The following is a 247,918-nucleotide window of genomic DNA, read 5'->3' on the forward strand; positions in this document are numbered from 1 at the left end:
AACTTTCCGCTATTTTTGCATCGAACTAATGATAGTAACATCGGCTATTTACAATGGAACGTTTCCCAAAATTGAATATTCGTTGTGGAATTTGTGTTATTTGAAATAAAAGTAAACGGTACTTCCTTCTAAAATAAATCTTTATCTATAAATAAGTGGAGAACTATTCATGTTAGCCTATTCTATTTGTTTGTCCTCAATTCCTTTTGAAAATGCAAAAAGTGAAAACTAGAAATGAAGTCGTGCGACACCACATTATTATATATATCCTGTGATATATGCTAACTTGACAAGGCAATATACTACTGAAATGAATATTTTACTACACATGTGAGTTGAATTAAAGGGAAAATGTTGAAAAGTTTACTAAAGAATAACAACGGTTTAAATGTTTAAATGAGAAAACGATGAGTTCCATACAAGTTATACAAGGTATATTCTCACCTCTTTAAATTCTAAGTGAACCATACTCATCTAAACGGTTTCTACAAATAGAAACACGTGCTTCTGATATTTTGAGAATGATATTGACATTTTTTTAAAACAAAAAATGTTCCATTTTAGAGCTCTCTACACAATGTTATATCTAATGACAACATAACTTCAAATGAACAAAAAAATCTTTGTTTAGGCAGGAGTCGCTATTCGTTTCACTTTTTCACTTTGTTTCGTATTTGTATCTGAAAAAATAAGAAAAGAAAAAGAAAGAAAACGTTTATGACATATGCGAAGAGTTAACCTACTTTCTGTATATGTACAGATAAAATGAAACACAGATTGGGAAAAATGGTAAATCACAGCTGTTGCATTCAAATAGAAATCTTAATATTGATCTGGTTTTAAAAAAGCTTTGTTGAAATTTCACAGTGCCATTTGTATCAGTTTTTAGACTAGGTTTCATGTTATCATGAGCACACCATTTCTTGTGTTCTTATTAGAGAGGACATTGGAAAAGATACGTTAAATGAACCCGGTTAGTCCAAACGTCATCTCACGCAAGTTTGACGGAATACAACACACACTTCACATACACCTTCACGCACTCTTTCAGTCGCACACCCGCTGAAACTCCCGCACACACACAAACACACCCTTACACACACGAGGGCAAATACATATGCATATTTCATACTGTTTGTCAACAGGAATGTCAATATATATATGTGAAATCTATGAAGTAATAAAGATAGTACGGATAAGTGAATGGTCAAATTTCCGAGATAATCTGTCACTTCATTAAGACATAAAATATTACATAAGTAACATTCTCATACATAAAACAGGTGTGCAACGTTATAAACTATAGTCGAGAACGGTAGTGCATTTATATATATATATATGAAAAGAATAAAATCAACACGACACATGTATTCCGCTATATATATATATATCGACGGCATGGTCCAGTGTTGGATCCTATTAAACAAATGTTCGTTTATATTACTGGAATAGATAAAGTTTGCTAACGTTTTCGAGTCTGTATATATGTTGTCTTTTGGCTGTCCGCACATAAACATTTTCCAGAATCCAGAAAATAGAATCTGTATTAGCTGAACACATTATACAGGTTATCTCCTAATGGTATAGAGAGAAGAACTGGAATATTTTGTGACTGTTAATTTGTTTATGTTTACATCTATTTTATGAATACGATAATTTTGACATTCTCATTGACCCAAGTTAGTTTGTTAATCCGACAAACTGTTGAAAATGCTTTTGTTCATAATCGTAGACTATGCCAGTTCTAACCGCTTAAGGAAATTGTCGTTGAGAAGGCCATGTGATTGTTTTTAACACAGTGCCATTAAAGATTTAAATTTCATAATAAGACAACTCTCAGGAAAGTAACATTTAAAGAAAATGATATGATAGGATGGATTTGCTCAACTGAATTCATTCCGTGACGACAGATGACACCATATCGTAAGTATACATGATTATATATGAAGCCTTTTACGATGTGATCATACATAGAACTGTGTCTTTACGATGTGATCATACAGAGACCTGTGTCTTTACGATGTGATCATACATAGAACTGTGTCTTTACGATGTGATCATACAGAGAACTGTGTCTTTACGATGTGATCATACAGAGAACTGTGTCTTCAGGATGTGATCATACAGAGACCTGTGTCTTTAAGATGTGATCATACATAGAACTGTGTCTTTATGATGTGATCACACAGAGAACTGTGTCTTTACAATTCTATCCTACATAGGACAGTCTTTACGATGTGATAATAGAGAACTGTGTCTTTACGATGTGATAATACAGAGAACTGTGTCTTTATGATGTGATCATACATAGAACTGTGTCTTTACGATGTGATCATACAGAGAACTGTGTCTTTACGATGTGATAATACAGAGAACTGTGTCTTCAGGATGTGATAATACAGAGACCTGTGTCTTTACGATGTGATAATACAGAGAACTGTGTCTTCAGGATGTGATCATACAGAGACCTGTGTCTTTACGATGTGATCATACATAGAACTGTGTCTTTACGATGTGATCATACACATAACTGTGTCTTTACGATGTCATCATACAGAGAACTGTGTCTTCAGGATGTGATCATACAGAGACCTGTGTCTTTAAGATGTGATCATACAGAGAGCTGTGTCTTTACGATGTGATCACACAGAGAACTGTGTCTTTATGATGTGATCACACAGAGAACTGTGTCTTTACAATTCTATCCTACATATGACAGTCTTTCCGATGTGATCATACAGAGAATTGTGTCTTTAAGATATGATCATACAGAGAGCTGTGTCTTTATGATATGATCATACATAGAATTGTGTCTTTACGATGTGATCATACACAGAACTGTGTCTTTACGTTGTGATCATACAGAGAACTGTGTCTTTACGATGTGATCATACAGAGAACTGTGTCTTTATGATGTGATCATACAGAGACCTGTGTCTTTACGATGTGATCACACAGAGAACTGTATCTTTATGATGTGATCACAAAGAGAATTGTGTCTTTACAATTCTATCCTACACAGGACAGTCTTTTCGATGTGATCATACAAATAACTGTGTCTTTACGATGTGATCATACAAAAAACTGTGTCTTTGCATTTCTATCATACACAGGACAGTCTTTACGATGTGATCATACAGATAACTGTGTCTTTATGATGTGATCATACAAAGAACTGTGTCTTTGCATTTCTATCATACACAGGACAGTCTTTAAGATGTGATCATACAAAGACATGTGTCTTTACGATGTTATCATACACAGAACTGTGTCTTTACGATGTGATCATACATAGAACTGTGTCTTTACGCTATGATCATACATAGAACCGTATCTTTACGATGTGATATACATAGACCTGTGTCTTTACGATGTGATCATACAGAGAACTGTGTCTTTATGATGTGATCATACAGAGAACTGTGTCTTTATGATGTGATCACACAGAGAACTGTGCGTGTCTTTACAATTCTATCCTACACAGGACAGTCTTTACGATGTGATCATACACAGAACTGTGTCTTTACGAGGTGATCATACATAGAACTGTGTCTTTACGATATGATCATACATAGAACTGTGTCTTTACGATATGATCATACAGAGAAGTGTCTTTATGATATGATCATACAGAGAGCTGTGTCTTTACGATTCGATCATACATAGAACTGTGTCTTTACGAGGTGATCATACATAGAACTGTGTCTTTACGAGGTGATCATACATAGAACTGTGTCTTTACGACTGTGTCTTTACGATGTGATCATACATAGAACTGTGTCTTTACGATGTGATCATACATAGAACTGTGTCTTTACGAGGTGATCATACACAGAACTGTGTCTTTACGAGGTGATCATACATAGAACTGTGTCTTTACGAGGTGATCATACATAGAACTGTGTCTTTACGATGTGATCACATATAGAACTGTGTCTTTACGAGGTGATCATACATAGAACTGTGTCTTTACGAGGTGATCATACATAGAACTGTGTCTTTACGAGGTGATCATACATAGAACTGTGTCTTTACGATGTGATCATACAGAGAACTGTGTCTTTACGATGTGATCATACAGAGACCTGTGTCTTTGCAATTCTATCCTACACAGGACAGTCTTTAAGATGTGATCATACAGATAACTGTGTTTTTACGATGTGATCATACAAAGACATGTGTCTTTACGATGTTATCATACATAGTACTGTGCCTTTACGATGTGATCATACATAGAACTGTGTCTTAACGATGTGAACTGTGTCTTTACGAGGTGATCATACATAGAACTGTGTCTTTGCGGTGTGATCAAACAGAGACCTGTTTCTTAGAATAGAAGATTTAGCAGTCTATTTCACTGTAAGTTTGAAGCTGCAAAGTTACTTCCAATTTGTCATTTGTCAATCATTTCTGTTTATGAGTTTTGACACTAAAAAGTAAGTCTTATTATGCAGAGGAACAGTTTTTGTAGATTCCAAGTACATTCTGTAAGTCATTTGTGTCAAGTTGAACTGATGTTAGTGTCGAAGACTAAAAAGTAATCAAACCCAGGTGTGATACATGTGTATTTTGTAAAGTGATACAAAGGGTACCTGTATATGTTTTTTTTACATTTATCTGTGATTATAGATTTATACTCAGTTAACACTGAATTTTTATGTTTCTAAGTGAATTCATTAAATTTAATTTCAATGATTATAAGATATATCTTTCTTTTCTTTTGAAAAAAAAGTTCACTAAGAACTGATACAGACTTGATCAAAAAGATGTTTAACATTTTGTTTTGTTTGTTTATAATGCAATGGATGATATTACATCTGTGCAGAGACGTATATATCACATATACGTCTCTGATCTGTGGGTCTATCTAAAATACAGTTATCAGAAAAGAAACCAAGCTACTTCTATGACCATGCGTCAGAGGTTTGATATTTATAGCTTTACATTCTCAAAGCTCTGTCATAAGAAATAAAACGCCAGTCTTTTCATTGACTTTTAAATCGCTTTCAGAAATAATGCCACGGAGTCTTGATACGTGTTTGCAGATATTTTTGAACGAAATCTATCATTACTTAACGTGACATAATTCCGTACCGCTAAAGGTGAAGTTGTGAAGATGTGATATTTTGATGATTGTTTACGGTATGAGGTAGTTTACATTTACGAGTGCATGCTCTACATAAAATCTGCATTTTCTTAAAATTCATGTTAACTTAAGGACTGGCGGAAGTGTTCACTACTCCTGTAACTTGACGCACAGTTATCCAACTAACCATGGTAATATTTCCCAGAGAAGTGCAAACATGCAACAGAACTATTTTTAGTCTTATTGGCGGGTGAATTTAACTTAAATTGAACACGTACATGATACGTCATAGTAACAGTCAGAATCAGCAGTAGAACACTTTTTCGTAACGTTAGCCTATTGGGCTATTATTGATCTAGAATACACTCTGGCATTTAATCCTTTCAATGCCACGGCAAATTTCGAAGGTGCCAACGTTTTGAATTGATGACTGCGGTTATGACGTCACGCTACCGATTACGTTTTATTTACAGTGAGAGGAAGATATGTCTTGTAAAACCGTTGTCAAGGGACATTTTCTCCACATGATATGGCAACATTGGCACAATTATGGTTACCTACATTACATTGAAAAGGCAGATTGAATATGACAAAGAAAATACTTTCTTAAATGTCTTCATAACTTTTTTACTATCTTAATAGTGTCCACACATGCTTTTCTTCTCTCTTCCATTTTACAATGATTTGAGTGCATCAGCATTTAGAATATCGCTGAAAACGGTAACGGAGTTTGTCTAACGTTTTCAATCCTTCAGTCTCGGTCACATATGCTTATGGCTGGTGCTCAAACGACTAACCACTTACTCATGCCGGGGATAATAAATATTATCATGCAATGGATTTATACATAAACTATTATAAATAGGTTTTGATATGAATTTTGTCCGGCATAACAAAACATCAACACTTTGATATTTGTACCTGTAGTGGTCGCTGTGCGAGGTGGAACCTCTTGTTGTTTACAAAATGTTAAAAAATGAAAATCAGTGGAATTTTTTATTCTTTGAGAACATTTGTTTCAATATTATACAATTGTTGTTTATTTCAAAAGCCACATACTGCCATGAACCCCTGAAATTCTTGCACAGTTAATCTTTTTTTCATTTCATTGCTCTGGAATATTTAATATTTGTTCTGAGGACTAGCACTGCGCATATGAAGTAACGACATCTCCATGTCATTTTCCAACACCTTGCAGGAAAAATCCTATTTCAAAGTGATAGAATCACGTATTTCATACTGGTGTATACAAGTCATGATTAAGGATTTATATGAACATGACTTTCTTAGTATTATATACCGACATAATAACATTTTCAATCTGACCTGTTCGTTTGGCGCACAATTTCCCGCATCAGGCTGGTGTTGCACAAATGCAGAAAATATTGTACTTGAATCTTATGCAACAAATTTATGACGTGATGACATGATCATGGTATCATATATCATATGTGACGTCATAATTCACATGATTTAGACAACGTCATCGAGATATGACCTCATAAATTATAATCTCAAGAATGAATGATGACAACAAATAAAACTTTATGTTGTCGTAGTTATGGAATCGTGATATGAAAAAATTACTGCTACTTGTCCAGACCTGAAGCAAGATACAAAATACACGGCTTGTACACTGACCTAATTGTTCGACCCCAATCGAGTATAAGACAAAGTTTTTATGTATGCTAATATTTTCATCATCCTTCCTATTACAGAATCTCACTGTTAAAACAACGGGTAAACATTCCATTTGTGCTAAAAATGGCGAGGCAATAGAACCGTTTGTAAAATAGGTAATTGTTGTATAAATCCAACGAGAAACGTGAAACCCCGTATAGTGTGGTATCACTTTGCAAATTTTGACGTTGTTTCACGGTGTCAATTTTATGAAAAGGCGCAACGATAATGATGTCATTAATTATCTGCAATGACGTAATTTATGAGTATATGACGTCAAAACTTATTTCAATATATAAGTAAGATATCCCTTTTGAATCAGACATATCTAAAATCAGAAAATAACATGTTGATTTAAGCATGGCCAAGCCAGGAAAACCTGAGAACGTGCTTTTTCGTGAATACGGCTTGAGCAAGAGAACAAAATGGGTGGGTACAAAACTTGAATTCTGAGCAAAAAACCTTGAATCTGAGCATGAGAACGGCTCCGTGAATGTGAATACTAGCCCAGATGTTCCGGAGGAGTAAGCGTCTACTGCATCATCGACGATACAACCAAGCCAATCTCAATCAGGTAACAATAACGACTTCTTGCAAAACCATCGAAAATAGGAACAGGCCCTTAAATACCGAATCAACTGCGACATAAGTGGAGGATATAGAGAAATTGCCAAAAATTGATTGAAATCATCACATCATACAGCTTGGCCAAGTGACCATAATATACTGAAATTTCATCATGATGATGATGATGATGATGATCATCATCATCATCATCATCATCACATGTTTATATGTCTACGGCACTTCAGTCCCATACGAGCGCGGGGAAATTATATGCCAGTGATTGGACTTCGCCCACGAATCGGAGTCTGACAATTGGTTTCTTTCTGATTTCATCGACAGATTACTATGCTACCTTTAAGGTGCTCTTCATTTCTCATTATTTCAAGTACATAAGAACAGGCCTGAAGTGAGGGTTAACGCATTTTTTATATACAGCACAGCCCCTCTCCACTGTATACCCCAAGATCGCAAAACATATTGTTTTTGTGGTGTCTGTTTGTTAAATGTTTGTCTGTTTGTCTTTGGTTAACTTAAACTTTGTCCAAAGCCATTGCACCATAAAAGGTCGGGCTTTTATACTTGGCATCCGCGTTCCTTGTGACAAGACCTTCCTGGTGGTACCAAAATGTTTCACCATGTGGTATTAACCGTGACCTTTGAACTACATTTGAAAGTTTGAAAAAAAAACACATTACCACAATGAAGACAAAAGTATTTCACAAAGTGTGCATGAAATTAGCACATACCTTACACATAATTAGAATTATGTTGCAGCCGGGGGGAGGGGGCATAGTGTTTCATAAACGCCTATTTTGTTTTTGTTTTGTTTTGTTGTCTTTTCAGGGGGTTGGTTGTTTTTTGTTTTGTTTTTTTTTTCAATTTAGAATTTGAAACAGCGACTGCAAGTTACCTTTCCAATCAGTTTCAAAACTAAACATGGATAAGAAAGCATCAACGTAAACCTTCATTAGGACCTAAATAATTTGTCGAAATTAAAGACATTCTTTTGTTGACTAAAAACTGAACCTCTAACACTAGGAACCATGGAAAACCTCCACATTGGAACAAAAAGTCCACCTCAGTCGATCCAAGATAAACAAAACATGTATGTATTTATGTCGCTCCTTCTGTAATCTTCAAAAGGAGCGTATCAGCCTGTAATTGGTCAGTTTTTTTCTCTCCTCGAACCAATCAAATTACTTCGATTGTGCCTTCAATTTTGCCATGACATGTTCCAGGGGTGCAGGGTGTAGAGAGCGAAAGTGATTTTAACCCCAGGAGTATCTAAGATGTGTGTTGGTACTTAAATAAATTAATAGCAAATTTTCACCAACACCTTTTTAAATGATGATTATAATAATAATAATATATACCACCTCTTTTTTTTTTTTTATAAAATTGATTTTTTTTTTGCAAGGGGAATAATAAATGGTCATGCTGTTGTTTCGTTTCGTTCAATACTAACATTCTTGAAAAGCATCTCAATATATCTTATATTGCAATGAATCCGAACGAATGGGCATAAGTTACCATAACAAAGAAAGACCCTTCCCACGATCAATAATGACCTCAAATTCGCTCACCTGAAATGATCGACATGTATATCGGACATGTAATTGCACTTCCGTTTCTGATGGCATCACTAAATCTCAGAGAACCTTGAGTTAACTTAGAGTGACCCAGAAGTACACTTGTATCACATAAATCATTATTTGAACGGGAACAGCATTATGATGACCAAAAAACTGTGTTGATATTCACGTTTTATAAAGGGTTATATCATAGTTTTATTGCTTAATCCTTCTTTCTCAAATAAGCCATGTTTATGACACAGACTATTTCAATACAGTTGATTTTTCATCACCCTGCCTACAACAAATTTTAAAATCATAATTTTTCAATATAAGGCATACATGTTTAGACTTCATTAGTAAAAAAATCAAGAAGGCTTGGTCAATTATTCATGATCGATTTTAATTTACATGACAGACAACAAAACATTGGCATCCGAGGATCAAAAGGTTATTTCATCATACCTGAGAGGATGTTTGAGCTTCAGAAATGTGTATTAGATAACAATGCACACATTTGCCTATGAAATTTTATGATGAATGACTTAAATCACAATTTTGTATTCTTTGTGACTTCTTACAGCAACCAAAATTAGCTGGGTGCGAGGTCACGCAGGTCAATTGTTCTGTGATACGGCTCGACATACGGCCGTTCCGAAATACATAATGGTCAGAAACCGATGTCGAGATAATATGTTTGACGCCAATTAAATATGCTTTAACGAATTGGAAAATGCCAGTGGATATTGGTAACAGGGAGGCCATATTGCGAAAGTCATTTTGACATCACCTGATTGGACAAAAAAGTTTAATAACATTCAATAGTCAATCATAGACGCATATTTATAGTAAATGTATTTAATTTTCAATACATTTTCTGTCCATGTATATCGTTTTGGAATAATTTTATAAAGAAACAAACTCTTTCATATATAAAAGTCTGCGCTTTTTCTTATTCTTTTTTATCTGTGCTCCTTTTGTTTTTATCATTATTTTAACACGTATTGTCTTCTCACTCTCCCAATATCGTGACATTATTCAGGATGGAATATCTCTTAACTGTGTGAAGCGGTGTGTATCTATCGCGTTACAGGCATTGGGTTTTAAACTTGTGTCGTCTGCTGGTCCAGTGCCCTACTTTTTCAGATGCAGTAAACAAAAGCAACATGAGGCCGCACAACATCACAAACTGTGAAACAAAATTAACACATATATCTTTCGATCCACAACTATCAACATTGTTCAATATTCAAAAACAGACGAATAGTTTGGACGGTCGAATAATTTCATATCAATTTATATCAATCTGTATATTAGCCCTGATAACGGTAATAAAATAACCAAGAGGTTAGCACAACCGTCAAAATATCTTTAATTGTATATTCACTTCACTTGAGGTACATCTATAAGTTTGGGTGTAACCCTAAACAGATTTTGGTCTGATCAGATCATGTCAATGTTTAGATTTTGGGTATTAAACACAGGAAAACTCCAGTGTTTGCCATTGTTTGTTATTTTCTGTTTACACAGCAGGTGCCCGTGACGTCACCAGTGGAGGCGCTTTACCCCTTTAAATAACAAAGACTACGTGCGCTACACAAATAAAGAAAATTATTAATTTATGTATATTCAATATATTTCAATTTCACACAATCTTTTGGTTTGACAATACGTGATTATTGATTCAAAATAAAGGAAATTGTCGTCCGGCACGCTGTTTCGTTTTTTCTAACGGGACAGATGTTTGTGCGTAGGAATATATTTGTGTTTACGGTTGTGATTGGGTGGCAGAGTGTTGTCTTTCGTGCTGTTAATTTTCACCGATTTTTCTGTTGAGAAAGAGAACGTTAGCGGTGAAAAAAGGTAAGAAATAAAATATTGTATTGCAGCAATGGTGAATGACATGGTCATTTTGAGCTGTTAATATGTGCTTTTTGCACCGGCATTTGTTGGTGCGCTGAGCATGTTGTTTTTTGGGGTCGGGAAAGTCCACGGAGAGTAAACAATTTGCATAGCAAATGAGGTAAGCGATGAGGCAGTTTTTTATCCTCTCGTAGTGATGTTCCAAGAAAAAATACATGTAAGCGAAATTTACAATTGTTGTCATGTTAAATATTTTTGAACTTGCAGTGTCATGACATTTGCTTACTATGTCACTATCGCATGTACATTCTTCCTAACCATGCCGATAAAAGCCACGCTTTTTCGTGTAGCTTTGTGTTCACACAGTGAATGGGACACTGAATTTTTCTGAATGGAATCAACAATGAATTAAGCTCTTTGTCTTGTAGTTACTGTAATGGTACCATGTTGATGCTGACATTTGGCGTTGTGCCGACTGTCACTGACCGCAGAAATTATATATTGTGTTGTACTTTGAAGTCGTGTAAGGTCATAATAGTGTGGCCGAACGTGTACTCGGCCACCGTGACCTTAATCGTAATTCGACCCCGTTAAATTTACAGTCTACTTTGCGACATTACACTTTCTCAAACTGTCATTTTCACGCAAGATGATGACATCAATGTTATACAAACATCGGGTGTTAAAATGAGTATCACGAATCACCATTTATTTATTAACCTGATATTAACCAAAACATTAAATATTGACAAAAGTGACATATTATGGACAATTGAATGATTAATTCTCTACACTGAAAATTATTTTCCCTTCTAATAAAACATGTATAAATGAATAAAAAAATACTTATTATTTTTTTAATCCAGGTAATCAATTAAATATTAATTACACAAACAGTTGTCAAAGCATTGTTACTGTGAATGTGACAAAAAATGCAAAATTCATATGATATTTATTAATTTTAAGTAACTTTTTTTTTCAAAATAAAACATATCTTTATGTTATATATTTCATTTTGATAAGCATATGCTATATTGCTTTATAATTCAAATCATTGTGAAATGTTCCAGCTAGTAGTTTAATGTTAAAATTGTGACTAATCACTACTGTGATTGAAGACTGTAATTAGGGAATAATGCTTTATTGACTCTGATCAAATCTTAATAATTTAAATAAATGAATTTGTTAAAAAGAGAAAAGTGTGTTAATCATTCTGGTTTTGCATATGGTTTTACCTTAGTTGTTTAAACTTTGAACACATCATGAATGAATAAATTTTCTCTAAATAAAATTGTATTTCCTGAAACAGAAAATAACAATTGGATACTTTTATGGTTAATTATTGTAATATCTCTAGATCTTTTGATATGTATGACATGCCAATCAGTGTAAATTAATATGATAATGTGGTTGTATTCATATTAGATAACTAATTTTGTTAAGAACATGCATATAGGACATACATATTTATCCATCATTGACATATCTCTTGTCAGCATTGCCTGAATTCACATCTATGATTTAAAAAACGACACCTTTAACACAGATATGTAACCATTTAAAGATAAGTCAAATGCAGTTGCATCATTGAGATTATTTGCTAATAGATTTTTTAAAAAATAAATCACTCAATTTTTCTTACCGTGACGAGAGCTGAATTATGAATTAGATTAATTGAATTATTGATTTCTTTGATTATTAGCTACAAGCCACATGATGCTTTCAAGGAGCTATATACATGTATATTGTCAGTCATATACTCTGTGTATTATAGGTGAATCTGTAATATACAGTTTCTGTAATGCACAGCACATCAAAAGTTTTGTGTGCACATCATCCACACTCACTCTTTTATACAGTATCAATCTCACAACTGTATGATAGGATTGCACATTCTTGTGCAGTTTAGTAAAAATGGTTGGCATATATTATAGATAGAAAATTAAAAGGGAAACTTGCATAGTTATGGCTAAAGGGTGATCACAGGTGTATTTAAATTTATTAGTAATTATAAAATTTGTTTGAAAATAACACTGAACCCAGCATAATTTAGTCTCTCTATTGTATTGTTTCACACTTCAGTGAAAGGTGAGCCGTTTGTCTTTTGCAAAAAAGTTATCTGTGTGTGGGTATATACGTAACAGGTCCGATTCTGTATTGGTTAGGTCTCCAATGTAACAAACACAAAGCTAAAAACTTACTTGAGTATATATGTTTTTGTTTACAAAATACTAGAAAAATGAGAGTCATATAGAAGTAATGAAAACAAAATTTATGAGATTTTAGATGATTCATCGCTGAAACAAAAAGAGTTGTTTATTTTAATGTTTACATGTTCAGTATAATGTATATGTAATGAGTGTCAGTACACTAAGGCTGGTCACATGTAGCAGTTTGTAAACAAAATACTTAAAAATTATGAGTGTACATAACTATTCAGTCTACATCTGATCTATCATATATATGTCCAACCTATAGATTTATGGCTTAATTAGGAAATGTACTTAGTGTTCTCTGATGTATTTTGAAAATGAAGAAACCCTATTCGGTTAGGGGTTCCTTAATTTTTATTAACCATGATAGAATTGTACACCTGTGTGATATAACCTGCACATAGATGTACAATAGCTTATTTTATCCAGTTTTCCTATTATTTTACATCATGCATGCATTGTGTGTACATCGTGCAGACATTGTTTGCACATCGTGTATCATTGTGCGATCCTACAGCTGTACCCTCAGTGTTGTAGGTGAATTCTGAATATACCCTGTGCTGAAGGTGAATTCTGAATATACCCTGTGTGTTGTAGGCAAATCTGTAATATATCATTTCTGTTGAAAATGAATTGTGAATATACCTTGTGCTGAAGGTGAACTGTGAATATACCCTGTGTGTTGTAGGCGAATCTGTAATATATCATTTCTGTTGAAGATGAATTGTGAATATACCTTGTGCTGAAGGTGAATTGTGAATATACCCTGTGTGTTGTAGGCGAATCTGTAATATATCATTTCTGTTGTAGATGAATTGTGAATATACCTTGTGCTGAAGGTGAATTGTGAACTTTCTCTGTGTGTTGTAGGTGAATCTGTGATATATTGTGTGTTGAGGTTATATGCCCTGTGTGTCGTACCCTGTGTGTCACACCCTGTGTTTGAAGTTATTCATTCTGTGTGTTGACTAGCATATTGATCCATCATAAGATTTCCAGTGAAATCAAATTACTACAATTGAATTGAAACTTTTAAATATTGGATTTATGTTAAAACTTTGGTGCCCTACTAAGTAAGCAATATTGCACTACAATTTTGTCATAATAATAATTGGAGACATTGTTAATTCTCACCCAGTAAGTTCTCCTTGATAACTAATAAACATGATTTAAATTTAACCTATACTGTTGATATAAGATTTTTTATTTCACAATTGCAATCAAACTCTTCAACTTAGCAATGGTTTCTATCAGCTGTTGGCTACATTCATGAAGTCTTATAATATATCATTAACAGAATTCAAGATATTTCATTTTTAGCAGGATGACTCAAGTTTATAAAGAATTTAAAAGTAGTCCCTGGCTTTAAGAGGAAGGTACAATCCACAGGTGTTTGTTTACTTTTTTGGAGAAAACGCCACCACCCAGCGAAGTTTGTTTTACTGCCTTAACTCTTGGTGGCTAGAGATAAGTGGAACGTCCCCACTTGATAAAACACAGACAAAACACAGGCTTTTTCACAGGATAAGACTACATACAAATGGGCTGGATTTAAAGAACAGCAAACAAATGCTGCAATGGTATATATATACTCGGTGGTACCACACAAACACAGCCTTATTTAGCTCTGTTTCTAGGTCCAGTGTAAATTATATGAAAGTGCTTTGTTTACAGGTTTAGTAAACATGCATTGAGCTATTGACCTGAATATACAAGTGCTGGCCTGGCTTTGTTGTGTGTTGGTATTGATTATAAGTATGGATTAGATCCCTAGTAAAAACAGTTATAAATACTGTTTATTCCCAACACATGTGATTGGCTATCATTATAAGGCAGCGATTAGTATTGTTTACCTTACACTCGCACTTCGGGTGTAGAACATTTTGTGCACAAATAAATTGTGTACAATTGGAAAATCAATTGGTTTGATTGTAGATCGATATGTCAAATGTATATATCTGCTATTTTGGTTAAGTAATGTGACCTAGATCATAAAATTCACAATATAATATTAATGTCTGTGGGTTTGTTAGTTATGTTTCTGTATTATCAGATATGACTATTGAGTTCACTAGTGATCATGCCTGAGAGATTTATAGTGCAATCACATTGAAATGTCTCGTCATGAAAAAGGGGCATCTCATTCCGTTTATCATTCTGAAATTCAATGCAAAGAGCATATCAGAACTAATAGATTTTGTTGTGCAGATAATGTTAGGTTGCTTATCCATTTGGGATATGTAATGAAGTTAAGTGTATTTGATGCTTGTATGCCTTCTGGCTTCAGGATTTCCCCCGACTTTCTTAAACTTACATTTTGACAAGTTGAATTGACAAAGGACCTCCATATTGATAGTGTTTTATCGAGTACTCTGTATCTGATTTGAGTCACGGCACTCTTAAAATTCGTGAAATATGAAGTCACCATGGAAAACTTTCTGACAGGCTCTTTGTTGTTCATTAATTTTGCATTTTATAATGATTACTTGACTAAGTTTTACATGGAAAATGTTGTCAAAGACAGAGCAGACATTAACTCTTCTGGACTATGTTGTCATACATATATATTCCTGATATTCTTTCAGAGGTCTTCAAGGTGTAAATCTTCCGTGTTTTCAACAGTTTTGAGTTTGGACTAGGCATGTCAACAAATACATAGATATTTGTGTGGTAGGACTGTGTACAAATAGCAAAATGATGTTGGAATATTTATTTTCATGATTGGTAGATATATATTAACATTGGAAGATTTCTAAAATTCATCAGTTTCTGGTGATAAATTGTCCAATTTTCATTCTGAATAGAAATTTGTTAGCCAAATCATCAAAGTATCATTATAGTACACTTATACAATTCATCATGACACAGCTTTATCGCAAGAGCCTAAGGTCACCTCTATCCAGGTAAGTTTCAAACGTTGTGTGTTTAAAACAACAAACATCAAAACTGTACCTGTAATATTGCTGTGAATTTCACTTTTAGAGTATTATCAATCACTTTAATCAGCATTCATCAGCAAGTGCTTTCTTTTTGACCTTATTGATAGTAATTATAAAACACTGATCACATGTAAATAAATATCATATGGCATCTTCCTGCAGACAATGTTATATATCTTGCCACTTCGACAATGAGTACATTGTGAATAGTATATTGACAAGTTGGGAAGGAAATTCTTTGCCTATTTCAATAAAAAGTGTTATTTGATCAATCATTCAGTATTAGTTTTCATGCACATTTAGTTCCATTTCTTATTTTTCAGGGCCTAATAGCATAGGTCACCATTATACCAGATGTAGATTTCACACTGGTTTCATGTATACAGGAATTGTAAAAAAAATAATGTTCTGAAGTACATGTACTAAATCAATTAAATTTAAAAACTCATTTACATGTTTTGATAACAATTCCAATTTTCCAAGTTTTGAAATATTAGAGGATATATTGTGACTTAACATCTTATCAATTCCTGTAATATATTTTTGTGTTATTTTTGCATTTAGGAAGTTTATAAGCCATGCAAATAGGCCCAGAAATTTATTTTATATAAAGCAGCTGATCTTTTACTTTGTATGTATAAATTAGTTATGCACTGCGACCATCATATTACAAAATTGAGCAATTGTAGGTATTGTTCTCTTCTGTATTGGTTAAATGTTATCGGTACTGTAGTGTTACAACTACCTTCTGAAAATTGTGTACCATATGGATTTGACATGAAAATGAATATTCAAATTTGAATCAGATCAACAATTAAATGGTAATTTCTATTGAATTTGAATCCCAATAAGATCCTGTTGACAACCTAAATTTTTAAGAAAGCCATAGATATTGTTAGATTTGTTGTAAGTTTACAGTTCTAGTTACAGTCATGAATAAGTTGATATTAAGATGAAACAAAATGTCCAGAAATATTTAGCTTACATTTCGGCCCATAATAGAAATTATCATTTATTACTCTGCTGATGAAATTTGTTCAAGAAATATTATGGTTTTTTAGGGGTTACATGCTGCACTGGTATATAAGCTACACAGCTGATTTTTAACTATCTTTTCGATTTGATCCACATATTAGCCGCACAGGAATAAAAGCCACATCCTTTGTTCTGAATTGGTTGTAACTTACATTGACCAAAGTTCGTTAATATAACAGACAATAGGAGGCAATTTATCAAGATTGTCAGTGAAACATTTAATCAAGTTTGCAAATGAATTAATATACAGATAATCGGTTATTTTATTGATGTAGTTCAAAAACTGTAAAGAAGCAAATATCAGACTTGTTCGGCTTGGTTGCCTTCACAGATTGTCTACGCACAAATATAGGGCCCGATGTTACATACAGTTGGTGTAACATACAACAGAGGGCAATTTATCAAGGTCATCAGTGAAACATTTGATAAAATTTGCAAATGAATTAAACACAAATAATCTGTTATTTTATTAATGCAGTTCAAAAAACATTAAATAGCAAATATCAAATTTGTTTGGCTTATGTGCCTTCACATATTATCTACACTAAGATATAGGGCCTAACGTTATGTACAATTTATTAATAATCTCTCCAGAGGCGTTTGTACTGTTAAATATTAATGAGTACCCTTGCAAGCAGACCAATTTCTTATAGTCCCCTATTATTTCTTCTTGTAAATTACACGAAGTCATCCATATCATAAACAACCATGGGGGTCATTCTAGAATTTGACCTATAACCCGATGACCTACCGACCCCAGGATGCAGGATGCTATTGTAAACTTCTGCAATGGCTTTGAAGTAACCGCGAAAGTCCAGAAGATATTGTTGTGATTCATATTAAAAGGTTTGGTTAATTAAATCCACGAAAAATGTTATTTTTATTTCAATCTTCAAATCATTTTGTATTTGATTGCTAATGACGGTTCTAGATGATCTGTTTCAGTAACAAATATGTTACAGGCAGGTACTGGTAAAAAAAGCTCAGTACCTTCTCTTTTCCAACAATGTTAGCAGTTTTACACAGGGAGAAACTTATGACAGGTGCTGCGTAGTCGCAGATGGCACAGTAATGACAGATAATGGAATGACAGACCAGTGGTCTCTTTATGTTGTAGGAGTACACCATCCACATATAAGCTGCAGCGGTAAAAAAGTGTGGCTTATAATCCAGAAAATATGGTATGTCAAGTTACTGTGACTTTGCTCATTAGGATCAGGTAAAACCTGACAAACTTGTGATTAGAAAGTTGAATGTACATGTAGGTGATAATCCCGATATGACCTGGTAGGGCATTGGCTTAGTAAGTTAACTAGTTCAAGCCCAAGTGATGTCTAAAAAGAGTGCTGTTGTGTACTCCATCTTGATTCTTTTACATTTAAATATACCCTCATGAGGAAAGCCATTGAGGGTATATACAGATCTGTAGGTGTGTACGTTTGTTCGTATATTTCCTCAGAAGTGTCTCTGCCCTATAAATGCCTTTTCTTCTCTGATTGTCGTGATACGTTACTTAAGTATTCACAAACATCACCTCTTTTATGATCGAAAACTAAGTCACCAATACTATGAAAAGAAATTGACAGAATTTTTGAAGTCACAGCTCTACTTACTGAATTTCTTACAGATTGTCATATACTTCACACAAATGTTCACCAACATCCCCTCATGAAAGAGTTTGTGTTTCAATCTTCTGTTAAAATCTAGATCACTACTATGAATAACTGTTACCTATAATAGAAATTGACAGATTTTATGTCAACTTTACAAAAAGTTTTATTATTTTCATGGACAGACCAGCTCATGAAACAAGCAAAATCACCCCATGTTTCCTTTCAGGGTAATTCGTACAACTTTTGGACATAAGTATATTCTGTGGTGCCTTGTTTGCAGGCACACTGAATGGAGTGAAAAATATTTAACTGAAATTTGACACTTTGTCTGCTATCTATTGTCAGTTTTGTGCATGGCTTCAGCTTTGTGTGCAAGTTATTTGCCAAGCTGTGAATTAATTATCACTATTGGTGCTTGTTTGCCACAGGTCTTTATCTATATCTGACTCAATGACGTCGCAAATCTTAAAATAATTTATTGTCAGGTCACTGCTTAATGATTCTTTAAACATTCTGACTTTAATAAAGCTCCACACCTGAATTTTATGATGAGTTCAATCATCTTTAGACAAACTTGAGGACTAATTAATTCCAAGTGAATTTTGATACTGATAACGTCAAATATCTCTCCACCAAATTACTTACTGATACATGGTCAGATGTCTTTCCACCACGTGAGGTCTAGCATCTCACTAACAATTTTTTGACAAGGTCAAACATCTCTCCACTAAATTACTTACTGATACATGGTCAAATGTCTTTCCAATCAAATGAGGTCTGGTATCTTCCTAACAATTTTTTGACAAGGTCAAATGTCTCTCTACTTGATTACTAGTGAGGTCTATCATTTCTCAACCAAATTACAAGGTCAAATGACTCTCCACCAAATTACCTACAAGGTTGAATGTCTTCCCACTAAATTACTGACAAGGTCAAATGTCTCTCCACCAAATTACTTACAAGGTCAAGTGTCTCTCCACCAAATTACTTACAAGGTCAAATGTCTCTCCACCAAATTACTTACAAGGTCAAATGTCTCCCCACCAAATTACTGACAAGGTCAAATATCTCTCCACCAAATTACTGACAAGGTCAAATGTCTCTCCACCAAATTACTGACAAGGTCAAATGACTCTCTACCAAATTACTTACAAGGTCAAATGTCTCTCTAGCAATTTACTGATGATGTCAAGTACCTCGCCAACACAGTACTTACAGAGCCAACAAATTCCTGACAAGGTCAAATGCCCGTCTTTCAAATTACTGATGAGAGGAAAATACTAAATACTTACTAAGTAAAACATTTTTTTGTTAATTAAGAAAATCAAATGTCTCTGAATAGTAGTGTACTGACAAAGTAAAATATCTTTCTGTCATTATTGACTGCATATCTTCACCGAATCACTTAATGTGCAAGGACAAACATCTCCTCCAAACCTCTAACAAGGACAAATAACTACTAAATTTATTGTCAAGGTCATGTGATTTGCTGACAATGTCAGATATTTTAATCACAAAGATTGGTCTTAAATTAGACTTTTTATAGGTAAGTACCTTCAATCTACTTTCTATATTATTGCTGAATCTGTAGTTCATCGAAGGTCTTTTGAATTTTTGCCCATCTTTTTTCACAGCCTTGTTTCATCCAGATGTGACAACATACAGATTCTGAATATAAACATTAGAAAGAAAATTGATGTGGTGAAACAGGCTGCATTTAGTGTAAGGATTGATCTGGGATATTTGTGATGTACAAAACAACAAAATTATCAAATACTGAAGTGGTTGTTTACTGTAACTGAGATATCAATGACAACCTCCGTGGATTTAAGCCTGTAACATATCTCATAAAAAGCACATAAAAACCTGAAACCTTGCAGCTTGCTCAGAGTCCAGACACATGTGGTATAATATTGTTTGATAGCCTAGATGTTTACTCAGCCATTATTTACCATTACAAGGTAAATATGGATTGAGGTTAGAAAAACAGCTAAACAAAATCCTGAAACCTGGATTTATGATGTGAATTTTTACATAAATAAGCCCCTCACTGAAGCATGTAGTATGTGCCGTCATTCTGGAGGCTGGTATACAGCACAAGTTTATGTCCCACATTATAGAAATTAGTCCAATTAAAAATATCAAAACCACATGTTTTTCAGTATGAACTTGAAACCTTGTTTTTGTTGTGAACTTTGCTATATTAAATTAAGATACATGTCTTCAATAATGCTGATTTCCTCCCATAATCAGATTATCTTTCTACTGATATATTTTAATAATTTTGGTTATGCAAATTTTGTTTGAAAAATAGATTCATTCTACATTTTTATTTCAGGTCATGCTTAATGAAGTTTGTGCATGGTAAATATGGGTTACTGTAATTTGCTTTGAATTATTGTTGAGAGTAGAATATACCAGGGTATTGTTATTGACAATAAACATGACAGGCAACAAATACACTGTATGCTGCGATCCTAAATTGGTGCGTAAACTTTGTATCCTTGGAAAATAGTAATCTTGCTGTGATATAGATTAAGTACTATATCTCTTGTCACATGGCTGACGAGATGTGGGAGAGTGGACTAATGATTTCTTTACATGTGACTTGGAATACAGACCTTAGAAGGAATTAAAAACATGTGGCTGTAATAACTGGTGCAGTAGAATTTTAGGTTTTCAGGGTAAGGATTGTGGCAGGTTTTTGGTCCTAAATCAGGTCCATTTTCTCAGGTGAATGAGACATCAAAAAAACTATAGAAAGTTGAACACAATATAATCTGTTTTATTTTCATCAGTATCCTAAAATAGTTCAAAATAGTGGCTCAGGTATTACCGTATTATTTTGACTCCAGGAAAATTATTTCCATTTTCATTCAGCTTTTCAAGGACAGCATAATGACTGATATTATTGGTAATAGTGTTGTTTTTCTTTATGTACAATATTTATCCACCACTTCTCATGTTCCACAGTTAACATACGCTTTGCATTTGCATTCAAAATTTATGTGGGTTAATTCATTAAAAACTTTTTTTTAGAAGTTTTTTAAAAGAAAATTACCATTACTTGTCACAAACCATATACAAGTTTTTATTACAAGGATGTTTTTTTTAAAGAAAATTACCAATACTTGTCACAAATCATATGCAAGTTTTTGTTACAAGGATGTTTCAAAAACTGGCTGCAGGTTGAAGAGATACAACATAGAACACCATGTTTGAGTACAGATTGATAATGGTTAATAAAAAGTATGTCTTTTTAACAAACCCCCCCCCCCCACCCTCCTCAAAAAAATGAAAGCAAAAAAATAAAAAACCAAAAACAGAAGGAAAAAGCTGTAGAATGCCATTGGTTTCTAGTTTGGTTTCTGTTACACAAAGGGAGACAAATCTGTGATGACTATAAATACTTGAGTGTGAAGTAGTGACCTGAGACATTGTCTTTGACTGTTGACATGTGATATTGATGTATCTTTATAAGTTGAGATTATTATTGTGGAAAAGGTTGTAATTTTACATGTATTAATTCTGAATGTGTCGTATCTGGTCATTATAATATGGTCGAATCACAGTTCCTACAATGTTTGTAGCATGTTGTTGTTGATCATTAATTATTACATACAAAAATAACATTGTCAAAGTAGCAACAGTGAATGGAATTTTCAATATATATTCAAGCTGAAGGCCTTACCATGTGTATGATTTCTAAATTATAGGATTTGTATATGGAATAAATATACAGGTTATTGTGTATCGGTTTACAACACACATACACATACAGTATTATGCCTTATCAAGATAGCTCTACTAATAAACTCTTTGTGGACTTAAACTAATCAACAAAATGTAAAAGATAAGATTTAGGGACAAAGAAATATTTGTATAGCTGTATAAGATCTACTAAATAGATGATTTGATTGGGTGAAGATGGGCTCTGGTCTGACTAATTGTTTATGTGTCTGGTAGGAGTCCAATTATAAGATTTTTATAACTGGAATGAATATTTGAACAAAGTCTTTCTGTGTGTTTAGAAAACTTCAAATTTAAAACTAAAACGAATGGTATTTACAATATATTTTAGCAAAATATAAAAGATGATGATAACTAACACTTAGCAATAATCTTAAGTTTGATTTATGAAATTTTGCTTTAAAAAAAATTATATGAAAAAATTTCTATTTTGTTTGAAGAAGGAGAGGGGGTTGCCAGTAACTGCATTAGCTCTTTCATGAAAACATTGGACTTTGAAACCTCCAGCAATTAGCTAAGATTTGTGCAGGTTTCCTGATCCTAATCGAGGTGGTTTGTATGTTACAAAAAGCTGAGGTTAAGGAGCAATAATTCTGTGATGTCTTAGGGCAAGATACTTTACCCCAACAACTTTGGAAAGGATGTGATGGGCCTCCTGCACTTGGTTCAGTATGACAGTCACCAGTTATCACAATGACTTGTTGCCGCAAAATTACCCTGACTGATGAGTGGGAGATAAATCTAGAATACAAACAAATAAGTTCACCAGATATCCATTTTCTGCCTTGTGTCAGACTGGATGGCTTTGTTGAGTTGGTGGGATGTTAACTGTTTCAACACCCTGTTTTATGATACCACTTAAGAGATCGTAAGAGTGTCTTATAACAGTGACATAACAGAGTATTTAAAAAAATCTCTGAGGTGTGTTCAGTATAACAAGGTATGTCAATAATAACCAGGGTGTACCTGGTATAACAAGGTGTTTCATTAATTCCTGAATTATGTTTGGTATAACATAGTGTTTAAATAATTCCTTGGATGTACTCTTTGCTCTGAAGGGAACATTAGGTACATAGACTGGTCAATAATGGCCAACAGAAATGAAACTATGCGTGATTACCAGGAGAGGATGGGGAGGGGAGAGGGTTATCAAAAGAGGTGAATATTATTTGTAGGAAAGGAAGATAATTAGTTCTTAATTAAAAAAGTTTTCAGACATGTCATATTTTTCTTGGAAAACAATAACATTTTTACCCCACCATCATCTGATGATGGATGGATCTTTCTCACTTTTCATGTGTTTCTCCCCTTCGGTCCCTAGCTTTGCTCTTTTGATTTTGGGAGTGACAAAAAGAGAAAATGGCTAATGTGGCCATAATGGATTTTTACAATAAAAATTTGAATTTGTTATCGCTTCCTTGAAAAGTTATGAGTGGATCTTTTTCAGATTTGCATGGTACATTCAAGTAGGTTTTCCTTTTCCACAGTAAGATTCCCTTTCCCTATTATTTGTGCCCTGTTGATATTAGGACTAATCAGAAAACTGAGTATTTCCTTTCTAATTTTTTTTCTGTTTCTGTATTCCCCCCTCTCCCGTCCCACCCCCCCAACCCCCCACCCCTCAATCTCTTATCTTAAAACTATGTCTTGTCAATACACAGGGAGTATTGATGTGGTCAAGCTGTTTGATTGTACTTCTTGGTGTCTGGTCTAAACAATCAACAGATCTGTTCATTATGGCTAGTGGTCATCCTTATGACTGATTACATAACCTAGTCTGGTCAGTGTTGACCTCGGGCACTACAGATGGGTCCACACCAACAGACAATGTGCATCATCACTTTTATGGGGACAAATGTGCCAGTGGGTCATTCAGACATCAATCATGCTAGTTTGTATGTCTGCTTATGTTTATTGGTCTCAAGATGACGGTAAATATCACATTTACTGTGAGAACCATTTTTTCCCTGCATTTTCGTCCATTCATCAGATCTGGTGTCACAGAAGGAGTGCAGATCTCAGGTCTGGTCAAACAGTCACAGCTTGTCTAGCTTGTTTGCTGTCAGAGAGAGATGGCTTACTCTTGGTCATTGTATAAAGCTATCTCACTCTTTAACAGAAAATTTTCTGAATTTATTGTCAGTTAATTAAACCATCAAAAAGTTAATTGTAACTTATTCTTGATCATAGAGTGGTTTGAGGCCTTACAACATTGATACTATATAATAATTCACTTGGATGTTTTTTTCACCTGTTGAACAATTGTAAATAAATCAAAGTGATTTATCATCCTATACATTATACCAAAAAAGCAATTTCCTAATAAAAAATTTTGCATTCAAAAGTTGACATACTTTTTTTCAATTTTTGCAGTGGTTTGATTTAGTCTGACAATGCTGTGTGTAAAATAGGAAAGTACAGGTACATAGATGTATTTCCATTTAATTTGGTCACTTAATTGTGGAGGTTTCTTAGATAGGATATTTGTTTGGAATAAGAATTAAGTTTTAATGATTTATTTGGTAATTTCTTAACAAGGAGTGGTGAGAAGTTTAGAGACTTATCGCCTAATTATACCTTCTTTGTATGGAGTGTTGAAAAGTTAAGATATTATCTAGTTACTTTGTATGGAGTGTTGAAAAGTTAAGAGATTTATCAGGTTGTTATAACTTCCTTGTATGGAATGTTTGGGAAGTTTAGAGATTTATTTAGTTACTTTGTATGGAATGTTTGGGAAGTTTAGAGATTTATTTAGTTACTTTGTATGGAGTGTTGAAAAGTTTAGATATTATCTAGTTACTTTGTATGGAGTGTTGAAAAGTTAAGAGATTTATCAGGTTGTTATAACTTCCTTGTATGGAATGTTTGGGAAGTTTAGAGATTTATTTAGTTACTTTGTATGGAGTGTTGGAAAGTTTAGATATTATTTAATTACTTTGTATGGAGTGTTGGAAAGTTAAGAGATTTATCAGGTTGTTAAAACTTCCTTGTATGGAATGTTTGGGAAGTTTAGAGATTTATTTAGTTACTTTGTATGGAGTGTTAAGAAGTTTAGAGATTTATTTAATTACTTTGTATGGAGTGTTGAAAAGTTAAGAGATTTATCAGGTTGTTATAACTTCCTTGTATGGAATGTTTGGTAAGTTTAGAGATTTATTTAGTTACTTTGTATGGAGTGTTAAGAAGTTTAGAGATTTATTTAATTACTTTGTATGGAGTGTTTAGAAGTTTAAGAGATTTATCAGGTTGTTATAACTTCCTTGTATGGAATGTTTGGTAAGTTTAGAGATTTATTTAATTACTTTGTATGGAGTGTTAAGAAGTTTAGAGATTTATTTAGAAACTTTGTATGAAACGTTGGAAAGTTAAGAGATTTATCGCCTAATTATACTGTCTTTGTATGTAGTGTTGAGAATTTAAGAGATTTATCAGCTAATCATACCTTCTTATAATGTTGGGTCAAGTTAAGAGATTTGTCTGGTTATTTCTTCATATGGAGCTTTAAGATATTGAGAGATCTGTCTGGGTTATTTCTTTGTATAGAGCTTTAAGATATTGAGAGATCTGTCTGGGTTATTTCTTTGTATAGAGCTTTAAGATATTGAGAGATCTGTCTGGGTTATTTCTTTGTATAGATTTAAGATATTGAGAGATCTGTCTGGGTTATTTCTTTGTATAGAGCTTTAAGATATTGAGAGATCCGTCTGGGTTATTTCTTTGTATAGAGCTTTAAGATATTGAGAGATCTGTCTGGGTTATTTCTTTGTATAGAGCTTTAAGATATTGAGAGATCTGTCTGGGTTATTTCTTTGTATAGAGCTTTAAGATATTGAGAGATCCGTCTGGGTTATTTCTTTGTATAGAGCTTTAAGATATTGAGAGATCCGTCTGGGTTATTTCTTTGTATAGAGCTTTAAGATATTGAGAGATCTGTCTGGGTTAAGATATTGAGAGATCTGTCTGGGTTATTTCTTTGTATAGAGCTTTAAGATATTGAGAGATCTGTCTGGGTTATTTCTTTGTATAGAGCTTTAAGATATTGAGAGATCTGTCTGGGTTATTTCTTTGTATAGAGCTTTAAGATATTGAGAGATCTGTCTGGGTTATTTCTTTGTATAGAGCTTTAAGATATTGAGAGATCTGTCTGGGTTATTTCTTTGTATAGAGCTTTAAGATATTGAGAGATCTGTCTGGGTTATTTCTTTGTATAGAGCTTTAAGATATTGAGAGATCTGTCTGGGTTATTTCTTTGTATAGAGCTTTAAGATATTGAGAGATCTGTCTGGGTTATTTCTTTGTATAGAGCTTTAAGATATTGAGAGATCTGTCTGGGTTATTTCTTTGTATAGAGCTTTAAGATATTGAGAGATCTGTCTGGGTTATTTCTTTGTATAGAGCTTTAAGATATTGAGAGATCTGTCTGGGTTATTTCTTTGTATAGAGCTTTAAGATATTGAGAGATCTGTCTGGGTTATTTCTTTGTATAGAGCTTTAAGATATTGAGAGATCCGTCTGGGTTATTTCTTTGTATAGAGCTTTAAGATATTGAGAGATCTGTCTGGGTTATTTCTTTGTATAGAGCTTTAAGATATTGAGAGATCCGTCTGGGTTATTTCTTTGTATAGAGCTTTAAGATATTGAGAGATCCGTCTGGGTTACATCTTTGCATAGAGTGTAATGGGTAATTCTATGGTTGTTTCTTCGTGTGTTTTGATGTCAAGTTATAGATATTTTCAAGTGTGAGGAAGTGTGCTCACAGTGCAGTAGGGCAGGGTGTCATTCATCACAAGGCACCAGCACTATTTATAAAGCTCTTCAAGTGCTCAGGATGCTGCTGTAATTAACGTAAACTTCTACAATGAAATACTTCAGATTATCAAGTTAAATATTTTCTAGTCCAACTGCAAAAAAAGTTCTTTATCTGCTCTAAATAGCTTTATACAGTGCATGAATCAGCATTTGAAATCATTCATTGATGAAGATATTCAAATTTTATAACCAGAGTAGGAGATACTTTGAATTTGAAGATCTATGTTAATTATTGCTGGAGTGTGTTTTTAGTTTAATAATCTGATACAATATACATAATTATTTTGCTTATATATTCTAGTTTAAAGGATAAGTCATATTTATTGGATCCTATTTTATCACAAGTTATAGAACATTAAACTCGTAGACCTTGAGCAACTTTTTACTCACTCCCCTTAATAGTTTATTGAGCAAATATATGTACCTGACTCTCTTTGTGGGCGTTATATGAGGTGAATCACCTGTTCATGTAAAAAAATATCACTAGCAACTCTTGAACATCCTCTTAAGAAGAAGATAGGAGATTGGAACATTTTGTTGTCCAAGTTTAAGAAAGACTTTTCAACCTTTTTGTAATATGCGAATTTAATGGTCTGTGTTTAGGAAATGATAACTGACTTGGATATTTGTATGAATATGTCATATTTTATTATTGAGAATGATTATGTATAATATGTTGAGTAAGTAATAGCTACCTATTTAGATGGAAGTACGATTATTATCAAAACTACATTTTATTCTACCTGGGTATATCTAATATTCAAACACTAAGAATTTCAGTCACGGTAGCTCAGGTTTACTGCTGTTAAATCGTAAGTATCTAACTACAGAACATAGACAATATCATTATTTACATGCAAGTCTTTGGTCCTGTACTTGTAGAATTTTGTTAGCACTTGTAGAATTTTTGGAATTGTTGGTCCCATTGATTTAGCAGTTAAGTTGAAAAGGACTCATAAAAATAAATTGTATATTGATCACTATTATCATCACAAACAGAGGAAACATAAAGTTAGAAGTTTGGATTCACTAATTTCAATATTAACTGGTGCAATAGATATTTTAATGAAGTATATAGATTTACATGTGTGCTCAGTTGTTGTAGATCTTGACTGTGTTAATATGATATCCTATTCACTGGGACGCAAAAATACAAATTCATTAACCTAAATTTACAAATCTTCAAATCTTAAGACCAAAATTCCAAATTGCTGACCTCAATAAGATTGCATAATCATGACCTAAATGTTCAAATGACTGACCTAAATTTTCAAAGAGTTGACCTTAATTTATGAATTGCTGACCTAGATTTTTCAAATGATTTACCTAACTTTACATGTACCTGTTCAGCAATTACCAATTGCTTACCTAAATTCACAACTGCATTACATAAATATCCAACAAATAACTAACCTGAATTTCAATGGATTGAACTTGGTATACATTATCTCTGACCTAAACAAAAAATGGACCTGAAATTACAAATTGATGGCTTAATTTTCATATGATTGAATTAATTGAATTGTAGAAGTTGAGAGTAAGGGTCGTTTGACTAGCTAGTGGGAATTTCCCTAAAGTTGAACAGTAGAATGTCCGGCTAGAGACTGAAGGGTTGCTAGTTCAAACCTGCACGACTCCATCCTACTGCAGATCTATTACGGTGATCAGGATTCGAATGCAGGTCACCAGTATGATAATCCACTGGCTCTACCTACTGGGTCAAAGAAGAATGCTCTATCAGCTGAGTGATTGAGACTGTATTTAACACTATGTAAAAACCACACCAAAACACTCCTTTAACAGTGTAATATAAATGACTACCCTGAATTTTCCAGATGATGGACTTAATTTCACTAACATATCTTCCTGCATGTTCCTGACCTAATTTTTGCAAATGACCTAAATTCTGTTGAGCTTGCAATCAGTTGATGTACCTTGTTATAATAACCAAAGTGCACAGGTAACTTATATATTAGCAGACACAATTTCCTTTGTATGTTTACAATTGTACTGGCCGCGTTGTACACCAGGTACATTTGAATGAAATATTCACAGGTAATTAACATCAGTCATCTCAAACATTGATATTGATTTCAACTGTATTTGAAAAGTAATATTTCTTTCCCATAATATTTTGTGTGATAAATGTGTGTCATGTACCTTAGATGTGAATTTATGTACTGTAACCTGTTTGTTTGTATCCAATGCTAACAAAATATTGATGTTTCTGTTGGTGTGTTGAACAGAATATATATCCGATAGTTTCAACCTGTTGTGGGAATAATTTATGCTATGCACATCAAGATTTTCTCAGGAAAAGTTCTTTTCCTCTCTTATTAGCTGTAGGGTTTTGTATGTTGTATCAGAATACTAGATTAAAGATTAAGAATTGGCTTCAAATCAGCATATTATTTGTAAACATCTGTTGTTATTGGACCATTATGAATAACCTTAAATCAATATGGATACACAGTGGTGCAAAAACGGTAAAACATGGTCAGAAGAAGGATAATAAAAGTCACTGTCAAAAGAGTTATGAGAGGTATTTAATCATATAAAACAATATACGTGTTAATTAAGCAGTGTAAATTCATTATACTTGAAATGAGCATTCAGTGATTAAACACCTATTGATACTTACAAGATGTACAGAATGATATTATCTGCCTTGGCATTACATAGAACACTTGTCATTTGATAAAACAAAGGTTCTCATGACTGAAATCAATAAAATTCGTGTCAACACATACAGCACTAATATAATCACAAGGACCTGTAATAATGTTTCTGGGGTATGACCTTGTCTTGCATGTGACTGAGTGAGCTTGTTCTTAAGTTGATCCCTCCTGGTTAATAATTGTGCATTATCCATTTTAAAGCTGAACGTAAAAACAAGATGGCAGACAGGTGGCCTTCTCAGATTTTGATAATCATAGATCATTTTGGATTTTAACATATGTAGGTTACCTTCTATCTCAAGTGGTGCATGCCCTTTTGATTTTTGGGACTGATCAGAAAAGGAAAAGATTTTGACCATGAAGTAATTTTGTTGCTATTTCTGAGAAGTACTGGGTGGATATTTCTGAAATTTTGTTGTCAGTTTCCCATGGTCCCTAGTTGTGCACTTTTGATTTTAGGACTGATCAGAAAAATTTGGCTGATAGGTGGCCATCTTGGATTTGGACTACGAAAATTTGTTATTACTATTTTGTGAGAAGTGCCTCCATTAGTTCCAAGTTATGCCCTGTTGATTTTAGGATTATTCAGAAAAACTAAATGGCTGATAGGCAGCCATCTTGGATTTTGACTATGAGCGATTGTTTTCCATTTTTCTGTGGCAGTACTGGATGGACCGTTCTTAATTTCACGTGTAGGTTTCCATTGTTTCTTAGATATTCACTTTTGATATTGGGATTGATCTGAAATACAAAATGGCAGATAGGCAGCTGATATGGATTTTTATAATATAAATTTTGTTATCACTCTTTCTTGAGAATTTTTTATTAAGAGCAAAAATGAGAAATGAAGAGAACTGAAGGGAAAGTTTTATTCAAGTTTCCTGTAATTACTGATTGAGTAAAGGAAATAAAGGAGAAAGTTCTGACTTTTTAAGATTTTTATAGCTATTTCTTAGAATTAATTTTGGCAAATTTTACAACCAGAAAAGGGTACATTCCTCAAGCATTATTTGTTTCCCCCTCTTGACATGAACAAATTCTCTATCAAGAGAATATGCTGAAAATATTAGGGAACATTTTCCTGGAAATATAGCTACTTAGGATATATTGATTGCTCATGATTCAAATCATGCAATCATGAAAAATAAAAGTTAATCTACTTTCAACATTTACATATTATATTAACGTGATATCAATGTATATCATATATTTTAACTCTGTCCTTCTTTATGAGTTCTGACTAAAAGGGCTGTCTGAAATTTCTCCATTTTTGAAATTAGGTAAAAAATGCCCCTTTTTTCCACAATGAGAAGTATTAAATCCCAAATTCTAGATAAACCCATGATTAAAGAAATTTTTAGATTTCATTTAACTGATAGCAAAATCAGAGTAAAGAAGAGAAAAGTTCTATTTCTTACAAAAAAAACAAAGATCTAACAGTGGTAGACACCAAGATCTTTGTCTATTTTATTCCTACATACTAGCACCAATGGTTGAAATGTGTGTAAGCTTATGATTTCTGTAGATGTAAGAATATAAGTAGAATCTGAAAACTACCACACAAGACGTTCAGAAAGACTTTTTATCATAAGATGTTAGAATATTAGTGGATTCTAAAAAAAAAACCACCCAAAAATACCACAAATCATTGAGGAAGTCTGTTTATCACAAGCATGGTATTAATATGGAATATTTAAATTTGCTGATATTTTTGATAAGCCTTTCTACGTCATTCCTTTTACCCGATAATTAAATCGGACACGTTTACTAAACTGTCTTCGTCATGACATTATAAATCCCCAACACTTCCCACTTATTTCCGTGATTTATTGTACACCCATCGGTGCATTTACCAATTTTGTCCTAGTGTCTATTGAACAAAACTTATGTTAAAGATGTCTCGTGCTAACATTAACAGATTTAATTATGTTTACACTATAGCATCACATCGTCATGGTCTACACCAGATTAGATTTTGGTGAGCATCACTTAAAGGGCAAGGATCATTCTTGACCATTTATGATAGAAATAGTAGATGTATAAGAGACTACATTTTTGAACCCCCGGGACAGATTTTGCTCATTTGCACTGTAGCAACATACATTAAATTCTACACTGAGGAAGATTTTGAATACCTATTCTTCAAATTAGCATCATCTTGGACATTTTAGATGTGATTGACCATGTCTGTGGTTATTTTCTGTAGAGATGAATGCTGGAACAAGCTCAGGTACAAAAATGGAATAAATATTCTTCCTTCTCAAAAATCAGTGTTCTAAAAGTAATTCAGTTAGTCAGATTTATATCCATATTTACTGCAGGCGTCAGTTTTAAAACGACAGCAAGTCGTGTTACGTCTTTGCTTAAAAAAATCAATGGGATTGATGCGTGACTGTCATTATAGGATTAAGCTAATACTTGTATAGAATTTTAATTGTATCCAATATCTTTAAATGAAATAAGGCCATTATTGTGCGAGTGAACATTGCACAGAGTATCTCTGACCCTAAACATATGGATATAGCAGAAGATCCAGTCTGATACCTGGATTTGTCCCTATGATCATATCACCTGGAGGGACTTGTATCAGTGGTCATTGTTATGTGTTGATGAAATGATAAGATTCTAGGACTTAGTGTATACACATATGCCCATAAATAGCCTTGAGCTCTACATCTGTATTTAGGGTGTGGAACTTTTGTGACCATAGTCAAATCCAGAGGATTACATTGAAAATCCAAGAACTTGTGTTCCTGTTGGTTCAATGTTTATTGTTGCTGATGTTTTTGGTTAAGCTTACTCACTATTTGTGTCTGGTAGTTTGAGGTTTTTTTTTTCATTTTGGAATGGAGTCATATTTTCGTGGAGTTGGAATCCTGTCATTTTTGTCTTATTTTGATATTAAAGTTGACAAATACAGAATCAATTTCAGATGGGAATGAGACCTTATGTCTGCACCTTGGTAAAATACTAACTGTGTCGTGCTAATTTGGCTCAGGAGGATGCCTCTTTTGCTTTGGTATCTACTTAGGTAACTTGTAAAGCATTGATAAGCTTAAGGTCAGGGGTTCAATTCCAAAGGAGGCAGTGAAAAACTTCTGTTACATTTGCTCTTTTAGGTCGTTATTTAGGCCCCAAAGAATCCAAAAAGCATTGATATGTATGTCTATATACTAAGATATCAGCCTTCAGCAGATTTCTGCAAATTATTCTGGTGTAGAAGAATCATTTAAGTAGAATTTACCCAATTTGGGCCTGGCTAGTAGAGTTCCAGTTTATCACACTGGAGACCCAGTTTCAATTCCTTTATGCCTTTTCATTCACATTTGAGCTTGGAGAAATCTCGTGTGTTGTGGTATTAAGAGTGTTTGGTTTTGATTATGGAAATTTCTTTAGGAAAAAGAGGAAAAGATAATCCTGACAGAGCATCCTGAAAACCTGTATCCGAAGCAGAGTCTCTGGCAAGAAAATAAAAATCACGCTCCGTCAATAGTGTGTTAGCAACCATATACAAATGTATGTAAATGTACAAACTGTACCTAAAGATACTCCTTTCACTCTCACCAAGCTACATGTTATGTTATAAGAATATTTAGTTTGATGAAAAGTTGTTTGAAAAAACTAGGTTCACTTTTGTGATAAAACTTGTCAAATGTGTAGACATATATTTGAGTAAAATGATACATATTACTCATCATTAAATTTACAACACTTGTTAATGTATAATTTGAAAAGCTAGAAATACCAGGTGTGTTTGTCACAGATGGTTGTTTATCCTGCTGGGTTTGAATATCATACCAGGCATATAGTTATGGTTACATTTTGGTTAAATATCTTTATTTTGCACTAGCATCAGCACCTTTACAGATGATTATGTCTATATCTAGGTTGCTGCCATTTATGGATAGCATCTTAATTACATCAGCCTATATTAGTAAGTGGCCGCGACATCGCAATAGCGCTGTCAGTTGAAGTGTCGACCTGAATGACCTCAGGTGAAGATCTTTAGGTGCATCAGGTTCGTGTGCTGCTCCCTACCAATGACAGTTTGTGTTTCATAGGAAGCTGAAAAACGGACGAGTTTTTGCTAACCAGGATCTATCCATGAATAACACATTTTACCCTTATTGCTGTGGACAGCATGCAATGGGATCTGTATGTTGTTCAATGGTTCAATGGGGTGACCGCCAGCTACTTCAACAAGTTTCAAATAAAATTACCCTGTAATAAACCAAGCAAAGAAACAAGTCTTATGTTTGTCAACAAAATGTGAAGCAATAAACAATGTTTTTCTTGTTTAAGGAGGGTCAGGTAACACACTCGTCTTTCACATAAAGGCATCATCTTTCACATCTAGGCATTGGAGGTTCGATTCCCACAACAGTTTTGGGTATGGGGTCACATGCCTCACCATGTGGTTTTTCCACAGATACCCCAGTTTTCTTCCATAGTAGAACCCTGGGCACTTTCATCCAGGCCATCCAGAGGGATTAATAAAAGCTTTAAACTTGTGTGGCAATTATTATGAGATAAATATAGTTTATATATAAACTTCGTTTCCATACTCCATACAGTGCTTTTCACTCAAAACAGAACCAAAACAAATTACAGATTGAGGATATCATTTCTCTGGTTTTCTTTAAGCATATTGTAATAGAGTAGAAAAATATGTTTGCTGTGATTTACTTCTTGGGAATCTGTTATAAATGGGATAACAACTTGTTGAATGAGGATACGAGGTGTTAGCTGGCGTAGAACTGGTTAATGTCATCTCGTTGTTATGTTATGTAACCTCGGTGATATCTCTAATACACTCTTAATGAACCACTAAATTGATAAATACAAAGTTAACACCAAAATAACGTTTGTTTCCAAGTTTTTCTATGGTATAAAACAGAAGGTAGCTTCTTTTTGGCACATATTGAAATATTTTATATAAATCAAGAGGAATGCCCTTGCTAATTTGAATCCTGTGGCATTCATTGCCTTGGAATACAGTTTATTCTTTGATAAAATTTTACCAGTGTTACAGCCAGGATGTTAGTATTTAGAACAATTTATTCAGTTAGATGACCGCTTATATGAATGAAAAACAGACATGTCTGTTTTATATACTATGTTATCTACATCTTAGGTCTGATCAGGTACACAATACAACATATAGCGGTCTGTACACACAAACATGTTTACCTTGGTAAATATTTGTTATAAGAGTACAAACATTATAAGAGTACAAATTTGTCTTATTGTTTGTGTGGATATGATGCTAAGTTATATTAACAACTCTCATTAAAAGTTAATTGCCATGTTTTTGGGGAAAAATGTCTTGATGTTTAACTTTGGACCAAGAAAAACACACAAGTAATTATTTCACAATTGTAGATATGAAACAGTGATTTATGAGACAGACATTTGAGTCAGGTGGGTTCATGTATGTTTTAAATGTGGGACAAATAAACTACAAATTGAGAAAATACTCACTACACAAATGTAACAGGTACATTATCTCATAGAAATAGGTTTCCTCACAGAAAAAAAACCTGTTTCAGGAAAATACCTCACATTTAGCTTAAAACTTGACTTATGAAAACTACTGTTATGTTAATCATTATATGTATCTTTTTTATGCTACAGTTGTGAATTTGTTTAAACAATTTTTGTGTTGGATTTTTCTTGAGAAGTAGTCTTTTTGGTTACAGTCATATATCAGTGATTGGCCAATCAGGTTGCTGGTAAAAAAGTAATAACTTGTTGGTTATAAATGTCAGTTCATGAATGAATGTTTCTGTAAAATGTATCCTGATGTTTTACAAGGAAGACAACAGGTGCTTGTTCTATATATTCCTGGTGGTAATTAATCAATACTTAAGTTAGGGAGAATTCTATCTGATACATGCTTTAGACCTGTTTGTTTGGATACGTGATCAGTTCTCCAATCTGACAGGATATAGGTGAGAATCCTGACCCCTCAAATTTATTGGTAGCTCTGGAGATTTTAGTTCCAGATGGAGCTCTGTGACTGGGGAAGATCCTGAACATACTTACCATGATAAAAACATTGTATAGGAGGCTCTTCATTAATACTGGGTCTGACAGCCACGGTTTAATTCAACACAGATCTAGGTTTTTAATGTACTGGTCTAAATCTGATACATGTATAGGATATGCTATATCTATATATTCCCAGGTGACCTCTGACCTTTTGTCCAATCTGACCAATGATAACCTGAGGCTGTCAAACCTCTGAAGTTTTGATTATTCCCTTTCCATGCAGCATTTATTTATATGTCAGTCAGAAATTAGCAGCTGATTGACAAGCCCTAGTGCAGTAGTGGGCTGTCGGCTGATCAACAGTAGTAGTACACTAGGTCTTTAGGCCAAGTGTGAAGGACTATCATACTGTGTATACACCTGTACACCATCACACCTGTAACAGACACAGTGGCCTCCCATTACATTTGCTGAGACAGAGGGGGATAGACAAGTGAACTTTCTTAACTCTGTGATAGAAAATTAATAATCTGTATATTTGATATCAACTACAAAAAAAAAGGTTATCAGAATTATTTTAAGTTGTTTGAACATGTTTACTTAGATTTTAAATATACTGGAGCTGAAGACATTGGAACCAGAGTTAGATACTATGTGGATGGTGAACGCAAATACAGGCATCGACAGGTGATAACCATTTCAGAGTGATCACGTGTACACCGATGCTGTGATTCTGGACATCGCACTTCGCTGACAAACCGTGAAATGGAGAAAGTGTATGAACACTTATATAATTAGAATGTCAACCAAGTTTTGTTTAAATGCAGGTCATTGTATATGGGTCTGAGGATGGAGAGCGTGTCTCTAAATAACAGATCTTGAGTACTCATTGTGAACACTCCTCCCATTTACGGAGGTGTTTTTTGTGTTTCCTTCCTGTCTACTGTATTTAAGTGTATGATAGACATTCTCAGGGAATTTTCTGACATTTGATTCATTATTGAGGAGATATACGGACACTGAAAGTTCACATTCATCATCAAGTGGATTACCTTAACTTCAGGAAAATTTTTACTTCATAATGACATTACCTTTAAACAGTTTTGAATTTTGACTTTAAAGTTCAGTCTTTGGTTGATTTTTGTTATCATTTCTCTGTGGTATTGGACTTGATTGTGACCATGAGTCTTAAGTTGGATACCCCTCACTATGCTAATGGTGACGTGCCTCCATTTTATGGCACAAACCCACCGCCACCTCTTCTGCATGTGTCTCGGGACCAGTTCTATCATCATCTTGCTTACCTAGAGGATGAACTTTGGCACAATAATTCTAATGCAGCTTTGCCACACAAAAAACGTAACAAGCACATAACTTCTCCACCAGTGGCCGAGACACAGGAACATGTTTCTCCACCATTATTCCAAAAAGAGGACAGGACCCACCCGTCTCTTGCTACACCTCCAGAACGGGACAGTGACAGTTCCAGTACTCGAAAACGGCATGAAAAACACCTGGCTCGCCAAGCCAGCTATAGCGAACTACCACATGAAACATATTCCAAGTCTGCAGGAATGATGAGGATCTGGGAACGGAGTCAGTCCCAACCAAGTAGTAGAAGGACAAGCCCCCTTGAGGGCCAGGAGAGCCACACAGATTACCGGGATGTGAACTCAATGGTGACCAAACACAGATCACCCCACTCCCCTCAGGTGAGAATTTTGTTCATCAAATCTACCCCCAAATAATGCCACTTGTTCTGTACTCACATATAATTCTGTATGTGAAACACTGTTTATCTTACCTAATGTTGGGGTGTTGGGATTTTGCTATTTGCAATTGTTTTCGAGTTTATTTTGACAGAAAGTCTCCTATCTTGATGCTTTTCTCTGTTCATGCTCAGTGCAGTCCTTTTTGATAAACTTTCTTTTCTTGTTGATGGCAGTATGGTGTTTTGATTGAATGGGATAAATGATAATTGTTTAAATACCATCTAGGATTTTGGTCATATTGATCCGTCTCTTTCGTTGTGTAAATATCTCACTTGGTAGCATCTATGGTAAAGAGAACATTGTTTAGGATACAATCTTGAGCAGGCCAGCTTGAGAAAGGAGGGGTATAATATTCCCAGTATTTTGACATCCTCAGGAAGACTTATTTATTTGACAAAACAATGAATTCAACTTAAGTTCTAACGGGAAATAAGATACAACAGACTCAATCTAATGATTAAGTTGTCAAATTTGTTTACGTCTTGTGATTTAATTTTATCTGAGTCATCTCAGTTAAGTCATTTTGATAAAAGAAAAAATACAGGAAAGTATTACTAGTATGATGTTAAATGAAATTAGAAATAGCATGTGTATTTTATTATTTGGCATATTCATCAAATGTTTCATTGATGGTGTTTTTACGCTAGGATTGGTCTTACTTGTATTTTATAGTGTGCTGTAATGCTTTAATATATATTTCAGTTTTAAAGTTATAAAGATATGACTGAAGAAAAAGAAAAATTTCTAAATATTAAATTGATAGTGAATATGATAAATATTGGCTTAAAAAAATCAATAAAAAAAGAATTAACAAAAATTAATGTATATTAAATATGATGAGAAAAAAAAATCTCTTTCATGTACTTGAATATTCTGTCTTGAAGGCATATTGATACTTTTCACCTGTCTAAATTGATAGAAAACAATATGATTATAGTCATAAGGATTGATATCATTGAGAACTGTCAGTGTCTGTCCCCACTGGCATTTAGTACGTAGCCTATTCGTGTCTTCAGGGTTTGCACTCACTCACATTTTGTTGTTTAAAACACTTAATTTTAAAGTGATCTTCAACTCAATTTCAGTGAATGATTTACCTTGAAAAAAAATATCGCAGAAAAAATTTTACATGTAATTGAACAATCTGTGTTGTAGTTAATTACTTGAAGTCCTCATGGAGCACTTACAGCATATGATATGACATAACAGTGGCGATTTAAATGTATTTAATGTACATTTAAACTTTAAAGGTCAGAAACATTTAAATTACTACAGTTCAGAAATTTAAATGTTTTAAATTTGTTAGAATCGTGTCAGACTACAAAGGAGTACATTAATCTCTTTTTTGTAAAAATATTTTTAGAAGAAACCAAATTGCCCTTAAAAAACACATCAGAATACTGTGAATTAAACCCCACTTTATTATTCTGTGGATCAATATTTATTTTTCAAATGTCTCTGCTGTCTGTAATTACAAGGGAAATGGGATACTTTTGTGAGTGTAATATGCTATTATTGGGACAAGGATCCAAGGAAACCTTGTATCTACATGTTGAGATGGAATGTGATTTTTTTAGATAAGGAAAATTGTTAACCATGATTGCCAGAAAAAATACACCTTTTCCGCGCTCATTATTTCACTTGATGCAAATAAATTATCTAAGATTTCGGCAAATTCTAAAATTTCAGGTAAAATTTCTTTACTGATAAATGAAAAGGCAGGAATAGACAATTAGTAATAAAAAAATTCTTGATGTCTTCAGACATTTTGATAAAGTATAAGAGCAAAATGTATGAAATTATGAATCATGTGCAGATATATATGTAATTCTGCTAAGGTCTGCAAAATACTTGACAGACAGCGTTGTTGTTTTATATGGAGTTAGGTACACAGATAACAAAGCCACGTGTAAGTAGAACATTTACATTTTTGCATCATATATTATATCAATTATACATCTGATAACAAACAACTCTGGACATGCAGAACTTCAAACTAATAAAACATTCTGATGATACAGATCACAATCTTTATCACTCAACATCTTGATATCATTCATAAATAGTCATATCAGTTGGCTGTGTATTAGAGGCCGTATAATTACTGTTTACTTAAGTAATTATGCTTGCTTAGTTTATTTAAACAATAACCAATTAGCTATGATAAACACATGCAGGCAGCAACGATCATTTATCATTAAACACATGTAGTCATACACCTAAGTTTTTGTATACATATAAAGGTAGTTTCAAGATCAACAGATAGAATTTCTATTATCTCCTATATTTATTCGCCAATAAAGCTTGTCCCTGCTTTGTGTAGATACACATGTATGGGGTAGCCAGAATTGTTGTGGAATTAGATATTATCTATATGATAGCCTGCAATTTTTATTATTAATATTGATATCATAATATGAGTAGTGCAAAAGAGGGTATTGATAAGAATGTGTTTGAGAGGAACCTATCACAGCCACAATCTGCAACTATCTGGGTATTGTAAGGTCGCATAAACATAAACAATGCCCTATACATACAAATAGCTCTACCCCACAGAGTCGAGGAGAGCTGCCTGACAATCCGATGTCCTTTTAGTATCAGATATACCATATTATTTGATGTATATATATGTACAATGTGATGAGATAGGCTAACCGGTAATTTATCCTACTGTAAAGATACACAAGTCATTTTGTTCCATAGTAAAACAATTAACACCTGGCAAATCTGGTATTTATTGGAATTTTATTACAATTGGAGAGCAAGACATTCTCATTTATGGTTTTTACTCTATGTGATCATCAAATAGGTTATTCTTGAATGCAACAGTAATTAGAAATAGAAAAATTATCTTGCATGCATATCTGTAGATCATTTTTAACAAACATATCAACTAAAGCCTTAATTTAAGAATGTCCCTAAATTGGTTTATCACATCTGCTTACAGCCAATTGTCCCCTAAATTTCTAAATAAAATTTTCCACCTGAATAATTTCTCTTCTCTTCATTTAGGATATATCAACTTTTTTTTAAGATACCAAATGTTTGCCAGACTTGTAAATGTTATATTGTGGTGATAAGTTACTTGAAAAGTCGTGGTAGTCATGGAAGCACAATCATTACATTGCAACTGTTTTCAGCGATTCTATCCGGTTGATCTGGAATTGTACATATACCTTTCCATCAAGGAATGATCGCTTAATGAAGTGTTAGGGTCAGTATCTGTCAATGATTTGGTGATGGTTGTGAAAACTTTTATTGTTGGAATCTTATATGACAAAATGATCAAAACCTTTGTAGTCAGTAGTTCAAAGGTATGGAGATCTTGGTTGTCTTATTCATAATACTTCAAATATTTACAAGCAACCTTTAGACATTTCAATAAAAAAAATGGACTTATTTTTAATATTTCATTGAAGGTGTTTATTAGAGGATGCTTGTATTTGCATTTTGAATTGCACAATCATTTCATTAACACGAATAAATTATTACGTTGACTGCACCAATAGAAAAAGAAAACCGACCACCAATGGTGATGTGTAACATGTTTATCATTTTTTCCACCTCTTACACCTGTATGATACAGCTTTTAAAAATTCCTTTAAGGTCTTTTTGAAAATGTGATGTTGACTGTTTGTTATAGTTATGAAATACTAGCTACAAAACTTCAGAAATGAGGACATTTGTAGTATTGATTTAAAAACAGGTGTCACAATTTTTTTTATTGCACTATGAAAAATCTCATTATGTTATGATTGCTTATATTAGGAAAGGCATATTTTGTTGGTAATATTATTATATTTATATGTTGATTTCATGTGAGTGCTAAAATTCGCCTGAAAAGAAGGGATGCACGGTTAGTGGATAAACAAGATAACACTTCCTGTCATTAGGCTCTGTTTTCTTGTTTGTGTTTGCTGAAAACATTCTGAGGATATTTATGATGTTATCGCTATCGTTTATCAGACATGGTAGAAGTTCACTTTAAAGAAACTGAGCTAAAAGTGACATTATGTACTAGAGTGATACAACTCGGCATTAAATTATTTCAGTGTTATAACCATGTTTATACCGAGAGAACCTCTCAAGCACATCAGATCAAATTCTGTCGTCTTAGATTTCTTGTATACCTGTCCTCTCACCTGAGGAGAAAGACCTGAATCACAAAAAGCATCATAGGAAATGTTTATCTCCTGATCAACACAAAAATCTTTGCAGGCATCATGAAATGTTTATCAATTATATCTGTACGGGTTGTAATTTTGCTTTAATACATACAGCTGTGATCATATTTTCAAATACTTGAAAACTGTTTAAGTTTAAAGCTTATAATTTAAAGCCTGTAAAAATTATGAAGTTTTTCTTTTCTTATCATGTGATGTAAGTTATCTGTAGTATGAAATAAGAGCTTAAAAAATCTGTAACATATGAAGCAGTTTTCATTAATATGTATTATATGTAAGTGGACTTGGCTAGTTAACTGAATAGCAGAACCTGTCGTATGTAAAAATCCCTTAACGATAACAAATTTGTTTCTCAAGTACCATCGTGAGACACACAAATTATGGAATGCTGACTTGATTTTCAATGGCCACATGCACTTTGTATAGCTCTAATGACGGTACCTACAGGTTCAGAGTATATAGTCACAGTGCATCCAGTGGGTCGTAACAAAAGAAACTGATACACTAGTGTCAACCTCTACTTGTGTTTGAGGAAATAGGCAGTTAAAGTTCATCCCAGGCCACCTCATTTGGTCAAAGACTTCTACTTCAAACATACAAACTAAATAACACATAAGTAGTTAGAGTTAGGCCAAGTAAATACACCCTTATTAACTTTGTCACTTAAGACCTCATTATTATTTAGATCAACAAAGAAAATACTGACGGGGTATCAGAATCATAATTCAAACATGATTTCAATGAAAGTATGGGTAAATATGAACAAAAGAATGGTTTACAAAGAAGCTCATGGAAAAGTATAAAGAAAAAAGAACAGGTGTTCTGAAAGATTAAGTGTTTTCAGCTTCATCAAAAACACTTGCATTGTAAATATTGGTATTTCAAAGTACAAGTTAAACAATTTCATACTCAGAATTCTGTTTTATTTTCCCTATTTCATATTTGTGTGTAAAATTATAATTCAATGGGGTTCATCAAAACCAATGATCAAATCTGGATATAGTTATAAAACAGTTATAGTTCCTTATATATCCTTGTTTCCTGTTGTCATTGGAAAATATGCCACCACTGTTAGCAAAAAAAAGTCATGGTAATTCATCACATTATCTGCATTACCTTTTTCTCAAATTTTCACCATTTATCACACAAAACGTTGCATTTTCTAATATTCTTAACATAATATTCATTTTATACAAATTTTTTGCAACATTCAAACTACAAACAAATTTGCTGGAAAAGAAATTTGCGCTAATTTGTTATGTAATTCGAAACCTGTCTTGCAATTTGTAATTAATCAATTATAAATTCACAGGTATATGTATGAAATTATACACAGAAATTGTGATTAAACCACTCTTTTTTTTTAACCATGCATTCCTCATAATACAATTTATTATAATTTATTTTAATAGGAAAACTAATATAATACAGCTACATAATGATAACCTGTATAACTAAATTCTGACTTAACTACTAAAATAAAATATTCCATATTTGGCAATTATTTACCGCTACTATATTTGGTGAGAAGAATTTATTAGATTGTTCAGTGGCAGCGTATGAATTAAATTTTGTTAATCTATAAATAATCTTTCTCTATACTTGTTATGTTAAATCATCAGTGTATATCTGTGTCGAAAGGGTATCTTAATTATAAAGTGACTAATACAGATATAATACACATTATGAATAAGCATGCATGCAAATGACCTGATGTATTTGATACATACTGATTCAGTGATGTGTTTGATAGATACTGTGACATGTTTGATAGATACTGGTTCAGTAATGTGTTTGATAAATACTGGTTCAGTAATGTGTTTGATAAATACTGGTTCAGTGATGTGTTTGATAGATACTGATTCAGTAATGTGTTTGATAGATACTGGTTCAGTGATGCGTTTGATAAATACTGGTTCAGTGATGTGTTTGATAGATACTGGTTCAGTGATGTGTTTGAAAGATACTGGTTCAGTGATGTGTTTGATAGATACTGGTTCAGTGATGTGTTTGATAGATACTGGTTCAGTGACGTGTTTGATACATACTGGTTCAGTGATGCGTTTGATAAATACTGGTTCAGTGATGTGTTTGATAGATACTGGTTCAGTGATGTGTTTGAAAGATACTGGTTCAGTGATGTGTTTGATAGATACTGGTTCAGTGATGTGTTTGATAGATACTGGTTCAGTGACGTGTTTGATACATACTGGTTCAGTGATGTGTTTGATAAATACTGGTTCAGTGATGTGTTTGATAGATACTGGTTCAGTGATGTGTTTGATAGATACTGGTTCAGTGACGTGTTTGATAAATACTTGTTCAGTGACGTGTTTGATAGATACTGGTTCAGTGATGTGTTTGATAAATACTGGTTCAGTGACGTGTTTGATAGATACTGGTTCAGTGATGTGTTTGAAAGATACTGGTTCAGTGATGTGTTTGATAGATACTGGTTCAGTGATGTGTTTGAAAGATACTGGTTCAGTGATGTGTTTGATAGATACTGACTCAGTGATGTGTTTGATAGATACTGGTTCAGTGATGTGTTTGATAGATACTGGTTCAGTGATGTGTTTGATAGATACTGACTCAGTGATGTGTTTGATAGATACTGACTCAGTGATGTGTTTGATAGATACTGACTCAGTGATGTGTTTGAAAGATACTCGTTCAGTGATGTGTTTGATAGATACTGACTCAGTGATGTGTTTGATAGATACTGACTCAGTGATGTGTTTGATAGATACTGGTTCAGTGATGTGTTTGATAGATACTGACTCAGTGATGTATCTGAAGTTAAAAGTTATTGGTGTTACTGAAGATTAGGCTTGTAATGTTCAGTGTGTGTATATAAGCGAGCCAGTATTAGAACATCTGGTTTATACAGGATGTTAACTGTTTATAGTGTTTGTGTTTCTATGTAAGACATCTCCATTTCCTGCTGAATATTTATATATTTTATTTCTAACTTGAAAAACTAGCTCTGCTGATAATTTCATTTTAATATCATGTAGTTATTTAGACTTAGTTTGGAAAACAGAAAGAGTTATATATGAGTGATAAACATGATTTATTAAATGTAGTATTTGGAACATTTTAAAACATGAAATTAATGTGTGTACTCTTAGCAGAGTGTTTTGAAGAATTCCATTTAATTTTCATGATAATGGGTAGGGTTTGCTGCACAGGAAGTGGAGAAATGATGACAGTATTTGTTGGTGTCATCAAGTTGATTAATTCATAGCATCATTAATTTCTCAAACTCGAAGCCGTCCTGTATATTTGTTATAAAAGCCCATCATCTGACAAGATACAATTAAGTTTGTGAAATAGACATACAGGAATAAGAGTTTGCCTTTTTCAGTACATACAAATTAACATGACATAGCATAATCATTAATTTATGAATGATGTAACAGGGAACAATGATACCAAGTGTTGACTGTATGATGATTCACATTAATTCAGGTATATCATAATTATAGAATAAGTTAACCTGTTGATTGACAGGCAGACCCTACACACCAGTCTTTGTATTTCTTACCAATTTACCTTATGACGCGTGAGTGTTTGATGGAGAAAAGAGTTGATGAATTTGAAATGTCCCTGACGTGCAGTATCATGTGATACCCCTCCCTCGTGAGTCAGGACCTTTGGTGGGCTAGCTGCCGTGCTATGTAAGTTTATTAGTGTTTATTTGTTTTTACCTTTAAGGTTTAAAAGTACATCAGCTGTCTGTAACTAGTCTACACCTGAGACACAGATACATCTGAAATGATCCCTCTCCGCCTTCTTAGCCGGTGATGGATAGATTCAATTTAGTTATAATTACACGTCCATCAGTACCAACAGTAGTAGAAATTAATTAATTGTGAATGTTTTTAAGTGCTATGAATCATTTTCTTTTGTTTTAAATTTGATTGTATTGTTTAAGTTTGGTTTCCATCCAAGCGAGTTAAGTGTGTACTACCGGCGACAATGTTTTACAGGGAGGTCGGGACCTACTGTATTTGTGAAGTACACGTTTAATGATAGGCGTTATTTCTGTGGTTTAGAACCTGAATTGCGGGGGCGGGATTTAAGGTTGTTTCTGCACTTGGTGATATAAAGATCTACCACTTAAGGCAATACAAAATTTAAACATACTCTTTTATGTTAACTTTTAAACAGGTTAATTGAAGTATGCATTTTTTGTCTACATATATTGATCCATCTGATACTGTCATTATATAATATTATATAAAATTCAAATATAAGTCAAAAAGATGGTGTGATATATAATCATACAGGTTGTACAAGATGGCAAATAGAACTGTTACTGACAAAAAAATCCATTTCTGCACTCAATAGCATCATATGCTGTAGTAGTCAAACAGCTGTGGAAAAAAAGAATATGGAATTGTATTGACTATAATGTGCAGACCTTAATAGAGTAAGGACCTGAGAAATAATAAACTTCTACAGGAGTTGTTTGCCTGTAGCAGATGTGTCTTTACTGTAACTTGTCCCAGTGAAAGCACCAGAGGTGCTGGTCTTGTTGTTTTGTAAAGATGTTGAACAGCATGTACCAGCAAGATTTGCCGACAGAATCACAAATTTGCCGGAAACACTACAACATTTACATTTGTCTCACCTGTCCTGTTTTAATCACCTAATTAATTGGGCACCTGTCAGAGATTGACAGACAAAATGATCAAAGCATACAGCCTTGTTTTACCTAGTCATGTCACACAGAAAACCCCTACACACAATTTCTGGTCCCATACAAAGCTTTTTTGTACATTTCCTGGAAATGTTTTGAAAGAAATGAGAATAACATGGAACTGGTCATTTGGTGACTTCTGATCATTGGCTTTAATGGTTTCTATAATTATTTATTTGTGACTGTTGTAAATAAATAAATGCTTGATTTTTCATGTCTGAAAGTTTTTTGCTTTTGTTTTGATTAATTTTGAAAATAAATACGTTGAACTGACTGTTTTGTTGAGATATTTTTAATTACCATAGCTATGCAGAGGGGCTATTAAATCAGATAGAATGATATCAGTACGCTTTGTATCATGTGAACTCTTATGATGGTCATGAGTCCAATCATTTCTAACATTATATATCATAGAAACAGATAACCATTTACACGAACAACATATAACTGTGCGTTATTCTTGCTGAAATCCTTGTTAAAATTTGTATGTTGTATGAAAGGTTCCAAGTAGATTTAGGAGGATTGGAGTGCTACTATATCTTTGTACTCTTTTTCTTAAAATGAATTAGAATTAAGTGTTTGGATATAATTGGGAATAAGAATGTGTATACGACTTGTGAGATAATTATGACTGCTTTAGCATACACTGCACCACTTGATGTAAATACTAGGGACCACATCCTGTACGGCCTTGTGTAGGGTTTCAATTGTAATTCACATCATGAATGAAAATAGTCTGAGCCTCAAGGAGGAGATTCTGATACCTTCCTACAATTGTATGTATATATATGGAATATGTGACCCACTGACACATTTCCCCTGCTACTGTTGAGCCAAGTACAGCCTGTAGAACATTGCCCTTATAACCAGGTACTGCTTACATGTGTTTCATAAAGCAAATATTGGCTTCGGTTTCTTATCAGTTGTCACATCTTGATCTATAATAATTACATTAAATATGGCATTCATTATTTGTTTATTTTATTAATTTTTTTTGTAACAATTTATAGATATCATCAGGTCATTTCAATATGTTACATAGTAAACAAGAAAACTTTAATACATCCAATCGAGGCCAGCTCAGAAACTTATTGCGAGGGTAAATCAGGCGAGTCTGAGGCCAGCTCAGAAAGTAGTAGCTGAGGTAGAAAAGGCGAGAGCTTGAGGCCAGCTTAGTGATAGTAGCTAGGTAGTTAGGGTAGACGAGTCAAGCTCCATGTTACAGTAGCAGAACCTTTCCCCAATCCCAATGCCCCCCCCCCCCCTAAAAAAAAAAAAAGTCCTGTAATAAGCCAATTCCCTGACTTGAATGGTTATGAAATTCTTTGTGCTGGACCAGTTTTACTCTAAAGTGTGGTTACACCACACAGCTACTCCATGCAGTGTAGGGTGGTTTTTTCCTGTGTGTATATATGTACATACATAGGTGTTTTATCTTGTTAACATCTTATCGAGTGTCTGAGATTTGTCGGATCATTGCCTCTTTAAACCTGCTACATACATACACCAGGTATTGGATGTCCCAGTCTTACAGTGTCACACAGACCCTAAATACCCTGTTAGTAAACAATACGACCCAGTTTAAATGTGTGGTGCCTCTTTTTAATTATGATACAAACAATGTCTGGGACCAGCTTTGTTTCCAATACCAAAATCTCGTAAGTCCATCTCTGTACTTTGTCTTGCACAATGACAATATATTGTCTGTGTAATTTTTATATTGAAGTTTAGTTAAAAATCAAGACATTATTTACTTCTATTTCATTCATATTACTGATGTATTTTCAAAATTTTTACCTGTACATCTCTTTTTTAAATGAGGTTTCATTCAACGCAAGTTTTGTGAATTAACCGGGAAGAAGGTAAAAATAATTCTCAATGACTTTTGATGATGTAGATAGAGCTTTTGTCACTGTTGTCAAGACATAATCTTATGTACAATAGATGAGCTTTTCAAATTTAGAACAGAGTTCCTTTCAAATTTAGTTCATTTCTTTTTTTTTTTTATTTAATTAAGAAATTCCTTTTAAAACTTAGTAAATGAGATATTTTTCAAATTATGTACAGAAGTTCCAATGTAGATATATAAATTACATGAATTATTATCTATAAAATAACAAAAAATATTTGAATTAATCATATTCCACGATGAGAACAGGAAACAAACGACTGTAGGAACAATTAAGATATACAGTACATATTGTAACAACATATTTATGACAGCTTTTCAAATAAAGTAATTTGCTGATGCTTCAAGTGAAGTTAATGAGGTCAAATGAATGCTGTTAAAATTTGATTGATTGAAAGCTACATTGTACATGTATATATATTCTCATAAAATTACACAAAAAAGTATTTGTCATTGTGATGTGAACATTATGATGACAATATTTATTTGTACAGAGTTTGCTCTTGTTGTAATGATTGATTATAACGAGGAATGTGATTTAGGTCTATAAAGTTATGCAAAGTATGTTAGTGGCCCAAACACATACATATTGAAGGAAGATAAAGTTTGATTTGTGTGCTGTCAGAGTCTCAAATTCTTCATAAAATTTGAAAGATATTAACAATTATTAAATGGATAAAGTTTTCTGTTATAATCACCTGTTCACAGCCATCAACTATCTAAAGTTGCTAACCTATAGGCTTAACCCACTTATTTCCTGCCTTCAACTATCTAAAGTTGCTAAACTTTAGGCTAAACCCACTTATTTATGGCCATTAACTACCTTAAGTTGCTAACCTTTAGGCTAAACCCACTTATCTACGGCCATTAACTACCTTAAGTTGCTAACCTTTAAGCTAAACCTGCTTATTCACGGCCATCAACTACCTTCAGTTGCTAACCTTTAGGCTAAACCCACTTATTCAGAGTCATCAGCTATCTAAAGTTGCTAACCTTTTGGCTAAACCTCCTTATTCACAGCCATCAACTACCTTCAGTTGCTAACTTTTTGGCTTAACCCACTTATTCATAGTCATCAGCTATCTAAAGTTGCTAACTTACCTTTAGTCTATGACTACCAATTTACAGCCCTTAATTAATTTGCTAACCTTTACACTATAACTGCTACCTTCTAGTCTGTTGATCCAATTGGTGTTATTGTGCTCTATTTAATTTTGGCATTTTAGCCATGACCTGGTCCCTGAACACTGCTGGTTTCCTTATATGGATAGGAGGACCTTAGAAAATGTCCTTATATAGAACAGGTGCCATGTATAATTGGCTTTGTTGCAAGGTTGCAAGGTAACATAATTCTATCTAATGTTAGATGCTGCAACACTGTTTCCTTATATGGATCAGCCACTAAGAAATACTGATTGGCCCTGTTGTATGGCATCATTGATGGAGATAGTTGCTAAGCAACATTTTCTCCCTGATGCCACCTCACTGGACAAATTAATATTTTACTCAGGTGTATTATCTTCAATTTGTAAATTGCCAAAGTTATAACCAACAGTTATTGTATTTCAGCTCTGTGTAATGTTGATGTTTAATTTACCTTGACTATTATGCCTTGTTTGATGATATAAAAATGTACTCGTTTATAATCTTCATTTGATGTTGGTTTCTTTGCCTTGTGTAAACATATATAACTCTGTATGGCATTCAGTGTGCAACTGCTGTTTTTAGGGGTGCATGTTAATACTGTAAACAGTTACCCGTTTGAAACATGGGTGGTGTTCCATCTGAGCATTTATCACATTATAGATTTACCTAGTCAGTTTATCCTCATGTCAGCAGTAGAATTAACCAATTTTTTGTGTCCACAGAGCAATGGCATGATGGAGAAGGGAGGCGACCACGAAGGTGTCATCAACCTGTCCACCGTGAACAAAGAAGGGCCATCCCCGCTTACACAAAATGGCGATACTCACTCCACAGAAAACGGGGAGGTAGAATCTCAGGTATGCCAAATCTTTCACAGAGTTGAGGAAGTATTCAGTAGTAATTCATGGACTTACTGACATGTTTCAGTATCAGTAGCATGATCTACATCACAGTGACTTTTTTAATTCCCAAATTGTTTAACCATGGTGCCTATGATAATTCATGTATCAGACATTGTATTGTTTTTTATTACAATGTCTTACTTAACAAAGAATTATGCTACAGTCATCTTTTCTTAAAATTATCAAAATGCTAGCAGACTGTTGCTTTGATAAAATAGACATTGAAAAAAGTTGAAATACTAACACCGTTATCTTGTTTCTTTAGGGTCAACTTTCACATTCACCTCATACCAAGTCCACAACAGGGAGTGGAGCCGCTAAACGTAAGACAAAATCTAATAGTATGGTGGAACTGGGGGCTGGAATCACTCCCACAGGGCCACACCCCTCTTTGATGATGATGGCTGCTGCCCAACATGGCATGATGCCACAGCAGATGCAACAGCTCCTTCAGCAACAGAATCAGGGTCTATCACCACAGCAACTACAGCAGATCATGCAGCACCAGTCCATGATGCTGCAGCACCAGGTGGGTACAACAATTATAATGGAACCACATGTGGTGAAGCAACACCCCATTTGGGAGAAATACACCTTAGGTAGAGAAATACCACCACATTTGATGAAAAGGAAGCATGTGTGTGGAAGATACGCTTAAGATTAGCAACACTCGTGGGGAAAATACACTGTAGGTAGAGAATAGCACCACATGTGAAAAAACAGCACCACTTGTGGGGAAGATGCATCTAAAGTACATGATAGCACAATTTGTGAGGAAACAGCACTGCATGTATTTAGAAAATGCTCCTTAGGTATATAATCCACCACATGTGTGGACACAACACTGAACTTGAAGAAAATGCACCTTTGGTAGGTAAAAAGCACCTTTTGAGGGGGAAATAAAAATACCATGACAGTAGCTAAATAATTTTGCCAAGTTAAAGATCAGCTACAACAATGGTAAATAGCAGTTATGACAGTTTGTTGCACAAGTGTAGTGTGGTATTGAAATAGTTATTGTTCCATAAACAGCTAATGATTTCTGATGAGGGAGAATAAAATAAAAGAAAATTTTCACCCTTTTTTTTTTTTTTTTTGTTCTTGTTTTTTTATATATTTTTTTCTTTGTTTTTTGTTTTGTTTGTATAATCATGAGTTAAAGTGATCCATTAGCTATGTTGTTGCGTCACTAGTCAGATTCTGTTCTAGCTAATGACAAATATGTATAAAGATCGGAATTACCTAAATGGAAGGGATTTATGAATTTGTGTAGCTTGTATGACTGTTTTTACTGTTTTAATTCATCCAGTTGACAGTGTGTCATGTTTGTTTGACATTTAAAGTAGAAATGAAGTCTGTGATAATTTTCTTGTCTTCTAGGTGAGGATGAACATAAATTATTGGTTTCAAGGTTGTTTGTATTGTGATTCTGTGAAGTTTGGTGGAGAGAAAGAGAGTGATAGAGAGAAGTGAAGAGAGAAGATCGAAAAGCAATAGTGATATCTCACTAACTGCTAACTAAAGTCCACCAATGAAACATTTTAACTTTGATAAAAAATATGTTAAAACAGCATCAAAAATACACTAACAAATTAAGATGATAAGTTATCAAGATGTCAAAACTTTTTCCACCTTTACAACAGCTGTATTGTATACACATACAAGTGTTTTTACATATACTTCTTCATGATGGGCACAAACAATAGAATTTGTTAATGTTTCCTGTATATGTTTAAAAAACAATGTCTAAAATCGGTTGAAATATACCTCTTTTTAAAAACAATGCTGAGATTGATAAGAAGGGTGTAACCTCATTGTATGTGTCTCAGTATTGCCTGTGTAATAATTGTAACAAATCTAATCTAACAGTAAGGAATTGTCATTCTGACCTTGACAGGTAATAAAAGGCAAGCTGTCCTTTGGCCGTAGGCTTGACCGGTCTGTTGGTCAGCAGATCAACCAGACTATCCATCAACACTAACACATGTTACCTGTCATACCTGTCTGTTCCTTCTCACTTCAGCTCTGAGGTGTTGAGTGCCTGTATTGTCACATTCATGTATATATCAAATGCTTTTCATGTTAAATTTGCATAGATCACAGAATTATAAATAGAATTCTAGAAGCTAACATCTGTTCTTCGTTACTGGCTACTACTTTTTGGCCATTATCAGATACCAGATATTTTCATAATATAAATTAATACAAATCACAACTTCTATTATTGCACTTGAGGCTAACATAAAGTCATTGTACTTTACTTTGAATGGGAAGAATTGTTTTGAGGATAAGATTTAGTGATGGATCTTCAAGGAATGTGATAAAGGAAAGGTTTTGAGGAAAAATTCATTCAGGCTTTGTAAGCATGCAGACTAGCTTAAGGACCAAATATTCATTCATTATTTCTGAAATAGAAAGACTGGTGTTTTAGTCATTGTTCCTTAAGGACAGTGTTTGATTTGTGGGTGAAAGTTTCGTTGTTGATCCTAGAGCTGGTGGTGAAAGCTTTGTTTGTAGTTTCTGAAGGAGGTGCATGGATCTTGAGGGTGAAAGCTTTAGTCATTTTTCTTGGAGTAGGATGGTGGGTTTTGAGGGTGAAAGCTTTAGTCATTGTTCCTGGAGTAGGATGGTGGGTTTTGAGGGTGGAAGATTTAGTCATTGCTCCTGGAGTAGGATGGTGGGTTTTGAGGGTGGAAGATTTAGTCATTGTTCCTGGAGTAGGATGGTGGATTTTGAGGGTGAAAGCTTTAGTCTTTGTTCCTGGAGTAGGATGGTGGGTTTTGAGGGTGAAAGCTTTAGTCTTTGTTCCTGGAGTAGGATGGTGGGTTTTGAGGGTGAAAGCTTTAGTCTTTGTTCCTGGAGTAGGATGGTGGGTTTTGAGGGTGAAAGCTTTAGTCTTTGTTCCTGGAGTAGGATGGTGGGTTTTGAGGGTGAAAGCTTTAGTCTTTGTTCCTGGAGTAGGATGGTGGGTTTTGAGGGTGGAAGATTTAGTCTTTGTTCCTGGAGTAGGATGGTGGGTTTTGAGGGTGAAAGCTTTAGTCTTTGTTCCTGGAGTAGGATGGTGGGTTTTGAGGGTGGAAGATTTAGTCTTTGTTCCTGGAGTAGGATGGTGGGTTTTGAGGGTGAAAGCTTTAGTCTTTGTTCCTGGAGTAGGATGGTGGGTTTTGAGGGTGAAAGCTTTAGTCTTTGTTCCTGGAGTAGGATGGTGGGTTTTGAGGGTGAAAGCTTTAGTCATTGTTCCTGGAGTAGGATGGTGGGTTTTGAGGGTGAAAGCTTTAGTCATTGTTCCTGTAGTAGGTGATTGGCTTTATGGATGAAAGCTTTACCTATTTACTTTTCCTGACCTGATGCAAGAAAATTGGTTTTAAGGATGAAATCTTTAGTCTCTGTTCCTGAAGTAGGGGAATAGGTTTTAATAAAACCTTATGGAGGTGTATTACTGCTGTTTCCCATTTGTATTGTAGAGCTTTAGGCTAGAAGTACTGATCACCAGGAAAGGTGTATATATGGGATCAGATACAGGTGTGGAGAGTTTTGTCTTAATGACATAACAGTGCAGATAGAGAAACAATCAGCCTTAACAAGGATAGTCACTACTAACACCAGGGTAGATCAGCCCCTCCAGCTAGACATACTGCCAATTCATCTCAAGGAACAGCCTTGTTGATTGCTGTTTTATTGTTCTTGTTTTCTCCTACTGGTAGACAAATTTGTTATTGGAGTGGTCAGTGATGGTCATTGGTCAGGATTCTTAACATCGTCTCTTCCTTCTTTTCGGGAGAGCTGAGAGCAGGGAAATCAGAATTTATAGCTGGTCATGTTGCTTTAATTATTTACACTCCTGTACGGTTGCAGATTATTTATAGTATTAAGTCTTCACCTTTCAGTTTTTTAAAGTCTAAAATGCAGTGTATGAACTGAATCAATTACTGTAGGATATATTCTTGTGGAACAGGTCCTTTTTTTTCCCAAATTTTACAAACAATTTTTGTTTATTCAATTTCTGATTGTATATTGCATTTATTGATGTCCCTGAAGCATTGTTTCTTTATTGCACAAATACAGTTGTAAGTTGTTTTTAGACGTATTTCATGTATCTGCTGCACTTATAATAGGTCCATATTATACATGGCACCAACAAATATTACAAAATATCTACCATTGTATGGAGCTACTATGGTGTAGCCTTACCATAGCCAGTTGTGTATTACCAGCTCATGAAACGACAACTGCTTTGGAATATTGCAAGTAATGTTAGCAAATTGATGTTGCCTCCTCCTGTAACAAGATAAAAATTGTTTATGGTTTAATATGAGCATTGGGCTGGATTTAGTCAACATTTATGGATAAAGACAAAATTCATCATGAAACTATAACAAACTTCATTGACTTTGACCTTATCCTGCCTACATTCATAATCCTGTGAATGTCAAAGCAATTAATTCACTGTTTAGATATATATACAAAAATCATTGATGGTTTTGATTTAGAATGACTAAAGGTTATGAAGGTGATGTTCCCGTTTTATTAGTTCACCTGGTCCAAAGGACTGATAAGCTGATGCCATTGCTTGCTTCAGTCATCTGCTGTCAACTTTTTCTAAAAATCCCTACTAGTCATGAATGACTTGGTGGATTTTGACCAGATTTGGTCAGCAGCATCCTTGGGGGAGGGGAATAAATTTTGTATAAATGGTGGGTCTTGGGGTAAGATGAGCAGGGCAATTCTTTAAAATGATTCTTTGAAGGAATGTCAGAATTTTGTTCAAATTTTTCTGAATCATCCTTAATTGAAGGAAAATCATTTTGTGTAAACCTTGGGTCTGGCCCCTAGGGGCAGTATAGATGGGGCACACACAATAAGGGAAAAAGAGCAAATTTCAAAAAATCATTTTTTTATAGGAATGCCAGAATTACTTCTCAATTTCGCGTGGATGTGAAGCTGAATCAGTTTTGTATTAATGATGGGGGTCAGCCCTCAGAGGCAGAAAGATGGAACCCAATAGAGGAAAAAAAATCAATTTCTTTTAAGTCTTCCTTCTTTAGAAATTACAGAATTTTGTCCTATTTTGTTCTGAAGCATTTCTGAGTAAACGCAAACTCTGTATGGTTTAAATGAAGGGTCACACCACTTGCAGATTAGCTTGGTCAAGTTGGTGTTTTAGAGAAATATCTGGGAAGCCTGTCTTAAGTAAAATTTAGACCTATTTTGGTCTGAAGCATGATTGGATATAGGGGACTTAATTTGGTATAAATAAAACGACTGACTTCTCAGGTGAAAATTATAAAAATCCTTCCCATCTAGTTAGATAAGCAGTTGTGATCAAATCAAACCAGGTGAGTGATACATGCCCCATAGCCTCTTGTTTTAATTATAGTTTTTCGTTTTTTAGCTAAGCTTTAATTTGCTACAGATTTCTATATGTGGTTGCTCCAATAAATAAACTATTGATTGTTTTGTCTGTTGTCTCTGTGTTCCCTCTACCAAGAGTTGTAGCGATAAACGACCATTAGTATACAGGTGATCATGTATTATAAGGTAGCTATTATGCGACATGCTAAGTTTGCTCTGTTTAAAAAAAAATGTTGTAGGCTAAATGTAACAAGTTTAGGGTTTCAGCTAGTTGTCACTGAACCTTTGTTTTGTTTTTGGTATTTTGCTTTTTGAGTGTTGTACAAATGATGTGAATGCAATTTTCTTGTGTTTTTGAAACTTTCATTTCATCTTATAGCTGTGATAACAACAACAATTGTTAATGAGGAACATTCACACATCCACACATTACTCAGGACTTGTAGAAGCCTGTCAGATCAACTGGTTTAGTTTGTTTTCCAGAGTGCCAACAAGACAAATAGATTCTCAAAAACAGTGTCACTTGGCTGTCAACAGAAGTCTAGGACTTCCTAATGCATAAATTTGGACACATTACAATATTAATGCAATAAAAGTTAGCATACTTGTAAGATGTCAAGAGACTAGGTATTTATCACTGTGCTGATGGACGCATAATTCCAACTGTCTTATTCAGATTTGTTTATTCAATTAGTGCCCAAAATATAAGATAATTAAATAAACTGAGCTTTGAATCTACATACGGCATGTGCACAGCGCTGACAGTAAGCCACCCCATCACTCAAACCAGAACTTCTCAATGCCAGACATGGCCAATATTTTTCTGGAAACCTGCATAATTCTGAATAAACAAAATTGTAATTTTGTGAACAAAAATTTATACAGCAGTCTGTCAGACTGTCCAAATGTATGACACATGTGTTTTTAACATGTGACTTGTGGAACTTTATATTTCCTCCTTTGTTTTTTTTAAATTAAATTTTTGCATAACTATGTGAATAAACAAAATTTATGCCCATGAAGTAACTATTTAATTCCAATTAAAAAATCAACAGTCTCTACCATGCTGCCATCAAGACACTATAATTAATCATTTTGTGACTTTTCGCTACAAAATACAATGTATAACAATTAGATTCTATTTAAGATGCATAATGTTTTGCGGAATATAGGTTTTTAGGTGTAAATTCATTTTTCTGTTTAAGCAAAACATAGTCAAAGATTTGTTTGATACACAGCTCAAAGATGATACAAAGTGCGTACAAAAATTACACTAATGAGTCCTGATTGAGATACCTGGCCTAGTAATGTTATACCAATGAGCCCTGAGTGAGAAACCTCGGGTAGTAGTGTAATACTAATGAGTCTTGAGTGAGATACCTGGCCTGGTTATGTTATACCAATGAGCCCTGAGTGAGATACCTGGCCTGGTTATGTTATACCAATGAGCCCTGAGTGAGAAACCTCGGGTAGTAATGTTACACTAATGAGCCCTAAGTGAGAAACCTCGGGTAGTAGTGTAATACTTATGAGTCCTGAGTGAGATACCTGGCCTAGTATTGTTATACCAATGAGCCCTGAGTGAGATACTTGTCCTAGTAATGTTACACCAATGACCCCTGAGTGAGATACCTGTCCTAGTAATGTTACACCAATGAGCCCTGAGTGAGATACTTGTCCTAGTAATGTTACACCAATGAGCCCTGAGTGAGATACCTGTCCTAGTAATGTTACACCAATGAGCCCTGAGTGAGATACTTGTCCTAGTAATGTTACACCAATGAGCCCTGAGTGAGATACTTGTCCTAGTAATGTTACACCAATGAGCCCTGAGTGAGATACTTGTCCTAGTAATGTTACACCAATGAGCCCTGAGTGAGATACTTGTCCTAGTATTGTTATACCAATGAGCCCTGAGTGAGATACCTGTCCTAGTAATGTTACACCAATGAGCCCTGAGTGAGATACCTGTCCTAGTAATGTTACACCAATGAGCCCTGAGTGAGATACTTGTCCTAGTAATGTTACACCAATGAGCCCTGAGTGAGATACCTGTCCTAGTAATGTTACACCAATGAGCCCTGAGTGAGATACTTGTCCTAGTAATGTTACACCAATGAGCCCTGAGTGAGATACTTGTCCTAGTAATGTTACACCAATGAGCCCTGAGTGAGATACCTGTCCTAGTAATGTTACACCAATGAGTCCTGAGTGAGATATCTGTCCTAGTAATGTTACACCAATGAGTCCTGAGTGAGATATCTGTCCTAGTAATGTTACACCAATGAGTCCTGAGTGAGATATCTGTCCTAGTAATGTTACACAAATGAGTCCTGAGTGAGATACCTGTCCTAGTAATGTTACACCAATGAGTCCTGAGTGAGATACCTGTCCTAGTAATGTTACACCAATGAGCCCTGAGTGAGATACCTGTCCTAGTAATGTTACACAAATTAGTCCTGAGTGAGATACTTGTCCTAGTAATGTTACACCAATGAGTCCTGAGTGAGATACCTGTCCTAGTAATGTTACACTAATGAGCCCTGAGTGAGATACTTGTCCTAGTAATGTTACACCAATGAGCCCTGAGTGAGATACCTCTCCTAGTAATGCTACACCAATGAGCCCTGAGTGAGATACCTGTCCTAGTAATGTTATACCAATGAGTCCTGAGTGAGATATCTGTCCTATTATGAGTTCAGTAATGTTTAGATGCTAAACTGTTTCACAGGTACCTACTATTTTATATTTTTTCTCGCAGCAGCAGCAAAAACTTCAAGACCAGATGCTACAAGAACTAAATGACCAGCTTCAGATGAACATGCTGCAACAGTCGCAGCTGATGCAGCAGCAGCAGCCAGACAAGTCCAAGGTTGGTAAAGGTCAGCTCCAACAGCTGGCTCTTCAGCAGCAGCAGCTAGTCCAGCAGATTCAGCAGATTCAGATCCAACAACGTCAGTACCTTCTTGCCTGTCTTGTCCAGCCCTTCGGCGTTCCTCAAGGTGAGTTATTTCCCTCCCAACCTTGTGGAGGATTATCCCTTTACCTTAATTGCTCATTTCTGTCCTGATAATAATGGAAATTTAAAATTTTTAGTTATAGCTCCCTAAATATGACTAAGGTTAAAAAAAGAAAATACTAAGCAATGTTGGTTAGAAATGACCCAGTTTTTCAGGCCTAATGATGAGTTATTTCCTGGAAAGCTACTCTACTATTTACTCTCTTATTCTTTAAAATACTCTTTAAAAATTCTTTTAAATACACATATCATAGTTATGTTCTCATGTATGCTAAGAAATCATCTTAAATGTCATAGTAAAGAATGTTTTTCACAAGACTTGGTGAACCTGTCTAGGGAGGCCAGTTCTTTATTAAATAGAATTGGTAGAAATAACACCAGACAGACTTTAAAAAAAAAATTCTCGAACATTTCCAGACACACCTTTTCATGAATGACGTCATTATATTAGCACCGAGTGATCCTGTGGTAAAATCATTCTAATTGCCTCCAATTGACATTAGTGATAATGTTTTATTGAGATCAGTCTAATCACCAAGTTTCTTTCATATGAAACAATAAAATGGGTTATGTCTCTTCTGAAACTTTTCTGACGCCAACAATGAGCGTTGGAACAAAAGCCCTTATGAAATATGAATAGGTAACTGTGTGTTTATTGATGCAAAGTGAAGTTTACCTTTATCCGCTAATATTGTGTATACAACTTGCTTACCAGAATCCCCTGGAACATCATAACAAACCATGAAATATTAATTACTGGTTTTTTTTGATGATCATTGCTCTTAAGATTCACAAATGGGAGAAAAGCTTGTTAGCCGTTGTTTGTGTTGATTATACACAATCAAGTGAAAAGGAAAAATACAATGACATTACAAATATTAAGTCTTTGGTACCTGCTAATTGCATCGGAACCAGAGTGTGTCAGGGCCTAGACAAGAAGGTCACTGTTCGAGTATGGCAATGGATTAGCAAGGTTATTAGGTATTCACTAACATTGCTTTGGACTTTTGATGCGTGACGCACTAAATCATTCCATCAAAATTCAAAGACAGAAATTCCCTCCTCATGATCTCTAGTTACTTCCCCTTACAGTTTCCTTTTCCTCTGTCCCTATCTGAACTTCTATTTTCTGTCCCTTTTCATAGCCTCCCACCTGCAATGCTACTCTTCTGTGTCATGTGCAGATATTTTACATTTTCTCTATCCTTCCAAAAGGACTTTACTCACACCTTCATTGTAATTTGTAACCTTTTACCTCTCCCTTAGTTTTGACAGTCCAACACTTTATTACAAGTTGTTTCACAACCAGACTCTAGACTTTCCATTAATTGGTTCCCAGCTCCTTTTCTGTAGTGTTATACACCTTTTGGCTGATTACCCCACCATTGACTTAAGACTGTCCCTTAATTGGTACCCAGTCCCACCTCTATAGTATTAATAACTACCTAGCCCCACATCAGTAATGTTACACACTTATTAGCAGATTTCCCTATCACTAAATGTTTTCATGTGTATTTACCACTGACAATAATATCTCACACAAAATGCTGCATTCATACACATCTACATTCATCAACTATTCATAGTGTTCTTTACTTCAATTATCAGGATTGATCACATGCATTGTCTAGTTATAGTCATGGTTTTGAATAAGAGATAAAGTAAGTGTTTTGTAAGTACTTTTCTGTCTGTCTCCTTTACCATTGATATCTGTCTAGTAACAAACTGTAGAGTACTGTGGATCCAGCCGAATGCAGAGGATTATTTAGTGTAAAAACTATATTACAAGAAAAAGGGGTCCCAACTTATCCAGGATTATTTAGTGTAAAAACTATATTACAAGAAAAAGGGGTCCCAACTTATCCAGGATTATTTAGTGTAAAAACTATATTACAAGAAAAAGGGGTCCCAACTTATCCAGGATTATTTATTGTAAAAACTATATTACAAGAAAAAGGGGTCCCAAATCATCCAGAGAAAAAGGTTACCATGTGATAGTATAGAGGGGACAGGGTCCCCACTAATCTAGAAAGTAACTTTACTATCACATAATGTATAGGGAGTATACAGTGTCCCTACAAACCCTTACAAACCCTTTTAAATTAAAGATTTCAGGAACATGTATTTCAGGGAACTGGCATATTTTGAACGGAACAGAAAATTGAAATTTTGTTCAGTGAGGTTTTGCATCCAGCTGTCAGTTTTTCTAATTTTCTAATGTTGATAGCCACTTCTCCTCAAGGGAGTTGGCCTATTAGGTGGAATAGGGTCTATCTTAACAATCCTCCTTCTGATTAGATCAAGCAATATTAAATGGAGACCAAACAAGTTTAGCAATGCAGACCCTTTGGCCTCGTGTTGCTTTCTCTGTCTTCTTTTCTGATCTTTCAAAAAACTCTGCAATCACTTATATTGCATTAGCACTTAGATCAGTGGACTGCTGTCAAGTGTACGAATATTGGTATAAGTTCTGAAACTCAGCTTGAAGAATGGTAGGGTACAACTTGTGTGGGTTATATAATCTGGCTTTTAAATATGTTTATTTTGGTGCAGTCCCTGTTTGAAATTATCACTTGAACACCAGTGCATCTGATTTTATGCTTGTTTGTTAAAAAAAAGTAATGACAGAGCTAGCATTTGGAAAAATAACCTTCATACAGAATGAGTTGACTATAGCACTTGGTTTTTATGTAATAAAGAAAAAAAATTTAAAATAGTGTTATTGTTATGATGGCTTAGACTAGGCAGGAGGTGTTGTGCGGTACATCTCCCCATCAACTCCTGGCTGGTATTTACATGGGCAACATTTTATACAAAATCAATAATACATCAAGTACAATTTTAAGATAAAACCCTGTGAAAGGAAATATAATGTCAGCAGCTGAATACATAGTATAGTTGATTATTTTTCCAGGTCATCAGCTCTCCTCATCTGGGCTTGTTTATTTCTTCAACAGAGAGCCGGTGCAGGCTAGCTATTTATACCATAGTTTGTTTACGCCATGTTGGGGTGGCCAACCTATTTGTTTACACAGTTGTTAGTCATTCAAGAGCAGTTGTTTACCAGGCTTGTTTACAAAAGCTTGGTTTTCCATACACATTGGCTATTAGCATCTGACAGGGCCTTTCCTGTGTATATCTTGTAAACATTTCAACTTATAAACAAATTCCAGCATTGTTTTCACTCTGGAAACATTTGCACACACTGGTTGTGTGCTCTAGGCCAGCTTGGGCATCCTTGTCTGTCAGGCTGTCGGTAATGATCCCGACCATGGATTATAAAACCTTTGTGCCAAGTGTTAGCAAAAATATACAGCACCCACAAACAGGAAATCTGTAATTTTCTGTTTGTTAACTTTGTGCAGAAGTTATAATTCAATCCAGAGGGCTTTAACACAAACAGATACCAACCTGTGATTAAACACACGTTTGCCAATCGGGGAGGGCAGAGGATACACAAGCCAACCTGATGAGTTTCAACACTGGAGCAGGCAGAGAAGCTAAATTAGTGTGACTTAATTTTTACAGCTGGAGCTATGTAGATATATATATATACATTTTGAAAATAGTGCAGAGTCAGCCCTTTTTGTTTCAATTAGTTGTTCAAATTAGCACATGGTATTGATGGATCAAGAAAGGGATCAAGGTCATTTAGCACAAGGATTAGCTTGACCTACTTATTATCTAGGTCATTGGATCAAAGTGAAGGACAAACTGACATACCCATTGAATTTGTGATGAATGGGTTCAATTGACAGTATTATATTTTAGGTCAAGGTCAAAGTGGACATGTCAATTTTATTGTATCAAGGCCAAGGTCATGTCCATGTCAAGCTTCGAATTCAGTGATCCATTTACGACATTCAAAAGGATTTTGTGCATATAAAGTGCAAAGGTCAAGCAAAGCTTGTGGTTCAAAGTACATCCTAAAGACATTTTGTTACTAGGAATACTCAACAACAGTGGGAACATAAGCCATGTCACTTTTGATGGACAGGAATCTCCTTTTCCCATCCATGTACATGAGTGCAACTAGACCATTTCTCTTACCAGGTATGATGTCACCGGGGGAGATACAGCAGCTATGGAAGGAGGTGGCTAGTCAGTCGGGCTTGGATGACATGAAAAACAATGCTAACGGTGCTGTTCCAACGTCACTGGGCGGTGGATTGCCATCTCTCTCCTTCCCAACCCCACCTACCAGCTGGGCAACCAATGGCATCACAGAAACCTACCTCAACCAAGGTAGGCAAAACTAAATTTTGAACAAGAAATCAGAAGTGATGGCAACTTTTATAGCAACACTCCTGCATGATTTGGTTCCTGGAATTCTTACAAAATCTAGTAACACATACATGATCTGGTTCCTGGAATTCTTACAAAATCTAGTAACACATACATGATCTGGTTCCTGGAATTCTTACAAAATCTAGTAACACATACATGATCTGGTTCCTGGAATTCTTACAAAATCTAGTAACACATACATGATCTGGTTCCATGAATTCTTACAAAATCTAGTAACACATACATGATCTGGTTCCATGAATTCTTACAAAATCTAGTAACACATACATGATCTGGTTCCATGAATTCTTACAAAATCTAGTAACACATACATGATCTGGTTCCATGAATTCTTACAAAATCTAGTAACACATACATGATCTGGTTCCATGAATTCTTACAAAATCTAGTAACACATACATGATCTGGTTCCATGAATTCTTACAAAATCTAGTAACACATACATGATCTGGTTCCATGAATTCTTACAAAATCTAGTAACACATACATGATCTGGTTCCATGAATTCTTTCAAAATCTAGTAACACATACATGATCTGGTTCCTGGAATTCTTACAAAATCTAGTAACACATACATGATCTGGTTCCTGGAATTCTTACAAAATCTAGTAACACATACATGATCTGGTTCCTGGAATTCTTACAAAATCTAGTAACACATACATGATTTGGTTCCTGGAATTCTTACAAAATCTAGTAACACATACATGATCTGGTTCCATGAATTCTTACAAAATCTATGCTGTAATGTGCAAATAAAAGGTCCATTTTTCTAGCTTTTGATGAATGAAATCTGCTGTGTATTTCAGGCAACTCTTCCCTCGGCCATTCCACAGTGCAGGTTAAGCAAGAACAGACAAGTCCTACATCATCTTACCATGCATTATTCCGTCACTGCCTTTGTAAATGGCCTGGTTGTGATACACATTGCGAGGACTATATTAGTTTCCTCAAGTGAGTTACATTACTTCCCATAGATTTCAGATTAATCGCTTTTATTCTTGAAAATGGGACTCTTTTTGAGAAATTAACAATTGGAAATTAGGTTCAGGAAAGGCATGGATTTTTCTTATATGTTTTGTATGTCTGAGAACTGGTTGCTTGTTACATTCTGATCTGATTATTATCTTAGACAATTTTAACCACTTCACTGAATGCCTTCTGAATATTTTGAATGTTTCACTGTTTTGTCAGGACATTCAAATGTTATAACTGTTTACTTCTTGTTCAACTTTCCAACCACCTTCCCTCCATTGAGTTACAGATATAGTGAGCTATAACACATAAAACCAAATATAGACTTGACATAAGCATATCAAATCTGCATGTCAGTAAACAGAAGTATAACTATAGTCATGTTTGCTTGTTCCAGGCATCTGAGTGCTGAGCATACTTTAGATGACCGGAGCACTGCCCAGGCTCGTGTCCAAATGCAGGTTGTCAGCCAACTGGAAATCCAGGTAGGTTCAAGGTGATTGTGTTAGATATGGAATGTCAGTCAAAGCCTAAATTCTTTTTCTTGACCCACAGTGTTAACATAGATTTAATGTCATTATGTAAGGCTCATGGTCATCACTATGCTAGGTGATTACTGCATACAGTGACATTGTAAACTTTGGCATTAACTTGGTTTCTTTTTTTCTTTTTCTTTTTTTAAGTTTTGAAGATTTTACAAAATGTACATAAATATATACAAAGTATTCGTTTTCAAACACACTCTCAATTCAATAAAAATTATTTTTCTTATCATCATCATGCTTTAACCAGTTTTCATAATATTTATAGCATTAGGTCAATCTATGACATATTTAGTGACTGTGCATGAGGCATGATTATGTATTTTGTGTAAATTGGCGACTCATTATTAAGGTCAGTAGGTCAATTTATGACGTAAGTGACTGTCTACTCAGTATTTGGGGCAGTAGGTCAATCCCTGGTGTTAATAATATTGCATGGACTATGTCACCTGTGGAGGCAACTTACCTGTTAGTAAGTCAGGAATCAAGTGTTGCTTTTAAATGTCAAAGCTTACTATGTGTGCTGCAAATGAAAATTGTTCACACTAAGTCAGGAATCAAGCGCAGATTTTTAATGTCACAGCTGACTGTGTGTGCTGCAAATGAAAAATGTTTACAGTTTATTAGGATCTATACTGTAGGGTTGAATTTATTGATATTTCAGGTAGCACTTACACATAAATTTAAAACTTGATCAGCTCTGACAGACTTGGTAAAAACACTGACCATTTTGACTCTACAAGTGAAGTGTTTTCCAGCTAGCTGGTGCAGAGTCTAGTGACCTAAATGACAATCAGTCAAATGTTGTTAATTGCATATACACTGCTAACAACTATATTTATCACTATTGTACCATTATAAGGCAGCTGTGTTAACCTGATAATACTGCCAACTGTGCTCCTATTTGAACACTGATAATTAGGTTACTAATTTTTGACGGAATACTGTTGCAGGTGAACTGGAATTGAATATCATATTGGCATCAGAATAGCCTGGTTGCTATGTACAGTTTATGTAGTAAACTGTTTTCTCTATATCATTCTCTATCATATTTGTCTGGCAATGAAATATGGGCCTTGATAGTTGAAGTAGTTAAAGTGTTTGCCTTGGCAACCATAGTTGAAGATTTGAGGTGCGTGGTTTGACACTCCATACCAGTTGCAGTTTGTGTTTCTCAGAAAGATGAGAAGCTAACTAGTCTGAACTGATGTGGGTGTGTCCTCAGGCAAGATACTTCATCCCAATTACATTGGATGAGTCTCCTGTATGTTGTGAAATAGCCACCAGCTACTATAAGTAGACACTGTATGAAAATGACCCTAGCCATTCATGGGGCAATAAATCCAATTAAACAAACAAATACCCATATATGCTTATAGTACCTGTCCTGTATAATATTTAGCAGAATAGTCATAGTACCTTTCCTGTATAATATTTAGCAGGATAGCCATGGTACCTGTCCTGTATAATATATAGCAGAATAGTCATAGTACCTTTCCTGTATAATATTTAGCAGGATAGCCAGGGTACCTTTCCTGTATAATATTTAACAGAATAGTCATGGTACCGTTCCTGTATAATATGTAACAGGATAGACATGGTACCTGTCCTGTATAATATGTAACAGGATAGTCATGGTACCTGTCCTGTATAATATGTAACAGAATAGTCATGGTACCTTTCCTGTATAATATTTAACAGGATAGTCATGGTACCTGTCCTGTATAATATGTAACAGAATAGTCATGGTACCTTTCCTGTATAATATTTAACAGGATAGTCATGGTGCCTGTCCTGTATAATTAACAGGATTGCCATAGTACTTTACTTGTATAATATTGAACAGGATTAAGATGTTTAAGTAAGTCTCAATTTTTTAAACAAATGACAAAGCTTGTGATATAATAACATTTGTACATTTATGATTTTTATTGTTCAATTTCTTTATTTCACTTTAATTTCAGTAAAGTATATTAGTGTCAATGTAGACACTGTTACAAATATATAGAAGAGATGTTAACCATATTACGTGTTTGATTATAGTTAACACGAGAAAAGGACCTACTACAGGAGATGATGAAACACCTACATATGAAACCTACAGACAGTAAGGCACAGTCTGGGCTGCCTGTGTCATCAGAAACAACACAGGTGCTTGTCTTATCACAGTTCATCTTGGTTTAAAAACCCATTCTAAGGAACACTATTCAAAACAAATTTATAGATAGGCCATGTACATATCTCCAAGGTTATTTGAATGTAAATTAATGAATATGTGAAATAAAGAATTATTTCAGATTGATAAATCATGCCACAAGTCGGATGATATTAATAATTTGTTATCACCAAGACAGACAGCTGTTTGTTTAACAATTTGAATAAATCTTCCGAAAGCCTGGAATTCCGATAACTTTTCCTGTGATATGAATTTATGATAATTTTTCCTGTCAAAGTACAACAAAATTTTAGTTACTGAATGTATTCAAAACAGAACCTAAGGTAGAGTTCACCAGATTATCAGAGTCAATGTTGATGAAGGTCTCACCTTAAAGATCTCATGTTGAAGAGCTATGAGACTTAAATGATTACAATGTTGTATTTCAGAAGTCATTGACCGCACATTCACCTCCTATCACCTCGTCCAATCTGCTCAATCAACTTCCAAGTCCCAGCAGCAAGTCGGTGACTGTGTCCACATCCTCCAGCCCACTAAAGCTGCCGCATCTTCCCTTGTCCATGTCTGTCTCAGCTCCTCCTACCCCAGTTGGCCTGGTTGGTAACCCCATGTCCCTGCCACTATTGATACCTCCTCCCCTTGGTCAGACGCCCATATCGAAACCGTCAACTCCTCTGTCACAGGCAGCATCCCTGCCTACCACACCCACCAGTGCTGGTCCGATGAGGAGGCGAGTATCAGACAAGTGTAACCTGCCCATATCAGCTGAAATCCAAAGAAACAGAGACTTCTACAAAAGTACAGATGTTCGCCCACCGTTCACATATGCCTCGCTGATACGTCAGGTATCTATCACTTCAGCACTGTTGATCATTCTCAGCCTTTCTGTACTATCAAAAGCAAACAATTTCCCTTCAATGAGAATTTATATCAAAATGTCTTATTTTTTGGGGGTTAGTTATTGTTTTCAATCCAATCATTAAAAGATATTAATTTTCATTAGAATAACCTTCTTTTATTTTTGTGCCTTAATCAGGCAGCTACGAAAAATGATGTTAAACGATGCATGTTTCATTCTTCCAGGCCATTATTGAGTCACCACACAAACAGCTTACCCTTAACGAGATCTATCAGTGGTTTCAAAATACATTTGCCTACTTCCGCAGGAATGAAGCTACATGGAAGGTACAAAAATATTTAAAAGTAGAAGCTATTATTACAAAAGTCTGAGATTCAAGGACAAGTAAGATCTCTTGTATGCTTTCCTGATTGAAGATGTTTGAACAGAGAAAAAAATCTCTTGGCAATACCTATTTCCTATCAACATTTTTAATATTATGTGCTTTCACAATCTTACAATCTTTACAAACTAGTCATTAATTTATCAAACATTGAACTCTTTGTATTGTAAGTTAGAGGCTTCCATACTGCAGTATTGTAATTATTTCTTTTATAGAATGCAGTGCGACACAACCTCAGTCTACACAAATGTTTTATGAGAGTGGAGAATGTGAAAGGAGCAGTTTGGACAGTGGATGAAATTGAGTTCTACAAGAGAAGACCTCAGAAGTTGGGAGGGTATGTCATTGTTTGCTTCTCCTATTATTCTGTTATCAAAAGACAGATGTGTTTGTTATCAGCTGTGTTGAGTTTTGGTATTAGATTTCTGATGACACCCATTTTAAGGTAGCTTTGTTATTTGTGTCCTTTTAAAAAATTCCTGAGATTCACACCTTTACATGAATTTATAATCTTATATTAAGCCATCTCCATCTCTTTGGTATATTAAAATATCTTTGTAATTATGTAAATAATAAATAACATTTAATGTTTTGTGAACAAAGTTTTGGATAGTACACATGTAAAACTGCAAAAATAAAGAGTCTCAAAACTCACTAAGTTTACAGTAAGTGTAATTATGGTAAACTATTAGCTGCAATACACTGCTCGACTAGAGAAACTTTTCTTGTAATAACTTGATCAGTTGAGTAAGCCAGAGGTCTTGAGATTTTAATCCTTTGAACATTGAAATAAATGATGAGCTCTGTTTCATTAGTTACAGCTCTGTAATCATACATGGTTTTTGTGTCCGCCTACAATAATCATTTTGGTTTTGATCCTAGCATTAGACAGGGCCATAGTTCCCTAGCTTCCTATCCTTACATCGTATTGATTGGTGCATTACGTATGATATATCTGTATTCACCTGTCAATTTAACTGCTGATTAATTGTTACATTTCGATTTGTTGTGCTTGCTGCTCATATTCTGATCAGCTCTCTACATATCAAATTAGACTGAAATATATATTTTGTATTGATTTAGAATCCTATTAATTCATTTCCGTGTCGGCCTTATTAAAAGTTTATTTATGACCATGATGGGACTATAATATGTAGCTTGTATTCCAGACAGTCGTCCAGAAAGATGGACAGATATACTGTTCAATACCTGTCACTGCTGTACTGATTAGCATTTATAAAACTCTTCCAGCTAAATGTTGTCATTGGTAGAGTAATTATCTTGTGTCCTATATATGGACTATGATGTGACTTTCTGTCAGGTTATGTGAGAGAGCTGTATTATAATTATTGATTAAACAAGTGAGCGACATGCTCTGAATTCATGCGCATCTTTTGTGATTGAATACATGTATATTAATTTTTCTATGAATAAAGCACCTAAAATTGCTTTCCTTTTTTTTGTTTAACAATTCATTACATTTCTTCTAGCAATATATTTATTTAAAAAATTCAGAAAATGTGTCGTCCTGGATATTGTTTTGTAAAAGATTTGTATAGAATTCCTTAGGAAAATTCAGTCATAATAAAAGAAAGTTAATTATCAGAAAACGTAAATGTGAAGTATAGCATTCAAAACTGAAATGAAATTTTAGGGCATTTGTTAGGAAATCTCCAGGAACTGACCTATACTGACCTATTGGAAGTATTTAGCTGAAAACTGTAAATTAATCATCATGATTAAATTTTAGTGATTGAATTATGATATAAGTATTGTAATTTTGTTGAAAACTTTTTAAAACCAACTCTGAAATAGATATATGATTATAAGTCTTTCCCATTGTCACTTTACAGGAATTTATCTAAAAGCCCCTCTATGCAGAATGAACATTCAGTGTTTGGTGATAATCTCAATGCCAGTTTACGGGTAAGTACTAAAAGCATACTGACTGTCTTCATTGTCATTATTTCCAGGTTTTACATTGACGAAGACTTTGCTCTTTCTTCTTAACTCTTTCATTCCTAAAACTTGAATTATGAATTTGTTAAAAGTAAGTGCTAATGGGAAGTCATATGCACTTATGTTTTGTTGTTTTTTGTGTGCAGATTTACATGAGTTGCAAATCCAAGATTAAATGTAATTTGATTGAAAGTACAAGTCAGCATATTTTAGATTTTGAATTTTTGGTTTTGCTTGATTTGAAAGGAAAAAAACAATAGTAACATTTTGTCTGAAGGGTTCAATGAAAAGGCTATTAAACAAAACTATCTTTAAAAATGATCTGATTGATTTTAGTTTCATGTCAATAATACTGAATTGGAAGCCCTGAAGTTTTCCCTTTTGCTGTAAATATTTTAGAGTAAGTTTCATTCTTTTATCCTAATAAGGAAGTTTGTTGTGTGAAAGTTTACAGCAGCTCTCATTATATAATACCTTCTATCTTTTACTTAGGTGGCACTAGAGCAGGCTAACAGCATGATGAATCATCAGATGTGTAATGGTAATGTGTCTGTGGATGGTGTGGAAGACCTCTCCATGAAGTCCAGTCGAAACAGCAGTTCTGACAGTCTAGCTAAGCTAGAACTACCTCCTAGGTATGTGTAGATATCCTCTTACCATCCCCCTCTCCCTGCTCTCACTCTCACCTGTGTTTTCTTGTTCCACTTTCTCTGCTTTACCCATGTCATTTTACAGATTCCACTTCCCCTAATCCTTTTTTCCACTTTTCCACCATGATTTTATCGGTCTTTCCCCAAGTATTTTGTTCTGTCCTTTTGTCATCTGTTCTCTCATTCTCTACCCTATCCCTTGCTTTTTTCTTTTTTCTCACTTTCTTCCTCAAATTTGATTTGTCTGCATTTCAAAAATCAAGATGGCCACTAAGACTGACTTTTGTTAAATGGTCATCACAAACCAAACCATTGAAATTGGTGCTTACTGCTCTTAACTTTTCACGGTGTTCAATACAGATCAGGTATACATTGACTAGTTAGTCCATTGGGTGAGGGTATGGACAGGTTAGTCCATTGGATGAGGGTATGGACAGGATAGTCCACTGGGTGAGATTATGGACAGGTTAGTCCATTGGATGAGGATATGAACAGATTAGCCATTTGGGTGAGGATGTGGATTGGTAGTCCATTTGGTGCATTCTTGGTCCCCATCGACAGTCAAGCTCATTGCTGTACCATCAGTGGATTAAAAAAACAAAACAAAAAAAAGGCCAAACCTGATGTGGACTGAAACTCAGACTGTTCCTTGCTTCACATGTCTAAGTTCTATTGTAACAGACATATATATATATATATAGAAAATACATGGTCAGTGTCTTAAAATATAAGCTGTGTTTTGGTGGTGAGGGTGAAAAAAGGCAAAAGTATAAAGTCACTTTTGTCTTTCTGTCCCAAACATTGATTGAAAAGCTTACCATTAAGATGGAAACAGTTTTTTGTTCAATCTGTGTTTACCTGACCATCACGATATGCTGAATTTTGTCTGATGACAGATGCAAAAAGCATTGCTCTGCACAGAAATATAGTTTTAAATTTCATTGGCTATAACAGCAGTTTTATGAATTTTCATAAATCAACTTGTTCATTACAACATGTAAAAATCACTCATTTCAACTATTTCTGTTTCTAAACGTAATATTGAAGTAAATTTAGAGAGTATTTCCGTCAAATTACTGCACATGCTATAATACAGCTGTTCTCTGTCACTGCCGAATACAGCTGAAATATATGTGGCAGGCGTATTCTGACCTTATATGACCTAGGGTATTATAAGGACATCAAACTGCATGTAAACACTTTAATTTCTGTTAGACGCATTTAATTTATTATATTTGGTGAATGTTCATATTACATAAAGGGGGAGGGGGCATATACTGCAAGCAAGGTTTTGTAGATGAAAATCATTTGTAGTGTTTGATGATCTAACAGTATGAATTTGAATTATCTTTGCCCATTTTTTTTATTTGGTATCATTTCCTTGGAAAGGTTCTTTGCATACCATTTTAATGTAATTAGTCATTACATTCTGTCTACCTGAACAGCAAGTGTTGGTGGAGGGGGGAGGGGGGGGGGGAAGACACACAAAATAATTGAATAATTGTGCTTTAAATCATTGTGTTTATAGTGTACAGGCAAGGCCTGTGCTGACCTGTCAGTGCCTAAGTTACTCATATCATGTTATTGTGAGGAAATGACAAGCTCTTGACATCAAATTTATCGAAAGAACAATGATGCTTTTATCATCAGATAAGTTCAACTCCAAAATAATCAAATTTTTTAATTGAAAGGCATGAAAATTGAAATATGTGCCATGTTGCTATCTGTTTATCAGAACAAACAAATGTCACAGATTTTACATAGAAGTCATTGATATTCAAGGAGTTCAAAAGGAAATATTCTTTCTTTGTTACATGGAAAATTAAACAATGGAAATGTTTGACAGGGATTTAAAATAAAAACAAAGTATTTTCATCTATTAATTCACTATCTAAGAACGCCTGACAAGGGATTTAATTAATAACAAGAATCAAAGGATAGAGAAGTTGATCTGATCTCGTTTGAGGCCAGCTAGCTGTCAATCACTTATTGATGGATGTCAGGCCATGGATAACGGAAGTGGGCATGTCAGTTCATGACACCCTCGTATATACTGCTTACTGATGACTGTATGCAAATTAGAATCAGGTTAGTTTATTATATGTCATACAGATCAAACTGTTCACTTTGTTAAGCGGGTCAGTATTGACATTTGCTAGACAATCATAAGTCTTTTATGTATAAGGAGATGTATCGCAAATAAATAAATTTCACAAGGATCTGTCATAACTTGCATATCATTGGCATGCTCCATGGCATAATAAATAAGGCAGATCATGACTTAACATAGGTCACAGTACCAGTCTATAGATACAGTGATATATAAATACATATATTAGCTGAGGCGACAGTAAAAGATGAGTTGGCAAATCCAGGTATAATAGCAAATACATCCCATAAATATCAGAAAGTATGTTGATAAATGAGGGGGGCTATTTTTACTCATGAAAGTGGCGTGTGTTTGTATAATTAAATTTTTCATAGTTGTTAAGCGGAAACAAGATGTCATCAATATGACTTTGACGTGGTGAGGGCGGTTGTTTAAACAACCTTTTCATTGACCTAAGTATCACAATAATATTAATGTTATGATGTTAAAAACAGATACATGTTTTTTTTACTATCAGTTTTCTATATGTGGTAATGGATATCAGACTTCATAGTAACCTGTCCATTAAAAAACATTTCACATCATCTATCTGGTTTTATTGTTAATGTCAATTACTGAGATATTAAACCATTAACTTAGAAAAAACAAACAAAAATGTTTAGAAAAAGTTACCAATTTTATAAATAAATTAATTATTCAATTTTATATTGATGTGAATTTTTACATCATTTAATTACAATTTATTGATCTTTTAGTTTGCTTAATTGATCTATTTTTCATTATTAAAACTTTTTATATTATTTACTACAATATTCTAGGTTGGTTTGGTAACACGGTATTTCTATGTATGTATAAATATTAAATATTTAATATGGTAAGAACGCTGGCAGTGTCTCATTATCATGTACATAGATATACATGTAGCTACAAAATAGGAAATCATTGTAGACTTGTGAAATATTACATTATGGTAATGATTGAGGAAAAAGTAAGATGAATGACAATGAATGAGATCAACCGTCGCGCGAGGTGGTATTTATTTACACAAATATATGGGCACATCAGTGTTTGTACAGTCTGTTTCCCTCGAGTGCACAATTCGGTGAATCACTTGAGCGTAGATCCCTTAGGGGCCCATAATCATCCCCATATTTTATCGTTTATGTAAAGTCTCAGCTAGTTTTTACTTCAATTTTATTAATGCTCATACAGATTGTTTGTGCAGTTTAAGATTCAAAAAGATCCATTTCCGATAAGAAAGTACGACTTTCATTTTGTATCTGTGATATAAAATTCAGCAAATAAAGGTTAACATGAGAGGGGGCTTGAAGTAGGTGTTGACATTAGTACATGTCATGCTATATATGATAATAAAGAAGTGATTTGAATGTGTTTTAGCAATATTTGTTTTTATATCTAGATGTGATGTAACAATATTATCTTAGCAGAATATTTATTTACCAGCTTATGTTCAATATTTGATGAAATAAGTTGGAATGTTTAAAATGATTTGATGATAAAATTAGACAGTTTGATATATAAAACTTCGAATTATTACTTCAGATTTTATAAATTATTGTCCAGTTGTAATGTCATAAGATGATATGTAAAGTAAATACCAATGCTGATGACTTTGGGATGATGATACAGTCCTCTGTATATTTGCAGATCTACAAGCTTTCTTGTTCAAGTTTAATATATACAATATTATCTACAGAGAATATTCTCTTTTTTAGGGATGAACTCATGGGAATCAAGGCAGAGCCAGAACTGGAATCTGAAACCTTCATAGAAAATGGCCACTCTCCGCTGGACAGAGCGGAGGAAGAAGAGACCCGTGACCTGGAGGAAGGTCTGACTGGTTCAGAGGAAGAATTTGAGGAGGCAGAGGCAGCCATGGAAACAGCATGTGAGGACATGCAAAGGTCACAACAATCAGTGTCTCCTTATGGACAATTATCACCCAATCAGGAGCTTTACCTTCAATCACTGCAGCCCCAGCAATCACAGACGCAGGAAGCAGTGCTCCAACAGGTTGTGGCTACCAGTACCATGGCCTCGTGAGGTTGTTAGTTGAGTTGTAAATGGGGATTACTGTTGTATAAATTAAATTTTGCAGATATTGACGGTTTGTTCTTTTTTTAGACCAATTTTGTTTGAAGATCTGCATTGATTAACTGTTGTAAATAGTTAAATTATGAAAGGCGCATGCAGTGAATGACGAGGTCGTGCTGCGTTGTATTATAGTGTATTATAGTTTTATGTGAACATCAATCAAACAGACTTTTGACAATTTGTTGGAGTGTGAGAAGGATCCATGAGTATATTTATGCTATAGTGCTCACTTGGATTTTCTTATTGTTATCTTTAAAGTTTGAAAAATCGAATCATTAGGGTTTTTTTATCTATATATATACACATTATATATATATTGTTCAATCAGGCCAAAGGTAGAAATCAATTCCAATTTTTAAACAACCAATTATTACATGAAAACTTTCCACAAACAATTACTATTAAAAGCTGTGCATTTGTGCTGTATTTAATTTGCTATAACCTTATCTACCTTCAGACTTTTAAGTGTTACAAACCTCCAAAAGCAATTAAAATTTTTAGAGATATAGAACTTCTACTGTTGTATCTATATTGCTTGTATCCAGATATTATGGTGGATTTTGATAAAGATTTCACTTCTTTCAGCGTAAGGGATAAATAGGTTATTTATTTTTCGAGTCATTTCATCTTGGTATTTTCTGCTCAGTCATAGCCATGACTCTTGTAATATGTTTGGAACAGAATTGAAATCATAGAATTTTGTTTTCTTTTTCAACATGAGTGTGCTGTTTTGGAGTGCAATAATCAATCAAATCTTGTTGCAATATATTTTTTCCTTTGTCGTTTTTTTTTTTCTTTGTGACTTTTCTCTTCTTTCGTGTGTGTATGAAAATCATATACTGAAGAGCTTTATTTCACTGTGCTTTAGTGTTTGTTCTCAGTGAAAATTCATGGAACATTGTTCATATGATTCAATATTGGGAGCTAAAAACATGTCGGAAACAAATTCTTGAAATAATGCAAGCTAATTTGGATTGCAAAAAGAAAAGGAATTGAATTTGAAGCTCTTTAGTTGGTCCAAGATTAAAAATCGTTGATTACAAATGTCAATAAATGGTATGCAGGGTGAAAATCTTGTTTTGTGGTACTGGATATGTGTTGGCATTGGTATCAAGATTCCACAGTAGGAATTCATCTTTGATCAAGTCCAAATTATTGTTTTCTTTCTAAGTCAAGTTATTTCAAAATTTCCATTATTTTTAATGTTAAGTTTTGATTAAGTCTTTATTACCTTGAATGAGTAGTTTAATTAAAAATTCATAATGACATTTTTATGTAATGAACAATATATGATATAAATACATCTGCTTCCTGTTAAACTTTTAATTTTGTTGGGTCTTGTCTTGTCCTGAAGGTTTTTATTTGAATGCTTGAACTGACTAATGTCTGCCTCACCTTTGTTAAAGTAACACATTGTGAAGCAGTTTTCTCGGATCACAGGTAGCTATGCACTGAAGGAACTCATCTTATCACAGTAATAAACAAATTTCATGCTAAATTGTTAATTTTGAGTCATCAGTATAGTTTTTTGTTAATTTTCATTTGTAAGTTATTTTTGATGTGTCAGTGCTGTGCTATATATAAATTGCCTGATTGATAACTTCTTTGGTGATAGATATGCTACGATCAACATTGATGGATTGCCTACTATTAATTCATGTTTATTCTATTTATTTCTCCTAGACATAACTAAAGAATTTGGATTCAATAAGGATTGTTTTGTGGTAACACAAGATGACATGTCAAAAATTTTATATTTTTTGATGTGGAACTTTCATTTGATGCTAACCAGACACCTGAGAATAGGATCATTTGTAACATTACGTGTCATCAACATCGAAGGGGATTTATAATTCATGCTAAATTAATCATTACTTGTCTACTAGTAATACTGAAACAAAATCTCGCTCTATTCTAAATCGTTTGATAACGTCTTCATTTTGCCAGAGTTTGTGTTTTTTTTACCTCTGTCACTGTTCGATTGTTGACCATCAAATTGTGAAGCATTTATATCATTTCTACAAAGATCTGCTTTTTTTGCCCGTGATACAGTAGTCATCAAAATTAATTCTGTGAATATTTTGTACCTCAATTTTTGACAAAAACACAGCAAACATTTTCTAAGTATTTATAACTTGCATGTAGCTATTGTTTCTTAGCTTATACATTTGTATAACCACCAGAAGTTACACATCAGCTGTATACAAATACAAGCTTTTATCAACAGCATCTTTTCAGCGGAAAATCATGAAAAAGTTCTTGTTATACAGTTTTTTATCCATTTGATATTCATTTGCAAATATATCCCAATTTAATGATAAAAGGAGTATGATAAAAGTAATTATCTCTGAAAATAACTATTTTCTTTAGAATTAAAAGTGTTCTGCTTTACAATTTGATAACTGATTATCTTTTTGTATGGTAGTGATTTCTATTCCTTTTAGTTATCAACTCCAAATAGTCACTTATCACTAGAAGATTTGGAGCTGTGTTACACTTGGATGCTTTTATTTAGATGTTATTGCTGACAGCACCTGAGAATTTATACACTTTTATTGTCAGCTTTGTTAATTTTTACAATTTTGTTGTTTGGTCGTTTTTATTTTTCACTGGTTTGGGAACAACTGTTAGCATTATTTTCAGATATATGTTATAAAATTGCCAGTTTACAACTTTTAGTCTATAAAAAAAAAATCATAACTGATATGTGCTATACCGGTTACTTTGAAAAGGAGTCTGTCACTTTCAAATCTCTTGGTAAATATATTGGTTTTATCAAAACGTGCTCCAGGGAATAGGAATCAGTGTATTTCTTAAAATCTCTAAGTATTGTTTTCATAAACAAAAATTCAGGATCTTAGTTCAGTTGTAACTGGTATATACAAAATCCTTGTTTGTCAGATTACTAGCAGTAAATGAGCATATTTCAATACAAGATCAACTGCAGTGTATGAAAACAGTCTCAGAATTTGTATAAAATCAAAACTTATATGGAAATTGATTTTTTTTAGTGTGTCGATAGAGTGAGAAATAGACTCTATATACATGTTGTCACTTATGATTATCTTGTCTACTGATGTGCCACAGAAACTGTTGTGTACAAAGACTCTGTGTTCATAGTTTGGTTTGTTTTGTCCTATGGATGGGGACCTGTGTATATGACGCCTTGTGAAAATGTCCTTAACTTATAGAGCAAAGGAGGTGTGTGTAGGATGGGTATGTCTGTGTCACTATGTTGTGTTCGTTTTATACTATGTCAAATTATTTTGGATCTCAATTTTTTGTTCCGTAGAAGTGCATTGACTATGGATTGATATAGTCCAATATTGGTTGATGTGTGGGATGTATATAGATTGTTCACAGACATTTTTACTGGTAGTCAGGTTGTAAATTTGATTACTAGGTAAAATACTTTTAAGGTAATATATTTCCATGACTTGTATGTATACATGTATATATATCTTATGGATTTCAAAAGTGCTTCGTTCAGTATTTTGAATACAGTTTTTTGGTATTCAGAATGTATTCTATGGATATGCCTTCCTGGCCATTGTTTAAGGGAAAGCTTGTGTATTTACCTGTTTATTTTTTTCTTTTTTTTTCCTGAGAACAAAAGGAGTTTTTCATTTCCTTGAAAATATAACAAGGGAAATAATCTAATTATCATTTGATATAGCTTTACTTATCAGTGCATTTGGCACCCACTTTTATAAGATGGAAATGGAAAAGTACAGTATTCATATAAAGGTAGATGAAGACATTGATATTTATGTGTATTAAGTAAACCAAAGACAACACCTCATTCTCCTGACAACATGTTACCAAACAAAGAGGTATTATATCTGGCCATTACAAATGATTGAATAATTCAAGTCATTTAGATTATAGATCAGGACAGGGCCAACATGTTTACATATAGATCTGACCTAAGCGTGGCATTATGATACCCTATACTTTTGTATTAGATTTTAGCATTATATTTTGAACCTTCTCCTGGCCGTTACTATGGTGGCAGTTAAAACATATAGTGTTTTATTTTTGTTAGATACCTGGAGGAGACAGGATTAAATACAGTACACAACATAACACACTAGTTTGATGATGGATACAGGTTGTGGACAGGGAGTTATCTTCCTGCTGGTGTATCGACTGTAGCTGCCCTCCAAATTGATACTTGACCAGGAGCTGGTATTCTGACGTTCAGCACTGCGTATAGGGCACCTCCCTTTTGTTAGTGATGTTTATTGTTGTGACTAGAACTACAGTTTTTTCAGGAGATTTATATAACCCTATTTGACAATCAAATATTAAAATTACAAAATAAGTGTAGAAGTCACATGGTTATCTACCGGAAGTTGTCAAAACTGCTTAAAGTATTGTTGTTATGATTTTTTATGTCAGTGATGTAATCATGTATCAGCTGTATATATATATACATATATATATATATTGATCTCTGTTCTTCTTTCTTCTAGTGTATTTTGCAGACTAAGTCTAGCCAGATTTTTCTTGGTTCTTGAAATATATCCCTCAGATTTAATAGACTTATTAAGGAGGGAGTATTCATTGTTTAATTCAGTAGTGTTTTTAATCAAGGGAAGACAACTTATTTTGTTCTTGCCTTTACTGAACACTTTTACCAGACTTAGAAAACAGACTAGTACTTTCTGTCATCACCAGGGATGAAACTGCCTCGATGGGCAAGTTTGAACATGTACTGAAATATTTTTGACAACATAATTTTGAAATTTTGATTAGCATGAATAGGGAAACTGCTAAGGAGTCTATAACTTGGTTGGGTGTATATATTTGAGAAACATCACTAGGTTCCCTTTCCTCAGTGGTTAGATAACAGAGCATAACCTGGTTAGGACCCTTTAACTGATTATAAATTAGTAAGGTATTTTATAACTGATTTTCACCTTGAAACCCAAAGGGTTCAGAGCTATGGTGACATGCCTCAATCGCTCTCTGTTTACTGTCTGTCTAGTCACATTGTTTGCCCGCTAATTTATATTGCATCATTTGTGCATAATGTTGACATTTTCTTGAGAAATTGTTTGTTGGTATGTCTCAGGTAAAAAGTGAAAAAAAACAGGTCTTTTTATATAAAAAAAAAAAAGGTGAACTCATCAAAAAAAAGAATGCTGACTTAAGTCTTCACTTCAAACTGCTGAGTTTTAAACTTGTGCGGTTCATGTGTGTTTTGTTTGTAATTTTCCTCCAAATGAGTATTTTTATCATGTTTTTCATAGAAAAGTAAGGATTTTATTTGGCACTTTTGTTTGGTGTTAAGTGTCATCAATTATTTTAAATACAAAAGTCACATAGTAACAATTTTTCATTACAACTTGGTCAGTCGCATGAAGATTAGAATTGATCATGTGTCTGTCATGTGATGATGATATTTCACCATGTGTTGATTGCAGGTGATTCACTGACATGCTTAATCTGTTTTCATTTAGAACTTTGCACAAATGTTGACTTTTTTTGGACCAATAGCAGCAGGTTTCTCATCATTCGATTATCTGTTGTTAAATGATCATCCAATCACATCAAGTTTTACATCACTTCATAGACCGGTGCATTTATATATCATCCCTTTGTCTGACACTGTCTGTATCTATTCTTATGTCATTTTCAAACATGAGTAATCATTTCCAGAGTCAGAAATAAAATTGCAGTATGCTGGAGAAAAAACTTGTTCTGTTTTTATTTGCGAAGATATTTTTAAAGACTCCCATGTTACTAAGTTCATGCAGGCTTATTTCCATATCTCATAAAAGAAGCTGGAATTATGTCTCTGTGGTAAAAAGCTGAGAGGAATTGGCAGCGTTTTAAAAAGACCCGCAGGCATTAGATTTTGAAATATTCCAATACTCTTGAATTTAAAAAACCTATTTTAGCTTGCTTTCAGACAATAAGACAAGACTTAGGACAAGGCCAAGATTATATTGGATAACATTGCTCGAACCCTTTACGTTATATTGTTTGAACATATTTCAAATGCTATTTAGGTTACATGAGACAGAGTCTCAGGGTGACTTGTTTCAATCCCCTTTTGTCCAGCTAAAGGCACACCAAAATTGTAAATGATATGGTCCCCAACCCCCAGAGGCATGAGGGGCGGGGCCAAAGAAGGTTAAATTGAAAATTGATTGAAATTTCAAAGATCTACTTCTTGAATCTCGGGTATAATAGAATCCAGCACTCTTCATGGATGGAAAGCCTTCAAATACTTTATCAAACTTGTAAAATTCATGACCCCAGGGCCTTACATTTCCCCAGGGGAGGGGATAAATTTTACTATTGTTTAAATAGGAAAATCATAGTTATGAACATCATTCGTTTATTTTTCATTGGAATAGTTCAAACCTGATTAGAATTATTAGTTTAAGATGACAGTTTCATGAGATGCACATATTGACATCGACTGAACCTCAGGGGCTCTTGGGTGAGGCCAAATTGGGATAAAATTGACAGACGTTTCAAAAATCTTCTTCTCGGTACCTAGATAATGCAGAACCAAATACTTTTCATGGATGGAATTTTCTTAGGGTGCTTAATAAAAGTGTAAATTTCCTGATCCTAGGGTCTCACATTTCCTCTTGGGGAGGAGAAAGAATATACTATATTTTTATAGGAAAATTACATGTTTGAGCATAATTTATTTTCTTTCAGAAATAGTTCAAATTTGATTAGACTGTTTTTTTGATTAGTATAAGCTGACAGTTTTTTAAGATGCACATATTGACCTCGACTGAACCGTAGGGGCTATTAGGCGGGACCAAAAAAGGGTCAAATTGAATGAAATTTCAAAAATGTTTTATTTTTCCTGTATTGAAGAATTCATATAGGAAAATTCAACTCTGAATTGTATTTTTTTTAATTCAAATTTGGTTAGAAGCCTTAACATAGGACAGCAGCTAATGTTGAATCACATTTTTAAACAAAATCGTTTCTATGACATGTTACAAGAAGGGTTGTGACTCAGGTGACCGTTAAGGTCCTCGGACTTATTGTTTAGATATAAGGTCAAGACTACTCGATACACACGATTGTCAAAATTAAGTATCAAGATGATATAGAATCAATATTATTTTAATATAGTCGGATTTTATAACATTGTCCGTTTGTTGGACAAAGTGAAGGCGGATAATTGAACGAAGGGAGATAAATCTTACAGTCGTCCGCTAAAGCGGAGCGTGCATATTTATCATTTGGAAGTCGACTATTTAGTATTGGCAAATTTTGCACACATATTGCAATAAATCGATGAAATGTTAATACATGTGAACTCATTTTGAAGTGATACTAAATTGTTTTTGGACAGATTAAGATGTAGGAGTTATTTTTACACATCTACGTACTCTGTAAGTATAACCGATGTCTACTATAAACTGAAATCTTTCACAATTTGACCCATCGGGTGTGGGGTTCACCAATAGGTGTGGTCCAAAAATAGACAAGTTAGGGACTGAGTGCAACTTTCTTGGGGAGGGTGTTTATATGTATATACTTTCCAAATATGTTTTAAACAAAAAAACTCTTTCCTGCACCAGTAAAAAGTTCTTACCGTTTATTCTGATAAATTATAAGAACAATTGACCTTCATTCGTCAGAAAAAAACTAGTTCGGATGACAAACTGTGTGTGTGTTGTAGAGTACATGTATTACGTCAACAGAATAATGACCTTTGACTGGCCTTTTACTGGCCCCTGTCACCAAAATACCTATATGTACCAGCAACACGGCAGTCTACCAGTACATTCGACTGCAGCCCAGCTGTACACAAAAACCTGTGAAATGGCAATGTCGAATCCAAAACGACACAATGCTGCAGATTCTATATTTACCGGTAAGTCATGAGAAGTTTAGTTAATCTATAACAATCTTAATTCAGATATAAGTTTTTTGTAAACTTTTTTTATTTCAATTTTGATCGTATCGAGAGAAAAAAAAAACTTCGCAAACTCAGGGACGTTTACTAGAAGAATAGGAGTCCATGTTTCATTGTAGAATTACAACGAAGACATTCGAGTGACTTAACATTAACTATTTTTCTACAAAAGTGAATAACTAACCTTTTTGAAATGAACAGTAGAACCCTGGATAGTTTTTCTAATTGATCGTGAATTAGTGAATAACTAACCTTTTTGAAATGAACAGTAGAACCCTGGATAGTTTTTCTAATTGATCGTGCTAACTTTCGTCACTGAATAAGTCATTGCTGTTAAATTGTGACATTTTGAAAGAGGCGATTTATAACTGAATATATATATATTGTGATTAAAATGATTAGGAATCTTACCACTCTCTGACAGATACACGGGGGAAAATTCTAAACCAATGGCATAAAAAGCCGAGAAATTTCTTGTTATTTTTTGTTATCAATATTATTTTGTTACGAACCCTCACTTCTCACTGTCCGACAAAATAACTCTGATCAGACTAGCCAGTGCTAAGCTCACATTAATTACAGTTAAGAACTAGACGGCACACAGGTAAATAACAATTTCGAGGAGAGGGGATATCGATGATTTCACGTGTTAACGCCCGAGTATATTGAGATTGGTCATATTTTTCTTCCAATATATCAGTTCATCCAAAAATTATATGACCATTAGTCTCAAAATTAAATTTGCACCATAAATGACTAAAGGAGGTGCACATGGACTAAGGAAAGCGTACATGAACTAAAGAAAGTGTACGTGGATTAGAGGAAGCGTGCCTAAGTGTAGTGTATATCGATTAAAGGAAGCGCAGATGGAATAAAGAAAGTGTACACGGACTAAAGGAAGCGAACACGGACAAAGGGAAGCGTACACGAACTAAGGGAAGCGTACACGAACTAAGGGAAGCGTACACGAACTATGGGAAGCGTACACGGACTAACGGAAGCGTACACGAACTAAGGGAAGCGTACACGGACTAAGGGAAGCGTACACGGACTAAGGAAAGCGTACACGGACTAAAGGAAGCGAACATGGACTAAGGGAAGCGTACACGGACTAAAGGAAGCGAACACGGACTAAGGGAAGCGTACACGAACTAAGGGAAGCGTACACGGACTAAGGGAAGCGTACACGAACTAAGGGAAGCGTACACGGACTAAGGGAAGCGTACACGAACTAAGGGAACCGTACATGGACTAAGGGAAGCGTACACGGACTAAGGGAAGCGTACACGGACTAAAGGAAGCGTACACGGACTAAAGGAAGCGTACACGGACTAAGGGAAGCGTACACGGATTAAAGGAAGCGAACACGGACTAAGGGAAGTGTACGTGGACTAAGTGAAGTATACATGGATTAAATGGAGCGTGCATGGCCTAAGTGAAGTGTTCATGGATTAAAGGCAGCATGCATGAACTAAAGAAAGTGTACATTGATTAAAGGTAGCGTACGTGGGCTAAAGAAAGTCTACATGGGTTAAATGGAGCGTGCATGGCCTACGTGAAGTATACATGGATTAAAGGTAGCGTGCATGTACTAAGTTAAATCTAAATGGATAAAAAGGACCTTGTATGCCTAAGTGAAGTATACATGGATTAAAGGAAGCGTATGTGGACTAAAGAAAGTATCGTGGAATAAAGGAAGTGAACACGAACTAAGGGAAGCGTACACGGACTAAAGGAAGCGAACACGGACTACGGGAAGAGTACACGAACTAAAGGAAACGTACACGGACTAAGAAAACGGACTAAGTACACGGACTAAAGGGAAACGTACACGAACTAAAGGAAACGTACACGGACTAAGGGAAGCGTACACGAACTAAGGGAAGCGTACACGGACTAAAGGAAGCGAACACGGACTAAGGGAAGCGTACACGGACTTAGGGAAGGGTACACGGACTAAGGGAAACGTACACGGACTTAGGGAAGGGTACACGGACAAAGGGAAACGTACACGGACTTAGGGAAGGGTACACGGACTTAAGGAAACGTACACGGACCTAGGAAAGGGTACACGGACTTAGGGAAGCGTACACGGACTAAGGGAAGCGAACACGGACTAAGGGAAGCGTACACGGACTAAGGGAAGCATACACGGACTAAAGGAAGCGCAGGTGGAATAAAGGAAGTGTACACGGACTAAAGGAAGCGAACACGGACTAAGGGAAGCGTACACGGACTAATGAAAACGTACACGAACTAAGGGAACCGTACACGGACTAAGGGAAGCGTACACGGACTAAAGGAAGCGAACACGGACTAAGGGAAGCATACACGGACTAAGGGAAGCGTACACGGAGTAAGGAAAGCGTACACGGACTAAAGGAAGCGAACACGGACTAAGGGAAGCGTACACGGACTAAGGGAAGCGTACACGGACTACACGGACTAAAGGAAGCGTACACGGACTAAGGGAAGCGTACACGGACTAAAGGAAGCGAACACGGACTAAGGGAAGCGTACACGGACTAAAGGAAGCGAACACGGACTAAGGGAAGCGTACACGAACTAAAGGAAACGTACACGGACTCAGGAAAGCGTACACGAACTAAAGGAAACGTACACAGACTAAGGAAAGCGTACACGAACTAAGGGAAGCGTACACGGACTAAGGGAAGCGTACACGGACTAAAGGAAGCGTACACGGACTAAAGGAAGCGAACACGGACTAAGGGAAGCGTACACGGACTAAAGGAAGCGAACACGGACTAAGGGAAGCGTACACGGACTAAAGGAAGCGAACACAGACTAACTGAAGGGTACACTGACTTAGGGAATTATATATTGACTAAAGGAAACGTACACGGACTTAGGGAAGGGTACACGGACTTAGGGAATTATATATTGACTAAGGGAAGCGTACATGGACTAAGGGAATTATATATTGACTAAGGGAAACGTACACGGACTTAGGGAAAGGTACACGGACTAAGGGAATCGTACACGGACTTAGGGAATTATATATTGACTAAATATCCATCCTGTTACCGATGAGAAATCGCAATATATTTCTGAAAGATATTAAAATACAAAATGGCTGCCGGTAGATTCAGAAAGATGCGTCCATAGTGTCTTGAGAATTTTGTTTTTCCGACTAGTATTAAAATTTACTGTGCACAGCGGAGACCAAGAGGAATTCTACAATATCTGTCAAATTTGTCAAAGCTTGGTCACTATACTGTCTGAAGTAAAAGTGGTACACGGTTAGCGATTTTAAGAGATTACGATGCACCTGTAAACACCTGATTTATAAAAACATAACAATGTTTGACCTCTTTCAGTATGTCCTTGGGTCTCTAAGATATTTTTGCCTCTGTATATATTAGGGTTTTTGTGCACTTTTTTTGTCAAATACAATTATCTTATTTTCTCACGTTCTAGTGTCATCGAATGTCACCACGGGAAGTCTTTGCCCGTCGTTTGTTAGTCCCAAAAACACAGGACAAAGACGGTAAGTACTGCGAAAATATCGCGGATTAAACCTGATCACATTACTTTAGACAAGAGGCGAAACGGACTCTGGAAAGGGAAAGGGTTCTAGTAGAAAGCATTATCCCTGACCGAATTGTGATCACGTTAGGGACAGGTTGTCAAAACGAACATTCAGTATGATGATGATATAAAAAAATGCATATGATGACGAGTCAGGTCGTACACAGTCAGAGATTTTCCGCGAATTAAAAAAAAAATTCGTAACGACTTTCCTATCGATACTGTGTACACACGGATTTATGGAAAAGTGTTCTATTCTAAGGATTGCAATGCCTTCCTTTTCATATTGTCGGTATTTGCTTTGTTTTCTCTGGTTGTTGTTTTATATTCATAATTACCAATCCAATATGATAAACATCATTTAGCCGACTTTTAAAAGTAAAGTTTCCTAAATCTTATTTGAAAAAAAATCATTCCTGTGTCAAGTTGTTACAGTGTTTGTTGGGATTTACTAATAAATTACTTAAAACTTTTAATTCCAAATTCATTACGTTTTCCTCAGGATATAATAAAGGTTTTTCTGTCATTTTTATAAGACCATAATCTGCCGTATCATGGCTTTACATGTGTAAAAAGTACATGTACGACATAAGTATTTTTACAACCCAGAACCCGCCACCCCCACCCCACCCCACCCCACCCTCCCTCCCAAAAATTTAGTCATCTTTACAAAATAACGTTTCAAAAACGTCTCGTTCAAATAATACATCGAAAAGGAAATGAAAATTAAATCTTATTTTAAAATAGTATCAGTGATATGTGTTTTACACTACTTGTCTTTCTGTTATAGGCACAGCCTCTTTCCGAAGTTATCCGTGGTGGGGTTGATAATGTCTACTCTCTGCAATCCCGTGCTAGGTGGTGTGGCGGTTTTTGCATATTTGCGGGCTAGACATGCGTATAAGCGTGGTCGTCACGTGAGGGCCGTTAACTATCTTAACTTTAGTTTCGTTATTGGAATAATTGGGATTTCCATCAGCATAATGGCAGCCGTCGTATTGTACATCCATTTCACCGACGAGGATAAAGTTATTGTCAATAACAAATTTGAAAAGTTTGATAGTTCAACAAAGATTCCGAAATACGTTGGATACCTGCATGGTAAAAATGCGATCAAAAAGACAAGAGAACAGCAAATGAAAGAAGAGAAAAATTTATATAACACTACTTCTAAAGAACAGGTTCAAGTTGTTGATGTCGTATTTGGAGCAAACGATACTTTTATCAAGAGCCCTAAACCACCGAAGAATGCCAAAATGGACATTGGCAGACTGTTGAACAGTACTATGGGAAAAGGAAAGACCAAAACGATCAGAACAGCCGGCCTAAACAGCGAAACCGTCCGTAATAAACATGATGTTTTACCTGGAGTGCGAAATGTCCGCGACACTAAAATCACCAGGGCAAGAGGCAGCTCCACAATACAAAGGAAACAGAGTCTGAACCCGTGTCAACAACTTCAGTTACTGCTCAAGGTAGCCATTACATATATCTTATGTATACATTTACCAACACGCACTCTATAGGTGTTCTTCAACGGGATGTAATAAGCCGTTTTAGTGTTCTACAACGGAACATACTAGTCATACTGTATAGCTGTTCTTCAAGGGAGAGTTGTAACCTGTACCGTATAGGCGTTCTACAAGGGTACATACTTAGTCACACTGTATAGCTGTTCTTCAAGGGAGAGTTGTAAGCTGTACTGTTTTGGTGTTCTACAAGGGAACATATTTAGTCATACCGTATAGGTGTTCTTCAAGGGAGCGTACATACCTGTACTGTTTAGGTGCTCTTATAGGGGATTTCTTGGCTGTACTCTAGATGTTCTTGAAGGGGGATGGTTGGGTTCTACAAGAAGGCCGTGTTAGCTTTACCCAAAGGTTTTCTACAAGGAGGCGGTGTTAGCTTTACTGTGTAACTATTCTTTAACGGGGTGTTCCTAGCTGTACTGTATAGGTGTTCTTCAATAGGGTGTTCTTAGCTATACTGTAGAGGTGTTTCTCAATTGGGCGTTCTTCGCTGTACCGTAGTGGTGTTCTTAAAGGGGGAGTTTTTAGTTGTACTGTATAGTTGTTCCTTATGGGGGCGTTCTTAGTTGTACTATGGGAGTTCTTCAATGAGGCGTTCTAAGCTGTACTGTGTTGGTGTTCTACAAGAGGCGTTCTTAGCTGTACTGTATAGGTGTTCTTCAAGCGGTCGTTCGTTTTGTCAGCCCGTTTTCGGCCATCGTAAACCAACACACTTGCGTAGCGGTAAAGTAGCCACAGCTGTGTCGGAGGTGGGCGCAAACAGGCATTCTGGGTGTAATATTGAACGAGAATCTATCATTATCAAATATTCAACCATCAAAGGAGAGTTGGAATGGATCTAGTCTTGCCAGGTTTGTTCATCAGTGGGGGAATATGTAAGTCTAGTCTTGTAGAAGAGGGTGTCATTTATCTAGTTGAACTGCAGGCGCGAACAATGGACCTGGATCAAGGATCTGAATCACAGAAAACATGGGTCCGAGTCACTGCCGTAATTCATCAGTAGTTTATATACTTTTAAAAAGAGACATTTATTATATTCTAGTTTAAGTTTCAGTTTAGTGATTGTGACATCTAACTATAGACTGAAAATAATGATATGGTGCTACTTGACATGATATTGTGGTTAACAATGAAAGGAGGCTTAATCATATGACAATAACAGTGTTTTCTACTTTCGTTTTACAGGGTAATGCGGTAAAGGTTCGAATGAAGGTGAAACATCCCGTGTTACAATGGAAACCAGTTGTTATTGAAATAACGGATCATACTAAATGTGTTGTCGTCGAATGAACTAAAACGGAACTAATTTACGACAAATCTCTATAAGTGAAGATTACATGTATAAGTGATACAGCTTGTTTTATCAGATTTTATCAGGTATTTTTAATATTGGTTTTGTGTTTTTTCCAATGATATCGCTCATATTGCAAGCCAAATATGAGGGAAAGTGTTGAATTTCATCGAAGTTTCAGCCATCCTGTTGTACGTTTCTGATGAAGCATTGGAATAAAATTATGGACACCCGTGTATTGAAAGTATCCTAGATTGCTAATCAGTGTAAAACACCAATCCAACATGGAGTAGACACCCCATTACGTACAATATGAAATGCTTTAAAGTGGACGATGTAGTGTTTTCCATCTTTTCATTCTCCCTTTTTTCACTTCCATTTCATTTTTAATACAAATGTACGAAAGTATGTTTATATTGGACTTTTTGTTTATATTTTGATTTATATGTACTTTTTCGCTACATATCACTATCACATTGTACTGATGTTTCTTCCAGTCAATAACACATAAGTAAGTAATTAAGGTTAAACTTCGCTTCAGTTTCATCAAAATAGAAACAGGAAACTTGTCTCCAGTAAATCACAATAAACCCATTCTCCTAAAAACAGACACGTGACATGCAAATACCTATTTTAAATTGCTACAATAATCATTAATATAGGACATCGTGTGTTTTAGCCCACCTGGTCCGAAGGAACGTTGAGCTCTTGCAATGGAGCAACGTCCGTCACCTTTTTAACTAAAAATCGCTACTAGTCATAAACGACTGAACAGAATTTGCCCAAATTTGGTCAGAAGCATTCCTGGGTAAAGAGAAATCAATTTTATTTAGACGCAAGGTCTCGGCCCCCTGGATCGCGAGGGGTGGAACCCAATAGGAGAAATAGAGTAAATTATCAAAAATCCTACTCCTCCTGTAGAAATGAACCCAAATTTGGTCGGAAGCATTATTGAATGAAGGAGAATCAATATTGTATAGACATAAGGTCTCGATCCCCATGAGCGGGAGAGGCGGGACAATAGGCTAAATTCTTTAAAATTCAACTCCTCCTGTAGGAATGATTGGATATCGCCTTAATTCGTTCATTCTGAAGCATTCTCGGGTGAAGGGGAATCAAAAAGTCTTGGCTCACTGGGGTAGAAGGGACAGGGCCCAATAGTGGAAATAGAATCCTACACCTCCTGTAGGAATGAAGGGATGTTTCCCATATCTAGACTAAGGTATTTTTGGGTGAAGGGGAATCAGTTGTGCATAAACAGTGGATTCTGGCCCCTTGGGGAAATCGAGCAAATTTCTTAAAATATTACTTCTTCGTTAGGAATTATTAGATATCTTTTAAATTTGGTCAGAAGTATCCCTGGGTGAGGTTTGAGTAAGAATGGATTCTCAGTTCCCAGGTACCTTAGTGAAGGGGCCCAGAATGGAAAATTTTGCAAGTTCTTTAAAATCCTTCTCCTCCTAATAAATCGATATTGCCCAAATTTGTTGTAAGGCATTCAGTTTTACATAAATAGTAAGTCTTGTCCCTCCTTGCGATGGAAGGCGGAAAAGGGGAAATTTTGCAAGTTCTTTAAATTTCAACTCCTTCCTGTTGGAATAATTTAATTTTGCCAAGATTTGGCCTGAAGTTTTCTTGGTGAAGGTAAATAAGTTCTGTATAACGGTGCATCCCAATCCCCTAGGACGAGAGGGATGGGTCCAATAGGGAAAATGTAAGTTATCAAAATTCCTTCTTCTGTACAAGGATATTGTTTGATCTGAAGCAATGTTTATGAATAGTGAATCTGAATTCTGTTTGAACACAAAGATGGGACCTTGTAGGAAAATTATATCAGAAATCGCTTGTCATATCTATAATTCATTATTTAATGGCTGAATAGTCTTTTGTTTTATTCATTGATGAACAAGGTTGACGAGGAATATTAAAATAAGCTCCATTCGTTCTTTCATTCGTCCGGTGTTATAATAATTGTGCGGTCCTTACATAGAACACTTTCAGTATTACAAAGATTAGTCTTGCATTGTGTGATGGGACTTGGAAGGGGAGAGGGTGGGATGTCTACAGAACACAAGCTTAAATGATGACTATGACATATTTCATGCATCAGTGATATAGTGAAACAAGAGGCCAAATGGGCCTTCATCGCTGATCTGGTCATCAAATGATTTTTATAAATATAGTATCATTTCAAATCACCGATATTCACCTACCAGCAAAATATCATGATTTAGATTAATCAGAGGTTGCTTGCAGATTTCAACCAAGGAGCTTTCTAAATATCATGATTCTAGGCCTTTTGGTTATTGACGGACAGCCGACAGGACGCCCATTCTTAAGAGAAAACAAAAAACAAAAAATGTGAGATAATTTTGTGACAAACGTTTTGGAAGTTTCTACTATTCTTGCACAGATGAAAAAAACATGATCAACCAAATTTGAACAGAATCCTGTCAATCCTACAGGTAAGCAGGATTTCAAAAAAACATTCAATACAAATATGTATATTCTATCATGCTTTTCAAGCTCTCAGGTCCGAGGGGACCCTGATCATTCATTTATACAACATTGGTTCCACTCCCCATGGTTGGTGATGACTAAATATTAAAATACCTTCATTCTTAAATCTTAAAAGTAATTCCTTCAATTCCCTAATTGATGCCCCTCTCTGCCCCAGGGATAGGATCAGACCAACCATATATGAAATTTAGTTCCCTTTACCAAAGGATGCTTTGGACAAAAGTCCCACACATCAGGCCACAGACCCTTCATGGATACCAAATTGATCCCTCCTCCACCAAGGACTCTGTCTATTTGATTTAAGAGGGTGGGGTTTGGATGTTGGTGGATTTGTCAGGCCCGTTCTTTGCATAAAACTGAGTTCCTTCCACCGAAGGATGCTTCAGTTGAAATTTGGACGATATCGTGTTATGCCAAAGAGGAAGAAAGACTTTAAATTGTTAATTTGAACCTAGCAGACCCTTTATTTACAAAATCAAATTAGGTCAAAATCAACCTACTCATTCATGGCAAGTAATGATTTTTAGAAAAAAAAATAACAGTCAAATCCGCTCAGTCATACATTACAAGTAACGAATTTTAGAAAAAGTTGACAGACGGAAAATAGACAACGGACAAAGGCATAAGTTACCTGGCCAGGTGAGTTAAAATTGCCTGATTTGTTAAAAAAAATGTAACCAAGGAAGCAGAAACACATTTGTTTTGTTGTTTTGAACTTTCCTGCTACCTTGCAATATGGAATGTGTTAACCCTCCCATGTTTTGACTAGATGGCATTTTATGTACTTATGTAACTACATGTATGATGTCAGTTTCACCACACAACCTTAGCCATAAAGCATTGTAAGCTTGTTTATCCATAAACACCATTTCATTTTTCCTTTAATCATTTAATCATTTTCTTTTTTTTTTAGATAAATTTCAAGAAACATGCCATCGAAACCATTCTTTTTTCTTTTCTTTTCTTTCTTTTTTTTTTTTCGTTGTGCTGTGTTGTCTGCTGCATAAAGTTGGTGTGGTTAGATGTAACGCAGTACTGTATAACACACATTGGTAGTTTTGGTGCTCGCCACCTGTACATCAACACCAAGTCATAACTGTCAGCTGTCCTAATGTTTAGTTATCCTGTGGACAGTATAACTACAAACAACTACAAACATTGTAAATTTAACATGCAGCAGGGGTTATAGGAAAACCCGTTTTATAGCTGTTGTGCCTTAGTGTCACATGCTTGTGAACATTTAAGCCCCAAGGAACAACTAATCCTATTGTCGATTATCCTACGGTGTCAAATCGAGGCTAACCTTATTGTACTAAATAACAAGTCACAACTAATCATGTTGTCTCACAATTTCAAGTCATCACTTATCATATTGTCCGAGCAAGAGATCCCAAAGGGATCTTGGCAACAACCATTGTTTGATCTTAATTTGTATTTTTTAAAGGTGGTGTTTCAAAATGGTCTAAGAACCAAATACAACAGCCTGTAAGTGCTGTTGGTAGCTTCTGTAGTCGTACGTTAACAAATAGGCATTTAAGTCGAAACATGTACAATCGCAAGAATATAGCGCTTCTTTTTGCGCCAAAAATGGAAAAAAAACGTATGGTTTGGGGGAAAATGCTACAGTATAATTTTTTTAAGGAAAGCTAAATATTTACATGCTGATGATAACATGTTAGATATCTTATATGCAAAACAAGAAGTGACAGTTGTGAATATACTTGGAACGGGAGATAAAGATGTGATGGATTGTGAGAAAGAACTTTTTTTTTTACATTTCTTACATTAAACGAATTTTTTTGAAGGTTAAAAATACAGCTTCCGATTGTAGTCCATACGTAATTATGTGCTGAAAACATTTCCAAACAGTACAAAATAAATTGCCCAAAAATAGTAATCAGGAGTTTAGTGCAAAGTACTCAATATTGATTGACAATTAGACTATGTATTTTTAAGGAAAAACAAGCAAAAATGCTAAATGATACATTTAAGATGGGTTATACATTAAACCATCTTATCTGGAATCCAGTAAGGCTTCCTCGTCCTAGAATCTGATTGGCCACGTCAGTGTTGGTCTACATCGTACAGTAATGTAGTTCTAATGGCAAAAGTCTACCATACCTAATGTATGGAAGATGACGGTTGGTAGAGAAATCTAAGTTACTTGAGGTTTGTCTTTTGATTTTGGATGCAAAGGCTTACTGGTTTCGAAATGCGTGTAGTAAACTAAATAGTACAGGAGACTGGCTATGTAGGCACATGGTTCTCTGTCCAGTAGAACACTGGCAATAAAAGTCTTTCATGGGATTAATGGTGTCGGGGCTGTCATGCTGGACCCAAGCATTGTATTTTACACTGCTCTTACGCCTCGAGTGGATCTGACATCGTACAATGTCACATGAGTGCCGATAGATATAGATCTCGTAGTCACCATCATCCTTGAGGTGTTCGTTTATTCCATGTCTAACTTTGGAAAGTCACAGTTATCCTTCAGGTAAGATCTGACTCATTTTTCACACGCTGAGATAAGTTGTTGTGAGCACTAAGGTGCGCTTTCATTTTGGTAGCAAGCGTCCTATCCTTTGCATCTCGCTCTTGTGTTCTAACATATATGGGTTCTCGGATTCCCTTGAGATAGACTGTCACTATTTTAACGAGTGCCTCGATGACATCAGTGAAACAGTTGCAGGCATGTTGTATTTTGAAAAACAGCCATTGCATGAATCGTCCGTGATATGACTCCACTACCCGTATGGATTGAGCTATGGATCTATCAAGGTTAGCTTGTAGATCGCCATGTTGTGTGACCAGGTTTCACATAAGACAATTGTGGTTAAATCACGTTTTTTCCAGATCTGGCAAAACATCCAAAAACCCTCGATCAACAACGACGTTGTCATCTTTCTGCAGTCAAAACAGACTATCCATGGTGGTTTTTGTAATCTTTGCATCATTATCGCTTACAGGAAAGGTCCTGCTGTCTCCGGAATTTAACCATCAGATAGGGCCATGCTAATGAACTTCAGACAGTTCCGCTTCTTCTGGTCACAGTAGGAGATCCTTTGGAGCTTGTGATCAGAACTCTTACAAATATATATAAATGTATCGTCAAGTATGACAGTCGCCCGCTCGACAAAAAATGCTTCTGAGAACACAGGGTTGTGCTCCAGCTTATTTTCTGTCGTAAGATGTTCACTTCCAAGAAACAAAGGAACAATGGTTATTCCTGATGATTTTACTATGGAATGAAATGTTTTCGATATATATATGTACTGGAAATTGACATGTTACAAGGACCTGAAAACTGTTTCCATGATATGTCCGTCTTCTTTTTTATCAGTAGTGCATCCTCGTCGTTTGGAGTGTAAATACCAGTGCCAACCGAGGATGAACAAAATCGGTCAAAAACGAAGTAAAACGTGAAAAATTGACGTAAAACCAATGAATGTTAGACTATTCCAGTGAACCGGCGGTTCAGACGCTAGAAGTTACACCTGCTATTACCCAGATATCAAGACATTATTTTACACTTCAAACCACTTTTTTTCAAAAATAAATATCTGATTGTTTTATATAACTTTGTTATCCTTTCAATTTTTCACATTCTCAACAGATATAATATAAAGTCACCACTAATCCTATAATCCCACAATATCAAGTCACCACTAATCCTATAATCCCACAATATCAAGTCACCACTAATCCTATTGTCCCACAATATCAAGACACCACTAATCCTTTTGTCCCACAATATCAAGACACCACTAATCCTATTGTCCCACAATATCAAGACACCACTAATCCTTTTGTCACACAATATCAAGTCACCACTAATTATATTGTCCCACAATATCAAGACACCACTAATCCTATTGTCCCACAATATCAAGTCACCACTAATGCTATTGCCCCACGATATCAAGACACCACTAATCCTATAGTCCCACAATATCAAGTCACCACTAATCCTATTGTCCCACAATATCAAAACACCACTAATCCTTTTGTCCCACAATATCAAGACACCACTAATCCTTTTGTCCTACAATATCAAGACACCACTAATCCTTTTGTCCCACACTATCAAGACACCACTAATCCTATTGTCCCACAATATCAAGACACCGCTAATTCTTTTGTCCCACAATATCAAGACACCACTAATCCTTTTGTCCCACAATATCAAGACACCACTAATCCTTTTGTCCCACAATATCAAGACACCACTAATCCTATTGTCCCACAATATCAAGACACCACTAATCCTATTGTTCCACAATGTTAAGTCACCGCTAATTCTTTTATCCCACAATATCAAGTCACCACTAATCCTATTGCCCCACAATATCAAGACACCACTAATCCTTTTGTCACACAATATCAAGACACCACTAATCCTTTTGTCACACAATATCAAGTCACCACTAATCCTTTTGTCACACAATATCAAGTCACCACTAATCCTTTTGTCCACACAATATCAAGTCACCCATCCTATATCCTATTGTCCACACAATATCAATTGTCCCACAATATCACCACTAATCCTATTGTCCCACAATATATATTGTCCCACAATATCAATCACCACTAATCCTATTGTCCCACAATATCAAGTAACCACTAATCCTATTGTCCCACAATATCAAGTCACCACTAATCCTATTGTCCCACAATATCAAGTCACCACTAATCCTATAGTCCCACACTATCAAGTCACCACTAATCCTATTGTCCCACACTATCAAGTCACCACTAATCCTATTGTCCCACAATATCAAGTCACCACTAATTCTTTTATCCCACAATATCAAGACACCGCTTATTCTTTTGTCCCACAATATCAAGTCACCACTAATCCTATTGTCCCACAATATCAAGTCACCACTAATCCTATTGTCCCACAATATCAAGACACCACTAATCCTATTGTCCCACAATATCAAGTCACTACTAATCCTATTGTCCCGCAATATCAAGTCACCACTAATCCTATTGTCCCACAATATCAAGTCACCACAATATAATCACCCTAATCCTATTGTCCCACAATATCAAGTCACCACTAATCCTATTCAAGTCACCACTAATCCTTTTGTCCCACAATATCAAGTCACCACTAATCCTATTGTCCCACAATATCAAGTCACCACTAATCCTATAATCCCACAATATCAAGTCACCACTAATCCTTTTGTCCCACAATATCAAGTCACCACTAATCCTATTGTCCCACAATATCAAGTCACCACTAATCCTATTGTCCCACAATATCAAGTCACCACTAATCCTATTGTCCCACAATATCAAGTCACCACTAATCCTATTGTCCCACAATATCAAGTCACCACTAATCCTATAATCCCACAATATAAAGTCACCACTAATCCTATTGTCCCACAATATCAAGTCACCACTAATCCTATTGTCCCACAATATCAAGTCACCACTAATCCTATTGTCCCACAATATCAAGTCACCACTAATCCTATTGTCCCACAATATCAAGTCACCACTAATCCTATTGTCCCACAATATCAAGTCACCACTAATCCTATAATCCCACAATATCAAGTCACCACTAATCCTATTGTCCCACAATATCAAGTCACCACTAATCCTATTGTCCCACAATATCAAGTCACCACTAATCCTATTGTCCCACAATATCAAGTCACCACTAATCCTATTGTCCCACAATATCAAGTCACCACTAATCCTATAATCCCACAATATCGAGTCACCACTAATCCTATAATTCCACAATATCAAGTCACCACTAATCCTTTTGTCCCACAATATCAAGTCACCACTAATCCTATAATCCCACAATATCAAGTCACCACTAATCCTATTGTCCCACAATATCAAGTCACCACTAATCCTATTGTCCCACAATATCAAGTCACCACTAATCCTATTGTCCCACAATATCAAGTCACAACTAATCCTATTATCCCACAATATCAAGACACCGCTTATTCTTTTGTCCCACAATATCAAGTCACCACTAATCCTATTGTCCCACAATATCAAGACACCACTAATCCTATTGTCCCACAATGTTAAGTCACCGCTAATCCTATTATCCCACAATATCAAGTCACCACTAATCCTATTGTCCCACAATATCAAGTCACCACTAATCCTATTGTCCCACAATATCAAGCAATATCAAGTCACCACTAATCCTATTCCTATTGTCCCACAATATCAAGTCACCACTAATCCTATTGTCCCACAATATCAAGTCACCACTAATCCTATTGTCCCACAATATCAAGTCACCACTAATCCTATAATCCCACAATATCAAGTCACCACTAATCCTATTGTCCCACAATATCAAGTCACCACTAATCCTATAATCCCACAATATCAAGTCACCACTAATCCTATTGTCCCACAATATCAAGTCACCACTAATCCTATTGTCCCACAATATCAAGTCACAACTAATCCTATTGTCCCACAATATCAAGTCACAACTAATCCTATTATCCCACAATATCAAGTCACCACTAATCCTATTGTCCCACAATAACAAGTCACTACAGTTCTATTGATTAAACAGATTTAATATTTAGATTTTAATAGATTCAATTTGACATCAATAGATTTAAAAGCACGGACGGTTTCCCTGTATCGTTGAAAATTGAGCCCCGCTGAAAACGGGCCTGTCGCGGAAATCTTTATCTGCTGAAGGAAGTCCATTGAAAACTGACGCCGTTCAGATCAAAAATATTGCGAAATCAATATTTCTCTTGAGAAATATTGGTGTCATCTGAAAACCCCTCTGTTGATATCATCATCCCTACTATTATCTTTATTTCCTTCATCATATGTTACGTCATTACCCTCTCTTGCTTCACCCTTGTTCTTCTGTCCCATCCTCACCTTACCAGGTGTTCATAACTTGTCACAACGTTTTTCCTATATGATAGAGAAATGAAAGAATTGGTTTTAACATTAGCAAGAATTTATGACTAATATAATATGTGATCTATCTATTGGCATGAACATAAACCTGCAGTGTAATATGTGGAACTAAAATAAATTAAAAATAATATAAACCTATCTGTACTGATTTGTATAATAACCCCGGTCCCATATTCAACATTGAAAAGGGACAATAGAATATTATGATACATATGTTTGACTACATCATCAAAAATGACCCTGGTTCCATATTCAACGTTGAAAAAGGGCCCCAGAATGACAACACACATCCTTTGTTATGTTACATATTATGACAAAGGATCACAAACTGTGCATTATATCGCTGTTCATCATCACAGACCTAAATATCAGAAATCCAGAAATCAAAGTTATGACGTACATAAATTTTAGCATAAACTCTCAATAATATAACATCAGTTTCACCTCATCAACCGACAATTCCGAAAATATCCTGGTAAATTTATTACATGTATCTTCATATATTTTATAATCGTTCTACATGTAGCTTCGAGTGAGACAAATAAACAAGGAGTTTATTATAATTGTAACAATGGATCAATAGTCAAAATGTTTAATTTAAGTATAAAGTATAATACTGGTGTGGTAAATTTATCAAATTAAAAAGGTAAAGGGTTATTTCTATATACATGTATGATTGTAGAACTACCGGATACATTTCAGATTAACATCAGATACATAGAGTAAGGAAAATTTATCATAACATTCTGGGGTCATTTTTCGATGTTGGAGATAGACCCATTGTTACGTAACTTGGTTAATTCAAAGAGAATAGAGTCATGGTATTATGATGTCCATTTCAATATAGACTATGGATCCGGGGTCATTTTTAAGAAAGAAAAAAAAAGAAAAAACAGGGAAGTGTGTGATGACCTGATATCTCTTTTACTATGTGTCTTTTTTTCAGCGTTGAATATAGAACCGTGGTCGTCATCATAATATCGCAAGGATTGTACGTCATAATATTCTGGAGCCTTTCTTCAACGTTAAATGTGGAGTAGGGATAACTGGTACAATAAACACTATCCAGGATTGTACGTCATAATATTCTGGGGTCCTCTTCATACGTTGAATTTGGAGCCATTTGTTTTTTATTCTTTTTTTGGTGCTTTTTGTAAGTAAAATATCAAGGAGCGTGCGTCCTAATATACCGGGGTCCCTTTTCCAAGACAAATATTAATGATGTGACAAAGCGGGCACTTGTTTAACAACAACCAGGTTAAGACCAAAATGGTCAGCCATGCCTAAATCTCAAATCTGGCGGTATGAATGTATTCGTCCTTCCATTTCAAACAAATGTAACTTAAGTTATGGGGTGAGGATTTTGACACCAGGAATAAAACAGAATGGGCTAGAGATGAGCCAGAGTCAGTTCTGAAATGATGTGTTATGACCTCCGTGCACTAGGGATGATCCGAGGAACATTTTTTATCACAAACATGTATGTGGGTAAAGTGAGGGGATACCAACTGTTTACACGCTTTGACTCTCGGGCAAAGACCTCCTGGACTAGGGATGATCCCGGAACAAATTCCTAAGTTATCCGTGTATTTATCCCGCCATTCTCAACAAATATATACATTGTGTATGTGGTTATATGGTGGAAATCTCGACTATTTCAATTATTAAACCCCCGCGCTAGGATCCTGGGGGATAAGAATGACCAGGGTTCAATTCCTAGGTCATTTGTTTATTTCACTCTCACTTCCCAAAAGTACACGTGGTTATATGGTAGATATCTCAACTGTTTCCAAACATCGCCCCCCCCTGCACCCCCAACCCCTAACCCCAAGCCAAGACCCCAGGAACTAGGTATGATCCTCAACCAATTATGGACGCACGTCATATATCTACATTTGAATAGTAATATGGTTGAAGGTTCCATGCTAACATGCTGACTTTGGGTTCACGTTTCAAAAAGGTCCATTTTCAATGGGTGGTAAAAATATCTTTCAGTTACGATCCATTTTCAACGGCTAGCGGTTCCGTCTTTTTCAACTTTACACCGATTAATACGACCAGAGCACTTAGTCCCAGTTACGTTGATTCAAAATGAAATAATTCTGTCAAGTTTTGATATTTTTCATCATTTCTTGATTATTATGTTGATATTGTTAATATCTTACTAAACAGGAAAGAGTCATGGCAAAAAACACCGATCCAATCTCTCCGTTGCTATCATGCTGATTTCAAAGATCCATGATTCGTGTATTTTAATCATAGCACTGTTGTTATTATATAGAGTGTGTGTGGGGTGGGGTGAGAGGGGGAGGAGGGCTTTGTGTGTGTGTGCGTGGGTGCGTGCGTGCGTGCGTGTGTTCTACGTAAAACATCGATTCTCTACGTCATATGACATTTTTTTTACTATATGTCCCACTGTGTCGACTCCGCGATCTTCAAGCTGGCACCAAGCACACACACCGCTCAGGTAATTTTCACTTACTTCGCTTTCCCGTAGTGATGTCGCTAAGTGAGGTAATTTTCACGTACCTCGTTTGGTGGCCTTGCCCACACTGTGTTTGTTAACAGTTTCGTTAAAGGGAGGTGATTTTCAGTACCTGTCTAAGCTGATACATGTAGGTTATTTCCACTCTGTTTGCCAGCACAATTTCGATGAAGTAAGGTATTGTGTTACCATTTTCTCTTTATTGTGGCCTTTTCACGCGTGTTCTAACGGAATACCTTATTTAGATGTATCTTTTTCATAACTCTCTTTGCGTTGTAAAACTGTTATTTACGTGAGCGTGTGTATATCATTTTGTATCTTATATGGCCAATGTATACACCTAGTTTCATGATCCTTGCTTTGTTATGAACAAAGTTATGCCCCGAACATGAAAAGTTGGATGGAAAGACGGACGGACAGGAAGGTCGGATGGAAATGTTGTACAGTGTACCAAATTCATGGCCCACGTCCCCTCAGTTACAGAGTTATTGTCCTTTGTTGATTTTTTTCTGTTGTCCTAAGCAATATTTTGCTTTCATTTAAGCTGGGACACCGAAACTTGGTATATAAATATGCGAAATTTAGGTTCTGCAGCCCATAATTACAGTTATCGCCCTTCGTTGGAATTTTGCGTCCAGCTTTATTATTTTCGGAGAGCTTTCATCAGTTCTACTGATACTTTTGTTTCAAATAGCTGTTAATCGTTGAATTTTGGATATCATTTACTATTTCTTGGTTAAAATATATACAGTCATTATAGTTCTCGGGCGGTACCGGACTGTGGCAGGCGGTATGTGGCAATACCGGGACTGTAATTAATATCACCACTTTCGGATTCTCTTACAAGCTTCTGATTGACATTGATCCATGTATCGTGAACATGTGTGCACGGTTATACAACTACTCGTTACTCAATTAGAGGTGAAAATAACACCAACAGACTGAAAACTGGAATTTGTCATTTGAGAACTGTCAGGTGATATTTCACACGTTTACTTGTACAGCTCACTACAACTTTAATCTCAGCCATTAGCCTTTTACCCGATGTCCGTCAGCACTTAGGCAACTAGGACAGCCGAAAAAAAGTCCTTCAAACTCAAATGAGTTTCAACACTAGTACCGTTCCAAAATTACCAATGATCGTGTAACTGTGGTAAATATTACCTGCAATAATCGCTAGACTAGTGAGATCTCTTCAACTCGATTAGTTGAACACTAGCGATAAATCCAGAGGTCCCGGGTCTGTTCGCAGGGAAAGATATTGAAATGAATAATGACCACTGTTACATTGATGCCAATGTTGTTGCTGCAACCCCTGGAAATTCAACAGGTTGGGTACAACCCCTCATACAGGTATATAGTCCTGCATGTGAGGGATAAATCAATAAGTTAGTCAAACATAGGGTCATTTGAAAAAGTTCTTTTAAACATTTGCAAGAAAAAGGGTGTGTTCTTTTCTTGACATTGTCCAAAAACCAATGCAACATTGTTCATTTTTACACAAAAAGTTGTGAATTAAGTTGCCTCACTTTTCATAAAAACACAAACTTCGTCAACTCCATTGATTATCAACTGCTTATAGTGTGGCTAAAAATAAACCAAAAATAAATTCGTGCTCACTTACATGACATTTGCATTAAATGATATAAATTGTCACTTTAACACAAAGCTTGATAACAGACATGAACGTTTCTTAAGCAATTACATTCATTGTCACATTGGCTATTGAGTCATGTTATAAAGATGACACCTTTTTGTTGCAAATTTTTATACACACTTCATGTGTTTCTATTTCAGAATGACCCTGCATTTAAGGTATTAACTGATTATTCAAAGCAGTAATTACTATCCCTTAAATGCAGGACTAGTACATATATACCCATATGAGGAGTTGTGCCTAACCTTTTGAAGGACCAGTTCTTTCCTCGTGGGATAGATGTAACCTTAGTGAATATCAGTCATAATGTACCGCTTGGATAGAGAAATCCTCTCTTTAACTCAATCGGTTGAGCGTAAACCAGAGGTTTGGGGTTCAAATCCAAATTGAGGCATTGAAAAAATTATCTCTATTGCACATGTACCTAGTGTGTTTTGACGGTCAATACGTAGCCTGGAAATATAATATGTGACAAGATTTTGTGCTCTGTACCATTTATAATTGTATGTCATGCTATATTGAAAGGTAAATTGATTTATATGATTTTAAATTTCTAACATTCTTTCCCCCTTTTTTTCTCTTTTATTTGACAGGACCTTGTGATCCATACTGTTAGTGAAGATGCGTGTCATTGTTGGTCTTCGCTCGTTCATTCGTCCTGTTTTAGAGACATGGAAATGTGTTTCTTCTGTAAATACAACCATTCCTAGAAGGTGCATGGATTCAACACCTGTTCGATTTAGTTCATATAGGAATTTTTGTGACCAGAAGTCACAAGATGAAGTTGAGGTAGTCACAAGTGAGAAGCAGGAACAAAATTGTCGAACAAATGAGGAGGGTGGCGAAAAGAGCAGAAAAGAAATCACACTTCCAAAGTCATTACCTTTGCCATCCAAAGAGTTCCTTGACAGTTTGAATGATGCCCAGATGAAACATTACTTGAATATTACAAAAAGATATGAATTTCTGTTGCAAAAGAATGCAGAATATTTGAAGGTGTGTGTATTTTGATGACAATATATATATTCTAATCTACGCTCTAACACACAAGTAGCTTAAAAAGTTGGTAATCTGTAGCCGAGGTTCCAAATATTAAAATCTGTTTGTCTAGATCTTTTTATTGGTAAATATTTTGTAATGAACCAAAATATGCTCTTGGTAATTAAGAAAATACTGACAATTTTGTTTAAAATAAAGTCTAGTTTAGTTATGTCATAGTGAAATACAACATTTTCATACCCCCATCTATAATTTTGACAGGAAATATTACAGTATGGTGTTGTCTGTTCATTAGTCTCCCACCATTTTTTTATTATCTAAAATCTTATCTCTTAGTCTTTGAAACTTGAAACACTAGTGTGGACAGTATATTTAGAAGTTCTGAATGGCATCTTGATTCAACATTATCTGATTAAAATGCAGATCCTAATTCTCACTCTGTTACTCTCTATATTTGGATTTTAAATCATTTCATAACGGTTTTGAATTGCATCTGAATAGATTAAACACATTCTGAAAGATGTTTTGCATTCTAATCATCAAATTTTGAAATTTTGTAGGACTTGTCTCAGAAATACAGAGTAGTGTGGAATGTTTTGATACATTACAAATTTTGAAAAGCTATTACCCTTTCTTCATTATTTTAATCTTGTTAAGCGAACATCTTTCTCAATTTGCAGCTGATCTCTAGAATGTTGTAGGCTAAATCGTCATGACAATTGCATGTAGTTGAGCTTGCTGACATTTTGATTTGATCATCATTGTGAGTGTTTCACTTTCACTTTTGCATTAGATGGACATATATATTTTTCCATTGGTGATATAAATATGTAGTTTTAGTTTCACAGTGAGCATTTTTGTGACCTTAAAACTGGTTATGTAAATGCTTAACCCATGTGTGAATCTGATGATACCAAATGTTATATGATATGAACACTGATGAAATCAATTCCTCTTTTTTCCAGTTACCAACTACTTTTACAGATTCAAGTTGGAGAAAATTGTTGGAACATGGAGTATCTCGGACATCAGATGTCTTAGAATTGCTCTACTTCAAGGAATTAAAGAAAAAGAGGAAAAAGGAAAAAATAAAAGAAGTAAAGGCAGAAAAAAAAGACATAGTGCACCAATATAGTAAACCACAACAGATTTCAATGAAGGCATTCACCATCCTGAATGCATACCAAGCCATGGAGTATGGCCCAAAGCTTATATATGACTTTGGTTTTACAAGTAATACTGAAGTTAGTCATATTTTCAAAGAAGAGTCACGGATCAGAAGGCAGATTATAGAAACGATACATGGGAACTCAAAAAAAAGATTCCCATTTCACTTGGTCTTCTGTAATGTGAATAAAAAAAATCGCAGCATGTTGGAGGAAGAAGCTGCTGGGGTCCCAATAACGATCACTGAACGTAACTATCTAGACTTATTTGAACAGCAGGAACTTGTATATCTATCACCAGATTCCTGGCATGATCTGGAAACATTCAACCATGAGGAGGTATACATAGTGGGTTGCATTACAGACCTGGTAACCAAACCTTTCACCAAAAAAAAGGCACAAAAGCAAGGCATCAAACTTCGGAAATTTCCAATCAGAGAACACTTGGGGTGAGTTGTAATGCCTGTCAACACTTTAATTTAGGATCCTTTTGTCTACGATCAGATGCCATGAAAACTTAGTTTGATAGCAGATATTCTGATATGGCTGTAAAATTGGTGTTAAATCCATCCACATAATGATCTGAATAGCTGTACAAATATTTGTTCCGTTTTGTTTTACAGAAATACAACCTCCTGTCTTCTGACCCTGAACCAAGTGTGTAATGTACTTCATGATTTGAAAGACACTGGAGACTGGAGAACAGCTTTAAGACATGTTCCTCTACGCTTCCAAAAATAGCAAGTCTATTGAATAAAAAAAAGTCTGAAAAACCACTTTACTGTTGAAATGATTGTATTATTGATAATTTTTATTGTGATATAAAATTTTACATAATAAGAGTGTCAGTGAAACTGGTGAATGCTCTGAAAAACAACTTTATTGGTCTCTAAATCTTTAATTAAGGGGTTTCTGGCATTGAATTTGGTACATTTTACATCCTCTTAGTATGACCAATGTATATGCCAAGTTTCATGGCACTTATTCTGTAATTAAGTATTCTGTAACTAAGGGGTAGGAGGCCCTGAATTGCGTACACTGCACATCCTTAGTATGAAAAATGTATACACCAAGTATAATTAACCTAGTGTTAAGCTCCAGACACAAAATTTAACAAAGGGCAATACCTACTGAATCAGTCCATGTATACCAACTTCAAAAGCATTGAATCAGTACATGTACACAAATTTCAGAGGCATTGAATCAGTTCATGTATACCAACTTCAGAAGTACTTAATAAGTTCATGTATACCAACTTTGGAAGCAATGAATCGGTATGTGTATACCAACCTCAGAAGCATTGAATCAGTTCATGTAAACCAATTCAGAAGCACTGAATCAGTTTGTGTATACACACTTCAGAAGTACTGAATTAGTACATGTGTAACAACTTCTGAAAAAGTGAGAATGGTACATGTAATACCAACATGGGAAGCACTGGATCAGTGAAGTATACCAACTGAAGTATTGAAATGGTACATGAGAATATAATTACACCAAGAGTAAAGGGTTACAATCAAATTTTTTATCCTATCATCTACTTATCATTTCTAAGATAAACTTGACATTTGATAATAACAGTGTCTGCCCATTATATTGCCTCATTAAATATCTAGTTATTATTCTCCATCCGATATGCACTTGATCTCGCCATGGTTTAGAGTAAAGAAAGATCCTTTCATCAATCCATGGCGTTGAAGCTCTGCTGCAACCTTTTCTCTTGGTTCCAAATAATGCTAAAACATAAATAAATTATATTAAAATTTGTAAAATGTACATGACCTTTCTTCATTAATATGTACAGGTTCCTTAAACTACAGATTTTTACTGGATTTTTAATCTCTTGATATGTAAAGAATGCATAGGATGTTTTTAATATATATAGGATCTTCATTCTCTTCATATATACATGTATACTGTTTTCAAATTCCACAATGTGTTCTGCCAAAGTTTCATCCTTTGTTTTATTCCAACAGATTATTGGGATCTTAAAACTCAATATGTGCAGGATCTATAAAATCTAAACAGTGTAGAAATAAGTGCCGCCATATTTTATAAAGAGGATCAGTATACTTAATAAAATCTAGCTGTTTATTACTTCACTGATTCTATCTATTAATACTTGATTCCCATATATAAGTCCTGTCTTAGCCATGAAAATATTGTTACTTTTATTTTTTTCCAATTAAAATGGATTTTCTTCCGTTACCAAAATTTCTTGTCTTGGCACATTTCTTGTGTGAACTTTTCCCCAGTTGATTGTGAAGCATAACCAAGTTTCTGAACAAAGAGTGCTATGTCCTTATAGTGTTGTTGGTTCATTGTCAAGTTGAATGCATTCTGGGTAAAAAAATGAATGGTTGACATTTTTAGGATTATATGTGATTGGACAAGAGGGAGGAGGTGATGATACTGTAACAGCCTGTTATATGTGATTGAACAGCTGGGAGGAGTGATGATATACTGTAACAGCCTGTTATATGTGATTGAACAGCTGGGAGGAGGTGATGATACTGTAACAGCCTGTTATATGTGACTGAACAACAGGGAGTAGGTGATGATACTGTAACAGCCTGTTATATGTGATCAAACAGCTGGGAGGAGGTGATGATACTGTAACAGCCTGTTATATGTGACTGAACAACAGGGAGGAGGTGATGATACTGTAACAGCCTGTTATATGTGATTGAACAACCAGAAGGAAGTGATGATACTGTAATCTTGTAAGAATTCTTATCAGTGGGAATTTGATACCAACCTCAAAACAGCCTAGTTGTTTGAAGGTTCCCCAATGTATTCCAACAGAATGTTTAGATTTGGTGTCAATGTGAATCTGAACAGCTTCCTCTGGGTTAACATGCTGAGGATACATAAACCATCTACAAAATCAAAATAAACAAAAACAGTCAAAAGATACATGTATACCAGTAATACATTTCACTCAACTTTTGAATGAAGAAGACAAAATTACTTTGTTAAATGTTGATTATAAAATTTCGAATAGAATGAAGTCTGAATTAAATAGTCTTGTAAGTGAAACACAGAAGGGTTTATAAAAGGTAGATATATTGGTGAATGTACCAGACTACTTTATGACACGATAAATAAAACAGAAAAATATCACTGGTTTACTTTTGCTTATTGATTTTGAGAAAGCTTTTGACACATTACAATTCAATTTTATCATTGAAGCACTTTGCTTCTATGGTTTTGGCCTTTCAATTTTAAAATGGATAAGAACTTTTTATAATAATTATTGTTGTGTTCTGAATAATGGACACTATTCAAAGTACATTGTGGGGTTAGACAGGGTGACCAAACAAGTCTGATTTTTAAGCTCTGTGGTAAAACTGAATCCTAATATTGACATTCACTTTTTAAGATGATCCAAATTCCTTAAAATATGTTCTGGAAATTTTACATAATTTTGACAAGGTCTCTGGTCTGAAGGTTAATATAGATAAGGTAAAGGTAATATGGATTGGGGCAAAACAGGGAGAAGAAATATTACCAGAGAATAACTTGAAACATGATAAGATGAGAGAGCCAACACTCTTGAAGTTTAAGAAAATGACAATGTTCCTGAATGGATACCATGCGGTATTCACTAGAGTTCCTTGTTATGTATGTAACATATTAGTAAAACAAAGGAATCTCAACATCCAAGAACGTTTCTTCTTTTTATTCTGGTATGGTAATCGTCGACATGTTTCGACCACTATGCGGCCGTCATCGGGACGACTTTACAACGTAATTTACCCCTAAGGTGCTGATTCGCAGTTTAAATGATGGCGTAATACTTAACAATACTTAATAGTGATAAATGCAAAAAGGCAAGTACATTTACAAAGTGGGCGTAAATATGCCATAAACTCTGTGGACTTGTTCGTTTATCAAATGTTCAGACTTTTCATCTAGGCAGATAGTGTCATTCAGGTTACTGTTTAATACTGTATTTTCAGTTATATAATTAAAAAAAAGTGATGTCTGTTTTCATATGGCTCTTCTTCATTGATATCAGAGAAGTATAGGTCAAACATACTGGTCAATTTTTCAAACCTTGCGACCACCAAACAACATAATTTACCTGCTAACCTGTAAGGTCCAGCTTGGTTTAAGGAAGCCTGGTGTGCTTGTTTGTTTGTATCCAGCTATACTGAGTGAAAAAATCATCTAATACAACAGAGTAAATCTTGTTATGGGGACAGCCAAAACATGAAGGCTGTCAAAAGTATTATGATGCCAACATTCAGCATTCACGTCATTATATTTTGGAAGTCTAGTGCTGGTGGACAAGTGTAAATACATGTTTATGTATCCATTCAAAAATTTACAAGTCATCTTTTTGTTCAAATGTATACCTTGGTTCATATGAGCCTATTGGTATGGCAGCTAAAGTAAATGGGCCATATTTCTGTCCAATCTGCTTAAATCCATCACAGTAGCCTGTGTCCCCAGCAAAGAAGAAGCTGTGATTCGGCCCTTTTACAACCCAGCTTCCCCACAAAGACTGAAATGCAACAAACACTATCTGTTAATGTTTTCCAACATATTTCATTGAATATTTCTGCTATATCCTACATCAATAATTGATGTTAAATACAATTTCACATGGATACAATAATTATAGTTACATTTAATATACTGAAGAAATACAGCCTTTGTTTTCAGTTACGTTACTTTGCATATTACAACTGTAATTTTGTAAGAGTTATCTCCCTTGAAATATTTCGCAATGGAGAATATAATTTCTTCATTTTACAAATCTGTCTTTTGTGATTGTCTAAAGCTAAATCAGAAATGCACACACACAAAATAATCCATGAAAAATGACAATAACCAATGATCTGGAAAGGCTGCCAATTCACAAAACACCTTCAGCTTATTATGGTAAAATTAATATATTAGTAACAAACTTTATTTTCATCGTTCCATGATCTCCTGGACCAGTGCTGAGTTGGTGTAAAGGCTACAGTTACATCTCCCTGTTTCCCAATGATTTTCTCTTCTTCCCACCATGATAATTCTGTCACACGATCACACCCAATACTTGTCATCCATGCTTTCAGTCCAATTGGTACAAACCAGTGCAGATTTGGGCCATACTTGGATATCAGTTTTTTCACAGACCCCAAGTCCAGATGATCGTAGTGATTATGGCTTATCAGTACAATGTCAAGGGGAGGTAATTCCTGTATTGTACAGGGTGGTGCCCTGTACCTCTTAGGGCCCATACGCTGTGAAGGTGAACAACGATCACTGAATATTGGGTCGGCAAGGATGGTTAGACCGTCCAGTTGAACTAGTACTGTGGCGTGACCAATCCATACCAACTGTACACAGGCAGGGTCAGGGTTCTTCAATTTCTCTTGGTCAAGTTTTACCAGGGGAAGTGTTACATCCAATTCCTTGAAGACAAAATCAGCATTGGTTGCAAAACAGCATAATTACAAATTACCAAAACGTTTGTATTTAAATGTCAAAGGTTTTTAGTTACTGAGGCAAATATAATCAGCTATTATAAAGTTATATTATAAAGGAGTCATTTTTTCTGTAGGAAATGTAAAAAGGAGTTATTTTTCTGTAGGAAATGTTAAATGTTTGCATATTTCAATGTATAGTTTTGGCCAATTGAAAATACAATTATCTACAAACAACCCAAATGAACATGTCAATGTAACACTTTCAAAACAAAGATATGAAATATCCAGAGACATATATGAACAAACTGTTCTTTGTAATCACCTTTTGATATCTAAGTACATTGAAGCAATAGATACTACATTTCATCTTTTCAGATATTTGCATTTTAAACAACTCTACAACTATTTGATTTTTTTCTCATAAATATCTTTCCAACATAAATCACAAGTAAAATATGTTAACGAAGTTTGGAAATGCGCTAAAGTAAGCCCTCTTATTAAAAAGTACAAAACAGAGCTTTTATGAAATTACAGGCCAATTTCAATACTGCCTGTTCTTATCAAAGTGCCTTGAAAACACATTCATGTTTATTATCATGATTTTTTGAATGTACATAATCTGATATAAGGGCCATACATTTGAGTCTGACTGTACTGATAAATATTACTAATACTTGGTATGATAGACAAAACAGATTTAGAAAGGCATTCAACCTAGTGAACCATTCAGCACAGGCCCAAGCAAAATCACTGTACACTGTGAACCCAAAACCTTAATAATGATGCCAAGTTTATATCAAAATGGTTAATAAAATGTGAATAATTACAGAAAAAAACAAAGCAACTTCAGACAGAAAATATTGGTTATAGGGTGACTTATCTGTTGTTATTGGTGATGTAAATATTAAAAATGTTAAAAATAATGAAAAACTTCTTGAAGTGTGTCGATAGATACATGTACCTGTCTATCCTGCAACCATCATTTTGCCAATATCTGTAAAAAGATATTGTGTCAAATTTTTCAGATGAAAAAGATGAGACAATTTATAAGTCAGTTATCTCGTACGACATTTTATAATTGTTTTATCAACTCGTACATGAATTGCTGCTCCAGTGCCAAAAAAACATAACACTATAGTGTCTGCAGAAGAGAGCAGCATGAATGATTTAAACTGTGATTTCTCTACACTTTGCTGTGATATATTTAAGCACCTAAATTGGTTGCCTTTTTGTAAACAAGTTTTATACCAGCAAGCTATTTTAATGTACAAGGTGTTCAATAATTTTACTTGCCATCTCACAAAACAAACAATTTTAGACACGTGAGAAATTCTACTTCTCTTTTAGCTTTTAAGAAATCTGCAAAGAAATTTTATATGGAATGATATCTCCCTGTCCCTGTACTTTACTTGCATATAAATAAAGCCCATTATTATTAATATTATTATCATATACAAATAACAGTGACAAATATTAAATGTAAAGTACCTCCTGGGTTGGTATGTTACTGTGGTCAACATCTCTGATCTTGAACTTCAGCAGATTCCACAAGGAAGGTTTATGCCATGTTTTCCAAGGATTTTCATATTTTCCATTTTTGTATAATGGCTTTGTGAGTTCTATTTCATTATCTTGTGATGCTTCCTTTTCCATGTTCACTAATGTTTGATTTGTTTTGCAAATGTGTGACTAAAACTGGACTTCCAAAGTCGTGAAAATGGTATTTTTGCATGGATCATTTGTGACTAACTATGACTCGGCATATTGTACAAATATATATCGGTACATGCATTGTATCTGCGTTACTAAGTCTTTTCCCCTCCCGGCACCAATATTTAGATCCTTGTTGATGCCTCTGGAAAATTGTGACGTTCAAAATCCCTGTTAGTGCTTTTGGTCATTCCACGACGATCTTTTAAATTTGTCACTCCTGAGTAGTTCAGAAAGTGAAAATTGCACGTTGTCACATCGAAACTGAAACTAGCCATCGAGAATTGGTTTTACGCGCACCGTCGTCTTATAGCGGTCTAACCGATTGAACGCCAAAGTTTCTGAATGGAATAAATATTCAAATCATGACTCAGTGTTAATTAAGCTTTGTTTTATTTTTATTACTTCATATTTTGAATTATTATTCAAGACGATGTGTTTATTAGCTCCCATCAAGGATTCAAACCTTAAATGCTACATGTTTTAATGAATTGTTCGAGCGATCAGATTAAAAGAAAGACTGACTTTCAAGACTCTAACTGATGCTGATTCCGGACTCTCAGCCAAGCCTATGCTCACGGTTAGTGTAATATTATGATAAACGTAATCCTTTCAGTATAGATTTTGACATTTTCTTTCAATCACATTAAAATTTACCCAGTCTCCTCCTTGATTTCACATAAAGATCCTTAGTATCACTGACGAATCATAGAAAGTCGAAACAACTGTATGATGCAGTTTATTTAATTGTTTGGTTCTACTGTCCCTGCTGTTGACTATTAGCCACCGATGTTTGCCGAACATGCATGCCATGTTTTAATTCATATATACACATTTAATCAACACTCTTCGAAAACTATCAATAATGTGAAATCAAATTATTGATATTGTATGGCTCTGGCTGTTGCACCTAAACGTCAGTTTAGATTTGACATTTTTCGATCACTTTAGATTATCCTCAGTCTCCTATGTTTCAAATTACTGACGAATAAAAGAAGGACGAAGTAATTTGAATCACTGTTTGGCTCACTGTGTCTCATCTTAACTTCAATTTTAAGTGTGCTATCTACTTATGTGTCTTTTGTACAATCTATACATGGCAGCAATTATACCAAAGTAGCACAACAGTTCAGTGAGATTGGCTCAGATATATTTGTGAGGAATATCATACATACTGAAGTGACAGACTGAAATAATGGAATGGAGTAATGTCAGTTTATACATGATGCTAAGAAGTGGATCAGTGCTCGTTTACAAATACAAACATGTCACATGTGAATGTGAAACAGATATTCCGCGTAATCGACGAAAAGATTGGGCTTGATCATAACGTTTCCGTAATCTTATTATTAGTACGTACCCCCGAACAGAAAGTGCGTTCCGAATGGAGTGAAGAAAAGCTTTGCCAAAGCCGATGTAGCTACCGGGTGCCCGCTTGTGTTTCGATAATGTTCTGGTATTAATTTTATATGAATGATCTTACTGGAACTGTAGGTAAAAGAAAAGAAACATGCCCCTTCCAGCAGCGTTGTTAGCACGTCTACAGAAAAGAGGAATTGTTCAGGAGAGAGAAGAAAAAACGGGTGCGTTGCCTCCACATTCAGTCTAATAGAGTTACTTGCCCTTCGTACATGTATTTCGGTATATTTTTGTATATTTGAGTGAAATACCAAGGACGTATTAAACGTCCATGGAAATACCAAGATAAATACGATAGGGTCTAACCGAAACATTCGGTTTTATCAGTAATGTCACAGGGAATTGTCTAGATGAATTTATTAACACATACATTGTAGCTACCAAAAACCAAAGTGAAAAAACTACGTACCATGTTGGAAACCAAAAATCTTGAGTGCAAGGAAGCCATTCGAAATTAAAATGGAAATATGTATATATAGCGTTAAACTGTTTTAGCTGAATCTCCAACAGGTCTTCTGAACTTAAATGATTCCCCATTAACTTAAGCATGTCAATCGTCACTGCATTAATGGTCAATATCAATAAGTTTTGGTTTTCAGAAATGGTGGAATTCTTAATGAGCAATGGAAAATAATTTTATAATGGCGAAAAAAAAATATGAAAAGTCTATGAGTAAAAATATTTTGGCATGCTAATGAATTATTAATGGTAAATTCAGACAAACCCAGAAGAGGGTCTTCTTCAAAATAATGGCAAGCCGTCATCAGACTGACGGTTATGTCATGCACCGTAATGTACATAGGAGTTTTTGTTTATTTTTTTTCTTAACGATGAAACTATGTACATGGTTTGTACATAGAGAGAATGATTTAGAATGTACAGGAAACATATGATACAATACCCATCAGTTTTGTTTTACCGAAGTTTTTACCTGCAACAGGAAGTTGTAATTAGTGACACTGATTCAAATATAATAGCTAGTTAAGACTATTCCATGGTGTCTACACAGAGATAACAGGTATAATTAACAATAGTTGATGATGATTAATGGAGTCAAAATACTAAAACCTGTTTCCAAATTTAAATCTTCCTTGTGAAGTAATGTGAAATATTTGTGATGCAATAGGATTATGTGTAAGGTCTGTACAGTATTTATCAGCATCAGACACTGAAATGTTGTAGCTGCAGAATATGTTATTGACACAAACTATGCAGTAGATGGTACCTCTGTGAGGTTGTAATATACTTATTGTTGTCTTGTATTTGCGCTGAAATTACATGAAAAGTAAAAAAGAAAAATGATATTTGAAATAATGGCAATTCCACTAATAATATAAATATGTGTTGTGATCTTGCAAACTAAATCTTTTGCTTGTAGTCATTCCAACACCAGTTCCAGTATCAAGTTCGGAGCCAGTTGAAGAGGTTTTTGCTGAAGATTATGATGATCCTACTAAAGATCAGAACTCCCATCCTGAAGAAGAAGAAAGTCCTGTAATTATCCCTGAACCTGAAAATATAGGGCCTCTAATCTGGGTAGTATCTGCATGTCCAAACAAAGATAACCCTTACCACAAATGTGTCGCATACTGCCATGAGCGATGGGGGATGGAAAAGTTTGAAGCAAGCGAGGAAATGTTACGAAAACGAGATAGAATGCTAAGAAGGTATCCACTTCCTGAAGGATGGGAGGAAGTTGCAGATGCTGAAACGTAAGACTTTTCTCCCAAAACATATTCCTTTACAAATTTCCCCTTTCAGTTACAGTTATTTTATCTTCAATGGTTAAGAAATACATTATACATGTACAAATGTTTTTGGTTTTTTTTGTTAAAATTATCCATATTTTCTTGAGAGGATGAAAATCAGTTTTGATAAGGAAACTTGCGTGTATTTTATTGTATGATACAATGTACTAGGTGATCTCTGTATAGATACTGAAAATCTGGTTCTTGCCTATCATCTTTGGGTTGTTTCCCTACTTCAAGGTTTGATATTTTGAACGGCAGTGATAAATGTGAATTAGTGTATTATTTGGAAAAAATTCCACTGTGTTTCATGAAAGTATAATATCAGATATTGAATGTCCTTTTGTTTTATTTGTCCTTCAGCAACAGGTATTATTACTGGAATGTATTGACTGATGAAGTATCCTGGCTGTCACCAACTCATCCCTCGGCAAATGTCACAGTTTCAGCACAGAAAGTCAAAAGTGAGGTTCCATAAATGTTACAAACTTGACATGGTATTTTATCACCAAGATTGATTCATTCAGCAGCTACATTTTTTCAGATGTTATCAAGAATTCTTTATTCATTTATCCACGATGTTTTGAGCCTTTCAGAACAGAATGATATGAATTATGTGTAAACCAAAAAATGAAAATTTAAGTAGGTTCTTGGAATATTGATCTGTTTGCTCATAATTGTAATCTTTTAACATTTATGATGTGTTATTGTATCATGTATCTTAAATTATTAACTTTGTACATTTCTCCATTTTTTTGTTCTCAGGTATGTCTATGGACATTTCTGCTCGTCTTGATGGTTTTGACAGTGAGGAAGATATGGATGCAAAGTCGGAGAGTGATCTGGTACATCATAATGCTTGCATTTTTCAAGTTCAAATATTTTGGTTGCTAAGCTTTAACTTTGATAGAGTAATTTGTCTTTAAAGGTATTTTATTCTATTGGAAAGAGATGTTGATGTGTCAGTAAGATGGCTTAATCCTTTGATGTACATACTGCAAGGTAAGGAATTATCTCTCCATGTAGATGAATACAACTGATTCCATGTTTTTGGTAACCTTTGACATATTTTTTTTGCATTTTTTTTAGCATAAAGATCTGTTCAAAATTTATTTTTATGTATTTTCCTTAGCATAAAATATTATTAAAAATTTGAACCTAATTAAGTCACAAGTTATTGGTGAAGTACTACATGGTATGGCCCTGACGATGTTCTACATAAATGTGATGTTTTCAGATGATATTTTCAAGGTGTTAAAAACCATTGATTTTTTCATTGAACATGTAGGCTGACATAAAGTAGCATTTGATCTGTCATATCCAAAGTTTTTCAGATTTCTAACCCTAGATCTTTAAGATTCAGATAGCAAGAAATTTAAAGGACTTCACTCGTGCTCATCACAATCTCAAAGTTCATCTAGTGGAGAAGATATGCTAGATTAACAACAGTCAAACAGCTTATTGTTGTTCAAGACAATTCAGAATTTCGTACAGGAATCCAAAATTTATGTGCTGTAATATCCATTCCTCTTTCTGGGTATGGTTTAAATTTCTCTGTCATCAGTTATGCCTATACTGTGTTATGTTCTAACAGAGCCCATCCTCTAGTGATTCTGAGTCTGAAGAGGATGATGAAGAGGAGGAGATGGAAGAAAAGCGGCCAAGAAGTGGACGAAATCAAAGGGATCAGGGTCGAGGACGGGGAAGAGGTGGGCGACGACAAAAGGACGAGCTTGATCCTATGGACCCAGCTTCATACTCTGAAGTTCCCAGGTATGATTCATGTGTTAAAACAAAATTAAAGTCTTAGAAGGAGAGGTAACCATCATAAAATCATTCTTCTGAAACTATGTCTTGAAAAGTCACATTTTGAAGATACCATTGTCTCATGAATGATCCGGATTATATGTTATTGATCAGTTTTGACCGAATTTCAATGGAAACATTATGGAGATATATGTAATATAAAAGGTAGTGTTACATAAGGAGGTTAGTTGAATCAACTTGAACTTAATTTTGGTTGACTGAACTTTCCAATTCCATTTTTTCCAAATTCAAGAAGTTTTTATGTCTCCCCCATGAAGTTAGGGAAGGGGACATATAGTGTTACCATTACCTGTCTGTATGTAGAGTTGTAAATAAAGCCTAAATGCATGGGTGGTCGGATTGTGCAGTGGTATCACACTTGCCTTTCACCTAGCCGTCCGTGGTTCGATTCCCGGAATGGATGTGAAAAGGTAAGGGGTCAACTGCTCGACCATGTGGGTTTTCCATGGGTACTCCGGTTTCTTCCCACAGTAAGACCCCAGGCGCACTTTCATACAGGCCAACAAAAGAAATTACTATAAGTTGGAAAAACTTGTTTATTATCAATAAAGCAGGTCTCCATCAGTATTCATTAGAGGCCTATCTCCGTGGGTATTTGACTTCAAACCCTATACAATATTTGGAAACATGAGTATGGATTTCCAAACTTTATAAAACAAAAAATATGACATGCCAACTTCGATTTACATACTCAACTAGTAAAAACTGCACCACATATCAGTGGGTCCACTTTAGATCTTGTATTTTACAGTCACTAAATCCATAAATGGTTCAATAGTGTTTTTCCAATTATTCCATTGTGGTGATAAGTTTATACATTAAAGAGTATTTTGTGCTGAAAATCCATTGATATGTGTTTTCAAAATAATGGACAACATATGAAATTCAGGTCCTTTAACAAAAGTTGATATCCAACTCGTGATATATAGCAGGGTCATTCATATTACATCTTACCCTCCTCCTTTGAATATTTGCAGTATGTTGACCATTTCCTACAACAATAAGCCTGACAGTTGGCTATTTACCTGTAATATGTTAATCAGATATTAAATTCCATTCCAATGCAGAATCTGCTTACATTTCTCAACAAACATTAATTTTCCAAAATGTGTTTAGGGAAATATTACTGTTGAGTTAAGTAGTACCATTGACAAATTCGCTATCAGATCCCATTCTGCCTTTTATTATTTGCCAATGTTTGCACTTAAACATCTGTTTCAAAATCCTTGTAGGCCTACCTGTGATATTTATTTTTTTGTTTGCATGATAAAAGTGTCAGTGATCCAACCCTTTCTTCTCCAGGGGAACTTGGTCAACTGGACTTGACAGACGTGGAGAGGCTAAAACTGGTGCTGACATCACAGCTTCGGGGCCTCTCTTCCAGCAACGTCCTTATCCAAGTCCTGGTGAAATCCTACGCCGAAACCAAGGCATGCCGAAGGAGTAATGATGAAGCAAGCCAGGGGCAAAGAGATTTAACAAGGCATAACATGGGAACTGAGGAGTAGAAAAAACAAAACTGAAATAAAATAAAATGTTTATAAAATTATTTCAATTACCAAAACAAACATGTTTTTCAGATATTTAAAATATTAAACATGAACCTGAGATGTGGACATGAAATGGAACATAAGATTATACAGATTTTAAATAATCATTAGCATTTTCTTTTATTTGGATTTTATGATGACAGAATTATTTTGTTCTGCCTTTTTTCAAACTTATTTATGAACTTTATTATTGAGAAAGATGAATGAAGTTGTGGTCACTTCAATGATGTTTTATAAAGGAAAGAAAGTGTAGTTAAAATAAATTGTCACTAGGTAGTAGTCTGGGTCTGGAAATGTCATACTGCATACTGAAGCTTTGTTCCATAGATGTTTACATAGTATTGTTATATGTACAAGAAGGGCCTCATCTGAACCTTGTTCCATGCAGCTGTTTTTACTGCAGTCACAGACATAGATGGCTGTCAAGAATTCATATAGCTAGTAATTTATTGTGCACAATTTCAATTGTATATGGCATGAGTTTACTTGCTCCTTTTAAAAGAAAATGAACAGGCAGCCTTTATCATCAGCAGATCAGTTTCATTGTAAATAAAATCATATCACTGATAAAATCTTTTAGTAATGTTTTCCATTGGACCTGTATCACTCTTTTGGTTTGATTTCTTCAAGTTTGCTTTATTATCCCCCGCTTTCACCGAAACTGTCTGTCACACTTTCATTTCCATGTTCTAACTTCCCCAAATATCATCCAGTTTGGGTGTAACTTGGTCAGCAGATGCATCTTGGGGTCATTAGGACTCAGATTGACTATCAGTGTCATCTGTTTATAATTATGAATACTAACGAGGTATCTTTTGATTACATTGGTCGGTTCATTTCTGTGCTCTTAACTTCCCAATCTGATTTAGATGAAACTTGGTCAGCAGATGCATATTAGGGCACATAAGACTGAATTCAGCAGTCAGCATCATCTGTTACTACCTATGCATACTAATTAAGTATCCTTTCATTACTTAGTTTTTGAGCTCCAACTTTCCTAAGTATAATCTGATTTAGATGTAACTTGAAGTCCCATAAATATTATCAGTTTATCATGAAACTATATCATTCTACATAACATTATGACATGTTTACTCCTAACCTCTAAAATATTTACTTACAATATGTTTGGAAAGTAGGGGATATAAATTCCATGAATTTGCTTTATTCAATCAGAAGGTCCACCTATGTTTCTCCTGTTTGGGCCCTTCCCCTGAGCAGCCAGACCCTAGATATTTATAAAACCGAGTTCCCTTCTCTCTAGACCAAATCTGGTTAAAATCCCTTCATCCCAACAGAAGAGGACAAAATTTAAGAGTTTTGCTCAATTTCTCCATTTGGTTCCTGTCCCTTGACTCGCAGAAAGTCCAGATACTCTATAGGTACAAAACTGAGTCCACTTAAGGATGCTCTTGACAAAATCTGGTAGGGTTTGCAAACTTTACTCCCCTATGTAACCCTATCCCTCTGTCCTAAAGGGAGAAACAGCATAGTTTATACAAAATTGAGTCCACTTAAGCCGAAGATCCTCTAAACAAAATGTGGTCTGAATCCCTTGATTCCAAAATTGGACCCTGCCTCTCTACCCCAGCCAAAATGTGCTAGACCCGTTTATACAAAACTGAGTACCTTTCACTCACCTAAGGATGCTCAATACCAAATTTGTCCGAAAGTCCATTCATCCTAAAAGACGAAGTAAATTTAAGATTATCTGTGCCCTTCCTTTCTTCAAAATTGAGTCCCATGCACTCAAGAATGCTTAAGACCAAATCTGGTTAAAATTCCTTTATCACAAGGAAAAGAAATACAAAATTGAGTCATTTTCACCTTTATCAGAGCACAAGGTTTTAAAAATTATTTTTAATTTCCCTATTTAGCAGTACCCCTCAAGCCATTGGGGCCAAGACCCTTCCTTTATACCAAGCTGGTTCCCCTTCCCCCAAGGATGCTTCTGACAAAATTTGGTCAAAATCTAATCGACTAGTAGCTTATTTAAGAAAAACTGACATGCAGACCTCGCATTACAGCACCGGTTCACCAGTCCTCTGGACCAGATGTGATCATGACCTTTTGTCTCTTGAATTGTTACCATCAGCCTCATGATTTTTCAGATCTAAGAAATATTGCAAAGTCGATGATCAGACTTTGTTGGGAAATTACCTCTGGAACTGACCATCTCTGGTAAGTTTATCTCTTTCACATAATACCTCAGTGTACAAACTCATGAGATCCTCATTCTCTTTATTGGTCACCTACAGTGTGTTTATTTTGACAATAAATACAATCCAATGACAATTACGTCGGCTGTGACTATGTTACTGTCAGATGTTAGACTGCCTCTTGTAGAAGTATCGATGGTTATAATGTAATAATTACTACATCCAATGAGAGTTTAACAAAAATAATATAAAGATTATGCAAGGAGTAAAAGAGCACCCCATTGTGTATACATGTTGAAAATATATTTATTTGAAATATACCAGAGTTTTAACATCAAAATAATATTCTTCTTACACCCATCCACATATCATTCAGGTTTTGGACTATAAATAGCTTCACACACACACTTTCTCCACATACTTGGTATGTATTTATAGAAATATCATTCTTGCACAAATATTTCACTCTGATAAATATTCACATTAGTATATTATATGGTAATATACATCTGTCACTACATAACTAAAAGTATTACCATAATGATACCCATGGATTTTACATTCATGCATCTCAAAAAATTCAGATTTAAATAGAATTGGCACAAGTATGTATGATATCACAATAATATTAAAACGTTCAAGACAGCTGACCCCAGTTCATGAAACTTAAGGAACTCTTTGATATAACTGCATCATAATGTTTAATAGATAACCCTAGAACTGTTGACTAAGAATCACCATTAAACCACCATGAATCTAACACTATATCAACATTATGTTAAAGTTCACATGTACCACAGGTACACCATATCTGTTATGCTTGTTAAATAATGATTAATAGTACAACAAATTTGATACTTGGCCAAGACATGTATAACCTACTTGATAAAGCTCAAAAAACGGAAAGATTCCAAATTTCAAAAGGCAGGTGACTTAACTAGCAAGAGTCGAGACATGCAGTATAAAGATAAGGCCCCACACGTTAGTGGTTAAACTAACTACGACACGGGGTCCATCTGTTGGTGGTAAGACTAACTACAACACCGGCTCCACCTGTTGGTGGTTATATTAACTACAGCACTTGCTCCATATGTTGGTGGTTACACTAACTACGACACAGGGTCCATACGTTGGTGGCTAGACTAACTACGACACAGGGTCCACACGTTGGCGGAAAGACTAACTACGACACATGCTCCATATATTGGTGGTTAGACTAAACAGCACAGACTCCACACATCGTTGGTTAGACTAAATACAGCACATACTCCACACGTTGGTAGTTAGACTAACTACAACACAGGGTCCATAAATTGGTGGTTATACTAACTACAACACAGGTTCCACCTGTTGGTGGCCAGACTAACTACTCCACAGTCTCCACGCGTTGGTGGCCAGACTAACACTATACAACACAGGCTCTGGACAGCTCTACATGTTTAAAATTGCCCATCCATTTCCTGGTTCAAAAATAGGTTACAATGCAGATGTATACATGTTATTTATCTCAATTTCGCTCACATAATTCACAAAACACGATAACATTAAACGATGGCGTCTTATTTCAAAGTTATTGAATCTCAACTTTTAACAGGTCCGACCTTGAGATCAAACATATCAGCATTGAATTATTTGATCCGGTCATGGATGTAATTCCATAAATATTTTGCGACATAAAGAGTTCAGCATTGACCTGTAGAATCGTGCGTTAACAAATCACAATGAAGCCCTGAGTTACCGCCACGTAAAGTTTCAGCCGACAAGGTTTAGAATACAGACAAATTCTGTTGATAAGACGGAGAATCTACCACTGTACTGGTTCTGATGCTGTATGTCGATCCCATGGGTGTAGGGACGAGGGTGTGACCCGGGATCACACTTAAACCCAAGGACCAGGCTTCGCTCCTATCGTCTCTCCACTGTGACGAGTTGGTATATCTATCGTCGCATTCCTGACACCGTAGTGGCATAAGAGGGTATCGCTGACTCGTCCCACCTGTAAATCAGCACGAAAGATATAAGCAGCATCTGTTGTTACTTTTATCCAGGAAGTATCAAATTCGCGAACCATTTTAAACGCGAATATAAATCTCCCACCAAAATGAATTGATAAACAGCAATTGCTATTATCTACTATTGGCATGTGTAAGGATCACAACACTTGACCCGTAATGCAAGAGATAAGTAACTTACATTGAATTACACAATATACTATCCTGTAACATGGGGTCGTTATATCGCACACAGAACATGTATTCCATGATGCGCTGTATCTTGTAGAATGTTTGAAAGGAATGTGTGGTTACCATTCTATATAATTCTATATCAACGAAAGACTGACAGTCGGAGGTTCACCTGTTCGTAAGAAAATGTTATTCATAAAATCTCTAAAATCGGTCCAAAACGAAGTAAAACGTGAAAAATTGAAGTAAAACCAATGAATGTTAGACTATTCCAGTGAACCGGCGGTTCAGACGCTAGAAGTTACACCTGCTTTTACCTAGATATCAAGACATTATTTTACACTTCAAACCACTTTTTCAAAAATAAATATCTGATTGTTCTGTATATCTTTGTTATTATTTCACATTATCAACAGATACAACAATTGGAGAATCACTCGGACGTCTATTGGAAAGTTTCCGTCATGATTTAAATATTTTATTATTATTATTATTACTAACACATATGCTCGATTCATGTTCCTTCCTTAGTATTCAAAAATGTTGGGCGGTCGTGTAAGCGACGACCAAAATATACAACTCGATTTTCTCATCCAAACATCACCAATATATTGATTTGGATAATTTTTCGCGTTGTTTTACGTCAAATGCCCTGAATCTGTTAACTTATATTTCTGCCTTGCTCAAAGTCCAGGTTTTTCTCAAATAATTTATACCGCTATTACAAATACTGTAAATCCTAAAAGATCCATTTATTTTCTCTGACTCGAAATTGAAAGAATTCCAAATTGGATATGAAGTGAAATTCGTTTAAAAACGAATCAAATAAATAATCAATTATTTGAAATTTGAAAACCATATCAGAAGTCAGTAAACACAGATCTTTGACTTGAATGGTAGATTAAAATAAGGAAGACCACGTGTTATTGGGTGTAGCAGACTTCTCATATGATTATAATCAGCATGGCTACCCAGATAAAATTTGTTTTTCATTGTCCGTGAAATATATACACATCTCACTATTGATGACATCGGACACCAGTAATAGCTAGCCAGGAATGTATACTTTCTCCTTTTATCTTCTCTCCTCTATAATAATGTCAGCTCTAGTTGGCTATGAGTTTACATAAAGCGGGCCATCTGGTCGGAAAGTCAGACCGCTTCCCCATTCACGATTCCTCAGTTCATCCTTAACCTGACACCAAACTAGAACCAGATTTTCTCGTGAACTTATTATAGCAATCATAACGATGCAGGCACCACATGGCTCACATGTAGTTTTATTTATGTGTTTAATTACTGTGTGAATGGTAACGATTTAGTCATAGTATCCCGCCCGCTTTACCCAATGTCCTTTACAAGTGAACTTTCAGCGCGATTTGTCATTGTTTATGAATAACAGCACAGCACAACATATGTACGTGTGTTCTTCCTTTACACGACACTATTTTTGAAACCCTTTTAAAGACTGTTTAATGAAAAAGAAAAAAATACGTGCCGATGACAGGGAGGGGGTATAGAAGAGGGTCGAACTTGATTGTCCATGCCACAATGAATTATTAAACGATGTAGACGACTTGGTTTTTGTATGACATAACTAAAACATCTAATTAATATTCGTTAAAGGACAGCTCGATTTTTCAATCCACGAAATGATTATTTATTTTATATTGACGGAACTATCGACAAAACCTACCATTACCACGTATTGTGTTTGACGCTGGATCATCCGGGGATGGGCGAGGCTCTTTCTTGGAGATGTCGGGTCGTTGACGTCGACAGCAGCACACGATAGCGACAATAGCAATGACGACACCGCATGACGTCACAGCAGCGATGACGCCTATAATAGGGACGATGGCCGTACAGCATTCCCCGTCCCCGTGAGCCGTAGTACAACAGCCGTATTTACAACCTTCACATTCTCCGTCGGTCACTACAATGTGAAAGTAGTGCAATTCAAAATTATCTCTGGGTCAATTAAACTTACATTGATCAACGATACGTTAAGTTCAATTCTCTATACAATGTCTATCCTCCGTTAAAAAGTGCTAGTCGAGACGAGAATCAGAACGTGTTTTCTAGTGTCACAAGTGATGTCACCGCATACACCCTTTACTGTAAGTATTATCGTGTTATTTAGAGATTGACTTATTTAAGATTTATCTCAACAGAATTGTTTTCATTTCAATGTCAAAATCATATATTATGTTACTTTCAGTTTTTTTTACATTTGAAATTCAATGCATATCATATCGACACTTTTTTTTTTGTTTCTCTTTTTTTTTTTGCAGGTCTGCTGTTGATTCCAGATAAATTCTAAGTATAAACATGTTTTCACGGAAGTAAATAATCAACTGACCTCTTCAACTCTCTCACAGCCTATCCTAAAATGTACACTGGAAGCTATTGTAGTAGCAGATATTAAATCACTTTACATAATACATCACTGTGCTATCATTCATAAGTCAGTAATCACGTGATCTCGGTAATTGCACCGGTTCAATATAAATATTCATAAATATCTATAAATGTTTCTCTATGCCTTACACAAATAATCTCTTTTGATCTCACGAGCACCAGACAATATCTGTTTGGTAAAGTAACGACGAAGTTATTGACAGAAATGATGGTTTTTTAATTGCACATTGATGTAATACCTGTCAAGTGCAGATTTCGGAAAACCTTTGGATTTTTCCATGTATTGCCATATTGAATCCAGGAGTTTAAGCTTAACGGGAATTTACTAGTGCGCGTGTTGTAACTGAATTAAAAAAAGCAATAACCGCCATCACAAAGGGCAGGTCATATTCAATAAGTTCACAACTAAAAATATCATTGCCGTATACTAGAAATCCCTCTTAATAAGATACCGTGTGGAAATGTCTATAATTCGGAAAAAATTCAAAACCGTGTGAAACATCGGTTTAGACAGGGTTCCTTGTGAAATCTGATGTTGGTGATTCCATGAGGTGACTATATTACCTGATGAACTCCGGTGACCTTATGGTACACACTATCGGTGGGGTACTTAAGAACTTACCTTCAGTTTGTAGTAGAACCAGAAAAAACACCACTAGCATAACTTCCATTTTGCCATTTCACAAACTGTCTATAGTTGCCATGTCAGAGAACCACACTTGTTTAAGAAACAGTGTCTATATAGTAATGTATATCACTTGTGTACAAACTAGAGTGACTTCTCGGCGTCTGATACACTGGGAACCAGGCTGAGCGGAGATACAGTGCCTACTATCTACATCCTGTATATTTACATATCCCACTCATCCATCATCACGTACGATAGATAACCAATAGGTACTCTCAAATCCGTTCTCATCACGCGCACTCGAGCTGTCGTCAACGCGATGATCCGTATCTTGAATGTTGTCAATGGGCAGAACGATTTATTAGCGGAACGTGCAGTTTTTTCGTCGATAAGTCAGTCAAAAAATCCTAGAGAGTTGATATCATGATATAAATGAATGTAGAAGTTTTATAATCATCAAAGGAATTTGCCTTCAGCAATCATTTATCAAAAGTGTTAAATAGACGTATGGCGTTTCTTTTCTTAGACGTGATGAAAAGTGAGAAACTATTTTAAAAGTATTGAAATAATTCCGAAAGCTTTTTAGTTCGATATATTTGTGTTTTTTTTATTGGAAAAAAACAATTTACGACAGCTCAAAAAAAAAAAAAAAAACGATCGTCAGATTGTGTTCAACCCGTAGTTAACCTAGTCCATATTTAACGTGTTAACTAACTCATTAAAACGTATAACCTAACTAACCTAGGGTAGTAATAGCTGGCATGTGTGATCTGTAAAATTCGGGACTCCGCCCTATTACTTCCGGTGCGACTGACACACCTACTGATACGGGAACTCTAATATCTTTGGTATTTTATGAATCCTGGATCCGTTTGTGAAAACAACTCTAGTGCTTTACCGGTGGATAACCAGTACTGCCGGATTAAAAAAAACAAATACAGAAACAAAAACTTTCAAATGTAAATCAGATATCAAAGACATTTTCTTTTCAATCTCGCTAAAGTGTCGGTTTGGTTTGGTTTAGATTGTTTTAACGTCCTATCAACTGCTAAGGTCATTTAAGGACGGCCTCCCGATGTATACGAGGTGAGAGCATGTGTTTATATATGTATAATATTCGTGTTTTTTTATTCAATATATGTTGTTGAACTGAATTGTTACATTCTTATTTTCCTAAAAATCACTGAAAGTAGCATTTTATCGGGATTTCGGACAAAGTAAAAAAGAACCATTTTAGTAATTTGATAAAATAATTCATGATATCCTGTAGCTACCTGTAGTGTGCACGTGTGAGCCTCGATCTCATTGTGTTAGCGTGGAACGGAAGCCACATAGTGGTTGGTACCTGACCAAAACACACTGTCGTGCCAAATGACACCTTATTCGATCACATTATACTGACAAAGGTTACTACCACACTACCACAATGCTGAAGGTTCAGCAGGTAGTACCGTAATAAAGAGTTTGGTACGCCTTGTCCACGGAACTAAAGCCTTCCTCACAGGATCGAGGTTGTGACAAATGAGACACGAGGAGAAAGCTCTTTGAAAAAGAGAAAATCGTGATATGGGAACAACATTCATCTGCAGGACTGACGTGTTTGATGAAAACTATGTACTACGGATGTTGAATTCGGAGAGGAATTACCAGGTATTGTGGGAATGATTTTAAACAAGCCTGCCCACTGATAGTAGCATGCTAATAAATAATAATTCTTGAAAAAATCTTAAATTAAGTGAATATGAATTGGTCAGTCTATTGATACTATAGACTGGGTTAGTCTCTTGATACTATAGACTGGTCAGTCTATTGATACTATAGGCTGTGTCAGTCTAGTGATACTCTAGGCTGTGTCAGTCTAGTGATACTATAGGCTGGGTCAGTCTAGTGATGCTACAGGCTGGGTTAGTCTATTGATACTATAGGCTGGGTTAGTCTAGTGATACTGTAGGCTGGGTCAGTCTAGTGATGCTATAGGCTGGGTTAGTCTGTTGATACTATTGACTGGTCAGTCTAGTGATACTATAGGCTGGGTTAGTCTAGTGATGCTATAGGCTGGGTCAGTCCAGTGTCACTATAGGCTGGTCAGTCTAGTGAGTCTAGTGATACTATAGGCTGGGTTAGTCTATTGATACTATAGACAGGTCAGTCTAGTGATACTCTAGGCTGGGTCAGTCTAGTGATACTATAGGCTGGTCAGTCTAGTGATGCTATAGGCTGGGTCAGTCTATTGATACTATAGGCTGGGTTAGTCTATTGATGCTATAGGCTGGGTCAGTCTAGTGATGCTATAGGCTGGGTCAGTCTATAGATACTATAGACTGGTCAGTCTAGTGATACTCTAGGCTGGGTCAGTCTAGTGATGCTATAGGCTGGGTCAGTCTATTGATACTATAGGCTGGGTTAGTCTATTGATGCTATAGGCTGGGGTCTATAGGCTGGGTAGTGATACTATAGGCTGGGTCTAGATTTAGTCTAAGGTCTTGTCAGTCTAGTGATGATAAAGGCTCAGTTAATTGGCTGGGTCAGTCTAGTGATGCTATAGGCTGGGTCAGTTTATTGATACTAAAGGCTTGTCAGTCTATTGATACTATAGTCTTGGTCAGTCTAGTGATGATAAAGGCTGGTCAGTTAATTGATACTCTAGGCTGGGCCAGTCTAGTGATACTATAGGCTGAGTCAGTGTATTGATACTATAGGCTGGGTCAGTCTATTGATACTAAAGGCTGGTCAGTTAAGTGATGCTATAGGCTGTGTCTGTCTAATGATACTATAGGCTGGGTCAGTCTATTGATACTATTGACTGGGTCAGTCTAGTGATACTATAGGCTGGTCAGTCTATTGATACTATAGGCTGGGTCAGTCTAGTGATACTATAGGCTGGGTCAGTCTAGTGATACTATAGGCTGGGTCAGTCTAGTGATACTAAAGGCTGGATCAGTTTATTGATACTATAGGCTGGGTCAGTTAATTGATACTATAGGCTGGTCAGTATAGTGATACTATAGGCTAGTCAGTCTAGTGATACTATAGACTGGGTCAGTCTAGTGATACTATAGGCTGGTCAGTCTATTGATACTATAGGCTGGTCTGTCTAGTGATACTAAAGACTGGGTCAGTCTAGTGATACTATAGGCTGGGTCAGTCTATTGATACTATAGGCTAGTCAGTCTATTGATACTATAGGCTGGGTCAGTCTAGTGATACTATAGGCTGGGTCAGTCTAGTGAAACTTAGGTTGGTCAGTCTATTGAAACTAAAGGCTGGGTCAGTCTATTGATACTGTAGGCTGGGTCAGTCTAGTGATACTATAGGCTGGGTCAGTCTATTGATACTATAGGCTGGGTCAGTCTAGTGATACTATAGGCTGGGTCAGTCTAGTGATACTATAGGCTGGTCAGTTTAGTGATACTATAGGCTGGGTCAGTCTATTGATACTATTGACTGGGTCAGTCTATTGATCTAGTCAGTATAGTGATATAGGTCAGTCTATTGATACTAAAGGCTGGTCAGTCTAGTGATATAGGCTGGTCAGTCTAGTTTACTTGATAGCTGGTCAGTTATTGTGATAAAGGCTGGGTAGGCTGGGTCAGTCTATTGATACTATAGGCTGGGTCAGTCTAGTGATACTATAGGCTGGGTCAGTCTAGTGATACTATAGGCTGGGTCAGTCTAGTGATACTAAAAGCTAAGTCAGTTTATTGATACTAAAGGCTGGGTCAATCTAAAGGCTGTGTCAGTATAGTGATACTAAAGTCTGTGTCTGTCTAATGATACTATAGGCTGGTCAGTCTATTGAAACTATAGGCTGGACTGTCTAGTGATACTATAGGCACGTCAGTTTAGTGATACTATAGGCTGGGTCAGTCTATTGATACTATAGGCTGGGTCAGTCTATTGATACTATAGGCTGGGTTAGTCTAGTGATACTATAGGCTGGTCAGTCTAGTGATACTGTAGGCTGGGTCAGTCTAGTGATGCTATAGGCTGGGTCAGTAGGCTGGTCAGTTTAGTGATACTATAGGCTGGTCAGTCTAGTGATACTATAGGCTGGGTCAGTCTAGTGATACTATAGGCTGGGTCAGTCTATTGATACTATAGGCTGGGTCAGTCTAGTGATACTATAGGCTGGTCATTCTAGTGATACTATAGGCTGGTCAGTCTAGTGATACTATAGGCTGGTCAGTCTACTGATACTGTAGGCTGGGTCAGTCTAGTGATACTATAGGCTGGTCAGTTTTGTGATACTATAGGCTGGGTCAGTGTAATGATACTGTAGGCTGGGTCAGTCTAGTAATAGTATAGGCTGGGTCAGTCTATTGATACTATAGGCTGGTCAGTTTAGTGATACTAAAGGCTGGGTCATTCCATTGATACTATAGGTTGGTCAGTCTATTGAAACTATAGACTGGGTCAGTGTAGTGATACTATAGGCTGGGTCAGTCTATTGAAACTTAGGTTGGTCAGTCTATTGAAACTAAAGGCTGGATCAGTCTAGTGATACTTTAGACTGGGTCAGTCTAGTGATACTAAAGGCTGGATCAGTTTATTGATAGTTCAGGCTGGGTCAGTCTAGTGATATAATAGACTTGGTCAGTTCAGATATACTATGTCAGAGAAGCCTAGTCTTATGAGATTCTATCAAAAGCAGACTCTTTATGAGATATTCATTGTCAGCTTGTTTGAAAGTAGGTTCCTTTGAGATACTCCTTGTCATCTCTTTATGATACTCATTGTTACTTCAATCAAAAGTCGGCGTTAACATGATGCTGATAAAAACAATGAACTCTTATCAGGTGAAAATTCCTGTTACTGAAACTTATCTACTACATCAATTTTATATGGTCAATAACAAGTCAACACTTGAAGGCATTGGGATTCATTTTTTAATTTCTGATACCTTATGTAAGCTTGTTTTACTGGCAACATGAAATGGCCAATACATTAGAAGTATATAATACAGTGTTGTAACTTGTCATGAGATGTACTTTCTAATAATACAAGGAAACATTGTTATAGCGAAAGATGGACCAAATCACAAAACAAAAACTTCTTGATGGGACAACATAAAACATGTACATTATTTCTCTAATTCTTCCATCAGTGGGACAACAGCCCTATCCTGTACCTGCATCTGTTTCCTACTACTCACTGGATTCTGGTATTTACTGATATAGGTCCACTTCTACGGGTGCATAGTCAGTAAGTTATAAACAAAGTTGTGAAAACAATTATTAAAATCTTTACGAAGGCTACTATAGATAATAAAGGCATGCTTTCAACTAAATATTCACAAGTGTTTTGGTTTTTTTTATTCCTTATAAACGATTTATTTGCAATTTAAAAATTGCAATTAAAAAACCAAAAGATTATGATGTAATATTACAATTAATTCATTTTCCAATTATCTCTCAAAATTTTGAACAAAGAAAGTAACTGAGTCACCCATGAAACCCAGCAACCAATAACATAAGATTACTAATCAATTTAGGCCAATCATCTTCCTCTTAATGATAATTTCTACATGTTGATAAATACATTTTCTCAAAAATCCCTTTAAGATGCATTTTAAGAAGTAATTTGTCAGTAAACTGCAATTTTAAACTGAAGCAAAAATCGTAGATCATTTAACAACAGGATATGCCAGTATTAAGTAATGGTTACAGTGAGGTTAAATCCAATTTTACAAATATCGAAAACAATTCGTCTTGATGGGAAGTTCTGATATCACAACCATTTTAGACCAAATACCATTTTGTACACCGTATACCTAAGTAAAATACGCTTCACAGTGTTTCTTGTCTGATGAAGGTTACTGAGTAGCTATTACAACATCACACAATTTTCTAGCAGGTTGTGACATAAGAACTTCTATTCAACATTTGTTTCCAACCTGAAGAAAATGTTCAGAAACCATTATTATATCTATCCCTGACAGTGGAACCACGTAATTACTGAAAAGTAATCCGACAAATAAGCTGGTCAATCCATATGGAGGAGTATCGGAAATCCAGAAACACAAGTTATACAAATGGCTTTGTTAGAATGAAAAATAATTGTCTGAAAATTTCCCTAATAAAGTATATTGCTTTTTAAGATTCAATTTTATCAAGGTTGTCAGTTGCTTTTGTGTTATGTCTAAAAATGGCACCAATGACTGAAAGTTTCTGTGTGTATATATACGAAAAGATATATAAATGATAAATATACATAATTCATATTAATGCTATAAACTAAATATGCAAAATAGATTACCTATTTTTAATTAAAATAATCCTACTATGGCAATTAGATACCAGAATATCATATTTTGTGAGAACTTTGGAGTCATTAAATGGTTTGTTTAAATGAGTTTACTTTAGTATCTATACCTTCCTGCATATCAAACATAAAAGCAATTTCCTGGACACTTGCACATTTATCTAGAATATGCTGTTGTAATTTCAAGACAAACCCATCTTTTGAACCTGACATATAAATAGGTGACATATATGTCGACCATTGTAATTTGTTAGTCACCAGCATCTTTCACCTTTTATTTTACGGTGGTTCGAGACAGCATATTCGCTTGCAAACGAGTGTAGTTTGCAGGAAGGTAATGAACATGCTACTTCATCAAGAAAGGGAGCATGTTTGTTTGGCAAAGTTTCACATCCTCAAGACAGCCTGCGTTATATAAAGATTTGAGCATCTGAAAGAAAAGGCCAATCTACATATTTTCCTATGGGTACATTTCTTTGTTTCTTGGTGAATGACGTTAACGTTTCATCAAGTAGGGTGGAAACTTTGTTATTGCGGTCGAGTGAAAAAAATATGAAAAGTTTCCACCCATGAGATGAAATACAAATGTTATTCATTCAGAAACAATGGATGTTGTAATTATTACATTTTTGTTGCCTGTCATTAATACCACTTTCAATTGTAACTCTGTGTATTCATATGTGCTATTACCATTACTGTATATAAGACACAGGTCTTCAAATAATACAAGGCAATTGCAACATGTGTAACACTCTTAACATTAATTTAAAATAGGCCTGGATTAATACAGTAAAAATTTTCTCCCATTCTATAGGGATAAATTTCCCTATTACCACTCGAGCTGTCGTACTTACAGGTACCACAATGCACTCTGGGAGACTCTGATACTGCAGTTTCACTGACAAGTGAAAACATCAAAACTAGTTATTTTCACTCAGTAAAAATATAAAATATTTTCAATGTAAAGCCTTGATAAAATGATTTCCTTAATGTTTGTGACAAGTTATGTACTGGAAAATCAGCTTTACCTATGATGATTTGAAGCTATGTTTGCTGTAAATTGCCTACAAAAATACTGAGTGACAGATGTGTTTGAATCGATGTGACAGAAGCAAATTTATGGTTGAAGGTGCTGGTTGTCTGATAGAAGTGCCATTATATTTGAGATGTACGTAGGTGTAGGTACTGAAGTCATCAGAGGGTTTACCTACAAAAACTCTTAGTTTTTTTTTTCTAATAGTGATTCAGCAAAAGAATGATTACTATATATATTTAGACATATGTGCAGCAGTTGATATATAAACATGTAGATGATTACTAATCAGTATCTAATATAAGTACTTTCTTACCTTTGTTGAAGTATATACTCAATAATGATGTATCATAACAGACTTAAAAATACTGTTACCATAGTGCAGATATATATGTCTAAGGTGTGAAAAAATATACATTAAATATATTTCAATTCATAAAATCTGCATACCTTTACATATCTTGCAGTAAACAGCTAAACTATTTCTACTGGTCATTTAAATGTGTACAGATAAACTCCTATTAAGCTTACATAAAAATGTCACATACCTAGATTTTCTAATTGACATTATTAAGTAGTTAAGTAATCAATGGTATCGTTTGCGTAGTTGTACACGTTCTTAAGAACACCATAAAAATTTGGTATTCATTATTTACACAAATATAAATACAATTTATTTTACAAAATAATATCTACGACAAAAATACATTGAACAAATGTAGTGCCATTAACTTCAAATCAGGATGTTACCATACTTTCCATCAATAATCATGATTAGTTTCAAATCAGATAACTACTTGTTATCATACTAATTTGAACAAACATGATTTGTTTACTGTTTGATGTCATTAGAAATCATTGTTTAATGTCTGACATCATCATTATGACTTGTTACCGATTTCATACAAAATCCAATAATCACATTCTATTTCAAAATCAAAATTCACGATTATTCACAAATTCTTGTAATCATAAACACGGATGGCACTGGATTACACTGAGGAGAAATACCAAGGGGTATAGTCATAGCATTTGAATGCTGCGATACGATTGGTCCAGATCTAACCACTGGAAATGACAATACTCGCTTTCCAAACAACACAATCATGCAAAGCTATGAGCACCTAAAATGACACAAGATTCTGAACATATCTTTATTTAAAAATAGCGACTTCAATATCGGCAACAAATTGCAAAATACAAATAAGATGATCTATTATGAAAATCACGACTTTGACCTAATCATGTACAAAAACGAGATATATGAGACTAGAATTTTTAAAATCAGAATTTTCATGATCCTTGCACTTAACGTAATTTTCATCTGTAACCACCTACAACTCGCCAATCAGTAGAAGCTATATGACTACATTGTCTTCTTTTGGAATACTCTATTCTAACATTTCATATTTCCTCTAGAAGTTTTAACTGAATACTCTGGGACCTCAAGCTCAGCTCCCATAGTACTTTCAACTTACACATTTCTGGATGTTTGTGTTGAGATCCAATCAAGTGCAGTATATGTCATCAATGTTCATGTTTCAATGATGTAAAAATATCTTAAAACAAGAGGCCCAATGCGCCTGCAACACTCACCTAGTATCGTGCCTCCAGGCCTATTAGTTTGTGAGTTGAAGTTGTTTAAAAGTTTTAACAAATTTGACCCCTGTGACCTTGAATTTAAGTCAAGATCATTTCTTTTCGCAAACTTCGCCAGGCATCATCCTAGGAATGTACCAGCCGAATATGCCTCTAGGGCTATGAGTTCATGAGAAGAAGTTGCTTAAATGTTTAAACAAATTTGACCCATGTGACTTTGAATATAACTCATTTCTTTTAGCTAACTTTAGTGGCTTCATTAAAGGAATATACCAGCCAAATATCATTCCTCTAGTTCTTATAGTTCATGAGTAGAGACCCTTGCAAGGTTTTATCAAATTTGACCCCTGTGAGCTTGAAAATAGGTCAAGGTCATTTCTTTTAGCAAACTTTGTCCGGCTTTATCCTAGGAACATACCAGCCAAATATCAAAACATTTGGTCCATTGGTTATTGAGAAGAAGTTGTTTAAAGGAAAAAGTTGATGCCAAACAATGGATGACGGATGCTGTGCCACAGCATAAGCTCACATGGCCCTTCCGACCAGGTGAGTTTATGTAAACAATAATGGGAATTTAAATATACCATACATTTTTCAGTTTATAAATACAAAACATATGTTTTGAACACATAATATCTGAAATTAGTCTTTGAATAAAAAAAAAAGAAAAAATGTAATGTATAAATTGACTCCTGAGACAGAAAATTCAATTTCTGAATTGTCAGACTCAATATAATTTACAATGTCTTAACACAAGCTTTATACAGACAGGATGTATATAATAGACCCTGCCTTGTTCTCTCGCCTGCTATTTTGAAAATAAGAAAAAAACAGAAAAGAAAAAATGTAATGTAAAAATTGTCTCCTGAGACAGAAAATTCAATTTCTTAATTGTCAGACTCAATATAATTTACAATGTCTTAACACAAGCTTTATACAGACAGTATGTATATAATAGACCCTGCCTTGTTCTCTCGACTGCTATTTTGAAAATAAGAAATATACAACATAATGATATAAATAAGTCAACAGATTTCCCATGCAATGAGAAATACCAGCATACAACAGCAACATTTCATCAATAAAATACATTTATAAATAAACATACATTTTATTCCTTTTATCGTTTCATGTCTAAATGTGTTGGTCACATTCAAGTCTGTACAGTAACGTGATTATACCCAAAATTTAGTAAAATCTCAATATCACAATAAATGTTTAATTTTCATTTTCCAACTTGGAATGCCTGTCAAACCCATCATCTGATTAAATTTCATTACATCTAAATGTTTGTGATAAAAAAATCTTTTGAATACTGGCTGCCAGTATGGATCATCTAAATAATATTTGGATGACTCGATTGTTTGAATGATCTATCTTTTTTTTTTAATCCTTACTCTGTTAGAATACAACCAAATCTATGTTACTATAATCCCTTACTATACAACACTCTACAGAAAAAATCTACCGTAAAGATTTTAACAATATTACCGTTCATTATGATTAATGCAAATTTTCTTGTTGCAACAACAGCTATCTTACTAATATATAGAGATTGAAAAAAAGACAACAAAAACAACATTATTCTGGAAAATATTTCAACAACAGATATCTGAACAAACCAACTGCAGTAAGATTGTTTTTATAAAGATTTATTGCGGGGTCCTTATCAACACGATACAAGAGTCCCATAGGGTCGGAATCAATTCACCTGGTTTGGTTGGGTCATCATAGCTTTTTACAAGCTGAAGGAGAATGATGTTAACGGTTTACACCTATTGAATCACTCCTCTCTGCTCTCCAAGGAGCAAGACCTCTGACTTATACAAAGCTTGATAGCATCAACCAACTGATGCTGCAACACTGGAAGGCCCAGACAAATGTAAATATAAAATCGCTTCCCCTTCTCGGAGGCTGATACAAAACTTAATTTGGTCAAACTCCACTCAGTGGCAAAGACAAGTTGTAAATTATATACACATAAGAAAAGTTCACAGGTGATAGGCAGACAAATTGACGATGGACACTGTGCCATGGCGAAAATTCACTGGTTTTTTGGACCAGGTCATTTAACAACCACTCACTAGGACACATACCATTCACTAGGTGCATAAGTATTGATGGCTGAAAATCCATCATTTCCAACATTTACAATATGAATACACCTACATAGAAAAGGGTTTAAGAAAATCATGTAAATATGACAGATACAGGATACGTTGATACCCCCACCGCCCATCCCCAAACCTTTTCTCTCTCTCTAAATTCATGTGAAAAAAAATTTAGTCAGTAAATGTATTTTGACAGAGAGAGTTACCCCCCTTTTGCCATGGTCCCTTCAGACGTAGTGAAATGAAAACAACCAGAGACCACATTCTGTTATAATAATACAAGTCCTGACTGATGTCAAAACAAATATGCTAGCTTCTACATGTGTTAATTTGCTATCAGAGCAGAGGATTTTAGGAGCTGATCATAAAAAATCTATCTAAATGATCAGTTCAACATTTGTGAGATTCTTGACGAGTACTTGAGTGTATGTATCTGATAAACCAATATTTGGTTATATATTCCACCTACATGAAATTTGTATGTTTCTTTTTCATATCTTACATCTAACATTTTGGAGAAAATTTTCAAATGACATTTTAGAATAGCCACTTTCTATCCATGAGAAAAATATGATCAGATGCCATTTTTGTTTCTGATCACTAAACATCATCTGCCTTCATTTTAAAATCAAATTGTGTGCCAAGAGGATATGCAGCGAGCTCCATGGATATAGCATGTGTCTGCAGATGACGGAACTTTTTAAACAACAAAGAACTGACAGAAAATCTGTCTCTGAACTATGGTATTACACTACCTAATCTTACCTATAACAGTTAAACAAGATTTATAATTACTAGGGATCTTCTCACATACACTGTCACTGTGGAAAGGTTTCTCCAACATTGGCACCGACACATAACACCATAGGGCAAGTTAATGTTCAATATTAGATCAGGAAAAGGCAATAAATATGATACAATGTTGTCATAAATCGTTAAATGCTACAAATGAGATTGATGAGAAACGAAAACTTCAATGAGAATAATGATGAAGGTGTACTGTAGGTAGGTAACTCTCATGTTCTTTACTTCTTTTCTTGTGTACACGAGTGGGAATGTTCGTCTTTACTCATTGCCAACTTCTTCATCTGCCGGATGACAGCCGTGGCATTGTAGGCTTGCTAAAATGTATAAGGAAATCAGAGTTGGACAATTATTCATACAGTTAAATATATACAAAAATGGCTCATAGCAGAAATATCATGTATAGCTAACATTGATCAAGCTATCAGGCTACGGGTGAAACCAGCGTAAGTATAACTGGCAAGAATTTCTCTACAGTATTCAATTTAGATGCTTGGTGACTGATTCCCACAACAATAACTAATTGTTTACATTGAAGCCATGCAAACATGTTTCACTAGTGATTGGAAATAACAAAGAGGATAGTAAAAATATGTTAAAATTGAGAGCAGGTACCCTCTTGCTTCACCAGGTTCCTGACAACTGGAATTGCAGATGGTAGCATGCAAATCTCCTTAACAGTGACATTGCATACCTAGTAGGCAAAACAACAGACTTTCTCTCTCTAAACCATGGAGGTATCAAATACAGTGTCAAAGTAGGATTTGACCAAATGAACCAAATGAAGGTCATTATCATGAATGGACTGTACCAAAGGAAACATCACCTTACAAGGACATTACGTCCTCAGAAGAGCACAATCCTTATGAAACCTTATCATCATGGGAAGTGTAATGACCAGCCAGGTTTCCTCAATGACAGGCTCTAAATAATTGAATCATCAATTAAATGTAATCATCAGTAGCTTGAGTGTACAGGAACCAAATCAAGTAGTGAGCCTTAACTACATGATCAAAGGGAATTCCCATACAATTCATTGGCAGGATATTGGAGTAGAGTCCTTCAAATCTAATGAGGTCAACTTTAGTAAAGTTATTTAGTAAAGCCAAACAATGAATTAAATAGCATTATACAGCTGTTTTGTCCTTCTAGGACTCGTCAGTGATGTTAAGGGCCAAAATATTGAAGCCAAGGAGGAGAATGAGGAAAATTCAAAGTGATCAAAAGAAAAGTCACCTCTAGATGGGGAAGGGAGGTGCACTAGCCCAATAGTTCAATAATTTTGTTAATTTGATATATCTAATAGCTTCAGAAGAATGTCAAGTACATGTGTATAAATTAAAATGTGATATGCTTCAGTAGTGTCTACCACCTCCTATCTCAAAGACTGTACAAAAGACACACAATGAATAGCATCTTTTATTACAAATTATGAGTAAGATACCGTAAAAGCCGAACAATGAATAAGACTTTACCATACAGCTGATAACTTTAAACTTTTAATTCTAAACCAGAACTTCAGAGGACTAAATTGGTAATTAAATGAGCTCTTTTCCATCTCATAGTAGAAAATTGGAAGAGATGGATCATAGTTCTTACCTTCCACTTTGATTTTGCAAAATTCTTTTTGATTTGGGCACTAACAGAAGCGTGGATATTCTTCTCTAAGGCTGTGTCACCTGCTATCCTGCAATCAATTATAAAATCATCAAATACATTTTTCTGTAAAATGTGTGAATGTTTTGTCTACCAATCTGCAAAGAACTTAAAAAATACTGAATAAGGTAGGAGATATTGACTTACCATATAAGGAAGTTCAATTTATTCTAAATACTTTTTTGAGGTCAAAGATGACAAAGTGAACCTACATATGGAATGAAAATGTTAAAACTGATTCATTTAAGCTATCTCAGTGACTAGAGTAGATCAAATTGAACAAGTTCAGAGATGGATGATGTGTTATGCCAATGTCAGGTGGACTACACAATAGATCTCGGAGACACATTTGTGAAATAGTTGTACAGGAAAAAGTTTGAAATACTTATTGAAAAATCACATCATTAAGGCTGATATTACCCTTTCTCTTTCATTCATTCATCTCTGTATGATGTTACTAACCATATGACGGCATATAACACATGATGTGACAATGTTAAATCACACTTCTTTGCATAAGCTAGGGAGGATGTGTGTTGTTGAGATTTTTTGTTGGAAAGAGTATTATATACTGTATATTACAACCAAATTATCCTGTTGCCTTACTTATCCACAACCTTATTATTGGAGCTTATCCATATCTTTATTGTGTGTTGTGTATAAAATGAACATATTATACTGGTCAACTTACCAAGGAAATTTCAAAGCCTGTTTGCATGTGAATCTTTTTTTGCGATCTTTGCACATGAGGTGGCTGATAAAATCTTTAGCTGAAAATAAACAGAGACAATAAAAAAGACTTCCCCTGTAAATACATCATGTAGCTACAATAATGCTTCCAATTATAATTTGAACCAATTTTTAAATATCGATTAAATTATTGATACAATATACATTGTAATACAATTCCATTAGCAGGGTGATAATTTTGCTGTTCTGTTTCCTGTGAACATTTATAAAGTTTAAATATGATCCTTCAACATTACAAGTTGACACCATTTATTGGTTCCATCAGAAGCAAATTTACTGAATCAATATATAGCATACATTAATCACTGGTTGGTTAGGATGGAAGAGCGTGAGGGGTCTCTCAGTGGGAGGAAATCAGAGTATTCAGAGAAAACCCACATGGGTATTTTCCCATATATTCAGGCAATAAATCATATGAAACCTCAACTTAATGTAATTAGACAATTTAATATTCATGATATTGGATTATGTGCCGACCTGATTGTGAAATGTCGTCCCAGTATGGAGAGTCAAACTCGTACTCAGCTTTCAGTATTTGTTGAAATAGTGCCGAGTCATTCTCATCATAAAATGGTGGGTATCCACAAAGCCTGAAAAAATTATGTTACAGAAAAGTGGAAAAATGAATAGACACTAACAATCACATGTACAAAGCGATTGCTATTAGGGATAATGATAAGAAACCATATTTCAAATTGTACTACAGCATGTACACAAGCCTGCATCAACTGGAAAAATTAGGATGATAATCCATATGTATTTTTTTTTTCCCTTTGTGAAGAAGCAATGCAGAACTTGTTGAGTGTAAAATGGACACCAGCTATAAAAGGGCCTATGTGGTCCTCAACAATACTATTTGCTACTCAGCAGAATAAGAGATTGAGTCAAAGTAAATATTAAATTTCAATCTTTTCTGGTGTCTTACCTTTACTTATCAAATACAATGTGAGTACAATTGTAAGGTCACCAAACAAAAAGAGTTGCTTCCCTTCCATCAACAAGCCTATCAAAAACCAATCCCTTTTTAGAATAAGAGTGCCTCGATTCATGAGAAGACCAGGTATAAGAGTTAATTTGGAAATACAGAATTTTAATTCTCTGTGTAGAAATAAACTTGTGATAATATCCAACAGAAAACCCATTACCATGATAACACCACTTGACAGAACATCAATATAATGTCTTCAAATTTATAGTACATCACACAAATAAAATCTTGTCTGTACTTACAATATGTAGGCTATAACACCTATAGACCAGCAGTCCACTTCCTTCCCATATGGATGCTGTGCTAAAACTTCTGGAGCTAAAACAAAAAGAGTATCAGTAAAACTGATGCTTATTCTCCAAAAATAACTTTATTGATCACAAAGTTTTAATAAAGGGCAATAACTATGTAATTAGGGATTTTGAGTCCTAAATTTGGTACACTGTTATATCTGTGTGTGAAAACAAATGTCTGTTATGTATCATGAGGAAAACCCCTCCTAACACAGCTGGCATACAAATATCAGAGCTTGAAAAAGAAAATAAAAGAAAATTAGAAAGTATCATCGTCTAATGGACTTGCAGCAAATGTCAAATGATTTTATCTTTGACTCTTTAATCTAAAACAATTATCTTAAAAAAAAATATGTAAAGAAATTGATGCGACAATACCATAGGGTAAATAAAGTTTATTGTTGAGTGAATCTCAAGATATGGCAATGAGTCTGAACGGGATATTGAAAGACAGTTATCCACCTACCCCTACAAAAGGCAGGGGCATAAAACTAAATTAGGCTAACCTACCCCTTACAAGACGGCAGGTGCATAAAACTTAATTAGGCTAACCTACCCCTTACAAGATGGCAGGTGCATAAAACTAAATTAGGCAAACTTACCCCCCTACAAAATGGCAGCGACATACAACTGAATTAGGCTAACCTACCCCCTACAAGACGGCAGTTGCATAAAACTAAATTAGGCTAACCTACCCCTACAAGACGGCAGGTGCATAAAACTAAATTAGCCTAACCTACCCCCCTACAAAATGGCAGTGACATAAAATTAAATTAGTCTAACCTACCCCCTACAAAAAGGTAGGGACATAAAACTAAATTAGGCTAACCTACCCCCTACAAGACGGCAGGGGCATAAAACTAAATTAGGGTAACCTACCCCCTATAAAAAGGTGGGGACCTAAAACTAAATTAGGGTAACCTACCCCCTACAAAAATGCAGTGGCATAAAACTTAATTAGGCTACAGAAATATGCTGAAACTTTAAGCAAATAATTCTGAATTTTTCTTCAGTAGTTACAAACTAATCATACACAGAAATTAGGTACAAGTATTGTCGTGTCTGACAGTAGATAGGTGAATTCAACACACAGATCTCCAAGTAAACTTACCTACATAACCAGGGGTTCCACAGGCTGTTGCCATGATACCTGAGTCTTCTGTTTTTGAAAGCCCAAAGTCACTTATCATTATTTTAGAGTCTTCTTTGGGGCTGTAATACAGCAAATTCTCAGGCTGAAAACAGACAATAGTAGCAATTATCTTACAAATCAGATTTTCTTTTTAAATGTCATCATCATTTCACATAAAATATTTTTATATGATACTGGCTTGTTCATATATATTTGAAAACGTTACTTCAGCCATAAAAAGTTGTACAAAAACAACAAATAACACTTCATCTAAAAGAAGAAATTTTCACCCTTTTTATACTGACATTTAACTGGATAAAGCCAAGGTGCATTCTATCTTTATATTCCTGCAATCAGTGACAATTTGCAAACCATACTACCTTTTACCATAAAGTCTGTTGACCAAACACCTTCCATCCTTTAATTCTGTAGACTACATCCCTTCCCACGCTTTATTCTCTAGACTAGACTACACCCCTTCCCACACTTTATTCTGTAGACTACGCCCCCTTCCTACCTTTAATTCTGTAGACTACGTCCCTTCCAACTTTAAATCTGTAGACTACGTACCCTTCCTAAATTTTATCCTGTAGACTATGTACCCTTCCTATATGTTATCCTGTAGACTATGTACCCTTCCTAAATTTTATCCTGTAGACTATGTACCCTTCCTATATTTTATCCTGTAGACTATGCACCCTTCCTACGTTTTATCCTGTAGACTACGTACCCTTCCTACATTTTATCCTGTAGACTATGCCCCCTTCCAACCTTCAAATCTGTAGACCATGCCCCTTCCTACCTTTAATTCTGTAGATCACACACTTTCCTATCAAAAAATCTGTAGACCAAACCCCCTTCTAACTTTAGTTGTAAATAGACTTCACCCCTCCAACCTTTAAACCTGTAGGCGTTGTCCCTTACTACTTTTAAATCTAGATTTGTAGATCACACATTTACCTTTAGATCCCGATGCACCACGCCCAACTCGTGCATGAAGTCAACAGCCTCCAGAACCTGTTTGATAAGGGAGCTGGCATCTTTCTCTGTGTAACTACCCTTCTCCACTATTCTGTCAAACAGCTCCCCACCCGTCACACTGCAAGTAGACACAAACATGTCTTACTGGACTTCAGAAGTGCAGCTTACTTATAGTAAACAAATACAGTTAGTACTCTTTTATTCTATACAGCCTGTTCTCTCACAAAACGTACAAGCAGAGAGTACAGTGTGGTAAAGCTGTATGAAAAATTCTCCAGTATAAGAATGAATATATATCGACAGCAACAAGTGTGGTCGGACAATTATGTATGTCTGGATTGACAGCAATAAGTATATACAGATGTATGGACAGACAATGATTATAGGAGTCTGTAAAGACAGCAATGCACAGTTGTATGGACAGACAATAACTACATATTTATGTACAGACAGCAATGAATATGTACAGATGTATGGACAGACAATGATTATAAGAGTCTGTACAGACAGCAATGAATATGTACAGCTGTATGGACAGACAATAACTACATAGGTATTTCTGTACAGAAAGCAATAAATACAGTTGTATGGACAGACAATAACTACATATTTCTGTACTGAGAGCAATGAATATGTACAGCTGTATGGACAGACAATAACTACATATTTATGTACAGACAGCAATGAATATGTAAAGATGTATGGACAGAAAATAACTTCATATTTCTGTACAGACAGCAATGAATATGTACAGCTGTGTGGACAGACAATAACTACATATTTCTGTACAGAAAGCAATGTATGGACATCTATAATCATGTATGTTTGGGAAGCAATGGAAATTACTATGTATGGATATATGAATAAGACATTAATCGTTGTTTGGACAACTTATGGAAGATAATCATATCATGAAAGACTAGTCTTTCCTGTGATGCAAAGAAAACATGAAAGCATATGATAATTTTTAAATTGAATCATATCATAGTTTTAACCTGTAACCCAACAATGCTACTGCATTGTACAATGCAGACCATAGGCAACTCTGACAGATTCCCCTTCCAAGAATGCCTAAAACATGTCTGACAGATCCTCGGGTCCAACAATTACATCTTCACAGTAGCTGAAGTAAAGACTAATTACACTGAGACAGATGGTTCCCTTCTGAGAACTTGATTCAGATAATAAAACTGAGGATCACAAACAAGTGTACTCAAAAACTGTTTACATAAGAAGAACTGGAAGGTGGGAATGATGGCACTGTAAACACATGACAATGTTCTCCTGGAGGGACAAACACATGACAATGTTCTCCTGGAGAGACAAACACATGATGGTTATCTCCTGGAGAGACAAACACATGATAATTATCTCCTGGAGAGACAAACACATGATGGTTATCTCTTGGAGAGACAAACACATGATAATTATCTCTTGGAGAGACAAACACATGATAATTATCTCTTGGAGAGACAAACACATGATAATTATCTCTTGGAGAGACAAACACATGATAATTATCTCCTGGAGAGACAAACACATGATGGTTATCTCTTGGAGAGACAAACACATGATAATTATCTCTTGGAGAGACAAACACATGATAATTATCTCTTGGAGAGACAAACACATGATGGTTATCTCCTGGAGAGACAAACACATGATGGTTATCTCCTGGAGAGACAAACACATGTTATTATCTCTTGGAGTGACAAACACATGATAATTATCTCTTGGCGAGACAAACACATGATGGTTATCTCTTGGAGAGACAAACACATGATAATTATCTCTTGGAGAGACAAACACATGATGGTTATCTCCTGGAGAGACAAACACATGATGGTTATCTCCTGGAGAGACAAACACATGATGGTTATCTCTTGGAGAGACAAACACATGATGGTTATCTCCTGGAGAGACAAACACATGGGAATATTCTCCTGGAGAGACAAACACATGATGGTTATCTCCTGGAGAGACAAACACATGAGAATATTCTCCTGGAGAGACAAACACATGATGGTTATCTCCTGGAGAGACAAACACATGATGGTTATCTCCTGGAGAGACAAACACATGGGAATATTCTCCTGGAGTGACAAACACATGATGGTTATCTCCTGGAGAGACAAACACATGAGAATATTCTTCTGGAGAGACAAACACATGATGGTTATCTCTTGGAGAGACAAACACATGAGAATATTCTCCTGGAGAGACAAACACATGATGGTTATCTCTTGGAGAGACAAACACATGGTTATCTCTTGGAGAGACAAACACAGAGACAAACACAATAATTATCTCCTGGAGAGACAAACACATGATGGTTATCTCTTGGAGAGACAAACACATGATAATTATCTCTTGGAGAGACAAACACATGATAATTATCTCCTGGAGAGACAAACACATGATGGTTATCTCTTGGAGAGACAAACACATGATGGTTATCTCTTGGAGAGACAAACACATGAGAATATTCTCCTGGAGAGACAAACACATGAGAATATTCTCCTGGAGAGACAAACACATGAGAATATTCTCCTGGAGAGACAAACACATGATGGTTATCTCTTGGATGGTTATCTCTTGGAGAGACAAACACATGAGAATATTCTCCTGGAGAGACAAACACATGATGGTTATCTCTTGGATGGTTATCTCTTGGAGAGACAAACACATGAGAATATTCTCCTGGAGAGACAAACACATGATGGTTATCTCCTGGAGAGACAAACACATGATGGTTATCTCTTGGAGAGACAAACACATGATAATTATCTCCTGGAGAGACAAACACATGATGGTTATCTCTTGAAGAGACAAACACATGAGAATATTCTCCTGGAGAGACAAACACATGATGGTTATCTCTTGGAGAGACAAACACATGATAATTATCTCTTGGAGAGACAAACACATGAGAATATTCTCCTGGAGAGACAAACACATGATGGTTATCTCCTGGAGAGACAAACACATGGGAATATTCTCCTGGAGAGAATGATAGACAAATACAAAACTCTATTTCACAACAATTCCTCCAATAACACACAACAAACACAAACTGTCCCTTCTGATATGGAAATAAAAACAAACTTTACATCATACAAATAGATAATACCAAGCAACTGAACAAACATTTACATAACATTAAACAACACGAGGCCATGAAACAAGCAGCCCAAACTGTGCACTGTAAATATGCATATTGTCAAAATGTGTTTACTTTAAGGTACTGCCTATTTCATATCACTCTAAATGAACTTTAGCAGTAATTGGGAGATTAGGTGATACAAACTCGCGTATCACCGAGGCGACCAGGGTTTAATTCCCTGATTGAACATGAAAAGGTATGGGATCACCTGCCCGTTGATGTGGTTTTCCCCGGTGCTATGGTTTCCTCCCACTGAAAGTCTTAATACAGCAAAGCAAATGAAAGAATATTCAGGGTACTGAGGATGTTATGAACCAAGGTCTGTGGTACTGTTCTTAGAACAATTGTCTGGGTGTAGATTGCTACCGTTGAGAGAGAGTATGCAACTGATTCTTAAAAGACATACATCATTAAGTTTACAAATTATCAGAAGTCCTTTAGGATTAATCGTTTGTTTCAACAAATTTTACTTCTTAATGTTGTACCTCTTTGATTTATGTTGAATGCCACAATTGTTTTATTTTTAAAGCTCAACAGAATCAGCCGATATTGAAGAAATCTGTTTCCAGTAATGAGTAACATACAGAAAACCACATATTTCCAGTCATTTGAAATTGATTTCTCCACATCTTGTTAAAGAGAAAGTTGGTTATAGAACAATTTGCTAGGTTCATTGAAAAATGTCAAATAACAAATCACGGCCATTTTTTATTAGCATTCCTTTGAATTGATCTGAAATGTCACTTTAAACAAGCAGGGATTACTTGGAACTATCCATTTATACTTGGGTATTCCTTACAACAAATGTTTGAACAGCTGATTCTGCAAATATGCATTAGTGTTTTCATTCACTAACATACTTTTAACTGGTAATGAGATTGGTAGTAATTCATATAAACTGTGTCATTTCTTTTTAAAACTGAAATCTGCAGAGCTTGATCATAGTGATCCTGGTCTAAATCCAATTTCCACACAAAACAAAGTCCTGACTAGGCTAACAAGAATATGTCAACTATCTCATATACCCAAGGTAAGAAGCATTGACGGACAAATCTGGAAGTTGTGTCCACTAGCACAGAGAGGTTCTTTAAGAAACTTTTCAGGTATAGCAATCCTTCTCTAAAAGAATTTTCAGTTTCAAAGACACTGTACACAAGACATGTGTCTTACAGAGTTTCCTTATTTCAAATGTGAGAATATTTTCTAATTATGGTGTCATTGACCTACCTTTTTACTCAGGCTTAAACTTACTGGAAGTATTGAAATATTGTGTGAATCACGTTTCAAAAAAATTCAAACGAAGGCTGAAGTAAATACAGAAATCACAATTGAATGTAATGCTCCTCATTTTTTTGAAAGTTTTACAGGGTGAAAGATTAAATGAGCTATTTTTGTCTCATTACTATTCCTTCCCGATTCCTCAAACCCTCTTCTAGTTAATTTTAGCTTTTAAAACACACCATTGAATCAAGACAGAGAGCTTGAATTGAAAAAGTGGTAAGCATAGATTATTAGGTATATAGGTGGTGTGCTTGACAGCAGACATGTATGAAGGCGAACATCAGTTGTAACTGTTAAACAGACACAGATCCAAAAAAGTGCTTACAATAGTAAACACGTCAGGCCGACATTGGACATTTCCTCCGGCGAAAATACCACAATTTCAGCTGATTTATCATTTTCTGGTTAGTGAACTTTAATATTTACAGATTTATCTTCTAAATAAGACAACTTTACTAAGATTTAGCACATGATTATCTTTAAACAATCTTATACTGTCAACATATTATTACCTTGATCTTAGTAAGACCAGGAGAGACAACAGGGTATAACCAGATTAACGCTAATAACATCTACACAACAAGCCAAAACACCATTTATAGCATGGTGTGTCTGATGGCCTTTACCTCAAGAAGATGGTGACCTATGGACCAATAAATAAACCCTGGTGACCTTACAGCTCGAGTCACCTAGTTCTCTGGAATCAGTTATCAATAGAGAGACATGGCCACTCCATAAATCTCAGGTGTACTGTCGATTTAATAATAAAGCTCAGCTGTGTTTTCGGAAGCCTATTTTTGTCATATATCCTCTGTAGAAGTCAGTCCACAGGGAAAGAACTAGCAAGTCAATTCTTTCCCTCTCCTCTACTTAATTTCCTAGCAGCTTTACAATCAGGTCTATAATAAAACCTACTCTCCTTCAGGAATTCCAATAAACAACCATAGTTTATGATTCTGTCTGTTAATGTCTTCCCTTCTGTATTAGTACCCTAGCAGCTTTATCAATAGTTTTAGTCTTCAACTGGGTTCATTTATAGAGAATACTGGTCAGTGTCATAAAATCTAAGTTGATTATGTCCCAAGACAATATGCAGATTGCATTTTATTACAATGATCATGTCTTATATTTATTTTACATATTGTATCGAAAATTCTGAGTATCAAAACTTCAATAGTCAGTTGTTAAAAACTGGCTTTACCTGACGATGATATCACTGTAAATTAGGCCTGAGGATGTATGCCAAAATAATTGCTTCAGGCAGAAATATATTACCAAATTTCAACAGATATAATAGGAAGTTTGTGAGTTTTCCAACAATAAACTTGTTCAATGCAAGAAACTAAATTGCTTATCTTAACAGTTTATTTCATCATAAGTGAAGTAATTCTGAAAGTCACTCAGCGAATCAAAGCACATTATACAATACATCTGTTTTCCGTCACTGTTAAATACAACAAAAGTACATATGGCATGTGTATTCTGACAATGGCAGCACCAATTGGAAAATGAAAGTATTATATAAAAATGAAAAACTAGGTTAGCAGTTGTCTAGATTGCATTTTGAAGTTCTCCATCATATCTCACCTGGGCAACACCTTACCTGAAGATAATTAATGAATTAGTTAAAGACCTGAATTAATCACATTAAGAGTAGTTCTGTACTTTTGCAACTACTATGCTGCAATAGCATGTGTAATGCACAGATGAAATAAACATAGTTTTAACAGTTTACACCTGTCATTTACTTATCTGGATAAATACTGGAATACTTTCAAGATTGAACGATTTTTCTATCTGGACAAATATTGGGATACTCTCACGATCAAATGATTTATCTACCTGCACAAATATTACTATACTCCCAAGATTAAATGACTTGTCTACCTTGACAAATATTGGGATGACTCAAGATCAAATGACTTATCTACCTGGAAAAATATTGGGATACTTTCAGATCTAATGACTTGTCTACTTTGACAAATATTGGGATACTCTCAAGATCTAATGACTTCTCTACCTGGACAAATATTGGGATACTATCAACATCTAATGACTTATCTACCTGGACAAATATTGGGATACTCTCAACATCTAATGACTTATCTACCTGCACAAATATTGGGATACTATCAACATCTAATGACTTATCTACCTGGACAAATATTGGGATACTCTCAAGATCTAATGACTTATCTACCTGCACAAATATTGGGATACTATCAACATCTAATGACTTATCTACCTGGACAAATATTGGGATACTCTCAAGATCTAATGACTTATCTACCTGGACAAATATTGGGATACTCTCAAGATCTAATGACTCTACCTGGACAAATATTGGGATACTCTCAAGATCTAATGACTTCTCTACCAGGACAAATATTGGGATACTCTCAAGATCTAATGACTTATCTACCTGGACAAATATTGGGATACTCTCAAGATCTAATGACTTCTCTACCTGGACAAATATTGGGATACTCTCAAGATCTAATGACTTATCTACCTGGACAAATATTGGGATACTCTCAAGATCTAATGACTTCTCTACCTGGACAAATATTGGGATACTCTCAAGATCTAATGACTTCTCTACCTGGACAAATATTGGGATACTCTCAAGATCTAATGACTTCTCTACCAGGACAAATATTGGGATACTCTCAAGATCTAATGACTTATCTACCTGGACAAATATTGGGATACTCTCAAGATCTAATGACTTCTCTACCTGGACAAATATTGGGATACTCTCAAGATCTAATGACTTATCTACCTGGACAAATATTGGGATACTCTCAAGATCTAATGACTTATCTACCTTGACAAATATTGGGATACTCTCAAGATTAAATTATTTACTTATCTAGATCAAGCAGATAAGTTTCCTGAGTTTATACAACGTAGCACATTCAAAAATCATAAAATTACCACGGATCTCCGAACTAAGTCTGATAGTGTTTTGGAAATATGCCTCTAAAAGAGATGTTTAACAAGATTTTGAAACTTTAAAGATAGCATGAAGAGGCAAGGTTATGAAATGTTTTCATTTACAGCCAGGCTCCATTGATAAGTTCTGAATACAGTGACAGTGATCCAACTGTTACATGATTCAGTGCAAATTTACAAGGAGAGATACATCAAGAAAGTGATTTTTTTTTTTGTAATTTTCTTTTTTTCAAGGAAGTGATCTTATGTTTCATTACAATTCTAAGAATGCTTCATTAAAAGCAGACATTTCATTTCAACAAGATACAGGAAGAGTTTTTGATCAATCAATATGTGAAGAACAGGATGCGAGACCGGAAAGACTTCTCACAGCTGTTTAACACTTCAAAGGTGTCTGGGACAAAACAAAGAGCAAGCCTGGATCCATTGGTAGTATGTAAGAGATATAAGACTACTGATCGGCCACTCCTTCTTCCCCAGTGCTGGTTAAATCAAGTCCACACAGATTACAATATGGTACCTCATAAAGTCTATCATACTTTTTTCCATGTATATTTTATTGTGCAGTTTTAAAAATTCATGTTGATATTTGACATTAACTTCCGTTCATCCACACCCATTTATGTTGATATTTGACATTAACTTCCCATCATCCACAACCATTTATGTTGATATTTGACATTAACTTCCAACTATCAAAAACCATTTATGTTGATATTTGACATTAACTTCCGTTCATCCACACCCATTTATGTTGATATTTGACATTAACTTCCCATCATCCACAACCATTTATGTTGATATTTGACATTAACTTCCAACTATCAAAAACCATTTATGTTGATATTTGACATTAACTTCCGTTCATCCACACCCATTTATGTTGATATTTGACATTAACTTCCCATCATCCACAACCATTCATGTTGATATTTGACATTAACTTCCGTTCATCCACACCCATTTATGTTGATATTTGACATTAACTTCCCATCATCCACAACCATTTATGTTGATATTTGACATTAACTTCCCATCATCCACACCCATTTATGTTGATATTTGACATTAACTTCCCATCATCCACAACCATTTATGTTGATATTTGACATTAACTTCCCATCATCCACACCCATTTATTTTGATATTTGACATTAACTTCCCATCATCCACACCCATTTATTTTGATATTTGACATTAACTTCCCATCATCCACACCCATTTATGTTGATATTTGACATTAACTTCCAATCATCCACACCCATTTATGTTGATATTTGACATTAACTTCCCATCATCCACACCCATTTATGTTGATATTTGACATTAACTTCCCATCATCCACACCCATTTATGTTGATATTTGACATTAACTTCCCATCATCCACACCCATTTATGTTGATATTTGACATTAACTTCCCATCATCCACACCCATTTATGTTGATATTTGACATTAACTTCCCATCATCCACACCCATTTATGTTGATATTTGACATTAACTTCCCATCATCCACACCCATTTATGTTGATATTTGACATTAACTTCCCATCATCCACACCCATTTATGTTGATATTTGACATTAACATTTATGTTGATATTTGACATTAACTTCCCATCATCCACACCCATTTATGTTGATATTTGACATTAACTTCCCATCATCCACACCCATTTATGTTGATATTTGACATTAACTTCCCATCATCCACACCCATTTATGTTGATATTTGACATTAACTTCCCATCATCCACACCCATTTATGTTGATATTTGACATTAACTTCCCATCATCCACACCCATTTATGTTGATATTTGACATTAACTTCCCATCATCCACACCCATTTTTCATCCACACCCATTTATGTTGATATTTGACATTAACTTCCCATCATCCACACCCATTTATGTTGATATTTGACATTAACTTCCCATCATCCACACCCATTTATGTTGATATTTGACATTAACTTCCCATCATCCACACCCATTTATGTTGATATTTGACATTAACTTCCCATCATCCACACCCATTTATGTTGATATTTGACATTAACTTCCCATCATCCACACCCATTTATTTATGTTGATATTTGACATTAACTTCCCATCATCCACACCCATTTATGTTGATATTTGACATTAACTTCCCATCATCCACACCCATTTATGTTGATATTTGACATTAACTTCCCATCATCCACACCCATTTATGTTGATATTTGACATTAACTTCCCATCATCCACACCCATTTATGTTGATATTTGACATTAACTTCCAAACATCCACACCCATTTATGTTGATATTTGACATTAACTTCCCATCATCCACAACCATTTATGTTGATATTTGACATTAACTTCCCATCATCCACACCCATTTATGTTGATATTTGACATTAACTTCCCATCATCCACACCCATTTATGTTGATATTTGACATTAACTTCCCATCATCCACACCCATTTATGTTGATATTTGACATTAACTTCCCATCATCCACACCCATTTATGTTGATATTTGACATTAACTTCCATTAACATCATCCACACCCATTTATGTTGATATTTGACATTAACTTCCCATCATCCACACCCATTTATGACATTGATATTTGACATTAACTTCCCATCATCCACACCCATTTATGTTGATATTTGACATTAACTTCCCATCATCCACATACATTTATGTTGATATTTGACATTAACTTCCCATCATCCACACCCATTTATGTTGATATTTGACATTAACTTCCCATCATCCACACCCATTTATATTGATATCTGACATTAACTTCCCATCATCCACACCCATTTATGTTGATATTTGACATTAACTTCCCATCATCCACACCCATTTATGTTGATATTTGACATTAACTTCCCATCATCCACACCCATTTATGTTGATATTTGACATTAACTTCCCATCATCCACACCCATTTATGTTGATATTTGACATTAACTTCCCATCATCCACACCCATTTATGTTGATATTTGACATTAACTTCCCATCATCCACACCCATTTATGTTGATATTTGACATTAACTTCCCATCATCCACACCCATTTATGTTGATATTTGACATTAACTTCCCATCATCCACACCCATTTATGTTGATATTTGACATTAACTTCCCATCATCCACACCCATTTATGTTGATATTTGACATTAACTTCCCATCATCCACACCCATTTATGTTGATATTTGACATTAACTTCCCATCATCCACACCCATTTATGTTGATATTTGACATTAACTTCCCATCATCCACACCCATTTATGTTGATATTTGACATTAACTTCCCATCATCCACACCCATTTATGTTGATATTTGACATTAACTTCCCATCATCCACACCCATTTATGTTGATATTTGACATTAACTTCCCATCATCCACACCCATTTATATTAATATCTGACAGTAACTTCCCATCATCCACACCCATTTATGTTGATATTTGACATTAACTTCCCATCATCCACACCCATTTATGTTGATATTTGACATTAACTTCCCATCATCCACACCCATGTATGTTGATATTTGACATTAACTTCCCATCATCCACACCCATTTATATTGATATCTGACATTAACTTCCCATCATCCACACCCATTTATGTTGATATCTGACATTAACTTCCACACCCATTTATATTGATATCTGACATTAACTTCCAACTATCCATGTTTTTTTCATTATCATTCCATAGGTTTTGATACAAATGCAAAATTTCTTAGAAATTATAATAGAAATGCACTGGGTATCACTGACCATTGTTGATAAATCTCTAGTGATGGGATCAACGTTAAACAGATATCAAAACACAGTGATGTCTGTACCTCCTGAGGACAGATATCAAAACACAGTGATGTCTGTACCTCCTGAGGACAGATATCAAAACACAGTGATGTCTGTACCTCCTGAGGACAGATATCAAAACACAGTGATGTCTGTACCTCCTGAGGACAGATATCAAAACACAGTGATGTCTGTACCTCCTGAGGACAGATATCAAAACACAGTGATGTCTTGACAGATATCAAAACACAGTGATGTCTGTACCTCCTGAGGACAGATATCAAAACACAGTGATGTCTGCACTTCCTGAGGACAGATATCAAAACACAGTGATGTCTGTACCTCCTGAGGACAGATATCAAAACACAGTGATGTCTGTACCTCCTGAGGACAGATATCAAAATACAGTGATGTCTGCACTTCCTGGATCTGTACTGGGTTCTATTCCTATATTTATAAGGGTCTAGCATCACAGAAAATAAATATATACTATTTTGTACACAATCTAAACTAGAATTCCATTTTATCTGTGAAAGCATCTACATACTGCTATGTTTTTTTGTGCACAGTTTGAAATTTGTGAATTTTGCAATCAAGAACAAATTCCATGAAGGTTAATATTGGTGAACTCCCAAGCTAAGACAGGGACAATAAACAACAATTATAGTACTATTGTTTTGCAAAAGTTATTTTCTAAACTTGCATTTAAAAATTTACCAGTAGTAAAAACGTACTTGTTCACATTGACAACCACTTTTGGTATCTTTATAATAATGATTTTATTTATTGTTTTACGTCCTATTAACAGTAGGGTCATTTAAGGACATGCCAGGTTTAGGTGTAGGAGGAAACCTGGAGTTGCTCGAGAAAAACCACTGACCTGCAGCCAGTACTTTATAACTGCCCAACATAGACCTCAAACCCATGACCAAGAGGCTTAGAAAGAGGAGATTAAGGCAGAGAGATGCCTTCACCACTCTGCAACTACCGCCCAATATCATAAAATTCTGTATTTATAAATAGATGTTCCAGAATCCAATTAGCCATTCTAAGGTCACAGATTGTAACCATAGACATAATTTTCTCTCAAGACCAAATGCTGAGTGAAACTAAATAGAGCTATTTCATTGAAAAATTTCATGTTATTACAACGTAACATTCAAGCACCTAAATGCTTTCTTTTTCATGACACATGTAAGAGCATGCTTGTCAAAACATAAGATGACATACAACTTCAAACACAGATTTGAAGATATCACCAAGTGGCAGTGTCAGTATATGAGAGAAAGATATCTCAGTCACAGTGTTAAACACAGAAGTAAAGATATCTCAGTCACAGTGTTAACACAGATGTAAAGATATCTCAGTCACAATGTTAACAAGGATGTAAAGATATCTCAGCCACAGTGTTAACACAGATGTAAAGATACCTCAGTCACAGTGTTAACACAGATGTAAAGATATCTCAGTCACAGTGTTAACACAGATGTAAAGATATCTCAGTCACAGTTTTAACACAGATGTAAAGATATCTCAGTCACAATGTTAACAAGGATGTAAAGATATCTCAGCCACAGTGTTAACACAGATGTAAAGATATCTCAGTCACAGTGTTAAACATAGATTTAAAGATATCTCAGTCACAAGGTTAACACAGATATAAAGATATCTCAGTCATAGTTTCAAACACAGATTTAACGATATCTCAGTCACAGTGTTAACACAGATGTAAAGATATCTCAGTCACAGTGTTAACACAGATGTAAAGATACCTCAGTCACAGTGTTAACACAGATGTAAAGATATCTCAGTCACAGTGTTAACACAGAAGTAAAGATATCTCAGTCACAGCGTTAACACAGATAAAGATATCTCATTCACAGTGTTAAACACAGATGTAAAGATATCTCAGTCACAGTGTTAAACACAGATGTAAAGATACCTCAGGCACAGTGTTAACACAGATGTAAAGATATCTCAGTCACAATGTTAAACACAGAAGTAAAGATATCTTAGTCACAGTGTTAACACAGATATAAAGATATCTCAGTCACAGTGTTAACACAGAAGTAAAGATATCTCAGTCACAGTGTTAAACACAGATGTAAAGATATCTAAACACAGATGTAAAGATACCTCAGGCACAGTGTTAACACAGATGTAAAGATATCTCAGTCACAGTGTTAAACACAGAAGTAAAGATATCTTAGTCACAGTGTTAACACAGATATAAAGATATCTCAGTCACAGTGTTAACACAGAAGTAAAGATATCTCAGTCACAGCGTTAACACAGATAAAGATATCTCAGTCACAGTGTTAAACACAGATGTAAAGATATCTCAGTCACAGTGTTAAACACAGATGTAAAGATACCTCAGGCACAGTGTTAACACAGATGTAAAGATATCTCAGTCACAATGTTAAACACAGAAGTAAAGATATCTTAGTCACAGTGTTAACACAGATATAAAGATATCTCAGTCACAGTGTTAACACAGATGTAAAGATACCTCAGTCACAGTGTTAACACAGATGTAAAGATATCTCAGTCACAGTGTTAACATCTCAGTCACAGCGTTAACACAGATAAAGATATCTCAGTCACAGTGTTAAACACAGATGTAAAGATATCTCAGTCAGTGTTAAACACAGATGTAAAGATACCTCAGGCACAGTGTTAACACAGATGTAAAGATATCTCAGTCACAATGTTAAACACAGAAGTAAAGATATCTTAGTCACAGTGTTAACACAGATGTAAAGATATCTCAGATGTAAAGATATCTCAGTCACAGTGTTAAACACAGATGTAAAGATACCTCAGGCACAGTGTTAACACAGATGTAAAGATATCTCAGTCACAGTGTTAAACACAGAAGTAAAGATATCTTAGTCACAGTGTTAACACAGATATAAAGATATCTCAGTCACAGTGTTAACACAGATATAAAGATATCTCAGTCACAATGTTAACAAGGATGTAAAGATATCTCAGTCACAGTGTTAACACAGATAAAGATATCTCAGTCACAGTGTTAAACACAGATGTAAAGATATCTCAGTCACAGTGTTAAACACAGATGTAAAGATACCTCAGGCACAGTGTTAACACAGATGTAAAGATATCTTAGTCACAGTGTTAACACAGATATAAAGATATCTCAGTCACAGAGTTAAAAACAGTCAAACACATCTTTACAAGAAGCATCTAACAGAAGAGCATATATATCTGAGCTAGTAGACTCTGGAAAATTAATATTTCCCAGTATTTTTCACATTTTGGTTAGGCTTTCAAGTTTATTGTACACAGTAAATAAGGTGACTTTAGTGTATCTGTGTAATTGTCTATTTGTTTTAGGTACTAGATCTACCTTACACCTTAAATGTAATACTTACAGTTCCATAACCAGGTAGACATTGGTTTTTTCTTCAAACACTTCTAACAACTGCACAATGTTGGGGTGTTTCAATCTGGAACAACAGAAAAAACTTAATCAGCATGATCTGTGAAAATCTCATTCAACATGATGACATGTCACATGAATAGTACTTTCCAAAAATTTATCTGTGAAAATCTCAGGAAGCATAAATACTTCCATAAAAAATCAAAATTTAATTAATTAAAATTTAAATGTGGTAAAGATTGCTTAAGCTTTCCTAACTCTCTAGTTAGCCATTGTTCATCTTCAAGTAAACCTGTACAAGCTTGGGCTTAACATGTCATATATACAGGTTCAAACTTCTGGGATGGGAGAGTAGGGAGGGGAGATCATGAGCGGGAAAGAATTCTTATGAAAATTTACTTTTATATTTGACATGTTTTGCCAAATTCCTTCATTCAATAATAAAAAATGTTGAAAACCTAAGCCTAGTTCAGAAACATTCCTTAGATTTGTTTGGAAGTAAAACATTTATAATTTAATAAGGATGCTTCTGAAATAAAAAATCCTTTTTGCAATGATGCTGAACTTCTACATGTATGGTTCGAACATTTTTTGACCTTAAAAGATTTTTTTAGATGGAAAACTCAAACTGGTACTGGAAGTGTTTTTTTGTGTAAGATATGTATGAAATAAAAAGACAATCACATAAAAATATTCGGATGATACCAAACTTTTATATTTTACTATTTTTTTATTATTTATTTGCTTGACTCGTCATTCCTCTGATACAACCAACTTGTAAAGTATATCATATGATATTCCAGGAATTTCCATTCATTTTGGAACAAGTCTCAGAATTTTCATTCAATGAGACTCTGGGGTAAAATTAACAATTTTTGACAACTTTCATAAATCTGACATAAAATGGAAATGAAAGATTCTGTTTATCACACAGCATACCAGTAGATGTATTTGCAGACTTTGTGAAAATAGCTTCATATTAGACCAATACAAATTATAAAATTGTAATTATATCACTTTAAACCTTTCTAATTGATGATGTTACATGTCATGTGACACCAAGATGTTCTGACATCACAAAAGCAATTAGCCAATCACAGCTCTAAAAGGTCATATTACACATGTGTATGATAGCAGAGAATTACGTAATTGGTGTTATTACACTGATAACTATGTAGTTAGGTGATAAGTACTGAGTTTATGTTTCAGCACCAGATAGTGGATGGACACTATGATAATTACTACTAGGATACATGTATCACAGATGTAGGGACCTGGAATTGGAATAATTAACCTAAAAAAGGGATGTTTAATATAATCATGTCTGTTATACAGCTGGTAGCCATATAGGAAAACAAAACTTTCAATATGAGAGTCTATAGCATTACAAAAAAGCACAAGTAGCATTGAACCATTAATGAAATTACACAGGATTGATTATATATATCACAAACCCTGCAATATAAAAGATCCTACTTTCTTATCTCATGAATATGTATGCAATGTTTCAAAACAAGACAGTCCAATCTATGGCATCAGCTTTGTTTAGTATACATGAACAAGTGTCACAGACTCGGCGCCATCACTTTACAGAATAGCTCCTACAGAACTGTTCCAGGGCCTCGAGAGTATTGATAATCTGCATTACTGACATCCCTAGTAATCAGTGTCAGAAAAGTACTGCATGCAGAAAATTTACCACATTGATTGATAAATAATGATAACAATCCATGCAGATTTTTATCAATATTGTGTGATTATCTAGCCTTTAATGTTGCGCTGTCTCTTTACTGTACTCTCTCAAATAAATAGATTACATGTATGAATCAAAATTTCTGGTAAAATTCCATGTTCCATTGATTCACAACTAAGTTTCCCTTTCACATAAGTAACAGTTCAAATTGAAATCAATTTGATATTTACATTAATAATAGATGATGACAAAATATTTCTTTCCTTCACAAAAAAAAAAAAAAAAAAGAGAGAGAGAAAAAAATCTAGATACTAAAGAAATATTTCTTATAATCTATAGTAGAAATGTAAGTAAAAATATTGAAAATCTCCATTGTAACAGAAATATTTATAATCCTCAAAGAAATATCCCTAATCTCACTGGTGAGAAATGAACTTGTACTATCTCCATAGAAACAGATATACTTCTTATCCCATTGATATGGAAATATTTCTTGAAATTTCCAATGAAACTGCAATATTTCTGATCTAAACCATTGTGAAAAATATTTCTTTGATTAGGTAATCTCTATAGAAGAAGAAATATTTTTTCCATATATGGTGGTTGATATTTCTAAGAAAACTGGGAAACAGGCTCAGTCAGTGTTGTTGTATCCTTAGACAAGACACTACTTTTATTACTCTGGATGTTATGCAATGGGGATCCTGTACGTTGGTCAGTGAGGTAGGGATCAGCTTCTACACGGAGACCCGCCTCTACATGACCCTTACAGTTTGAGGGGTACGAATAAATCAGGTAAAACAAAGAGAGGTTTCTTATTAAGGGAATGGTGGGCTTGTTTTTATGTTTATACTGGAGATTAGATCATGAATATTGGTTTCATCTCATGTTTAAATGACAACAATCATGATAGAATCTCAAGTATATGCATAAAAACAAACATACCATCCCAATTCTAAAACAATTTGATCCTAAAAGTGATGTAATTACCACAATATCAACGAAAACTGAGAACTGCACAATTTTGTTCGAAACCGTTCCTCACATGTTCTTAGCCAATCAAAATGCACCTTTTAACCATTGATGATGTATAAGCTCCACCTACTTCCAATCAAGTTGTTGATAGATTCAGGTCAGAATGTAGGTCAAGGCATTTGAAAATGGTTAAATTGTTTGTCTGTGTCGATTATCTGTCCATAACCAAAATTCATGTCTATCTCAGTATGGTAAAGGTATTTATTCACTAAAGTATTTCAATAAAAACAACAGACATCGTGGAGATCCATCGACAAGAGTTCGTGATGACAGACTCATCCGAACTTGTCAGTGCGTTTCCTTCAAATGTAGATTAAGATATATGTATCATTCTTTATAGAATTATCTAATAAAGGTAGCAGACAATACCATAGGGTATGATTTTACTCAGTTGTGATATTAGAAATAGATAATTGGATTGTCAATATCCTCCATTGTAAAGGTTATTGTCTTTATCAACATTCTGATATTAGGCCTACCTTCAACCTCACTGGAAGCAGAGAAAATGAACTGGAATTTGTCACAAAGATTGTCATAATCATACTTTCCCTTCACATTGCGATGATACATTTTAGTATATCATCATAATAAATTTCTCCCATGCCAATGTCGATCATCTGCCTCAATAGTAAAGATGGACACCATATTTGGGCAAGCATCAGAAATCATTGTATCAGAATCACAATTAAGCTTCCTTGTTACATAACAGTTCAATAATACTGGAGAATGTAAAATCCCTTCCGTGAATATATTTGAATATATTGAATTCATTATTTGCATTTTGAAAGATTTCAAAATGGTTTTAAACTCATACCATTGATCTCTGTATAAATGAGGGATCTCTATATTGATTGATTTAACAATAAGTACAGAGTTTTTTAAAGTTACAAAGAGGCCCATAGGGTGCGTAATGATCACTGAATATGTACCAAAGTAATGGTAAAATAAACAGGTGTCCAGATTACACAGGGTTATATAAAGATGTATACAGAGGTCTGGTTTATATGGGTGTCCAGATTACACAGGGTTATATAAAGATGTATACAGTGGTCTGGTATATAGAGTGTCCAGATTACACAGGGTTATATAAAGATGTATACAGTGGCCTGATTTATATAGGTGTCCAGATTACACAGGGTTATATAAAGATGTATACAGTGGCCTGATTTATATAGGTGTCCAGATTACACAGGGTTATATAAAGATGTATACAGTGGTCTGGTTTATATAGGTGTCCAGATTACACAGGTTTATATAAAGATGTATACAGAGGTCTGGTATATAGAGTGTCCAGATTACACAGGGTTATATAAAGATGTATACAAAGGTCTGGTATATAGAGTGTCCAGATTACACAGGGTTACACAGAAATGTATAGTGGGGTCTGATTGAAGGTACAACTATATACAGGGACACATAAAATGTGTTTAATGGGACTTTATTGAAGGTTTGGTTTACATGGGACTTTATTGAAGGTTTGGTTTACAGAGAAAAAATATTTTTTTCATATTTGCTTAGAATTATTGATGACTGTGCTTAATTATTCCCATCAAGATCAGCAACAATTAGTTGGAAAATGCCATTATGTCTATATATTCTACAACAAAATGTCTTTTGTGTAAGGTATAATTTACCACGTCATGCTGGGAATTATTTTTGAAGAATGTTCGACCATTACCAACAGAATTGAAAGAGAATAATAAAGTATACCAAAAGTACAATGATAAAACACTAGAGTCGAACAACCAACTGTTATATGTGTTTTAAATCCCCATGTGGTAATACATCTTTCCTGACAGGGCCTCAAACTTACTTACAAACATTCACTGTAACATGACAGGAATAACTAAATGGTAACCAAAACCTTATCTACAATCTGTAAAACAAAAATTTGTAACATTACAAATGTTCAAGCTCTCTTTTAATGTTTGCTGTACATTGCATTAACTGGACTAGAAGTTGTAGGCTTTGTTGTGTATACTGATGTGACTGTATAGTATTTACAACAGATAGGCCCTTGCCAAGTTTTCAATAATGTGACATGCTGTGCATAGCAGGACAACTTTATTATATCATCTCCAATAATGCAAAGGCAATGGCCATCAATCACTCAAATGCAACAACATCCCGCACTGCAATTCACAAAAACATTTATTTATGTTTCCACCTAAACACTTTGGTGTACTTTGGTGCAAGAACAAAATCTTACTTTTTACACTGATAAGATTTTTCTCAGTCCTTTTTTTAATGTTTGTAAGTCAGACTGAAATATTTGCAGTTTAGTTAGAGTGTGGTAAGTGCAGTTTAGTTACAGTATGGTAGTTACAGTTTAGTTACAGTATGGTAGTTACAGCTTAGTTACAGTATGGTAGTTACAGCTTAGTTACAGTATGGTAGTTACAGCTTAGTTACAGTATGGTAGTTACAGCCTAGTTACAGTATGGTAGTTACAGTATGGTAGTTACAGTTTAGTTACAGTATGGTAGTTACAGCTTAGTTACAGTATGATAGTTACAGCTTAGTTACAGTATGATATTTACAGTTTAGTTACAGTATGGTAAGTGTAGTTTAGTTACAGTATGGAAGTTACAGTTTAGTTACAGTATGGTAGTTACAGTTTAGTTACAGTATGGTAGTTACAGTTTAGTTACAGTATGGTGGTTACAGTTTAGTTACAGTATGGTAGTTACAGTTTAGTTACAGTATGGTAGTTACAGCTTAGTTACAGTATGGTAGTTACAGTTTAGTTACAGTATGGTAGTTACAGCTTAGTTACAGTATGGTAGTTACAGTTTAGTTACAGTATGGTAGTTACAGCTTAGTTACAGTATAGTTACAGTAGTTACAGTATGGTAGTTACAGCCTAGTTACAGTATGGTAGTTACAGCTTAGTTACAGTATGGTAGTTACAGTATGGTAGTTACAGTATGGTAGTTACAGTTTAGTTACAGTATGGTAGTTACAGCTTAGTTACAGTATGGTAGTTACAGCTTAGTTACAGTATGGTAGTTACAGCTTAGTTACAGTATGGTAGTTACAGTTTAGTTACAGTATGGTAGTTACAGCCTAGTTACAGTATGGTAGTTACAGTTTAGTTACAGTATGGTAGTTACAGCTTAGTTACAGTATGGTAGTTACAGCTTAGTTACAGTATGGTAGTTACAGCTTAGTTACAGTATGGTAGTTACAGTTTAGTTACAGTATGGTAGTTACAGCTTAGTTACAGTATGGTAGTTACAGCTTAGTTACAGTATGGTAGTTACAGCTTAGTTACAGTATGGTAGTTACAGCTTAGTTACAGTATGGTAGTTACAGCTTAGTTACAGTATGGTAGTTACAGCTTAGTTACAGTATGGTAGTTACAGTTTAGTTACAGTATGGTAGTTACAGTTTAGTTACAGTATGGTAGTTACAGCCTAGTTACAGTATGGTAGTTACAGTTTAGTTACAGTATGGTAGTTACAGTTTAGTTACAGTATGGTAGTTACAGCTTAGTTACAGTATGGTAGTTACAGCTTAGTTACAGTATGGTAGTTACAGCTTAGTTACAGTATGGTAGTTACAGCCTAGTTACAGTATGGTAGTTACAGCTTAGTTACAGTATGGTAGTTACAGTTTAGTTACAGTATGGTAGTTACAGCTTAGTTACAGTATGGTAGTTACAGCCTAGTTACAGTATGGTAGTTACAGTATGGTAGTTACAGCCTAGTTACAGTATGGTAGTTACAGTTTAGTTACAGTATGATAGTTACAGTTTAGTTACAGTATGGTAGTTACAGCCTAGTTACAGTATGGTAGTTACAGTATGGTAGTTACAGCCTAGTTACAGTATGGTAGTTACAGTTTAGTTACAGTATGGTAGTTACAGCTTAGTTACAGTATGGTAGTTAGTTTAGTTACAGTATGGTAGTTACAGCTTAGTTACAGTATGGTAGTTACAGCCTAGTTACAGTATGGTAGTTACAGCTTAGTTACAGTATGGTAGTTACAGCTTAGTTACAGTATGGTAGTTACAGCCTAGTTACAGTATGGTAGTTACAGCTTAGTTACAGTATGGTAAGTGTAGTTTAGTTACAGTATCAGTACTTAACCTTATCATTTAAAGCCTTGAGAAAGATTGTTCAATATTCTTCAGTTGGTTTTGTTTCTGTACACTATAAAAAAACTCTAGCAATTGAACATCTCCGCTAAAACATTGATTTAGCACAATTTTTTAAAAATTTCTTAGATTATAAAATGGACTAGCAACAACATGTACTGGCTACCAATCTATCAAAAATTTCACATTTAATTCAGATTTCTAATTTTGACAAATTTTAGTAAAAAAAACACTGACAATTAAACACCAAAACATTGAGTCCACTATAAAATTGTGAAATACATGTGTAATGATTATGATTGTGCATGCAATCTTGTTACAAAATAGCCGGCAGCCATGTCAAAGTTATCACGAGGAGGACACTTTGTTGGCTTCTTCCCCACAAATATACAGCTTAATGGCACCAGTGAAACTTGAGAAGTCCTAGGTCCGTATAACAAGATGGCCCTCTCCTAATGGATGTTGGACCAAACCGGAAAAATAACAACAAATGGTCAGGAAGGACCATTTCAGTATCATTTTGGGCAAGATTGAGCTGAACCCATTTGAGGAACTTTCGGTATGGAAAGTGAAAAGCCTTCTGCAAAGGGCATAGGGAAATGTAAACACAATGACTACAGGTCATCCTGACTCTTTGGGCCAGTTAACAAAAAACATGCTGATTCAGCATTTACAGAATTTGACACATTCCTATAAAATATAAAAATCACTTTCATGTAATACTTTACTCCAACGTTTTGAACATTGTTATTGAATAATGTAGCTTTCAAATTCTCTTCTGAGCGCAAAAATTAGCATAACACCAAATCACCAGTTATACAAAGCATGGATTGGATGCACAAATTGATTTGAAACATGCATGCTATTCTGAGAATAAAAAACAAATCTTTCACAGAAAATGTACGAAATACATGCAATGCAGATACACCTTCAGAGATTGTACTACATGACTGTCCTTAATCTGTCTGCAATCTTCAGAATTTGAAACACAATGTAATTCTGTCGAACATATTAGGTTCATACAACTTCTCTTTGACCCCGGCATTTACTTGTTTCTATGCAAATGATGAATAATTTTGTAATGATTTTTGCTGTGATACTTTGTAACTGTAAAATTATATCTCACCAGCTGACAAAAAACCTGATTCCAGATCAAATGGCTGTCTGCAGGCCTAGGCAGCCAATGTTTTCAATACAATATGGCATTATTGCTACTGCATCAAAACCATGCTAGGCATATATTTTCAGAAAGCTGAACTTTCTAAGGAGAGGGAAATTCTCGTATTAATGGACTTTTCATTATCGATATTTTTTAATTTTCCAGAAATTTTTAGAAGGCAAACTAGATATTTTTCAGGATATGATCTGATTTAAATTAATGACAAGGGCCTTCAGAGATAAGTTATGCTCTCCGAATGGGACAAAATTTAAGTATGAAAAATAACCAAGGGCAATAACTCCTATATTATGCAAAAGAGACTCATGGTTCCTGTACACTGCACATCTCCTCATAAAGACCTATCTAGTTAAGTTTTTCTATCTACCTATGAAGTTTTATGTTGATACCTCTTGTAGTTTTTGTGTTATACTCCAGATAAAATTATGACAGACAGACAGATGGATGAAAATGTGGCAAATATATGCTCTCCCCTTAGGGGAGCATAATAAATCATAATTCTAGTTTTACACGGATGTCAATGCATGAGTTACAGCTGTTGATATGGACCTAAGTTTGTCATTCTGCATCAATTGATGTCATCACTCCTAACAGAACCTATAGAAATTATACTGTAAACATATTAAAACCAAATTTCGGCACACTGCCAGTTTTTGTAGTAAATCATTAAAATTACTTATTTACGTAACATTAAATAATAATTACAATATAGATAATACAAGTACACAAGCATCAATTAGTGAAATCATATTTTAGCGTAGTAATTCCAGATGGAATTGCAAAAATAAGAATACCTCTAAATATGTGGGTTTACAGTACTGGAATCTATTTAGAATATTGACAGACATGGTCTGACACTGGAAATGAGAAGTACTCTATATCCTTAAAGGGAAAATGAAAGGTAAGGAACATATCTATAAATGAGGTTATAGAAATAATTGTTCTCCTCTGGATTTGTAAATCCCGACATCCATAGATGTTCACAGACAAGGGTCCAGAGGGAATGATCCAGCTAGCACTGATATTGAGGATTCTAGCTTTAAATTCATCGGCCCACACACATGATGTCCAACCTTGAAAGATGGAGATGAAACAGAGATCTCCCATAGGAGCACACCAAGAAATACTTGTAATTATTGTTTCCTTCAGAAAGAAAGATATATGTTGGGAAAATTCCTGTGGTGAGTATATCAAAGTCCACTTATAAGGAATTCATGATCATATACCAGCCATCTATTCCAAATTATTTCACGTTTTGAATTGAGACACTTAATAAATAAGAGAAATTAGTTCAGGAACAAGTATAGGTTTATATACCCACTGTATTTATAGGGAAAAAATCAGCAAAAATTTATTTTACCAAGCACAAACTTTCCAATTCTATGTCAAGACCAGACAATGTTTTTGCTATTGAAGAGCAGGAAGGGACTTAAAATACATATATACATAATAAGGAAGGGACTTAAAATACATATATATATAATCTATCTCTTTCTTGATCAAATTTTGCCATTTCAATAACAAAAAAGGTGGAAAAGGAGAGGAGACTAGAAACTGATGAAAAAACCCATTGCATGGTATCACATGAATATTTCTAGGAAAATGACGGGATCGTTATCATTAATCTCAACAAGAAGAGATAAAACTACCCTACTTTGGCATTAACAGCCAAAATGTAAACCAAATCTATAAGGTCCTTTTCACTTGGGAACAGTTCTAGAGAATGTTGTCTGCAGTGGTATCCTAATGAATACTCAGGAAATATATACCCTTATAATACTATAAGTGAACAGCCTCCCTGGGAAACGTCATATTGTCAGAAACGGTCGTAACAAATCATTAAATGTCAAAGTGTGGTCATAATGTCAGAAACGGTCGTAACAAATCATTTAATGTCAAGGTGTGGTCACAATGTCAGAAACGGTCGTATCAAATCATTAAATGTTAAGGTGTGGTCACAATGTCAGAAACGGTCGTATCAAATCATTTAATGTCAAGGTGTGGTCACAATGTCAGAAACGGTCGTAACAAATCATTAAATGTCAAAGTGTGGTCATAATGTCAGAAACGGTCGTAACAAATCATTTAATGTCAAAGTGTGGTCATAATGTCAGAAACGGTCGTAACAAATCATTTAATGTCAAGGTGTGGTCACAATGTCAGAAACGGTCGTAACAAATCATTTAATGTCAAGGTGTGGTCACAATGTCAGAAACGGTCGTATCAAATCATTAAATGTCAAGGTGTGGTCACAATGTCAGAAACGGTCGTATCAAATCATTTAATGTCAAGGTGTGGTCACAATGTCATAAACGGTCGTATCAAATCATTTAATGTCAAGGTGTGGTCATAATGTCAGAAACGGTCGTAACAAATCATTTAATGTCAAGGTGTGGTCACAATGTCAGAAACGGTCGTAACAAATCATTAAATGTCAAGGTGTGGTCATAATGTCAGAAAAGGTCATAACAAATCATTTAATGTCAAGGTGTGGTCATAATGTCAGAAACGGTCGTAACAAATCATTTAATGTCAAGGTGTGGTCACAATGTCAGAAACGGTCGTAACAAATCATTTAATGTCAAGGTGTGGTCACAATGTCAGAAACGGTCGTAACAAATCATTAAATGTCAAGGTGTGGTCATAATGTCAGAAAAGGTCATAACAAATCATTTAATGTCAAGGTGTGGTCATAATGTCAGAAACGGTCGTAACAAATCATTTAATGTCAAGGTGTGGTCACAATGTCAGAAACGGTCGTAACAAATCATTAAATGTCAAGGTGTGGTCATAATGTCAGAAAAGGTCATAACAAATCATTTAATGTCAAGGTGTGGTCATAATGTCAGAAATGGTCGTATCAAATCATTTAATGTCAAGGTGTGGTCACAATGTCAGAAACGGTCATAACAAATCATTTAATGTCAAGGTGTGGTCACAATGTCAGAAACGGTCGTATCAAATCATTTAATGTCAAGGTGTGGTCACAATGTCAGAAACGGTCGTATCAAATCATTTAATGTCAAGGTGTGGTCACAATGTCAGAAACGGTCGTATCAAATCATTTAATGTCAAGGTGTGGTCATAATGTCAGAAACGGTCGTATCAAATCATTTAATGTCAAGGTGTGGTCATAATGTCAGAAATGGTCATAACAAATCATTTAATGTCAAGGTGTGGTCACAATGTCAGAAATGGTCGTATCAAATCATTTAATGTCAAGGTGTGGTCACAATGTCAGAAACGGTCATAGTAAATCATTTGGAGATGTTGGATCAAGGTAGAAGTATAACAGAACAAAGGATGGATGAATTGTTAGTTTTGTATCCTTATTATAATAAGAGTTGCCTGTTGTTATTGACTACTAATACTCTTTTGATATTCTCTCTTCCTCCAATCACCCTGCATCCTTTCAGGTATCCAGACAGAAGCAAAGGAACCCATTATCCACCATTTCTAGCGCACCCAGTGTTGGCTCTATCTGTTTCTTGCTTTTTATAATGAAGTTCATACAAAGACATTGTTCATAAATGATGGAAACAGCTCACTAGCTTAAGTATCATCTCAATGAGACATGTATACAGTAATTTAGAGTTTGAGAGCACAAGTCATATCTCACTAGCCTTGGCTAGTGTGAATTTCCCTTTCATCAAATTGTAGAATACCTGGCTAGATACGGAATGATCATTGGTCAAAACCCCAGAAGGGGCAAGGTATTTTTCAATACTCCTGAATCCTCTCACAGTAGCAAGGCACTTTCGCTTAATTAGTGTAATTTAGGGAGACTATACCCCCTGAACAAAAGAACAGGTCAAAGGAACAGACAGATGGTTCCAGTTGAAAGTATAGATATATATATCTGTAGACTCAGACAGCCTTATGTGCTTTACAGACCTATAGTGTGGTGGAGGAGGCGGTAACAATATTACATGATTTTTCTTACTTACTGATTACTTTTCCAAGTTAGTGTCATAGTCTAATTAGGATAGTAACCATTTAAATGAGTATAATTTGATTATCGGTCTGAAAGCTTTTTACTTATTATTAGCGAAACTGTCTTAAATAATACTGAGAAGGAATTCCATTGAGATATTGGCATCCAGTGATGTTTGATTATTCATTTATTCTTTAAAAGTTCTTTTCTACCTTCTTTTCTCTTCTGTCCTTTCCTCAAAGAGAAATCTACACACGAAATTTGACAAAGATCAATCTAGTACTTCACAAGCAATAGCCATAGTAAACTGTCATTGTCAAAATGTAACATGACAAACTTGTCATTGTCAAAATGTAACATGACAAACTTGTCATTGTCAAAATGTAACATGACAAACTTGTCATTGTCAAAATTTAACATGACAAACTGTCATTGTCAAAATGTAACATGGCAAACTTGTCATTGTCAAAATGTAACATGACAAACTTGTCATTGTCAAAATTTAACATGACAAACTGTCATTGTCAAAATGTAACATGGCAAAATTTGTCATTGTCAAAATGTAACATGACAAACTGTCATTGTCAAAATGTAACATGACAAACTGTCATTGTCAAAATGTAACATGACAAACTGTCATTGTCAAAATGTAACATGGCAAACTGTCATTGTCAAAATGTAACATGGCAAACTGTCATTGTCAAAATGTAACATGGCAAAATTTGTCATTGTCAAAATGTAACATGACAAACTGTCATTGTCAAAATGTAACATGACAAACTTGTCATTGTCAAAATGTAACATGACAAACTGTCATTGTCAAAATGTAACATGGCAAACTGTCATTGTCAAAATGTAACATGACAAACTGTCATTGTCAAAATGTAACATGGCAAAATTTGTCATTGTCAAAATGTAACATGACAAACTGTCATTGTCAAAATGTAACATGACAAACTGTCATTGTCAAAATGTAACATGACAAACTGTCATTGTCAAAATGTAACATGGCAAACTGTCATTGTCAAAATGTAACATGGCAAACTGTCATTGTCAAAATGTAACATGGCAAAATTTGTCATTGTCAAAATGTAACATGACAAACTGTCATTGTCAAAATGTAACATGACAAACTGTCATTGTCAAAATGTAACATGGCAAACTGTCATTGTCAAAATGTAACATGACAAACTGTCATTGTCAAAATGTAACATGGCAAAATTTGTCATTGTCAAAATGTAACATGACAAACTGTCATTGTCAAAATGTAACATGACAAACTGTCATTGTCAAAATGTAACATGGCAAACTGTCATTGTCAAAATGTAACATGACAAACTGTCATTGTCAAAATGTAACATGACAAACTGTCATTGTCAAAATGTAACATGACAAACTGTCATTGTCAAAATGTAACATGACAAACTCAGTAATTTTGGTTCTGTGATTACTCCCAAAATCAAACAGGCACATCCACTACTTCTCCTCAAGAAATTGTGGAACAAAAATTGTTTACGGACATATGGACAACAGACCACAAATATAGGGCAATTTGATAAGTAAAAAAATGTTTATAGAAGGACATCTTTATTCCACCAATATATCCATTATTTTACCTATGCTCACATTTGTGAAACCATACTAATGCTCAAATACGTATTTTAAGCTAGGGCTCAATTACTACTGGTGATAAATTGGATATCTTCCTTAATGTTTTCAATGATTTGAAAAATATATTGTAAGAAAAACTTAAAGTGAGATATCACTTTCAATGTTTAGATTTTCCTTTTTAACTGTGACTTCATGATTTAAATGAGTCTAAAGAAAGTAGGGTTGTAGACAGTTTTCATGCCTGAGCAAGAGAAATGGTTTCATGAACATTGAGCCAAGTTTGTAAATATGATAGCGATCCAATGGCCTTAGTTAATTTCCTTGTAAATGGCATGTTTTTCATAATGCCACCCACATTTCTGCTGAATAATTCATAATGATTAGGGCATCAAAGAATAAATGAAATATCTTAATAATGAGTACAACCTGATAAACAATCCATATATTTGTGTTGCTGATGGTCAGAAATGTGGGCGTTGATACACTGTTTAAATTCATAACACAAAATGGCTGCTAATTATCACATAAAATCTGCCATCAATTAACAGAATGGAATTCTCATCACCCACCCACATCATCAATAGATTGTCCATGAATTTTCTGAGTGCAGTACTCTGTATAGACTAACCATAAATTATTTGTTGAATGAGTACAGTTCTCGTTAAAAATTGTCTGTAAATTATCTGTTGAATGAGTGCAGTACTTGAACTCAATAAAATCGTAACTTATTTATGAAAAACCCATGCATCCACTTATCCCTACACCCTTCCATTGTGAAAATAGGCATACCTTCCTGTATACAAACTGGAACATACACAAGTCTTCCCATGCTTTTTCAAGTCTTTCAATCTAACCATAATCCTTGAAATCCACTCACTAGCCTTCCAATCTTACCTTTATCCTTCACCTCCACCAAACCATTCTTCCCATCCTACCACAATCCATCCCATCCTACCACAATCCACCCCATCCTACTACAATCTGCCTAATCTAACCACAATCCTACCACAATCTTCCCTTCCACCTACAATACTCCCCATCCACACACTATCCTTTCCATCTACCAATAATCCTTCCCATCATACCACAATCTTTACCATCCATCCACCTTGGTCTTTCCATCCACCCACAACCCTTCCCTTCCACATCAATCCTTGCCATCCACCCACAATCCTTCCCTTCCACATCAATCCTTCCCATCCACCCACAATCCTTCCCTTCCACATCAATCCTTCCCATCCACCCACAATCCCTCCCTTCCACATCAATCCTTCCCATCCACCCACAATCCTTCCCTTCCACATCAATCCTTCCCATCCACCCACAATCCTTCCCTTCCACGTCAATCCTTCCCATCCACCCACAACCCTTCCCTTCCACGTCAATCCTTCCCATCCACCCACAACCCTTCCCTTCCACATCAATCCTTCCCATCCACCCACAATCCTTCCCTTCCACATCAATCCTTCCCATCCACCCACAATCCTTCCCTTCCACATCAATCCTTCCCATCCACCCACAATCCTTCCCTTCCACATCAATCCTTCCCATCCACCCACAACCCTTCCCTTCCACATCAATCCTTCCCATCCACCCACAATACTCCCCATCCACACACTATCCTTTCCATCTACCAATAATCCTTCCCATCATACCACAATCTTTACCATCCATCCACCTTGATCTTTCCCATCCACCCACAATCCTTCCCTTCCACATCAATCCTTCCCATCCACCCACAATCCTTCCCTTCCACATCAATCCTTCCCATCCACCCACAATCCTTCCCTTCCACATCAATCCTTCCCATCCAACCACAATCCTTCCCTTCCTCATCAATCCTTCCCATCCACCCACAACCCTTCCCTTCCACATCAATCCTTCCCATCCACCCACAATCCTTCCCTTCCACATCAATCCTTCCCATCCACCCACAACCCTTTCCTTCCACATCAATCCTTCCCATCCACCCACAATCCTTCCCTTCCACATCAATCCTTCCCATCCACCAATAATCTTTCCCTTCCACATCAATCCTTCCCATCCACCTACAACCCTTCCCTTCCACATCAATCCTTCCCATCCACCCACAATACTCCCCATCCACACACTATCCTTTCCATCTACCAATAATCCTTCCCATCATACCACAATCTTTACCATCCATCCACCTTGATCTTTCCCATCCACCCACAATCCTTCCCTTCCACATCAATCCTTCCCATCCACCCACAATCCTTCCCTTCCACATCAATCCTTCCCATCCACCCACAATCCTTCCCTTCCAAATCAATCCTTCCCATCCAACCACAATCCTTCCCTTCCACATCAATCCTTCCCATCCACCCACAACCCTTCCCTTCCACATCAATCCTTCCCATCCACCCACAATCCTTCCCTTCCACATCAATCCTTCCCATCCACCCACAATCCTTCCCTTCCACATCAATCCTTCCCATCCAACGACAATCCTTCCCTTCCTCATCAATCCTTCCCATCCACCCACAACCCTTCCCTTCCACATCAATCCTTCCCATCCACCCACAATCCTTCCCTTCCACATCAATCCTTCCCATCCACCCACAACCCTTTCCTTCCACATCAATCCTTCCCATCCACCCACAATCCTTCCCTTCCACATCAATCCTTCCCATCCACCAATAATCTTTCCCTTCCACATCAATCCTTCCCATCCACCTACAACCCTTCCCTTCCACATCAATCCTTCCCATCCACCCACAATACTCCCCATCCACACACTATCCTTTCCATCTACCAATAATCCTTCCCATCATACCACAATCTTTACCATCCATCCACCTTGATCTTTCCCATCCACCCACAATCCTTCCCTTCCACATCAATCCTTCCCATCCACCCACAATCCTTCCCTTCCAAATCAATCCTTCCCATCCAACCACAATCCTTCCCTTCCACATCAATCCTTCCCATCCACCCACAACCCTTCCCTTCCACATCAATCCTTCCCATCCACCCACAACCCTTCCCTTCCACATCAATCCTTCCCATCCACCAATAATCTTTCCCTTCCACATCAATCCTTCCCATCCACCCACAATCCTTCCCTTCCACATCAATCCTTCCCATCCACCCACAATCCTTCCCTTCCACATCAATCCTTCCCATCCACCCACAATCCTTCCCTTCCACATCAATCCTTCCCATCCACCCACAATCCTTCCCTTCCACATCAATCCTTCCCATCCACCCACAATCCTTCCCTTCCATATCAATCCTTCCCATCCACCCACAAACCTTCCCTTCCACATCAATCCTTCCCATCCACCCACAACCCTTCCCTTCCACATCAATCCTTCCCATCCACCCACAACCCTTCCCTTCCACATCAATCCTTCCCATCCACCCACAATCCTTCCTTTCCACATCAATCCTTCCCATCCACCCACAATCCTTCCCTTCCACATCAATCCTTCCCATCCACCCACAACCCTTCCCTTCCACATCAATCCTTCCCATCCACCCACAATACTCCCCATCCACACACTATCCTTTCCATCTAACAATAATCCTTCCCATCATACCACAATCTTTACCATCCATCCACCTTGATCTTTCCCATCCACCCACAATCCTTCCCTTCCACATCAATCCTTCCCATCCACCCACAACCCTTCCCTTCCACATCAATCCTTCCCATCCACCCACAATACTCCCCATCCACACACTATCCTTTCCATCTACCAATAATCCTTCCCATCATACCACAATCTTTACCATCCATCCACCTTGATCTTTCCCATCCACCCACAATCCTTCCCTTCCACATCAATCCTTCCCATCCACCCACAACCCTTCCCTTCCACATCAATCCTTCCCATCCACCCACAATCCTTCCCTTCCACATCAATCCTTCCCATCCACCCACAATCCTTCCCTTCCACATCAATCCTTCCCATCCACCCACAATCCTTCCCTTCCACATCAATCCTTCCCATCCACCCACAATCCTTCCCTTCCACATCAATCCTTCCCATCCACCCACAACCCTTCCCTTCCACATCAATCCTTCCCATCCACCCACAATCCTTCCCTTCCACATCAATCCTTCCCATCCACCCACAATCCTTCCCTTCCACATCAATCCTTCCCATCCACCCACAATCCTTCCCTTCCACATCAATCCTTCCCATCCACCCACATACCTTCCCTTCCACATCAATCCTTCCCACCCACCCACAATCCTTCCCTTCCACATCAATCCTTCCCATCCACCCACAATCCTTCCCTTCCACATCAATCCTTCCCATCCACCCACAACCCTTCCCTTCCACATCAATCCTTCCCATCCACCCACAATCCTTCCCTTCCACATCAATCCTTCCCATCCACCCACAACCCTTCCCTTCCACATCAATCCTTCCCATCCACCCACAACCCTTCCCTTCCACATCAATCCTTCCCATCCACCCACAATCCTTCCCTTCCACATCAATCCTTCCCATCCACCCACAATCCTTCCCTTCCACATCAATCCTTCCCATCCACCCACAATCCTTCCCTTCCACATCAATCCTTCCCATCCACCCACAACCCTTCCCTTCCACATCAATCCTTCCCATCCACCCACAATACTCCCCATCCACACACTATCCTTTCCATCTACCAATAATCCTTCCCATCATACCACAATCTTTACCATCCATCCACCTTGATCTTTCCCATCCACCCACAATCCTTCCCTTCCACATCAATCCTTCCCATCCACCCACAACCCTTCCCTTCCACATCAATCCTTCCCATCCACCCACAACCCTTCCCTTCCACATCAATCCTTCCCATCCACCCACAATCCTTCCCTTCCACATCAATCCTTCCCATCCACCCACAACCCTTCCCTTCCACATCAATCCTTCCCATCCACCCACAATCCTTCCCTTCCACATCAATCCTTCCCATCCACCCACAACCCTTCCCTTCCACATCAATCCTTCCCATCCACCCACAATCCTTCCCTTCCACATCAATCCTTCCCATCCACCCACAATCCTTCCCTTCCACATCAATCCTTCCCATCCAACCACAATCCTTCCCTTCCACATCAATCCTTCCCATCCACCCACAATCCTTCCCTTCCACATCAATCCTTCCCATCCACCCACAACCCTTCCCTTCCACATCAATCCTTCCCATCCACCCACAATCCTTCCCTTCCACATCAATCCTTCCCATCCACCCACAATCCTTCCCTTCCACATCAATCCTTCCCATCCACCCACAATCCTTCCCTTCCACATCAATCCTTCCCATCCACCCACAACCTTTCCCTTCCACATCAATCCTTCACATCCACCCACAATCCTTCCCTTCCACATCAATCCTTCCCATCCACCCACAACCCTTCCCTTCCACATCAATCCTTCCCATCCACCCACAATCCTTCCCTTCCACATCAATCCTTCCCATCCACCCACAACCCTTCCCTTCCACATCAATCCTTCCCATCCACCCACAATCCTTCCCATCATACCACAATCATTCTTATCCACCACAATCCTTCCAATCCATCCATGATTTTCCTCTCTACATCCATTAAGTCATACATTTTGGTTGGACTTAAATTATATGATATCATAGTATTTTGCTTCATAATGTCATAACAAAATGTTCATCTTGAAATGTTACAAAATATGACCTACTGACACTGACATTTGACCTTTTGACCTTGACAGTCAGTTGACAAACTTGACATCATGACCAACTTTTCTTCTTTAAGTGTCATAACAAAATGATTACCTATGAAAAGATACAAAATTTGACATTGACCTCTGTACCAAATGACCTTGACTTTTGACCTTGCTTTTCAAATCTCAGCATGTATTGGTCAGGATGTTCAGTTCACAAAAAAAATCATGTAAATCAGTCAATAAGAATTACAGTTATCAGCCGGAAAAGTATTGTAGACAGACAGTGATTCCTAAAGGGCACCCTGTCACTAATAAAACCTGGCCCCCATAAAACTCCAATAAATGTGACTGGTTTTTAAAATGTATCTGCCATCATGACCGGCAAATAAGACAGTATTGTATGAGGAGAATTTTATTTCTCTTTAGGAAAGATGACACCAGAACCTTTATGCAAGACACAATCATAATGACAACAGATTCATTAATAACATATCAAATGATTAATTAAGGCAATGAAATCCTGCCCAATGTAATTTTACTCCTACGTAATTTAGTAATGATAATTTGGATTTATTAATCTGCAGTGTTTGTTGTTTGATCTCTCATATAATATCACTGTCACATGATTTTCTGATGTAACATCACTATCAAATGACCACACAGATGCCAACTGTGTGTACCGTATTTGATGCAATACAAGAACCTAATAAATAAATGACAAAGTAGTACAACTTATTTCCATGTATTTTTTTCACTTTGAAATAAAACAAATAATGAAGGGAAAAAATGTGATCTTAAGAAACAGTCCACATGTTAAAAAAAACAAAAAACAAAAGCATACACCAGCACAGCACTTCATCAGACAATCTACAGAGAAAAGGTCAATATATTTTTTACTGGACAATCAAATCAACAGTAAACACAAGAAAACACAATCTGCATTTAGAATATACCACAGTATAACCATGATATTCTATCTGCATATTTTTCATTTGCATAATTATCCCATCTGGCAACTTCTATTGACTTCAACAACCTTTTTGGCCATGACACATCATGAAAAATTGAATTTCAGAAATAACTAGAAGGTCAATGAAATTCACCTGACTTTGAATGTCAAATGTTGTGATGTATCATGATCATCGTAACCTTCTTTTCTGAAAAAGTGATAATGAAAAAAACACAAATTACATTGCTTTTACTTTTATAAATCTTCATGAAGTCAGAATAGGAATTGCTCTATTGTGTATTTCAACTGGTTCTAATATGTGACGACACTCACAAATATCTATTTAACTGGCTCCATTACCTAGTAAAACTTGTGACATGAAACGATTTACCACCACACAAGAGTTATCCTACAGGTGACTCTCTACATGGAATAGGAACAATATTGTATTTCAAATGAATGAAGAAAAGTTTTTTAATATTTACTGTAATCACATGCTTTTTTGTGGAGATATATTTTCATGGTTTTTTAACAAACAAAAAAATCTATTTCATGCACACTTGATTTTGTGGATGAATTAAACACATATTTATATTTATACTAGTTTTATTAGACTTGATATGGTAAACAATACCTTTTCTATTCTACTTTTCATTTGAAGTGATGCCCTTTCCTCATGGTAAATATGGTATATGTGAACTTTTATTGGGTTACAGCAATATGACTTTGTCAACAGATCTAAAAGATCAAATCAGTTTTGTTAAATGAAGCTCTATGGACAAACAATCCAATTTCTCTTCTATAACATGTAATCTAATCATGTAATCAGAGTAATGAGTATGTATATTGTCTAAGAGAGCAGCAACCATACTCGAAACCAAAGCATAACGGTGGACATACACATACGCACACGCACAAACATGCACGCGCACGCATGCACACACACCGTCAAACACACACACACCCCTCAGGCTTTTATAAAGCTTACATTGACAAGATACTACTAAAAGATACTGGAGCGGGCCATGATAGCTTAGTCAACAGAGCATGGGGGAAGATCCACATTACATACATGGTACATGATGCAGGTGTTGACATGGATGTGTCCTTCAGCAAGACACTTTACCCTAAATCGCTCTAGATCATATGTGATGGGCCTTGCGTATTTTGTTCTATGAGGCTGCCACCTGCTACTACAAGGACACCACAAATATAAAAACCCCTGCTCTTCATGCGGTGAAAGAAGAAATTAACAAATAGCTCCTGGCTTTACAGGTATATGAAGGAATTAAGCAAAAGCTCCTGGCTTCACAAGTATATAAAGGAATTCAACAAATTGCTTAGAACTTCACAATTATATGAAGAACTACAATAAACACTGCCTGGCTTTACAGGTATATCTAGAAATAAAACAAATAGCTCCTGTATTCAAGGATACAACAAAGAGCTCATGACTTCATGTGAATAGATAACACAAATATATACTCATTATTTCACTAGATAGCTGTAATTTTCATATCATGGGTTGTCTAAAATCCTTAAACGTATGACATCTTCTGACATTTTATAAGCATTTTAGGTATAATTCCCCAATGATTCTATTATCATCCTGAATTTAAATGATAATTTAAATACAACACAATCATTGGGTTTCTACCAATATCAACTGGATGGCCATTTCTTAAAGGAGTCTGAATTTATATAGGAGTCGGTTTGACTATGGCAAAATCTTACTCTGTTTATCACCTTGGAAAATTTTAAATGTGTTTGCAACTCAAAAGGTCCCAGGAGTATATTTATACACAATTTTGATCAATATTATCACTCAAACAACCACTAAAGGAAGGCATTTTTTTCTTTTGTCATTAAGAGTCTGGCATTTCTGTATAACCAAAACAATAAACTCCATCAGTTATAGATTAAGTAAAGGTTTCTGTATTCAAACATGGAATAAAAGAGCACAGTGGAAACAAATCTTCAGGTGGATGTCACTTTCCTTCCTTTATACACACTTTTGTACATGTTTAAGTTTGGTTATGATGATCCACAGATCTCAGAATAAGGGAACTTATCACAGTAATTATATATACTCTAGCTATACTACAATAATACATTATTATGACTGATTACTAGATACTCTGCCAGCTGCCCGAATACCCTGCTCCCAATAACAACAGATCCGTCATAATCTATCATCTCACTTCTCATCAAGATCAATGGTCTATTTCTATCTGTGTTCATTAAGGAGACACCATCAGAGGGACACCATAGCAACAATCACAATATCTCCCTAAAATACCATCAGTATATCTCCCTAATTACCTCCCTAAAAAACCATCAGTATATCTCCCTAAATTACCATCAGTATATCTCCCTAAAATGCCATCAGTATATCTCCCTAAATTACCATCAGTATATCTCCCTAAATTACCATCAGTATATCTCCCTAAATTACCATCAGTATATCTCCCTAAATTACCATCAGTATATCTCCCTAAAATACCATCAGTATATCTCCCTAAATTACCATCAGTATATCTCCCTAAAATACCATCACAATATCTCCCTAAATTACCATCAGTATATCTCCCTAAATTACCATCACAATATCTCCCAAAATTACCATCACAATATCTCCCCATAAAATACCATCAGAATATCTCCCCACGAACCATCAGAATATCTCACTAACCACCATCTGGATATCTCCCCACCAAACATCAGAATATCTCACTAACCACCATCTGGATATCTCCCCACCAAACATCAGAATATCTCACTAACCACCATCTGGATATCTCCCCACCAAACATCAGAATATCTCACTAACCACCATCTGGATATCTCCCCACCAAACATCAGAATATCTCACTTACCACCATCAGAATATCTCCCTACAAACCATTAGAAGATCACCATGCTCTCCACAAATTCAAGCTGCCCTCTACAAATACTCCTAGCAACTTCTTCCCATCCCAAATTCTCCCTGCCCAAATACCATATTTTCCTGGATATAAGCAGCACCCTTTCTTACAATATGGTGACCACTACTGTTGATGTTTGATATAGCCTTAACAGATAACGGAAGGTAGATTTTACGAAGTCGTTGATATAACAGACAATGGAGGGTTATTATCAGATCATCAGTGAAACCTTTAATAAAGTTTGCAAATTATACACATAATCCTTTATTTTATTGACGTTTTAAAAAAAATATGAAATAGTAAATATCCAACATGTTTGGCTTGGGTGCCTTTACAGATTGTCTACACACAGATATAGGGTCTGATGTTACATACGACTTACTACACAATCTCTCCATCGGTGTCAGTACTGTTAAATATTAACGAAGGCCCTTGCATGCTAACCAAATTCTTATAGTCCCATATTATTTCTTCTTGTAAGTTGCATGAAGCCATTCATATCATAAACAAGCATGGTGGTCATTCTAGAATTAGACCTATAATCAATTGATCTATCAATCCCAGGATGCAAAAGGCTATTGTAAACATCCGCAATATGGCTTCTAAGTAACTGTGAAAGTCCAGAAGATTATTTTTTATATTGAAAGGTATGATTAATTAAATCAATGAGAATGTTATTTTCATTTCAATATTCAAGTTATCCTGTATACGATTGCATATGACAGTTCCTGACGATCTGTTTCATTCACAAACACATACTTATGAAAAAACTCACGAAAAAAACTGTCAGTTCCGTCTTGTACTGGTGTACTGATATGCTACAATTTTTTGTTTTTTCATCCTGCCAATTTTTTTCTCCACAAATAAGCCGAACCTGTACATGAGCTGCAAGCCCGACGCACGTATAATCAGGAAAATACAGTACTCCTTTCCTTTCACAAATACTCTATCATATGCCCTTCACAAATACTCCCTGCCTACCTCAAATACTCTATCATATGCCCTTCACAAATACTCCCTGCCTACCTCAAATACTCTATCATATGCCCTTCACAAATATTCCCTGCCTTCCTCAAATGCCCTTCACAAATACTCCCTGCCTTCCTCAAATACTCTATCATATGCCCTTCACAAATATTCCCTGCCTTCCTCAAATGCCCTTCACAAATACTCCCTGCCTTCCTCAAATGCCCTTCACAAATACTCCCTGCCTTCCTCAAATACTCTATCATATGCCCTTCACAAATATTCCCTGCCTTCCTCAAATGCCCTTCACAAATACTCCCTGCCTTCCTCAAATGCCCTTCACAAATACAAACTGCAAGTGATTTTGATTCAACTTGGCATCTCATCACTTTCAGAAACTTTCTCTCATTCCTTTCTTTTTTTTTCTTTTTTTGCATATGACTGGAAAAGAACATTCTCATTTTAAATTCAAGATTTAATTCCTATTTTACTGACAATGCCTACAATGAGATTCAACCATATTCTTACCTAATAGCTTTCTAATATGGGATCAAAATTCATACTTGGATGTACCTTTCTCCCCTCCTCTTTTCATAGTTTTCTAATTCAAGTAACCACATTTTCACAGTGACTACTTACCTCTGTGAACAGAGCCTAATTCTATGTGACCATTTGTCCCTACAACCAGAACTTAATCACTGGACCACGTCCCTATGTTTTTGAACATATGTCCTTGTGTCTAAAGTCCCTAATTCCAGTGAGCACATATCCCTGTTTCCAAAGTCCCTAATTCCTAATTCCAGTGTCCACATGTCCCTAGGTCTTAAATCCCTAATTTAAGTGATCACATGTCCTTGAAGTATCTTATTCCAGTTGCCACATGTCCCTATATATATATATAAAATCCCTACTTCTAGTGACCACATATCACTTCATCGAAGTCCCTAATTCTAGTAACTACATATCCAGTGCCTTAAGGCCCTAATCATAGCGACCACTGTACCAAGACCCCAATTTTTGAGAAAACCGTGATATTGTAATTATGGGGAAAATAAATCCTCGTTATTGCTCTAGCCATCCAGTTACATTTCACTGACAGTGGATACCATTAGGTCCAATCATCGAGGACACTGACTCTTCCATAACCTATCAACAACTTTTTCCGAGGCTTGGACAGATGGATGGACAAAGGAATGGATGGTGGTGTCCTGACCGATATGGAAGCCTGTTGCCTCCTGACTGGGTGATACTGAAGCCTAAGTGCTGTAATCCAGTGTAATCAACTCCAGCCGACTACAACCTGATTGGTTTTAGTCTTGACAGCTTGCTTTGTCTCACATGACAACAAATAAGCTGACCCAACATTCTGCCATCAATAAAAGCCATATTTATTAACTGTAGCCCCATGAAACAGAAGAATCAAAGTGAAAAGTAATGTTAGCTCAATGCTGTGCAATTACAATGACAAACTTAGACCTGACCATACAGACCTCTTTTACTGAGCACATCCTGTTCCTTCCTCATGCTTTTCTGAATGAATTATAATTTTGCAAATATACCTTGGACCTTAATCAACTGTTATTTCAAAGAATAAACCCTGGGACCTAGTTGGCTAGATTTGTGTTTTAGCATGTAAAGTAACGACAGGTCCTTCTGGCTGTATTCACTAAATATTGTCCATCTGTATGTCATTCAAAAGATAAGCTTCTCCGATTATGCTCTCATATAGCCATCACGAAGTTTTTCTATCATCTGCTCATTATTCCTGAGTCTTAAAGATCTTTCTAAAATAATCCTCTGTGTGTTAGTCGAAAGTCTAAAAGCTCCCTTTAGATTTATCATCTGACTGTAAGTCGAAAGTCTAAAAGATTTTTCTAAAATAGTCCTCTATGTGTTAGTCAAATGTCTAAAAGAGCCTGTAGAAAGTCATCAGCATTTTAATTCAAAGTCTTAAACACCTTTATACAACGCTATGTAGAATGTGTATGTCCAAATTAAGTCTGAAAAAATCCCTCGGAAAAAAACAAATCCATGAAGAGAGAGGAGGAGTTTCATTTATGCTGGAATGAAACTGTGTAGGAATGAGTATGTCCTAAAATATCACCTCGTTCTTATGGTAAAAGTAACAAAAAAAAGGAAAAAAATTCATAACAGCCAGTAATAAAGAACCAAAACACAATTAATATCATCATAAAGTTCGCACACGCTGGTTCAGGTATCAATAATAAAACAGATTAACATTGGCTGGCATTTAAACTGATATAATGGTAAATGATGGACCTACTTTCTAGTCTGTAAGTGTCAATCAATAGAGTGCATCAGAACCCACAATGGATAAAGCCTAGTCAACATTTTACAGAAAAGTTTCTATCTCAATTTTTTTCTGATAATCCAAAAACGTTAAAATGAATTACAGGTATCACACTAAGTAACAAATTCTGAGTACACAGTAAACATATCTCCTTGGTTAATTAACAGTATAGAACATTAATCTTTCCTTGAGAGCATGTAAAATGGAAAATATCTCTTTGGTGCAGTACAGTTAGGAAAACAAAGATATTAATCTTTCTTTGAGAGCATGTAAAATGGAAAATATTCCTTTGGTGCAGTACAGTTAAGAAAACAAAAACCACCTGATATTTTCTTCAAATGAACAGAAAAGAGAACCTATGTTTGGATGAAACATCTTTCTTTATAGTGTTAAGGAAAAAGTCTTCTCTTTGTAAACAATGCAGTCTTACCTTCAATTAAGCAGCGAAACAATTATTATAATCAAACTAGTTTCAAATCTTACTCACTTTCCTAGGAGGATAACATTTAACATCGAGACATGAATAAGAGTTGCCTTGAAGTGAAGTGCTGATCATGACATATTCATCAAGAAATGTAATTACAAACTGACAGCATTTCTGTACCTGGTGCGGTGAACCAATAAACTCACACCTCATCTCTGTGTTCTTCACACATATCCTAATATTGTATCAACTTTTGCCCATATAAAAGTTGTCTGTTTTGGTTTTATAACTTAAACAAAATAATGAAATTATAAAATTCACAGAAATACTTATGGAATGAAATTGTCAAGGAGGTTCATAGTTGGGTAAAAGTATTGATTTCTTTTAAACATGGACATGAAACTTTAAACCAGATCTACAAAAAAATCTTCCTGTGTTTTTCTATCAAAAAAAAAAAGAGGGAGGCAACTCTTTAAGTCAGGTTTACAAGCAGTTTATTCTGCTTTCTTCTACAACTGGTGGCAACCATCTTTAAAAGAATTTATCATATATTGCTCGAAAGCATGGTTCAAAGAGTTGTTGCCCTTGTTTTTTATTTCTTTACTGTTTTTTAGGAGGACTCTGTACACTACTAGGTATCCTCTTGATTCCAAGAGATGAACAACAACAACACATATGAACTAAGCAGGTAGTTGGCTCCAGAAGAATTTCTCTAACTGGAGACAATAAGTTCATTACAAATATACAACAAAATGAGAAGTAATTATGACAATCTAATAATACTGTTCAATCACCAATGAGTAATAATGTGTTATGGTCATTTGTGTGAGGTTTGATAAAAAAAATCCCATAAGGAATGCAGTTGTTCGAGTACTGAAGATTTTCTAAAAAAAGTCACATTGACCTTAACTCAACGATCCTGTAAATCACACTTGTCCAAGATATTTTGATGCTTTATGAATGTGGGAAGTTTGATGAGAATCCTTCAATCCCTGAACAGCTAGAACACTATAGCTTTTAAAAACCAGTAACCTTGACCTTCATCCAACAATACTGAAACTAAAAATTATCGAAGACGTTTTTCTGCTTTATAAGTGTATGAAGTTTTATGAGAATCCTTCAAGGAATGAAGACGGTAGAGTGCTGACAGCAATTTTCTAAAGACTAATGGTCACTCTAATATTAACTAAACACCTCTAAAATTCGAACTTGTCCAAGATGTTATGAAAATTTGATGCTTTACAAGAGTGTGAAGTTTGATAAGGATACCTGACAGAAAAGGAAACTATAGGCCTTTTTATCTAAATTTTTAGGTGGGTGATGGTGATCAGACAGGCAAACAGATAGAAAAGACCGACACTGATCGACAGAAAGAGAATTTAAGAATTTTTCCAGTAAATTGTGTTGTTGCTTTGAGATCTATATTGTAAGAATGAAAGAAAGGCAATAATTAGTTTGCCTGTTCAGAAAGCCATTGATTTCGACTTGGAGATGCCTGCGGGACAGTTTGTCCTTCTATTTCTTTTCCCTTCATCAAATGTTGTTATGTTGCTTCGATGGTAATTAAATAAAACCTTATCTAATTTTCGCCTCCAGTTTTGTACTTGCAGTATCTAAGACATCAAACCTGTCAGGAATTTCCTGGGCCTCTGGCTTTGCCGCGTCATCCAATGTTAAGTTTAGTGGGATCTATATTCTTTCCTTCATACAAACCAAAATAAAACCTACTGTTTGACTAGTATTACAAGAGAGTTATCCAATTTGGTTTCCATTGATAGGCTGGAAATTGTTTTACCTATGTCTATAAGTTGACAGTACTTTCAGCATGTTCTTGATAGTTAATAAGAAAGGCAATAATCTCCAACCCAATCTTCGGAAAAATTGTCGACGATGGTGTTGGTTTGATATCAGTCTACACTTTGAGCAATCATCTAGATGTGCTTAAATCTCCTTGGAGACAGTGTATATTCTGATCTACAATATACCAGACTAAATATCCATATTAAAATCATAGGAGACCAAATGGTTACTGAAATCATAAGGTCCCATGAGGGCTCTGAGATTTTGACCAATTCTCGGCTAACACATTTACGTAACATCTTCACCTATGAACTATAAATGTACAAAAGTCATTGATTGTGCAGAACTTCCGAGAAAACTAATGCATTTTTGACAATATACTGTAAATGGTTGAGGTGACCTTGAATTTTGTGCCTAAGATAAAATAAGGTCGATAAGGATGGGTGGGGAGTGGGTTGGGGAGGGGGGGGGGGGAGACAACTAACTTAACTTTCTACTGGAGGTAAATGGTTAAATACATGGTCCACTTACATGAAAGGTAACAGTAATAAGATGGTGACAATTTTATGGCATTAAAAATACCAGAACAGCTTATACCATTATGATATGAGCTGTCTGTAACATCACATGATTACTAATGATTAACATTGAGGTGTAGATGACATTGCTATCTATATGTTTGATCCATTACAAAGTGGTCCACCTCAAGTCATGGTGGACAACTTTCTATAAACATAGATTGAAAAGGCTATGTCTCTCTAACAACTCTTATAATTATCAAAGAATGGACAAGGCCATGAAATGACTTTCAATGTGTGTGACAGAGCAAAACAGTCTGTAAAATTCATGTTACCATAGAAATCAGATTTAATAACCTAACACGTGACAAACCTTGATTTGTTATTTGAATAAGTACATTTTCACTTGCATTAAATACAACATCTTTCCAGGAAAAAACTTCAATATATACAACAGTACAATGTATAAAAACATTTGTAAAGGACAGCGGAGGTCAGTTTTACAGGAAATGTCATGACCGTTGGCATTTGTTACAGAGCCTTCATGTTTTTCTGCCCACACAGATGTATCCTGAGAAAACACCTTCATGTTGTCATGGACAGCTATCATAGCATTGTGTTGTTACATCCTTCCTGTATGTACTACCTGGGTATATTGTAATGATACTGTAATTACAACAACCACATGATGAAGTCAAAATAAGACATTTATGGAAATAAGACAATGAGAAATCCTACCTTCTCAATATTTGATGTACAGATTTGTTAGTTTCTAAGGAAAATTCTTAATCAAATTTTATATCATTTTTGATAAAGGATTGAAGTAAATGTAAGTATTAAATTGTACAACATGCATAATGCTATTACAAATGTAAAAAAAAATATAAATTCTTATACAACTGAGAGTTGTTTATTCTAAAATACTTGAACGATGCTTTATAAAAATTCAACCAGTATTCCATAGATTGTGAGGCATGGTTTCTCTCAACTTAATGATTTAAATGGTTATACATGAAAAATCTCAATTTTATTTCAGTAATACAACCCATAACTTCAGCATGTGAATTTGTCTTACAGAAGTGGATGCTTGGAAATCCTGTACGATGAGGCCAAGAAAACATGAATACCTACTCAAGAAACCGGAGAAGGAAGACTCCAATGAACCTCAAAGATTAATAGGTAGACTGCTCTCCTAGGAAAACAAGGAAACAACCCAGAGAGATGCTGGCCAACATACATAAAACACACAGACAACCCGACTTCGGAGACAAAGCAAGAGACTGAGCCACCACCAACGGTCTCAAAGAGTAACCACCATCCATAAGTAGCCATGGACCTAAGGTAACAATATGTAAAGGAGGTCTGACCTTGCCCAGAGGCATGACCTCCGTGTAAAGAGGAGTCACTGAGTAAGACCTAGGATACAGCCAAGGCCCTGAGCGCAGGAGTTCTAACCCTATAACAAGTGGTCTACAGGCCTTAATGGTAATACGTCTACAAAAACTTTCAGCAAGGAGAAGGGTTATTTTTCAGCTTTGGAACTGAAGAAGAAGTTTAAGATATATAGATTGTTGTGTTCCTATCCCTTCACTATCATCCTTACGATAGATGTTTTCCTGTGCCCTGTAGCATCATTCTTAAGGTTGTTGTGTTCCTATCCCTTCACTATCATCCTTACGATAGTTAATTTCCTGTGCCCTGTAGCATCATTCTAAAGGTTGTTGTGTTCCTATCCCTTCACTATTATCCTTAAAAATTGTTGAGTTCATATCCCTTCTCTATCAGCCTTGAGATTGTTATGTTCCTATCCCCTTCTCTATCAGCCTTGAGATTGTTATGTTCCTATCCCCTTCACCATCAGCCTTGAAGCTCATTATTGCCGGCTCTTATGCTGGGGTCTAAAATTGCTGCATCCCTAAAACCTTTACCATCATCCTTGAAGCCCATGATTGTTATTTCCCAATTAAGCTAGGAATATCTTTCCAACAAGTCAGGAAGCCTGATGTTGTTTTCTTCATTACTGTTGCCAAAACTAAGCTTATTAACACGCTGAAGGGCAATAGAACTGTTGACTTCTAATTAGCTTTGCCCTTCTAAGATCCTGTGACATGGACAAATGTCACCATAATTTGTCGGGGCCTTTGATAATGGATCAGGAAACGAACATAAAAATTGCACCGGTAGAATACAGACACATAGGGCTACATCATTAGGAAATGAAATGTTTCTACACCCTACTCCTGCAACGAGAAAGTTGTCCATATTTCCAAATCTCAAAATCTTTCCCATTTGATGGTATGATTACGAATATTTTACAATCCTTAAAACATGTGCTAATTAATACAAATCCAGTCTTTCTTGAATACTTCTTCATATATATGATTATTAAATCAACGACGATCAAAATACCACATGCTTCTGTGAACATACTTGAATTGGCACAATGAAATTTAATGCATTAACACTTTTGGCAAAGAGGTATGGCGTGTAACCGCCTGATACAACCTAAATGTGACCAACAATAAAATGAAACAATGAAATTCCTATTTCGATGAATGTGGATGGGTAATCTCAAGCTACATCCAAATACCTATTAGAAAAAATATCATGGACATGTGTAAAGTGTTTTTTTACAGACCATCAAAGTTGCTACCTGAAACAATATGCACTAAAACATGAGGGTTTCTCCAGCTTCAAGTTCAATTTTGGCGCAATGCACACACACGTACCAACATTTAGGCAACTGAACCAACTGATCAGATGTAACGTTAATCCTATCCTTGGGGGGGATAGGGGGGGATGGGGGGGATGGGGGGGTGGTGGGAGGTGTCACACATTCGATCTCAGCTACTGACATCATGATATTATTATTTTTTGTCTGTTTTAAGTATACATCTTTAATAAACTGATTGTAGTGGCCAGTGTCCCTTAACTTAATTATTCATATTCATAGTAGCAATTGCTGGACAAAATATCTTTGGTGATAATGAATGTAGACGATGAGTTACATGATATTGCTATTTCGGAAAATTTTCTTCAGGTTGGTAATATCAGTAGGATAGACGCTTTTATAACACAACCAAATGAGAAATTGAATGTGACATTACGATGACTACAAGGTCACCTTCATCTTATAACATAACCAAACGAGAAATTGAATGTGACATTACAATGACTACATGATCACCTTCATCTTGTAACCCAACCAGAAGAGAATTTGAGTGTGATGTGATGATGACTACACAGTCACCTTCATCAGATAAATGGCCAGTGTGGAGCGTACTAGCACTGACCTATGTAGTGGACAAGATGGTAAGGAATCCACCAGTTTTGTTGGCTGTACTTTCAGACTTTTGGGTCATATCATCTCTCTATACTACACAATGAATTACGTTATCGAGGATGTCCGAAACCCAACCTGATCAAATTTTTTTCTTTAGCTGAACTCTAAATATTTCCCTATTAAGCTCTGCACTGTCTTATCTGTTGATAAGAAAGCTTGGACTTTCATTTTCTCTTCATCCATTGATGCCAACCAAATCTTATTCAAATATCATTACCTAAGAAGGCTTTGTTTGGTTGGTGGGTTTCTTTTTAAACAGCCAGGGTCATTCTACAGCAGAATCTCGTTGTAGTAGCTGGTGGCTACCCCAATAAACAACATACTGGAGGACTGTTGCACGACATCTAGAGCAATTTAGGTAGTGTCTCACCAAAGGACACAACCAAAAACACAAGGTAGAAAGTGTTGAAGTTTGCACCTCTGATCTTCACCTGAAATGATATAAGCCATCTCTCTCTCTCCGACTGAACTATCATGACCCCTACACTGAAGGATGAATTACCTTTATTTCCTTTGCTGAGTCCTTCCCACCTTTCATTCCTATGATCTAGATCCTTTATTTCTAAACAAAACTAAGACCATTTCATTCTATTGATGCTTTATCTCAGTTTGTCAGAATTCCTTTCTAATCAGAAAAAAGAGTTTCTAAATCTCCACCTTTATTTCTTAGTACTTCCAACCTGCTAAACCTTGATGGACTAGATCTCCAAATCAAATGGAATCAAGTCCTCATTCATTCAAGGATATTCTAGACAAATATTTTGTTAAATACATTCAAGGATGGACAGAAGAATGATGATGGGTACTGTACCACTGTATATCTCAATGGGCCTTTGGACAGATCATTCAACATAAACCAGAAGCAGTATTTGCCTGCCAGACTAATTTTGTCTTCAATGTACAATGAGATTCAACCCTTTTCAATGTAAAGGATGAAATTGATGGAATTTTTAGATATTTTTGATATGCTCTTAAAGGCTGAAAAAAAGGAAATGAAAAAACCCCTCTATACACACTGACTGAACCAGACAACATTAATTTTCCAGCTGCCGGAATCAATTATTTGGAAACTATCCTTAAGCAAATTTTTCAATTAAACAACAGCTGATAGGGAGGAATGAGATAACAAATCTCATCCACAGGTGTGAGATAAAAAAGCTCATCCACAGGTGTGAGATAACAAAGCCCATCCACAGGTGTGAGATAACAAAGCTCATCCACAGGAATGAGATAACAAAGCTCATCCACAGGAATGAGTTAACAATGCTCTTCCACATGTGTGAGATAACAAAGCTCATCCACAGGTGTGAGATAACAAAGCCCATCCACAGGTGTGAGATAAAAAAGCTCATCCACAGGTGTGAGATTTAACAAAGCTCATCCACAGGAATGAGTCAACAAAGCTCATCCACAGGTGTGAGATAACAAAGCTCATCCACATGTGTGAGATAACAAAGCTCATCCACAGGTGTGAGATAACAAAGCCCATCCACAGGTGTGAGATAAAAAAACTCATCCACAGGTGTGAGATAACAAAGCCCATCCACAGGAATGAGTTAACAATGCTCTTCCACAGGTGTGAGATTTCACAAAGCTCATCCACAGGTGTGAGATAACAAAGCTCATCCACAGGTGTGAAATAACAAAGCTCATCCACAGGAATGAGTTAACAAAGCTCATCCACATGTGTGAGATAACAAAGCTCATCCACAGGTGTGAGATAACAAAGCCCATCCACAGGTGTGAGATAAAAAAGCTCATCCACAGGTGTGAGATAACAAAGCCCATCCACAGGAATGAGTTAACAATGCTCTTCCACAGGTGTGAGATTTCACAAAGCTCATCCACAGGTGTGAGATAACAAAGCTCATCCACAGGAGTGAGATAACAAAGCTCATCCACAGGTGTGAAATAACAAAGCTCATCCACAGGAATGAGTTAACAAAGCTCATCCACAGGTGTGAGATAACAAAGCTCATCCACAGGTGTGAGATAAAAAAGCTCATCCACAGGAATAAGATAACAAAGCTCATACACAGGAATGAGATAGCAAACCTGATACACAGGAATGAGATAACAAATTTCACACACAGGAGTGAGATAACAAAGCTCATCCACAGGTGTGTGATAACAAAGCTCATCCACAGGTGTGTGATAACAAACCTCATCCACGGGAATGGATAACAAACCTCATCCACAGGTGTGAGATAAGAATGCTTATACACAGGAGTGAGTTAACAAAGCTCATCCACAGGTGTGTGATAACAAAGCCCATCCACAGGTGTGTGATAACAAAGCTCATCCACAGGTGTGTGATAACAAAGCTCATCCACAGGAATGGATAACAAAGCTCATCCACAGGAATGAGATAACAAAGCTGATACACAGGAATGAGATAAGAAAGCTCATACACAGGAATGAGATAACAAAGCTCCTCCACAGGTGTGTGATAACAAAGCTCATCCACAGGTGTGTGATAACAAAGCTCATCCACAGGAATGGATAACAAAGCTCATCCACAGGTGTGAGATAACAAAGCTCATCCACAGGTGTGGATAACAAAGCTCATCCACAGGAATGGATAACAAAGCTCATCCACAGGAAATTTCATACACAGGTGTGAGATAACAAAGCTGATACACAGGAATGAGATAAGAAAGCTCATACACAGGAATGAGATAACAAAGCTCCTCCACAGGTGTGTGATAACAAAGCTCATCCACAGGTGTGTGATAACAAAGCTCATCCACAGGTGTGAGATAACAAAGTTCACACAAAGAGGTGAGATAAACAAAACTCATCCACAGGAATGAGATAACAAAGCTCATACACAGGTGTGAGATAAAAAAGCTGATACACAGGTGTGAGATAAAAAAGCTCATCCACAGGAATGAGATAACAAAGCTGATACACAGGTGTGAGATAACAAAGTTCACACAAAGAGGTGAGATAACAAAACTCATCCACAGGAATGAGATAACAAAGCTCATACACAGGTGTGAGATAAAAAAGCTGATACACAGGTGTGAGATAAAAAAGCTCATCCACAGGAATGAGATAACAAAGCTGATACACAGGTGTGAGATAACAAAGTTCACACAAAGAGGTGAGATAACAAAACTCATCCACAGGAATGAGATAACAAAGCTCATACACAGGTGTGAGATAAAAAAGCTGATACACAGGTGTGAGATAAAAAAGCTCATCCACAGGAATGAGATAACAAAGCTGCGCACAGATGTGAGATAACAAAGTATAGAACATTTTTACTCTACAATTCCAATGGGACAGGATCCCAGCAATCATACCTGAGTAGATTTCTAGTCCACATCAAACCACAGGGACCTGAGGTCAGTACTGAAACCTGAGTAGATTTCTAGTCCATATCAAACCACAGGGACCTGAGGTCAGTAATCAAACCTTAATAGATTTCTAGTCCACATCAAACCACAGGGACCTGAGGTCAGTAATCAAACCTTAATAGATTTCTAGTCCACATCAAACCACAGGGACCTGAGGTCAGTAATCAAACCTTAATAGATCTCTAGCCCATATTAACCATACATAATCACAAGGTCTTACATCCTTTGACTTGAATAAAAGCTTGCATTTAATTAGATTTAACATTTCTACCTCGTTATTCTTTATATCTGAATATTCTTAAAGTTAACTCATGTTGTGATATTTTCTCAAGGCTTATGTTATCCTATAACATCTAAAATATCTTTTTGAAGAGGATGACTGTCTGGCAGATAAGATTAAATAACATAACAAGCTATCTGTACAGTACAATTTGTATAATTAAGTTTTGAAGGAAAATATAAAATTGAAAATGTCCTCAAATAAAATTCCTGAAATAATTATGTACACATAAACAACTAAAAGGAAATAAACGGTAAAAAACACAGTGCACAAAAAGATCTGGATCAGGTCATTGATTAATGCTATATATATAGCTACGGAAAGACACCAACAACAGAGATACCACAACATGTTTGGAAGCCGAGTTTTATGTTTGTCATTAGGACTAAGCCATTGTGGCCCATTAATTCATAAGCTGGGCTAATCCAGTGGTGACAGTCCACCAAGCGCTGTATCAAACTGGGGTCATTTTTTCTTGTGTACAACAAGCAACACTGACGGTCCTATCTCGAGGCCTATCTCAGACACGCTACATAACAGTCCTAATCAATATCAATTATTTAGCTCCGTCTCTGATCCTCCCATCTTCATAGCTCTTTTGGTGCCATCCAATTTCCCCGGAATTCTCTCCACAAAATGGAAACAGTAAATTTCTCATCCAATTATTTTCTAAATCAAAGATTCCTTTCTTAATTGTGGTTTTACAAATTCTTCATTTTTTAAACAATCAAGAATAATGCAAAATTGAAGTTCCGACAATTTCTTTATAATTTTTTTGACAGTATCTTTTTTATTTCTCATTTCTTCCAAAGAGGCAAATAAACAGCAATTACACATGATTGAACCTCAAGATTTTTTTTATCAAAATTTCATTAAAATTCAAAGTGATTTAAGACAACCATTTTCAATTGAGATATCAAGATCTTAAAGAGAGCCCCAAGAAGACTTAAGTATTTCTTCTGATACAAATGAATTTCCTCTTGATAAATATCTGAAAGCTACAATTCAGCCGACTACTTCTGTGATGTTAGGACTTCTGGCTATATGGTTTTTTTTTCAGGAATAGATTTAATGACTTAAAAGTGGCTAAAGAACATATCGCATCACCTTTTTTAGCACTCCATGCACTCTATAGTTGGTAATATTCACAAGGAATTTAATTTCACTGTTTTTGCAGTGAATAAAGGCAGCACGAAATTAAATATCAATAGAATATTTCTATAGTAAATAGAAACTAAGCTATTCCTTAGTAAAGGTACACCAGTTAATTGACTTTCGCAAAATCTAATACTTGTAAAAATGTCCAAACCGGAATGAAGATGAAATATTAGCCCCATCAAATCAAACAACTGTGCAGTATATCAGTAAGCATTTGGTTGAATCATCTTTACAAGGCAATAAGCTAACATATATCTTACATTTTCCTTTTGAAATACAAACAATTACTAGGTCATAATCCTATAGAGTAATATCGTAAATTTGCGTGTATAGTGTGCACTTTCTTGGGCAAAACTGTAGTGTCAAAATGGGGTTGTGTATCATACGCAGGAACATGCCTTTTCTAGATGTTATCATTCTCGAGTTCTCTGTCCACCATATTGGATTACATCCCTTCACATAACGGGAAGCATTTGACCATTTTTGTTTTGTTTTTTGTTCTTTTTTGTTTTTGTACACCAAAACATGAATTTTCTCTCTATTTGCGAAAAGGGGGAAAAAGGCAAAAGCTGAGTTTGGCGAAAGTTTGCCAACATACAGTTGTTAAACAGGTGGCTGTGTTTAAGTCCAAAAGAAATTAAAATGTTTTCTTATCACATCACCTGTAAACTGAATTACACCTGAAATTCAAAGAAGCAAAAACTATGTTTGAACTTAAAGCAAAAAAAAACGATGTATGTGATTTAAAAATCTACCTGCGTAGGACATCTACTTCATTCTCCAGGGACGATTCTTTGTCTCTAAGGAATCGTTTATCGATATTTTTAATTGCTACCAGTTTCGATTCCCATGTGTCCTGAGCGAGGGAAACTTCAGAGAAAGCACCCCTGGAATGAAAACAAAGAGAAAATACTGTGAACATTTGTATGACATTAAGATTACTGAGGATTAGGGTAAAGTTTGAAGACCTGCCTTTCTGAAACCAAATGTAACAATAGTAATATACAAAAACTACCTCAAAGGTGAGACTGGACAATATATGTTGGTATATCATTGTGGTCTGCTATTTCATATACAGGTGCTTATTGTAATACGTTGGTTAAAATATGATGGTTTGATAGCGTTATTATGAAATTAAAGTAATAATGAATCAAAATTAAATGTAGCAGAGAAAAGAATGCTTTAAAAAAAACATACATCAATAATTGGGTTTCCTTAGCCAAGCCTCCATTCAATGTTTATGAAATGTGAAACTCTAAAATTTCAATAATGAAGGTCAATTATTTTAACCATGCAGGTGATTAAAGAAGTGTTACACGAGTATTTAAGGCCTTTATTTACCATCTGTTGATTTTTCTGGATTATATTTACAAAACGTTAAATGTAAACTACTACCTTCAACAATGCTAACGGTCATTATCAAATTGACCAACCAAACATCACACATACTATTCCAATTTGTCAAGGACCAGCTAAGTCAACACTCTACACAAAAGTCTCTACAATTTTCTGATTGTACTTCTGCAAATCAATAAACGATTAGAAAGGTTAAATACCTAAAATTGATCTGTTTAACACAAAACCTTTCCGAGGAAACTCCTGTTATAATCAATTTGTCCCTATAGTCAGACAGATGAAACGTTCCTATACAAAGCTGTCGCAATTGTAATTCGATCATTTCAATACCCAGCAAAACTTATATGCACACAAACAAGAAAATGTCTATGACATGAATACCCTCACTTTCATTTCACTGATTCTGAATGGCAGAGGATGGGATGGGGATGGGATGGACTAGACAGGATGGTACGAGACAAACATGTTCAAGAGTAACACTTTATGCTCCACAAGTCTATATAATGACTAAGACATATACATTTAAGCATACCACAATAATGAAGCACAGCTTGAAAGAAAATAATACCAGTTGATGAATAGGCACCAATGAGAGTTAAGTCGCAAATAGTAAGACGCAGACATAAAAAAAACCCTTACAAATTTCATGTTTCAGGACAGGAAAGGATGCTGCACAACCTGACTAGACGGACACAGGGAATGGGTTAAGATATTGGTAAAAATTGCAGTCTTAGGAAGCTGCAAAATAGTCTCAAATGTTCATGGGAAGTATCATTCAATGATGGACCAGCATGGATAGCTTCAGGTCCTTATGGTAACTTTGTTTTTGTCACCAACAAAATTCCAGCCAGTTTTTTTCAATAGCCCATAATGCCAGCCTTACGAAAAAATTAATTACTTTTGAATATTTTCATATATTGTAAACAAACTTATTTCAGCGCAATCAAATTTTAACACATTATCATTCTTGGCAAATTAGTGTAATGATGACTTTATGCATCTATAGTAATAGCTTTCAAACATACAAAAACTGTAATTAGCGCAATCATTAGCACAATAGCATTAGTGTTCCAATAAGATAACCCCTTAAGGATGTCTATATAAGTATCTACACTGGATATTAGGATTTCTTCTTCAGACTGGACTTACTGCAGCCATATCAGATTGTGTGAATGAATAAAAGTTGATACATGTACTCCGAGAGATCAAGAAAAGTTGTACAAGTTGAACACATGCCAGAAGAAAAATCTCCAGTGTCTGTCAGCACTTTGATGTTATCACTGCTATAAAGACCTCGTAAAACTAATACACAATGTAAGAGCAAATAAATCTAACCTAACTCATCAGTATTGAGAAGATAATTAAATTCCAGCCATTCTACCTTGAAGCAATCAATGCCCACCTCCCATTATCAATTATTAAGATCTTTAAGCAGTTACTGATACTGTCAAGGCCTTTATATTGTCCTAGTAGCTAACTGTGATAGTCACATCACACTACTAGTACTGGATCATCCTTACAGTTTCCTGATGGCTTTGATTTTATATTTGTCTTTAAGCCCTTTTTTATCTTTCTTCCACAATTACTGTCTGTTTAAATAAGACTTTTTTCTCTTATACTTAAAGAAACATGCTTCCCCAGTGTTAATCAGTCTCCAGTTTCCAAGAATTGTGTGGTTTATTTCAAACGGTTACAATTCTAGAATTCTCTTGTCATCTGTAATATTTTTATTTTATTTTCATAAAACTGATGCTCTACAAACTGAGCCAGCTGGCCACTTGAAGTAATGAATCTGGCTATTGTTTGCTATACTTTAACCTTAATCCTTTCTCAACAAAATGCTACCAAAACAAATTTGCTCTCTACAAAAGGCTAACATACTACTACAAATGTAGTTAGTATTAACAGCTGAACCTTGTTTAGATAAATACCCAGGCAGCTCTGTTGTCACACTATCCAGTCACCACCAATCTGTTGTCCTACCATCCAGTCACCATCAATCTGTTGTTTCACTATCCAGTCACCATCAATCTGTTGTCTCACCATCCAGTCACCATCAATCTGTGGTCTCACTATCCAGTCACCATCAATCTGTTGTCTCACTATCCAGTCACCATCAATCTGTTGTCACACTATCCAGTCACCACCAATCTGTTGTCCTACCATCCAGTCACCATCAATCTGTTGTTTCACTATCCAGTCACCATCAATCTGTTGTTTCACTATCCAGTCACCATCAATCTGTTGTTTCACTATCCAGTCACCATCAATCTGTGGTCTCACTATCCAGTCACCATCAATCTGTTGTTTCACTATCCAGTCACCATCAATCTGTTGTCTCACTATCCAGTCACCATCAATCTGTTGTCCTACCATCCAGTCACCATCAATCTGTTGTCCTACCATCCAGTCACCATCAATCTGTTGTCCTACCATCCAGTCACCACCAATCTGTGGTCTCACTATCCAGTCACCACCAATCTGTTGTCTCACTATCCAGTCACCATCAATCTGTTGTCTCACTATCCAGTCACCATCAATCTGTTGTCCTACCATCCAGTCACCACCAATCTGTTGTCCTACCGTTCAGTCACCATCAATCTGTTGTCCTACCATCCAGTCACCATCAATCTGTTGTCACACTATCCAGTCACCATCAATCTGTTGTCTCACTATCCAGTCACCATCAATCTGTTGTCTCACTATCCAGTCACCATCAATCTGTTGTCTCACTATCCAGTCACCATCAATCTGTTGTTTCACTATCTAGTCACCATCAATCTGTTGTCCTACCATCCAGTCACCACCAATCTGTGGTCTCACTATCCAGTCACCATCAATCTGTTGTCTCACCATCCAGTCACCATCAATCTGTTGTCTCACTATCCAGTCACCATCAATCTGTTGTCCTACCATCCAGTCACCATCAATCTGTTGTCCTACCATCCAGTCACCATCAATCTGTTGTCCTACCATCCAGTCACCATCAATCTGTTGTCACACTATCCAGTCACCATCAATCTGTTGTCTCACCATCCAGTCACCATCAATCTGTTGTCCTACCATCCAGTCACCATCAATCTGTTGTCTCACTATCTAGTCACCATCAATCTGTTGTCCTACCATCCAGTCACCACCAATCTGTGGTCTCACTATCCAGTCACCATCAATCTGTTGTCTCACCATCCAGTCACCATCAATCTGTTGTCCTACCATCCAGTCACCATCAATCTGTTGTCTCACTATCTAGTCACCATCAATCTGTTGTCCTACCATCCAGTCACCACCAATCTGTGGTCTCACTATCCAGTCACCATCAATCTGTTGTCTCACTATCCAGTCACCATCAATCTGTTGTCTCACTATCCAGTCACCATCAATCTGTTGTCCTACCGTTCAGTCACCATCAATCTGTTGTCTCACTATCTAGTCACCATCAATCTGTTGTCCTACCATCCAGTCACCACCAATCTGTGGTCTCACTATCCAGTCACCATCAATCTGTTGTCTCACCATCCAGTCACCATCAATCTGTTGTCCTACCATCCAGTCACCATCAATCTGTTGTCCTACCGTTCAGTCACTATCAATCTGTTGTCCTACCATCCAGTCACCATCAATCTGTTGTCACACTATCCAGTCACCATCAATCTGTTGTCTCACTATCCAGTCACCATCAATCTGTTGTCTCACTATCCAGTCACCATCAATCTGTTGTCTCACTATCCAGTCACCATCAATCTGTTGTCTCACTATCCAGTCACCATCAATCTGTTGTCTCACTATCCAGTCACCATCAATCTGTTGTTTCACTATCCAGTCACCATCAATCTGTGGTCTCACTATCCAGTCACCATCAATCTGTAGTCTCACTATCCAGTCACCATCAATCTGTTGTCACACTATCCAGTCACCATCAATCTGTTGTCACACCATCCAGTCACCATCAATCTGTGGTCTCACTATCCAGTCACCATCAATCTGTTGTCCTACCATCCAGTCACCACCAATCTGTGGTCTCACTATCCAGTCACCATCAATCTGTTGTCTCACTATCCAGTCACCATCAATCTGTTGTCTCACTATCCAGTCACCATCAATCTGTTGTCTCACTATCCAGTCACCATCAATCTGTTGTCTCACTATCTAGTCACCATCAATCTGTTGTCCTACCATCCAGTCACCACCAATCTGTGGTCTCACTATCCAGTCACCATCAATCTGTTGTCTCACTATCCAGTCACCATCAATCTGTTGTCTCACTATCCAGTCACCATCAATCTGTTGTCTCACTATCCAGTCACCATCAATCTGTGGTCTCACTATCCAGTCACCACCAATCTGTTGTCCTACCATCCAGTCACCACCAATCTGTTGTCCTACCGTTCAGTCACCATCAATCTGTTGTCACACTATCCAGTCACCATCAATCTGTTGTCTCACTATCCAGTCACCATCAATCTGTTGTCCTACCATCCAGTCACCATCAATCTGTTGTCACACTATCCAGTCACCATCAATCTGTTGTCTCACTATCCAGTCACCATCAATCTGTTGTCCTACTGTTCAGTCACCATCAATCTGTTGTCACACTATCCAGTCACCATCAATCTGTTGTCCTACCATCCAGTCACCACCAATCTGTTGTCCTACCATCCAGTCACCATCAATCTGTTGTCACACTATCCAGTCACCATCAATCTGTTGTCTCACTATCCAGTCACCATCAATCTGTTGTCCTACCATCCAGTCACCATCAATCTGTTGTCCTACCATCCAGTCACCATCAATCTGTTGTCCTACCATCCAGTCACCACCAATCTGTGGTCTCACTATCCAGTCACCACCAATCTGTTGTCTCACTATCCAGTCACCATCAATCTGTTGTCTCACTATCCAGTCACCATCAATCTGTTGTCCTACCATCCAGTCACCACCAATCTGTTGTCCTACCGTTCAGTCACCATCAATCTGTTGTCCTACCATCCAGTCACCATCAATCTGTTGTCACACTATCCAGTCACCATCAATCTGTTGTCTCACTATCCAGTCACCATCAATCTGTTGTCTCACTATCCAGTCACCATCAATCTGTTGTCTCACTATCCAGTCACCATCAATCTGTTGTCCTACCATCCAGTCACCATCAATCTGTTGTCCTACCATCCAGTCACCATCAATCTGTTGTCCTACCATCCAGTCACCACCAATCTGTGGTCTCACTATCCAGTCACCATCAATCTGTTGTCCTACCATCCAGTCACCACCAATCTGTGGTCTCACTATCCAGTCACCATCAATCTGTTGTCCTACCATCCAGTCACCATCAATCTGTTGTCCTACCATCCAGTCACCATCAATCTGTTGTCCTACCATCCAGTCACCACCAATCTGTGGTCTCACTATCCAGTCACCATCAATCTGTTGTCTCACTATCCAGTCACCATCAATCTGTTGTCTCACTATCCAGTCACCATCAATCTGTTGTCTCACTATCCAGTCACCATCAATCTGTTGTCTCACTATCCAGTCACCATCAATCTGTTGTCCTACCATCCAGTCACCATCAATCTGTTGTCCTACCATCCAGTCACCATCAATCTGTTGTCCTACCATCCAGTCACCACCAATCTGTGGTCTCACTATCCAGTCACCATCAATCTGTTGTCTCACTATCCAGTCACCATCAATCTGTTGTCTCACTATCCAGTCACCATCAATCTGTTGTCTCACTATCCAGTCACCATCAATCTGTTGTCTCACTATCCAGTCACCATCAATCTGTTGTCTCACTATCCAGTCACCATCAATCTGTTGTCTCACTATCCAGTCACCATCAATCTGTTGTCTCACTATCCAGTCACCACCAATCTGTTGTCCTACCGTTCAGTCACCATCAATCTGTTGTCCTACCATCCAGTCACCATCAATCTGTTGTCACACTATCCAGTCACCATCAATCTGTTGTCTCACTATCCAGTCACCATCAATCTGTTGTCTCACTATCCAGTCACCATCAATCTGTTGTCCTACCATCCAGTCACCACCAATCTGTTGTCCTACCGTTCAGTCACCATCAATCTGTTGTCCTACCATCCAGTCACCATCAATCTGTTGTCACACTATCCAGTCACCATCAATCTGTTGTCACACTATCCAGTCACCATCAATCTGTTGTCACACTATCCAGTCACCATCAATCTGTTGTCACACTATCCAGTCACCATCAATCTGTTGTCTCACTATCCAGTCACCATCAATCTGTTGTCCTACCATCCAGTCACCACCAATCTGTTGTCACACTATCCAGTCACCATCAATCTGTTGTCTCACCATCCAGTCACCATCAATCTGTTGTTCTACCATCCAGTCACCACTAATCTATTGCCTCACACTAGATGTCACACTTGGAAAGTGATTTAAGGGACATGACGATAAACTTTATCCTATACAAAATGCCCAGGTGATTATCTCAAACCCTATTCCATATGCATGACATTACAACCCGACCAAAGTTACATCATGAAATTGGAAAAATTCCAATGCCATGATGCTCCATCTGCCAACAAGATGAAATTAAAACTAAATAATTGATAAACTATGCAAGTCAGTAAGATAGAAATCACTCCCCTGAAGAGCCAGGTCAAAAGCACTCAAACCTTATGGCCGACTCTATGTCATTATCTGGAAGAATGGAGTTTGTGAAAGTTTTTGCCCAACAAACTCAAGAAACATGTCTTCTGAGTAGTAACCAGCTTAACTGCATTTTCATTGATTCTTAGTTACTGGGTTATTCTGGGTTATAAGCCGCAATGGTATACAGCCAGTTTTTAACAATTTTTTCCGATCTGATCCACACATTAGCCGCACCAGAATATAAGTCACACCCTTTCTTACAATGTGGTGACTGTTATGTTGACCAAAGTTTGTTGATATAACAGATAAGGGAAGGCAATTAATCAAGATTGTCAGTGAAACATTTAATGTAAGTTTGCAAATGAATTAAACACAGATAATCCTTTATTTTATCGGTGCATATCAAAATGTAAAATAGCAATTTTCCAACTTGTTTGGCTTGAGAATCTCCAAAGATCGTCCACAGATGTTACGTATGTTTTACTAAACAATCTCTCCATTGGTGTCTGTACTGTTGAGTATTAACAAAGGCCCTTGCATGCTGACAGAATTCTTATAGTTCCATATTATTTCTTGTAAATTTCACAAAGCCAATCTTGTCGTAAACAAGCATGGTGGTCGTTCTAGACCTGATGACCTATTGACCCCTAGAAGCAACAGGCTATTTTAAACTTCCGCTATGGCTTCCGAAGCAATCAGGAAAGTTCAGAAGATATTATTGTGATTCATATGAAAAGGTATGATTAATTAAATCCACAAGAATGTTATTCTTATTTATCATCCTGTATACGATGATCTGTTTCAGTCTCAAGCATGTGATGGACAGGTATTTGTGAAAAACTTGGTACTGTCTCGTACTGGTGTTCTGGTGTACAGATGTACAGGTGTACTGGTGTACAGGTGTACTGGTGTACAGGTACACTTCATTTTCCATTTTTTCATTCTGTTGGGTTTTTTTTGTCCACATAAAAACCACACTGGCATAAGCTGCACACTCAACCACTGCGCTTATAATACAGAAAATATGGTAAACTATGAACTGCTTGATTCTTGAATGAAATTTCTGTATCCTGAAAATGTAGATATTAAACACTATTTCATATAGATGAAGTGAAACATGGTGTTCTATAAGCTAAACAAATAAGTAAATTGACCGTTACCTTAAAATGGTATGCTGTTTCCTTACTTTTTCTTTTATATCAATTACCTGTGGACAAGGTCCGGTAAAGTACACCGCTCTACCTTCCCCGCTGTTTTGTCAGTAATTGTATGTGAAGTTTAGTCAGTAATTGTATGTGAAGTTTAGTCAGTAATTGTATGTGAAGTTTAGTCAGTAATTGTATGTGAAGTTTAGTCGTGACTGTTAATTAATATAAACTGTCTGAGGAATGTAAATTGGACAGCACTGTAAATGTTTTCATTCTACTGTCAACATTAAATTAATACAGTATTCGTTCAATGGAGAAGACTCAGACTTAAACCTGTAATAAGATTTAATATAATTGATCCTGATCAATAAAGCCCTATAAGTTTCATGATCAAAATGAAGTCAACAAAATACGAAGAATATCAATTGCTGATAACTTTTTATTCACAAAGATAAAAATGTTCCTCTATCAGAAAACATATAACTAATATGTATAATATGGGTTTATTTATAGAAGTATTTTATCCAAAATGTGCAACCAAGCGACTTATCTCAATCATACACTACATCACAGCCTATTACACTATCAAATCTGTTATTATAATCATCGAGACTATATAGAAAGACAGAAATATTTTACATCTATCTGATGTGTTTTTGTAGTATTCACTCTGATGGCCTTTTTTTTGTAGTATTCACTCACAGCACATGTTGTGTCAACAGTTATATTAGTCTATAGACCTACCACTAGGAAGTTGCGGACTTGTTTTGACTCGTTACATGTTTTACATATTGGTAATTATGTAGGCCATTATGTCCCCTGCAGTCTTCTCTGAAAATGAAAAACATTGCTGTTCCATTTCACGTGTTTGTTTCTTTATTGGATTACCGTAATCATTCTGCAAAAAGCCGAGGGGCAAACATTCAGTTTCAACTCAAAGTCAGGAATTGGGCCTATCACAACAAAGGAAGTAACACTTGTTTGTAATTCTACTGAACAAGTTAGATGGTGGGCTTATTACTGGAGAATCAGGATTCTTTTTTTAACTTAAACTTTGTTTTTGTGTAAATATCTCAAGTTGTTGATTATCAGGCAAATTAACCTAAAAGATATTCATTACAATGGAGATTGTCAAAATTATCACAGTGAGAATTGACGACAAAATAACTTTCATACTCCTGGTAAGATGGAAACCCAAAGATATTATCCTTGAGTGCCAGTGACTCTTAATCAAATTTATAATAGAAGGGTAAGTGATACAGATCGTACCATCATGATGTCTTCCATCATCAGTGACAGGTCATGATGTTAAGCCAGTCACCACATGTAACCCCTCTCACAATATCTCAAATCACCACATGTGGTACTTGCCATGATGTATCCTTGCAGTATCCCAACAATATGAACCCTGACAATACATGTAGTGTCTGCCATAATGTATCATATAACTATGTGGTACCTGTCTAAACCTTTTCACCACATACAATACTTGTTATATCCTGTTACCACATTGGTTTCTGTCAAAATGTATCCAGATGCCATATGTGGTACCTGCCATAATGTATCCTGTCACCATATGTGGTACCTGCCATAATGTATCCTGTCACCATATAAGGTACCTGTCATACTGTATCTAGTCACCGCATGTGGTACCTACCATAATGTATCTAATCACCGCATGTGGTACCTACCATAATGTATCTAGTCACCGCATGTGGTACCTACCATATTGTAACCAGTCACCACATGTGGTACCTACCGTATTGTATCCTGTCACCACATGTGGTACCTACCATATTGTATCCAGTCACCACATGTGGTACCTACCATATTTTACCAGTCATCAAATGTGGTATCTGTCATATTGTATCTAGTCACCACATGTGGTACCTGCCATATTGTATTCAGTCACCACATGTGGTACCTGTCATATTGTATTCAGTCACCACATGTGGTACCTACCATATTGTATAGTGTCACCATATAAGGTACCTGTCATACTGTATCTAGTCACCGCATGTGGTACCTACCATAATGTATCTAATCACCGCATGTGGTACCTACCATAATGTATCTAGTCACCGCATGTGGTACCTACCATATTGTAACCAGTCACCACATGTGGTACCTACCGTATTGTATCCTGTCACCACATGTGGTACCTACCATATTGTATCCAGTCACCACATGTGGTACCTACCATATTTTACCAGTCATCAAATGTGGTATCTGTCATATTGTATCTAGTCACATGTGGTACCTGCCATATTGTATTCAGTCACCACATGTGGTACCTGCCATATTGTATTCAGTCACCACATGTGGTACCTGTCATAGCATAACCTTCACAACCTGTGGTATTCATCATGATGTCTCCCATCACACAAAATGTGGTGCAGTCATGGTGTTTCTCATAATTATATGTGACACCATCATGACATCTCTACCTTCAAATGTAGCAAGCATCAAGATCTATCTCCTCTACCACATATGATATCTGACCATTCCCCACTAGTGGCCTCCCTCGTGATATCTCTAATCAACCAAAAGCACCCATCAGGATACAGTACTTAACACTGCAGAATTCACTCATTCTGAGTGTTCTTTCCAGTCAGGGTATTAATAATCAAACATCATTATATCAGAAACATTTCATCAATAAAAGATATCTTATATGAATGGCCATGTCATAAGCAATTATGAATTTTTACTTTTTATGTGACAGAGACCTTTTAGATAGTGCTTCATCAAATTATGGGATTACTTTCTTGATGTGACAAGGGAACATCATTGTAAGATTGCATTTATCAGAAGATAAAATATTTATCAGAAAGTAAATCTCTATCATTTATCTATGATGTCACTTTAGTTTTATTATAACCGTCGTATGATAATTACACCAATCATCAATATCTGATGGTTGTTATAATTAATGATAATACTACATACAGTCGAAACACCAGTTTAACATGTATGATGGGTGGTCGAGTGATGCAGTGGTAACACACTCGCCTTTCACCTAGTCATTCGGGGTTCAATTCCCGGAACGGATGTGAAAAGGTGACAGGTCACCTGCCCTGCCACATGGGTTTTCCCTGGGTACTCCTGTTTCCTCCCACAATAAGACCCCTCGCACGCTTACATCCGGGCCAGCAAGAGTGATTAGTATAAGTTGAAATAACTTGTTTTGCAATTGTTGTAAAATAAATAAAGTTTATATTTCAGTATGATTTCTAAACATTAGCAACCAATATACAACATCAAGGATAATTAAACATCACAACTATGATAGAAATCTATTGAATGGTTCATTTAAATTATTTAGAAAAAATGATCAAGTTTAAACAGTATAATAGGGAACTTGGAAAGTCTCCCCTTCACTGTACATTACAGATTTTGTAGTGCATGTGTTTACCTGTAATTTGACAAGGTATTTTTACCTGTTGGGAGAAATTTAAAGCTAGAGGTATACAGTCACATTAACAGAATTTAAAAACAGGTACACTTGTGATATTGGTGGTCACTGTTTTTGAAATCTACAACATGTTGAAGGTTTCAGATTAGAACATTCCCTAACATGAAGATTTACTAAGGAGTGTTCAGCACAAACTCAGGATTTATCTCTGTTTCTGTAGATGTGCTATAACAGATTTAAGCAGTATTTCATTACCAAACTATTGATAAATATTACAAATAAAGAATAATTACATTTTGAAGGATAGCTTAAAAAAGCTTGGATAAGATATACCTACTGGTATAATATATTGTCATGAGCTTTCGATTACAGAAAAGATCCTTGATCATATAATCAAAAAATAATGCACAGCCCTTTCTGATACAGAAAAAGAAATCGAGATCCCTCGCTTGTAAAATGATCTGTACGTGCTGATTTATTGATCTGGGACTGTGATTGCTTTCGTTCTCGTGAATTTTCTGCCTTTTTGGGATTTCTATCTCTCCGATGTTCATTAAGTTGGATTCCATAATAGTCATCAGGGAAAACAACCTTTCCAGGTGGCTGGTCAAGTAGGCCATCTGGAAATGCTGCAGCAGGCCTGTACTAAACAGGAATGCGAGGGGCACAGACTTTCGCACATCTATGACTATGTCTTAAACAAAGCTCAGACAAATCTATTACACTGTAACCATCTTATGTACTTTTTTTCTATTTTTTTTCACCATCTCGTAATACTATTTACTACTTTAGTGTACACAGGTTTATCGTAGAGCCAAACAAGTTGGTTGGTTCCTTACCATCCCGTACACTACATATGTCAGTGTTAGTATGTTTCACACTGGTCATCTGCTGATGTAGGGATATGTAGTCATTGTTTTGTTTTGGTTGTGTTATAAGAACTAACAACTAGGAAACAAACAGATTAATGGAATCCCCAAAAGGATGGTAAAATGCACCAGTAAACTCAATTCCCTTTGAATTCATTGACATTTAACAAGTTTATACCTGGAAACCTATCATAGAGGCATGTATCAGAAATGAATTATACACAAACATCTATGAACCAGTAGTCAAACTGAAGGAGAGTAACACACACCTGTAAACCAACCTGTTTAAAATTCATTTACAATGAGTGCAGTTCAGTGAATGATGACAGCAGTCAGTAACAGGCTGAAGGAAAGTAAGATACACCTCAAAACCAGATTTAATAGAAATCTTTTTGCATCTAATGGAGTTATTGCACAGAAAATAAAACAGGATGTACAGATGGACACCTTAAAATTAATATCCCTCAATCATACCAGAGGATGATTAATAAACAGGACACTTCAGTATCCTATTAGCCTGCATAATTTATACAACAAACAACATAAGTATAGATTTTTGCGCATCATATGACAGGAAAACACTCTTTTACCAAAAGGATTTTTTACCAAAGTATTGAACATCAGGAAAAAAATATCAGATTTTATCCAAAAGCATCATCAATTCTGAACACCTGTACAAATATCAAACAAAGTTAGACAGTAAACTGTAAAGGCTGTAAAACTGAACTAAAACTTTGTATACAGGGTTATTATTACTAAGTCTCCACCAAATATCACTAAAGCTTAGCCCACTAAATATACTATACAGGATGTGAATAGCTTAATCGTCTCATAAAAATATTTAATTTGTGTAGCAAGCACTGTCTACCAGCTGAAAGCCCTGTAATACCAGGAAGTAGGCATATTGCTTAGGCTTGGTTAACATGAGTACGGTACAGTTGCTGCCTTCTTTGGTAGACATGATCAGTGTCAACAGGAGTTGGGTTCCAAGTCAAGTGTCGAGCACACAGGTGTGAGAGTTGTTGACTTACCTAGTAATCATTAGCTGGTCATAAAGCACACTTGTCTGATATAGAGTGTCCGCGAATAAATACTTGAGACCAACAAGTACAAAAGACTGGTTTTCTTCATGGACCCCAAAATATTCAACTTCTCTGGTTTGTCAGTACATAAGTACTTTGTTAGTCTGGTCAGTCTGGTTTGTGTAAACAGTAGAACCTTGCTAGAAAGAAATCTTTGGTGTATGTATACAGTAGAACCTTACTAGTTTGAAACTTCAGTTTGTGTGAAAGATAGAACCTTGCTAGTCTGGAGGCTTTCGTTAGTCTGAGAACTTTGATGTATGTGTACAGTAGAACCTTGCTAGAAAGAAATCTTTGGTGTATGTATACAGTAGAACCTTGCTAGAAAGAAATCTTTGGTGTATGTGTATAGTAGAACCTTGCTAGTCTGAAACTTCGGTTTGCGTGAAAGGTAGAACCTTGCTAGTCTGGAAGCTTTGGTTGGTGTGTACAGATGGATAAACCTTGTTAGTCTGAGAACTTTGGTGTAAAGGTACTGTAGAACCTGCTAGTCTGGAAATTTCAGTTTGTGTGCTAATTATAACTTTGATAATTCTGGAAACTTTGGTTTGTGTGTACCGTATTCGACCCAATAAGTGCCTTTGTCCCTATAAGTGCCCCCTCCCCCTTCAGATACCTAAAAGTCTAGGTTAACTTACGTTTTAGTCACAATCAAAAATTGTTTTAAGTCGGTTTATAAGGAGATGTACTCCAGAAAAACATAAAAAAAAAAAACCCCAGTTAATCTCCAGTCCACCAGCAACAGAGAAATGTCGATAAGTGTTTCCCACCATGCCTGATAAAAAATGAGCTGTTTTTGACAGTTCACTTGGAATGTGACCTTCTTTCACAACTCTGATTGCAAACTTGTCAAACGGATTATTATCCTCAATAACTGTATCAAGGCACTGTCCTGTGAATGGTTTCCAACACTCTCTATAAACATGATATCCCCTGACCACAGACGAATATTCATACATACAAGACATTTTTTCACACATTCCTAAACCACGTGGTAGATGACCTTTACCTTGTGTACCTTGGTATTGCACGCTCAGCCACAGTAACGATGACTGAATAGGCTTAGTCCATTATTACTTAACAGGTAAGATAGCCATTGATACAGCAGATTAAGAAATGATATTTTGATGTGTGATAGAGTATCTGACAGAAACAAATGAAGCAGTTAGATATCAAATGACAAATAAAAGAGTTGTGCTAAAACAGGTAAGTATGAATGGAATTTTATATCTTAATCATAAACAAATTCCCTTTCTTGTCATCATGTTAAGATGATCTGAAACAATTTATCGAGGACCACATAATGACAGAGTGCACCTTGTTACATAGAGGTTGACACTAAAATTATGGTGACCACAGACACATCACAACCTCACAAAAAGGGCTGAATCAAGTCATATGAAATTTTTTCAGTTAAAAGTTGTGGAGTTTGCAATTTTTTAAGTGCCCTGGGCGCTTATTGGATAGAATACGGTACCTTATTAGTCTGGAAACTTTGATGTTTTGGAAAGTTTGTATGGAGTAGCACATAAATTTCTTTTGGCAACAAGTACTGAGTCAAATAACTTCTTTTGTATAGTTACCATGGTAAATTACATATTATACTTACATACAAAAGAAAAAAATACCTACAACACCATAGTTCCAATTAGAAAATCATGGCATCCTTACAATTCTATATCAATTCTAAAGCAGAGATTGTTTTTATATGCGACCTGGATCATTTGTAAAATGATGCGACCGGCTATATGGCTGTTCAGGGTTAGGATGAACATGCTTCCGTTTATTTGTGATGGGATTAATCTCGATCAATTCCATTTCAAACACATTTTATTGTTGAGAACAAACTGAGCTGATGAGAAAGTTATTGATTTATTAATGATGACTAGACTGAAAATCAATAAAAATGATAAAACAAAAGGTATGTTGTTAGTTATATATCACAGAATGTCACCTCTTTGTAAACGTGTTTTGGACCTAAGAGAGCATACAATATAGTTTCACCAATAACATAATAGTCAGTATTTCACACATGTAATACCTAAACTTCTTTGACCTTGCTACCATGTTGGAGTTCAAATTCTGTAAGACACAGAAGCTTAACAATTGGACATTTTATCAACATCTACAACTAAGGATAACAGGCTACAGAACTCAAATCCTGATGAACAATCAGATCTTTAAAATTCCCACGAATAAGAATTCTATTGAGACTATCTAAGCACTGAAGCCTCACTAAGCTTTAGTACCATGCCACCACTGGCACTGCATCAACAAATTGTTTTCTACCTACATCTCTGGCTTCTAGCTGTGATAATTGAAGTAATCAGATTATTGAGATTGCCACATTTTTTGTAACATGAAGAAATGCTTGCCTCTACTGTGGCTATCTATCAACTGTATGGAACTGATGCTAGTATAGCTTTCTCACAACAATATCATACAACAGATTTTATCATTATCAAATGATCATGGTGCATTCACGGTATTATAAATGCCAGTCCCTGCCCTATAAAAGACACAGAAGGACCTGCAATGACAGGTTTTATGATCATTTGTTTTTCTACACAACCTCTACTCTACATTCACCTCTTTGATTTCTACATTTTATCATCTTTCTAGTACAATCATCTCTATTTAAAAAAATCAGCATTCAAAACCTTTTTTAAATCTGTAAAAATAGTTTAACTGTACATCAGTATATGACAACTAAAACGATAAGATTTAATATCTTAAGATGCAAGTTTCCCTTCTATCACTGTATTTTTCCTGTATACTATACATAGGAACATATCAACGTCAAAATGAATATGCATTAAAACCAGAACGGAAAAAAAACCTGTTCAACTGTGATGAGTTATCGACTGGTTCTACCCACACGAACAGATAAGTGTCTTCATCACATGTACACACATTAGATCTTCCGTTTCCAAATCAAATTCCATTTGGTGGAAATTATTTGATTTGTACTTCATCAGCTACAAAAATAGGTCACTTTTCCTGGGAATTTGTACTGATAATTCAGCATCCTTTTGAGGTAACGACCTGGCATGTCCTTGAATTGAGGTGATGTGAGGCCTAGACAAATGATAACCATGAAGAATGTGTAGACATCCAAATACTGAATCAACTTCAGAGTTTAATATCAACTCAATGTATGTTCAATATATATTTGTTTCTTCCTTTGTCCACAATTCATTCATGAAGTGAGTAGTTTTTCTGAATCATGCATGTTTTTAATGATCTTCTGGATGACTAGCCAGATTTTCTTTCTAAACATGAATGAGAGTTGTCTGTTATAATATACCTTCTCCTCCCTCCCTTTCCTCCTCCTCCATCCAGGTGCTTTCCTCACATCATTATATATAATTTCTTGGCATAAAACCATAACAATTACATAACATATGAAGCACAGAGTTGAATTTTAGAAGATAACTGTTCAAAAATGATATCCTAGATGTGAGTCTATACAAAAGGTAATGAGGCCCATTTATAACTCATTAAAGGCAAGGAATATTTCGCCAAGTTTTGTTGGGACGAATTACAAGGATTGAAGAATATTTCACATTAGAAAGGACAGGCACATGTCAAAAAGGACAAAGAAGTGACTATGTGAATATCAGGATGCAGACCAATGAAGAGACAATTGTGTCAACAGATAGTAGAAAAATTCACTTCAGAATCAACAAAACCCCCGTTACCCCGCAACTATATCAAACCCCACCTTAATAATGCCTGTAAGATTAAGCTTTATTATCTAAACACTGCAACTCTATTTCTCACATTATCTTTTCAGTACATTTGCAAAGGCTATATTTTTTTCCATGAGATATTCAATTTTTTATCAAAGTTTGAAGCCTCCATCAATTCCCCCATCATTTCTTTATTCATGTTACCTACATTTGCTGATGTCCTTGTTGCAGGTATACTATTTCATGTTCTAAAAACAATTACTGAATGGAGCCTGGAGTAAACACCTTCCCATGAGACCTGTAGAATCAATATCCAATACATTTCAGTGAAGTTTCCACAGCAGTTCATCGATGGTGTAGGACTACCACTACCAGCCACAGATAAGACCCACCTCCTCCTTTAGTATAGAACTAAAACCATCTACCAAAAATAAGTCTCAATCTCACCCCACACAATAGTATGAAATTACCACCATCAACCAAAGCTAAGCCCCCTACCTCACCCAAATAATAGTAAAGAACTATCATCATCAGCTACAACAGAGTCCCCTGACATTAGTGTAAAATTACCACCATCAGAAACAGAATCCTAAAAAGCTGTCAAAAAACAACATTCCAAACATTTAATCAAGCAGGACCAAAGTAGAGCTGAACACCATAGTGACAACAGAGTGATTTTCATGTTGTCATATTTAATATAATTTTATACACACAAGCATTTAATAAAGGTGGGACATTTGAATATAATGGTAACTACATTTATTTAGTGGTCGGTTGGTTACAGGTTTTCTGTCTTCGTAACCCCTCCTGTTGCTGGGTATACAAATCATCTCACTGACCAATGTCAAGTGTTCTGACGACTTAAAAGGGGGCAACCTGCATCCCCCTCAAAGGGGTGGAACCATCTGTAGCGGTGTGTGTTGATTATTTTTAGTTTAAGAAGATGGCTCCAGGGCCTATTAATGCCTTATCCTAACTCTAGCAGTCTGAAACATGTCCAGAAGTGGAATGCTTATATAGTGGAAATATTTCCATTAATCCTCTGAGGATATTGTTGCAATTACAAATTCTATATAGAAAGCATATGATAATTGAACTGGATCAATACATTAAACATACATATCAATTACACTTAATTGAGAACATTACAGAATATCATACCACCAGACCAGAGATCCCCACTGTCACAAATCAGTGTCAAAGTCAACCTACAGAGATCCCCACTGTCACAAATCAGTGTCAAACTCAACCTACAGAGATCCCCACTGTCACAAATCAGTGTTAAACTCAACCTACAGAGAATAGCACTGTCACAGTGTCAAACTCTACCTACAGAGATCCCCACTGTCACAAATCAGTGTCAAACTCAACCTACAGAGAATACCCCTGTCACAAATCAGTGTCAAAGTCAACCTACAGAGAACACCACTGTCACAAATCAGTGTCAAAGTCAACCTACAGAGAACACCACTGTCACAAATCAGTGTCAAACTCAACCTACAGAGAATACCACTTTCACAAATCAGTGTCAAACTCAACCTACAGAGATCCCCACTGTCACAAATCAGTGTCAAACTCAACCTACAGAGAACATCCCTGTCACAGATAAGGATCAAACTCAACCTACAGAGAACACCACTGTCACAAATCAGTGTCAAACTCTACCTACAGAGATCCCCGCTGTCACAAATCAGTCTCAAAGTCAACCTACAGAGAATACCACTGTCACAGTGTCAAACTCAACCTACAGAGAATACCACTGTCATAAATCAGTGTCAAACTCTACCTACAGAGAATATCACTGTCACAGTGTCAAACTCTACCTACAGAGAATACCACTGTCATAAATCAGTGTCAAACTCTACCTACAGAGAAACCACTGTCACAAATCAGTACTGTCACAGATAAGGATCAAACTCAACTTACAGAGAACACCACTGTCACAAATCAGTGTCAAACTCAACCTACAGAGAACACCACTGTCACAGTGTCAAACTCTACCTACAGAGAACACCACTGTCACAAATCAGTGTCAAACTCAACCTAGAGATCCCCACTGTCACAAATCAGTGTCAAACTCAACCTACAGAGATCCCCACTGTCACAAATCAGTGTCAAACTCTACCTACAGAGAACACCACTGTCACAAATCAGTGTCAAACTCAACCTACAGAGATCCCCACTGTCACAGTGTCAAACTCAACCTACAGAGAACACCACTGTCACAAATCATTGTCAAACTCAACCTACAGAGATCCCCACTGTCACAAATCAGTGTTAAACTCAACCTACAGAGAATATCACTGTCACAGTGTCAAACTCAACTTACAGAGAACACCACTGTCACAAATCAGTGTCAAACTCAACCTAGAGATCCCCACTGTCACAAATCAGTGTCAAACTCAACCTAGAGATCCCCACTATCACAAATCAGTGTCACACTCAACCTACAGAGATCCCCACTGTCACAGTGTCAAACTCAACCTACAGAGATCCCCACTGTCACAAATCAGTGTCAAACTCAACCTACAGAGAACATCCCTGTCACAGATAAGGATCAAACTCAACCTACAGAGAACACCACTGTCACAAATCAGTGTCAAACTCTACCTACAGAGATCCCCGCTGTCACAAATCAGTCTCAAAGTCAACCTACAGAGAATACCACTGTCACAGTGTCAAACTCAACCTACAGAGAATACCACTGTCATAAATCAGTGTCAAACTCTACCTACAGAGAATATCACTGTCACAGTGTCAAACTCTACCTACAGAGAATACCACTGTCATAAATCAGTGTCAAACTCTACCTACAGAGAAACCACTGTCACAAATCAGTACTGTCACAGATAAGGATCAAACTCAACTTACAGAGAACACCACTGTCACAAATCAGTGTCAAACTCAACCTACAGAAAACACCACTGTCACAGTGTCAAACTCTACCTACAGAGAACACCACTGTCACAAATCAGTGTCAAACTCAACCTAGAGATCCCCACTGTCACAAATCAGTGTCAAACTCAACCTACAGAGATCCCCACTGTCACAAATCAGTGTCAAACTCTACCTACAGAGAACACCACTGTCACAAATCAGTGTCAAACTCAACCTACAGAGATCCCCACTGTCACAGTGTCAAACTCAACCTACAGAGAACACCACTGTCACAAATCATTGTCAAACTCAACCTACAGAGATCCCCACTGTCACAAATCAGTGTTAAACTCAACCTACAGAGAATATCACTGTCACAGTGTCAAACTCAACTTACAGAGAACACCACTGTCACAAATCAGTGTCAAACTCAACCTAGAGATCCCCACTGTCACAAATCAGTGTCAAACTCAACCTAGAGATCCCCACTATCACAAATCAGTGTCACACTCAACCTACAGAGATCCCCACTGTCACAGTGTCAAACTCAACCTACAGAGATCCCCACTGTCACAAATCAGTGTCAACCTCAACCTACAGAGATCCCCACTGTCACAAATCAGTGTCAAACTCTACCTACAGAGAACACTACTGTCACAAATCAGTGTCAAACTCAACCTACAGAGATCCCCACTGTCACAAATCAGTGTTAAACTCAACCTACAGAGATCCCCACTGTCATAAATCAGTGTCAAACTCTACCTACAGAGAACACTACTGTCACAAATCAGTGTCAAACTCTACCTACAGAGAACACCACTGTCACAAATCAGTGTCAAACTCAACCTACAGAGATCCCCACTGTCACAGTGTCAAACTCAACTTACAGAGAACACCACTGTCACAAATCATTGTCAAACTCAACCTACAGAGATCCCCACTGTCACAAATCAGTGTCAAAGTCAACCTACAGAGAACACCACTGTCACAAATCATTGTCAAACTCAACCTACAGAGAACATCCCTGTCAGTGTCAAACTCTACCTACAGAGATCCCCACTGTCACAAATCAGTGTCAAACTCTACCTACAGAGAACACTACTGTCACAAATCAGTGTCAAACTCAACCTACAGAGATCCCCACTGTCACAAATCAGTGTCAAACTCAACCTACAGAGATCCCCACTGTCACAAATCAGTGTCAAAGTCAACCTACAGAGATCCCCACTGTCACAAATCAGTGTTAAACTCAACCTACAGAGAATAGCACTGTCACAGTGTCAAACTCAACCTACAGAGATCCCCACTGTCACAAATCAGTGTCAAACTCTACCTACAGAGATCCCCACTGTCACAAATCAGTGTCAAACTCTACCTAGAGATCCCCACTGTCACAGTGTCAAACTCAACTTACAGAGAACACCACTGTCACAAATCAGTGCCAAACTCAACCTACAGAGAATACCACTGTCACAAATCAGTGTCAAACTACCTACAGAGAACACCACTGTCACAAATCAGTGTCAAACTCTACCTAGAGATCCCCACTGTCACAGTGTCAAACTCAACTTACAGAGAACACCACTGTCACAAATCAGTGTCAAACTCAACCTACAGAGATCCCCACTGTCACAGTGTCAAACTCAACCTACAGAGAACACCACTGTCACAAATCATTGTCAAACTCAACCTACAGAGATCCCCACTGTCACAAATCAGTGTTAAACTCAACCTACAGAGAACACCACTGTCACAAATCATTGTCAAACTCAACCTACAGAGATCCCCATTGTCACAAATCAGTGTTAAACTCAACCTACAGAGAATATCACTGTCACAGTGTCAAAGTCAACCTACAGAGATCCCCACTGTCACAAATCAGTGTCAAACTCAACCTACAGAGAACACCACTGTCACAAATCGGTGTCAAACTCAACCTACAGAGATCCCCACTGTCATAAATCAGTGCCATACTCTACCTACAGAGAACATCCCTGTCACAGATAAGGATCAAACTCAACACAACATTCATATATGAAGTTCATGAAGACAGGAGGACAAGTAAGAAGATTGTGTAGAAGTCTGCCAGTCTAACATTCATGGAGGATTTAATTTTGCTGTATAATGAAGCTCTGATAGTGAATTATATGCCTATACAACAGATACCAAGGAAAGACCCTAAATTTAATCCCCAACAAACAGACAGATTAGTAGTGGCTGGATACTTGAATTTTACATGCAACTGTTTATCTTAATCTTTAAGCAATGAAATGAAATAAGCTGACACTCAAAAAACACAAACATGGCTTAATACCATTTGGAAACACCTGTCACAAAAAGAAATATCAATTTGTTTAAAGTACCTAGAAGAGCAATAAAGAAAATCCCATTTTAAATCTGAGAAGTCCTAAACTCTACAGTAACAATCTTCTGACTGCCTACTGCAGTCATAAACGGCAGAAATACCTTTTTCACTTTGAAAGTGAAAATATCATAAAATTCAGTCACATCCCTTGACAAGGTGTACAGATTGATGAATATGAATAGGTAAACCAGGGTACAATGTAGACGTTAAATCTCAAAAGAGTCGCTATATATATATTAAAAACCTTAAAAATTTTAAAAAATATCAGACACATTTTGACATGTAAATATACAATTTATTTAAGCTATAACCAAGATGTACAGTATCAGATATATCTGATATCCTAGTAAAATTGGATATTTAATTGGGTAGTTAACAATTATTACAATAACTCCTACATATCTTTTTATCATGTAATATCACCAGAACAGATTTGATTTATTTCAGCTCTCACATAGCTTATTAACTTGTAATATCACGAGATTAGATTTATTACCACTCCTACATAACTTTAGTTACCTGTTATATCACCAGATTAGATTTATTACCACTCCTACATAACTTTAGTTACCTGTTATATCACCAGATTTGATTTATCACCACTCCTACATAACTTTAGTTACCTGTTATATCACCACACTAGATTTATCACCACTCCTACATAAATTTTGTTACCTGTTATATCACCAGATTAGATTTATCACCACTCCTACATAACATTTAAACATGTTATGTCACCAGATAAGATTTATCACAACTCCGACATAACATTTAAACATTTTATTTCACCACACTAGATTTATCACAACTACTTCATAGCTTTTGTTACCTGTTATTTCACCAGATAAGATTTATCACAACTCCGACATAACATTTAAACATTTTATTTCACCACACTAGATTTATCACAACTACTACATAGCTTTTGTTACCTGTTATATCACCAGATTAGATTTATCACCACTCCTACATAACATTTAAACATTTTATTTCACCACACTAGATTTATCACAACTACTACATAGCTTTTGTTACCTGTTATATCACCAGATTAGATTTATCACCACTCCTACATAACATTTAAACATTTTATTTCACCACATTAGATTTATCACAACTCCGACATAACATTTAAACATTTTATTTCACCACACTAGATTTATCACAACTACTTCATAGCTTTTGTTAACTACTACATAACATTTAAACATGTTATTTCACCACACTAGATTTATCACAACTACTACATAACATTTAAACATGTTATTTCACCACACTAGATTTATCACAACTACTACATAGCTTTTGTTACCTGTTATTTCACCAGACTAGATTTATCACAACTCCTACATAACATTTAAACATTTTATTTCACCACACTAGATTTATCACAACTACTACATAGCTTTTGTTACCTGTTATTTCACCAGATAAGATTTATCACAACTACTACATAGCTTTTGTTACCTGTTAAATCACCAGATAAGATTTACTACAACTCCTACACAGCATTTTTACATTTAATATCACAAGCATGAAATGCCAACAGTTCCTGACAAATTACAAAACAATGTATGTTAGTGCCTTTGACATTTCTAGTCTAGATATATATGCTCAATAAGCGTGTAATTGCACATATAAAAATTGAGAATATGATCAAAAGATACATGAGAGTTGCAGATATTTCCATCAGCATATAAGAATATTTTATCTCTGATTTCCATTTTTTTTTTATATAATATTGCATTGATGTCAGGTAAAAAAATCTAGCCTGAACTATTGCTATACAATCTATACACATGTACACTAATTAAAATTCAATGGGCTGTGATATCTCTGTGTAAGCCTTCTTGAGATTGTGAGGAAGTGAAGTCAATTTTATGGTGCCTGGTATGCCTGGTACTGCCAAATGCTTCCAGCAGGACACAATACAAGGTCATACAGACCAAAAGGTGAACCAGTCGTAACACTGCCATAAAGCTGAAAGTTAAGCCTGGAATAAGTAACTACCATTTTTAAACACTCTGGTATATCTAGGATATGAAAAAGAATCCAAAGTCTTCATCACAGTAAACATATACTTAACTAAAGACCAAAAGCGAGGCGGTGTCAAGAGAAACATTAGTAAGAAAATGTCTTTAGAAAGGTGAGAAAATATTAAGATTTCAAGTTTAGTTGCCTCTTACAATCATGCATGCACCGAGACATAGAAGGTAGCAAAGAATATATATATTAAATATTGAATAATAATGAAAACATTATGTCACTCTTTCAGCTCTAAATTTAACACTGCTAATGATGCTAGTTCCTCTGAGATACAGGACTAAATGAACCCATATAAAGATATATACAGGATAACACATGTAAGAATTACAAAACACCTATTGCTTTCTTCTTCGTCAAATTCTTTTTTCTCGATACAGACAGTCATGCAAAGTTTGCACGCTTCATGTTTTGACAAAACATTGCTCTTTATTGTGTGACACGCAAACCTCATCAGCTAGAGAACACTTTAATTTGATTGTGGCTATTTATAACTTTACAACAATTCATCAGTTGTAGGAAGGACTGCTAGGCTGTTTGGTAATGAAGGCTGGGACTTGTTCCTTATTGAACCCTCACATATATATACTTACAGGATTAAGTTTTACAAAATCTTAATTCAAACAAAATCTTAATTCTAACAAAATCTTAATTCTAAATCAAACTTAAGATATCTTCTCAATGTCTTCCTAACAGTGTTACAGCGTTCAAATATAAAGTGCGGACAAGTGAAGGTCGTGGCAGATCCTAAATGTAACAATCAACTAGATTTTTCATTCACTTGTAGCATTAAATTTGACTCCAGACAATCAATATTTCACTTAGGGAGGTCCAAGAATAAACAATCTAGATAACAGTTTTTAACACTCTGTTTAAAGCCCTGATACAATTTGCATGGATACTGAAAGACAAACAAATGCCTTCCAACAGAGCTGTAGACCATGAGGCTAAATGATATGGGTTATAGCCAGACAGACTAGCTTGACCTTGGTGTCTTGAAACATCTACCACTCACAGCTGATTCAGAACTGGGGTGGTTATAAGTCAGGCCAACTGCCAGTGAGGGATCTTTATTTGTATCCAGAGACATGTACAACAACTCACAGCTGATTCAGGACAGGGGTGGTTAAGTCAGGCCTACTGCCTTGACCTTGGTATCCTGAAATATACACACTTCACAGCTGACTTAGGACTGAGGCAGGTAAAACTGGCCTACCACCTTGACTTTGGTATACCAGGACATCTCCAGTTCACAGCTGACTTAGGACTGAGGAGGGTAAAAAATGGCCTACCATCTTGACTTTGTTACACTGGGACATCTCCAGTTCACAGCTGACTTAGGACTGAGGAGGGTAAGACAGGCCTACCACTTTGACTTTGGTATACTAGGACATCTCCAGTTCACAGCTGACTTAGGACTGAGGAGGGTAAGACAGGCCTACCACTTTGACTTTGTTATACTAGGACATCTACAGTTCACAGCTGACTTAGGACTGAGGAGGGTAAGACAGGCCTACCACCTTGACTTTGGTATACCAGGACATCTACAGTTCACAGCTGACTTAGGGCTGAGGCAGGTAAGACTGGCCTACCATCTTGACTTTGTTACACTGGGACATCTTCAATTCACAGCTGGCTCAGGACTGAGGCAGGTAACTCAGGTCTGCTGCGTACCTTAAATCTCACACTATGACCTTTGCATGAGGTTTGATTAGAATCTCTTTAGGAAGTAAACCTGGTTTGGTAATAACACTGTTTCTGGATAGGATGTGGCTCTCTATGCCCCTTTTGTTTCCATGAGGTAACAGTGATAACAATTAAATCTAACCAATATGAAACGACAAAAGAAAATAAATTCAATATAAAAATCTTTCATCCTGATTTATTAGGCCTGCGTGTACTTACTTTGAATGTTGGAAGGGGTTGTTCTCTAAATCAAGAGATTAAATGTCTGTGTGTTCTATTGGTTGGAATGCTGCAGTGCAGCACTCAATGCACCAGACACAGCACAGTAAAAGTTCTACCATTTACAAATCAATTTGCATTTCATTTCCTACCTAAGGAGTGAAAAACTATTCAAATATCCCTAAACATATAAAGATTTCTGCCACTATACCAACATGGTCTGCCTCTATCTGTCCTCAGTATTGGTCTATAAAAACACTCAACATTATCATCCCCTGGCTTCCAAACACATCTGCAATCAACATAGTCACCTCCTACCCTTGGCCTTTAAACATATCCCCACTAAGCATGTTCATCTCTGCCCCATGGCCTCCAAACACATTCCCACTCAACATGGTCACCTCCATCCCCTGGCCTCCAAACACATTCCCACTCAACATGGTCACCTCCATTCCCTGGCCTCTAAACATATTCCCACTCAACATGGTCACCTCCATCCCCTGGCCTACAAATACATTCCCACTCAACATGTTCATCTCTGAACTGTGGCCTCTAAACACATTCCCACTAAACATGTTCATCTCTGAACTGTGGCCTCTAAACACATTCCCACTAAACATGTTCATCTCTGAACTGTGGCCTCCAAACACATTCCCACTCAACATGGTAATCTCCTCCCCTTGGCCTTTAAACACATCCCCACTAAACATGTTCATCTCTGAACTGTGGCCTCTAAACACATTCCCACATAGCTTAATCACCTCTGCCCTGTGGTCTTTAAACATATCCCAAATCAATGTGGCCACCTTCTCCCAATGGTCTCATATCCCAAATCAATGTGGCCACCTTCTCCCAATGGCCTCATATCCCAAATCAATGTGGCTTTCTTCTCCCCATGGCCTCATTTCCCAAATCAACGTGGCCACCTTTTCCCCGTGACCTCATATCCCAAATCAATGTGGCCTTCATTTCTCCATGGCCTAAGAATACATCCCTACTCAACTTGGTCATTAGAACCCCTGGCCTCAGCATACATCACCACTAAATTTGTTACTAAACCTGATCTGATATAGTACTGGTATCTATATATATGTAGGTTATTTGCCTATATTGTTCTGACATACTACCTATATACAGGTAGATTATTCACCTGTATTATAAACTATAAGAGAGCACATACTGTGTAAATCATAGTATATTTTAGTATAAAAAAAAATATAAAATATGAAAATTTTTTAATCTTCCTTATTTGGGGAAATTTGACATAAAACTATTGACCAGCTTCTAGCTACTGTTATATAAGGATACATCAGAATCAGTTACTGAAAACCTGTTATTATTATGTCAGATACTAAATCAATTAACTACAGGGTTATAAGTATGTAATGCATAAAATAACATTTTGTTGTGAAGCAATCTGCCAGTACTCAATAATGAGAGTGAATATGTATTACATTGTTCCAATCTACATGTTAATAAGATCCATAGACAAAAAGCCGTATATAAACATAATATGTAACAAAAGTAATGGCATTAATTACGGGAATATGTAGCACAGGTCTTAACATTAAGCATAATTTTTAAATACAAACACATACATTTGGCACAAATATACATATTTAATTCATATGGTAGATTCATAGCACTGATGTAATGTTTGTATTTAAATCTCCTGAGTGACCACCTCAGCATGATCTTGTAGGTTGTAGGGATGGCATGCGTTTCCAGTAGATGTATCCATTATACATGATGCTGTTTACCAAACTTGTTGTGAGGAAAAGTCACCTTAATTTATGCATGTGTTCAGTTGTGGTTGATGAGGAATATATGACAGATGTTACCATGTGACCTTCTTTTAGGCATTAATGAACAACTTGTAAATTCTCACCATTTTAATCACTATTGCATCATAAAGTATGGTGTTGTCAAATACTAATATAACTATCATCTTGGAGTAAAACAAGAGTTTTTGACTGAAAAGTAAATAATGTTCTAATGTGAATTTAACTTGGTTTTATTGAAAATATTTTCATTGTAATTATTTCTCCCAAAAGTAATTATTCCAACCTTCACATTCTACAATATTCTGTGGTTGTTCCGAATGTCCTCTGGCTTGGGATATAAGAACACAACAAGGCCAAAATTGCATCGAAATAAAAATTTGTACGCAATTACTTCTCATTCAACAGTATTAACGACAGTATGTTTGACAACATTTCATCCAAGTTTGAAAATAAATTATATGAGCAGAGTTTTATATACAGGGAAGTAAGAATTGCCTTCTGTACATGTACTTGCATGTTGCTAATGCAGTGCCCTGTTAATTTGATTGATATATACTGTGTTTATCCCAATAAACGCCCCTTTTTTATAATCATGATCTCTCCCCAACCTACCCTACTCCCAACCCTCCTTATATTACAGCTTTTTACTTTGAATGAGGTAAAATAAATCTCCATGCATGTACAGCTAAATTCCAGAATATACAAACTTGTGATCCTAAAACTAAATAATCCCCAAGGACATCACAAAATGAATTTCTATTCTTAAGTTTTAATGTAAGCTCAAAAGTTAGAATCAATCCTAAACTGTCATACAAGCTCTATCTCTCTCAAGTCTTCAGACATCTAGCATATTTACTAACATGAACATGGTATTCTTATTGGTCTTCCCATGCCAAACTCTATCTAAAAACATGATAATTAGATATCACCTGTATTCTTATACAATAATTATATACATCATTGATTGATGTTTAAGCATTGATATGGTTACACACTTACATAACACCAGAAGCAGGCTATAAACAGAGTCATATTTGGTTATCCAAAAATTAACTAAATACTGTATTTATCAATGAATTATTTTAAGCCCAGGGTGTAAGCATTTACATGTACCTGGTGACCTCTATCTCAATATTATGGGTGGGCTTATTAAGATTAATTGCTAGAGATTCTTCTGAGCAGCAATATAGATATAAGATGGGTCTAATTAGCAGCTATGGGCTTATTACTATATTAATTTACAAAAATCATTTTTAACAATATCTAAGATTCACAGATGCCAATTCTGGCAGCTTCAACAGTAATTATTATTTCATATAAAATAAATCAGGTCAGTTCTTTACATGAGATATACCACCACCATATACTTCACTGACGTTTGCATGAGCCATGTTGTGGAAATCTTCAATCTACAGATCCAACAACTAAGGTAACAAAGATATAACTAATCCTTAACTGTTACCTATTTCATCGCCATGGTGACCTTTGCAAATTTACCCTTTCACCCCAAATGACCACAGTAGCAGTCACTAACACCGATTACAAATAGACACATGGTTGTCTGTGAATTACCACAATGCAATGGGGCAATATTTGGTTTGGGCAAGTTTGATGGATTTCTCACATCGGTGGCAAGTGAGAAATGCAGATGAAAGTTTGAATTGTGAAATGTCCAATAATGACTTTGAGAATGATGTTTAAGTTTTTGATTTGGGACAAAGTACTGAAGAAGAACGTCATTGTGTTTTGAGTAACATTTTCATTGATTCACACTCAAAAGTTAAAAATGATATCAAGGGATTTTATCAGGTATACCAGGCAACAAATTCTGAATGGCAGAAAGAAACTTGGTCAGGTATGTTCAGGGATTTGTGTAATAAACTGGACCTGTTATAATTTTCGACACAACAGCGAAATCTTTCAGCTTCCTTCCATATCATTATTCTGACATAATCTTTTAATCAATTGTTACTTTTACCAATGAAAATCTGGCAAAAAATGCAAAGAGTGTGACCTGAACGAAGCAAAGGTAACTGGCATAATGTGTCCCTAGCAGAAATTAAAGCTTATTAATTACATCTTACCGGTGGCTAAAGAACACTGTAACATTCATCATTAAGGTAAATCCTTCTATTAAGTGTAAATTTGGCAAAATTATTTCAAATATTAGAAAATAAGTAAATGCTGTTGTATTTAAGATAAGCTTTGACAGCTGAAAAGTACAGTTAAATAACGCCAAACCTCTTCGACGATAAGGTATATCTCAAGTATAGGTAATAATCTTTCATACATACATACTTTTATATATCTATCCTCCTTAGATTTTACATAGGGTTGAAAGAATTAATTTATCCCTAAATCCTAAGACAGAAGTACCATATCTCGCCAACAATATGCTTATACTCAGTAATAAGCCCGCCTAAATGTATTGCTGTTCTATTGAATTACACATAATGCCACTTCACTATATTACAAAAAGTCATCCCTGAGTCAGAATTTGTAATATGTTGGCTCCTTGGGTATATCAAAGAATAAATATGGTATCCTAGTAAATCAATTGGAAATCAAATTATGTTTTTGCTAAAGCACTTTTATGACACACGTATATACCTGGTGACTTATTAAAACTGTATTTATTTAGAAATATTGATCCCAGAAGCCAGATAAATAAGGTAATGCTGAGATTTAAAGCACATGTTCAGATGGAAAATAAATTCACACACATAACAGTATAAAGTGGTGACAAGTTAACGACCACAATAATTATCACCTCCATTTTAAAGGGATAGAATATATATAAGATGAGCACAATTTACAATATCATTAAACATGAACATCAATTTTATACAGACTTTCAAGACTGATGCCCACTATATACAAAGATTACTGTACTCCAGCGATCTTTTCTAACTCAGTCGCTAGGACAATGGACTAATGCAACCTCAGATGAATGTCTCTCAGGTAAAGATTAGAGGTATGATAAAAGTTTGCGGATCATCCTGTTCTGTTTGTTTGTTTTCCTCGGGCAAGACATTTGACCAATGTGATGGGTCTTCCATCAGTGTTCAGTGAGATGACAACCCTCTACTAAAAGCAGTTCCCATATCAAAATTACCTTGGCTTGTGACGAACCCTTAAAAACTGGCTGGTATAATGCACGGTGTTTCATGAGATAATCACGTACTATGAAAAAAATGTCCACATCAAAATTACCCTGGCCGTTCACCTGCAATATACCCGGCACATAAACCATCTCCAACAACAATCAGCCCTCAGGTTCATCAGCCCCATTGCGAGGATGTTCATAGGACTAGATTCATATCATTTGTGGGTTTGTTTAGAATTCTTTTTAAATGTATAAGGTACATGATGAAAAGAGTTATAAAAGAAATTTAATTTCTAGCATTTTTTCAGGTTATATATTTGCAGTATGTAAGGATGAATTGACTGTGGGACCCTTGTAGTTGGAACCCCCTCCTGGATGGTTGATAACCTTTTTTACCTATTGATAAAACTAGTCCACAAACTGAAAGATAAATGGTACTGAATTCTTTCTGATGCTATGTCAGCAACCATCCTCAACATATCTCATGTTTTCAGGAAGCATAGAACATCCATAAGCAAGAAAAATATTTTTTCCAATGATATACAATAATCACATCTATGTATAGAGAACAACAAAAGACACTAAAACAGATTATAAGACCATATCTGACGCATAGGTAGCATTAATTTATTGAACAGATATATCTCTTGCACTAATGCACTTTGGGTATATGTGGAAAATTAATTCCTATCTCACTTACAGATTTTACAAATTCTAGTATTTTTTTTTCAAATAGGATGATCCAAAATCATGTACAGAATAGCAAAAATAACATGCAGATTAAACCTAATTTCCGCTTAAACAGAATACAATTTTTTTTTTATATTTAGATACACATGTACAATTTATTCATCAGGGACATATTTATCGTTAATGCTGGAAGTTTTGCCAGGATGATAAATGCGGTTACTGATTAAGATAAATATATCTGTCCAATTTTTTCTATTATCTAATAAATGCATCACATGTCAATGACAAACCATAAATTTTATGTTAACACATCAGATAACTCGGAAACATGCTGCAGTGAAAAGATAGCCAATCACTGAAGGAGGTGCATAGTGCACATATAAACAGCTGTCCGACTTAATAAACCTCAATCTGGTGTTATGATACACGAAATTCACACCTTTAAGGCTCTTTGTTAGCGTTACACCAGGTGAACAGACCATAAAATATTAATGAAAGCCTTTAATAATGATTGAAATGAAAACAAATATTATTTCAGATCTACTGTACTTATCTACTATACTGATCATGAATTAAGCCAAAAGGTTCACAAACTAACTCCTTACTCAAAGTAAAAAGGTGGGCTTATTGCATGTCATTTGAAATTTATCGTTTGTTGGTGTTTAGTACTTATGAAATTGCAAAGTATTGGTTGGCAATTAAAATAAAAAAATATAGATTTGGTACCCCCTCACATGCTTATTGTTCTTAATGCTATAACAATTTCTATAAATAGTTACAGTAATGCTAAACCTTGACTGATGATATTCTGATACCCCTACTCAGCTGAAGTATCATCAATGGTTGCTAGACTTGAAGCATAATCAAGAAGTATACCTTCACTGCATACTTCACACCTCTCCTAATAGAAAAGTTTGGCATATAAATCACTTTCTACCACAGCCCTTAGCACACCTATCCCCTTTCACGGGTAATCATGACTTTATAACCATAAAAGGGGCTGTGAGCAGTAGACTAGGGTAACAAACCTATCAGGAAAGGAAAGATAATCAAAAAGTTGGTAATGATTAGGTCGATAACAATCCAATCATACAATATATATTTGTACATTTGTTACAGTGACATTATAACTTCATGATTTTCATATATTTCACACAACTGGTGGTAATTTTTTTTTTTAATTTCCAGGCATTAAAACATCCTCTTTTTTGGGAAATGTATGTTATCTCTAGAAGCTATTTCCTTTTTCACACCCATGACAAGTTAATCTACAAAATATATACCATTCCTTGAAAGCTAAAGAAAGAAAATACCTGCATGGATTAGGGAGTGAAAACATCTCTTGTACGGAAATGGTTTTAGTATCCTACTTCATATCACTTAACAAGGATTTAAAATAATCCCGCCTACCTGCCTCGCTCAAAATGTACAACATTCTATTCACTGGTACAGAGAAACAGTCACTCAAACAAGTAAATGTAAATTATACAGAAAACAATGAAGTGTCATGGTATGGGCGCTGACAAAGAGAGTTTTCCTCACTCTCTATTATGGTCTGTTTAAGGTGTGAAGTATGCAGTATGTTCGTTATTGCATTTCTCATCACTCAGGACTTATTAGATCCCCGCTATCACTCGGGTGTAATAAATCCTGTGTAACTCGAAAAATCATGCAATAACCTCTACATATATCAGGGTAATATTTATTGGTGTTAAAATTATTCCCTATAATAACCTTAGCAATGTAGAAAGCTAGTCTTTACACAAAGAGTACCGTTTTTATCCCACCTCCTCCTATATAGGATGCACATATTCCATGTCAAACATCCATGTGGGACAATGGATATTCAACTCTTGGGTATATAATTGAGATTCAGAACCTCAGAAAAGCCTCAATTCTGACTCAAATTCTATACCTTTTGGTAGAATATCCATATTTCACTCAACTACATATAGTTGACTCAATTTACCAGTTTCATTGTCTACCTATTTCAAACTTTTGAGACATCATCAAACATAATATCGACATGTTAGTCAACTTTTCAGCTATATACCCCTGGAAAAGTCAACTTTTCAAGCTGTCTGATAACAATGAAAAACAAACAGCTGCCTTTTAACACATCACTTTTTTTTTTAATTTTACTCAATACATCGTTTAAATATTAATTTTACTGCCACCTCATTAAAAAATAATTTTAATCAGATGTTCAGAATGAAATAGATCAGGTTGAGATTTACTGTTCACGCCAGAACAGATGAAATGTCAAGCCTCCCTCACACTACATGCAGTATAAGTGTATTAGCATGAACATGTCTCCTGATAATTTCACAGATGATCATTTCTTTACACATTCTTCCATGCACAGTCATTAGCAAATTTACTTAATAAAGGATATTTTCGAAAGATTGCAGGAAAAAAATATATATATACAGCTTTAAAAGACATTACTTCTAACAACATCATTTGGTTGTATATTTCAAGGTGACAGGTTTGAAAACAGTGACTCATTTTAAAGATATACAAAATCAGGATGTATGACTTGTCAAATTTTTATGACATGCATATTCATTTTATGGCATCATTATTAAGTTAGGGGAGATAACCCCATTACAAACCAGAGAGAGCAAGTTTTTTCCTGGAACTGATCATTAATTAACTTTAAGAAAATAGACTTCTTTAAATTTCTCAATTTTCACTTGAATGCCATTAAGAATTAATCAACTTTTACCCAGATGAGTGGTCTTGATCAATAGTTGATATTGTGTGAAAACTGAAGCCAGCAATAAGTCAGGCCTACATTTAAACAACAGTTCAGCAAAACACTGTTATAAAATAACGGGTGTATATGCTTTAACTAATCAAATCACATTTCAATCAGCCTATTAAGATCAGAGTGATATTTTTAACTTCGGTTAAAATTAATTACAAAACACCAAAGATATGATAGTTTGTTTCAAAAACAAAATCAATAATGTCATTATGATGAACAAAGTTTTACACATGAAAATTATGTAAAAATTACAGATATATACAGTATTGCTAATGAACGAAAAACATGTTGATCTTGATTGTAAGATATATTGATACTTATCCATCAACACAGACACTATTAGAACCGAAATGATACTTTTACCATATGACATAATTTTATCTTCAAAATTTTAAACTGAAAAATACGAGATACAACATTGATGGCAGTCGCATAGCAGCTGAAACATGTTAACGAAATCTACATCACACTAAAAAGATAACTGTTCTTGGATGTTGAAAAGCCTTCATTTCCACATCTTTACATTCAAATGTTAGCAAAATGTACCATACTTATTTAATGTTACTCTACTAGTCTTTAATAACACTCCTTCTAGACTTAATTGCTAACTAGTTCAAATATTTTACATTGGCTACTACTGGCTTCCTTGATTATAAGGATAAATACGGTAAGAAAAATATTTATCTGAAGATTTAATCATACCTTAATCATCATATGTGTACCAGCGTGCTTATAGAACTTGTCATCACAACCAAATAAAAAGTCTGGTACTGGATTCTTACAGGGAAAAGCTATTTAAAAGTCTAATTCAAGTTATCAACTTTACACCAAATAAAACCATCAAGTCTAGATCTGTTTAAAAGCCCAATTCCAGACACTTGTTGCCAAAAATTAAAACTTGTACAGAACAACCTTTCATTTTAAGTCATGCATGTTAGCCTGCTAAATTACCATAAATTTATTTTAAAGACTTCTATATAACCCATTGCATTTAGAGTCACCTAATATAAGACCTTATGGAATGAGAGTGTATCTATCTTCCGTTTAGGGGATGTTTACTAAAACCATAAACTGTACCAATGTCATAAGAGGCACAAAATATGGAATCACTCAAAACTCAAGTTTTCTTGACATTCTGGAAACCATAGAAATATGCTGCCCCTATTGTCAGACTTGTGATATTATCTTTCTCTTAATTATATATTATTTACACCAAAACTGACCCTGGCACACACAAACAATTTTTACCCCTCATTCAAATCATTTGGCCCCCTTTCTCTATCCCTGTTTAAAACTAGTCTTCATGTTGGAGTTTCAACAATGTAACATTTAGTAAAATGGGCACAAATTACAACTTTATTTATTTTAGTTTTCTTTTCATTTCTTTTAGTAACAATTTTAAAATCAATTCAAATTGAAAATATTTATTTCCATAATAACCTGAATAGCGTAATGATATGAGATATTTATTTGTCTTTACTGATCTGATGTACAAGAGGTCATATAACTGTAATCAGGACACTACCTGTCTATACTGACCTGAATGGTGTAATGATGTCAGATCTCTTTAAATACAACTCTACCTGTCTATAGTGACCTGAATGGTGTAATCATGTCAGATCTCTTTAAATAACATCTTTACCTGTCTATACTGACCTGAATGGTTATGACGTCAGATCTCTTTAAATACAGCTCTACCTGTCTATACTGACCTAAATGGTGTAATTATGTCAGATCTCTTTAGATACAACTCTACCTGTCTATACTGACCTAAATGATGTAATGGTGTCAGATATCTTTAAATACATCTCTACCTGTCTATACTGACCTAAATGGTATAATGAGGTCAGATATCTTTAAATACATCTCTACCTGTCTATACTGACCTAAATGGTATAATGAGGTCAGATATCTTTAAATACAGCTCTACCTGTCTATACTGACCTAAATGATGTAATGGTGTCAGATATCTTTAAATACAGCTCTACCTGTCTATACTGACCTAAATGATGTAATGGTGTCAGATATCTTTAAATACAGCTCTACCTGTCTATACTGACCTAAATGATGTAATGATGTCAGATCTCTTTAGATACATCTCTACCTGTCTATACTGACCTACATGGTATAATGAGGTCAGATATCTATGAATGTGTTTAAAATTTACTTCAGCATTGGTGGAGGGTTAAGGATTTATCTAGTTGTTCAGGTGTTATCATTTGGAAGGGAAATAATGAACCTCTCAAGAATGGGAATGAATGACACAAAACCAGGATTGTTTAAGCAGTCCTTAACTGCTTAAATAATTAAGGCATTTAACTACTCATATATATCTACCAACTTGTTTACATACATGTAGTTTATAATATAATAATGGTAGTGAAATATGCGACTCTTTCATTACAATGGATGTTATACTGATATGTGTGTAACAGCTTCCTGTATCCTTCAGTACTCTTTACATTATATAGTAGGCCTAGTGAATAGGTCTCTACACCAAGTGTTTTCTGGGTCAAATGTACATTACACACCTAAATGAAAAGTTTAAATATACATCCGTTATAGAGGGTATGTATACAATTTAACTCGTATGCCTCACCTATGTGAAGTTTAACCGATACAATATACAGGTTTTCATTCTGGTTTACATGCCGAGGAATCTCGTGCATCAGTAAACGAACAGGTGTCTATGATAATGTAGAAATTAATTCCAACCCCTCGTTCAGTAATAACTGTGTGTACTACACAATCACTGGTCACACTTAGAAAACCTCACACGAACTGGTCAATCGAAAATGATCGGAGACTGTGTAAACATAGCCCCAAGATATCAATGTGTTTATGGGCTAGCCGGCCGAGCTCAGGCCTAACTGGAAACGGTATACAGACCTACCGTAATTAGAATAATTCCTAAATATAAATATTGTACTTACGTTCCAAGCACTTCCTTGAATATGTAACGTTTCGTAATATCCTTCTCTTTTGCACCTTTTTTACCAAAGAGAGGCATATTTCTGATGAAGATACTCTTTACACTGTCAAACCATATATTTCTCAGATGTCATCAGTGGTACATAACCATTTTCTACTCGCCCTACTGCCACCCAGTGACGTCACAACATGGAGGTGTATGCTCATTTGCATAAGTAATCAGAGCCACGCGAGACTAGCTCATGCTGATCTGTTGATCTTGCACCATGGTAACCATTCTATGATGTGTTTCACGAGTGACGATGGCGTTTTAGAACAACAGCCGACAATCATATAGTAATGTTTAATTGAATACATTGCACACGTATCAATAACAAACACGCGTGACTGCTACCGTCTGTCGGTATTTTGTTACCGGCCATTATATTATCAGATTAATTCCATTTTCCGGTTTTAGAGTAACTTCCCTTACTTATAACGGTACTAAGAGTAATATGTATTGAACACATTTTATGCCACATCTATAATGTGTTATATTTTCGGTAATTCATACTCTGAAATATCTTTGTCTTCATTCGATGTGTCATTATTTAATGTACTTTCTTAAAGGCTAAAGTATAAGTTAAGTCTGATAAATGATGTAGATACGTGATAAAAAAAAATTCCATTTCACTGGCTGAATGGCCCAAAATGATATACCACAGTAATGACAAAATTCTATTTGGCTCACCATGCGAGAACTTGGATATAATCTTAAGATGCAATGAATAGATCTTAAGCACTGTGGATACTTAATAGCAGATGTCCTGATTAGTAACGTGGTTCAGTCTTAAGATGAATTAACCTAAATCTTTAAAAATCGTTACCGTTTGACATGCGTTCCAACCACGTGTTTTCCTCTTTCTATACACACTTTAAGATTTTTTAATTGCATTTTTCCAGGGTAAGACCCTAATCTGATATAGTTCACAAAAATGTCAAACAATATATATTTTATTGAAAGACATTTATCTAGTATGAATCGCTGCTGTTTTTCAATGTACACGTGAAATATAACGAGTCTTGTGGTAAAACATTGTAAAGCTGAAGTTGGGATGATTGTAAAATATCATTCAGAGTAGAGAAAACTCAGACAGTCTTAATAGTCTTCCAAAAATGGTTAAGATTGATTGGTAATGTCGAATGTTTTGATAACGAAAAGAGTCTGAAATAGTGTTTTACATGCATACAACCAAGACACGTAAACAGAGATTTTCAAGTGAATTAGTTAACAGAGAACGTATGTGTTTGATGAGTGAGTGCGCTGTATAACCGACGGTTAAAATTAGTTTATGTGTTTTCTTTACACTGAAAAACATGACGATTTCATCCTCCAAGTGCGTGCTTTACATGTTTATCCGTTAGTATTTGTAGTACAGCTCTGCCGTAAGGAAATATTTGTAATATATACCAATCTTAAGGAAATATTAACGAACAATGGACCATCCTCTCATTTACTATAGGAATAAAAGACAAAGTGCGTATAACAATGGAGACAAATAAACCCAGCAAATGCACCTGTAATGTTAGATAACAAATCCAGCACGTGTACATTAAACCGTTGAAAATACTCTGGGTTTCGGTGACATATTGCTTTTAACCAATGCACGTTTAGCAATTATTTTACATTGTATACGTCAAAGATTTTTACCGAGCTCTGAAAGCAATAGAGAGTTTCCTCTAAATGTCATTTTGTGGCAATTTGTAATATCTACAACGGCTTAGGAAGGCATTATGTAAGAAATAATATTGGCAAAACCTTCTGTTTAATTTATACAACTACATATGTAGTGTGTCCCAATAGCTGCAAGGAATAAAGTCGTCTCTGTGAATATGTTTTTTGAAGCAACAAAGGTAAGAGCTGTGTTTCTATAACTCGTTATCCAATTTGGACATCATGTTTCATATCAAATTATGTATTGTATGTGATATATACTTATGCTCCGCAAGACCTACAGCTAATAAAAAAACTGAATCAAATCGATCAGTACATCTACCCGTTGATCGACATCTTTCAACATACTAGAGATTAGGTCGATATCAATGTCGTTTGTAAAATTATACAAAACCTTCAGTCCTCTAAGGGAGTTGAAAAGCACCGCTCCATAAATTTAGAGACATGTTGAAAAAAAATGCGAAAAAAATTAAAGATTAAAGAACTTATACTCATACATCTGGAGCAAACATCTAAAAATGAGCTACCATTCCATATATTTTAACATGCCCTCTATTGACCAGGTTAACAGGACGTTAAACAACATACAGCTCAACCATGTTTTAACATAGTTGCAGAAAGGTCGAGAAATTGAGAAAAATGTAATTAAGGATTGGTCACAAAGTATGTAAGTAAATAATCTTCCAATATCTCAATGGCATGATGACAGCATCCAAGGGAGTCGGGATGTTTTTAAATGTTCTAATATTTGATGACGACAAGCTCCTAAGGAGTGCAGGTGCTCGCCTTCTAAGGAGTGGCTATGTTAGCGTTCTTACATCCGATGACGACAAGCTTCTCAGCAGTGGAGATGCTAATGTGCTAACCTGTGATAATGGCAGGTTCCTGAGGAGTGTGTGTTAACGTCCTAACACCTGATGACGACAGGAGTTGACATGTTGACGTTCCAACATCTTATGATTACAAGCTCCTAAGGAGTGAGTATGTTAACATTCTGTCATCTTAAGATGAAATGCTTCTAAGAAGTGGACATGTTAACATTCTGTCATCCTAAGATGAAATGCTCCTAAGGAGTGGGCATGATATTCTGTCATTTTAAGATGAAATGCTCCAAAGGAGTGGGCATGTCAACATTCTGTCATCCTAAGAGCGGACATTTTATTGTTCTAGCGTTTTTTGATGACAGGTTCCTGAAGTGTGGGTATTTTATACTACGGATATTGAACTCTTGTCATGCCATTGCGGTTTCTTATTTCTAGCTGTTGATTTGTATAACCTTCTACATATACATCTTGTAGGCCCTTTGTGAAAATAAGAGTGCCACGAACTCCAACAGTATCAAACTAAACATCATCAGACTCGTGGGAAACTTTGGCGAATCAAACAATATACATTGTATTTGTATTTTATTTGAAGGTGCACAACTTAAAATAATATCCACAAATGTTTTAGTTATATTCAAAACCAATCTTCTTATCATTCTAGAAACAACTTAGTGGAAAGCTTGGCTTAATAGTAAGATACATTTATCAAATAATTTAAAGTTTTCAAGTTAAAATTGAGGGTGGATCAGTTGAGAATGGATAAGGGAAGAAAATATCTGTGTATTCAATCTCTGCATAAAAACTGGGGTCGATCGATATTTTTTTTTAGATAATGTTTACTTGCCTTTGATACTGAATTCTCAAGTATCACATATTGATTAAGGAATGTTCCATACCTATGTGTCAGGCTTGTTAAGTGATCCCCTCTCCTCCCCAACTTGTAACTTGTTTTCTTAGGGTATTAAACAAAAATGAATGAGAAACAGAGGTTTCACAACAAAGCTAGTTTTTGTAACTTTTGAAAAATAACTAACTCGAGTGAAATAAACACCATAAACAACAACCACGAGTTTGTGTGACCGGTTTCTACCACACAAAAAGAACTTTCTACACACGGAAACTATTGACTTTGTTTAAGAACCTAGGTTGTTGCGCAGTAATCTAACCTGAAGTAAAACGCCGCTAAATAATATTTGAAAACGACAATTCCAGATTTTGTAAGAAATATCATAATTCATTACAACTTATATGTACGTTAATTATATGATAAAAACAACAATATAAAACTATCTTATTCCGCGCATGAATTGCCAAAGCGCCATGGTATAACCTAATGTTTATACAACGGTTAGAATGGTTAAACAATAAGAAGTTTGATCAATATGTCTTGTATCCTACCCGCTTCGACTTTTTCCAGAACATTATGGACAATATTACTAATTTAGTTTTCTTCCATGTCAGATGGGATCATGGAGAGGCACCGTTTTGTCCATTCTTAACCCCAGTTTTCTGTGGATCCACTGCTAGAGTTTAAACCATGGCTGAATTAATGTTTATTGTGGGTCACGTCATGGAGCCAAGAGAAACTCGAGCTAGTCATCTCCTTGACGTTTATATTAACTATAATATCCACCCCACCGTTTACATAAACTATCATATCCTTCCAAACGTTTATATCAACTATAATATCCACCCAAACGTTTATAACAACTATAATATCCTCTCCACCGTTTACATCAGCTATAATATCCACCCACCGTTTACATCAACTATAATTCCCTCCCCACCGTTTACATCAACTATAATTCCCTACCCACCGTTTACATCAACTATGATATCCTCCCAACCGTTTACATCAACTATGATATCCTCCCAACCGTTTACATCAACTATGATATCCTCCCAACCGTTTACATCAACTATAATATCCTCCCCACCGTTTACATCAACTGTAATATCCTCCTCACCGTTAACATCAACTATGATATCCATCCCACCGTTTACATCAGCTATAATATCCATCCCACCGTTTACATCAACTATGATATCCGACCAACCGTTTACATCAACTATAATATCCACCCCACCGTTTACATCAACTGTAATATCCTCCTCACCGTTTACATCAACTATAATATCCATCCCACCGTTTACATCAGCTATAATATCCATCCCACCGTTTACATCAACTATAATATCCGACCCACCGTTTACATCAACTATGATATCCTCCCAACCGTTTACATCAACTATAATATCCTCCCCACCGTTTACATCAGCTATAATATCCTCCCAACCGTTTACATCAACTATAATATCCTCCCAACCGTTTACATCAACTATAATATCCTCCCAACCGTTTACATCAACTCAACTATAATATCCTCCCAACGTTTACATCAGATATAATATTCACCCCAACGTTTACATCAACTATGATATCCTACCCACCGTTTATATAAACTATAATATCCTCACCACCGTTTACATCAATTATAATATCCTCCCCACCGTTTGCATCAACTATAATATCCACCCCACCGTTTACATCAGCTATAATATCCTCCCCAACGTTTACATCAACCATAATATCCAACCAGCCGTTTACTTCAGCTATGATATCCTCCCAACCGTTTACATCAACTATAATATCCACCCAACCGTTTACATCAACTATAATATCCTCCCAACGTTTACATCAGATATAATATTCACCCCAACGTTTACATTAACTATATAATCTTCCCCATCGTTTACATAAACTATAATATCCACCCCACTGTTTACATCAACTATAATATCCACCCCACAGTTTACATCAACTATAATATCCTCCCAACCGTTTACATCAACTATAATATCCTCCCAACGTTTACATCAGCTATAATATCCACCCCACCGTTTACATCAACTATAATATCCACCCCACAGTTTACATCAACTATAATATCCTCCCAACCGTTTACATCAACTATAATATCCAACCAGCCGTTTACTTCAGCTATAATATCCTCCCAACCGTTTACATCAACTATAATATCCTCCTCACCGTTTGCATCAACTATAATATCCATCCCACCGTTTACATCAACTATAATATCCTCCCCACCGTTTACATAAACTATAATATCCTCCCCACCGTTTACATCAACTGTAATATCCTCCCCACCGTTTACATCAACTATAAAATCCTCCCCATCATTTACATCAACCATAATATCTTCCCAACCGTTTACATCAACTATAATATCCACCCAACCGTTTACATCAACTATAATATCCTCCCCACCGTTTACATCAACTATAATATCCTCCCAATGATTACATCAGATATAATATCCACCCCAACCTTTACATTAACTATATAATCTTCCCCATCGTTTACATAAACTATAACATCCACCCCACCGTTTACATCAACTATAATATCCACCCCACAGTTTACATCTACTATAATATCCTCCCCACCGTTTACATCAACTATAATATCCACCCCACAGTTTACATCAACTATAATATCCTCCCAACCGTTTACATCAACTATAATATCCAACCAGCCGTTTACTTCAGCTATAATATCCTCCCAACCGTTTACATAAACTATAATATCCTCCTCACCGTTTGCATCAACTATAATATCCATCCCACCGTTTACATCAACTATTATATCCTCCCCACCGTTTACATAAACTATAATATCCTCCCCACCGTTTACATCAACTGTAATATCCTCCCCACCGTTTACATCAACTATAAAATCCTCCCCATCATTTACATCAACCATAATATCTTCCCAACCGTTTACATAAACTATAATATCTTCCCAACCGTTTACATCAACTATTATATCCACCCAACCGTTTACATCAACTATAATATCCTCCCCACCGTTTACATCAACTATAAAATCCTCCCCATCATTTACATCAACCATAATATCTTCCCAACCGTTTACATAAACTATAATATCTTCCCAACCGTTTACATCAACTATTATATCCACCCAACCGTTTACATCAACTATAATATCCTCCCCACCGTTTACATCAACTATAATATCCTCCCAATGATTACATCAGATATAATATTCACCCCAACGTTTACATCAACTATGATATCCTATGCACCGTTTATATCAACTATAATATCCTCCCCCACCGTTAACTTTAACTATAATATCCTCCCAACGTTTACATCAGATATAATATTCACCCCAACCTTTACATTAACTATATAATCTTCCCCATCGTTTACATAAACTATAATATCTTCCCAACCGTTTACATCAACTATTATATCCACCCAACCGTTTACATCAACTATAATATCCTCCCCACCGTTTACATCAACTATAAAATCCTCCCCATCATTTACATCAACCATAATATCTTCCCAACCGTTTACATAAACTATAATATCTTCCCAACCGTTTACATCAACTATTATATCCACCCAACCGTTTACATCAACTATAATATCCTCCCCACCGTTTACATCAACTATAATATCCTCCCAATGATTACATCAGATATAATATTCACCCCAACGTTTACATCAACTATGATATCCTATGCACCGTTTATATCAACTATAATATCCTCCCCCACCGTTAACTTTAACTATAATATCCTCCCAACGTTTACATCAGATATAATATTCACCCCAACCTTTACATTAACTATATAATCTTCCCCATCGTTTACATAAACTATAATATCCACCCCACCGTTTACATCAACTATAATATCCACCCCACAGTTTACATCTACTATAATATCCTCCCCACCGTTTACATCAACTATAATATCCACCCCACTGTTTACATCTACTATAATATCCTCCCCACCGTTTACATCAACTATAATATCCACCCCACCGTTTACATCAACTATAATATCCACCCCACCGTTTACATCAACTATAATATCCACCCCACCGTTTACATCAACTATAATATCCTCCCAACCGTTTACATCTACTATAATATCCACCCCACAGTTTACATTTACTATAATATCCTCCCAACCGTTTACATCAACTATAATATCCACCCCACCGTTTACATAAACTATAATATCCTCCCCACCGTTTACATCAACTATAATATCCATCCCACCGTTTACATCTACTATAATATCCACCCCACAGTTTACATTTACTATAATATCCTCCCAACCGTTTACATCAACTATAATATCCACCCCACCGTTTACATAAACTATAATATCCTCCCCACCGTTTACATCAACTATAATATCCATCCCACCGTTTACATCTACTATAATATCCACCCCACAGTTTACATTTACTATAATATCCTCCCAACCGTTTACATCAACTATAATATCCACCCCACCGTTTACATAAACTATAATATCCTCCCCACCGTTAACATCAACTATAATATCCACCCCACAGTTTACATCTACTATTATATCCCCCCAACCGTTTACATCAACTATAATATCCACCCCACTGTTTACATCAACTATAATTTCCTCCCCACCGTTTACATCAACTGTAATATCCGACCCACCGTTTACATCAACTATAATATCCTCCCCAACGTTTACATCAACCATAATATCCAACCCGCCGTTTACATCAGCTCTAATATCCTACCAACCGTTTACATCAACTATAATATCCTCCCAACGATTACATCAGATACAATATTCACCCCAACGTTTACATCAACTATGATATCCTACCCACCGTTTATATAAACTATAATATCCTCCCCCACCGTTAACTTCAGCTATAATATCCTCCCAACGTTTACATCAGATATAATATTCACCCCAACGTTTACATCAACTATGATATCCTACCCACCGTTTATATAAACTATAATATCCTCCCCCACCGTTAACTTCAACTATAATATCCTCCCAACGTTTACATCAGATATAATATTCACCCCAACCTTTACATTAACTATATAATCTTCCCCACCGTTTACATCAACTATAATATCCACCCCACCGTTTACATCAACTATAATATCCACCCCACAGTTTACATCTACTATTATATCCTCCCAACCGTTTACATCAACTATAATATCCTCCCAACCGCTTACATCAGCTATAATATCCACCCCACCGTTTACATAAACTATAATATCCTCCCCACCGTTTACATAAACTATCATATCCTTCCAACCGTTTACATTAACTATAATATCCGACCCACCGTTTACATCAACTATAATATCCACCCCACAGTTTACATCTACTATAATATCCTCCCAACCGTTTACATCAACTATAATATCCACCCCACCGTTTACATAAACTATAATATCCTCCCCACCGTTTACATCAACTATAATATCCTCCTCACCGTTTGCATCAACTATAATATCCATCCCACCGTTTACATCAACTATAATATCCTCCCCACCGTTTACATAAACTATAATATCCTCCCCACCGTTTACATCAACTGTAATATCCTCCCCACCGTTTACATCAACTATAAAATCCTCCCCATCATTTACATCAACCATAATATCTTCCCAACCGTTTACATAAACTATAATATCTTCCCAACCGTTTACATCAACTATAATATCCACCCAACCGTTTACATAAACTATAATATCCTCCCCACCGTTTACATCAACTGTAATATCCTCCCCACCGTTTACATCAACTATAAAATCCTCCCCATCATTTACATCAACCATAATATCTTCCCAACCGTTTACATAAACTATATAATCTTCCCCACCGTTTACATCAACTATAATATCCACCCCACCGTTTACATCTACTATAATATCCACCCCACAGTTTACATCTACTATTATATCCTCCCAACCGTTTACATCAACTATAATATCCTCCCAACCGCTTACATCAGCTATAATATCCACCCCACCGTTTACATAAACTATAATATCCTCCCCACCGTTTACATAAACTATCATATCCAACCGTTTACATTAACTATAATATCCGACCCACCGTTAACATCAACTATAATATCCACCCCACCGTTTACATAAACTATAATATCCTCCCCACCGTTTACATCAACTATAATATCCTCCTCACCGTTTGCATCAACTATAATATCCATCCCACCGTTTACATCAACTATAATATCCTCCCCACCGTTTACATAAACTATAATATCCTCCCCACCGTTTACATCAACTGTAATATCCTCCCCACCGTTTACATCAACTATAAAATCCTCCCCATCATTTACATCAACCATAATATCTTCCCAACCGTTTACATAAACTATAATATCTTCCCAACCGTTTACATCAACTATAATATCCACCCAACCGTTTACATCAACTATAATTTCCTCCCCACCGTTTACATCAACTGTAATATCCGACCCACCGTTTACAACAACTATAATATCCTCCCCACCGTTTACATCATCTATAATATCCTCCCAACCGTTTACATCTACTATTATATCCTCCCAACCGTTTACATCAACTATAATATCCACCCCACTGTTTACATCAACTATAATTTCCTCCCCACCGTTTACATCAACTGTAATATCCGACCCACCGTTTACATCAACTATAATATCCTCCCCAACGTTTACATCAACCATAATATCCAACCCGCCGTTTACATCAGCTCTAATATCCTACCAACCGTTTACATCAACTATAATATCCTCCCAACGATTACATCAGATATAATATTCACCCCAACGTTTACATCAACTATGATATCCTACCCACCGTTTATATAAACTATAATATCCTCCCCCACCGTTAACTTCAACTATAATATCCTCCCAACGTTTACATCAGATATAATATTCACCCCAACCTTTACATTAACTATATAATCTTCCCCATCGTTTACATAAACTATAATATCCACCCCACCGTTTACATCAACTATAATATCCACCCCACCGTTTACATCAACTATAATATCCACCCCACAGTTTACATCTACTATTATATCCTCCCAACCGTTTACATCAACTATAATATCCTCCCAACCGCTTACATCAGCTATAATATCCACCCCACCGTTTACATAAACTATAATATCCTCCCCACCGTTTACATAAACTATCATATCCTTCCAACCGTTTACATTAACTATAATATCCGACCCACCGTTTACATCAACTATAATATCCACCCCACCGTTTACATCAACTATAATATCCACCCCACAGTTTACATCTACTATAATATCCTCCCAACCGTTTACATCAACTATAATATCCACCCCACTGTTTACATCTACTATAATATCCTCCCCACCGTTTACATCAACTGTAATATCCTCCCCATCGTTTACATCAGATATAATATCCTCCCAACCGTTCACATCAACTATGATATCCACCCCACCGTTTACATCGACTATAATATCCTCCCAACCGTTTACATCAACTATAATATCCTCCCAACCGTTTACATCAACTATAATATCCTCCCCACCGTTTACATCAACTGTAATATCCTCCCCATCGTTTACATCAGATATAATATCCTCCCAACCGTTCACATCAACTATGATATCCACCCCACCGTTTACATCAACTATAATATCCTCCCAACCGTTTACATCAACTATAATATCCTCCCAACCGTTTACATCAACTATAATATCCTCCCAACCGTTTACATCAACTATAATATCCTGTTAGACCTGGAAAGGGCACAGAAGTAATTGACTTGAGAAATGTTAAGTAACTTACACACTGTTTACCAGTAGAGATTGTAAGGGTGGTTTTTTGGGAAGTGTCTAATGATTCACGTTTATCGGTGTACTTAATCAAATTTAGAATAGATGGCTTACCCTTCTTTGTTAACTTTATTTTGGTGTGAGCAGTGGGATCGGGAACTTTAACTGACTTAACTAATGATGCCTGACAAAATGAAAATACCAGGAATGCCAAGGTGTTTTTGTGTAATGTATGTCCGCAAGCTGCAGAGGATTAATTGGAAACCTTATATGATATAGTAAGCTTGTACATTTGTAGTTTAATTACGGTTTGTTTGTGATTTATCTTAAGCTGAATCCTCGCTGCAAATTAACGCTGAAAAGAGTGCACAAAGGGATATTGAAGAGTTGAAGGGGTGTCTCCAGTGTGCTTTAGTGGATGCTGACAAAGAATTATGGAGGAAAAAGAACTAGAAAAAGAGAAAGGTGTAACACCTAAGACGGAGACTCTCGTTGCTAGACACAGGGAGAAATTACACGAATTGTCTGGTGTACATAGTGTTTCGCCTTTATTTGGATTTTCAGCTAGAAGTCCTTACAGGAATCCACCTTCGTCACTATCGATAGCTCACTCCTCCACAGGTTCACGGTAAATGTTCCTATGCATGTACACGGGGCAGTTTCATTGTACCCTTTAACTCGTCTCAGGCTTGTGGTTGGTAGGACGATCAGAGACGTATCCTTCTTGCTAACACTTAATGGTCACTGCGACATTGAACCACTACCCAGCTTTGGTTCAGGCCCTAGAACCAAGATTTAAAGACCAATGACCTCTGGCATCTGGTTCTGAGCTTGAGAATGGGAAATTAGGGACAAAAGAGAAGTAAGGAGAGTATGTTTCAGATATCAAGCGATTTATATTTAAGGGGTTTCCCACCGCGGACGTGTAGACACGAAGCAATCTATCTTCGCTACTTTATGAAGAAATTGACGGATCATCAAACGGTCGTGGCAATTGGAATGGGAGATCTTTAAACGACTGAAGAAGCTAGACAGGCACTAGAAATATACAAGAGTCTTGAAGATGAGCTTTCACGAGGTGCAAACAAAATTGAGAAATATTCCTGGAAATGGAAAATGTGAGGAAGTGTGTGACAACAATGACGGATTTGTTATGTTATTACAGATTTCATCCACGTGCAAATGTCTAAGCGAGACTTCCAGGGTAAGAATGACCGTAACCCAGGAAATCGTGTTAGTATTGAGTGTTATGAGTATCATAAAATCGGAAAAAATACACGAGAATGGCCAGCAAGCAAAGACAAGTCAGACGAGTCCGAGGTGGAAAAGTAGGTAGGACCAAAGGGGTTTGGCACGAATTCTCGACCCGCGGTCCACATAAATGTATTATAGTCACTATAAAGCATATATATGGACCGTGGATCGCTAATTCGTGCCAAATCCTTGTGGGTAGGACCAAAGCAGTACTGGGCGTGATACTTTTCAGTTGGTGAGCATTACAAAGGATGGAGTGTCGATATTTTTGCCCTTTGTTTATAAGGATACAAAGGGGAACTGAAATGCGGGGGCTGCTGTAACTATCATATCTACCGGATTTTATTACAGCATACCCATTAAATATAGACCCGAGGGAAAAACTGGATGAGAACCTGGAACTTAAAGTCGCAAATAACGGTCTTCTTATTGCATCATCACAATTTTGTTGCCGAGTCTGGTTTGCGTTTGAATGGAAAGTATCCAACACTAATTTATACTCTCCATTTGGGTTCGTTACCTGCAAAAACACCATTATTCCTGCAAATACTGAATTTATTCTTTTTGGAAGCACCAAAACAGAACATATTGTGCCGGTGGGACCAAGGATTAACCACAATAAGGTCTCGTGGTTAGACATTCCTTAGTGTGTGATATTAATGAGACAGTACCTGTTCCGCACATAAATCTAACCGTTGATGATATAGTTACCCTTTAAACAGCCTCACATAAAGAGAATCTGGGGACATTTCTTGTGATTTCTACGTATGTCTCACCTCTGCAATAACGCGATGTGTTTCTGAATGTTTCATAACCAAATGCTGTATCGATGTCCGTTTTATGATGGTGAATTTTATTGCTTATTTTTCCAAATGATTGAATTCTGACGTGACACTATCCCCATTAAGTTTGCTAACACAACTGTAGTGACCTCTCATGACTGACTTGTTTTTTTATCTGTACCACAGTGAATTTATTAACTTGATGTTGCCAAGTTCTTCACTTATTCATGATAATATCGATGTCTTGTTAGACAACAAGGAATTTATTGACCATGTCCATACAAATACAACGGACTCGTCTACATCCACTACGCTGTATGAGAAGTGTGATGGTTAGCATATTCAGGCACACTATTATTTTTTTCAGTTGATTCGACATTCAAGGGCTTGTTCTCAATATCCCTATTTCCATGAAAAGTGTCGATGCGGCAGACAATTTACAACACAGGATGTCGAGTTAAGTTGAAGATGATGGGGAAGTATTATGGTCGACATCATGATCTCATTAGGGAAATGTTCCATTTCCGTGTACGATA

The 247,918-nt window shown here is 35.7% G+C and overlaps 7 protein-coding genes across 8 annotated transcripts; 4 read left to right on the forward strand and 3 right to left on the reverse strand.

Moving 5' to 3' along the window:
• The first annotated feature begins 36,976 nt into the window (after nucleotides 1-36,976).
• LOC132560316 (forkhead box protein P1-like) lies at nucleotides 36,977-77,192 on the forward strand. Its single transcript, XM_060224987.1, has 14 exons — nucleotides 36,977-37,507; nucleotides 50,234-50,368; nucleotides 50,679-50,942; nucleotides 58,527-58,767; nucleotides 62,838-63,029; nucleotides 63,902-64,046; nucleotides 64,465-64,552; nucleotides 66,653-66,760; nucleotides 67,214-67,630; nucleotides 67,869-67,970; nucleotides 68,242-68,363; nucleotides 69,880-69,952; nucleotides 70,478-70,620; nucleotides 74,482-77,192. Exons 1-14 carry the CDS (start codon nucleotides 36,977-36,979, stop codon nucleotides 74,807-74,809), a joined length of 2,889 nt encoding a protein of 962 aa, XP_060080970.1. The 3' UTR covers nucleotides 74,810-77,192.
• A 5,405-nt stretch (nucleotides 77,193-82,597) lies between these two features.
• LOC132560330 (uncharacterized) lies at nucleotides 82,598-89,128 on the forward strand. Its single transcript, XM_060225003.1, has 4 exons — nucleotides 82,598-82,718; nucleotides 86,199-86,268; nucleotides 87,100-87,784; nucleotides 89,024-89,128. Exons 1-4 carry the CDS (start codon nucleotides 82,598-82,600, stop codon nucleotides 89,126-89,128), a joined length of 981 nt encoding a protein of 326 aa, XP_060080986.1.
• A 12,854-nt stretch (nucleotides 89,129-101,982) lies between these two features.
• On the forward strand, nucleotides 101,983-108,549 carry LOC132560314 (mitochondrial ribonuclease P protein 1 homolog). Of its 2 annotated transcripts, none has more exons than XM_060224984.1 (4): nucleotides 101,983-102,226; nucleotides 103,324-103,726; nucleotides 104,695-105,344; nucleotides 105,519-108,549. In XM_060224984.1, the coding sequence occupies exons 2-4, from the start codon at nucleotides 103,352-103,354 to the stop codon at nucleotides 105,634-105,636; spliced, it is 1,143 nt and encodes a 380-aa protein (XP_060080967.1). In that variant the 5' UTR covers nucleotides 101,983-102,226; nucleotides 103,324-103,351; the 3' UTR covers nucleotides 105,637-108,549. The 2 variants fall into 2 exon arrangements, with proteins under 2 accessions (XP_060080967.1, XP_060080968.1); XM_060224985.1 differs by having other exon boundaries at nucleotides 101,983-102,049.
• On the reverse strand, nucleotides 105,673-112,302 carry LOC132560315 (N-acyl-phosphatidylethanolamine-hydrolyzing phospholipase D-like). The gene is made up of 5 exons (XM_060224986.1): nucleotides 111,807-112,302; nucleotides 109,812-110,303; nucleotides 109,257-109,405; nucleotides 107,654-107,774; nucleotides 105,673-106,631 (listed from the first exon to the last, which is right to left on the reverse strand). The coding sequence occupies exons 1-5, from the start codon at nucleotides 111,969-111,971 to the stop codon at nucleotides 106,515-106,517; spliced, it is 1,044 nt and encodes a 347-aa protein (XP_060080969.1). The 5' UTR covers nucleotides 111,972-112,302; the 3' UTR covers nucleotides 105,673-106,514.
• Nucleotides 112,303-113,429: 1,127 nt separating this feature from the next.
• Nucleotides 113,430-119,144, forward strand: LOC132560309 (polyglutamine-binding protein 1-like). The gene is made up of 6 exons (XM_060224977.1): nucleotides 113,430-113,611; nucleotides 114,826-115,159; nucleotides 115,559-115,659; nucleotides 115,961-116,040; nucleotides 116,790-116,968; nucleotides 118,325-119,144. The coding sequence occupies exons 1-6, from the start codon at nucleotides 113,539-113,541 to the stop codon at nucleotides 118,467-118,469; spliced, it is 912 nt and encodes a 303-aa protein (XP_060080960.1). The 5' UTR covers nucleotides 113,430-113,538; the 3' UTR covers nucleotides 118,470-119,144.
• Nucleotides 119,145-122,279: 3,135 nt separating this feature from the next.
• LOC132560326 (uncharacterized) lies at nucleotides 122,280-126,035 on the reverse strand. The gene is made up of 3 exons (XM_060224998.1): nucleotides 125,958-126,035; nucleotides 124,611-124,850; nucleotides 122,280-122,727 (listed from the first exon to the last, which is right to left on the reverse strand). Exons 1-3 carry the CDS (start codon nucleotides 126,004-126,006, stop codon nucleotides 122,498-122,500), a joined length of 519 nt encoding a protein of 172 aa, XP_060080981.1. The 5' UTR covers nucleotides 126,007-126,035; the 3' UTR covers nucleotides 122,280-122,497.
• Nucleotides 126,036-137,027: 10,992 nt separating this feature from the next.
• LOC132560319 (calcium/calmodulin-dependent protein kinase type 1-like) lies at nucleotides 137,028-234,200 on the reverse strand. The gene is made up of 10 exons (XM_060224992.1): nucleotides 234,124-234,200; nucleotides 196,208-196,339; nucleotides 158,195-158,269; nucleotides 143,551-143,689; nucleotides 142,570-142,693; nucleotides 141,408-141,483; nucleotides 140,655-140,767; nucleotides 140,119-140,197; nucleotides 139,371-139,458; nucleotides 137,028-138,088 (listed from the first exon to the last, which is right to left on the reverse strand). The coding sequence occupies exons 1-10, from the start codon at nucleotides 234,198-234,200 to the stop codon at nucleotides 137,993-137,995; spliced, it is 999 nt and encodes a 332-aa protein (XP_060080975.1). The 3' UTR covers nucleotides 137,028-137,992.
• Nucleotides 234,201-247,918: the final 13,718 nt, after the last annotated feature.

This window comes from Ylistrum balloti, unplaced genomic scaffold (assembly GCF_031769215.1).
Source record: "Ylistrum balloti isolate Yb309-2 unplaced genomic scaffold, AGI_CSIRO_Ybal_v1 Utg371048, whole genome shotgun sequence".
In the NCBI taxonomy this organism is placed as follows: domain Eukaryota; kingdom Metazoa; phylum Mollusca; class Bivalvia; order Pectinida; family Pectinidae; genus Ylistrum; species Ylistrum balloti.

Bases quoted from the DNA above. Each gene is read 5' to 3' on its own strand.
- LOC132560316 (XM_060224987.1), top strand. From the start codon at position 36,977: ATGAGTCTTAAGTTGGATACCCCTCACTATGCTAATGGTGACGTGCCT. The intron at 64,047-64,464 runs GTGAGTTACATT...TGCTTGTTCCAG, and splicing joins GACTATATTAGTTTCCTCAA to GCATCTGAGTGCTGAGCATA. The intron at 66,761-67,213 runs GTGCTTGTCTTA...GTTGTATTTCAG, and splicing joins TGTCATCAGAAACAACACAG to AAGTCATTGACCGCACATTC.
- LOC132560330 (XM_060225003.1), top strand. From the start codon at position 82,598: ATGTACCAGCAACACGGCAGTCTACCAGTACATTCGACTGCAGCCCAG. The intron at 82,719-86,198 runs GTAAGTCATGAG...CTCACGTTCTAG, and splicing joins TGCAGATTCTATATTTACCG to TGTCATCGAATGTCACCACG. The intron at 86,269-87,099 runs GTAAGTACTGCG...TTTCTGTTATAG, and splicing joins AAAAACACAGGACAAAGACG to GCACAGCCTCTTTCCGAAGT.
- LOC132560314 (XM_060224984.1), top strand. From the start codon at position 103,352: ATGCGTGTCATTGTTGGTCTTCGCTCGTTCATTCGTCCTGTTTTAGAG. The intron at 103,727-104,694 runs GTGTGTGTATTT...TCTTTTTTCCAG, and splicing joins AGAATGCAGAATATTTGAAG to TTACCAACTACTTTTACAGA. The intron at 105,345-105,518 runs GTGAGTTGTAAT...TTTGTTTTACAG, and splicing joins CCAATCAGAGAACACTTGGG to AAATACAACCTCCTGTCTTC.
- LOC132560315 (XM_060224986.1), bottom strand. From the start codon at position 111,971: ATGGAAAAGGAAGCATCACAAGATAATGAAATAGAACTCACAAAGCCA. The intron at 110,304-111,806 runs GTACTTTACATT...TTTGTCTTCAAG, and splicing joins GTAACATACCAACCCAGGAG to GAATTGGATGTAACACTTCC. The intron at 106,632-107,653 runs GTTGGTATCAAA...TTTATGTTTTAG, and splicing joins AACAACTAGGCTGTTTTGAG to CATTATTTGGAACCAAGAGA.
- LOC132560309 (XM_060224977.1), top strand. From the start codon at position 113,539: ATGCCCCTTCCAGCAGCGTTGTTAGCACGTCTACAGAAAAGAGGAATT. The intron at 116,041-116,789 runs GTACATCATAAT...ATGTTCTAACAG, and splicing joins CAAAGTCGGAGAGTGATCTG to AGCCCATCCTCTAGTGATTC. The intron at 116,969-118,324 runs GTATGATTCATG...TTTCTTCTCCAG, and splicing joins TCATACTCTGAAGTTCCCAG to GGGAACTTGGTCAACTGGAC.
- LOC132560326 (XM_060224998.1), bottom strand. From the start codon at position 126,006: ATGGAAGTTATGCTAGTGGTGTTTTTTCTGGTTCTACTACAAACTGAA. The intron at 124,851-125,957 runs GTAAGTTCTTAA...TTCACATTGTAG, and splicing joins GGTTCTACTACAAACTGAAG to TGACCGACGGAGAATGTGAA. The intron at 122,728-124,610 runs GTAGGTTTTGTC...GCTGATTTACAG, and splicing joins AAACACAATACGTGGTAATG to GTGGGACGAGTCAGCGATAC.
- LOC132560319 (XM_060224992.1), bottom strand. From the start codon at position 234,200: ATGCCTCTCTTTGGTAAAAAAGGTGCAAAAGAGAAGGATATTACGAAA. The intron at 140,198-140,654 runs GTCGGCACATAA...GTTTATTTTCAG, and splicing joins GGACGACATTTCACAATCAG to CTAAAGATTTTATCAGCCAC. The intron at 138,089-139,370 runs GTAAGAACTATG...TATACATTTTAG, and splicing joins TTGCAAAATCAAAGTGGAAG to CAAGCCTACAATGCCACGGC.